We start from the raw sequence: 285,986 nt of genomic DNA, 5'->3' as shown, positions 1-285,986 counted from the left end.
CTGGAGCCGCTGTAAGTGCCCCTCCGTCCCCGGCCCCCCGGGCGGGGGTTTTCCCCTTCTTTCCCCGTGAGCGCCTCGGCGCCAGCCCGGGCGTGCGGCGCGGCCGGCCGCGGCCCTTCCGACGCGGGCGCGGGGTGAGAGCATCCCCGCTGGAGCGGCTCGGCGCGCTCTACCCGGCAGCGCGGAGGCAGGGGGAGAGCGGACGGAGCGGGCCCTGCCCTGCCCGCCAGAAGGGGTCTCGGGACCGTGTCTGGCGGAGGTGCCTCCCCCGGCGCTGCCGGGACCGCTGCCCGCCGCCACCGGGGTGCCGCAGCCCCGGCCGCCCCCTCGGGGCCGCCGCGGGCCCCTGCCGGCAAGTGCTGCCGGAGTCTCTCGCAGTTGCTAAACTTAGTCATTTTCCACTCGGGCGAGCGGGGCAGGGGCTGTTTAAATTAGCCGGGGCTCGCCGTAAATAACGGCGCTGCGAGCTGCGGCTCGGCTGTCTGCAGGGTCTGGGGGAGAAGGGCGCGGGGAGTCGAGGCGGGGAGACGTCGCCGGGGAAAAGGAAGGCAGCTCGACGGCTTTTGGACAGTTGGATAAATTGTATTTATGTAACAGGCTGGCTCCTGTTTACAGCAGAGCCGACCTCCCGGCAGCGCCGGGGAAAGGGCGAGCCGGCCCCCGCGGACGGGGCGAACCCGCCCCGGGACGCCGCTGGCTGCTGCGCCTCGGGGACCCGACCGGGAATATCAGACCTGGCCGGGCTGCGGGTGAAGGAGCGGGGGGACCGCCGACCCCCGCCGCGGCTCCACCGGGATCTCCGAAGCGCCCCGGCGGAGCGGGGCTGCCCGGCGCCGGCAGGCTGCGGGCAGAGCCGGCCGTCGGACCCCCGGGCGTTTGCATGGGCTCCGCGGCCTCGCCGGGGGCACGGGGCAGACCGGCGTCCCTCCGAACCGCCGGGTGCCCGGGAAGCCCGCCCGCCCGCCCGCAGCGGGCGCCCAGCGGAGCCCGGTACCGGCCGCTCCCCCCGGCTATTCCCCGCTCAACGAGTGCGGCACCGGGGGAACGGCTAGCCCGCCCCCGCGGCACCCCCTTGTCCCCCCGAGAGAGGGACGGCTTCTCCTCGGCTGGCTGCGGCTCTGGCCGGGGCCGCCGCAGCTGCTGGAGCTGGCTGGTGGGGCGGCGGGCCCGGTGCCGCCGAGCGGGGCACAGCTGTCGGGCCCTCTCCCGGCGCCCCCGCGGCGGGGCAGCTGAGGGGACGGGCTGGGAGAGGGGCGGCTTCCCCCTCAGCCGCGGCAGGGCCCTGCGAAGGCGCTGGCGGGGGCCTGTGCAGCCGCCCCTCGCCGCCGCGGCTGGGCAGCCCGGGGTAGCAGTCCCTCGGCGGGAGCTCGCGGAGCGCCGCGCACCGTTCCCACGCGGCCCGGCGGGTTCTGGGGGGCAGAGCTCGGCTCCGCAGGGGCGGCCGCAGAGGGGTACATAGAGGGGTACCGGGGAGCCCGGGTGCCAGCCCCAGCCACCGCACTGGGCTGATGCCTGGAGCTGGCGGTGCAGGAACCGAAACCAGTCCCTCGACTGCCTCCCCGTTCCCTCGCCTTACTGGGAGGCTGCCTCCCAGCCAATGGGTCCGTGATGTGTGCACTTTCTAAGTGGAGACCAGTGCTGAAGGCAAAGAGGGGAATTTGGCATCCCCCAGGCAAATGGGTCCTCCATGCCTGGCCTGTGGCCTGGAGGATGCTCGGGCTGAAGTGGCTTCATCCCCTCTGCGATTTCGGGAGATGCTAAAAGCTACAGCTCAGGAAGGTGCCTTTCAGGACTGTCACCCCTGTTCCTGTCCCACCTTCCAAAGGCAGGGAAAGGACAACATTTTTGGCAATGGCATCAGGGCCCCCCTGGCTCCCCCCACTCCCGCCCAGTCCCGTGGCCTGTCGGTGAGCCGGAGGGATGGGTGTTTGTGCAGGCTTCGATGGTGCCTTGCTGTGAGGGACAAAGAGCTGCCTGCTGGCTCCTGAGGGACCGGCAGAGCATGGTAGCTGCTTTCAGTCTCCACGAACGTCTGCAGAAGCAGAGTAGGGTTTGATTTTCATTAGCAAATGGTCGCACCACGCCCGGTACTCCTTACAGGCAGCCCTCGCGGAGAGATGTCTTTCCCCGACAGCCCAGAGAGGGATCTGGGTGAGGGCGGTGTTTTTCCTGCTGTTACTGGTGTTACGGGGATTGCACAAGTGGCCTCAGACCTGCAGCCCAGTCTCCCTCCATGAAAGCCCACCTATATCCCTGTAACTGAGTTGTCTCCTAAGGCACTGGTTTAAAAACCAGTACGTTTCTCTGACAGCAAAGCTGTTGCAAGCCTCACTTAATATCTATTACATTTCTATAAGGGCTTAATTCAGGCAATTAATAGATCTGAAAATTGTGACTGGATTGCAAAAGTGTTGGTTAATGTACCCTACGGGGAGTCAGCAAAAGGAGTGGCATCTTCTGTGTCTGTCAGATGCTACCTAAAACCTTGAGATTGAGAGGTGAGGCTGACTTTGGAGACTGCCAAAAAGAAAAAGCCAGAAACCCGATCTAGGAGGCCGCTCCAAAAGGAAGATGAGATGAGCTGGGGCCATGAGGTCCGTCTCGTGACCTGGCACATGTGCCCCAGCTCTGGGGACAGGGGAGGTACCAGGGCTGGGAGCAAAGTCCCAGATGGGGAGAATTGGTGGTTTCGTGCTGCATGCCCTGTGTCAGGAAGGTAGTGGGATGAGGCCATGGGGCCACGGAGGGAAGGGTGTCAGAAGCGGGAGGCTGTGGTGTCTCCGAGCAAGCTCAGCGATTATCTGGCTGTTTGAAAATGGGAGATTGCTATTTACTTAGGGCCTGATGGCAGAGGGGGCAAAGCTCCCCCTCTTGCCGGCGCCGAGGGCATTGGGCTGTGCCGAGCCGGGGCATTTGCTGTTGGCAGGGAGACAGCCCCCACCAACTGGCATCAAACTTAGTGCTGAGGCTGTAGAAAAAACCCTCTCTTGTCAACACCCGGCTGAAACGGACTGGGGTTTCAGATGGCTGGAGGATTTCTGAGGCCAGCCTGCGGCACCATGCTTCCCTTTCTCCCCTTTGTGTGCCGCTCCCCCTCGCCAGCACCCCTGCCCTCCTCCTGCCTCACCTCTGAATATTAATGCCTCTGGCAGATTGGATAATAATGTGACTGGGAATTGAATGAAGCTGGTTATTAGCTCTGGGCTTCCTTGGGGCATTTAAGGGAGTCCACAGGCTGTTCGTGGAGGCTTGGCAGTGTAAGGACCGGGGACGGACTCAGCGCAGAGGGGGTTACTTCTGTGGGAAAAGATTTGCTTGAAACCCTCGCCGCCCTCCGAGCCTGGAGGAGAACAGGTACTACGGCAGCCTGCCCAGAGCCGCAAATTCCCGCAGGACGGTTAGCGATGGACCTGCTGGTTTTCAGCAACAATTACATATTAAAAATTGTTTTCAGGAAGGAACTCGGAGATCTAGCTGGGCAGAAGCTGAGAAATGTTTCTGTTATTATTAGGCTTTAAAAAGAGATGGGGAGCGAGTGAGGGAGGTCCCCTTCTTCCCCCCGCTGTCGGAGTATTGCCCAGCAGATTTGGGAATTGGAACAAGGCCAGTTCTCTGCACACCAAACAGGAAATTTCCTGCTGATTTGCAGAGTACAAGTTCAAGCTCAGAGCCTGCATTTCTGAAGACCTGCACCTTACAATGTCTCTCATCGGGAGCTACCTAGCCTTTCCATAGGCGGATGTCCGGATGCTTTAGCACGAAGGGGAATATTCCTGTCAGGCAGAGGAGAAACTGAGGTCCTGCAGAATTACCTGACCTGATCTAAGCCAGAAATACAACCTCTGTCCCTTGACCCTCAATCTGATGCTCTCTGCTATCTCCCAAACTGTAGCTCCACCAGAAAATAAACATTTATACCCTGTTAACTAGTGCAAAAGAGGAGGGAAATTGAATTTGCAGAAGCTGCTATTAATTTTGTCCATCTGATTTTTCAACTGTTCAAAGTGTTCAGAGATGCCGTAACGGGGCTGTAGCTGCTGGGGATTTCAGCTGATGCGGGGAGCTGGGTCCTGCCTGCATTAAATTAACCCCTCAATATCACCATCGGAGCTACCATGAATGAAACACGCCTCCTCCCCCCACCCCGTTTGTGAACCCCTATCAAGCAAGGTCCACAATCCCAAACCTGAGAACCTAAGAAACACTTCTGTCTCCAGGATATAGCACATAATGCTGCTCTGTTTCACATAGCCCTGATCCTGCGGCTTACTGCTATTAAACGCACGCATTTATTTGCTACTTGGGAGCTTCAGTAGCATGGCACGGGCAGGAAGGCTTAGAGCCTGCAGAGATGCCTGCAAACACTGAAAAAGTACAAAGATGAAATAAAATGAATGACCGGAGGGCTTGCAGTTACTTTTGCCTCTCTCTCCCCCTCTTCCCCCAACCTCATTTCAAGCAGAAGCACCCCTCGCAGTTGCCTTTTCTCCCCCTTCCGATGCTGCCACTTATGCAAGTCTAATTTTCTTAAAAAAGCTCATTATAAATGACCAGTGACAAGCATGAGGGTTTAACTGTAAATCAAGTTGACCTGTCTGTGTGTGGACATTCTTATTTACTCCTCTTTCTGAAAAAACAAATAAACAGAGAATCCCTCCCAAATAAAGCAGCTCCCCACTTAGATTTGAACACACTTTAAAAGAAATCTCTTTTGTTTTAGCCATTTTTATTTCCTGTTTGTTTCTGAGCTTAGACTTGACAATGAAAACCACATGAAATTCCCTTTTTGTTTCCTCAGTTTTATTTTTGGTGCCACAATATCCCAACTTCCAGTTCTACAATTTGGGGTTGGTTTGGTTTTTTTTTTTTTTGTATGTGCACTTATTGCAGAGTTATTTTTTAAAGTAAATTCAGGGAAGTTTTTCCTCAAAAAAAAAAAAAAAGACAAAAGTAAGACTTTCTAGAGGACCGGTGGTACCAGGATGATTAAAAAAATAAAATCTAAATCTTTAAGCTAAACTGAGCCATAAAAGCCAGTCTGGGTACGGATCCATACCTAACCAGGGAGAAATCCCGAAGTAATGGCATGATACGCACTTTTGTGTCCCATTTAACGGGGTTTTGCAGCTTAATTTGTGTCAGGTGGGTTTTAATAATGACGTTTAAAAAAACCCAGTGCTTGAGCTCAGATGCGCCCTTAGTCCCAGGCTCTGGTGGGAGCGAGGGGGGTTTGCTGGCGGGCTGTCCCAGCGGCCTGGGCGAGGAGAAGTATTTCTGGGTGCAAGGTCCCTGTCCCCAGAGCCGCCAGGCTGGCTGGGCGGGTGAAGGGAGGTGGTGTGACCCAAGCGGCAGGGTTTTGAGACAGCTCACTTCCCTCTGCCCCGTCCCTTTTTCTCTCTGAACCGCTTTGATGGGATTGCCCGCGGGCCAGGCTGGATGAGTAATTAGGGTTCTGCAGCTTGCTTTCCTACCCACCCAAACTGCCTACCTCCCAAGGCTCCGCATGGGATGCAGCCTCCAGCAGATGGAAAAACTCAGGATTTTGGGGGGGGGGGGGAAAGACAGACTTTGTACGCAGTCCTTAGGCAGCGCAGTGCATTTCAGGATCCTGAAATTCAAACCTCTTGTTTTGCTGCTTGCGATGTCTGTTGTGCCCCCGAATTTAGGGACACGGGGCGGTTTGCCACGGCCCCCAGCGGGGCACCTGGCGAGAGGCTGGGGGGACGGAGGGCTGCCAGCCGCCCCTGCTCGCTCACCCACCGTCCCTCCTCGTTGCCCCCAATACGCCCCGTTTAACCGTTCGCTGCGGGCACAGGGCGTGAAAACCGGGCGTTCTGCGGGCCTGATCCTGCCAGCACGGGCCGCTTGCCAAACACTGCGGGATCGGACCCAGCAGCGTTTGCAGTGGGGAGGGCTAATCGCCCCCCTCGGCCCCCTTCACGCGGTGTCTGGGTAAACAGGCTGGCCTTCAGGCCGCGTTGCAAGGTCCGTGAGGCGGCGCGGGGGGAGCGAGCTCCAGCATCCCTCCTGGAGCCACCCTCCCCTGCCCCAGCGCTGCCCGCTGCAGTATCCCGAGGACAAGGGGAGGGATGCTGTGGGCTGAGATCATCCGCTTGTTTTATTCACGGCAGCCTGCCTCCTGCAAGGGTTTTTCTGCCAGAGAGCTTTAAAAAAATATTTTAAATATAAATTGCTCGGGAAACAAAAAAAAAAAAAAAAAAAGACAAATCGTCAGGAAACCTTACAGCTGGGCGCAGCAGCCATCGGCTCCCTCCAGTGCTGCGGGTTTGCACTGTGAGACAGCACATCCCTCGGAGCGAGCCAGCCGCTTCTGGGCTCTCGTTGCCTTAACCAACAGAGCCGCTCGTTGGCCATGGCGGCGGGTGGGGCCGTCGTGGCACCCTTACCAGCCGCTACTTTTCCCTTGCGACCCTCTGGGCTCCGCCATGTTGTTTTAAAACAACGATCCAGCACTACCCCCCCAAACCGCCCCCACCAAACTTCTTTCCAGCGGCTGGTTTTGCCAGGTTTTGTCACAGAATAAATGTTTATGATGAAGCCGAACTTCTCCAGAAAGAATTTCTAGCAGAAGCGCTGGCGGATGGCGGACGCGCGCGGCTCTACAGTGCGCCGAGGCCGGCCAGCCGTAAGGGTGTGACATGCTGATGGCATGGCGGGATCCTTCCTGACCTTCAACCCCCAGCGTCACCCACTCGATTAGGGGCTTTCTCGAGCTTGTTTACTAATTGGCAGAATCATTTACATCTTCAGTAACGTCTGAGTCACCCGCTGCCCTCCATCTGCATACAAAACCCCTGACAGCAGCTGGAGTCACAGAGCTCCCGTCCTTGATCTCGCTATCTGAGCCTCCCTAAAATGGGCCAACTTTATGGCCGCGGAGATACAGAAATGACCCTGCCACCCTGCTGTGAGCGCAGCCCCCACGGGAATCGGGCCAGTTTCCTTTGACTGCCGGAATAATTAGTCGAATTCATACAATCGCCCAAATAAATACGGCAACGCATACCGATCTGCTGATGCCGGGCCCCGCTGCCCTCCGCTGCTGCGCGAGCGGCGCGCGCCCGGCCCCCGAGCTGCAGGCAGGCTGCCCGCGCCTCCCCTTCCCGCCCGGCATCCCGGCTTCCAACTGTCTCGTCCCGCTCCCAGCTCCGCTTCTGCCCAGCCTGGGGGTGCGAGGGGAGAGCACGGTCCTTTGCACGCTGCGGCTCGGCAGCTACTTCTCCCACGCAGACGCGGGCAGATGCCGCGGCGCTGGCGCGGGTGCTTTGAAGCCAGCCCGCCGGGGGGCTGCGGGAGTGGGCAAGGGCAGGCAGGGACGAGCAGGGTCGGTACGTCCGGGCCGGTGCCGGCACACCGCTTTAGCGGGTCCTTTGTTTCGGTTGTGAGGTTGGCCCAGGCAGAATTTCTTCCTGAAATCGGTCTCTTTTTCTCCCTTCCCCAAAGCAAAGGGATTAATTTCCCTGAAGGACTTCTCTTCCCCCCGTAATTGCAGACCACACTCCGCTCCCAGCACTCCTCCGCTGTGGAGCCTCACCGCGCCAGCAACTTTGTGCGATCGCAATTCATTTGGGCAAAACTGAGCCTTTGCTGACTTATTTTGTTCCAGATGCCTAACAAACAAAATAAGCCATAACAAAGCATGGCTTTATTAATATAACTGCATAGTCTGTCAGAAAGAAAATCCCAGTCCTGGCTGATGGAGCCAAGGTGCCGAAAGCCCCGTGGAGGCAGATTGTCCAAGGGATACCAGAAACCCATCCGGACATGGCAAAACCTGCGGTGCAATGCTTACAAGAACACAAGAAGTGTGAATGTTTAGTTTCAGGGGAAAAAAAAAACCCCACAAACAACACAACTTTGCAGAAAGCCTGGCAGGGCTTTGCTTCTGTGTTAGGATTAGCTCTTTGTTTCCAAATTTTGGGTGCCATTTCAAAAACTATCTAGGTAGGCTAAGGGCAGCACTGGGGTCCAAAGTCCTAATGCAAATAGGTTGCTCTAAGCCAAGCCCAAGCACGTTGTCTCTGCAGACCCCGACGCTTTAGCTCAGCAGGGTCTGCACTAGTCCGGACCGGGGGCCGCAGACGCACCCGTCGGGGAGGACGATGCGTTATGTACGGGCATGGTTACATCAGGGCGCTTCCCTGGCGCGGCTCATCAAATAAGCGAACGGGACACATTCCATTGTGGGCTTTTTTTGCTGCGGACATGGGTATGGAGCTGTCAATCCTTGGGACATTTCCATTGTGATAATCCTCCGGAATACAGGCGGTTTATTAACCCTCTGCTGCCCAGAGCAGAGGTTTCGGCCGTCACCCTCCTCCACAGCTGGAGGCTCCTGTCGAAGTGGAGGAAGGGAGCAGCTTGCTCTCACCTCGCCGGCTGCCGCCAGCCCCCGGGGAATGCATTAGGCAGTGTCCAGCAAGGCTGGGCATTTCCCTAGCACCTCTTATCTGAGGATCTGGAAGCACTTAAAGGAATTTTGCTTCATTGCCTCCACCAGCTCAGATAGGCTCATTAACATCATTTCTGAGATGAAGGATGGAGTCCCAGAACAGGCGAGTGGTTTTACCTACATCACGAGCCGAGTCAGCAGCAGCGCCTTATCTCCCCCTCCCCTCCCCGCCTCACGTTGTCGGGAACTTCTCCGGGGAGCCATGCACAAAAGGAGAAGAGAATGGAAGCAGCCTGGACACCCTCCTCAGAAAGCCAGGCTGTGCCGCCGGCTGCGGGCAGGAAGCCCTGCGGCAAGGGCCCGGGCTGGTGCAGTTAGCGTGGCACCGTGCGCCGCCGGCCACGCTCTCGCAGCCCACGCCGAGTGCGGGGCACTGCCAGCCAACCCAGGCGACTTGCTTTGACAGCAGTAAGATACCAAGCGCCTCAGGGACCTTTGGCAATTCCTACTGATGGGAGGGGAAAAAAAAAAAAAACCAAACCACGTTCAAGGCTTCAAAGCAGCACACGCCGCTACAAAGCCACCCAGCACCGGAGCTCAGGGGTTAGTGCCCAGCCGCAAGGACTAAACTGAGAAATAAAGTTTATTATAACCTGTGACTCAGCCCTTGCTGGAGGTTGATGATCCATTTCTGAGTGTGCGCCCAAAAGCGCTGCTCAGCCAGCCTGGGGCTGTGCACAGCCTGAAGTTTTTGGAGGCAGGCAGCTTGCTCTCGGGTCCCGTAACGGCTCTGCGCTCTGGGTCACCAGTTGGCTGCTGCTGTTTATCTTCCAGTGATTAATGGTCACTCTTGGTTTCTGCTGCAATTCCATTAAGATTAGAGACTTAAAGCTACACTGAGATGTTTAGCAGTGGGTGACCCTGGTCTCCTCATAGTTGTATTTCTATAGTCCTGAGGAAACGCAGATTAATTCTTGTCTTGCGTCCCGTCCTTTTGGCTCTGTCGCTTCGCGTCGGCCAGCGAAGGGATGCCTGGCGCTCGGGTCGCCGTGCGATTCGTGTGCCGTGCACGCTGTGGCACCTGAAATCGCAGCCCACAGGCACTCTGATGGCACCATCCCCCGAACAAATGCATGTACCCAGAGAATAAAATGCTCTTTCAGGAGGGCAGGCGAAGCCTCAGCCCCTTCCCCTTTGACATGTGGCAGAGGAAGTGGCAGGGGCTGCTCCACCTTAGCTCAGCCCCTCCTGGGGACCAAAGTGCAGAGGCAAATCATCTTCCTGAAAATGTACAGCTAACTAGAGTCCCAAATGTTTATCTCCGCTACAAGTAAGCCAGCACACAGGGAACGTGAGCATGAGAGGAGTGAAGCAATCAGCCAGACTCCATCGGGAATCTCGTTACTCCCAGGAGTTTGACTTTGGGATTGATGGAGCAGGAAAAGACAGCTCTGACCCCAAGACATCCAATGTAACATCATACCTTCACCTCAGGGGATGGAAGAAAGAAAAGGCACCGTCCCCGCAACTGATTGCGGAGCACCTTTCAGCCCGAGGGATAACTCTGAACCTTTTGTGGAGATCAGCGATCCCAAGCAGAGCTGCAGCTACCGGGGCCCCGGCCGGAGGCACAGGCAGCGGGGGAAGCTCACAGGCCCACGGAGCTGTGCCAATCTGCTGGAGGGGGCCCGGCCAGCTGGGCTTCCCTCCTACCCATGGGTCACCAGCGGTCCGTGTGCTGCTGCCTCGGGACCCCAAGTATCAGGTCCCCGCTGAAGCACCCTGCATGCCCTTGGGAAGCCAAATAACATCAAAATGACGCAAGACAACTTTTCCCCTCCGGATCAACCTGCTGAAGCAGGTTCAGCAGGTAGCCTGCTCCTCGATGGTAGCACCGGGAGTTGAGCGGCACGCGCTTGTCAATATGAAGGCAACCCTCAGCAGGCAACATCCACATCACAAAAGCCACCGCTGTAATTAGCCTTATTCGGCTCGCAGTCAGCAGGAGCTGACTTCATGTTTCCTTCCCGCCTCTCCAAAAAAAACCCCAAGCAAAGGCATCTTTGCTCCCGGGCGATGGAGCAGCGTGTTACTGAGAACCAGGAGAGAGATCATGGGGACCCTCGCTTGCTCTTTTTGGGTAAAAAAGGTTGTGCTCCTCACACAGAGGTGCCCTCCTCCTCCTGCCCCAATGGCCCTGGCTTGGTCAGCCTGGTACTGACGCAGAAATAGAAGGGGGTGGAATTTGAAAGGAGTAAAAGCCTAGAGCCAGAGCCGCTCCTCTCCCCGCCCTCCACCGCGCCGAGGGGCAGGGACAGCGGCTCCCCGTGCGGCTGGAGGGGCCTGTGCAGGCGGCCACCGGCACCGTCGCACCGGAGCCAGGGAGAGGATGCACACAGGTAGTGACTGGAGGAAAAAGTGTGTTTGTTACGGATTTGGGAACCTTTATCTTGGGAGCAATTACATACATCGATGGAAGGAGTTATTGGCGGTGGAGTGGGTTAGGAGCCAGGGCTAGTTTTACAAAACTGAAACCTCTGAGCAAGTCTGGCTGCATGTTGCTAGTACAGGAGCTGAACTGAAAGAAACCATTCTTTTATGTTAAAAGGAAGTGAGATGAAGACTCGGATGGAGATGATAAATTTGATTTTGTCTGAAGATATTTGAGGTGCCAATTTCAGCAACATCCCGAGACCAGGCAAACAACTCGGTAGAAATGCCATGAAGGTTTAGCGTTGACTTTCTTAATGTCTCTGCCTACAGCGAGGTCTAGCCAATGTGGAAGAAAGCTCCTTTCATTAAATCCGAAAGGGCTGTATAATCTAGAATAATACCTACAGCCTTTTGTGTCAGTGATGTGGGGCTGCCTTTGAGTAAATACATTGGTAGAGAGCTCACGTGCTGTTCCCATCGCAGACTTTTCCTGCGGTCCTTCATAACCGTGCTGAACAGGTCCCACTCTCCCTTTGCTTTTGCTTCTCCGTGACCTGCTCACAGAGAGCTGAGGAGGCCTTCCTTGATGCCAGCACCTAGGGCACATGCAATAGGTATGTCATTACATATATACATACAAAATCTCCTCTCTGAAATCCTCCTCATTTTAAATTCAGTTCAAAAAGCGAACTTGTTCTGAGCCACAAGTCCCAGTTTCAACTTGAATATGGACTACACTTTAAAACCAGTTTTAATCTAGGTGCCCACTGCATCTCCAAGGCACGCCAAGCATGCTATGTTGTGCCCAGCAGCTTGGATCAACCTCGTAACCTCTGCACTGGTGCGGTTCAGGATGGGGCATGAATTTTCAATACGGGGCCTGGGTTCCCCTGAGCCTTTTACCTCACATTGTCATTTACACCTATGGAACCGACTGTAAAATACTCTCCCCTGGTTTTCCCATCTCTGCTTTAGTTTGCGCGGATGAAAGCAATGCAAGACGGGCAAAAAGAGTCTCAAAGCAAACAGGACCCTGCATAGGAGGACACTGTCCTTCGGTTTGAATTCCTCCTTAAAATCTGGTCCAGTACAGAGTCAAGCCCTAGAAGAGAGGAAATTGTGCTTGACAGATGCAATCATATGCAAATGGCTGTAGAAGAGGGGAAATTATCATCTACAAACATTGGGCAGAAATTCCATCTGCCGCCGCCTCAAGAAGGGCTCTTAATAAATTCTGAGACAGCAAAGTGACACACATCTTAATCAAGACTTAATCCATGGAATTAATTCACTGCGCGTTTCTGCATAATTCCGGGAGCAATGCTAAAAGCCCTGGCAATATCAGCAGCAGATGGACTCCCCCTGCTCCGTGCAAAGGTATTAAAGAAAACACAGCCCCTGCCACATCACTTCATGTACGTACACGTGGCAGAAAGCAACAGGGCTGTGCCCTGCCGCTGCCAGGAGCTTACACGGCCGGCGGACATCAAAGGTCAGGCTGGCTGCGAGGTGGAAAAGGAAACCAGCCTCACGGCTAAGATGGAGCCCCTGCCACTCCTCTCCCGCAGAAGGGGAGAAGCCCAGAGCGAGGCAAAGGTCTGGGAAACCAGCACCAGGTCCCTTCGTTAAATGCCGCTTTCGGGGAGCACCGACTGAGGCCAGTGTCGATCCACCCGCGCCCAGGAAAGGCTGGGGATTGAAGCGAGGGAAACCGCTGGGGGTTTTCTGAGCAAGATCTGCTGCAGAAACCAGGCAGATAACCGTTAGAAATGGCTCCCTGCCCTCTCACTGTGGCCTGGGAAGCACGCTGCAGGTATGGGGGTCAGCGTTGCCACGGGCCCTGGCAGCAGCCCTGCTCAAATTGACAGGAGGTTTTAGACAGCTCTGAAAATACATTCTTAGTCACTGTCATCCACCTCCAAAGGAGGTGCAACAGCTATGTGATTAATCTCTTGTTTACATGTCTAAATGCTAGTGCAGTCCAGACGAAATGCTGCCTTCAGCGAGCTCCCTCCCCAGCACGCATGGATTTGAGGGGCCGGGCAGTCCTTCACCAGCTAGAATCCAGTCTTCACAGCTGACCTCCACCTGCAGTTTGGAAGTCCCAAATGCCGGGTCCAAACCTCCTAAACCTTGGGTCCCAGTACCCAGCATGGTACCTCGGCTGCTGCTGTGTTTTCGAGCGAGAGGCTCCCTTGCTGGGAAGGTGATGCATTAGGTGGGGTGACCAGAGTTTCAGGAGCCGCTGTGGTCCCCTCGAAGCAGTCCAGCCTTCAGAAACGTGCATTGTCCTGCATACAGCAGGGTTGTGATCCAAAACTCAGATTAAGGGCTAACACAGGGCCAGCTCAACTTTCCAAGGGGATGGGGCTGGGCTTGTAGCATTTAACAGCCTCGTGCCTGCCTCTTCGTGAGCGTCCAGTGTGGTCCAGAGCAAAGCGGTGCTCTCAGCTGAGCTCTTCTGAGCAATGCTGGGGGAGGGTGCAGGGGCACTGAGGAAAAGTGTGGTAAGAATAATTGATCCTGGGGCAGAGAGGTGTGGAAAGAGGTGGTAGAGGAGTCCCAGCGGTGCCTGCAGTTGTGGGAAGCAGCACCACCAGCTTCCCAGCTGAGATGCTTTCAGCCAGAGGAGGTGGCTCACAGGCACAGGCCAGTCACTTGGGGGGGCACGGGGAGCCTTCAGCAGGGTGACCTAAGGCTGGAAGCGAGCTGCCGCAGGCAGGATCACTCATTCCCAGGCACCCAAGGGTGTGTAATGCGATTCCCATGTTAATTCAGGCTCCAGAGGTCCTTACGTACCCCAAAGCAGTCCACTTGCACTGCCTGGGTCCCTGCTCGCGGCAGCGGCAGCGCAGCCAGACGTGCCTTCCTATCAGTGCCACGCACGGGAGCACTCTTCTTTTGGGATGTGTGGGTGTACATCTGCATTAGTGCTCTCTGGACAGCTTTACTTGGGCTTGACAGGTTTGTGGAGAAGCGAAGGAGAAAGGGGAGAGAAGCTGGGCAAGGAGGATGGGAAAGGCGGCATGTCTGGGGAAGGTGCTAACAGCCCTTGGCTGGCCCAGAACCACTTCCTCAGATCTCCGTTACACAGCATGCTCCCAGCGTTGCTATTTCTGTCTGAATGTCACCTATAAATTGGAGGCTCTTTCTCTGAAGGCTGCAAATAGAAGTGTTACTAGATGATCTTTGATTTATAGGGAAGCTCAGCAGAAAGTCTGGCATGTCCATTTTCCAGCCAGGAAACAAAAAGGGCTCCAAGGATCACACAGGGATCCTTTGCTTTTCCTAGACCTTTCCCCAAGGGTTGGCAAATCCCTCCTGGAGGGGGTAGGGAGAACTCACACACAGATTCATCTCCCTAATTACCCTCTGCCGGCTGCTTTTTCAGATTCCTCCTCCTCCGCCACCCACCCCTGCCCCATGGATTTCAATCTGCTGGCAGACGCAGAGGCTCGCAGCCCAGCCTTGTCTCTCTCGGACTCCGGAACCCCTCAACACGAGCACAGCTGCAAAGGACAGGACCACAGCGGTGAGTGCAAGGCTCAGGATGCAAGAGAGGCCCTGACCTGCCCTTGCGGGTGGATCCGGGTGGCCAGTGGCTCGCAGGAGCCAGCTGCAGTGCTCCCGGGGACGCGCTGAGCTTCCTCTCGTACGGCGAGCCAGCGCAGTGCCGCAGCAGCACGGCTGTCCCAGCAAGCAGGGGGAAGGCGTAAGGGTGCGTATCGCGATGTCAGCCGTCGGGAGGGCCAGAGCAGCATCCCGGTGACAGGCGCCTGGCTGCGGGAAGCCGCCGCTGACAGCGGGCATGGCCCGTGGCAGGCAGGAGTCAGGCAAGCCGGGTCACTGCCCAACTGAGATTTTATTGTATTCGCCTAAACCGCATCCCCAGAGGAGGAGAGCTCTCCCTGCAACATGGGAAACCTCATCCAAGGCACAGAAGGCTACACCTAGGCATAAACTGCCCTTTTTCTTTTTTTTAAAAGTCTGTTTAAATTGCTTAGGTTGAAACTTTCCATGCTACGGGTTCACCTTGGGCTGAACTTCCCAGGTTCAGGCAACAAGAAGGAAGAGAAATACTGTCTTGCCCCTGCTTTAACTGAAAAAGCCTGGTCACTTGGTGCAAGGCTCCACAGTGGGCTGCTCCTGTCCCAAGGAGGTGCCTCTGACCGTTCCCAAAGGCTGAACAAACCCCAAGCCTGCCGCATTCTTTATCAGGCTCTGAAGAAGAAACATCACCGTTCACACCCACTCAGAAATCAGCTACCAAATGCTATGGCTTCCCTGGATGTTGCATCTGTCCTGTGATCGCTCCATCCCTTGTTGCTCTGGATGCGGCAGGACAACGCAAAGCTGCCCCTGCCGGCGCGAGGGCCGGGGACAGCCTGCTGCTCCCCGTGTAAAGCCTCCGGGCTCACCCGCCTGCAAAAGCTAATAAGCATAATGATGCAGATTAAAATTCCCCAGAGTAAGTATCTTGAAGGGAGTCACGCTGGGATAACTATGGTCAGAGAATCCACCCGCCGAATTCCCCACTGCACACGTACCTTAGTTGGGCACATCCCCAAGCTCAGTGGCTCCTCGTCAGCTGCTTTGGATGCACAGCGGTCGTCTCCATTCAAGTGGCCTTCCCGATCGAGCCCACCCTGGCGCGCCGCAGAACTGCCAATTTAGGAGCCGACTTTTTTTTCCATTAGGCGTGAGCAGCTAATCCCAGCTATGACCACAGTCGTTTCATTGAGTGGGCGAACGTGCACGAGATATATTCCACAACCTATTTTGGGTTGACAATAAACGCTGGGTGCCTGGCTATGTCACTCCCCACTGTCTTAAACGGTCTAGAAATAAAATGGTTCTGGGAGGCGAGTGTTTGCCAGCGCTACCTGCACGCAGAGGCTGGCAGCTTGTGCATTCGCACCGGGGAGGCTGACGGCAGCCGCATGTCACTGGCGTCAGGCAGAGCAGAGCGTGCCACCGCGGCTGCCCGGGATGGGCAGCGGCAGTGCTTCTGGCACTTCTTGCCTCTCCTCAAGAGAGCAGCCTCCCTACTCCTCCTTCGCTCTGCTTCCTTCATCCGCAGAGGAAGAGAACCTGAGGAAGGAAGCACAAACTTTGCTCATCTGGGCTCAGCTCTCCGAGATCCCAAGTCTCCTCCGATGGCGTGGTGTGGTTTGTGACACCCCCTTCTGTTAGGTTTCATCAGGCAGCACAGGTCCGGGGAGAGCAAGGATGAGGCGAGGAACCGCCCCGCATCTCCCTGTATTCTGCTCCTCAGCATGGATTCAGGGCACCCACAGGGTCCGTCCTTCCTGACATGTCCCTTATTTCCCTGTATTTCCATGCTTTTGGTCCCCACTACAATGCCCAAGCTCTGCACCATTTACAGAGGGCACTTTTCCCTTGCCTAGAGAAGAAGCAGAAACAGAGATGGCACTCGTCCTAAGCAATGCTCAGGAAGAGGCAGAGGGAGCAGGTATGAAAACAGAGAGGACAATAAGAGGAACATGTAGCTGCAGAGATTTTTCCAGGCTCAAAGTCAGTATTACAGAATCACAGAATCACTAAGGTTGGAAAGGACCTTCAAGATCATCAAGTCCAACCATTAATCCAGCACCACCGTGTCCCCTAAACTATGTCCCGAAGCGCCACATCCATAAGTTTTTTGAACACTTCCAGAGACGGCGACTCCGCCACCTCCCTGGGCAGCCTGTTCCAATGCCTGACCACCCTCTCAGTGAAGAAATTTTTCCTAATATCCAATCTAAACCTCCCCTGGCACAACTTGAGGCCATTTCCTCTCATCCTATCACTAGTTAGTTGGGAGAAGAGACCAACACCCTCGTCGCCACAACGCCCTTTCAGGTAGTTGTAGAGAGCGATAAGGTCTGCCCTCAGCCTCCTCTTCTCCAGACTGAACAATCCCAGTTCCCTCAGCCGCTCCCCATAAAACTTGTGCTCCAGACCCCTCACCAGCTTTGTTGCCCTTCTTTGGACACGCTCCAGCAACTCAATGTCCTTCTTGTAGTGAGGGGCCCAAAACTGAACACAGGATTCAAGGTGCGGCCTCACCAGTGCCGAGTACAGGGACATGATCACTTCCCTACACCTCCTTGGACTTCACAAAATTTATGGGAAGTTCTACACCAGAAGGTATGGAGATGAATACCAAAGCAAGATACTTTGTGAGCTCTTCCACCCAGATGCCTCCCATAAGCCAGCGGTACCTTCGCTCCATTCTCCTTCCCTCTCGGTATAGATTCTTCCTGCGGGAAGAAGGGCAGTCCTGAGCAGGAGCTCCCCACTAGGGCCCAGCCTCCTGCTTTGCAGCAGCCCCTTCGGAAATCTGCATTTGTCAGGGGCTCCTGTGGGAACGTATCCCCTGTACGCACCAGGCTCTTAATTAACGCAGACTTAGCAGATGAACAAACAAACCGAATGTTGTCCCTTGCTCTGTACTGAGCCATTCCTAATAACTAGCTCAGACATGGTGGCATCACGCCCCTTTTAATCTGTTTTAGAGATGGATAATGTGGAATCTCCCTCCTCCAACACTGGCTTAGAGCACCGAGCTAGAGAAATTAGATTTCTCTCCTTGGCAAGTACCACTGTAAAAAAGATCCACATTAAGAGCATGCTTCCAAGAGTTCTGCTGAGCATGGGATCCCCATACGAAGACACTCATGGGAACGAAGACAGGACCACGAGACCACAGCCAGCTCCTCCTCTTCCACTTTTCAGGTCCTATGGCTTTGTCCATTTCAAGAGTGTGCTGGGAAAGTTCTTGCGCAGGTGTAACCTGGGTGGAAACACGAGCTGGTCCTGGCACTGGGAATGGGAGACGGCACCTTCCTGCTCAGCAAAACCAGCTTGCGCCCTGCTGTTGAGAGCAATAGCCAGCTTGCTCTCCTTGCATTAGCTTTCCTGCTGGTGGATAGCACTAAATGTGCCACAGACGCAGAGGTGGCTGGTGGGGAGCCTGTGGGGAACCCACATTGCTTCGGTCAATGCGACGCATACCCACAGAAACAGACCTTTTCTGCCTGCACCCAGGCTTTCCTCCAGGAAGACTGAGCACCTCTCCCGCAAATGCTCTCCGTGACTCCAGCGTTGCTCCCTTCGGAGGAAGGCAGGTGCAAGGAGGGTTTTCCCTGGAACAGTAGGGAGGTTTCTGAATTAACAGGCTGCCACGGGAATGGGGTAGTGGCACCAGGTTGCTGGGGCAGGAGCATCTCGCAGAGCTGGGCTCCATCAAGGCACCTGCTGTTGGGTACAGCACTGCCCTGCAGCAGACTCCTTTCTCTGTCAGGACTGAGGTGCTTTTCATCCTCTCTTTTCCACTTAGCTTTTATGGAGCATATTTTTCCATCAGGGTTGAGTGACTTCTTTTTTTTTGCCCCTCACCCAACTGTTTTCTTGCCTCCCTGCTTTTTAAGGGGATGTACAAGATACCTTCCATGTTAGGATTTTTCTGGACTTTGAAGCCTTTTAAGCTAACTTCCATTTAAAAAAAACCCACAACCAAACAAAAAATCCTTTTAATCTGAATCTCGGCAGAGTGATGCCAGGATCTGGCAACTGTTTGCCATGATTTCTACTTACCTTAGCTGAGTATTTCCCACTGTAAAAGAACACCTCCCCTCCCTACTGAAAACCTGATTTTCAGTTGGGACTGCTTCACCTTGCTTCTAGGTCAGTGGAAGGAGGAGGTGAACATCAGAAATTATTTATTTTCACTGGAATAATTTTCTTCTGTGGTGATTTGTCTTGTTTCCCAGCAGAATTAAACATGAGCTGTAGCTTTCCTCCCTGTAGTCATCCTCCATAGATTGCCCAAGTGCTCAAATTTCCTTTTGATGATGGAAGATACTTATATTTACATTCTGCCCCAGTTTGCAGAGTACCGACAGCCCCAGGAGGGGCTGTGGCACAGGGAAGTAGCTGGCTGCCCACCTCCAGCCACAGCAGCCCAAAGATGAGCATCAAGGCCTGGGCTTAATGCCTAGGAGGAGGCTGAACTGTACTTTTCAGTTAGATACCAATGTGAACACTGGAGAGTTTCAAGATACTCATTTAGGGGGCAACGAAATGAAAGACACTGCCTCTAGGAGAGGGGTCTCCAAGTGAGGAGGAGGGCAGAGGTGGAAGGACAAGGAGGTGCTGGAATGCTTCATGGTAAAGGTTTAAGAAAGGCCTTTTCCTACTTTTAAAAATAAAAATACTTGCACCTAAGTAAGGAGGTAGAGGAGTTAAGAAAGGAGGAAGGATAAAAATCTGTGCTCCTCAGGTTTAGTTAATTTAAGAGCCTCAACTTGCTGTCGTTGGCATTTTGCTTTTTCCCATCACCTGTCCACAAAAGCGCTACTGGATCTTTTGCTGTGTCATAAGTGGCAATTTCCATTCAGTTTTTCTAAAGGGAACCTTAGGCAGAGATTTTTAAGCAAGGTAGGAAACTGCTGGCTTGGGTAAGTTCTGCCGCTATTACCCACCTTAACTGTGACAAATGAAAACCCAATTTGGAAAATCCAGATGCAGTCACTTGGAAGCTGACATCCATTGCAGCAGTTAAAACGAGAGCAAGCCGTGTTGTATCAGGGGGCCGCTGGTTTTGGTGCAGGGTGGATGCCTGCTTGCAAGGGTGAGGGAGGGAGATGGGACCACTGCTGTGGGTGCAGCTGGAACCGCTGGTGGCCGCAGTGGAGGGTGACTTCGCTGGGCATGCACTGCTTGCCCCAAGGACGGGCTCTCCAAATGCATCCAAGCCCGCGAGTTAACTCAGGGGATCTCTCCCATCTTTCTGTTTCTCGCACAGACACCGAGAAGTCCCAGCAAAACCAGACGGACGACTCCAATCCTGAAGACGGCTCACTCAAGAAGAAGCAGCGGAGGCAGAGGACGCATTTCACTAGCCAGCAGCTCCAGGAGCTGGAAGCCACTTTCCAGAGAAACCGTTACCCAGACATGAGCACCAGGGAGGAGATTGCAGTCTGGACCAACCTGACGGAGGCACGAGTCCGGGTAGGACTGCAGCTCTCCTACCTTCCCAGACCCAAGCTTGTTGAGAGGAAGCCGGCTGTGATACAAGCCACCAAGTTGTCCCCAAACCAAGGAAGGAATTAAGGGCACTAGAAAATTTCCCTGTCTTGAAAACACCTCACCAGGCTCTACATCCGAGACTTGACACATCCAGCCACACACCCCCCCCACACTGGTGGTGCCTTCGCCATCCAGTGCCACCTTGCAGCAACGCAGGGAGGTGCCAAGCCTAGGCTCTGCCCCACAGAGCCCCACCAGCCGGCTGCCACGACCCAGCAGACCCTTTCCTTGCAGTGCCATCATCCCCCAGCCTTAGCCTTGCTGGAGGGCACTCTGGCATTCCCAAACCTCTGTGCAGTCACAGGCGTAGCATGGCAGGGCTCCAGCTGGAATGAGAGCTTCTCTCTGCTACTAGAAATATGAGTTAGCAGCACCATGAATAGCCTTCCAGCAGCTTCCACGCTCTAGGAAGTTATATTGTTTGAGTCCAACACTATCAGATTTTCCTGTTAGACAACAGACTTCTAACACCCCACCCCAAGCTGGTCCTGAAGTAAAGTCAAAACAAGAAAGGTTATTTCCTCTACTCAGCAGCTCTCAAACCACATCCCCCAAACACTTTGCTCCCAAGTCACACAACCTCAACCCCTCCTCCTGGGCTGTGGTCCCTTGGAAATACAGCACGTATTTTCTTCCCTTTTCCCTGTATAAAGGGGCATCCGTTTACTGAGTGAGGTGGGTTATTCTCTGCGTTGTAAAATGGCAGTGGTTAGGTTTTGATCTAGGTGGTGATTCTTGCTGGGAGATGACCCTGCAGCCCAGACATCTTGCTGCAACTTTTGTCTGATGCTCAGCCTCCCCGCTCCCTGGGAGCACCCCTGGCCCTTCAACAGCTCTTGTCTTGCTGGGCAAAGAGACCCTTCCAGGAGCAGCCCAGAATGATTCCCATCCCTTCCCTCTCTCTCTCTCTTTCAGGTCTGGTTCAAAAACCGCAGAGCTAAGTGGAGGAAACGGGAGAGGAACCAACAGGCCGAACTGTGCAAGAACAGCTTTGGAGCCCAGTTCAACGGACTGATGCAGCCTTATGACGACATGTATTCCAGCTATTCCTACAACAACTGGGCCACCAAGGGGCTTGCCACCAGCCCACTCTCAGCCAAGAGCTTCCCATTCTTCAACTCCATGAACGTCAGTCCGCTCTCCTCCCAGCCCATGTTCTCCCCACCCAGCTCCATCGCCTCAATGACCATGCCTTCATCCATGGTCCCTTCTGCGGTGACTGGAGTACCGGCCTCCAGCCTCAACAACCTGGGAAACATCAACAACCTGAACAGCCCAAGCCTCAATTCCGCTGTCTCATCCAGTGCCTGTCCTTACGCCTCAACAGCCAGCCCCTACATGTACAGGGACACATGCAACTCCAGCCTGGCCAGCCTGCGGCTGAAGGCCAAGCAGCACGCTAACTTCACCTACCCGGCGGTGCAGACGGCAGCTTCCAATCTGAGCCCTTGCCAATACGCTGTGGACAGGCCCGTATGAAGGGCTGCCCTCCGCCAACCAGGGACTTGACCTTAGCCTGACAAAAGGAGACCTTTAGCCCTACAACAGCGTACGTCCTGCAGAGAATGAGAGTGAACATGGGAGAGCAGGAGAGCAAGAGAGAGCGGTGAGCAGGCAGATGGACCTCTGTGAAGATTTGTCTAACTATCGTATGGTGAATTTTGACTGTCTTTCCCCTCCCAAACCCTCTCCCCTCTTGCCCACCAAACCTCCTCCTTTGTGGTAAAGAAACCAAAACAGTCTACTGGAAGCCCCGTGGGGAAATAGGAGCCCTGACATGCGGGGTGTCTGACTCACGGGAAGCAGAACCAAGTGTGTTTCAATCTGCCCCTCTGCGCCCCACAGGGGTGAGCTCCCCAAATATCCAGGACAGTATGGGCAGCTAGACGCCACCCCTGCAGGGAACAGCCAGGGACAGGGCAACGTGGGGACTGCCATTTGGTGCTTGGCTGATCCTGCCTCCCTGCACACGTGTGAGATTTCAGTTAAAGACATCTTGCCCATTTATTTATCACAGAACCAGTAAGGAAAGCCTTGTCTCAGTTGGCTGGCATCTCTCTTTATAGCACATAGATCCTCATGGCCCTTCAGACTTGAAGCCTTTAGGAACTGGGAGTTGCAAGGATATAACATATGTGCGTGTATATATACACCTCATATATATACACACCCCAATACATATATAGACATTAAAATATGCTTTTTTGTTTTGTACATGAAATAACCTACAAAGCAGACCTTAAAACCAAAAGCCCCGTAAAGCAAGCACATCCCCCGAGGTGGCGTCCTGCCTGTTGTGCTTTACTGCTTCAATCATTTCCAGTCAGACAGGAACACTTTTACCAGCGTACATCCAAAGTGTCCCCTTTTGCAACAATCAGCTCCCCCTTGCACATCTCCTTCCCTTCCCCAAATCCCATTTCCAAAAAAGATAATAAAATAAAAGTTGGCACAATCCCGTTAAGGCTTCTGCCCGTCTGGTTATTGAGAGCACGAACCTGCGTCCGAAGACTCGGAAATCAAGCGCCAGCAGCCCAGGTGAGAGCGAGCATCCTCGGGAGCACCAGCATGAGGCAGCCCGAGTCGGAACAGGGGCCTGAGGTTTGGAGGAGCCATCTCTGTTCCTCACTTACAAATCAAACACCTGGCTCCTCAGAGCAGCAAAAGCCCATGAACACCCTATGAAGGGGACAACAAGCCCCCTCCCTGCACGCACCCACTGCGGCAGGAAGGTCGAGCGTCTCCAGGCTCAGGCTTCCCCACCGTGCTGGATGGGGCCAGTGCCTTTGAGCTCCCAGCAGCCCAGGGCAGGGGAGCTGCTCCAGGCGCTCCTGCCCCGAACAGCGGTCCCCCGGGGAGAGGCCGGCTGCCGCAAGCCGCCCTGCGAGCCTGCCCCTGCGCAGCTTCTGTTGGGAAAGGCGTAAAACGGAGGTGGCTCTGCCAAGATGTACATGCACCGGGGGGACCTGCCGCTTCAGCCAATGCAGAGGATTGCAGTGGGCTCCTCCAAGGGCCCGAGGAAGCTCCACGTGCAGCCAGGGAGCAGGACATCCCTACCCAGTGCAGCCTCCTTTCCCTTCATCAGGCACATACTCGAAGGGGAAACCACAACCCCAATATTTTACTTTTCTCTTAGGAAAAAAAAAACCCAAAACCAAAATACATACCACCACAACAAACTATCTTACTTGGATGAATGGGACAGGCAAACCTGGCATAAACCAGGTCTCTGCAATACTGTTAGCATGCAGAGAGGAAGCAAGATCTTTGCTAAGAAAGGATCCTCGCAAGGACACAGTTAAGAGGTCCCTCACAAGCAAAGCATATGAGCTACTCAGTCTTTGCCAAAGCCTATTCCACAGGGAGCAGCTGCTGATGAAGGTATTGGTGAGCAGATGCCAAAAGCAGTCACAGAGATGTCAGCCTAACTTCACTGTAACAAAATTATTTTTTGCTCTGAGTTAATCCAAAATGAGGGAGACAAGTTACCCTGCACTGAAACAGCTACTGCTGGAAGCACAACCCTGTCTGCAACATGCATTCAAAGATCGAGCATAAACACCTAAGACATAGACATAGTGCATCCAAGACAAGACTGTTCACTGTAACCTGGATCCTACCTTGCTGCTGGATGCCAGTGCTGCTCCGGTAGCTTCAGCGGTTAGTCTCCATTCTGTGCTGGAGCCTGTACCCAGCAGCCTTCCCACCAAACGCACACCTCCTCTTAGTGCTGTTGTGCTTAACTCCCTTCTCTGCCATGGCTCTTCCCCCCAAGAGAAGAAAGGAGGGCCTGAGCTTCTCCCTAACAGCCACTCCTCCCCTGAGCCTAACTCACAGCTGTGTCTAACCCCTCTCCCTGATAACCCAAGCCAGGTGGTACCCCAATCCTCTCCTGATCCTTGATGAAGGAGCTGAGCTCTTTACACACCTGGTCCTTCCCCTACACCCTTTCCACACACCCTGCCCCTCCACCCTGTGGTAATCTCAAGCATAGCTGGGAACATGGCAAAGCCAGGACAAGCATCTCTCATAAAGATGCAGTTTTACCTGGAGAATAAACTGAAGGGAGACCCAGCTTCCCTTTCACTTGGGTGATGTGTCTATGGAGGGAAAAAAATTCTCCTTTTTCTTCTCCCCAGCTGAAGCCAAGAGTGACATGAGCTCCTCCTTCCCTTTTAACCTGCTCTAGTAGCTGCGCTTTCCCTTGGGAGGTTTCTGTGCAGCTTTGGTTGTTCTCCATGTTGCTATGATGCTTGTGAAGATCCTCTACTTGTCCCAGAGAGAGGCTGAGGTTCGGTTGGGGTAGGAGTGTACAAGGCTGGCTGCTGCTGACTGTTGCAGGATTCAGCTGATGAAAGATACGCCCCAATACACAGCACAGAAGGACAACTCCAGCACATGGTTCTCATGATGTCCTGTTGGAGCCAGGGGGGAAAAGTCAAGGCCTAGTTTAGGTACTGTTTTTTCAGCCTGAGGTTTTCCATGAGGTCATTTCAATTAACATTATGCCAGACCAGTCTGATTTCTGAGCAGGACGGACTCAGTCAGTACCCACACGAGGCAACTGGTGCATGCACGCGTGTGGCCAGTGGCTCTGAAGGGTGGCTACTTGGTTCAAGTTTCTCCTTCCCAGTCCTGTACGGAGAAGATGGTGGGGTCTGTTTCTGCAGTCAGAGGCAAACCACACCCCAGCTCTGAGCTGAGAGCGCTTTATACAATGGCACCAAATAACTGACACAGCCTTGGGAAAACCTTAGAGTCTGCAGACACCAGAGATGGTCAACAGTAAATAATGAAGTGAGCAAGCTGGTAGCAGAGAGCTCTGGGAGAGGTCCCCTGCTTTCCAAATGCCACCTGCCTTCCTGATGCAGCTGAGCCAGTACAGCCTCCCATATTTGGCTCCCTCCCCATGGGGCCAGATCATGGACGTCATGCTCTCTGGCCCAGTAGAAATACAGCAGGTGTCCTACAGACCTTCTCCAGGACCTCTCTCTCTCACAAGCCCCAAGTGCCTCCCTAGCTGTATCTCCTTGGTATTGCAACCCAAGCAAGTGGTTTTTAGCAGGGTCCTGCTTATTCTGAAGACCCGTTAGGCAAGTAACTTTGTCACTGGATACTTCCCAATCTGCAGATTTAGCAAGTGCACATTCTCTTCCATCATCCAGGTCATTAATGGGAATGCTGAACAAAACCAGACCCAGAACAGATGTCCCTGAACTTCACTCAACAGATCCCTTCCTTTTCAACAGTGAATTGTAGATAACTCTCTGGGTATAATCATCCAATGGGTTTTGTACCTAGCCAACATCCCATCCACATCATCCTTAAGAGCTACTTAAATGGCAGCCAGGGCTCTTCTTCACCGTGCCCTTATCCTGCCATAGAGGAAAATCAGTTATTTTGACCAGATTCTGCTCTTGATGAGTCCATATGGCTCCTGCCTATCTCCACCGCCTACAAGTAGCGAGATTTTTTTTGTTCCAGCATTTTTGGGGCGGTAGGTGGGTAAAGGAATTTAACTGTCGGCAGTTCCTGGCTTTTGACCCCAGTCCCCATTTTGAAGGGGGTGTGTACATCCTGCATTTTACAGTCTTCCTGTGCCTCGCCGTCCCCCTGTAGTTCTGACAGGTAACAGCAAACATTTCTGGGACCGCTTTGCGTGAAGTTCACCATGCCCAGACCGCCTGAGAAACGCCCATTTATCTAAACACTCTCCTGCGCTTCCCTCGTTCAAGGCCAGCCCTGCAGCCCCCGCCGCCCGCACGGCTTCTGCCGCCCGCTTCCCGGCGGCTGCCTCTCTTCCGAAGGCTAACGCCAAGCGCACCGAACAGCTGGCTCTGCCCGGCGGCTGCCGGAACGCCGCCCAACGCCACCCTTGGTTCGTCTCCCGCCGCTCGTCCGGCGGAGACGTCTTTTCGGGCGTCCCTTGCTTGGCGCGCTGGCTGCTTGCCGCGGTCTCCCAGCAGCGCTCCAAACCGGCGGCGGGAGGTGAACACCCAAGCTCCTGCTGGAGGCCCACAGTGAAAACCGGGCTCAGGCAGACAGCCGTAGGAGGGGGCTCTCATTCCCGGCTTAACCGCCTCGCCGCAGCCGCGGCAGCCGGGCACGGGAAGCGCTGCGGCAGCGGAGCTCCCGCGGGCCGGCCGGGCCTCGCGGGGCGGGCGCGGCCCCCGCCCGCCGGTGGCGCGGGGCAGCTGGCGCCACCTAGCGGCCGCCCGCGCAGGGCTGAGGGTCGCCGCGCTCCTGCCCGCCACGGAGGGCGGGGAAAGCCTCCAGAAATCCTTCGCCTCCCCCGCTCCTCGCCGGCTTTCCAGCCCGGCTTCACCGCCTCTTGCAGCCTGGGGCTCCGGCTCCTCCTGCCCTCGAAGTCTTCCTCGCTGCAGCACGTCCCCACGTCCGGCCTGTGCCACAGCTGCGGGGCCGCACCCCGCATCCTCCCCACGTCCCTGCGGCTGCCCCAAAGCCAAGTTGCTCCAGCTGCACAAGGGTCCCCAAAGGCTGGCTCCCCTGAGCAACGACTCCCACAGAAGAGAGGCAACTAACTGCTGTCTGTGCCCTCCAAGTGAAAAAGAACAAAAAAACCTCAAGACATGTCCCCTCCAGAACAGGCCTGCTGGCTATTTCAGCTCACCAGCAACACATAAGGACTTCTCTTCTTCACAGGGTACCAGGAGGAGCCTTTTCCACGAAGCTTTGGGGAAACAGCACTGGCCTGGGGAAGGAGGACGCCGTTATGAGCTCCCTGAGCCCCGGCAAGCGCTGCCCCTTTCCTCTCACCCGCAGCTCAGCACTCCAGACCACTTGCCAAACAGCAGCGGCAGCAACATAAAACACAGGAGAAATCAAATCCTTCCCCTGCCTAGGTCTGGGAAATTTATTGTTATTTCTTGTTTAGCCAGAGGGAACAGCAGGGAGAAGGGTCTGATGCTGAGCCCATGGGCGTGCGTTCCTGGAGAAGGCGTAGGGCAGGCAGGGTAAGGCAAGCACTCCTGGCAGCATTGGAAAGGGGGTACCCTCATTCTGGGAGGAGGGATGTGGCCATTTGAAAAGCTGCATTGCCTCTTAGAGAGGGAGAGAGGGTCCCTACAAGACGCTTTCAGCAAACCCTCCTTCTGCTGGGGTGATTCCTGCCCCATGAAACATACTTCCCACCCCAGCTGCCTGCACGGATGGACCGGCAGCAAACAGCTCTTGCAGACGTGAAGTCTTCTGGAGATGCAGAGCCCTGCTGCCAGTGCCCTGCTCTGCACAGCAGTGCCAGAAGAGCGAGGGCAGCCTGGCAGCTGGCCTCATCCCACAGAGCATCACCTCTGAAGCACCAAGAGCACGTCAGGCAGTTTAGGCAGAAAAGAGCAACTGTGGAAACACCACTTCTTCAGTGCTCTTGTGCTTGTGGGGATGCCTGGGCGCAGCTGAGGGAGCACTGCTGGGGCAGCCGTAGGCTTGTGTGAGGAGAGAGCTGGCGGCTGCCTCGCTGGGACCACGGCTGTCACAGAAAGTTCCCCAAACAGCACCATGCAGGAGAGATCTCACCCCATTACTCCCATGTGTTCACCATCCCCTAAGGAGAGCTTCCAAACGTGGAGGCCAGTTTATTCCTCTTCCCCATGCACCATCACCTCAGCTGCCTGCTTCTGCATTTACCAAGGCTGGGGAAGGTGCTGGTCCGCTCCTACCCACCATGCTGGGAAGTCCGGAGCAGGAGCCCCGCTTGTTGGGGAAGGCTGGGCAGGGCGCAGGCTGCTGCCATCTCCCGGGGTGGGAAGTGCAGCCCACAGCCCTGCAGTAGCTTTCCAGCCCACTCGAAGGGCCAAATCCCATTCACCAGGTAGAAGCCAGCAACCACGCAGAGGCTCGGACACTGGGGTGCTCCTGGACAGACTCAGGCTTTGAGGCTCGTCTTGGCTTTATGGAGCATAGTGCCTTTGAGCAGCCACACACTCAGTTCAGATAGTAAAACAAAAACCCCATTTTTTATCATCTCCCTCTCATTTCTAGTTCCCTGGTAGTGAGCAAAGGGGCTTGGGCAGCAGGACCAGCTGCTGCTGACTGCAGAAGGGGGAAGCACAGAGGGACAGAGCCTGCGGGACACCTCACTGTTGCTAACCCTCAGGAAGACACAGGTTCAAGATGGAGAAAGCAATGGTTCTCCCCCAGTTCAGAACAAAGGTCAGGTATGAAAAAGGCATCAAATAAATCAATACATACATGACAGACCCACTAAATGGGAGGATAAGGACTCTCAGAAGGGACTATTTGGGGTCTTTACTAGTGCTCCAAGTTACGTCTTGCTCTCTGACCTAGTTGCTCTTACCACTGTGAAACATCTCCAAAGAGAAAATAATGTAAGGGATAGCTAATGTTCTAAGGGTTAAACAAAATGATGGTGACATCAAGAGCTGTTAACCCAAAGATGTGATAATCTGCAGTCACCTCAGATGAATGCTATCACAGCTCTAAGCTAAGGGTTACAAATCCCATATGAAACACCAATGATGAAAATCACCTCTAAGGAGCTTTCTTGTTGGCTTTGTGGTAGCATGTACCATTTACAAAACCTTTTGTCCTTTGAAGCCTGTTAGTCCAACTGGTGTTTGGAAACAGTGATTAAGACAATTGCATTAAGTGAGCAGTTGGGATTTTGCCTAGAGTTGCTATGTCTTCAAACTTCATTCTGAAAACAACAGTTGAATATACATGCAGAAGCCAGAGAACCTGGGATTGGTAGAGAATTTGTCAATGTCTCTTTTCACAGCTAAAAATTTAGAGGCTGAAGGAGACCAGTCTGACTACCTAACAAGTTCTTGAACAAATACATGTACAAAAAACCTACTGAAGGACTTCTGATTAAGATCGGTGTCCTTTAAACCACCTGATCAGCTACATCTTTACCACAGAAGTCTCAAAGCTCAGGCTGAGTTTAAGGAAAGGTCTATAGGCATTCATGCCTGTACCTATTTGTTTTCTGAACTGTTAGTTAAAGAGAGACTTTGTGCAAAACAACGTTCAGAATTTCTCAGCCAGAACAGGTTCGGTGCTTTAAACAAGAGTAAAATAAACCACAGTACAATAACAACATCATTGCATTAACCAAATTGTCATTGTGAATTGTTGCCTACATTGGTTATGGTGTGCAAGAGCTCTCCACCCTGCGTTCTCAAACTTACAAAGCACCTTCTCCTTTGCTAAGCCAAACATAATATCCCCGGAGTCATTCACACAGCCAGACCTTGCTAATGGCTCTATGTTGGCCCCTCTCCATCATTCTCCTGATCCAAAGCCCAAGTCACCTGCACTTATAGTTAGTAGAAGTTACACCAACACCAGACACACACAAAACATCACCCCTGTCCTCCAGTTGAAGTCTGTCAAGGCTGCAGAGTCTTGCTCTATTTGCCAATCTCAGGTAAAGTTGAGAGAGCAAAATGAAAGTTCAGCACTTTGCTTTGTAAAACCCACTGGTTACAGAAGTGGGACTAAAATGCTATTCCTGTAACCAGAGCAGAAAGTGCTCATTTCTCCCTTTTCACAAAAATAAAATAAAATTCATCCTACTTGACTCTGTCTCGGGGACTATTTTGATCCCTGGTAAAGCTTTGGTCACCACCACCACCAACTTGCCTTCTTTTTTGCAGCTTTTTGGAGAACCTCTCATGAAATGTCTTTGGAAAGTCCTGCTAATGAGAGCCCACACTCCTTTATCCAGCACTGAACTAATACAGTCAGAGGATTCCTTGGTTGGCAAGGTATGACCCGTGAAGGAGGACAGTCTTCAAGCCTTTGGTTCGACATTTGGGTTTTCTTCCAACCCGTACCAGTGCAAGGCTTACTGTAATACAAATTCCCTGATCAAACTCAACCTCTTCTTACACTATAGGTGCTCCGTTTGCTACTGGGCAGCCCTGACAAATGGTGGATGGGTTGTAATCCAAACACTGAGCTGTGAAAGGTGTCTGTGTGCTGCCCCAAAGGTCTGCAGCTGTTTCTTCACCTCCTCCCCACTTCCTAACCCAAACTACAGGCAGGGAAGGGGTGGCCCATTTCACTCAGAGGAGCTAAGGCTGAATGAGAAAGCAGCTTTGCGTCCAGAGCTGAGGTCTGAGGGAATGCACACAGGTCTGGAGGTGGAGGTATTATAAAAACATGCTTCTTCTGAAACAAGAACGTGGCCCTGCAGGCCACCTCAGCCAGACCTGGGACAAGAAGGGGGATGTTTTCACTGTTAGGCGGTTGCGGGCAGTGGCAGCAGCACAGCACGCTGGCTCCTGCACGACTTGACGGGCTCTCCTCCCCCCCGGCTCCAGCCCTGTGCTTCTTGTAACTTCCCATCCCAGCCACGCTGCTTACCATTAATTATTGCAAACCTCCTCTGAGATGCCTCCGGGCCTGATCCTAATTCAGCCAATTTTTTACTATCTGTAGTTACTCTCAGCTTTGTTCATTCATCTCCTGCCAAAATATGTCTTTAGCACCATCCCTCACTCTGCTGATCCAGGGGGCAAGTGCAAGAGAAAAGAGAGCACAGCAATTAATTTTTAAGACCACCTTTTAACAATCTCTGTCTTTTGTTCTTGCCGAGGACCTTAGCATCTTGCCAGTTTAGTTTTCATGAAAATTAACCATTCAATCCTTCTTCCCAGTTAGTTTATGTTTTAAAAAAACTGGCCTTAATAACACCCCATGCACTTCATTGGTGGGTTCAGGGCACAGCCATTAATGTTTCTCTGCCTAGAGTCCAAAATCCAGCATTACCACTGCTTGATCTGGTAAATCACCGCACCCAAAGCTTTGCACGAAGGGCACTGAAGTCTAACTCCAGCCGAAGCCTCTGTTGAATTAATACCATTGGGATTATAACACTGAGTTTACCACTTGCAGAGCATGTAATGTTGTTTCTATTTTTTTTTCTCTTTTTTTGGCAAGATACACAGGTTAATCTGTGTTGCTTTCAAGAATGGCTTAGCTATTATTCTTTTATTAGTTGACATACTTTTCTAAGAGCAGACATTAGATATACGGGGCTGCCCTCACTCTCATGAAGGCTACCATTCTGTTTTCGATAGCTCCTCCCAAGCTTCCTTGTTCTCTCAGATTTCATAAAAACAAAAAGTCATCTTGTTTCCTTTGAACGGCTGCTAAATGGTTCTACACATCACTTTGAGCACACTCACCTCTTCACAATCAAGCAGGATCAGTATGGTCTTCCAGGATTACCAACAACAGAAGAAAACTCAATTCTGCAGAACTCTTTACTGAGATTTCAGAGTTTTAAGTTAGCAGTTTGATCTCAGAAGGGCTTGCCTTACAAGAACACATACAGCTGAATTCAAAGGAGACAGGGATTAGGTTAGTCAATAGCATTGCTACCATAGCACTGGTACAAATTTATTATTAAATTATAGTTCAAAAGTTTGCCTTCAGAAGACGCTGCACAGCCATTACTGCTACAGACACCACCAGGGGTAGCCGTAAGAAGCTGAGAAGGAACTGGCCCCAGCTGCATCCCACCTAGAGTCTGGTGTGCCTGATGTCTCCCTGGTGTTTGCAAGCCTTCGGGGAGCCCTACCAAAGCAAAGCAAAGATCACAAGTTTTTCTGTTTGAGATTGTGCCCTGCCCGAGTGCCCCGGGAGAACAGCTGCTTTCCATTGCACTGCCTTCAGGACTTGCTTCCTTCACTCTCCAGAAAAGCAGGGGCTGCTGTGAGTGTCAGGGCCCTGCACGAGCTTCCCCCGTCCTGCGGTTTGGCTGGCCCCGGCAAGGAGGTGCTGCCCCACCGCCCTTGCCCTCACGCTGGGTTCCCTGAGCCTCGCCGAGTGGCTGGTCCTTTCTGCGCTCTAACAAGGATTAGCCCATTCACCTGCACCCTGCACCCCTAGGATGATGCAGGTTGTGACCTGTAATTTATGCTACATCTCTCCTCTCTGAAAGGCACCAAATCTGATTTATGAGCCCGAAAGTATCAGTGCATCCACTAAAGCCTGCCAAAAATCCATCACCTCACTGTCCAAAAGCTTTGCCCTATTTGCAGGTGGAATTTCTCTCACTTCCAGTTTCAGGCAAGGGCACAGACGTCCCGAGGAGCTGCTGCTGCAGGGTCCCCAGACAGTGTGACCAAGCAGGCTTTTGCTGTGTGCCACCTGCAGAGGAACCCGGCCGTGCCACCACGCCTGCTGCTGCTCTGCAGCTCGCCTCCATCCCCCATCCCTGCCTGACACCACTGCCGAGGCAGGATGGTGGGAGCACCCCTGGCAGGTACCGCTGGTGGCTTGTGCCACACCGTCCCTTATGCACCTTGCTGGGAGCTTGTGCCAAGCTTAGCAGCTGGCTTTTCTCTGCCAGGAACGAGGAAGATCAATCTGCAGACTGATGCTGGGGAGAGCAGTGTTTTATTTTGGAATATCCCTTCCCATGTGCTGCCCCTTAGGCTGAGACCACAACGGCAAATAGCTACTGCCTGGAGACGATTTGTAACTCCAGCAGCCTGAAGGACTCTGAAATACAGTTCGTCCCCCCAAGGAAACCTCTGTCCTCAAATAAATCAGGGTTGGGACCTTCGCCCCAATCTGGTAATTCCCGGCTCTGGGAACAGGGGTGGTTATAGGTATCAGGAGCAAGCCCTGCTCTGTAGCTCCACCTGCCATGACACAGCCCCAGGGAGGTCCCTGAGGGGACGGGGGGCTTGCCCGCTCCAACAGCGGTCTCGATGGCAAATGGCCACTGCTAGGGACCGGACACCCACAGAAATTGGGCTCACTCCCTTCCTCTGCGGGAAGTATTTGCGATGTGGAAGCGTCGGAGGAAGGCATCGCCCACGATCTCAAAAGCATTACGGAGGTGCATGGGGACCACGAGGGAGACGTCCACGGGCAGAGCCTGCCTGTTGGGGGCGAGCGGCAGGGGCACAGAGCCCTGCATCAGCCAAAGAGCAGGGGCTCCTGGCGCAGAGGTGCGCTTTGCTCACTGTCATTTAATGGTGGGGTGAGTCAAAATCATCATCTTCGAGGAGCCCGTCCTCTCACAGATGGAGTGCTTTCAGACTCGCCTGCAGAGGGAGACGGCTCCTCCTTATTAGACAAATTTTGTTGACCCAGTTTGGTGCCGCCACCTTACCAGGCTGGAAAAACCAGCCGCCGAGCTGACGTGGCCCCGCTGCGGCCCAGCACCAGGCTCTCCTGGAGAGATGCTGCCCGGGGGTACGTGAGGACCCTCCCGCGAACAGAAGCTCTGGGGACGGAGCGGCGGTAGCTTGTTAGCTGTTCGCTAAGGCCGGCAGGAGAGCAGCCTTCGGGGCGGCAGCCGTGCGCCCGCGACGCGGGGCTAAGGCAGGGCTCACAACAGGAGCGGCGCAAACCCGTGCCTTCACCCCTTCCTTCCCCCTCCCCAGCGGGCAGCTGCTCCCAGCAGGGGTGCTGCCCCCCGCCCAGGGTTTGGGCAGAGCTGCATACCCATCACCCGGAAAAGACGCTCATCTGCGAACCCAGGGTGTCCCAGGCGCCGGCTCCGGCTGGCAGGGCTGCCGTGCCTCCTGCGCAGAGCGGGTTTGTGAGGAGCTGCCAGGGCTGGGCAAACCTGAAAAGCTGGCTCACGCGTTCCCCGAACGCCTCCCCGCCCGCAGAGCCGCCCAGGGCCCCCGCAGGGCGGTGTGCGCGCCGTAGCCAGACTGCCGGCCTTCCGGCGTCCCGCCCGGGCTGCCCCCGGGCCTTGCCGAGGGCAAGACGGAGGGGCAGAAGGCAGCTTTGCGCTCCGCTGGGGGTGCAGCTCCCGGGTGAGGCTTCTTCAGCCCTCCGAACAGTATCGACTCGCGTCCTACTTTTCCTTGAGGGAAAAGAAAAAAAAAAAAAAAAAAAAAAGGAAAAAGAAAAGAAAAGAAAAAAAAAAGCTTGTTCCCTGCTTGCTGCCTCATAAACCACGGTTTTACTTTCCTAAGTCATGCCGCAGCCCTCCCTGTCCACCTCAGCGCCTGCGACGGGCAGGGCACAAGGTAACGGAGAGGCACCTTGCCCAGAGATGGGCTACCAAGCTGAAGGCAGAGCTGCCTGAAGAATAAAGCTCACCTACATCCCTTCCCCCACCAAGGCTCTTAATGCGTGTGACAAGCTACTCCTTATTCATAATTGAACTTAATAACTAGCTTAAGGCTTTGTTATGCATTCAATACTGAAAGAATAACAAGGAGAAAAGTAAAGAGAGAAAGCTATGCCTTTGATAGGAAGAGAAAAGATTTACAGAGGTCGGAATAAAGCTGGAAAAGCTAGAGGAGCCCTCATCTTTAGTGAGCATATCCAAATACCTCCAGAAAACTACCCCGTAACTCAAAGAATGTCTCCTGGCAGTCTCTAAGCCCGTACACAGCTTTTCCTGAGGAAGACTCTTTTCACTTCAGGGGTGCTTTTTTGAATGTCCCCTTCTTACTCGCAGGATCCTTAGGCAGGTTTGTGCTTTACTCCAGTTTGTGCTTACTTACTTTAACTAGCAGTAGTTCTCACCAAATTGTTGAATCATTTTTTAATACACTATATATATTTTGACTCCCTGGATAGACATGCCTCAACTCTGCTATACATTTGGAAATGAAAGCAGCCATGAAAAGCTCAAGGAGTTACGGACATATCTGATAGGAGACAACGTGCTAATACTGCATGTGGTGCTGGCTTGAACTTCTTTCTGAAATTCTAAACAGCAAGAAGGCAGCGTCCTCAGAAAGCTGGAAAGTAGACTCATGTTTTTCTAAGCCCATACAGGCTCCTCAGGTCTCAAACATTTCTCTCTGCTCTTTCACTTGCAAGCAAAACAACGTGCAGGTCTCTGGCTCCATCAGGCCATGGTGCCCATTTCCTCTGCGGTGCCAGCACCGATGATCCCCATCTGGCCTGGAGGATTTTGCTGGGCAAGGCTGATGCTGGTACCCTCTCATAAAGCTCCTCCGAGACCAGGGACAACTTCAGGGGCACGGCCAAACTGAAGCAGCCCCTCGCCTCCACCGTGTTTTGCCACACAGCTGGGCTGCAGGGGACAGAGACAAGCCACTCCTCTGGAGCATCAGTTTGCAAACATGCTGCATTTGTCCTCTCGCTCTTTTTTCTTCTCTTCAATTTTGAAGCAACCCAATGCTGTCACCAAGCCACAAGCTTCCCAACTCACTTGCTATATTCAGCCTAATCTAAATAGCCAAACTCTCACATAGGTAGCAGTAATGATCTCCCTCTTCCACCCCAGAGATGACAAAGAATTGAACAAAATGTCCCACCTCCACCCCCTTGTCCACACTCATCTGCTAGGAGATGACAACAGAGCCACCATAGTGCAACTGGCAATGGGCAGGCATGCTGCAAAACTTGTGTCAATCTCTTTTTTCCCCAAAAAAACCCAAACCCCATCAACCTTCAAATTTCACCTCACAGACAGAAAGGTGCCAGGTAGCCCGTGTTTCTACCACTGATCTAGAACCCCTGTTTTTCCTCTACTATCTGTTAACAGCTCACCTTGCTCTATCTCCTCCCACACCCCATTGGGGACAATTAGACCCCACATCCTCAGTTCAGAGGGCACAAAGCCACATTGGGCTGCTACAGAGCAAGACCGATGGGTTGCCATGCCCGCCACTGACCATGGTCAGGCTTGGACATCCCAAGAGGCCCCAAGAAACTCCAGGAAGAGCAACTCCTGCCATGGGATAGTTACAGGTCCCAGCTTAGGTCTATGTGCTCTTTTCATCTGTCCTTGATGGCAAATGAGATTCTCATCCAAAGCCGCCTTCACCGCAGCCCCTCTGCAAGCTGAGGGTTGGGGAGGGAAGGCAGCACTACCCAGCCTCAGAGGAACCGCCGAGTCAGAGCTGGGCACTGTCCCAACCCAGAGCATCCCAGGAACCCAGCCAAACTGCTGTTCGCTAGGTTGCACGTGGCAACGCGCCTTTCATCTGACAAGAGAAACATATGCAATAGCAAGCAAGAGCAGAGCCTAGAAACACCAGTGAGGGCAGCTGTGGCAACGAGGTTACTCTCCAGCTTGTGCCAGCGCTGCTATGGCCCCAGCTGAGAGCACGGAGCAGAGCCCTTGGCACTCTGCGTGGGGCATTGCTAGTTGGACCATCAGCCAATGCTGCGGGCGTGTTGTGCAATTGCACCCAAGTGTAGCTTTGCCTTAAAGCCCAGGGTGAGTAGAAACACATAGGTATCACTCCATACCATGTCCCCAAGTGGGGCAAGAGTAGGCCTGTTCACATCAAAATGAGCAGGAGTTTCTGTTTTCTTCAGAAAGAGCAGAGTTCGTTGCTTCTATAAACACGTGCTGTATGGCCTACTGCCTATGACCAGCTCTCCGAGCTACTAGCTGCTCTTCCTGTGGTCCTGGCACTTGCATCTGTTCCAAATTCTTTTATCACAGGTTTGGAGACTCCATGGGCATAGGTATGTGTCACACGCTGGCAGAGGAGGGAAGGCACTGCCTGAAACCCTGTGGGAAGACCAAAAGGAATTGCTGCTGGATGTTTGTAGGGATCCAGAGGTATGCGGAGACCATAGCAGCAGTAATGAGAACAGAAAAGCACTTCAATCTTGCTGAACAACATCCTGCTACAAGGATCACAGATTCACATTAAACCAAGACCGGAGAACTGCCACACACAGGAAAGAATATAACTTTATTTTAAAAAATAATAATTTAGCTAAAACACAAACAAGATTGCAGAGGGCTGATCTAAGCAGGAAGAACAATATTTACCCACAGACCTTAAAACAGACCAATTTCATTCTCTTGTAGATGATACTTTCAGTGCCCTTCCCTGTCCACAGCTCTACTTCAGGTCCTCGCCTGCACATAAAAGAATCCTGACTCCCAGGGCTCTTGGTAACACGGCAGAGGAGAAACGGTGTCTGCCACGCATGAAATGCTATTCCTACCTCCAGAGCCTTCACGGAAGATCCAAAAAGCCAGAAGAGCAACACCAGCATCTAAACCAACGTGCAATACAGAGGGAACAACTTGCACTCCTCCCTGGAAGACTACCTACCCATGCCCCATTCCCAGTGTCCAGGCCAAGTGCTTCCACCCATGCCTGAATTCGTGCCCCCGCCCACAGGTGCTGTACACAGAGGTGTGCACACAGGCCTTTGCAATACTCCTCCCTCCCCACTCTCTTCTCATCCAGACCTGCTGATCTTTCACCTCTCCCCGTGCCTGCGTGCCGTACATTTCTTGGCACAGCAGCAGTTCGTTTCACAGTGACGTGATGTGCCCTGGAACATGCTGAGCCGCTACTGCAATTTCTTCTCTTCTGTGAAGTGGCCTTTCATGCAATTGCCATTCTGGTACACAGGGCTGGCCCCCTTCCTCCTGCACCACACCACAGATTGGTAGAGAACGAATCCAGTACCAGCCAGACACAACAAGAGAAGAGCCAAGATGTCCAGGCAGAAGTACTCGTATAAGGAGAGGTCATAGACAGCGGGGCGAAGATACGGTGCCCCGTCGTGACGAAGGATGTACTCCAGCCAATACACTGTCCTGTTGAGAGCATGCATTGGTCTGTCCAGGTGCAGAGCTGAGATGAGCTTGGCTGCTTTTCTGTAGCTGCAAGGGAAGAAGACAACAAGTTATCCTTCTGACAGGAGCTTCATAGCTGAGAAGTGGTCTGAGGTGTCCAGTGGTGCTTTCAAGTCCCAAGTGATACCTTGGGAGAGGGGCAAATTTCTTCCATGATTCTCTTCACATACGCCTCTGAAAGCCGCTCTGATGGCAATCATTAGCTGCGGCAGCACAAGCCAGCGTGTATTTTACTTTGTGTTTTGTTAACAAGACTGGCAGTTCAGCTCCCAAGTACCTGCTCAGTGGGTTCACGTGGATTGTTGCTTTCCGAGGGGAGTTTTCACTCAAAGACCTCACCCAGCATCAAGCAACAGCTCCACACTTGATGACTGGCCAAATCCTTCAAAGTACTGAGTTGCAACACCTTAACAACTTACACTGAAGTCAGGAATTGAGACCTGCTAATAGGTAATAAAAAACCCAAAAGAAAAAAAAATCAAGCACTCGGACAGTATTTCAAAAACTAGCAGTTGCACGTGTCCCATCAGAAAGCGGGAGCCCTGTGTCACTGTGCTGCAGCAGATCTAGGAAAGGGCACGGTATCTGGTTGTCAGAAGGAACAGATGGAGCATTATCCACAGTCCACTCTCTGGGCTGACTGTTTCTAGAGAAAGCTGTTTGGACAAGACCAAGGAGATCCCAAGGTGAGGTTGTGATCACACTTTCCCTGATGACAGGCTGGCGTTAAAAGGAGAAGAGGTTTGTGCCTCAGCACCTCAGGAAGCTTTCCAAGAACATTACAGTCAAACAGGACTAGATCATGCTTTCTAACAGCAAATGCTGGAGTATCTCCTCCTGGACTGCATCTCAGGATTTTAGGGCACTAACGTGTCTGGCCAGCTGAGCAATGCTTGCAACTCTACTTGGTCCAGAAGCCACCACAGCCCGTGTAGGGTTCAACACAAAGACACACTGGTCCCTACATACAGTCTGCACCAAGGAAGAGCTCGATGCTTCCGGATGCCTCACCTGGGGTCAGAGATAACTGTGACAACAGCCTGGTAAAGATCCTCTTCTTTTACGCTGCTCCAGTCCATGAGGATACCCATGCCCTTCGCCTGCACTCTGGTCATGATGTCAAACTGGTCCCCATAGAAAGGAAATCCCACCACTGGCACACCGTGATAGATTGCCTCAAATACACCGTTCATCCCGCAGTGGCTGACGAAGGCTTTCACATTGGGATGGCCTGCAAGCAAAGAAATGGCAGCAGGTCAGTACCTTCCACACTGAAGCAGGGCTACCGGTGGCTTCCTCACCACACGGCATTGGTGTATGTTTAGGGAAAACCAGGCCTGCTGAGCAGAGAGGATGTTACCCTTTGGTAACACACCGGGCTTTTGGCAGCCCAAAACTTGCCGAGTAGCACCTGGAGGAGGAGGGAGATAAGGGCCAAGATGCAGCTTCAGGCAGGTGTTAGGTGAGGACTGTGTTTTGTACAGATCAAACTTGCAACAAGCAACAGACGTAGACCCACACAGGTGCTGTTGTCCTTGTATGCCTTTGCTGTGGTTTGGGCTAAACTCCAGGGATGTTGCTAGCAGCGCACACACGCACAGAGCCCAGCCTTACCGAGCAGGTCGTTCTGGGGCAGCCACCCCATCATCAGCGTGTTCTCACCCAGGTTTCTTGGCTTCTGCCCAAAGTATCTGTGGGAGGAGATAAAGGAGGAGGGGAGAAAGGGAAAAGAAACACACAGAGAACAATTATGAATTCAATCAGATCAAGAGATGGAAAGAAAATTCTGTTTTGAGATGAATCACCCCTCAACATTGATTTTCATGCAACTCAAGTTAAAAGGAATCCCATTCCCTCCTCACCTCCACACCACCCTCTGCGGGAGGCGAGCAAATGCGCCAGCCATCTTCTCCACCAAATCGCTTGGAAGAGCTCGGATCCCAATGCCAAAGGAGACAACAACAACACCCGCATCTGCTGCTTCCACCCAGAGACGCAGACCCTGCAGGCAAAACACACACAACTGCCTTGAAGTCTTGTTGGAGAAAGGCCCTTCCCACTGTTGTCTCTGCCAGTAGAAAGTTGTCTACGGAGAGGATGAAGACAAATCCACCTGGAGCACAAAGCTACGTGGTTTTCAGGAAGCAACAAACTCTGAAACCACCGTGATTTCTGCACCCAGCCAGGCAGAAATTACTGGAGCACCTGCTGGGCTTAGGAGCTTGCAGGGAGGTGTCCAAAACTTGCATTTCACAGCATTACCTCCTGCTTTGGAGGTAAGGCAATTGCTCTTTGGCAAGAAGGGCTCTGAAAACATAGGGCCAACATAGGAGCAGCCAGAGCAGAGAAAGAAATGGGAGTAAAAAGAAGGCGGCTATTTTTTCCATCACCACTAAGGTAGGAGGCCTGTCAGGGTCTCTAGCTGTAGGCTGATACAACAGATAAAACCATGCAGGCAGAGTCAGGAACAACATCTCGCTGGAGATTCCCCACGAACTCTCCAAGGCTAGGGAGGCAGCAGAAGGTTTTGCTATCTTGCCAGGAGACTTCCACCCATCCTTGATAGATACTTGCAGGTAGCAGATTTAGTTTTTGGTCACCAGGCAGAGAGGTAGCTACAGCTCCAGCAAAACCCAGAGTTGTTTGTCCTTCGTTTAAAGGCTACCTGTAATGCTACATAAACAGGTGTGTATCTAGAACAGAGGCCATACTTTTTTCAGCCAGGGCCAGAAGGCTGCAGGGAGAAGAAATCAGCCACCACAGCCGCTGTGGAGCAAACACAGACTATTCCCTTTTATGCCAGACTGGGCCAAGCCTATTTCTCATTATGGATTCTGTCCTGCTTCAAATTTCCCATGTATCACAGTCAAGAGAATTTTAGGGAAGTTTCATAAAATCTGTCTTTGAATATGAATACTTCCTTGAAATAAACACTGTAGAAGAACACGAAGGGCAAAAAAAAGTTCTTCCTGTTATTAAAGGAGAAAAATTGGATGATTAATTTGGAATATCTTATTAATAGTAGTCTACAGGTTGAGGGATCATAGTACAGAAGTAACAAAGCACATTTTAGTGTTACTCTCTGGGAATATTTATCCTTTGTTGTATGCTTCAGGGACTCAAACCTATCTTTGCAGAAATGCTTAAAAAGCCCTAAAACTACCCAATACCAAGAGTCAAAAAGTTTTCAACTAAGAGATTTTGGTTTCTCCATTCTCTTGAGTTTCACATCCTTTGAGCAATACAACCACTATAACTGCTAAAGAGAAAGTGCTAGTTTTACTTCTCTAAATAGAACAGGTGATTATGGCATCCATTATAATTGGGCCTTAACATTGGACTTTCAGAAAAAGCATTAAAGTTTCTGGGGAAGCATGGTTGACCACCAAAAGTTCTCACCACCTCTCAAATACATATTTATGTTTCACTGAATCCTTATTAGAGGAACTCACAATCACAGTGTTTCAAATATGAGGAAATAAACACCCCAATTACATAACTCTGCTCCAGTTCAGGTGGGAGATTCCTTAAGCTACACCTAGACCTACCAAGGCTCTTTCATCTGCTAGCATCCTGGACACAGACGTGCCTACCTGCTAGCATGACAGCCACCGCCTACTGCCGGGCTCCGGACTTATCTCCTTCATTCTTCCCTTAGGCACCCTGGGATCTGTTCTGGAAGCTGTGAAGCACATGAGTAATGGCCCAGCAAACAACTCCCTTCTTTACAAGGCAGGCGTGTACGCGGCCAGATTGGACCAAACCAGTGTTTTGCAAGAGCTGTGAGGCAGCCGCTCTCTGACACAGCTTTTGGAGCACCCTACCTGCATTGCATTACCTGTGCCACGTTGGAAAGGGTGATGTGCAGCCATACAGATCTGGAGAACTTCTGTTCTAAAACACCCGACCTCTCTTTTTCCTTTTAACTGGAAAAAATTGGCACCCACAGCCTCGATTAACGCTGCCATCAGAGGTCTTGACAGGCCTCTAATAATTTGAAACTTGACTCTTATCTCCATTTAGGACACCAGGACAACCTGACTGCCCAAGTTTCATTATCCAGGTTTATTTCCACCCCAGTGTTTGTAATAGTGGTAAGGCAATAGGAGGAATGCCGGACAGGTCCTGTTCTGTTCCAATATTGTCTTCAGTCAGAGGCTTTAAGAGCTTGTCCCTCTGAATTTATTACTGGGGATACTGAAGTACAGGCCAGAGAAAGTCTCTGGGATGCTTGGGGAGTTTTTCCTCAGGGCTTGACCTTGAGAAAAAGGGGATGACACACTTCAGTTTTGCACACTTTAGGATTCCACATTGACTTTGATGAGGGAACAAGCACAGCTCTCCCCTATGGGTTCTTAAGACTACAAGCTCGAGGACAGAAATGCCCTGTGAGAAAGGGGATTACGGGGGAAATTCTGAATTGACGTAAATCAGTGATGAATCAATGAAGACTAATTGCTCTTCCCATTTCCGCTTCAAGTATAGGAACAAACAAACTACTCATGATCAAGTCCCAGGGGTAACACTGCCAATTTAGGACTTCCACACACCATTTTACATGGACAGTGAAGCCAAATCCCAGTTCAGAGTGGACAACTTAATTCTACATCCTCCCTGCAATCCCACAGTCCTCAGTGTTCTCTGTCTCCTTGCTGCACCCAAGCACCAAAGCACCGCAGCTTTCCAGACCCCTGGGGCTTCAGAGCTTTTACAACGTTCTTCAAAAGAAGATTTTCACTGAATAACTCCTCAGGTTAACGTGCAATCACAGCTCAAAGCTCTCCTGCACTTACCACTGGAAGGGGCTTTGCAGGCTCAGCAAGGATCCCCCCTGTGAAAATTACATGGGGGAGCGTTGGACGGGGAAAGTCCAGCACCACATCGTTACAGAGGAAGAAGAGACTAGTTCCATGGACAAGGTCCAACATAGATGTCTTGGGCTCCACCCTGTGCTTCTCCATGAGACGTTCAAACTTGGGCAGGATGACCAGCTTTGTAGCCACACGAGTGATCGTGTAGACTAGGAGATTCCAAGTCCTACCAAAGAAGCTCATCCTGTCTGTCATCAGGGAGTTGAACTCGGGAACATAGGCAATGGGGGAAGTGGCACCAATCTCTGCTGGGAACCAGAAGCCAGTGGAGATCACAGCATATTTGACATGGAGGATGTGAGCCAGGATAAAACCGCACATCTCATTGGGGTCCACCAACAGCAGGTCAAAGTGCTCACACTGGAGTTTCTGCAGAAGGGTAGAGTTTCCCAGCACCAAGTCACAGTTTTCCAGGTATTTCTCCAAAAAAGAAAACATCTCCAGAGAGGTCATCTTCCCTTGGAAGACACGCTTTATCTTCTCCTGCACCCAGGCATCTGCACTCTCTGTGCTGAAGATACCCCAGTATTTCTCCACACGGAAGCCAGGCAGGTAGGTTTCCACATCCCGACCCTCATGAAGAAGCAGCACGGGGTCATGGCCCCGATCAGTCAGTGCCTCTGCCACTCGCATGAAGACTCGCAAGTGGCTGTCAAAGACTATGGTGGGCATGATCAGCACCTTGGCACAGTGAGATGGCTCCAGAGTGAATATAGCCACTAGGAAGAGTAAAGCAGCAGGGGATGGTAGCACCTTCATCATCTTCATTGCTGCAAGGAGAGAAACATGCCGTGAATATCGTATGAAATGCTCTGTCATGTACTTGGGCAACTAACAACTGGGATTCTGGTTGCAAGCTAGAAGCTCATGAGGAGCTAGAAGCTGAGAGGAGAACAGTCTGGAGTTCATCACTGGAAAAAAACAACAACACAAAACCAATAAACAAAGTCACAAAAATAAGGAAAAAAAAAAAGTCAGATATTGGGTGTATCAGGGGAATTTTCCAGAAATTCAAAGCCTCTTTGTGCTCTTAAGGCTCAAAAACTAGCAGACTGACTTGCAGAGAGTTAGAGAGGGAGAGCGGCTGGAGGAGCTCTGCTGGGTCACAGCACCGGCAGGGACACTTGCTGCTCAATCCCTGGTAACCGCTACAGAACCAGCACAGCTGGATTTCATTTTGATCTCTCCCCAGCCAGAATGGCTGGTTCCCTCTGAGCCCTTGATGTCTGCGCAAGCTCAGCGGGAGGCCTGCAGAGCCCGGTGGGAATGCCGAGAGGCACGTTCCGGCTTTGGCCCTCGCACGGCTGGCAAGCCACCCTGCTCAGCACAGACAGGGCGGGAGCGAGCCCAGGTCACAGCAGGACCCTCCGAGAGGAACCGCAATCCCAGAGAGCACAGCAGGGCTCTGGACCAAGAGCCGCTCTGCTACGGATCAGCCGTGGGAGGATGGGGAGGCTCTGGGGGAAGGGCTGGGAAGGGAAAGCAGGCGCCAGGATACGGATGCACTAGAAGGTGGCAAACCCAGAAAGCAGCCCCAGCGATAACGTGCAACACTCGTGGCACGCTGACGGCCCTTAGTCACACTGCTGGGGCCGTCATCCCATTCCCAGTTTGGTGAAACACCCAACATTTCTGTTGTGTAAGGGATGTTGCTACATCACTGGAAGCGAATGCGCCTCACCCACACCTTACATTGTTTTGGGAGAAGAATTACATGATAAGTATTTGGGAATAGTCAGAAGCAGAGCCGTGTCCTGAGGACCCAGTTCAGACATGCTAGGAAGGGTGGGGGGGAAGAAGTTACAATGGGAACAATTACAAGTGGATTTTGGATGGCCCCACATGTTAAGCCCCAGGGGGGCTGCAGTGATGTGGTAGAGCAGAATTTGGTACAAGATGTTCTGCCAGCCTCTCCACTATTGCTTGATCGATTAAGAGGCAGGAAAGAAAGTCATGGATCAGATCCTGCTAAATATAATCTTCAGACTCCCCTCAGTAGCTGGATACCTCTGGCCAGAGCTAGCATGTGGAAGTGCAGACACGGGAGAGTAAAAGTGCCATATTCCTCCCCTCAATGCTTTCCTGTCCCATATGGGAACATGACATGGGAAATAAACAGAGCATCCACTGGCTGAGACCCTCTCCTGTTTCAAAGGCAACTCCTACTAGTGCTTGGACTCCCACCCTTCCCACCCGGGGCCAAGTGGGTGGCCGTGCCTGCAGGAGTGATGAGAAACATGAGAAATGCTAGCAGATACCAAGGGAGTGGTTGGACCCACAGAGCAAGAGCTCCAGGTGATGGGCTGGAGGGGAGAGAGCATAAGCCCTGCAAGGAAGGTAAGGATCTGCCCAGCATCCTGCCACCCTGCCAGCAGGAACAGGCTGGCCCGTGCCAGCAGTGCTGGCTGCCACGGAGCTACAGCCCACAAAGCTGGTCTAGTTCTCAGCTTACTTGAGAGGCCTAAAGGGGATTTATCCTGCTCAACACTAGGGAAGGCAAAGCGTTTGGCTATGACATTGCGTAGCAGATCCAGAACGCGTACAGCTTCCAGGGGAGAGAGGGAGGGACGGCAGCCCCATACTGCTGGCTTTCTCCAGGACAGCGGGGAGCTCAGGACAGGCTCCACGACAGGAACAGGTACAGGCTTGTCCTGGAGCACCTGGTGGGTCATACACACGCATAAGTATGCTGAGAAGAGCAGAAGAAGTGGTTTTATATGTGTGTGCGGGGTGTTTTCTCATTGGGCAACAAGTAAAAGGTGAAGAAAGTGCAGGTGCAAGGAATAGTTATTTAAAGAAAAAAATTTGTCACCCATCTTCAGCAAGAAACATGTCCTGCCATGGGCCTACATGCCAAACATTGCTGAGACCTTCAGCTCTGCTGGGACCCTCTGAGGGCTACCAAAATCCAAAGGACAACTAAGCTGCCAATCTCAGCCCTCAGGCCAGGGGCAGAAGCTGACACAGCAGATTTGCAAAACTGCTCTTGGCTGCTTGATCCCTTCCAATGTCAGGAGCAACCCCTAAAGGTCCTGGCTCAGGAGCCCCTTCTCCCTGTGCAGGCCACAAGGGCGGCTGTAAATCTTCCTGAGTGGTGAGAGGGTGCCAGGCTGCAGGAAGAGACCTTTTTTCCGACCCCAGCTCAATACCACCAGAGCTCCTCTCTGCTCTGCCCATGCCCAGAGAGGTACCCTCGCCACAGCACCAGCCCTAGATCTGTGCTGGATACATCAGGCAGGGTTCCAACCGGGCACATCCCCGCTTTTTAGTGCTCCTGGGATATAATGAAGGCATCACTACCAGCTCAAAGGGCAGTACTGTGCTCTCTGTCACTTGTTCAGCAACTAGTCACTGTTAGGATCTCAGGTGAATAGCTAAGGTGAAAGAAGACCTAGACCTTATGCACACAAGGGCTAAATGGCCTAGATGGGGGAAGGTTCAAAACCCACCTGCTCACCTCCCCTACACCGAAAAACAAAGCTGCCCCACGAGCTTTGCAGCAGGACCCTCCAGCAAGGGCAGGTGCTGTGGCAGCACCGTCCGCAGCGCGGGGCACTGGCTGCAGCCCAGCCCTGCGGCTGCCGGAGCGCGGCTGCCTGCACCCGCTGCCGGGCTGCGGGCAGGTGGTCTTCAGCAGAAACCTCCAAACCACCGGGCACGGGAACACGGGGGAGGTGGATTCACAGCCCGTGCCTCGGCAGAGGTGCGAAATCCGGTAAATGACAGATCCCACACTAGATCCGAGAGCTGAGCAGACAGAACCACCTCCTCGCTTGTCTGGAAGTCCTGGGCTAGGGGCTAAATTAGACAAATATTGCAAGAAATAACACTGCCACTGCAAGGAGAAGGCTTGTAAAGAGCGAATAGACCCTTCCCTCTTGTCATGACAAGCGCTCAGTAAAGCCATGCCGACTGACTGGTTTAGGCAGAACAATCCCGCTAACACCACAGGTGGCACTAACAGCCAGAAGTCAGGCTTCAAGAAAACTATTAAAAAACCCCGTGCCACGGAGGCTTTAGGTTTCGCCACTGCAGCACGCAGGGCAAGGCAGGGCAGGGACCTCGGTAAGAGCCAGGACCAGGGCCTGCCGCTGGAGGGGTGGGCAGGGGGATGCCATCCCGTCGCCGCCACTGCGGGCAGCAGCATCCCCCCTGCCCTGCCTGCCTGGCCAACCCTCAGCTCCTGGAAGTTTGCTTTCAAAGCCACAGCAACGCATAGACATTGAAATGGGAGGCAGCAGAAAAGGAGCAGAGAGAAAGCAGCCCTCTGAAACCCCTCCTGAGAAACCTCTTACTGGGCTGAAATTTGACCCTTGATTTTGCCCTATTTAAGATGTTTGACAGGGTATGACTTTGATACCGATGGAAAATTACACCAATTTAAGTAACTGAACAGCTACAGCTCTGAAGATACATTTTTCTTTAATTCAGCTGCCTTTTATTAGGTTGAAGTACTAAAGCCTCTGACAGCAAGCAGTCTAGGCAGAGAAGCCCACGAAGAAAGGGCAGTGGACAGACTGCAGTGCAAGGACCCTACCATTTATATCTCTCCCTCTCCTCCATTATTTTCTATTACCTAGTTCTTGCCTAGGACTTGGATGCCTGTACCCATGGGGCTGCATTATTTCCCCTCCTGCATCCTTCCCTCTATCCAGTTCTTGCCCACAGTAAGAAGAAATGTTTTCACTGTAAACTTCTCAAGAGTTAACAAAGCAGCACAATTCATTCAAAGCCAAAAGGAAAAGTTGTCTTCACTTGGATGCTCAAAAGTCTTCCTGGAATAAGAAACCAAAGTTTGCCTCATCTGTTGGGTATGATCCAGAAAAAACAGGACCATCTGCAACCATCGAGTGGATGACAGCCAACCGAGATGTGGCTAATTTATGGAAGCCAAAACTCCGTCCAAGCAGGCAGGAGCAATTCTGCCACTGCAGGAAGATGTCGCACTACAAGCAGGAGCTGCCCAGGGGAATCTCTAGTAAAAACCTAGAAGATACAATGCTGTATAAAGTAAACTTAATAAAGCATATGTTGAAGCAGGGAAGTCTAGCCATCAATCACATCCAACTCAGTGCTTGGTGGGCTTCTGTGCTCTGGTTTTGCATTATGACAGACTCCTGCTTTACCAGAGTCACCTGGGTAAATAACAGTAGCACTAAAATACTAATATTAGTATTAAGGTATACTAATATTAGTATTCCACAATACTAATATTAGTATTAAGGTATACTAATACTAACATTAGTATTTTAGTATAGAAAACAATGAGCAAGAAAAAAACCTCCCCTTCAAATATAAGCCTCCCCAGGCAGCCTAGAGCCCTGAGTTTTTTAAAATACTGTTTGCACACAGAGTGAATAGTGCACAGATGGTCCACTCAAAACAGCGCACCTTTCTAGCATTTTTCTTTCAACATCTTCATGGTGGCCCACGAGAAACACAGAGGATGAAGAAAGCTCAGATCCCCAAAAGACCAAAGGGAAGAACCACAGCAGAGATCAGGTCAGCATCAGGATAACTTGTGCTTTGCACCACACTCGGTGCTACTACTTCCACACAATGGCATCAGAAGTGCTCTGCTCATCCTCATCCATTTTGGACAAAGATTGAAGTAGTCCCCAATCAGTTCCAAACTTTTGGGACCTCAGGCCATTTTCAACATCCTTCCGGGCTCACTGGAGTTCTTTGGAGGAAGCTCTACAGGCAAGGTGGGAATCTGTGGGCCAGCAGGAGGTTGGCCATCCATAGGTCACAGCCAGGGAACCATGGTTCTAAAGAAAATGCTGGTCCATAACAACTGAGAAAAGAAATAAAGATCTGCATCTCAGCTTGTTAAGGCATTTGAAACTACATCCATCTTCAACAACTTGAGCTGGGGGATGGTGTCAAACACCACACACCTCCTTCCCCACCTGGCCTTTCATCATACATTAAATCTGTCTAGGTGGTAAGCGAGATTCCCCCCACTCCATAGCCACAGGCTTCCTGGTTGTCTTCTGAAAGGGACAGAGATGGTTTGTGACACCCCAGTGCCCTGCGACAGCAAGTTCTTCTGGAGGGCCTTTTCCTCTCGCTTGAAACAGGGCTGCAGGACAGAAGTGATGTGAGGCTGTACTCCTTGTGAGCAGTCTCAGGTCTGCAATATGGAAGCACTTGAGCACATTATTTGTAATCCCTGGATGCAAGAGACAGAAAGGCTTGGGGCCATTTCCAAATACTCATGTAAGCCCTGAAGCGAGAGCACACAACAGTTCAGTGCACATTTTGGTCTTAAGAAGGGGTTATGTCTGTATGACAGTCAAGTTGAACAAGTTCTTGAGACTGCAGAGAAAAGTAGAGAGATACAGGCGCACCAAGCTTTAGAGAAGCGGTCAAGAGGGGTGGGGAGGAAAGGAGTCTTCCACTTACTGCCCTGTCATTTCAGCTTCTTTCTGCAGAGAAGCGCCACATTAAAAGTAAAGTCATTAAACACCCCAGAAGGTTGTGAAACCTTGTGTAGGAAGCACTGGGGCTTGATAAAGTCCTGACAGACAAGTCTGATCACATTTGACAGAATTACAGAAGTAGAGAAGCTAGAGATGAGTCTTATCTTCAATAAAACAATTGACACCCTCACGTTAAAACAAAACAAAAAAAACAACCCAAACACAAACCAAACAGCTCCTTGGCTCTGAGCACACTAGAGGAATGAGACCTGGCTAGGCTGCCATAAACAAAGGTTGAGGAGGGATGCATAGGAAGAGGAGGCAGAACAGGAGAGGGAAGACACTCCTGAGATCTAATCTCCTAGAGGAAGATGAAGCAGGTTACACAAAGGCACTTTGAACATTTGTTCAGGTGCCAAGGCTCTGATCCTGCACGGTTAAGCAGATGCTTAACTCGTACCCTTGCAGAAGCCCTGCTGAAGTTACCCAGGCTGTTCATACGCGTCCTGGCAGAGCCAGGGCCACGCCGGCAGCTGGGACCTCGAACCGCTTCCCGCCTCTCCTGCCCGGCCCCAGAGCAGCGTTCCGGTGCCTCTGCCATCAGCTCAGAAAGCTCAGTCCGGCCCTTCAGCGTCCCCCCGGGGCGCGGCTGCTGCCACCGGCCGCGCGCGCAGCTCACACCGAGCGCAGCCCACCGGCCCCGCTGCGCCGCGAGCACCCGTGGGCAAAGGGCCCCTCTCCTCGCACGGCCGCCGGGCAGACGCCGCAGCCCGTGGCCGCGCTCGCAGCGGCGGCGGGGCGCTCCCCGGGACCGGCCGCGGGCGCCCCGACGGGAGGCAGCGCCGCACCCGTGGGGCCGAGAGCCGCCCCAGCGGGACGGGGAGGGGAGGCGAGCAGCACCGGCCGCAGCGGCTCCCGTGCCGGCTCATCCCGGACCGCCCGCCCCGGACCCCTCCGCCCCGCCGGCAGCGGTACCGGCACCCACCTGCAGCGAGTCCCGCTGGGAGCGCGGCCCGAGTCGCGGCGGTGGGAGGAGAGCGGCCACCGCCCGCCCGCCTTCCCCTTTCAGGCCGGCCAGCGGCGGGCGCGGGCGGGGCCGGGCGGCGCAGCCCTGGCCTAGGGGCCGCACCCAGGGGCCGCCCCGCCCGGCGCATGGCCCCACGCAGGCGGGGCCGGAGGGGCGACAAAGGGGAGCACGGAGAGCCTCCCCCGCCGCTCGGGCAGCGGGAGGAGGCAGGGAGGCAGCGCCTGGCAGCTCCCACGCGCGTCTCCTGCCAGGCCCGTGCGTCAAAAGCATCGCTCCAGCGACCGCTGCCCTCAGTGGGCCCGGCCCCCCGCAGGCTCTATGAGAGGAGGGGGCTGCACACGCAGTAGTCCCCACAGCAAAAGGGAAAAGAGGGCACAGAGGGGAATTAGGACACTCGGGACTGCGTCCCAGGGCACGCGTGCAGGTACAGCACACACCAGGGGAGGAGGTGCTGTTAGGCCAGTTCCAGAATTAACCGCAGCTGAAACTGCACCAGCGATGCACCGGGAAGCCAGGCCTAGGAGCTCCACGAGGTGTTTCCCTTACAGCAGCAGAGATGGAGGTTGAGCCTGCCTCAGCCCTGCAAGAGCTTGGGAAGGAGCAGTGTCACCCCTGCAGCACCAAGCAAGAGAGCCCAAGTCTCAGAGCACTCAATCAAGTGCTGATCGCCAGCAAGACTAGGGACCCACAGCTAATGTGGTAGCAATACTGGAGAAGAGCTAACCAGATAATTCTGGTGGAAAAGGGACTCAAGCAGACTCAGTTTCTCTCTGTATAAGCAAATATTCTTCCAGAGTTTTATCCAAATTTCTTGCAGAGTCACCCAACAGCCAGCTACACAGACCACCTTTCAGTTCTGAGGGCCTGTTACTTGCACATGAGGATATACCTAAGGAGACAAGAAGTGGTTGTAGAGAGATGGGGAGACAGTTCTACATTACCCTCCCTTTTCCCACCTGCTACTTTACACCTTTAACTACCAGATCCACTCAGATTACAAAGGCAGCAATCTTTATTTCCTGACACATTAAAATTCTTACACTTAAAATACCCCAACACATAAATGTTTAAAAAGTTTAAGAGTTCCGAATATAAGTTCACAATAAACAGAAGACGGCAAATGACAAATCACAAGCAAGATTATGTTCAAATCCTGACAAAATACTCTTCCCATCTTCCTTTGGCCTCTAACCTTTAATTCCTTGTAATAACCGTGGTCTCCTGGGCCCCTCTGCACTGTAGCCTAGAATCCAGGCACCACAGATTGTGCAAGCCTGAGGGAAAGTCCTGAAAAATCCTCAACAAGGACAAGTTGCAGCTCATGTATATAGGGGTAGCTCATCAAGTCTCATCCACCCTCAATTAGGTGACACTGCTTTGCACACAAACCATCCTGTAACAGGGCTCTTCTCACTGTCACCCTTTGGGGAGGGAATGGAAACATGGAAATCAGGCCCTGCATAACCACTCTGTGGCTGGCAGTTTTGCGAGATGGAGTGAGCAGTTCCCACAGCTCACTACCTTGTTTCCCAAATATGCACTACTGCTGTTCAATTCATACTGGCTATGGGCTCAGCAGACTGCTCCACAAAAAAATTAACAGACCTAACAGGGGAAAGTAGTTGGGGGAACCATTTTCCACCAGATGTGAGTTGCATCAGAAATAAGGAGGCAGTCACACAACTGGATGGAAAGCAAGTCCTCCTCTCAACAGCAGTAAGCCATTATATCATCCCAGTCACTCATGAAACCTCAGTTTAGGCTGCAAGTTACTGAACTTGTTTAAGGTTCCCCATACCAAACATGTACTTTACAAGCATGTAACACTTCAAATCTTACAGCACCAGGCTTTCTTTGCTTTAGTGCTATGGGGAAACCAACATTTTACTTCTTAAGAATAACAGATAGAAAACAGCTCAAAGAGCAAGTGATCCAAGGAAAGAAATTTAAGGCATTAACGATACATTCATCTTGACTCCTAACAAACTGCACAGCATGTTGCTGGGAGTAAGCATAAGCTGGCACTTATGTTCAGAGAGAACAAGGAGTAATGCCACACTGCAGTCAGAGCCTCTGAAACAAACACACAGCAAAAAGCAGCACAGTGCAGAAAAGAGGGCTTTATCTCCTCTGCCTCCTTACCTATTCCCACTGAGCCAAACGCCACAACCTCCACGCAGTCAAGGGTTTCTGCACATCTCCACTCCCCAGCTACACTCCCCATGCAAGCATTATCAAGAGTGCCCCAGCAGTACTGTAGACCTTGGTCTTTCTGACAATAGCCCCCAATTTGCCACTGCAAGCAATACAGTTACTCAGCTACTAAGGTGTACTTAGACTCTGCTTCTCTAAGTACTCTGGTTAGAGGCCTCAACAGGAATGGAAGGAAGAGGAAGGTAGGAATTTATTGCAAGGCAAAACCATAAAAGGAAACAGGAAAGAGGAAACCTGTCACACTGCAACTGTGAACTTGAAATGTCAGGTGGGGGTGGGGATTACAGCCAGAGGGTTCAAATCAAAGGTTGTTGCTCTTACAGTAACTAGGCAAAGGCAAGTTACGATACTTGCCGTTTCACAGGTATGAGAATTAAACTGGCTGAAAAAGAAGCAGGAGATTAAAATACAAGAGAACAACTTCTCTTTCTTCTACTAGATGGCCAGGAAACCAAAATTAAAAAAAAAATCACTGCCAGCCTTTTAAAATAAGACTGTAGAAAATTTAAGTCTTGGAAGTCACCCTAGTGGTGCCAGTAACACCAGCTTGAGGATGGTTCCAAATTAGGGGCCTAAACCAGAATTAGAAATAAAAGGGGGAAATAGCCATTATCCCACATTCCCACATTGGGGCTGCCTGCCCCACAGTGGGCTAAGGGAGGTAGCATTCCAGGCAGGCTTGACATCCATAATGTCCACATGCCCATCCAAGCCATTCTGGTGAGCAGATGGTTTATGAATTCCCAAGGAAACATTCTCAGTCACTTTCAAACTTGACGGAATTGACTTGGGTCGATATAGTGCCCCCACGGTAGCTGCCTCGTTTTTTCTTTGTCTTCTCATGGCGGAAAGATTTGCCTTTAGTGAATTTCAGGATATTGTTAGCCTTCTCACCCCAGTCACCAGCTGCTCCTTTCTGTGCGGAATGAAGGGGGGAGAGGAAAAGAAATTCAGGTCAGTACCCAAGAGAGTAAAGGCAAGGCTTTGCACTTCATCCTACCCAGCAAACACCACTACATTCAGCAGCAAACACCACTCTCCCATGCACCTCCTGCCAGTGCTCACATGCTTCCTAACAGCATCTCCTGGTGGAAGAAGTCCCCCCAAAGACTGCCCACAAGCACACCAAGGCTGCTCTGCCAACATGTGTTTGCAGAGGCCAAGTTGTTACCACTCCAGGCACTACCTAGCCCTACCTTTGCTTCAAACGAGTTATCAGCAACACGGGCGTCCAGCTCAATCTCTTCTTCCCTTACACGGCGGAATGGAGAGGCTGGCTGTTAGAAAAAGAAAACAAGATACTGTAAGCACATGCACACATATCGTATTCCCTTAGTGATAACCTCCTTCTCTCCTTACCCTGCAAACATTGAGCCCTGTTCACATCACCTCAACCTTTAAGTGTCTCAGATTCATAGTTCTTTCCCTTCAGACCAGGCAGCTCAGGGATGCTCCTGTGCAAGCACATCCAATCAATCTTTGCCAGAATAGTATTACACATGTATGTGCACTCCCTAGGATTCTCCAGACAAGGTTCAAGTGCTTGAAGGAGCAAATATACAAATAATCCCATGGGCCCAACCTCCCCCCAAAACCCCAGACCTAGCCTACTTGTTCAGGAGGCAGAGATCCCTCTCCCACCAGTCACCAAAGTCCACCCTCACTCACCTGTTTCACCTTGGGAACTGTGTGTGGTGTTTTGGCTTTGATCTTTGCCTTTTTACTGTGTGGTGTCTCTGGCTCCTGAACATCTTCCCTCTTCTGTTTCTTCCCAATTGTGCCTGTTAGATGTACAGCAGTAAAACTTCAAAGGGAGTAACTGCACTGATGGGAAAGGCAATGGCATCTCTCCCCCACAACACAAACCCAGTGCTGACATAGGTGTGAGAATCAGTCCCTGCATTACCTCACCCAGAGAACAGACTGCTGTAACAGACACTAATAGCCATACTGGGTCAGCAAGGATTTCATCATCCTATCCTAATGGATAAAGATAATTTTGTGCAATAAGGTACCTCTATATTAATGATTTAGCACATTTGAGAAAGTTCTGTAGGTTAAAATTTGCCAGTTCTTGGAGTCACACAGTACATGTGCTTGCACCCATCACTAGTGCTCTCAAGAGTTGTTTCTCCCTGGAGGGGTAAAGATTGAGATTGTGCATTGGGGCATCATCTATGGTGTCCCACTCACAGGGAAGGTCCTCCAGCAGTCTGCCCTGCTGTCACTAACAATCTTGTGCATGCCCAGATGGCAACTGGCAACAACTGTACAGAAATGTACTTTACGTCACCACAAATTCCATTGCCAGAAAATATGCAACAGACAAATAGGATCACACCAAATTAAAAACGACCACTTCCCTCTCAAGACTGCACCAAATGGCATGATCTAATAACACAGAGATTAGACTGAATATTGTTCAGGCAAGGCTCTCATTCACACTTAGCTCACTAACATTGCCTGACAGACCCACTTCCCAGACTATAGGTAATACCTCCATTGACTTTTCCAGTCTCTTCAGAGCTGCTTTCACTGCTGCCACCAGCTGGCTTAGACTTCAGGTTGTTTGCTGCTGGTGTAGATGCTTTAGCTTTCTCTGCAGAGGCAGTGGTCTTAGAACTGTTCTGTGCCCCTTTCCCTGCCTTTTTGGGCTTCTCTTCCTCTTCGCTGGAACTATCAGATGAGCTGCTACTACTACTAGAAGCAGCTGCCTTCTTCCCCACAGTTGCTTTTGCTGTCCCTGTAGATTTGGTGGCTGGTTTCACTGCTGGCTTCTTTTCTTCTTCACTGCTCGAGCTATCAGAGTCAGAAGTGCCTGCTTTGGGAGCTGGGGTAGAAGGTTTAGACACTGGCTTACCCACTTTGCCAGCTAATTTAGCTGGAGTGCCTTTCTTCTTCTTCTCATCCTCAGAGCTGCTGGAGCTGCTATCAGAATCAGAGCTACTTTGTGCTTTCTTTGTGGCAGCTTGCGACTTCTTTGTTTCAGGGATTGGTGCTTTAGTTGTGGGCTTCACAGGGGCCTTCTTGTCAGAGCTATCAGAATCTAGAATGGTAAGGAAAAGAATAATCAAGGCTAAGCCCCATTCCTTCAATGTGAAGCTAACATACAGATTCAACATTGATACACAATGCACTTCATTAGCTGCTTGAAACACTGCAATGGTTATTCCTGTCCAGATGCACTCTCATACCCTGCCTAGAAACAGAGGTCTGAGCAAGCACAATGTGCATGGGGAAATTCTCCTTTTCTCCTACCCCAATACCTGAGCTGTCTGAGGAGGAACTGGAGTCTTTCTTTGCTTGTCCAGGCTTGACAGCTACTTTCGTTGGTTTGGAAGTATTCTTTATCACAGGTTGTTTAGCTGGGAGCTTACTCTTTACCTTCTTGTCATCTTCAGAGCTAGAATCTAAACAAAAAAAAGGACGTTCTTTAAGTTAAACTTCTGGTGCAAGTTACTTCATTAATAGCATGTATTACATGTATAACACAACACATGGGGAAGTGAAAAGCAAAATGGGTTGAGGCCAGAGGCTAAGCCACTAGATAACTGGCAGTAAGCAGCATCTAATGAACACTTGAGTGGTAAGGGGACAGCATTTGTCTTCCCACATATCTTCTTTGTTGGAAGGAAGTGGAAACAAGCAGTTTTAAAGTTCTTCACTAATGCATGCACAAGGAAGTAAATATTTGGAGAATAATGTAGAAGAGGTACAGAACAGGGGACTGGAGAAACAGTACATATATCAAAAAAACTCAGGGAGAAGAAACATTGAGAAAAGAAGCTATGTAGTAAAGATCAAAGAATGGGCAAGAAATTAGGAGATAAAACTGACAAAGCAGGGAAAGTGAGGCAACAACAGCCTAGTATCTCATTTTAGTTTTCTATTTCCTGTATCAGATGTGTTTAGCAGCAGTCTGAGGATGGACTAGACTCCTGCATACAAATATGCCTTTGTATTGTGTGTCACAGCAACCTGGAATGCTAAGCCTGAGCTATTCCAACATTTCTGAACACTTTAAGAACAGTAATCAGACTCTTGTACATTTGTGCGAAACTGTTTTCTGTTTTTGCTGCCTAGAACTCCTGCCCCTTGTTGAAGGGTCACAGTCTAGTGCTAGCTGTCTGCAGACAGATGGGCAGCTGCCACCCACAGTCCCTGCCATGGCACCAGAGATGTTGAGATATATACCAGGAGCACCTCAAACTTGGAGGGGAAATGTAGCACATAGGGAATATACATGGGAAATACAGCATCACAAACCTTAAACCTGATCAACAGAAGATACAAAGAACATTGCCCCCATTCCTAGGGTCACACTAGGAAAAGGCATCTTTTGAGTCTATTTTGAACTTGGGATGGCAATAACAGAAACAAAAAAATCTTAAAACACAGATCCTCAAAAAGTGTAACCAACAACCCTCCTGGAGAAACCCAATACACAGGATACCCCACCCTTTCCGTCCAACAATGTGCAGACCTTTCTGCGCTTGCCAACAGTCTCATTGGCGTCTGATGGTCAGACCCCACTCTGCATAGCAGGCTGCTGCTTTTCAATTTCACATGGTTACCTATGGAGACTGCAAAGCTTTTGAGCTCATAACACTAAGGATCTTCGCAGATACACCACTACACAGCAACCTGGCCAGTAAAAACATTAACACAAAAAATCAAAACTATTTATTGAATTACCTGAGTCACTGTCAGAACTGGATTTAGCCTTCTTGGTAGTAACCGCTTTGTTTTGGGGGCCAGGGATTGTTTTAGCTATTACTGATTTGCCTGCAAAAGCAAGTTTAAAATTAACAGGCCATATCCACACCAAACCTTTGTCCCAAGATCCAAACGTTTACAAATGTGAAGAAGCTTCCTTCTCAGTGCACCAGCCATTCAGCCAGCATATTGGAAGCCAAGCAAGGACCTGGCCAGCTGCAGTAATGGGCCTGGCTTATTCCCACTAAACTAGATCCTGATGACTTTTCAAACCAACATGTGAAGTAATCCAACCTGCATACAGTTTCGATCCACAGGTTGTATGCAGTGCTGTCTGGGATACCTTCAAATTACTCAGAAATTTCCAAAGAAGCAAATAGCAACACAGACCAAATTCAAATGGCTTTTGGCTTTTTCAAGAAAACCAAGACATTGCCAAAACATCATCCACACCACACAGTACTTCCTCTGCAGCCTCCTCTCCTCACAACATACCTGCTCCTCCCTTTGGGGGCACCTGCTCTGCCTCATCACTACTGTCCGAAGAGTCACTGCTCTCAGTCTTTTTTGCAGGAGCCTTGGCAAGGCCCTTCTTTGCCTGTGTAGCTTGAGGAGGTGGTACAGCACTATACTGACCTATGAAGACAGACACAGCATTCAGATGCCCACATGATAACGCAAACAGCACATGAGATGTTTGTTGCTGTTAGAATAATGCACTTTATTTGGTTCCATTAATTCCCCTTCTGTAGCTACAATCAGATACTAGCTTATAATTTGAAAGGTTACACCCACCCCACTGCTACCTCCTGTTTCTACTGCGAGTTTAACTCTCCTCTCAGGGTTCAGCTGACCCAACCATCTCTGCAGAAGTTCTCTGCACTTCTAGAAGCATTGCCAAACTTTTTTCAGACAAACCACCACAAATAGAGATGTCAATTGTTGGTGCTTTAATTTACTACCTTCTCAAATCCTCTGGTTAGAGAATCAGACTGAGTTTCAGTGCTTGATCCTCCACTCAGATCACCTCTCTACCAAAATCCTAAAAGCACTATACTATGTTGAACAGACACCCATTTAGCCCCTCAGCTGGATTGCAACTGAATAGCCATGGATACTTCACCAAAAAACTAAAAAGCTTAAATTGCTGCAGTTACAGAATAACTAAACCACTGGCAAATTACGTGCCAAATCCTGGCAGACAGGAAACCTGCAAGAAGAATGTACTTAAAAGGTTCCTGAATAAGAAAACATGCAGCAAATCAAGCAGAGCCCATCACAATCTCTCTCAACCCCCATCCCTTGCCGAGGGAGGAGCTGAATTGTAAGCTTAGCCCCAACAGCACACAAAGAGCTGCTCTATTTCTGATTCATGATACCACCACCAGCACCACTTGGAACCTCATGTGCAGCAAGACTTGCCTGTGCCCTGTACATGCTTCTCCTGGGACAGTGGGACAAGCAGAAAGCATCCTCCCACGTAGCAGCAATGGTATTTAGTACTTACCAGACTTCGGCTTTTGTTTTGCAGGTAGCTTTCCATTGTCTGAGCTGTCAGATGAGTCCTCACTACTGGAACTTTCCTTGGCACGTTTGTTTTTCCCTGGACATGTTTGAGTAGCTGCAGGTTTTGGCAGAGGCGATTTCTTGGGAACAGCCTTATCACAAGAAGAAACGAAATACTAACAAAGAAATGTTGTGGAGACAGCTGGATGTGGATCTTGTTTAACTCTATGTCTCACTTGAGAGCAAATTTTGAAGACAAAGGGAGAAAGATCAACAAAGATTCTCAAATGCAAATTTTAGGAAATACATGACCACCATGATCTTTCTGGCTACTCTGATGCATGAATCCCTAGTGAGGAGCTCCTCTGACTAAGAGGCACAGAACTGACTGAAATGGTAGCAACTACCACTTGATTAAACACAACTATGATTATTTGTGTTGCAGAAAGCATTTTTAAACACTCCCTAGTAGAAAACTTGAAGTTACAGATAGCTAAGCACAAGAGTCATGCAAAAGTGAACATACAATGGAGACTACAATATGGTTATGACACAATGAGATGTTTTCCCGTAAAAGGAAGGAGCAGAGAAAGCTCTAAGCAGGTATTATGAAAGCCAGTGCATGGGAAGGTGCTAAAACACGTAATCCCATTGTATAAAAGAAAAGGAGGTATAACAGCCTTGAATGCTGTGCTCAGCATCTGTGTGGTCTGTGCTTTTGTCTACAGACATTTCACAGTCCCTGCAAGAGAGATACACCCAGTCTTAGCAGACTTCTACAGTACTCGAAGTTTTTCATGGTCTAATTTACCTTCTTTGGCGCAGCCTTTTCCTCATCAGAATCTTCACTACTACTGCTACTGCTTTCTGCTTTTCCATTGACCACCTTTGTGGCTGCCTGGGCAGCTTTACTTCCTTTTGAGATAAGTAAAAAGGGACATTAGAAGATATGCTACAGTAGATGAAGGGTAATTACATTCAGCATGAAGTATCATGGAGAGACAAGAACCACAGGAAGCCAACAGGGCAGATTAAGGCAGTACTGCAAAACTGTTGTTTTATCCTACTGCAAGCTTAGAGAAAGTTTCCCAGAAAACTGTCCATTCTAGCTCATCAGAAGTTCCAGGACTAAAGGCTAAGTAAAGATCTTCCCTGCTCTTTGGAGGGGAAGACACTGGGAAAAGCACAACTGAAGCAGTTAAGGTTGCTGATTACAGCTACTTATGCAAGAAACACAGCATTTGTGACCAGATGTTTTATTTGCAATCAGTTCTACACCTCTTCCATGTCAAAAGCAGACTAGACTGGAATGCAAATGGCAGTGACAACAGATTTTCAGATGGCTATGTTTATACCTGTGCCTTTGCATGTAGGTACAGTCCCCATCACTCCTCCCTTGGCTTTTTTGTCCTTGCACTTTGACTCACGACACACAGTAACAGGTACCTGATTGAGGCATTGCTGGTTTTGGTGGCTGTTTCTTTGGTGCTTCTTCATCTGAGCTGCTTGAGTCAGAGCTGGAACTCTCCGTTTTCTTCTGAGGCTTGATTTTGGCTCCAGCTGGCTTCACCACAGGTTTTGCGCTTTTCTAAGCAACCAGAGGGAAAACTGATTAGCCCTTGTATCCATGAAAAGAGGCCAATACATGGGACATGTACAGGGAGTATGAACTGCTGTCTTTCACAGAGGTTACCATTTTGACTTGGAAACACCACTCTGCCTAATGGTTAGGGCCTGAAAATCCCTGGATAACAATTTTGCTCTGGGAAACCTCCCAGCAGCCCATGGGAGACTTCCTTTGCACCTCAGTCTCCAGTTCTGCCTCCTCAAAATGGGGCAGCTCTGGGGCTGGCACTGTTCTCTTCCTTCCCCAGATCATGCTAGTTCAAAGACTGAAAATACTGACTGGGCAACTCAACTAGAGGTTGATCTCCTCTAGCATACACTGACATCATTCTTCCTCCCCCCCACTTCAAGACCATAACTGCATCAAGAAAAAGGAAAGAGAAGATTCTTTTTTTATATGTACACATATATGTAGAAAAAAAAAATCAAATTTGTTTTAGCAATTGTAAATAAATCTTTCTCTTTGGAAAAAAGTAAGTCCTGGCAGTCTTAGCATAAAACCAAAAAGCAGCCTTTGATATAAAACAAAGCAGGTGCTGGACATGAAATTAATTTTTTACAGGACCAGTCCAAATGGCACACCGTCCACTATAGAAAAGTCCTCTTACATTGCACCTACAGTGGTCTAGGCACTTCATAGTTCACGAAGAGTGAGGCCTATTTCAGAAAGAATTCTGCCAGTCAAATTTGCTATTATCCATCACTGTGAAGCATGCATTAAAGTGGCTGGAAAGAAAAGCTGACCTTTGCTGGCTTCTCCTCTTCTGAGTCTGAATCATCACTGGAGTCCTCACTGCTACTCTCTGCCTTCTTAGCTGCAGGAACTGTTTTTGCCTTGGGCACAGCTGCTGCTTTAGCTGCAAATAAGGGACAGCACACATTGATAAGTTAATTCACAACTTCCACATACCTATATCTTGCACTAGCATGTATGAGGGCAAAAGGCTATTATATAGGCTTTATAAGCCTATATATATACAAAAGACTATATAAGGTCATTAAACCATGACTGAAGTTCATAACGCTGACTTTGTTTCTTGAGCAGCATGCCAAAATGGGTAGGCAAGAGGATGAAACCAATTCTAGATTTTAACTTTCACATACACACATAAGTGCAGATTTCTATCACCAAAAAGGAAAGTGTCCCCACAAACTGAGATAACATTAACTGGGTCTGCAGACCTTCCAGCTTAGAAAAACCTGCTGAACAAGAGCAGGCTTCCAAAGAGAGCCACTGCAATGCTGTGTTAAAGTTCCAGACACTTTGCTTAACGTGTTTTAGCCAAATCTACTTCCTAGTTACCGAATGCTTTAATAATGTGGAGCAAAAGAAATCATTTTGCCTCAAGTTATATTTGCAACTCTCCTTATCAAATAAAAGTTAGATCTAAGTTCAAATTCAGTTTTAGGATGGCTCAAATTGAAGACCAGCTTTCTGTGTCTCTTGCTATCTATTCCTCCTCTCCCTTAAACCTACTGCTAGATACACACAAACTTGTGTACACTGTGATTAAAGTGTAAGAACAATTCCAGATAAAAAGGGAAAAATACAGCTCACCACATACCAAAGTGCAGTGGAGACATACTTTTTGACAGCACTACAGCACTTTTGATAGGCTTGAAAGAAAGGAGGGTAGTAACCTCACACAAATAGCAGGTGAGTAAAGATGCTTGGCATTTCTCCGGAATTCAAGGACACTGTGCACAACTGCTCTGCATCAAACAGGTCATGGTGCCCACCAATACAGAGGAGCCTGAAAAATCCTAGCTATGCAGGAGTTTAGTCAAATTATAAGTGCGTTCACACTTATTAAGGTATGCATATAACCTGAATCAGTTTTCCTACAATAGCAAGACAAGAATCCATTCCTTAAAGCTTTCAGCAAAGCTGACAGTCCCTGGAAACCAGAATGGAAAACAAATCATGAGGTAGCTACCTCCCATGAAGAGAGCACCAGCCTAATCTACAGGCACTCACAAACCTATGTCACACAATATCTAAAATCGACAGATAATTTGAATGTGCTGAAGCAAGTAGGAGTAACCCTGCTGAGATATCCTACCAGTGAGGGTCTGGAAAGCAAAACCTCAATATAGACAAGGTAATGAAGCTGCTATTGAAGTAGCACCTTCAAAACTCAATACAGCCCAGTGCCTTCACCAGTCTCAGCCAAAACTGAATGGCTGAAACCTTCTAGCAGACACAAACCCTGATGTGCTTAAATTATAACTGAATAAAGAGACAGGACAAACATAACTTACACATCATAGGCAAAAGACCTGCCAGAAACACATTCAGTCAATACAAACCAGTCCTTGACAGCTGCTGGAGGACCTCAAATGAGCCGCTGAAGCCGAGCTCTATACCCAGGTGAGGAGCCAAACACAACACAAGCCTGGCCTGTCCCAGGGCCGCTTACAACCCGCACCTGTTTTTTTCGCTGGGGGCGTCTCATCCTCCTCGCTGGAGCTGCCATCGCTGCTGGAGGACGGCTTCCTCTTCGCCTGGGGGCCGCTGGGAACGAGCTTTCTCTTCTTGGCCACTGGAGACCTACAGGGAGAAAGGCTGAGCTGGGAACTACGAGGGCCGAATGGCGGCTGGTACCGTAAGAGATCCCGGCAGGGCGGCGGAGCACAACGCCCCCCCCCCCCCCCCCGCCCAGGGCCCGGTAAGCGCGGCCCTCGCCGCCGGAGGGGCACTTACTTCAGCCAGTAACTGAAGATGTCCAGGAGGGAGGCTGCGTTGGGGTCCTGCTCCTTCTAAACGGAGAGAGAGGCCGCGTCAGTCAGTCCGTCACCCAGCCGGCCGGCTGTGCCCGCCCGCCGCCCCCCGCCCCGCTCACCGCCGCCGCCTCCCTGGCGAAGGCGCGCGCGGCGCCCTCGAAGCGGTTCTCGCGCAGGAAGGCGAGCACGAAGGGGAAGAGGTCGCTGGGCACCGCGCGCCACTCCGCCATGCTGCCGCTGCCACGTGCCGCCTGCGCTCACGCGCGCGCAGCGCCACGTACCGACGTGCGCACGCACGCGCGCCGCTTCGGCACCGCCCCCCGCCGCCATGTTGGTCGGGCTGTGAGGGAGCGCGCGGGAGAGGAGCCCCCGGGCGCGGCACAGGGGAGGCGGGCCTCGGCGTGCAGGTCTCGGTGCTAGGCAACGGCAGCCCGGAGGAGAGGCCTGCTGGTGGGAGGGACGCGCAGAGGAGGGACCCGCGAGGCGCAGCCATCCTCCTGGCGTGAGGGGATTCGGAAAGGCCCCGCTCACTGGCGGCGCCCGCGCCTGGCTGAAAGCAACAACCAGGGCGGGAAGGCCGCTTGTGGTGCAAAGGCAGGCTTAGGGCCCGCAGCAGAGAGGAGGAGGTGGGAACCCGGGACAGTCTCTGCAAAGAGACTTAGTAGTATGCATATGACATTGGAAGAGGGAGAACTTCAGTCCACTTAAACCCTTTTCCCCCATCAGTCTATTCCTAGTTATCCATTTTAAATATGATCACCAAAAGAAGACTGGTAGAGAGCAGAAGGAGTAAGGCTGCTCCATGGAGGAGAACAAACTAGTAGCTGTGGTCAACCTTGGTGCCAGCGGCATCCTTACCAACAGAGTGCAGTCCCACATAGCTTGAACACAGCACACAGAGCTAGAGGTTGACAAGAAGAGTCATCACATCAGTAGCCCCAGGAAAGGTGAGCTATAAACCAGGCCTAGGATACACATGATGAATCTATTCAGGAAAATATTCAGGAAAAGAGTGCCAGAGGAAAGGCTGAGGTAAAAGTAATACTATTGGTCTAATGAGAATGTCTATAAGATGAAACCAGAGAGGGAATTAGAAGTAAGGTTACTTAAAACATAGGTTTGGAGGGCCTCAAGGAGGTAAGGTTAGAGATCAGGCTTGAAATAAGCATACCTACAAAGTAGAATAGGCAAGTGCTGAAGCCCTAGGCCTGAGCTTAAATGGAGCTCCTCGGCCTATGGGCAAAGGGTGAGTGTGGAAGCCCCAGGTGAGGCTGATGAGAACAAGCATGGCCTGCGAGTGTATTCAGGACCATGATAAGGAAGAGATTTCATTCACCTGTTGTATATTGGTGTCGCTTTAAAAGTAGTCATTTCACCAGTAGGGGTTTTTTTTTGTTGGGTTTTTTTTTTTAACTCTCTGGAAGTGAAAGCTTGCTCTGATAGATGCAGTACTCTGTTTTCCTTGCCTTTGTGATGGGGCTTTTTTTTTATTCTCTTCAATAGGGTGTACTATAAAGCCTGATGAGTGTAATAGAACAAGAGAGTCCTATGCTGAAAGTCCAGAGTTAGGGCTGCTGGGGCCAAACAAGCAGTAGTAGGTAGGTAGTCTTATGCTCTTTACATTTCCCCTACCTAGCTCTCTGCTCTTAACCATCTCCAAATATTGCTGTGCCCTGCTGTGTGGGGGTTCTGTCCCTCTTGTGTGCAGTTAGGTAGCGCTTGCTGAACACACACTTGGGCAGGCTCTGTGCTCAGCAGAGCACACCTGTTGCTGGTGTCTCTGGAAGGTGCCACATTTGTATTGGTGGGGAAATAAAAGCAGCTCATGTAGTGGTAGATTGTACTGTAAGATTCTGTCATTTTGTACAGATGTCTGTAGTGTAGAAAAGGGATGTTCAGCTGAGGGCTTGTTAAATATGAGTTCTTTGTTTTCAGAGGTCCCTGATCTGGCTTGCCCCTTATATATATAGAATAACTCAGGGCTGTGTTCCAGAAAGGAAACTGTTTCCAAGAGCCCATCTCTTTCTTGGTTCTGGTAGCTTCCATCAATGATAAGCTACAGCTGCAAGCTTCATCTGCAAAGCTCAGCACAAGTTCTGTACTTTTGTCTGCATCAGAAAGGAAGAGATGCGGCCATTGCTGGTAAACTGTCCTTATTCTAAGTCTTGCTGTCTGAAGTAATTGCTGTGAGGAACCAGGGAAATTACTGGCTCTTTCTGCTTCACCGGCTCACTTTGCTTCTTGCCTGGTTAGTAAGCATCTCCCTCTCCTGCCAGGCCTTTGCCACTTAGGTCTGTTCCCAAACGCTATGTGACTGTTGCTCTTCAGAGTGTGTAGCTGTCTAGGTGTGTTCCCCTGTGTTGTGCCTGCAGCTGTCCAGATGACCTGGCAGGGCAGTAACCATGCAAATAAAGCTGTTTTGTTCTTGTATTCCCCAAGGCAGTAGTGGGAGATCCTGGAATCTAAAAAGCAAGCAAATTCGACTGATTGATGCTACTGCTTGTGAATTCCTTTGCTCCCCTCACCTACTCCTCACAGGTCTTTTCAGTCCTTCCCCTGAAAGAGTATCTCTTCTGTTAAGGCTGCAAGGAGAGCTATTCACCTCAGAAGAGAGCTTTCCCATGAGAGGTCTCTGCTCTTCCCACTCTTTCTGTGGCCAAGAAAAAGTGAAGAGCGATTGCATAGGTATTCAAACACTTACTGAATCCTTTCCTTGTTACCCCTCAAAAGTACCTAGCAAAAAAAAATGGCTCCAGAAAGAGCAATCTAGTCCTTTTCTTCGGACAGGGATAGGACAGACCCTTGAGAATAATGCTGCAAATGCTACTGTGTTCACATGCTGCAGTGAATTGAAGGGAGGAAGGTTAAAACTTGTACAGACAATTTTGGGCAAGGGAGGATGAAAAGCTCCCTCTATTTCCTCATTTTGTTCTTAATTCATTACAAGCTGTGTAGCTCTCTCCCTTAGGCCTAATGTTCCAGGGTGTGAAGGGGTTTTTGCCTCATTTTATCATCTGAGTTTTTAGGTGGAGGTTCCTGTAAAGGTTGCTGAAGCAACATGCTAGCAGTTACTTACTTAAGCTCCTTTGGGGAGGCACATTAATTTCACTTTAGTGACTTAGGAAGTTTAAACTCTGAAGAGGTTTCCTGTGGGCTTTGCCTTGATTAAATAAAATACATAGCATCCTAAGTGACACCGATACATATAGAGAAGTCTCCCGGGTTCCCACAAAGCAGGAAGCTGACTCTGCTAGCCCTTTTTATGATACTGCAAGGCTTTAAAGAGAGAAATAATTTAAAAGCTAGTTCCAAGGAGCATGTTGAAATCCTTATCTAATGTCAGAGAGATTTTGTTTTTAAATTTTTACTTTGGAGAAGATAAACAGCTTTACAAGGGATATAATGTGAAACAATAATTATGAAGTCATATACATGGTTATCCATCTGTTTTATTAGCTCTTAATATATGTATATTATTCCATAATAGTCAAAGAATTTGGCTAGAGACTCTAGTTTCCAACTAGTAAATTTTTGTCCCTCACATAAATCCCAAGTAGATTCTGTGTTTGCACATTTCTCCAGTGCCCAGGTATTCTTTATTCTATTATACTTTTTCAGGAGGATTCAGGTGCGAAAGTGCTAACCAGCACTTTCCTGTACTTTACAACTGCTTTCTCTGTACACCTGGAGTGTCTCATAAGGCTTGTATCATCAGGAAGTATTTTTTTGTCCTAGTAGTTTATTACTATGGGAGCAAACACTCTGGTTTTGGAAGACAGGCTGTGCCACAGTTTGTAAGCGTAAAGTAGGTTTTGAGTAAAGAAGGATTTGGAGGTAACAGGGGAGTTTGACCAACTTCTAAGGTAGAGTTATTAGTAGGAAACAGTTGGTTCCTTACTGTTTGTAACCAGCTCTGTTGTAACATTAGTGTTCGTGACATTAAGTAAGCTGCACACAGAATGGGAGGCACTGTCTTGACTGGGCAACCAGATTGTAAGGAATCTGCTTTGGCTTTGCTGAAGTGCATCAGTGAAAACTTCGCTGGTTCTCAGCAAAGAAATGTTTCTGAATGCAAATCAGTGCAGGTGGTTTTTCCAAGTGTGCAAAGGAATAGACTGAATTATTTAAGTGCAATCTGTTGCTTTGTCTTCAGCAACAAAATTAAATGGAATCTTACTCTCTGAACTCCAACAGTGTCCTTCCACTGTTTATTTTCTCTGTACTCAGACACAAGCATAGTCGTATGGAATCTGTAAGTTAAAAGACAGCGTCTTCTAGAGTAAAACACAGGACGTCGACCTGCTTCATTCTATGTGGAACAACTTGTTTTTCCCCTAGGAAAGAATAAAACTCTAGCTCATAGGAGACGGAAGCCAAAGCCTAAGTGAGGGATGTGCATAAAGCAGGTCTCGCTTGTTCTCTTCCAAAGCTGTTGCTCCAAGTTTCTGGTGACTGAGGATAGGGAGTTCCTATAATGCACCACCTTTCGTCGTTGTAGCGCTGTTTCCTCGGCCACCTATGGAATGTATGATGGGAGCGAGCTGGAAGAGGAAATTTCCCCGCCTATGGCAGGGAGATTCCGCCGGCCTGCGTTGAGCCGAAAGCGGCAGCCGCCGGGTGACCGGCTCCGTAGGGGGCGTCGCGGGCCGTGCTCGCGGGGCGGGGCGGGGCCGGGCGGCGGGACGGAGCGCCCGGCCGGGGTCGAGGAAGTGGCCGCTGTAGGGACGCTCCGCTCCGCCGGCGATGTGAGGGAAGGGGAGTGGTGCCTTTGCTGCCAGCCCCAGACCATGGCGGCCCCCGGTAGGTGCCGCGGCTGCTCGCCCCGGGAAGCTGGGGGGAGCGCCGGGGTTTCTCCGCCCGGCCGCGTTGCGCGGCCGGGGCAGGCTGGGGGCGGCGGGGCCGGGCGGGCGCGGGCCCCGCTCAGCCCCGGCGAGCCGAGGCTCTCCGCGGCAGCCCAGCCCATCAGCGAGCTGTCCCACACCTCGGCGCCGGTAAGCGGGGAGGTAGCGGAGATCGGCGCGCTGCGCGCGGCTCCCTGCCCGCTCCTGCTTGCGAGGCAGTGCTGCTGCGCGGCTCTGGTCGCCACTGGCGCTCCGCTGCTGGGGAAGGAGGGTCCTCTCCCCGAGTTTAGGGGAGCCCCGGCGCCCTTCAGAGCAGCGGTGGCTCGTTTGTTCTGTGCTTTCTACCTTATCTTGCTTCACTTGGCTTGAGCTTGGGGCAGGGGCTGGCAGAGCTCTCCTGTGTCTTGAGTGCACTTCGGATTGGCAGCTCAGCTAGCTCTGAGGGAGGGTGTTCTGTAGAGGAATCTGTCCCTGCTCAGCCTTTGCCACCTAGATGTTTTTCTGTGATGTTTTGTAAAGAAGTCAATTCTTCCTGAATACTGCTTTATCCCCCTGCCTTTGCATACTTCCTTTCTAAGGGTATGACTTGATGCCTCTTGCCACAGTGGCACTGGGTCACAAACAAACTGAGCTAGGTTGGCCATCAATGAAAATATTTTAGCCAACATATGTGCAGGTAAAACTGGTTAGAACAGAACTGCAGACTCCAGGGAGAGAAGGGTTTAGCCTATATTGTGTAAGTCTTGCTAATGCCCAATTTGCAAGTTCCCCTCCCTGCAGGGAAGTGTATGTATTTTATCTAAAAAAGGAAAAACGTGCCATTCTCAGGGTGTGCAGTAACGTTAGTGTTTCACTGATGCATATCTCCTTGTGATGTAAAAATAAGCTAAATGGAGGCCTCGGGAGACTTGTGGGCAAAACTACTTTTCTTCTTATAAACAGAAGGTGATTTCACAGAGACTCTAAAGTAGAACAACTTTAGGTTCGCCTATTGTAATGCAAATCTTGTGTTCCTGTCACTGAAGTTTGGTTCGCAAAACTTTTATCTACTTTGATTCTACTATTTCCTTTTGCTTGTTTGCAGCACTTGATTTAAAGTGAATGTTTTCTATTCCAGTCAAATTGAGAGGTCTTGCTAGGATGTTAATAATTATTGCATGTGATTACTATTATGTTGTTATGCATTCCAGCTAGGCAAAGAATGCATTCATTTTCTTATACGTCACTTAAATACACACACTTCAGACACTGAAATCTGAAAAGTGCTGAGGACTTCTGTTAATGACCCACCAGCAGCTGCTAACACCTCTTGGAAGTGTTCTCTCTTTTAAGAATTTGATTATTAAGACCCCTTGGGTTATGTTTCATTTATATCATAGGCAATTGTCTTTCATAGGAAGTGACTTCCCCTCTGTCAAGGATTGATATTTTGGACTGCCGTATTCATGTATCCTCCGTACACATGAATCCCAAAGCAATCCCCTCTGAGAACAGGCTGCATAGTGCTTTTTCATTTAGTCAGAATTTGAGGTGGATGAAAATAGATTTGCTTGCTACTGCATATTATTGTCTGAGTTGGAGTAAAGGATTTGTCTGTCAGTTTTTTACCTGGTCTGTGGACAATGAGAAGTCATGGTCTATTTAGGCAAGGGATGTGAAAGATCTAGAAAACCTGTGTATTAGTAGAGGCCCTGAATCTTCTTTATGGGACCCACAAGTACAATGGAAAAATATTTATGATCTATAAATAGAAAAAGGTCAAACGTTTTGGCTTGTAGAATGAAATAATAGGTAATAACAGTTGATGACATCTGATTCAAATTTGAGAAGTGTTAAGTGGGCAAGATGTAATCTTATCCAGAGCTGATATGCCAGCTTCCTGCAGTATTCTTTAGCTATTTCAGCGGTAATCAGAACCTTATGATATGGCCATAAGCTACCATCCCATGTTTGCTCTGAATTCAAAGATTGTTACCTCACTACTCCCAGACACGGTCTGAAGATTAGCCTCATTGTTTGCTTCTCAGAGAGGGGCTATGAAGGTGTGATACAGAGCCTATCACTGTAGGAGACTTACTCTTTTGCCATGGGTCTTCTGTGATTTTGACTGAATTGCTTCATCCCCTTCCATTCTGTGTGGAATTTATAAGCTAGGGAAAGCTTTGTATCCTATTCTGTCTGTGCTATTTAGTCTGTGGGCCTTCCACCTCAATTAGAGGTCTTAGGCATTTCTGCAGTACTAGTTTGTAATCTTGTCAGTCTTTTGTCATTGCTGTATAATGGCATGTGCAACTAAGCACTGAAGAGGCAGTTACAACTGAGAGTAAGAGTCCAAAGGTTATGGTTTATCTTTGCAAACTGAAACAAATCTGCACCTGGATGTTTTTCAATGAAATAAATAATTAAACATGCCCTGCAATATTATTAATAGTGATGACATTTTGTAAACAGAAGGAAAAGTCCCTTTTATACACTAGGTTTAGGAATGCAGAAGCAAGGTATTGTTAAAATTTAAACTAGATTACACTTGGGAGCGTGAAAGATTTTTGAAATGGTTGGCTGGCACAAATCTTTCTTCATCTTGCTATTGCGTATACTGTTCTTATCTTTCTTACTTAATTGAAGGCTTCCTTGTGTTTGTTTTTCCAAAACCAGCCTGTCGAACACATTGTCAAAGCATCCATCTAAGGTCAGGCTTTTAAGAAATAAAATGCTTGGTGTTCACCTAGGGATTTCCATATATGTGTACAATAGGCAGAGTATACATTATGCTTTGAAGTATGCTCTGTGAATTTTTCTGTAACTGATGTGTGAAGAGTTATGGGAAAAACTCCCCAAAACATTGTGTTCTCCATTTATTACACTTTTCCCTGAGCGCTGGACAATAGTTGGTGTTGCAAAGGGAGGTATTTGGTTAGACAAATAATAGCATGATCCAGGAAAGCGAGTCCTGTGTCATACTTCTTTTAAAAGGGGATTTTGCAACTGAAAGTATTTCTAGATTTTTGTTTCCTTTGAAACAGTCCTGTTGCTGACTTAAGCTTATTTAGCTCTTCAGGACCCACTTCCAGTATTTTTGTGTATGAACATAGAGAGTTTCATTGGCTTTAAAAGTGGAGTCAGTAATTTTATTTCTCAGTTCTCCTTTTAAAAGCATGGTTCCTCAGTTTATCCTAGAAGTGTAAAAGGCTATAGGAGTTGAGGTAAGAGGGCCTGATGAGAGCTGGCACAGCTCTGCTAAGTGGAATGGCGCGCTGGTAGAGCAGTGCTGTCTAGGGAATCAACACCTTTCCTGAACGCTAGGTGAAGTTCCTTCCTACTGGGTGCAGAGGCTACACCGCTCTGGGTGATGGTGTCTCTCTCTGCAGATATAAATGCTGGCAGGGAACTCGCAGAGAGTCTGTCAAGTTTGCATCTTTTGCTTGCGTATTGGAGAAGGGAGGCTTCTCACATGCTTAGTGCCCTTACAGTGCAATGCATGTTTACAATCAATGGCTGCCCCACCCTGTGTCCTCTCCAAGCACAGCTGTTTCCTTTCATTGAAAGACTGGGGAAGGGCCTGTTTGCCAACAGGTTTAGTTGTGGAAGCTGTGCTCTTTGTAAAAACGGATGGTAGGATTAGGTGTTCCATTTTACAGAATGCCCATTTACTGAAAAGCCCTGGAGGCCACTGCTGCTTCCCCCAGAGTCTGGAGGTGAGACTTCTCCCAGAGAGCGCCAAGGTGGGACTTCAGGAGCCCTGGGCACACCTCAGGGAATCGCTGTGCTGTCTCCCCATCTGATGAGGTAGGGCTCAGCTGGCTGTGCTGCAGTGCGTAGGCTCTGTTCTCAGCAGATAACTGTGCTGCCCTTTCCCACTGTACTGCATGTAAATCAACACGTGGCACTGGAAGCAGAAGTCTCTGGTACTCCTCCCTTTCTAGAATAAAACAACTGACCTCCTGAATTCTGCTATTTTTTTTCTGTTTCTGCTCATATGATTCTGTTGTCTTTGTCAGGTGGTGTTCAGCCAGAAGCAGTATTTTGGCGATAGTGGTGTTCTCACTGGTGTGAAAGCCATCTTTTTTTTTCCACAGTAGTTCTGCACTCTTAGCTTAAAGGTCCCAAGGTTTTGGGTCTATTTGTCTGCTTTATGTGTTTGCTGGATCCTCTAGATTGGGAATGCTGTCTCCTGCAAGCCTCCATCTGGAGTTTAGGAACTGTATTCACACAGAAACATGCAAGCCATCCTAGTGAATACCACTGAACTGCAGTGTCCGTGTTCTCCATAGCTTCGACATCATCCTTTCACTGCTAGAGACTTTCCATTTATGCAGGTAACCATAACGCTATTGGTTGAGCAAAGAGCACATCTTTGAGCTAAGAGCACATGCTTCTCAACTGTGCCACTTCTTGCTCGAATACAGTTTAAAGTTGGTAATTGTATGGTTTAGAGCTGCAGTACCGTAGTCTAGGCATCATTTCAGCCTTCGTTTCTTAATGAAGGTTCTGGGGAAGGTAGAAGAACAGAGTCTTTGGAGGCTGTTCAGTTTTGATTGAATTTTAATAAGGTGACTGCAAAACTGTCATCTTCAAGTCTGGTAAATTCACTCTCTGCAGATGCTCTTTTTGGCATGCCAAATTTGAGGCATTGCCTTCTGCTTTAATTAGCAAAATCTGCCTTGTTTGCTTGCTTCTGGATGAAGATGGGTTGGAAATGTTGACACTTTTGAGGAGTCAAACTGGAATTAGAAGACAATTTGCTAATAGGATTTGAAATGCTCAGGACTGAAATTTAACATGGGACCAGAGCTGTAATCCTCAAATTTGGGTAAGCTTATTCACAGATGAATGGGAAAACTAAATTTAGTCTTCAAAGTTTTCTTGAGATTGGTAGGAGAGCACTGCATCATGTTGTATTGGTTCAGTCTGCATGTGATCTTCTTATCAAGCTGGAAAGAGTTTTAAAAGTGTAAGCCATAGTGACTTCCTTTAAGTGTTGCGGGACCTCATTTAAATAAAGGCCTTTCTTATTTTAGCTATAGTATGTTTAGTGTATACTCCGCTTGAGCATGCAATGGTCTGCAGTTGTGTTGCAGAGACCCTATAGTTGCCTAAAATGATTTCACTTCACACGCAAAGGTGAACTCTCCTTTTCAAGCTAGTTTGTTTTGGAGGTCAGGTTTTTGTGGTTTTTTTTTTTTTTCCCCTTATCAACATGCTTTAAATCTGTAAATCTCCATATGTGGTTTGTTCCACTTGAAACTATGTAGGAAATTCCCTTCTTCCTAGGAAGATTTTTTGGGAATGAAAAAACTGCTTAAATTTTAGTGGAGTAAATGCAAGTAGGAGTTCTACCACCCTTAGAATTGCACTGTGGCTGTGAACACCTCACTTTGGATATATCTACTGTTGTTTTGAAATGCTTTGGAACTTCTGACATGAATTATAGGGACATCCCTGTGGGTTTTTTGCTGCAAAGCTGTGGGTCAGTTCTTGCTTTGAATTTAATCCTCCTCCCTGTGATCATCTTGCACCTGTACAGGAAGCCCTGGGGGGTATGATGTGCTGATTGTGTATGCAAGTGACGCCACTGAATGGTGTCAGTACCTCCAGAATCTCTTCCTCTTTACTCGGCGTGTTCAAAAGCATCGGATTCTGAGCTACCAGCTGGAAGGCGAGTCTGCCATCTCCCACCAGGAGCTGGACCTGTTCAACAAAAGTCGGAGCATCATCCTTTTGCTGTCTGCTGAGCTGGTGCAGAGTTTTTATCTCCCTCCCGTCCTGCAAAGCCTTCAGGAAGCTTTATGGCCTCCGTACAAAGTAGTCAAGCTGTTCTGCGGTGTTACGGACTGTGATGACTATTTGACCTTTTTCAAGGACTGGTCTCAGTGGCAAGAACTCACAAATGATGATGAGCCTGATGCTTACCTTGCAGCTGTCAAGAAGGCTATTTCAGAAGGTAAGGTAGCAGCCGTGGAGTTGTGCTTCCTGGTCAGGGGTTGGAGGAGGGAGATACATGATATTGTTTATCCTTATTTTAAGACTGGTAATGTGATTTTTTTTTTTTTTTAATTGAAATAGAAAACTAAAGCAAATTGCACAGCCCTTGTAAACTAGGAAGTTTTGCAAGCCATTTTTTCTGTGCCTGGTCAGTTGGTCCCTAATTCAGGAAAGATTACCAGTGATTCACAGAGAACTTCTGAATTCGGAGGTTGTCTTAGGTGCCTGGTTTTGAATGCAAACTGAAAATAAAAACTGCGTCTCTCTAAAGTTGTGCCTGTAAATATTGTGCCCTGAAGTTTATTGACCCCAATCAATGGAAAATTATTTCCTTCAGACTTACATTTCTGTCATACCAGAATGAAAATAAGGTTGTCTAGTATGTATTCTCTAGCAGTGGGTCTAAAGTTGGAGATATAACCATGCTGGCAACAGATCAGCTCATTACCTGTGATGGAATGGCAGAGATTAAGTGGAGAATTGCACTGATAGCCTTAAAAATAGCCCAACTAGTCTGAAAGTGATTACCCCCTAACATGCACAGAGGACTTACTAGTGCAGAAGTATTAACAGCTGAAGCCCAATGTACCGAGTTTTAGTTGAGTCTGAACTTTTCTAAACTCTAGAGGAGTGTGTGGTACTCCTTTCTCATAGTTTATGTTGAAATGAAGGTGGAGAGCTCTGGGGAGTTGTGCTGGTCAGGATGTTTTTATGACACTGCCATACTTAGCGTTATAGTGTTCTTTGTCAGCCTGAGCAGGATTGGAGTCCTGTGGTTGCATCTTGGAGTAAGGTTTATCTGTATCTAGTGGCATAAATGAGGCAGTGCAGTCTTCTAGTGTGTCTGGTGTTGTGTGCATAAAGGTGCTTTATGCTAGAATTACAATGGCAATAGTCATGATGACAAATGTCACAGTAAAAATAAATTTTGAAAGTCATGATACTGGCCAAAACAGTCCCCGTGAAAGAAGATGACTTGGTGATTGTGCTGAAGATGGCATTCTTGGGTAACCAGGTCACAACAGATGTTTCCTAGTACCTTTTAAAAACCTGCAGAAACTAAAGTTTGCATCTCCCTTTCAAATACCCCTAAAATGTCTTGGTTTCCTAATGGATAACCTAGGGCTACAGTAGTCTGGATCCTTTGCTTTCAGCCTGGAAGAAGGCAGAAAACAGTGGCTGACCTTTTGTACTCTGAAAAATAAAACTGGCCAGAGATTAAATTAGCTTTTCTGACACTTTCTGGGAAAAGTAAAAGTTTATTTACTGTTTTTCTCCCAACTTGGGTCTACAGCATGACACCAGTGTTTTATTGATTTTAAATATGCTATTTAAAGTTAGGGAGATTTAAACAACATCCCCCTGGATTGCTAGTGTTAATGATTTTACTTAACATGTCCTGAGGACTGCCAGAGTAGGAGTTCAGTAGCTGAAGAATGTGTGAGAGTACAAAGGGATGTTGATCCTGAAATTGCTTCCTGGAGCCAGCTCTCACTGGTCTCTCTGTCATGCTGCATTCCGAGTGCACAACACTGGGCAGAAGAAAGACTCCTGCTTTGTGGGCTGTAGGTGGAGTGGGAAACATGAGTGTTTCTGTCCTTCGTTAGATGGACTGGCTGTAGTGGGAGGTTTCATGTAGCCAAGTGGATCCCTACTAATGAGAGGCTTTCACCTTGTTTTGGGTGCATTAAAAATCGAAGAGATTTTGAGGTGAGGTGAAGGGAAGGGGACGGACATGGCAATTGATCAGCTAGAAACCACTCTGGATCAACTGCTTCTTTCTATAGAGAGAAGCTGTGTTTGTCAACAGGAAGCACATAAAATCTGAATTTTATGCTGGGAAAGTGTATCTGTTGGCAGTGGTGTGCTGAATGCAGAGCCTTGTCAACTGAAGAGCAGGCTCTGCTTTCTTGATGTTGAATGGAGTCAATGAATTGTATTAAGCTGACCTGTCTCTCTTCCTCCACTTCTGATAAGTGGTTCTCTGCAGGTGAGCTAGCTCTCTGTGCGTACAGCTGTCTGCCTCTTGGCACACTGGGCACTATGCCTGGGTGACCTGGGTGCTGGATCTTCCCAGCACTTCTCAGAGCCCACCCTGGGAGGGGGCAGAGGTGAGTCTTAATGGTAACACTATGCTGTCTGTTTGAGCAGCCAGGGAAGTACATCTTGTATGCCTGGCTGTTAGTGAGCTGGCTGCTATACATCTATGGCAAAGCTTCTTTTGAGTAAGGCACTACAGTCTGACTTCACAGCTGGATGTAGAGCCTTCTCCAGAGGTGTCATCTCTGCTGAAAGTTAGCATGTGCTGGAAAAAACCTGTGCTTTTGTGCTTTAGCTTTATGTAAGTGGTGTTTTGAAAGGGAGACTGTGCTTTGGATTTTTGTTGTTTCTATGTAACAAAAAAATCAGCTTATTTTCTGTTTTCTCATGTGAACAAGCATACATTGATCTCAAACGGACTTCAGCATGTATAGAAAATACTTGACCGAGAGAAAAAATGAGATAAAACCAAACTCATTTGCTATGGAGTCTGCTGTAGCATTTTCCAAATGGTTTGGTACACAAAGATTCAGAATTTCTGGACTTCTGTTACTGTTATGGGATCCCTACCTGATGTGAGCTGTTAGCTGCATGCAAGAGTTGGTAATATCAGGCTGTTTCTTCATGCACATCAAAGCAGTTGCTCTGGCAAGCCATCTGCTGTCACTCTGACTCTTGTAAAGAAGGAACCTACTTAAGATAGGCTGGTTTCATGGCAAAAGTGTTGGGATGAATGTATCAGATCCTACCTCTGCGTGTGTGTGTGTGAAGGTCACTAGGTGAACTCTTCCATGGTGTGATTCTACAGACCAAGTTTTGCGAATGGCCTCAAATGCAAATGTTCTGATGCTTCCTCTGAAAAGGACAACCCCAGGTGCACATAGTTCCCTTTTTGGGTGAAACTGTGAAAACTTTCTTCTTGGTTGGTAATAAAAAATTAGCATCTGCCTTATAGTTTGGTTGCAGCCAACCCCAGCATGAGTTACTTAAAGTAAGTGTTTGTGACAGCAGACATGTCCCATAGAGAAACACAGCCTGTGCTCTGCTCCCAGGACTTAAGTGTTAGGATTTTGGATGACACAGGACACAGTGAGGGCAAATACCTCTCCAGAGCCTGCACACTGGCCCCACTCAGACTATGCTGTTGCCTCTAGCACAGCTGCTAGTCTGTGGTTTGTTTGGTGCATCATGGGAACATGACACCTCCAGAGATCACATGCTGAAAACTATTTTAATTTTTATTAGTTTAGTACAAATTCAGAAATGAGGAAACACTCATCTAGCCTTGCTGAGAAGTAACTGTATGCTGACACTGACTCTTGCTCTATTATAGATGGGGCATTTCTACTACAGTTTCTCAGTCCTGGCAAGCTACAGAGAGCATGAAGGTTTCCATTTGCAGGCACTCCTTGTTATCTGTGGGGAAGTTTTTCAGGCTGTGCAATAGCTGTGCTGAGGACATAGAAATGCTCAGGATGGCACTGTACAAACCAGCTCAGGTCTGGCAGAGTATAGTTATCAGCCAGGGTGCAGTGACCAGCCTGCTATTTAAGCCCTTTTTTCTGACTAGTGATACCACATCATGCTGTGCTGTATGCATTGGGCAGCTGGGAGTCTGTGTTGCACAGTTAGTCAGCAACATTTCTCTTCCTCCTGTGTTCTCAGAGCTCCGTTGACATCTGTTTTGTATTATGCACATTTCAACTTCTCCAGTTTATTTTAGACCCCACCTACCTTGAAAAATTTCAGATTTCCTGCTTTGAGTTGGTGTTTCCAAAGCATTTACTAATTAATCAGTGGCTTTGAACTTTCTGTACCCAAGCAAACTCTTGCAGGGAAAAATTCAGGGAAGTCGACATCTGCCTGAGATTGCTAAGGTGATAACTGAATGTAACAGCAGCTGTGAACTGTGCTGTTGAAGGACAAGTGCAGCAGCCTTGGCTGAGCAGAGCTCTCATGCAATGAAACAGACAAAGAAAGATCAGCACCAGCAAACGTTTTGCAAAATAGGAGGGTCAGAAGTGTGTGTAAGGAAGTATGTGGTGAATATAAAGGACCGTGGGCAGTTGGAAGGAAGATGAGAATTTTGCTGGAGACCTGTAGATGAAGCGCTGGAATGTGACCCCACCTAGTGAGGGGCTCATCGAGATATGCCAGAGACCAAGGCAGTGAGCTTTTGTGGCAGGGAAATGGCATAACAGAAACTGCATAAGCTGTTACCATTCTCCCTCCTGTATATGCCAAGGAATTGAATTAAATTCCTGGCTTTCACAGCGCTGGTGAAACCACAAATGAAACTTGAGAGCATATCACAGAATCATTCAGGTTGGAAGGGACCTCTTGAGATTATCTATAAAGATAATCTCCCTGCTCAAGCATGGTCAGATGAAGCAGGTTGCCCAGGACTGTGTCCAGTTAGGTTTTGAATGTCTCTGCAGGTGGAGACTTCACAAGGTCCCTGAGCAACCTGTTCCAGTGTTTGACCATCCTCAGAGTAACAAAGTGTTTTCTTGTGTTCAGATGGAATTTCATGTGTTTCAGTTTGTGCCCATTGCCTCTTGTCCTGTCAGTAAGGAGAAGAGTCTTGCTCCCTCTTTTTCATTCCCTCCCATCAGATAAACATTGATAAGGTCCGCGCAAGTTGTCTTTTCTCCAGACTGAATGCAGCCTCTCCTTGTATGAAAGATGCTGTGGTCCCGTAATCATATTTGTGTTCCTGTGCTGGACTCAAGCTGTAAAGATAAAATAACCTTGGAGTTTGAGGTCAGTTTGGACAGACGCATAAGATGTTCTCAAGTGCATCTCAACCCAGGGGGATGAAGTGGAGTACATGGGAGATTCCCTTCAGCCTGATGCTTCTGTAATAATTTGATTGCTAACTTTTGCTCATTGCTGCCATTTAAGGCTAGAGCCCTAAATTCACAATCAATTTTTAAGTTTGGCAGGAGCTGCTCCCCTGTTACTTTGGGGGTTAATGATAAATGATCTGTTCAGTGATGATACATAAATTCCTATTTGTTATGTATCTCGAGATTTCTGCTGAAAGGCAGGTTTTTCCTGGAGTAGTTCATTGGCCGATAGTCTTTCTGTGGAAGGGTGTCAGAGTTTGTTCATTTGATTGCTCAGACAAGCTCTGTGTTAGGCCTTGATGCACTTACGACCTTCTGCTTTACCGTGTAACTATTTCAAGACACAAGCACAGTGAAATCCAGTGTTATCTGTTATCTTATTCTTATAGTTGAGATGTCCTGAGGAATGACAAAGCAAATACCATAACCTAGAATAATACCCTGTGGCTTCTGTGGATAAATTTGAACACTCTTTCCTTTCTTTCCCCCCTTAAAAATATGTTCACTCACATTGAATTCTTTTAAGGGCAACTTTTCACTAGAAACCAAAAGCTACCAGACAGTAACAGAGCTGCACACTTTAGCATAGGACAGTGGTGATCTTATCTCAGGTGCCTACTACAATTCATTGAGGTGTGAGTGCTTTGTACTGTACAGTGGCATTGGTAACCATTCCTCTGACAGTAGCAGCTGCTGTATCTGTTGTGCTGTGTTTGTTTCTGGCAAGTAGCAGTCAGGACTACTCTGTCAGTCTAACACGGAGTCTTGCAGGTGAGGCAGTAGTGAAGGGGATGCTATAAACTGCGAACTGTAACCTCCCTCCCCACAGGTCCATTCTGTCCTGTATGGGAACATTTTCCTACAAGAGGGAGTGCTGTAGTGTGATTTCCAGTGCCTCTGGAGTTTACTGTTGCATGTGGAGGCAGAACAAGACCTGAATGCTATATCAGCTCTTCCCTGTGCTGCTTGTTAAATTTCATAAAGCATGACCACTGAGGAACATTATAGGCAGAAAGTAATCCTGCTAGGAAGAGGCATGACATGGGCAAGTACTTTAAGGTGAAGTTGTGCCACCTCCTTAAAGGATACAAAAAGAGTTTTGCGAGTTAATTGGACATCCCTGGTCATTTTCTTAGAGAAGGATTATGAAGCTATGTCAGGTCAATGGCTCTATGAAATTATCTCCTTAATCTTTGGCCTTACAGAAAATGGTGCTTTGGGACCTGTTATAACTGTATCTCTGAGGCTCCAGTTTGTGAGCAGACCCCAGTTCATACAGCTCTAACTTACTGCTATGTTCCTCTAGCCCTGCTGGAGTCCCTTTAGTTGTCTGTATGAGATTCTAGCATTGTATTTTCCTCACCAGCTGATCTCACCAAGCTCTGATACTGTGGTTCCCATGTCCTCATAATGTTCTTGAAGAGTTTCCAGTGCCATTCTCTGCATTTTGGCCCTTAGGACGTTCTAGAAACTGCAGATTGGATGTGGATGTCTGTGCCAAGTTTGTGATCTCTGCTTGCATCTTCAGAGTCTGTTTGGATAGCAGGAGTACAGTAAATGAAGCAAGCTGGAGGGAGGAAGGGACAGGCATCGATATACAGATACAGTAAAGGGACAGACAAATGTGAAACTGGGGACCATTTGGTGTTTGCTTTTGGCTCTCCGTGCTCTGTACAGCAGTATGTTCTGAGTAGTCCTGTCTCAGAGAATTACATCCAGCATTTATTTCTGCCAGCTTGTTGGAGTGGCCTTGAAGACATGAGGTAGCATGATTATCTGCTGTACTGCGGTTCTCCCTCCCTCCCTCTCTTGCCCCCCACCGCCGCCTTGAAGGAGCTAAATTAAGTGAATTCTTAAAACTGTATTTTTCTCTGTTATACTGTATTGAAATAGAAGATACGCTTCTTTGACCCTGCTCTTTGAAGAGGAACAGGTGAGGTGTTAGGCAGCCCTCTGGGTGCAATGAGAGTCCACTTTGTTATGTGGGAGCTCTGCAGCCTGGCTGGTTCTCACTGCCTGTCAAGGAGAGGAAACTGTGATGCTCTTGCACAGGAGTTAAGGTTGAGAGAACATACTGGTAGCATGCCCTTCCTTGGAGATGCTAGTATGGTTATAAATGATTGATGCTGGAAATGTAGAGACTTCAGAGAGCTGGTTAAAGCAATCGGAGAAACATTAACTAAGCCCCCATTTGACAGAAATGCATGAATGTCCTTGTCCATCTGTAGCAAATGGGCCTGAGCAGTTGAACAGGCTTCCCAGCTGCAGGATGGATGCATTGTTTGTCATCAAGATGCTTCATAAAGTCCTAGTTTATGCACATTAAAAGCAATGCTTCATGGCGTATCTTTCATGACAGTATGAGATTTAAGCAGTGCTAGCATAGGTGCATGCTAGTTTTCTAGGCAGAGACAATGGAATGATAACCCAGAACTAGTAAAGTACGGAAACTGCTGTGGTTATGAAGTGTCGGACTGTAACAGACTCCACGCACATCACAAATACTAATCATATTTCTCTGTAGCTTATAGTTCTGATAATCTCCCCACAGGTTGCTTTAAGGTAGCAACTAGGCCTAATTCTAAGTACATGCCAATGTGAACTGCAGGGCTTTAAAACACCTGCTTAAAATAAGAGCCCAGTGACCATCTCTGATGGCTTCTTCCAAGTTTGGAACAGCTGAAGTAATTTCAGCAAAATCTTTGCAGAAGTGTGTGGTCAAGCCAAAGATGCTTTACAGAGCAGGTCTGAAGACATGTGTGGGGCAGACTTCAAGTTGTTTCAAAGACCTTTGTTGTGCACTTGGACAGTTGTTTTGCTTCTAGGGTTGTATTCATGGCTGTTTGTTACTACCACAGAAAACTTTCCATGTGTTGTTCAAAAGTAACTTGAGAATAACAGTGGATCTTGAGTTTCCTGGGGGGAGTTTAATCAGTGACATAGGCTGACCTTAGCATGGACTACTGCAAAAGAGAGTGGTCTGCCTCATTCTCCACCTTTCATCTGGCTGGATGATCTGGTGTGCCATTGGGCTGCAAGGGTGGTATTCCAAGAGAGACTACTTGAAGGAGAGGGAGGGCAGGACTGCCCTTTTGGTTGTAATGTGGCCTTAGTTCTACTGAAGCCACTTGTAGAACCACACCTTCAGTCAAACAGTGATCTCCTGGTGGGATGTTTCCAAAGCAGTTACCCAGCTCTCTTAGGTGGAATTCCAGCTTTGTGGACTTTTATGTGGACAGTCTTTTCTGTCATGCAAGTGTTAAGCATTGTGCTTAAATTGAACTAAGGAGATGCTGCAAGAGGAGAGAGAATTAATCAGCAAGTTGGATGTTCATGTTTCTTGCATGTGGTTGCTCAGGAAGACTTGAATCGGTGATGGATGTAATGTGATTCTTGGCACCCTCAAAAATCATCAGCCATGCATATGCTTTTTCAGTATGCATTGTCTCCTCCTGGCACAAGTGGTTGAAGTGAACTATTTCAGCTCCTCTGTCTTGAGCTTTTGGTCATGTACACAGTGTCTGTTGTCTGGGTGGCCAGAACCCTGCATCTTCCTCAGAAGCTCTTTCCCATCTCTGTCCTACTCCCATGCACCTCAAACTAGTTCTTTAGGTTTATACACTTAATCCTGTCACAAATTGACTATTAGGCCTGTGAAACCCTTGGGCTAACTGAGAGATCAAAGAATTATAATGAGTTTGCTTGCAGTTTCTGAACCATAATAGCCTGTTGGGATCACTCTGCACGGCTCGACCTTAAGGAGAAGGAGCTGCAGCATTGAGAAGCTGGTAAACAGCTAGATATCTGCACGGCTCGGCCTTGAGAAGAGGGAGCTGTGGCACTGGGAAGCTGGTAAACAGCTGGACATCTGCAGGGCTCGGCCTTGAGGAGAAGGAGCTGTGGTAAACAGCTAAGAAGAAGTACTGTATAAGAAAAACAGGATGGAACCCGGACCACGTAGCAGTAACGGCAAGTAGGAGGAGTATGATAATGCAATCTTTAGGGCTAAGCCAATGATTGTAAGACAAGTATGCATAAGGTAGAACTTAGTGTATAAATATGTGTAAGGTTTTGCAATAAAGTTGAAGCTTGCTTTATCACTCATGTTGAGTCGACTGCATGCCTTCCCTCGCTCGTCGCAATAGCCAGGCGTGCTTTTAGCTTGAGGCAGGCATGGCGTGGTGCATGTTTGCTTGAACCTTAGCGAAAGAACTACAAGTTAAATACACTTTGCGTTTGTAGTATGCTCTAGACATCGTTGGATAAACTATGTTATCTCCATGTTATAAGGGGGACTCTGCATTTCACACCTGAGGTGGCAGCTAGTGTCTTTGCAGTCGGTAGGAGTGAAATGTATAAATGTTCCTTCTCATCCTGAAGTTCAGGGACTGGCAGCTTAGCTTACACGCCCGTTGTCAGCTGCTGAAGGAGAGATCCTGGTCCTGTGTCTCACTGACACAGCCAAGCACGTGCTCTTTTCCACTGGTGCTGGTGTGTGGGCCATAGCCTCTGGTGAAAATAAAGACAAGAAGGGGAAACAGGAAGGGGAATGAGGGCTGTGATGGGTGCAGTTGTATTTTTAAACTGCTATAGCTCTTTCTGTTGTGAACATCTGACTTCAGGCAAATGCACAGATTTTTTAAATTTTTTTTTCAGCTCAGCAGACTCACTAAGCCAGGATAACACTCTGGAGCGAGGTGTGTGTTTGAGCTAAAACAAAGTATTTTCTGGACAAGTAACAGCACTGTAGGGGCAGTGTTGGTACTCATGTGCTTTATTAGATAATGGAGGAAGGCATTTCTTCTCCAGGACTGTGCAAGGTCATCTGATGAGGTTTCTAAGAGCAGAATTTGGCACAATCTCAGAACAATATTCTGAGGGGTCTGTATTTGTGTAATGTCTGTCTCTTGATGGGGATGGAGAGAAGCCTGTGCTGGATTCAGACTGTGTGCTTTCCCTGCAGCCTTGCATGTTGCAGCTGTAAGAGTTGCTAATATCTCAGGTGCATCCAATTCTTTACAGTAAAGGTCCTGCTCTCAGCTCAGGGTGGCTAGTGAATGAGCAAGAGCTGTAAGTTTGAAAGAGTTTTGCAGGAGGTCACAAATCACAATGTCCTCTTATAACCTGTGATAGTATTACTGAGTGTTGTCTTGTCATTGTGGAGAAATTACTGAGCTTCTGTGAAACTTCCCTGTGCTTAGATCTTTGTGGATGGTGTCTTCATGCAACCTGCAGCATTACAGGCCAAGAGTGTACCTTCCTGAGCTACTAAGGAAGAGGGGGCTGCAGACCAGTGATCCCAAACTGAACTATAAGAGCTCATCCAGTAGTCATCTGCAGTCAAGGCAGAGGAGGCTGAGGACTGTTGCTGGGGCAGATGATGTGTGGTAGGCAGTTTCCTAGCTGTTACCTGTGTGGCACTGTATCTGTGACAAGAATTCCGGAGGCTTGTTAATCCAGTTCCCATTTTGATACATTGGACATCCCATCTGGGATTCCTACCTATGCTTCTGCACATCAGGAAATGTCATGTGGGGTGCCATGGTTATATGCATCAGACTGATGACAGTTGCTTCACAGCTGATTTTGCCTCCTCAGTTCCATTTTTTTTTAATCTGACATTAATAATGAGTGCCAGGAGTAATTAAAAACTGAGCCCAGCCCAAGCAGTCAACAGGAAGTCACTGGTGACATTTGTCCCTACACTGGAATATTCCTGCAAAAAGTACCTTTGATCCTGTGGGTTACCTCCCTGTCCTCTGCCAATTCCCCATCTGCTTGAGGTTTTTATTTTACCACTTTTTCTAGTACCTGGTATTTTTTAATATTTTTTTATTCTTGCTTTCTCTTCTGTGTCCTCTTCACTCCTGTGGCTTTTCAGACTTTTCTTTCTTAACCTCACTGTTCTCAGAATTATGTACTGAGTTTCCTGTTCCTGCAACGCAATGCAAGTGTGGTATTTATTGGCCACTTTCTCATCCCTACCTTCCAGTATTTGTAGGATTGACATGCAGTTGCCCTTGGCATTGTAAACAACTTTTGGTGACTCAGCTTTCTCCAAATCCTTTTCGTTACAAAGATAAAATTAAAAAATAACTTGGAAGCAGTATTTGGGAACACTGAACCAAGAAGAGTGAAGAGAGTCATTCACTTGAGCTAAACTTTCATGAAGGTCGTGAAAGCTTCTTGCACTCCCCTGCGAAGACTTTTTTCTCCTTTCAGTTATTTGTCTGTAGTCCTAAAATATAACAAAGGAAACCTGTTCCTTTAAGTTTGGAGGAAATGTGCTTTATAGAGGAACTGTGGAGTAATGTATGTTTTTGAGTATTAAGGATATATATTGCCTTCCTAGATTACAAAGGTAGACACAGCTTACCTTGTGCTTTCTCACAATTTGCTGAAACAGTGGTCCTGTCAGCAGGTCTCTTAACCCAGTTGTGTTCTTTGTAAAGGATAGAGTTTCCCTAAGAGATGCATAAGTGTGTGTGTGTGCACATTGGCTCGAGCAAAACTTGTAAGATACAGCGTATTTCCTTGATGGAAGATGAGAACTAGTTTATTGTAACTTCCAACTTTACAGGACTGATGAAATGTGACCACTTTCTTTGTAGAACTGAAAACCTTTTTTTAGGTGCTATATTTGTAGATGAGCTGCTTTGGGGTAAGAAGTTTTGGAGAGAAGGGGGAAGTGTCCCATACTTTATTTGTTCTGTGTGACAGTTTTACAAAGCCTAACACTTTCCTGTGTTTTTTCTTCTCAGCTGCTGCTTATCTGCATGCTTCTCTCCACACTGTTTAAAGGGGGAGTATTGCTATAGTATAACCCAGTTTTGAGGTGTTAACACAAGATGTTTCACTGCTGAGCTTATATCTCCTTGGCAAAGCAGGGCCTCTGAGGTTAGCATGATGAAAGGTAACTTTCTCTGCTTTCCCCAACTACTTTGTCAGTACTCTGCCTGCTTCTCGCAAATGCTGCTGGAGTTGTTCTGGGGGACTTTATGTCCTTGTTTGTCCTTGGAAAAGGAGGCTGGCCAGTTGTAAGCTTCAGGGGCTAGCAGGAGCTCTCTTTGAGGGCCTTCCCTCTTGCTCTGGGTGTACTGAGGTGAAAGTCTGAGGCCTCGTGAAAGCTAGTTGTCTCAGCTGGTGAGCTGGTCAATGGAGTGGGAAGTGTCCACAGATGCCAGTGAGGAGGTAGTCCACACATGCAGAACCTATATGGAAAAGCTGTTGCCCAGTCCTGTCATTTGCATTAATATCTGGATGACAGAGTGGTCTAGACAGGCTGCTGACTCCTTCTGAGCATTCATGTGTCCTGTGGTGTAAGGGCTGACTTCTGAGAAACCACAGCTGTCGGCTCCATGCCGATAGCCCACCAGCTTAACTAGGAGGAAATGGATGACAGTGAGCTGCGTGCGCTGTACAGCAACAGGTCAAAATAACTGGCTGCTTCATATTAGTTTCTCAAGCTGCTAAATGGCTCATGAAGCACGTGGCCATGCCTGTGTTTTCCCTAGGCTTTTCCCAGGGGTGAGTTTCTGCAGGGCAGCTGTGTGGGGAGCTTGGCAGGGCAAGTGAGAAGGGGCCGGCATGGGGCTGCTCTCTGTAGCTCGGCTACTGATGCTTCCTGGACGGGGGCATGTTCTTCAAGGGGAAATGTGGTTGGGTTTCTTGGACCGCATCTCCTCCCCTTGCTGCTATTCTCACAAGTATTTCACAGACTGTCAAGCATGGTCTGAGGTAGCCTTTGTTTAAAGGGGAACAGAAAGGTCCTCCAGTCAAGGCAGAGCCGTTTATAACACGAGCTGTTGACCTACAGGAGCTGCTCATGGAGAAACTCAATTCAGGTATTCACTTAACTTTCTAATGAGTCTGTTGATCTCCTCAGTGATGGCCTCTCTAGCCTGGGTATCATTACAATGATATAATTGCTGAATCTGTATGTGCAAATGGGTTGTCATTACTCCAGTATCTTAGTGAGTGGGAAGCCTGATCTAACAACATGTCCCTTTAAAGCATGGATATTATCAAATCTAATGGGATGGTTTCCTCTTCCAATGCTCTCATGTTCACAAGTCAGTGGCATGTGACTGAAACTTGCAAAATGACCATAGCATCATTTCACTGCATGTGGGAAGTTGGTAATTTGCAGTTTCAGAATTTTCTGAATGAAAGGAACAGATGAATAATTCATACCCGAAACTCTGAGTGCCTGTTCCGTCAGCTGTTGATCCAATTACTGATGAACATTGCTTACTTCTTCCCACATTACCTAACAGCTCTGTTCTTACATATGACCTCCGGGCAGTCAACTCTGTTACAAGAATGCGGAAGTGCAAGACAGGATCAGGCAATGCCGTAACTTCTTAAAAGCTCAGGTTAACCTTTATCTGTGAAGATGTTTCTAATATCAAGTAAGATAAGTAAAGCTGAGAGACTGGGGGGCTTGTTCTCTCCTTGTTCCCCTTTTATCCTTGCTTACTGTAGATGTTGTATCTGAGGTCCACACCTTTAGGTTTCATTTTCCTCTGAAAAGGACCGTATGTTGGGTGAGGTACAAATTACTACACTAGTGGTTCCATATTGGGGTGGGGATGGTGCCCTTAGTGTCAGCATGCTGGCAAGTGTCAGCTTGTGCTTATGTTGCAGGAACATTAATGCTTTGCTGTAATTCGATCATCATTGGCATTCTCTTACATGCAGTGAGCTTAGTCTTTCTGATTTAGTCATATTAGAAATAACCAACAGAGATTACGGAGACACTATTCTAGTAACAGTTGCCTCCTCTCTCTCTCCCCAAAAGACATGGTCTCTTGCTCTGTGTATGCCAAATGCCTGGCATGGTAGCTGTCATCTAAGAGAAGAATGTGGGACCAGTGCTTTATTTTCTCCTGTGCAGCTGGGCAGCCTGGCACTCCTAGGTGGGAGTAGTCCACCTTTCCCTAAGAGAAAGGTTCCCAAAACTGGGGTCTGGCTCTTGCAGCTGATGACTTTGGACAGTATCAATTAAAGTATTGAGTTAAGGTATTTAAAACTTCAGTCCATTTTCTATAATACTTAGTGCCAATGTCTGAAAATACAAAAGACCACCTTCAGTACATACCCTTGTGCCAAAGCAGTTTCTTAGTCAAAACTGCAGATATATGTCGGTGCAGTATTAAAATCTATTTGCTAAATTATATGTGCTGTTCTAGGTTTGTTGAAGAAATGCCGATGTTGGTGTTGATACCTTATTTGAACTTTACAGAGCTGCAGATTTTTGTCTCTACTCTTTCTACAGCAAACATTAAAGCAGAAATCTACTTGTACTCATATGAATAGTCTTACTTGCTATGTGGAATGATTCACATACTTAAAGTTGAGCGTATGTGCATCGCTATTTGTGACAAGAATTTCAGCTGAATGATTCGCTAAGATTTTGTGGCTTAAAGCCTGTCTCCTGAAAGCAAAGTTGCATTCATTTAATTCATAAAATCCCATTTAAATGTGTAGAAAATATCTTAAAAAATGCATGACAAAGAATTTCAAATATCCTAAGTTTAAGTCTTTGGTAATAATCATAAGGAAGAAGTCTAGATTTAAATTCCTGACTGACTTATAGCTTCACTGTTTCAAACTAGCAGGACATGAACTTCTAATAGAAGCCTGCTTTAATAACTTTGGCCCTCTTGATTTGTGGAAACTTGATGTACCCAGCGATTGGGGGATTCTGAGTAAAACCTGGACTGTTGGCAGCTTCACTGTATGGATGCCACAGGTTAGACGGTGTGGTTGGTTGCTTAGGTCTTTCTCATCAGACTGAGCATTTTAAATAGAACATTTCTTACTAATATAAAAACTCTGCCACTTTAAATCTGAGATTTTATCTAGTAAATAATTTATACTGCTCTTTACAGATGTGATTTACAGTAAGTAGTAAAAAACAAATAACTTCTAAAATGTTGTCTTAAATCTTTGACTGCTCCACAGTTTTCCAAGGTTTGGAAATTTTTGGCCATTGGAGATAGAGTTTTAAGAATTCATGCTAGTCTTCTGACAAGGGGAAGTCAGTTACTTTCACCCCATATTTTGGGAGACAAGGGAAAAAGGTGTGAATCATGTGAATCAAGAGGTAGAAACTAGATAAGAAAGCACTCTCTACTAAGTAGATACAAAATCATCTGTTGTGTCCTTTCTCTAGTCGGGAAAAATACTTCCTGGCAGGGGCAGGAGGCCTGGAATGTATTTTAATTCTTGCTAGGTTTTTTTGCAGCCAGTGATGTCAGTTTGGTTTGTTTGCTCTTCCATCAATATCCACGCTGTTACTGGGAAACAGGAATGAAAACGTTGTTTTGTACACACAGATTGTAGGGTTACATGTGTTTACTTCTACTCTTGGGTCTGTTTGGATGGAGTACTGTTATTCTTCAATGCAAAAGCTCTGGTACTTTTCAGTTTCACTCTTGTATCGATACAGGAGCTTATAGTTCTTGCCTGAGGAACAGGATCCCCTCAGATTGCTGCTTCATGTTGTATTTTGTTGACACAATAATGAACTTGGGGTGAGCAACATAAGCAGGATCCTAGAAAGCTAAAGATACTACTGAAATGAAAGACAAGTTGGTTTTCTTATTTTAGGAGAGGAAGACTAAAGGCTGCTGCCCATCTTGCAATGTTCTCAGAGCGCAGCTGGATGACTCCAGTTGCCAATCATTCTTGTATTAGGCATTGACATACTAACTTTCCTATCTAACATGAGAAGGGACTATCCATCTCAGCAAAGAGCGGCATTGTTGTTTTTTGTAAGCATGTTCAGTGCAACTCCAGCACTTTTGTGTGTTTGTGAATGTTCCCTGGTAACACCCTTAAGAGAAAAAAAGAGGAAGCTCTGTAGTTTCCCTTTCTTCAGCTAGATCCCCTTTACTGAGCATTACTTTGAGAAGAATAGAAAGTTCCACCCCACCACCTCGCTGGCTGTGTCTCAGGGTGGATGTGTATGACATGCATTTTCAGCAAAGGAGAGGGATGTTAACAGGACTCTGTATGCTTTATTTTAGACTCAGGCTGTGACTCTGTGACTGATACAGAAACAGAAGACGAGAAGAACCCATTTTACTCTCACAGTCTTGCCATGAGTGAAGAACACGGATCATCCAAAAGCACTGGGGACCATCCAGTGGTGCAGCCTGACCGCATACGGTGTGGGGTACTGTATGTCCATTCCTTGGGCTACGTTCTTATTGTGGACTGGTGCAACCCATTATGCTGCTCTTTAATGGACAGCTTTACAGGCCTGGGAATAAGTCTCTAATTCTTCTTCTGTCACCTTACCTCTCAGCTCCCTGTCTTCAGTGTCCCTGTTTCATAAACTTAGTTCTCTAGGCCCAGAAATACCTTAGTAACAGGCAGTGCCCAGTGTTGTCTAAGCTGCAGTGTCACTTATTGAGTCTCATTAACATAGCTGCTTGTCTTGTGTGCTGAGAGACAGGTTCACACTCTTGACTTCCCATCTTCAGGGGTGGCAAGCGGAGTAAGGTGATTGTAATGAACCAATTAACTCCACAGCCTGGTTGCAGTCTAATATGACAATTTTGGTGCATGTCCTGCAAGTGACTCTAAAGAGCTTGGATCATGGCTTCCTGTCTGAAAACCAGCATTTCTTAGTATAGCATCCCCTCAGATGGAAAAAGTTTATTTCTTTGTTTCTGTTTATAAGGGAGCTGAGCTGCTTGAGGGAAGAGACTGATAGCGTTGAAATGAAATAATTTTATAAATCTAGCTTTAATCAGTTTATAAATCTGATAAATCTGGAGTTTTATCAGCTTAATGCATGTATCTATGCTGATGCAAGCTGTAACAGAAGCCACCCACGCAGCTACTCCATGCCTGGAAGATGCTCTTGAAAACCATTCAGGGCCGTGAAAATGACAGATGATAATTTATGTGTTAGCTGCAATGGCAACCAAATTCCTAGAAAAGGGACTTAACAAAGTAAATGTTGTTATGTTGTGAACATGCATGTTGTGATGCCTTTTCTTTTAGGTGCAGACAATGGTTTATATTATTATGAAATGTAAACTAGATGGCAAAGTGAAAACTGAAGTTGAATTCTCTCCAGAGAATGCATCGTCTGTGCGTGTGCTGGCTGAGATGGAGAATGAGTACACAATATCTGTGGAGGCTCCAAGTAAGCTGGGTTGAGATTTCCCCCCACTCCTCCCTCCATTGCTTCCTTTCTTTCTCAACCTGCCTGTCCTGAAAAGTGCCAGAGGGTAAGGGTAAAGGTTGCAACGCAGGAAAACTTGAGGCCAGGAAATCCTGAACTTGCATTCTCGTATATGATACTTTCATGATGAAGAACTGAGATAGACTACTGCTTGGGGGCTCTGTTTTTCCCTCAGCAGCAGCAGGGTTGCGGTGTTGAAACACTTTACTGGGAGTTCTGAAAGCAGATTGCAGCTTTTAAAGCACTCTGAACTTAACTGTGTGTTATAAGCACCACCACATTAGCATTGGCAGGGCACCAAGAGAAGGTAAGTGCCAGTAAATAACTGTGTAACTATAACAGTATATGCTTAATGTGTGATGATCTCTCTGTGATCAGAGCTGAAACTATTTCTTCTGGCTTGCCTTTTAATTTAGATGTGTTCTGTCACTCTAGGTATTTACATTTACAAAACTGTAGGTTGTCTAAACTTTAGGTTCACTGAACTTTAGGGGCAAGATTTTGGAGACTGACAGATTGATAGTAGTTTGCCAGCCTGATTTTATTTATCTACTTTGGTCTGTCTTCTTGAAGAGTCATTGTGCCAGCTCTGAGAAGAGACTAATATTCATTATAGCAACTCCCGTAAAGTCAGTGAGGTGGATTGATTTAAAGAAGGTGACCTCACCCACATAAAAATGTTAACTCAATCTGTCTTAAATCAAGACTTACAATTTAAACATGGACCTGGAAACTCACTTGCACTTTGAGTTATGAACATGATCTTAACATTGATAGAGTGTACAACTATGTAAGCTCTGTGGTTTCTAACGGTAGGAGAAATATATTTTTAATTCCTTTCGTGCATGAGACTATTTCATCATTTCCTGGGTTGTTAACAGCCAAGCATATATAGAGGGAAATATTATTTTTAGTGGGATTAAAAATATTTGTGTTTCAAAGAGAAAGTTCAGACCTATGAAAGCACACTGGACAAAACATGAAGAAGTTCCCAAGGTGCAGGTAGGAGATAAATCCTGTGCATGGGTAAAGTTGCAAAGATGGAATTCTTTTAAGCTGATTTCATTCAGACACTAGTGAGGCTGACAGGGGTTGCAGTGACTAGTGACTTTTTGGTTTGTCTTCCCTTCTTCCCTAGCTGTCGTATTTTATGGCATGGTTTAGAGGCTGCTCCAGAGAAAGCTGGGGTGGAGAGATGTGAGGCTTTCTAGTTTGAGGTGGTATACTGTTAACGTTAGTGGTCCAGACTACTGTTAGCAGAGGACCTAGCAGGTCACAGGTGATGTGCATTGACATAGGTATGATATAGGTAATTCCAACGTACTTTCCTACCTAATGTTCAGACCAACATCATCTCCTTTTTTTCATGACTCTTCATGAATTCAATACAACAGAAACTGTTTTGGTATCCAGCTGGCAGTATCTCCAAACTCCTCCTATCCTCAGGGTTTTTGATGCAGACTCATTCTCATTGTTTGTTCTTAACAGTGATTTCTTCTCTTTCTCTCAAAGATTTAACCTCTGGAACAGTGCCTCTGCAGGTATATTCAGGGGACTTGATGGTGGGAGAAACAAGCATCACCTATCATACTGACATGGAGGAAATTGGCAGTCTGTTGGCTAATGCAGCCAACCCAGTACAGTTCATGTGCCAGGTAATGACTCTAGCAAACAGCTGCTTTGGAAACCAGCTCTTCCAGAGGCTAGACAAGGACACATAAGAAAAAGTCCTTGCCATGAAGTAGCTCTTCTGAAACGAAGAAGTGCAAGGTTATTTAGGGATTTTCACATAACCTTAACATCACCTTTTAGTGAAAGCATGGGTGCTTTTTCTGCGTCTGGAGCAAATAGTTGGCTAAGGTGACTCAGGCTATCCAACTAACAAAAAAAAAAAAAAAAAAAGGAGGTCAATCAACACTCGCATTTAGACCTTGATGGCTTGAAAAGATTGGGATGACAGAACTTGATATAACAGAAAGTACCATAAAGACATAAGTTGTTTAGAAATTTGTACCCAATGGTCTTGGAAAAGATGTGAAAAGGTAGCAAAGATTCATACAGCTGAATGAAGTAAAGTAACATAAAATTATTTGTTTATTCTTAGCACTTATTTCTTTAAAGCCAATCCTCAGTTCTCATGTCATGTTTTGCACAGTTGGGGTACCTGAATCCTATTAGAGGGATAAAGCTTGCACAAGCAAGTTCTCCAGATGTGTTGTCTTTGCTGCCTGCCAGCCATGTAGCAGAAGCCTACTGAGTAGTGTTGTTAGTCACCAGCATACCTGGGGCAGGGGAAACTGTCTTTCCCTTTCTTTTTAGTTCAAGTTGTGGAGCAATTGGTACTGGGCTATGCCTCTGCTTGGGCAATAGGCATGCTTCCCAGACTTTAGCGAAGAACCAGTCCAAAAGCCAGGCATAGAGTGCACACCAGAGCAATTCAGAATGGACTAATTCATCCTTAGAGCAGGAGTGATACTTCATTGGAACAGTTTCAGAAGTAAGATTGTTCCTGCCAAGGAAGTAGCTAGTAACAGTTTTCTGTGCTTCCAACTGCATGAGTGACTTTCTCATTGTATTCTCTTGTTGTGGTGTGTACGGTTCTCATCTGCTCAGATTAATGATACTGTTTCTGGACCAGGAAGCTATTCATGTTCTTTGCTTGACCTGAACATTGCTACCTTCAGTGTTTATACCTACTGTTTTCTGATATGTGCTAAATAAAGAAACACCTTATAAATCTCACCTTAACTGAATCTCCAGACTCCCTCAAACAAAATCACTTTCCATTTATCTCTAGGCCTTTAAAATCGTGCCATACAGCATAGAAGCGCTGGACAAACTGTTGACTGAGTCACTCAAGAAGAATATTCCTGCCAGTGGCTTACACCTGTTTGGAATCAACCAGCTGGAAGAAGAAGATATGACAACAAGTAAGTTGAAAGATTTTTTTTTTTTTTTTTTTTTTTAACTTCATCTGTATCAGTTGTTTTACCTTGGAGCGCCTTAAAACTACAGTGTGTGGTACCTGCACAGGCTGTCTCAAAAGTTTTGGATCTCAGCCAGGAAGCTAAATAGAAAGGGGATTGCCATTGGGTCAGGTGACCCTTTTTTCTTACATGCATCAGTCTTACTTCCTTGTGCCGTGACACACGCCGCAGCTATGTAGACCACTTCAAACACAACCAAAGTGAAAAGATCATGCTCTCCAAAATGTCTCACATGTTTTCTCCCAGTTCTTCTCCCAGTCCCATGTGGCATTTCTCCCCAGCCCACTCCTTTTTCCCCAACCCCATGACTCTGCTCTAAGGACAACTAAAGGTCATAGGACTTAAGCCTGGAGATGCGCTAGATACCTCAGTTAATTTGTGCATAGTTAGCTCCATTTTGAAACTATATATACTTTTCAGGGCTTTTACTCCTGCTTTGGTCTGTGTGTTTGCTAGGAATTTTGTTTCTCACCTACTGTCTTCGCTGCTGCTAGAGAGAAACTTAGATTCTAACAAGCTCCTGTTCTCACAGATCAGAGGGATGAAGAATTGCCAACACTGCTTCACTTTTCTGCAAGATATGGGCTGAAGAACCTCACTGCCTTGCTGCTTACATGCCCTGGAGCACTGCAGGCCTACAGCGTGGCCAACAAATATGGCCACTATCCAAACACCATAGCAGAAAAGCATGGCTTTAAGGACCTCCGCCAATTCATTGATGAATACGTGGTAAGAGGAAGCAGCAGTCCTTCTGCATTGTTCCACAGCAGGTGTGGACAGTGGCACCAAGCTTGGCACTTAGTGTTGTGGGAGGAGGAGTGATGGGGTAATAAAGAGTGCAGTGCGGTGTGGTATGGTATAGAAGACTGACATCCAGCCACACTGAAAGCTTCCAGGCTGGAGGCTTGGGTGCATCTCTGAAGCTGGGGAAGTTCTTGGGGCTTTTGCACAGAGCAAATATGATGGAAGCAGGCTGCCATGCTGGGTTTCCTTGTCATCCATCCATCTAATGAAATTTCTGTTGGCGTATGGTTGGTGCCTGGTGTACTCTTCTAACCCCTGATTTTGGGAAAACTACAGCCCCTTCATCCCACTTACTTTAGGGAGTAATATGGGAACAGAATATTTGGGAAGGTACTATCTGAGGTGCTCTCTAATCATAGTCAGTCATACAGTCTGGATTGATTATTAGCTCATTCACAGGTGATTTGTGTAGTCTGCCTGCTCCACTTGAAATCCATGTCTTCCTGCTTTAGGATAGCTGTCTGTTCCCTACTTGTTCTCTCTGGGAGCCCAATTCACAATTTAGTTCTCTTTGAGCAACCCCATGCCCAGAAAACAGCAGTCTGACTTTTCCAGATTATGACATGGATCTGACTGCAGCTACATCAGGCAGTTGTTTCTGTGGGGTCTTTCAGTGTGCATGGGATTTATCCTCTTTTCCATTTGAGTTGTTTCCAGCCTGTATGCTTCAAAATAACAAGCAGCTACTTGACTCAAATCACATGAATTATTGAGCAGGTTTTATTTGCCTTTGCTTTCAGTTGAAAAGTTGTGTATAATTGTCCCTAACAGTTGTCTGAATGGTGGGTGATAGATCTGCCAGCCAATTACAGTAGTGTTTAAGTCCTATTTGGGAGGCATGAGTGGTTTTTAGACTTGGGGCTTGCTTCTTGACATAAGCATGAATTTAGGGTTATACGTGAGAGCTAAATAAAGGTCATTATCTGTTCTAAGATCAGGAGAGCTGAAGAAAATGTAAATTGTGTGATTAAAATCTTTGCACTGGGGTAGAGAGATGCTTAGGAAGTCCCTCCAACCTCTTGTTGCAGTGTTGTGCTCCTCCCATGTCCCCCTCTCCACCAGCACAGTGACAGAGCTGTGTTAAGAGTAGGTTCTGCTTATTGACCATCAAGCTATCTGTGCAGCTTGGTATCAGAGCACACAAATAATCTGCACCAGTGTGTCCACTGCAAGGTAGTGACTAGAAGCACTACTAGTATGGATATCTGAAAATCCCAGTAAACCCCTTTACTCACCTAATTTTCTGTCTGGCAAAAGTTCCTCTGCACTGCCCTAAAGCATCACATGAGCTACCTGCCTGACCCATTTGACTGTGGAGGGAAGCATGTGTAAGCATTTTTGACACATATGCCCTGTGGATTGAAGGCCCATGAGGTGGTGGTTGTAGATGAAAGAGTATCTTGTAGTATTGCAACCGGTTAAGATGGCTGTGCTTGTGACATAGTTGGAACTTGGGGAGGAGGCTGGGATGAAGCTTTATATTTTGCTCCCTTACTTGGTTTGGTGAAGATCTGCACTGCCCTCCCCCTTCATTTTGCAAATATGTGAGAACGGGTTCTGCTGTCCTGTGAATTGAAAGTTGCCTGTATTACATGAACAGCTGCCTGCTGTGAGGTTTCCTGTTAATATCACAGAAAAGGGTCTGTGTACTCCCACTCTGGGTGCTATGTGCCACTGCTAAAGCCAAGAAACTGAAACTGAATCTACACCAAAGCTAAAACTTTGATTTCTTGTAAGTGCTCTACATGTGGCAAGCTTATGGCCAGCTATGCTTACCCCAAAATAGCCTTTGAGAAGCATTTGTATTTTTAGAATGAGCTTTGCTTATGTTCAAGGAGTTTGCAGACATAGGGTAGGACATGAAATTGAGGGAGTGAGAGGCTGTTAATGGCTATTCAGAATGTGTCAGCACCAGCTTGTTTCACCTTCATTGCCTGTTATTACAACACAGATCTTGAAGGCTGGGCCCAGACAGCCGTAGTGGGGATTTAGTTCCTTTGAGAAGTCTTAGTCTTTGGGAGTGGGCTGCTTTTAGAAGTTTTTTTCCATCAGTGATGGGAAAGTGAGATATCTTTTGCTTGCTTTGATTCTCCAGATTCCTTATTTAAATGAGACTTGAACATTTTTTTTTTTTTCTTGCCCTCCTTCCTCTCCAGGAAACTGCAGATATGCTGAAGAGTCACATTAAGGAAGAGCTGATGCAAGGCGAGGAGGATGAGTCTGTTTATGAGTCTATGGCTCATCTGTCCACTGATCTGTTAATGAAATGTTCCTTGAATCCTGGCTCAGATGAAGAGCTTTACGAATCCATGGCTGGATTTGTCCCGGGTGCCCCGGAAGACCTTTGTATGTATATTCACAGAATCACACAGAATCACAGAATCACAGAATCACTAGGTTGGAAAGGACCTTTAAGATCATCAAGTCCAACCATTAATCCAAAACCACCATGTCCCCTAAACCATGTCCTGAAGTGCCACATCCACACGTTTTTTGAACACTTCCAGGGATGGCGACTCCACCACCTCCCTGGGCAGCCTGTTCCAATGCCTGACCACCCTCTCAGTGAAGAAATTTTTCCTAATATCCAATCTAAACCTCCCCTGGCGCAACTTGAGGCCATTTCCTCTTGTCCTATCACTAGTTACTTGGGAGAAGATTCATGGAATCACAGAATCGTAGGATGGTTTGGGTTGGAAGGGACCTCTAAAGGTCATCTAGTCCAATGCCCCTGCAATGAGCAGAGACATCTTCAGCTAGGTCAGGTTGCTCAGAGCTCCCATCCAAGAGGCCTAAGCTGGTCTGCCTCTCTTATGCATAGTAGCACCTCAGTTGAGTTTGAGAGTAAGGGCTCGTTATAGCTTTTCTGCTGTCACCACATGGAAACCATGCTCCAGTTCTGATGTTGGCTGGCTGATAAAATTGCTCTAAACCTTCCTTTGATTGCCAATGTAGAAGATCAAGAGCTTTTTCCTCAGTGCTTTGAGGGACTCCCTGAACCCTGAGCAAGTGAATTAGCATTTGGAAGAGACCAGATTTTCTACCATGTCCTGATTCTCCCTTCTGAGATCCAGGGAGGTAGGGACTCTGACTTGCAGACACTAGTAGAAAGTGTCTGTGTCTTACATTATGCAAGATGTGATTTCACTGATAACTGGGAAACTGAAAAACTAAGCTTCTACCTCAACAGCCTGAGAACAAAAGAAAGCAAACATCTAGAAGTATGTGTACTGAAAAGATTATAATTGAAAAATTATTATTCTAATCCCCTTGGTTTATTGCTAAAAATATAGAGCTAATTCTGATAAATATGCAGATCTTTAACTTTTTCACCATTCCATTAATATTCAGTGAGGCTGATTGCAAATATCAAGTCAAGTACCTATGTTAAGCAATTGTAAACTTGCTGTTCTTACTTATCTGCCTATTTGGTCTGGCTTGATCCCACTGATACATTTTATTATTCACAAGATGAGCAGAGAATCTAGCTTATTATAGTTTAAGTACCTGCATTAAGTACTTCTAGTGTTTCTGCAGTTTTAAGTGTGCTGCCTCAGGGGAAAAGCTTTCTTACTGAAACACTTTTCCTTATAGACTATATTTGTCCTGAGCTGGTTTTCTCCTCTTTTAGATTAAACAATGTTATAAAACACATTTTTGCTGATTATGGAGTGCAGAAGACTCTGTCGATTCTCTGCCTGAAATCATAAACTCTTGAGAAGTTTTGTTTGGCCACTGCAGGGATAGTTTTGCTACCAAACCCAGAATTGTTCTGCCTTCAGGTGGAGATAAGCAGTAAGGCCGGTTGGACTCCTGAGGAACAAAACTGCTTTTGTTTGCAGTAATGGGGGTGAGAGTTTCTAGATATTTGGAAGCTCTGCCTGCAATCAGTGCACCTCTGAACGGGGTTGATTGACTAAGTCTGTGGAGGGGGAAAAAACATGCTTAAAATTACTAAGCCCAACTTGTCTTCTTTGACCCCTGAAATGTCCAGATCTCCCAGAAACTATGCAGGGGATATTCCTTTCTTTTGTAGATACAAATCAAGGTCCCTGTAATTTACCACTTTTGAACTGGACTCTGAAAAGCCTCTCTGAAAATATTCTCCTATCAGTTCCGATTTAGATCAGATTTGCTTCCTGTCAAGAAAACCATTTGCCAGCCCTGCAGACTGTTGATGGAAGAACTTATTGTTTTAAGGCACTTTTTTCTTCTTCCCTGCTGAAGTTCACCATCTCCCTGTCTGCTGTCTCAGTTGCCTGTGTGTGTATTCCTTTGCCAGTTTCTGTCAAACAAGCCACATTAAACAGTTCAAGTACACAGGTTTTCCTGCCCTCGCTTACTCTGACAGATCTCAAGAGGAAGTTTGGCTGATGTTTTGGATGAATACATGAAACGGAGCCTGCTTGGCTACCAGACATGGAGATGGAGAGCTAGAAAAGGTTGCTATGGGATGGGAAAGGTTGTGCATTCGAAGCCTAAGTCAGGCTGCTTTCCTTAAGCCTCCTCGGTAGCAAAGGCCCAGCAGGCATACGTCCTTTAGGGGAAGCCTCTGCAAGCACAGCTACATCAGTATGGTGGCAGAGGTCTCTGGGACCAGCACCAGAAAGTTCTCCTGGTGTGCAAATGTGCTGCAAGCTCTGCAGGGCTAGTAGGACTAGAAAGGTAAAAACCAAAGCTGTCCCTAAAGTAGATACTTACTATTTCTTTACTGAAAATCAGAGCTGAATGAGTCTGCATTTTAAAATGTTTTCCTCACTGGTGAGATACTGTGTATGGCTTATCTGTGATACCTCGGCAAGGAACATGAATGTGTTTCCTGATTCTTACGGAGTTCTCATGTACTGCACCTGAACACAAAGCTCTGTTACCTTCCACTCAGGAGTCTTTTCCTGAAAAATATCTGTTTTTCTTATGTAGTCTATTAGTCTTTGCCTGAAGAATATTTACAGCTTGTCTGAACAGTGCTTAAAATCTACCTGCATTGTAACAGCTGTATTGTAGCAGATAAGGTTAAATTGGCACAATGCTCAACACTTAGACTGCTTCCCTCAAAGTGAAGGTGTTTTAATATTATTTAGAATACCAGCACACAGGCAACCCCTCACCGAAATTAGTGGGAGTGCTGTCTGGTTTAGAACTGCCATCACAAATAAAGGCTTCAACCCTTTGTACTGACTTAAAGATTTGTGAGGGTGAAGAACTCCCTAGGAAATCGTAAACAACTCTTGCTGAGGTACTTTCTTCAGGTCAGAGTAGCCATTATGTGAGTTGTTATGGCTGTGGTATAGAGGACAATACCTGGACTATTTTAAGTGTAGCCATACTGTAGAAGCATGCCCATTTATTGAGATCAAGATGTGCTTTCACCAGTGTTTCAGAGACTGATCAAAGGAAGGTTAGATACCACAGGGTCAATTTGTCTGGCAGGAACTGGTTTGAGAATAAGGTAGCGTGGGACTGGAGCCACTGTAATGAGTTAAAAGTAGTAGCAAATACTTGAATACCAGAGTGTTCTGGTAATTCGTGTATTCTTCATCCCACTTCTGATTTTTCAGTGCATTTTTATGTGTTGTTTTTTCTCTCTGCATTTGGTCCTGGGGAAGCATTTACAGAGACAGTGCAGCAGCTCTGCAAGGGCTCAATTTAGTTTAAACTGCTGCATGAGAGTTGGGCACACCTGTGTTGAGTTGCTAGCTGTCCCTTTAAGTTTTGAGGTAAATGATGAAATTAAAAAAAATGGAAAAGGTTTTGTTCATCTATAGAACACTGCCTTCCCTTCTGCTGGAGGGGAGCATTTTTTCCCAGGTAGGTCTTAATGCCCTGAGTAGTGTAGATCATAAAGTACTCTTAATCAAATCAGTGGGAACTTAATAGCTCCTGCTGTTACCTTGTTTGTTGTTCTTTATTAATAATATTGAATCACCTTATTTAATTTCTTATCATTAATCTAATTGTTCCCACTTCAGAAGAGCACTTCCTGCTTACTATACTTTTCAAATACCTGTAAAGTCAAACATAATTTTCCAGAATATGTTCCAGGTTGGTGCAGGTTGCAGGTAAACGTCACTTAGCTGAGCCACTCACACACGGTAACAAAGAGCAGCTAAACAGCAAAAAGGGAGAGTTACGTCCATCGTATCAGTCTCGTGCTATGAACTACAGCGTCAGATAAAGTGCTTTGCCTTTTCTGCTTTCCTTTCACCAGCACCTCCTGCTGATTTTTGCAAAGCAGAGTATTTTGAGTAGGCTGGAGTTGTGTGCAGGAGGGGTGTGAGAGCAAGGACTCTTGAAAGTGCTGAAAACCTGTTTGATTTGTGTGAAGATTAAACTGCCTGGTTTGTGTGTGTGTTATTATGCTCTTTTACTTGGGGAAAGAGTTAGGCTGTATTTCCTCTGTCCAAGGTCAGACAGTGGCAGTGGCCAAGGGCTGGTGGAAACAAGTCCTGACTCTTAGCACTGTTTTCATATCTCTGAACTGTGTGGACACTCAGACCGTAGATAGTGTGACTTTCATGCAGGGGTTTAATCCTTTATCCTAGAGAGTTTCAGCTGACTAAAATCTATTGTCCTGTAATTTCCAGACCTCCAACACCTAAAGAGTAGATGATAGTTCACATAAATAAGTTGTAATGCCTTTATTCTACTCTCTTGCATATCCTTTCCCTCCTCCACCATATCTATTCTCTTGAGATCAAGCTTTCAACACTGTCCCCATTGATTTTTATTTGTTCCCTAGTTAATGCAAGAAACAGCAGCCTCCTTGTCATCCTTGAGCAAACGGAGGGAATTGTGCACAAAAATATAACTGCTTATAAAGTTCTGAATTGTGATTTATGCCAACACATTGAAGCCTTTGTCTTGCATAACAAAGGACTGGTCTCTGTAAAGAGGTGGCTTCCTTTGTCTGCAGGAATACCTGGCATCTAGTGTTTGCAAATGTTTAAAGGGGGAGGGGTGTTACTACTTTCTAAAGAGTGCCCATGCGTGGGTATTTTAGTTGTTGTGAAGAGTCATAATTTGTCTTCTGTGTGTCTGTTTGCAGGTTGGTTGAGCTCCCTTCTGAAGCCTTTAACCCTGCAAACAGAAACTAAACTCTTTGAATAAATACCTTTTAGTTACTAAATTCTAGGAACTACTTAACCTTTTTCCTGCCAACCCTTCAGACCAACTTTCCCCAATAGCCTCAGGAAAATCTGGGGACCTTTCCTGTGATACCCAAAGTTTGTGTGTGCCACCTTCTTGTCATTTCTGTCTCACTAGCCTGTTTTTGCAGCAAGTGGAACAGAAGGTGTCATTGATGGAGTTAAATACTTCTCAGTTTTGGTACATGGGTGAGATCTGTATGCAAGACAGGCTCATGTGCAAGAGGGTAGTGAGGTGGCAATCAGTTCTTCTAAGGAGAATTGGTGACTTTAACTACATTGACTCTGTGATAGAAAACAAACCCTGCGGTATCCTGCTGCACTGCTGGTTTAGTAATCCTGCAGTGCACAGCCAAAACTGGGAAGTCACTGTTCCCTCCACAAAAAATGAAAGGAACTTTGCACACCTGTCACATTTTGTTCTGCCCCCAAATCCATAAAGTAGGGACTTTCCTCTGGGCCTGTATTTGCTACAGGTTCATCTCTAAAAGCTGTGTTAAAAATAAGCAAGGTGGCTGCAAGGTGGAAAAATCACTCTACAGAAAAACATGGGTCTATAGTGCTGATTTTTTAGGATGCTCATGTCAAACCTGTGCTTCCATGTAGTGCAATGATACTTAAGTGAACTTTATATTAGGTTGGTGGTGAGCAGATTAGCTCCAGCAGCATGCAGTTTGGCATGGACTACAGAGCTCTTGAGAAGCTGCTGGTGTGGTTAATACAGCATGCAGCATTGCTGTGGCTATGCTGGAGGTATTCCTGTGAGGTTAAAGCGTTGGGTTGGGTGTATTCACATGACTGTCAGTGGGTCCTTTGACAATTATTGTTTAAAAAAAACCCCACAGCATTCTAAAAAAGTAAAATCATGCTAGCGTAGTGTTATCCCTTTCTTATAATCTCCTCAGCTTTTCAGGAAAGAAGCAAGAAAGGTCAGAAAATATTAAAAATAAATTTGTAGAGAAATATTTCATATTCTCTCATGTAACCCAAACCATCTAGTTTACTTAGTAATACATATTTCACAATAAGCCTCAACAATTCATTTATATCGCTCTCTTTTTTAATATCATTAGGGCATGGTTACCTAATATTTTATTATAGTTTTAGGATTAGTTTTAGGGTTACAATGAGGCTGACCCCTTTTTTTAATCAGAATTCTTCATGTCAAAACAATGACTTAACAACGTATATTGTATTGTTTGCTGTCACTCCTTTCTCAATACTAAATTATCATTTGACTCTCTAAGTGCCTTCCAGTCCAATTCATTAACTCAGCCAGCTGTTTTGATTTTTATCCAATAAAAAACCTAAATACTATCTTCTGTGTCATGGGCAAATTGTCCTTAATGTGTTGTTTTGGCAAGTAGCAGAGTTTCCACTCAGTTTGGCCTCTCAGGAGCACTGTGCAGAGGCCAAAACCTTCACCTGGCCAACACACTCTCAATAATAGCTAATCCTCAGCACCTGCTTGGAACCTTCTCAATAAGCAATGTTAGTCACCCTCAATTGTAAGCATCAGGCAGCTGACAAAAATGTGTGCGGAGTGGACTGAGCATAGCAAATTAGGAGCCTTTTTGAGGCAAATGTCTGGTCAGTTGCTTGGCTTCCTCTTTGATTTCTGCTGTAGACCAAAGGTCCAGTCAGAAATATCACATCATTTTACTGTACGTTGTTCCACACGTTTAAGGGCATAATCAACAGGTTCACCTTTCCGATTTTTTTCAGATGTAGAGATGCTTCAGTCCCAACCAGACACTCCAGTTGCTGGAGGTGAAGTTTCTCTAACTACAAAAGACTCAATGCTCCGCAAGTTTTTAGAAGGTGAGACCTGTTTGGAGAGAGGGATGGCAGTAGCACAGTTAAAGCAATTGAATGGAACTTGAGAATTCACCTTGATCTGTTAAGAATAGGAGCTAGTCCACACTCTTTGATATGGACAGCTTTGCCTTAGCAGGTATGAGGCACAATAGAAAAAGCACCTTATGAGGTGATTTAACAAATGAGGTTATTTTCTTACCAAAGAGGAGTGATTTCTGGTTCCAGTCCCTGCCTACCAGTGAGTGCAAGCACACAGCTAGTATCTATTCAGGAGTGGTTTATCTTTTGTCCTTATCTTAATGATGGGAATTAATCATGGTGTCCTGATGAGGATGCAGACTCCTCTCATGGGCAGAGGCTGGGTATAAAGTAGAGCAGCACAAGCTAATGATGAATTTTAATCTAGGTGCTTTATTCGAAAGTCCATCCATTGAAAACAGCACACTGGAAAGAGGAAGAGAATGGCCAGCTCACAAACCTATCTACACTTTGCCTCTGTAGTGCTCCCTCTGCCTTCTCTGACCAAAGCCAGACCTTAGCTCCATGCTATCCCCACTGAGCATGATCGTGTTGTCTAAGCCTTTTTGTGACTCACCAGGTTCCATGGGACACAGGCTCACTTTGTGTGGGTGACCCAGCTGGACTCAGAGCAAGATTAAGTCTGGGGCTCTTAACATCTTGTTCTGATTTCCCTGCCAACACCAATGCTCTGGCAGTCCTATTGCATTGACTTAACTAGGTGTTACAACATCACTAAAGGAAAGTCAGTCTAATGGTTAGGGTATTCACTTGTGACTTGGTAACACAGTAGGGAGTTAGTCCAGGAGCTCTTAATTCTTTTTGCTAGCATGCAAACAGAGGGAAACTAGCTTTTAAATCAGGTATGACAGCATTTGATAATTTTACAGTCATGTTAGGAGTGAGAACAGAATGGAGATGATGAGGTGGTACAGTGGTGGCTGGGATGTTAATGACTTTATCAAGTCCTGTCTTGAAGGGCTTTGGCACATTAAGTCACTGCAAAACCTGATGTTTTTGCTTGTGAAATGGCCAGCTTGGTAAGAATGTGATATGTACTGCATCTGGAGGGATCCAGTGTTCAATGAAGTGGCCAGGTTGTTTTTCTTACAAACTCTACTCTGTTGTAGGCAGTAGCATGGATTTGCCAGATTCAGAGGAAGGAGTTTACCAGCGGTATGGTGAAGATGTATACTCCTCAGTGGAACAAGATACTTTTCCACAGGAAATGGCTAGCAGACCACCAGTTCCTGTTCCAAGACCAGAAACCAGCTCTCCACAGCCAGACAATGAGCTGTACATCTCCAAAAGTGAGTTGGGTACCAAGGCCTAAACTGTAGACTAGTCAACTGTAGAATGGCCTTGACATAGGCTCCAGTTGCTGAATAAACACCAAGAAAATTTACGCATTTCTGAGGCCCCTGGATTATTTGGCTCTGGAGTCTTTCTCACTCTATAAGAGCTGGATTACCTTTGGGATCCAATTTGAAATGTGTTTTTCAGCTTCTGCCTACTCTGAAAATGTGGGGATATAGTATCCTGAGCTGTTGGCCTGAGCTTGCTCATAATGAAAGCAGTAGGATGACAGACTACCCCCAAATGGTATAAACAAATCCAACTAAATAGGAAAGATCCTGATACTAGGAGGACACAATCAAACTAGTAAATTGAGACATTGCTGCTCTGTAATGGTATCATTCATTCAATAGCATCGGTATAAGACATGCTTCTATACCTCAATACCTCCCTCTGAGGTAGGGTTTAATTGAAAGTGAAGAAAATTGTGCCTCTCAGTTTGCTAGGTAGTTTTGGAAATCTTGGTCATATTTCACAAACATTCCATCAAGAACTACAGTAACATGTGGGAGAGTAATTTCAGTGACTCCTCCTTCCCCCCGTGACAGGACTGTGGGGAAAGCATGTCCAAATTTCTCTTAGAGGTGTCTGAGCTAAATTCTTTGAGGCTGGTAGAAGGGGGAGTTCTACTGTACAACTCCTTATCTTATTTTCTTCAATGGACTTAGTAGGGTAACAGAAGCTGTAATGCAGTGTAGAATTGTGTATGGTTCCCATATTCATCCTTGCTGTTTCTGCCTTCATGAGATGCATTTCAGTATCTAAAGAGTGTTTGTTTTACAGTTTTTGCACAGAAAACTCAAAGACCTGAGAATATCTATGTCCCTAGAGGAAGGGTTAAGAAGGGTAAGTCATAAGTTCACCCTGAAAATCTTTCCAGTAATCCAAAAGCAAATTGGCTGAGGAAGCTTCATTTGTATGAACTGTGACAGTCTGTTTTACAACGCTCTGGGGATAATAGTCCTATATGAATGACCCAAACTTTCTGACCTTGTATGACATTGGAAACTTAAAACTGCAGAGTGCGAGGGGGTAGCCTTTTATCACATGCTGTTCATATCCCTTGTCTTGGAGTTTATCTTCAGTCAGGATCATGATCATTGAAGTCCTTTTACATGTTTTGTATTTGACCAGTATTACTTCATGGAGTCAATGTCCCGCTTTTGATCTGCTGGATATAGCCACTGCCTGCTGATCATTATTTCCTGGGATTTAACCTTTAGTGAACTGCTTGCCATTGATCTCTGCACTTCCAAAACTGTGCCCTTTATTTTTTCACCTCTTATCCCTGTACACTGTCAGAGTGCCAGGAACCAAATCTGAGCTTTTATCTCATGTGTTGGGAACGCCTCTTTATGTCGCAAATGACTTGCAAAGACCCAGCATCAGCAGGATGAGGTTTTCACCATTCTGTTTCTGGATTTACACTGCACAGATGACCTAGGAAGAGTCTAGCTTTGTGGCTGCCAGGGTGAAAGCTCTGTTTTGTGGATTGCTGAGGGGAGAGAAATTTTTGCAGTGAGGACGCAGAGCCCTTTAAGGAGTACATTTTATGCTGTTCACTTAAATTATGTTTTTAAGAACAGATATTATCCCTGGGACATATTTGCCTACAAGGCTACCTGTCAGATGGGCTTTTAGCTCTGACAAAGAGCAGGATGGCATAAGGATAAAACACCCTTGTGGTTAGGGAAACATACAGTCTGTAATACTGATTTTTTTTGCATCTCTGCTATATCAAGAATGCTTGAGTTTCTTTGTAATCAGTGAGGAGGGCACGTGCCACAAGTTCAATAATATTTTTGGTGGTGTTCTTTCTTCAGAGACAATAATCAGGCCTGTAAGGGACCTGTCTCAATCAAGCGTATATGATCCATTTGCTGGAATGAAAACCCCAGGTCAACGGCAGCTGATCACATTACAGGAGCAAGTGAAAATGGGCATACTCACTGTTGATGAAGCTGTACTTCATTTTAAGGAGTGGCAACTGAACCAGAAAAAGAGATCAGAATCATTCCGGTTCCAGCAGGTACAGGCTTATTACACTGTTTGAGAAATACAGCTGTCGCTCTAGGTATATGTCACAAGCTGTGTAGTGTGGGTACATTTCTTCCCTGGTTGGAGCAGGAAGACTACTAACACAGTCCACCAGCTAGCAGAGTTTTCTCCTGACACTGAGGGGCTGTTCCCATGCAGCAGCAAGCAGGTAGCTGTTTTACAGATCTGTTTGTCTTGCAGTAGTATTGTTAGTTTTTGGAGATCTGTACGTTAGGATTAGGGCCAAATCCAGTTGGCTAAATTACCTTTATAGAGGTCACGTAGCACCTACCTGCTGGCAGGAGACTTCTGTGATGAACATTCAGCTTGTCAGTTCTCATCCATTTCAGATCAGTGAAGATGCAGTGTCCCAGAGGGTGTATTAGCTTTAAAGTCCGATCTTGTAGATGTCATAGTGTAAAATTTCCATTCTTAAGTTAGAGTGGGGCTCCCTCTTTTAAACCACTGCCTGCTTCTTTTGGAGCCTTTTGTTCATGCTGCAGCAGCCTGCTGTCACACTTGAGGTGTTGGTCTCTGGTGTGTGACACTGTTTTGGGAGTTGTCAAACAAAGGCAAGACTCTTTTCCTCCCGATTCTCACTTGGAAGGACTCTTGCTACCCAGAAAGAGTCAGAGGAATCCCTTCTGTCAAAGAACGCAGTGCTACTTTAGTAGATGTCTGTAGCAGAGATGAAGTGGCATGTTCTCTGCCCAATCCCATGAGCAGCTTTCAAAGTCTCTGCTCCAGACCTTGCCTCATGGTACAGCAATTGGTCCATCTGCTTTTTCACGTTTTCAGGGGTTTCTTCCTCTTACATATGTACATATTTCCCTGCTGGAAAAGTTGTCTTTTTTTTTTTTTTTTCTCCCCACCTTTCCTTACTGTAAGGTGCAGTGTGCTGCCACACAATAGCGAAGAGCCTTTGCTCCCAGTTACATTTCCAGGCATCCCCTCTTGCTTCAGCGAGGACATCCTGAATTCTTTCTGAATTGTCCTCGCATTCTGGGATAAGTGGCAGCCTCCTCTGTCCCTGCAGTCAGAATTATTTGTTCATTAGTACAGAAAGGACTGTGCAGTTAGTTGAGTGTGGGTCTTGTTTCTATGCCAGTGTCACAGTGGAAACAGAAAATACAGGGAATTCTGTGCTGCTTATCTGCAACTGCCAGTGAGTCTGTGAACTTGACCTTACATACACAATGAACATCTGAAAAAACTTGGCTTCTGAAAGGCATGCATGGATTTCTGAAGGGAATATATTAAACCTGTTGACATGGTTTGGACTTCAGCCAGATGTAGCAGGCTTTGTTACAGCTTGGTTGCAAAGTTAGATGAAATATAGTATAGGTATTGTCTGAAAGCTGCTCATCCTCCTTTATCCAAAGCCCTGAGAAGAATATCTTGTGATGTTTTTAGGAAAATTTGAAACGGCTACGAGACAGCATAACCAGGAGGCAAATGGAGAAGCAAAAAAAAGACAAAAGTGCAGGTAACAATCTCTGATTCTGATATTCTCTGGTAGTGAAGCAGCTAACAATATTAATAGGCACTTCAGGCAGAAATGTCTCCGTGTGTATTGTAGTTATGCGATCGATGTCTTAACATTCACAACCATGTGCCTGTTGGCAAAAACATAGGGAAGTTGCTTTACTCCTCACTTTCCTAGACTGAGGAAAGGATGCTCACATCTGTGGAGTGAATCTTAATTCATGCACAGTTGTGATTGCCCTTATGTGATTGTGTTTAACTTTGTTCTGGGGTGCAAAGCTGTCTCTCAGAGGCTATACTTGCACAGACCCTTCTGAGCTTGTTCATTTTCCTTTCCAGATTTGGAAATTACAGTACCCATTCGACATTCTCATAATACTTTGGGGAAACCAGAATGTGGAATATATGAATATGCCCCCAGGAAAAACATTTTCCCACCAAAAAAGGAGTTAAAGCGAGGAGACTGGAAAACAGAAAGCACATCCAGCACAACAAGTAAGCAAACCCTGAGTGTCACCCTCTCTACAGAAAAGCTGGGTGGAAAACACTTCCCCAGCCTGACTCTGGAGTCAGCTCAGGGGACAGTTCCTGAATCACAGTACTGACACCACCACCCCAAACCCTGCATGCCTCAAGCTGGCTGTTCTCAAAACTAAAAGCAACTCCAGGTACATCAAGTGGTTTGGGCATCTTGTGTCTGCATTTCTGCAGGAGGAGAACCTGAAAGCTGAGCGAAAGATTCCCTTGAGCTTTTTTGGGGAAGGCATATCACCTGTCTTCAAAGTAGATGGCAGCTGCTTCCTTAGAAAAAAGGATGCTCCCTTGCTGTGACTCTCAGCCAGCAGTGTGCTCTTCTGGTCTGAAGGGTATAGTTATATTGCAGGCTGGGAACCAGTCTCTACATGTCATTTCCCCAATTTTTGTAGATAAAAGACAGCATTTTTTGTAACTGTGGGATCTCTTGAGTGACTTGGACAGTCTGCACATTTTTATTATCTTTGGTTTTTATTAGGTTTAATTTGTGCAGATTAAATCCCTGCATTCTCGCTGTTACTGCAGACTGAGCAAGTCTTACAGAAATCATTAAGATCATATTGGTCCTCTGAAAGAAAAACTGAGCCCCAGTGAGGTTACTACCTTTGTGGCTCTTGGCAAGATGTAGCTGGCACAAATCCAGACTAGGTGTCAGAAGCAGCTGACTGAGCCAGTAACTTGCATATAAGCGGTTGTGAGAGAAATGTTAATGAGCCTGCAGAGTTCACTGTGTGCAGCTTGGCTCTCTTTCACATGGCATGATTGTGCGAATGGACCCTAACATAGTATTTAGCACTCCTAAGTGCTGCTGTTTGTACCAGCTGATAATGAGAGTTACCTCACCAAGGCTAGGGAGGGACTGCATCTTATGAGAAAACCTCTCTAGCCTCCATTTCAGCATGTAGTTTTCCGAACAGTAGTGTCCCAGTATTGCACAGCCCTATAGAACACTCTGTATTTATGACTGAAACCAGCCATAGCAGGGAAGTATATGTTTGTGAGTTGCTGTCCCCTTCAGAGATGGTATGACTGATTGCAAAAACACTCCCTGCTCTGAGTCCATGCAAGTTAAATGGTTTTGCATTAATGATTGCTGAAGGTTGGTTGAACAAGCTTGTCATTTTTAGCTCTGAAATAGACTAGGAAACATCCCTGTGATAAGGATCGTTGTGAGAGGAGGTGGTAAACAGCTATTGGGAATAATAATCTCTCAAGCAGTCACTTATTCCAGGAATGAATGTGTGACAGTGCTGAGCGCCATCTACCTCCACAGGGTTATTAAGGACACGGGGACTGATAATTTAAATATGTATAAACGTTGGGTGTGTAACACTTGTGGAAAATACTTACCTGACTTGCCAGCTAATACTGGCACTGTATCCTTTCAGTTAGATTATGGTTGTGAGTATTTAACTAAAAGCTTGGACCTAGATAGGGCAGAAATCTGCTAGAAAGAAAGCAAAACTGGATCGTTTGGCCCTGTGGTCTGTGTTGTATGAAGTGCCATTGCTTGGATCCTGAACATGTGAAAAATAACAGTGGAAATAAATTAATCTAAACAAGGATTAAACGATGTGTGCAAGAGGTAAGCATGAGGTTAGAAAGAGTCCTGAGTTCGTGATTTGCAGTTAAATTACCAAGATTTAATAATCAGTCTGTTTTCTCTTGCTTACTGACTCCAGGTAGTGCAAGTAACCGCTCCAGCACTCGGAGCATATTGAGTGTCAGCAGTGGGATGGAAGGGGACAGTGAGGTAAGCTCTCACCTCTGCTATATACTGGTCCACTATTCTTAAGTACATGGCTTTGTTTTCATGGAAAAGAAATGGAGCTCAGGGATAGTATTGAATTTGCAGAAATTGCAAAATGTAGCCGCTTCTGTTGTGAAGCTAACAAGAACCAAATTCTGCTGGTCTGTAACCTCTTTTCTTCATTTTGTAGGACAATGAAGTCCCAGAAACAACTAGAAGCCGCAGCCCAATTGCCCACCAAGCAGAGAGGCTGCCTTTCCCAGAAAGGCCCCCCAGAGTGCCTCCTCGAGGTGCAAGCAGGTAAAGCTAAAATGCAGCTCAAACATGAGCTTTCAGTGAATCAATATTGAAGCCTCGGTCAGAAAGCAAGGCAGGAAACGAATGTGTCTTTCAACAAAATTTACCAGACTATCATCTATAAACACACACTGTTAGGAATTGTAAGATCCTTCTTTCTCCTTTGTAATACCTGATGGAATTGGTTTCCTAGTTGGTAAGATGCATATTGCAATGCTGTTACTGTGGTTCACACACTGCGAGGGGCAGCACTATTGAAGTACACAGCGCTTGCCATAATAAGATTGAACTAAGTGGAGTAGCATCCTGCCCCTGACCTGATCCTCCTGAGAAGATCCTCTTAGAACATACAAAGTGTAGTGGAGAGGGAATTCCCTTTTGGCATTCCCTTGGACTTTTTTTCTTTTTATAAATTTCAGATTTCTCCAAAGCACACTTGTTTATACATGTATGATTGGCCTCAAAGTAAGAACTGTACTAGTTTTATAAAAGGTGTTGAGGGGTTTTGCCTTGATTTGATCAGACCACCACAAACTTAAGTAACTTGTAAATGTTCCTTTAGTCCCACCAGTGCAAGTCCATGAAGTCCAGGGCCCAGAGGCTTATCTAGGTACACACGCTAATAAAATTCTCCAACTATTACAATAGTAGTTACTACTGTGTGGGTGCAGTAAGTTCTGAATGTTGGCTTGGCTCTGGCAAGAATATAGCTGGAATTTATCTGTAGTTAGTTTGAAAAAAAGATTTTGAATCTTTTTATCTCTTCCTATTGCTTTTCATCTAATTTTCAGGAGAAAGCTACTATACTGTCAAAGTTTTACTCCAACCAAGTATTATAGCATCTCTTTCCAGTAATAGTAGAATTACTGCAGCTGAAGAGCAGAAGAAATAACTTGGACAGGAACAGGGCTGTGGCACCTTGGCATCTGCTCTGTTACTGAAACACTAATAGCGTGTTTTTCTTCTTGTATGGCTATTGCTTGTACAGTATTCTTAGATACGATGTTATTGCATGCAATGTGTTGCTCCAGAACCCTATTCTCAACTATTTTTTTAATGCATTTGTATTCTCTGTCTTTTTATAGGCCTGTAAGCTGTGAAGGCTTTTATCCTCCACCTGTGCCCCCAAGAGGTCGCTGAATCTCTCAACATCTGTGGAATATGAGATTTTTTCTGTTTGTATGTGTGTTTGTACAGATATTTTTGGGTTGTCTTAAATTATTTATAAGTGGGAGACAAATGTTTTCTTCCCCTTCCTCCTCCCTAAAACTCTGGTGAGTTTTCCCCTGATTTTCACTGAGACTTCTTGGCCTTCTATAACTTTTTTCTTGGAAGAATTTTGGGACTTCAAGAAAACGTATCGTGATTGGGAAGGAGAATGCTGATGTGTGTCTTGGCAGCCCTGCACCAACATGAAGTTTCTCTTTGACCAAGAAAGAACATGTCCTTTTAGAAACTAAATCCTGAGAAGCGTTGTTACCAAAACCCTTGATACAACGTACAAGGGCTTGAGTGGAAAACATGCTTGAAAAAGTAAAGAAAATAATTTGTTCAAAGACTTTGTTTGAAGAACACTCCTTACAGCAGGAGCAGGCGAATGTTCTGCTGTTTGGTGTAACATTTTGGGTATGGACATACTGATCTTTCAGAAGGTGTAGAATCTCCCTCCAGCAATCATTAAACCATGGGAAGATGAGAAGTTGTCTTTATTCAAGAATGTATTTAGCATACAGCTTTGAAAACGCCTTTTCCTTTTCCCTTCCCTCCGTGAAGAGAACAGACATTAACAAGGTGTTGTGTGTGCTGCATTTACCATGAAAATTCCCAAGGCAGCTGGTAAGGGACCTGCTGTATCACAAAACAACTGTACTTAAAACTTTTTTTGGTAGGGAGTGGGTATGTTCTTAGTTGAAATCACATGACTGACCTCTCAGAGGAAGGAATTGGCAGCAATGCTGTGTTCTGTATCTCTTACATCTCTTATTGCTTCACTGTAGAAGCAATATGAAGGTGTTTCACTTCATGCTCTAGAATAGTATAGCGAGTCTCCAATTAGAAATGCACACACCTCACAAATACCAGCTGTGTAGTTAGGCTGCTGCAGTGGAAACAGGCACCCTGGGATCTGGACTCTGCTTGCTTTACTCTTCCTTTCTAGGGATGTGAATCTGGAACAGCTGTGTCCAGCCTTTTTTCTGCCTGAAGGCTTACAAATTTAAGGAGAGCTTCCTGGTTTGGCTCTCTGTGTTCCAAATGCAGAAAGCATGTAAAGCAGAAATTAATTTTGATTCCTCATCTCAAGGGATTCACAGAATCACACAGAATCACTAAGGTTGGAAAGGACCTTCAAGATCATCAAGTCCAACCATTAATCCAGCACCACCACGTTCCCTAAACCATGTCTTGAAGCACCCCATCCACTCATTTTTTGAACACTTCCAGAGATGGTAACTCCACCACCTCCCTGGGCAGCCTGTTCCAATGCCTGACCACCCTGTCAGTGAAGAAATTTTTCCTAATATCCAATCTAAACCTCCCCTGGTGCAACTTGAGGCCATTTCCTCTCGTCCTATCGCTGGTTACTTGGGAGAAGATACCAGCGCTCTCATCGCCACAACCCCCCTTTCAGGTAGTTGTAGAGAGCGATACGGTCTCCTCTCAGCCCCCTCTTCTCCAGACTAAACAACCCCAGTTCCCTCAGCTGCTCCTCGTAAGACTTGTGCTCCAGACCCCTCACCAGCTTTGTTGCCCTTCTCTGGACACACTCCAGCACCTTAATGTCCTTCTTGTAGTGAGGGGCTCAAAACTGAACACTACTCGAATGATGGAAGTGAGGTGGTGGTGTTTGGTTTGCTTTGGGGTTTTTTTTGTTTTTTAATCCATGCCCTGCAAACTTTTGTGTCTATCCTGTCCCTTAGGGGACAAGTATAGGGCTCTGGATGTCCGCGAGTAACGCAGATGGGAATTCTGCAAGATGACATTCAGGGTAGAGAATTAAGCGTCATTACCTACTTGGTTTTCAAGCCATTCACCCTCTTCCAGCCCTGAGAGAGACATAGATACATCTGCATTAGGAGATCCTTCAGGTACAGGTAGGACATGTAAAGCTTCTGTCTGGTCATATAAGCTCCCCTTAGTCTGTAAGAGAGCAGGTGATAAGAGTTGCAGCTCCTTTCTCTTGCAGGGTGGCAAAGCTAATGTGCAGACCTGCAGGAGTGACAGATGGCAACTGTTGACTCAGCCAGCACTGAGTGAAGATGGAGAAGCTCCTGCTACTCTCAGGGATATAGGCAAAAGCTAAATATCATCTACACATTAAACTCACAGGGAATGACTCCAAGTGCAGTTCATTAGCCTCTCCTTTTGATGATGGAGTGATACAGGTGGTGTGCTGCAGGCCTATAGCTACAGAGGTGACCCTTTCCTTTTTTTTCTTTTTTTTTTTAAAGGACGTCAGTGCCTTCTCCAGTAACTGTGATGGTACAGGGTCTCACTGACAGCTTGCTCTTGGTTCACAGTAGCCAGGGGAATGGTGAGGTGGGAGCTGCCTTGCCATGCTCTTCTCAGAACCGAACAAAGTTCCCAGCACTATTCAGTCAGATTGGAAGCAGGGAAGGATCTTTTGGTGCTGAAATGAGGAAAATGGCAGCATGGGTAAGTGAAGGGAACAGGGGTAAAAGAAAGAAACTAGAAGAGGAAATTCAACAGCTTGATTGTCTTCAGCTGTCACACATGCTTTGGTTTGCACACAGCTCCCTGGTCTTGCTCAAAAGCTGCAGCTGTGCTCCAGAGCTTGGAGCTGTGATGTGATAAGAGGAATTAATCTACTTCCACATCTTCCAGGCACAACATAAGGTAGAAATGTAGGATGTGGGGAAAACTCTAACAAGGCAGGAAGGGAAGAGCAAAATATGGAAGTGTGGCATGCAGATTTCCTTTTAAAGCTGTTGGACTGAAGCAGCCCAGGGATGTGTTTTCCCCAGCTAATTTTTAATTCTGTACCCCCTGCATGTGATAGCCAAATGCCTTCTGTGGGAGGGGTTTATCTGAACTGTATCTGAGGGTTTGCCTTTGCACAATCCTAATAACATGGCTGTGAACTGGATTTTTATTGCTAGTACCGCAGTGAGATGGCTTATATCTGCATTGCTGAAAAGTAGCTCATAAGTAGCTTTTCAGTCCCTCTCCCACTTGTGGCTTAGATACTTCCTTAGTCTGACCTGATCTATCACACAAAACCAAATGCTAGTGGGGCTCTGGTTTGGAGGAGAGGTGAGCTGGGACAGGTGGAGCTGAGTAATATTATAAATGCACTCTGTTCAGGCCCCTTCTGCACTGTGTAAATCAAAGATGTAGCTGTAGTCTCAGGCTCCCTTCTCGCTTCTCCTGGATTAGTTAGAGATCTCACTGGTCAGCAATCACAGCAAAACTATCACTCTATCAAGGAGAAAAGGAACAGCAGTAAAATGGCTTCACTGTTAAATGCAGGTAAACAGTTGGGATGCAGGCATGACTTTCATGTCTCTTGCAGGCCAGTAGAGGTGCACCTTCTTAGCTGCCAGAATGTGTCTTCCACATTGGTCTTGTTTCATTTAGTGCCTTTAATCCTCTTATGGCTCAGTGTATGGAGCCCTTGTATGCATAGATTCCAGTTGTGCTGGTGAGCATGTGGTGTGTATTGCTTCCACCCGAGATCGGAAGCGCACTGACACTGAAGCTCAGAGAGACCAGAGAAGAAAACTGCATGTGACCAGATTGTTGGTTACTCAAGAATGCGCTTGGGGTGGAGAGCAGGAACAAAGTGTGTTTCTGTTGAACATTACAGCTCAAGGAGTGAGCAGATAATCCAATTGCTGCTGAAAAGTAAATGGCCTGGCAACCTGTAGGGGCATTGACCAATCCACCAAGCTCAGGTGGCAGCTGGCTGGCCTGGGGAAAGTGCTCTTTGTAAAGCATGCCTCACAAAACCCACTGCAGCAGATGGCTCTGGCTGGCCCTGCTGTTGACTGAGAGGCTTAAGTATTGAATAAACTGAAGATGTTGAAGCCTCCTCTCTCTGTATCCCAAGGGTAAGCTACTCGCTGTTTTGGACTGAGGTGCAACAACTAGAAAGAAACATATGGTGTTACCAAAGCTGTCTAGGTTTGTTGGTTTTTTATTTTGGTGGGTTTTGTGGTTTGTTTGTTTGTTTGTTTTGTTTTGTTACTATAAACAGGGGTTTTGAATGGGTTTTGACAAGTACCTCTCTCCACAGAGACCTTGCTTCTACTGAAACAGGCAGGAAATTGCAAACGTACTATCTGGAAAAGGCTTCATATAAATATAGCTTCCGAAAATACATTCAGGGAAGGTAGATGGCATGTGTAAGACCGCAAGGGGAAAAGCTTTTAGTATCAGTGTGGTGGTCAGTGGTAAAAGGGGAAATCTGTTTTTGCATCACTCCTACAAGGCATAGATCGCGTGTAACAGCACAGAGCAGTTCCTGCATGCAGCTCATGGCCTTCACTATTTATTTGTTGGCTTATGCAATATTTGTGAAGATTGTGTAGGTAGCCCCAGTTGGTTTTGGTTTTTTTTTTAATATTATGCCTGATAGCCTCTGAAAATTGTTTTTGTATTTGTTCAGTTTAAAAATTGTATCATCAATTAATGCTTAATACCGTGAGCTTTTTGGCTTGGGGCTTGTTTTGTTTTTACTGGGGAGTTTTTCAGGCTTTATTTTAGCCAGTATCGACAGAAAACTTGCCACTTGTTACGTTTGGGTGCAGCTTTGCCGCCTCAGCACCTTCCTCTCAGCGAGGTGCGGTGCTTTGCACTTCAGCGTTCATCAGTTTGTTCCGCTTGGGCAAGTGCTGTGGAAAACGGGCCGCTTATTTTTGAGAGTACTTGCACGCAGCCCTCTGTCACGTTGTTCTCAAATAATTTTAGATTATTTCGTTGACCGATACGTTATGCTTTTAATCAATTACCAAATAATTCCGCCAATTAAAAAAGGCCGTACTGCCTTACCCGCCCGCGCTGCCTGGGCACGTCGGCTCCCGGCTGCCCTCCCTCTCTTTCCGCAGCCCCTGTTCCGCCCGCCGGCCCCCACCTGCCCCGCTCAGCGGGGGACGCACCGAGGGCGAGGCCAGTCCCTCCGCCGTTGGCGGCGGCCGGGCCCCGCGCACCGCTCCAGCACTCGGCTTGGATCCTGGCGGCCGCCGTAGGCGCCGCGCTTCCGGCGTGCGGCCGGATGACGTGGCCGGGCGGAGCGGAAGTGGCGTTTCAGGTCGGCGTTGGCGGCGGGGCGCGGGCCGGCTCCGCGGCGGGGCCTGCTGCGTGCGCGGGGACGCCGAGGCCCGAGATGGCGGCGCCCGGGCTGCAGCTCTGTGCGGCCGCCGCGCTGCTCCTCCTCCTCCTGTGCCTGCCGCTGCGCGCCCGCGCCGACGAGCATGAGCACACGGTGAGGCGGGTCCCGGCCTCCCCTGGGGACGCCGCGGCGCTCGGGCCGCAGCCCCGACCTCCGGGCCCGCGGGCCCTGTTGCCGCTGAGAGGTGGTGGCGCCCGCAGCTGCCTGGGGAGCGCGGCTTGGCGGGCGAGAGGGCGGGTGGGGTGGGGAGTGACGGGCCGCGGCCTGGGGGGGAGCGGGCGCCGCCGCCCTGGCGGCGAGCGGGTGGCTCCCGCCCCGCGGGGCTCCCCCTTCACCTTCGCCGCTGCTCGGGTTGTTTTGACCGGTGGGCGAAGCTTATACGTGGTTGGGTCTTGTCCTCTCTAATCCGATGAGAGTGGGACACCCCGGTGCTCGCAGGAAGGGCTCCCGGAGTTTGCTGATCCGGTTTGGGCATCCCTGTATTAGCCGTTAGCGTGGCGGCCGGGTGCTGTAGCGCTGAGCGAAGCGTCCGCGTGTCCCACCTTTTCCTGGAGCTGATAAAGCCTGGGCAGGTACGCGTGCTTTGTTTAACGAGGGCTGCCTTGCTGTTTGACTTGCACTTTGCGGGAATAGTCGTTTCTTCCGGGAGGATGTTTGCATTTGCTTCAGAACAAAAGCCCGAGTGCGGTTCTGCGCTGCCTGCGCAGTGACAGCCCCGTGGGAACACGCTGCGGCGTGACAGCTCGCCGCTGGGAGAGGGAGGTGTAGCGTGGGTCAGGGCTGAGGAGTAAGGGCAGGACGGGGAGCTCTCGGATTTGGAACGCTGACATGGACCCCTAAGCAAAACGGTTGCAGAAAATACTGCTGTCTTGAGTGCTCACCAATCGGTATGAGGGTAGTTTTTCTAAAGTGCTTGCAGTATCACCCGAAAAGACTCTAGGAAGTAAGTATCAGTGCTTCACCAGTTTCTGGTTTTGCGTCGGAGTGTTGTTTCCCACGGCTTTTGGCATGGAGAGGTGAAAGTCTGTGCGATGAGCTCAGATGCGATTTTGGAACGAGACTTTCTGAAAACCATCCCTATTTCCACCCGAGTGGGGAGGGTTAGAGTGTGGCTGTGATTAAACACAGTGTCTGTCTGTCAGAACGTTTGTGCTCTTGAGCAGCCTGGCTGGTGAACACTTGCTTAGTTTCTTAATGTAGCTTTCTCTAGGTGTTGTATGTTAAGCTTAATAAGTGTTTTTAGTAAAACAGATAAATAACATTGATAGTTTTTGTATAAGCAATAGTTAATTAGTTGCTTAATTCCATGCACTTACGAGGTTTGAAAACTGTTCAGGATTGTCTTTATTTCTCAAAAGATAATGGGATTTCTTGGTGCTGCAGTTAAGGACGGAAAAGTTAAGCTAATATTGAGTACTTTCAAGGAGCAGATATTCTTTGAGCTAGATTAGGTCCCAGTTTTGTTGCTGAACCTGTGTTTTAGGGTTAGGTTTCTGCTGAGGTGAGATGGTTTTCAGCATAGCGCTGTGTTTATTTTAAAGGCTGTTTGGCTTGAGTGATTCCTAATTATTCATTTAGCATTGGTAGTCTTCTGGGGAAAAAAGTATTTCATAAAGCTGTCATTGAGTTTATTTATTTTTGAGCTCTCTCCTCAAAAGTGAATTCTTCTGATGCTGTTCAGGTCTTCTGAATGATTACCTAAACAATTACCAATGGAAATGACAAATTCCTTTTGAAGGCTTATCATTTTTTCATCTAAATTACTGAAATCTTCAAGATTATAACACTGTCTCTTGGTTTAGTGTTCTAGTTCATATGAAGTCTAGTTTAGTAACATCATGTGATGGGTTAGGAATAGTTGATGTAGGGAGACAGTTATCTTCTTTTGGAAGGCTGTCTCCTTGCTTAGGTATTTTCATACTTTAATATTGTGCAGGAGATTGAAGTGTAAGCGTTAATAGCACAAATGAAACATGAGCAGGATTTTGTAGTAGTACCCTGATTTTTATAGTGAGAACCTGAAAGTTCCTTAAATACTCCATTTTAATGAATTTCAGCTTTGAATATGATTGCAGTTGGGAGATTAATCTTTCTTATAACTAAAGTGCTTTATTATGCTTTGGAGGTAGTGGAGGGGAAGTAGTAATATACTGATTTAGGACTTGGTGAAAATTTACATTTTGTAGTTACCAACTTTCTGAGTCTTAGTGGTAGGAATACACATCATTATATGCTGCTGTTGCCTTACTAATGCTTTAGCGTGCAACTTCTTGTGCCCAAGCACTTGTTCATATCTGGGTGAGGATGTGTCGTTACACAGACTTTACAGTTTTACTTTTAACTGCCAATGTACAGAGCCTTACCTGTATTGAGCATTTAGAAGTACTGACTTAAGTGTTTAATGCTCTGTGTTACCAGGTTAATTTTTGAATTCCTTTACTGCTATTACTGCTATAATACATAATAGTATACAATATTTATAAAATAATACATACGTGTGCTATAATATGTATTTTTGTATTAATGTAAATTGGTTGTTAATGTTTTATATGTGTCCTTTATTTTATAACTGTAGGCCTGCATAAGTAAATATTATAAAAGGTAGTTGTGAGAGGACTCCACATGAAGCTCTAGGACTGTAAGTACTAGTGTTTCTGGAGATACTAGGTATGGATAGCTTCACTGGATCAACAGCTAAATCCTTTGCCTTAAATTTGAATTAGTCCTTAAAAACAGCGTCTGCATTTCTTTACAGGAAGAAAAGTATAAATACAATTATAAGATAAAGATTTGGGTATTTAAAACAGTAGTTAGTGAAGACACATTGGGATTTGACAGAACATTTGTAATCTCCATTATTAAAATACAGTGCGGCAGCATAACTTCAGACCACAACAGAACAATTTATCAGTAACTACAGACCACAACAGAACAATTTATCAGTAACTAACTGAAAACTGTGTCATGTACCTGCTTTTTGCCTGTATTCTGGTAACTGCACCACTTTTTGACAGTTGGCCTTTTATGTGTGGAATTGATAGCATAGATGAGATATTGGTGGCCTTATCACAATATATGCTGATCCTGCAGAAGTAGGGTTGGTGGGCTCCTGCCTGGCCTTTGCTTTCACGTCTTCTATTGCTAGACTTGTTGGAGTTGATGATAAAATAGGCAAACCATGATAATCTTTTAAAATATCCTAGGGTTTTTGTTGCGGGGGAATGTTCTAGGGAGTAGGTAGCATTTTAATTTTACCGTTGCTTCAATTTAATTATCAGTGCTCTGTAAGCATGGAAATACATGACAAACATTTGAAAAACAAACAAAAACCAGCCTGTACTGCATAGCAAAATTCCTAATTTATAATGATTGAGAAAAGCATTTTTGTTTGGCTTTTTGCCTGAAGTATGTTAAAGCCCTGAGCTTGTAAAGTGTGTTTAAAATTAATACATAAAATGATGAAATTTGTATAGTATCTGTAAATTGTCAGTTATCGAAACACTGTAGAAAACATTTCTGTATGTAAAACTCTGCATACAAAGTTGTGTGCAGATGAGCAGCCTGATTCCTTTTTGAAGTTCTCGTGGTTCCATTTTGGAGAGGTGAAACAAATGTCATAGAAGCAGGACGTGGTGTGCCTGAGCAACCTTGTGCATCTAGGAGGTGTAACAGTAAAAGGACTGCTTGTACAGTTGTTCGGACTGTGCTGCCAGTACAGTTCTAACCATGTTTTGGTGAGGCCTAAAATTCAGAGAGAAATGAAGAGATATTACTAGAAATAACCTGCTTTATCTGAAGGAGAGCATGAGGCTGAAATCCACAGTTTAACAGAGTATGGATGTGAGCTGCAAACATTCAGTATTACCATAGTGCTTGATAGATAGAATATCTGTAAGATACTGGGGACTAGAGGCCTGGGATGTTACTCGCCAGTTGAGTCTTACTTGCTGCCTCTCTTGCTTCCTGTCCTGCTTCTGCAGCTTTGCTCTGCTGGTAACAGGTGATGTTGGTCCTTTTCCCTCTGAAAGATGTGCAGGTGCTCAAGGAACTGCATTGTAGAAAGCTCAGTCCAAACTTCCACTTGAGAAAAGGAGGAAAATTGCATACTTTCTGAAAGAAACTATCTTGATTTGAATTTATTTTGCTGAATCATCACATAAGATTTGGTAGTTGTAATTCCCTCTGTGCCTCCATTATTTTTTGCAAAGTGTTTTCATGGTTTAAAAAAGAATATCAACAACCTGCCTGTCTCCTATCCTTTTCTGCAGCCTTTCATGTACTGACTTAATCATCACAATCTTAATTGTTTTATAGAATAAATGGTTTATTTCTAGGGTTACCATGCTAATTTCTATGGTTGTGCAAAGAGAATATTAAGTTGCTTTCCACATCACAAGTGCCCTGTTGGGTAACAGGAAAGAAAGATATGTCTACTGTGCTGAAGATAGTCTCAGTACGCTCAAATAGTTTTTAAACCGTACAAGTGCATGGAAATTGTCTTTGTAGTAAGCCTCAAAGTGGGGCACACCCCCAAGTTTTCAGTGGTTGTATTGTTGTGGAAGAAGTCCATGCTTGGCCAGGTCAAACTGCGCAAGCTTCATGCCAGTGTAATATTCAGCAGGGGACTGGAATGGTAGCGTTGCCCTGTTGCCGGTATGGAAGGGTTTAATGTGATTTTAGCTTGCACATGCACAACAGCTCAGCCCAGTGCTCTGAATAGGCAGTGTGACCATATTGTGCTGCCGTGGAACAGATGTCCCCAGCTGTGATTAGGGTTGTAGCTGATACGAGGTTGCACTTGAGGTGCAGATTGGTTCTCCACCACCTGGGTGGCAATTATGGATAGGAGTTTCTGAAGATTTACCTTCCATTAATCGGATTGTGCCAGCATATGGTACGTAACTTGTGTTGATGCTGAGACTTGTTCAGGCTGCCCCAGTGGTTTTGCACAGTTGAAATAGATCATTATATACTCCATATAGTTAGGGAAATTACTGAGCTGATATTAAGCTTAGCGCAGAAAAAGATGCAAAGCCAAACTTGGTATGCTTGCAGAAGGAGTACTACATTTTTCATAAATTACAGTAAGTAAAAGGTATTTAAAATTGTGTTTTGTAGTCTTCCCTCTTATTTGGAAGTAGTGAACTGTGTCAATTCTGGCACCATTACCAAGTTGTTAAATGCTTGTGTCTGGGAATTTAATTAGGATCTCTGAGATGTATGCAGTATATTGTCCCTCCATATGAACCAAAACCAGAAGAGCTTGCTGAGATAGACCAGGGTAGAGATCGCAGCATCTTATTTGTTGACCTTTTTTGCCTTGTCAGTTACTATGTTCTTAACAGGACACTGTTCTCCATCTTCGGGCATGTGAAAAGCTGCCTTTCCACCACCTAATTCTTTGCAAACAAGTCAGGAAAGAGAATGAAGAATAAAAAAGGATTTTTGAAATAGCAGTAGTTCAGTACAGCAAAATAAGTCCTTTACGTTAGGAAGCTGTTTGGCACTTGTTTTCATAAGGGATGAAGATAAAATTGCATTGACACATAACTGTAAATACTAGATTTATGTCACTCAAATTATCTGGAATCTATTCTGCAGATCATTAATTTTACTTCAAATTATTTTACTGTTTGACATGTTATTTCATTACTACTTGTCCCTGCTGCAAGCCTCAGTAGTTTAGGTACAGCTGTAATAAGAATAAGTTTATTTTCTGAAAATCCTGTAGCAATGATGGGTCAAATAGTGAATCAGGACCTTTATTATATGTAGAATGAGAGCAAGAAATTTTTATTTAGATCTCTTATGATGCCACCTGTTCTTGGTGAATTTAACTGGTTGGATGTGTGACATGGATATTCTTGCACATTGTAGCTGACTTCCTCTTCTGTTTGTTCCATACCTGTATTGATAGGGAGCTCTTAATACTTTTTTAATGTTTTCTGGCATCTGGCAGAATCTCAGTGAGTCAAAGTATTTTGCATTCTGATTATGTAGCAGAAAATAGGAAAATTATCACACTTACAGTGGTTATGAAAGTTTTATATTGCTGTATAACAATTTTTGAAAGAGACCATTGAACTCCACATTCTGTCTTGTTCTGTGTTGGTTTTGACTGTGAGTTATTGCTGACTTGCCTGCTAAGGTTAACAGGAGGCAATGGCATTTTGATTTGCTCTGTTGTGTTTAGAGCTCTGAGGGTACAGTTGAGCAGTTGCTCATCAGCCAATAACAGAACAGTAAAAATAAGAATTCAGGGTTCCTCTGGTTTGCCGTTTTGTCCAGTGTGTCTAAGGATGATCAGTTCCTGATGAAATGAGAATAGTTTCTTCAATATACTCTTTCTGCCAAGAATGAAAGGTAGTGCTATGGAGCTGAAGTTTTCTTCCCGTTTTCTATGGCTCCAAGTTCTCCACAGCTTGCAGGAGTCTCCACATATGCTGAAAGAAGATGTAAAAGAGCATGACAGTAGTTGAAACTACTGCAAGACTGACAATGAATGTGGTGACCAAAATCTGACTGGTACTGATACAGCGTTCCTGAGTGCTGTGGCTCCCTTGGAACCAGGGCTTTCTTTAGCCACTTATTTTGTTACCTCTCTCATAGTGCGACATTTTTGCTGGAAGGTATGTTGTATGTTGACCTTCTCTGAACCTGGAAGTCCTCATAGAGAGGTGACCAAACAGTCCTACAAGATACTGTAGTTCTTTGTCTTGCCTAAATAAGAATTGCTTTCCTGCAAGTGTGTTGACACTGTTATTTGTCGTAGATGCTTTGATATTGTGAAGGCAGTAGTGAAAAAGAAAACAAACAAACAAAAAGCCAAACCACCACAAACTTGAATTCTTTGATAGCACTGAGTTCTTGCCACTAAATTACCCTACCACTAGGGTAAGATTATAAGGATAAGGTATGTCATGACAGGGGAAGCATATTTAAATGTGAAAGCTCATCTTTATAATTGAGAATGAGCAAAACCCAACAAATATAGGGAGAAGAAAATCTGTTTGAGTTCCTACTAGACATCCACCCCCCACCCCCCACCCCCAAAAAAATCAGGCTGAAGTTGCTTAAGCTGGGTTTCTTACTACAGCCCTCTTAATTTAGGGAGGCACTGGGAGCACCTGATGGACTGTAAATTGCTGTAACTGGGGACTTGCTGATTGAGGTGTAGCCTGGGATGGCTGAGGTGCCATGTTCGTTTATGTAGCAGTCCTGAACAGATTTCTCTTGTGCTGTTCTGGGATGGTTGTGAGAAAGGAAGACGTAGTAACATGTAGACTGAATTCTTTGCTTATGTTTGGTTTGGCCTCTTTTCTCTCCAGAGCAGACTCATGGCATCATTGTGGGACTCATGGCGAGTCATTGTGGGAAAAACTTGTAGTCCCTGAAAGAGGGCTAAGCATCCTGCGGATAAGAGACAAGCAAAGACCAAATTTGTTCTTGTAGATGTTGTAATTACAATGTAGTTACATTATTAGATCAGAAAACATATAACAAGATTTTGAATAATATGTTCTTAAGAAGTTGGTTTCTGTCACTTGAAGGTGATCTGGTATAGCTCAAAAAATGCAGAGGTTCCTAATCCGTATGAAGCAGGGCAGAAACAAGAAGCTAAGTAAAGCAGCAGTCAATGCTGTCTTTATTCAGGCACTGTCAAAGATGAATTCACAGACCAAAGGATATTGTCATATTCTATTTACTAAAGGTTGAAGAGAGATGTAGCTTGGTTCACTTGTAAGCTGTTGCATTACAAGGAGTAATGCTAAAGTGGGCTCTTGACAAGTTAAGACCATTTTGAGAAAGGGCTGAAAATACGTTCTGCAGCTGTTAGAGGAAGAAACAGAAGATGTGCTAGGCATAACAGACTAGAAAGAGATACGGACCAACTTGTCCTTCGCTACATTGGCAAGAGCTAGAGATGGTATCATAGTGCACATTCCACTATCTGTTGCTGAGGGGGCTGGAACTGTGATTTTTCTTCCTTCTTTCCCAACTTTGAATTTGGACAACTGTGCTGCACTGGTATAACTTTTCTGGTTGCTGGCAGAGAGGAGAAATGTCTACTTTCTCTTGCTGTGGTGTTTATTCTTTGCTCCCTCATCGACATTCTTTACCTGTCAGAAATGTTCTGAAGTGTGTTCTCTGCACATGGGCAGGTTTGTGGAACTGATAAGTGTTTGGTCTCTGCTGCAGCTCAGAATGAAATTAGCAAGATATTTAAAGTTTCTTGATGGAGATCCCTCACATAAGAGGCTTGAATGACCCTTGTGCATCTTTGTAAACAAAAAAGATGAGCTTGTAATTGAGATGATGTGTTAGTATAAAGGGATTAAATTATTTCCCAAAGCATGCTTGTTTAAATCCTTGAGTTTAACTTTTAAGCACTTAATCTGAAGAATTTATTGCATTCCACATGTAGCTAATTATTTCTGAGTAAACCTGTCCGTGTGACACTGGTTATTCTGAATAAATGGAGTTGAAGAACCTTTGTTCATTTGTTAAAAAGGGAGATGCAGTACTGTATTCTGTATTTCAGCTGTGCTGTGTGAAATAGTTACAGCTAATTAACATTTGACTTTCTTTTCATCTCCAATGTATTTGTGTATTGGTCTTTAAAATAGTACTTTATTATTCTGTACTTTAAAAATTCGGGACCTATACGGTGATTGTACTTGCAGGTGTGTAAGGTTATAAGTAGGGTTTTTTTCTGCCTTAACAGTTAGATTGCTGTCCCTCCTAATCTGTTGAAATTATAGTAGATGAAGAAGTTGTGTTGCGTGAGAGGCTTTGTAGTAACCAGCAAACCTGATACCTCATCCAGATGCATTCAGATATAGAGCAAGTAATGATTTCATATCACTTAGTTCTTCTGAATTCATGCAGTATTTGAAAACTGATAGATGAATGGCTTTAAGGATTTTTTTATTGTTGTTGAAAAGTTACAAGGGCTTGAAAAAAATTACTGTCTCCTAGCCAAGGAATAAGTTTTTCTGGCTAACAGTAGCTGTGGAAAGTGAAGGGTGGATGTTCCCACAAAGAATTTCATGGCAGCCACCAGACGCTTTGCTGTTCTGTTTTTTTTACTGTGAGAATGTTGGAAATGCATCAAAATACAGTCCTTCTGTCTGACTTTTTTGTCTCTAGGCTCCTGTAGGTATGCCACAGTTTAATTTTAGTGCTTCCTTTGAGGCATTGCGCTCTTCTGGGAATTTTGAATGTCATTTATACCATTACAAAAATGAAAAGGAGCTGCATTTTAGGAAAAGACAGTGTACCTGCCACCATAGGTAGATTGTCTGATTTATTTGCTAAGATTTTGTTTAACAAGGAGTTAGTCTGATATTTCTTTCAGTGGGTATAAGTAGAGTTTTGCTTTTAATTGATGCGTGTTTCCACAAAATTTGTAAACGCTTATTTATTTTTGAGACTTCTGCTTTTCTACACATCTGCTCTCTGCATCTTCAGCTTCTCTATTAAACTTGTATGAATTCCCCCTCTTCTGATACTTCAGCAAAAGGCTCTAAGAAACTATATGATCAACTATGCCTTTTTTTGGTAGAAAGCAGGCTGAAAATCTTGTCCTAGAATCCCTGCCACTCAAAAGACAAAAATACCTGACTGTCTCCAAATGTAACTTGCCTGTGATTGAACAGTCCTGCCTTGCTAATTAATATGAATGAGAGAGTTTCTTGAATTTTTATTTTGCTGGGCTTCTCATCTAACTGAATAACTTTATCTTTCAGTACCAAGATAAAGAGGAAGTTGTTTTATGGATGAATACAGTAGGACCCTACCACAATCGCCAAGAAACATACAAATACTTCTCTCTTCCTTTCTGTGTGGGATCAAAAAAAAGCATCAGCCATTACCATGAAACCCTAGGAGAAGCACTTCAAGGAGTTGAATTGGAGTTTAGTGGTCTTGACATCAAATTTAAAGGTAAGCAATTGAAAGTGCATTTAGTCACTTAAAACCCCCCCCACAAACCCAGTCAGACAGGTTTAGAATTGTAAAGCATGTTCATCTAATTTTTCCTGAAATAACATGAGATAGATGAAACTTTCCGTTTATCTTCTGTCTCCTCTTGTGACCACTGTATAGTCTATAGTCAGGTATTAGCTTTCCAGAGTACTTTCTGCCATTTCTGAGGGAAGTATGGAGAAGCAGAGCATTGGACAAATTTCTTCTGTGAATGACCTGCAAAATACTTTAATAATGGAGAAATTAATGCATTTCTGTTTCAGTAGTTCTTTAATCTAATTAAAGAACACTTTAGAACACTTAGAAAAAAGATACTTAACATACGATTTCATAAACAAAAACAAGTACCACTTGAGTAACATTGAACCTCCAGCTCCTCAATACGTAGAAATCGGTACCATTCCTATTTGGTTAAGAGAAGTCTTTTGGAATTCTGAACTACAGGGGGCCAAAGTCATTCCAGACTAACACAAATTCAGAATGGTGGAAAGATGCTGTGGTTTTTGTACCTTGTGATTGTTTTGGCTTTAATTATGTCCCTGCCAGATTAGTTCGTCTATTGTCTTCCATAGTTCTTTACAACAGGTAAACCTGTTTTCCTTAAGTCTTATTTTGCTTTCAGGTTAGGAGTTTCAAATTCTTATTTATAACTGCTTGTGCTGATGTTTTGACACAGAAAGCTTTAGATTTTGTCTGTTGTAAGTATTATTTATTGCAGTGGATCCATGAAGTGAAATCTGAATGGGAGTCAACTCTATTTTACTATCTTTAATCTGCTATTAAAAGTATTAAAATATCTTTTTTCAAAGTATAAATTACTTGTAGCAGTAGTTATTAGTACTTATTTACTATAAAATTATGTAAAATTTGTTGAAAACCAAATCCCCTTCATATACAGATTTTTAAAGTTACAAAAACAGAACAGGATTGCTATCAGATTCATTTTTTACAGGCTTAAAAGCTGTCATAAAACCAATACAATTTATATCCAATGCTTGTAGGAAAATCTAAGTTTCATAGACCAGCCCTTAAAATTTAGCATTTATATAAAGGATTCTTTTCCAGTTTGGTTGTTGAAATGTGATGATAGTTTTTTGGTGACTCTTTAATGGTACATCTTGTTCTTGTCTGAAGTGGTGTTGACTTTTTAAAAAAAATAATTGTAACTGGATTATATCAGTGATTGAATTTTTTTTTTGTAATGAATAAATTTTATGTAGTTGTGATTGATCCATGCTCCCACCTCTGCACCAGTGGTCCAGAACTTGCTGCAATGAAATTGAAACAAAGTTATTGGTGATTAGTGGTTTTGTTTGTGGGGTTTTTTTTTCCTTAACAAATAGAAGTTTATGTTTGGGCACCAACAGATTCATATGTTCTTAAGAAGAAGATACAGCTTCAAGGGGTGTTGAGTATCTAACATCTACAGCTGAAATAATTAAGAGCTGCTCAAGTACCTTTCCATAATCATTTAGATGCTTGAATACGCATTTAAATATCTAACCATAGGGACCTGCTTTTCAAAATGTTGGCATGACCATCTGAAAGACTTGTACAGGTTTTCATCATGAATATGTGAATCAAATCTAATCTCTGAGTTGAGAGGTAATCATATTTTTCCTCATGTGTGTTTGGGATTATGCAAGACTAACAAGTACTGCTGTTTTTCATTTTCGAAGAGTGTTGTAAGAGTTTACAAAGTTCAATTAGATTTGCATTTTATATCTTTAGATTTTTATCCTCTGAAGTGAGTAAAGGTGAATTAGAATTGTTCTAATAAATTAGCTTCTGCGGTGAAAAACAGTTCCCTTTTCAACATAGTTTGACTGGACAGCAGTAGCAGGAAAGTATGAAACTGATGTTGTTCATCATATTCAAAGAATTTTTTAGGCTGCAGCTGTCAGTAACTCAAGTACTGGAGACGATGTAAGTAAAACTGTCAGTTGAATCAGTGGACCTTGCCTGTATTTTTCAAAATAGAATAAGAAAGTTATGGCTCTGCAGAAATGCATTGTGCTGAGAATGGAGGTTTGCACTTGAATGCTCGTAGTGGTGACTGGTGGGGCAAATCTGCAGTGTATTCAAGAATTCAGGAAGTAGTGTTTCTTTTTGTATTTAAAAATTTACCATGTGAAAGGATACTGGCGAACGTATAGGATAGCTGGATTTCCCTTCTGTTACAAATGTGAACAATGTTATTCTTACATCACAGGTCTCAAATTTGTATAAATATCTTTGCGAAGAAAGTAATGAGTTATTAACATACATTTATATTGTAATGTAACTGTAAGTTGTCAGCTGGCTTAATTCTCTTGTCAAGCTAAATCTAGAGTAATAATGCTTTTTATGTAATATGTCAGGTTCTTTATTCAGGCATTTGAATTGACATCCTCTATTTTACGCCTGAGACCTAGTGAATTATTAAATGTATTGAACATTGGGATCACAGAGACTTCAATTAGAAAATTAATTTTTGACATTGCCATACAATACCAATCCGAGAATATGAATTTAAAGGGGGAAAGGATTTTTCAACATACTTGCATTTTGCGCTTCTTTGGAAAGGTTATTAAATAACCATACTTCTAAGTGAGATCTCCTTGCCCAAGGCTTCCTTCTGGAACACCTCTAAAAAATGACAGGCATTCAGGATGATGTTCATGTTGTACTATGATGTTCAGTGCTGTACTAAGAGATGATCAGATATAATGAGGTTTTATATGTTTGAGTAAAACCCACTTGATATGACTGTCCATGAGAAATTTAAAATCTGACATAAGCACACCTGCTTTTGTAATGAGTCTTGCTTTCATGCTCTTTTGAAATTTGCTTAATGTGCCACTGAAGTTACTGAAGCTGTATTATGTAGCAGATGTTACCTCTTTGACATCCCTGATGTAGACACAACACAAAACATACCTCTAACTTCACACTCCTCTTAGATACATACACAACCATAGCTTGGGTAAGAACTATCTAATATACACAAAACTTTAGATGTGGTAAAGCTGTAATGAAGTAGACTTCAGCTTCCCCAGGCACTGAATACTCTTCTAGACTACTTTCACTTAATCATTCAACACAGTGGACTTAAGCTTAATCATCTAATCCTCTCCTATAATTAAACAACAGCTTCAGCATTCTCAGTGGTTGGAGAAAGGAGCACTTTTCTTCCTTCCTCTTGCCTTCATTCACTTGTTTTAGGGGGAGGTGAGAGGAACTGTACTGTGTAGTATGGCTGAGGGTGAAATTGTGTACGATATGTAAAGTCACACATACGTTTTGCAAGAATTGACTGGGGTTGTTTCTAATGATTCTGTTGGGGTTTTGTGTATGTGCACTGGAGTAACTTGTAACATAGTTGATCTATAGTTGATTGAAATATCTCGATGATGTCTTTTGGTATTCTGAATACCGAGAGTAAAATCCATAAAAATGGATGAAGATGGTTTTTCAGTGGCATGCTTGTTGGATGTCAGTGCAGTCATTTCACTGCAAATGATATTTCAAAGTCTTTATTTTTATTTTGCAGCAGCAAAAGCTGCTGTTTACATCCTAGAGTATTAGATGCAGAATGGCTCATTTCTGTTAGTGTTTAAAGAAACAAACAAAAAAGTCAAATTCCAGGGGTCTGAAAGTCCATGGAGTAACAATCTAATACCAAATTTGTCTTGGTTAATAACTGCAAACAAAGGCTTCTGTATTCAAGCGATAAATGGGAAAGGTCTCTAAAAAGAGCACTTGTAGTTCGTGTGATTTTTATTTCACTAGTAGGACTTGCTCCTGACCCCGTGTTGTCCTTCAGTTGTGCTGGAACCAGGGTGGGCTCTGTGTGTGTGTGTGTGTGTGTGTGTGTGTACACGCACACCAGTCAGGAGAGAGCCACCTTCTGTGGCTAATGCTTCTGCTAGTTAATGCTTCATTTAACAGTCTTTTACCCTCATTTTAATTCACAGTATATTTTCATTTGACTTATGTCTGTTGAACAATCCTTTCCAAGTTAAAAAGTTTAACATTAGAAAGGTGTTATCCTTTATTTGAGTACAGTGTGAAACTGCTAGGGAGTGACAATAAGGTGGCAAGTATTTTGGAGAGAATTAATTCCTTCTTAGCAACAAATAGAGAAGATAGGGATTCTGTTTTTTTCCTTTTAATTAATATCAAGATGACTCAATCTGTTAAAGTGAAAAAGTGCAAAGCAGAGGCTATTTTTTGGGGAGCATGGTCCAAAAAGTGTACGGTCTGGCTCAGTGGATGCATAAACGCAAACTGAGGCCTGGATTTGTAAGTCCGTGTTTCAGCTGTGGTACCAACTTCAGTGACTTCCTTCTCCTGAGTGTACCAGTCCACGCCCTGAAAATGTAATCTAAGCTCTGAAGCTTAGATTGCATTTGTTAGGTCTTGGAAGAATCAATAATAGAAGAATACTAAAGTTTTCATAAGAAATAGGAGAAAGAGATGCATCCATTCCAGAATAGCCAGGGGCACTATTTTCTCCAGGGCTATAGGAAATCACTGCAACTATGCAGGACTGCTTTTGGCTGGCTTCTTACTGTCTTGCTTGACCAGACATACTGTGCCTATTTTCATTCTGACAAATTGTTGTTATCAGAGCAATGATGTTTTGTGTTGGAAATATTCTGCTTGCTGGTGCTTTTTTTGTGCAGGTGAATTGATTTTCCTTTTAAGCTTTATATTGCAGTCAGTGTATAGGACAAAATAAGCTGAATTTTGATACAGGTTAGAGCTATACTTGGGGCACAAATTAATTTTATCTGCTAGAAATGGGTCCTTGATGCCAGTGATGACAGGAGAGGGGGAGCTGGAATTATTTACATTCACTTTGTTTCACTATTTGCAGAGTGAAAACATTTACTAAGATGATGATGGAGGGGGTTTTTTTGTTTCTAAATCTGTTGCTGCCTGAATTCTTGTAAATATGAACCCTTTTGTCTTTTTCACTTGAAAAGGAAAGATTAGGGAAGGAAATTGGGATATGAAAAAATGGTTGCTAACTGCATTACTTACGAATTGTAGATGAGGAAAAATAGCTTTCTGGCTCAAAGCGATAGATTTATTTTATTTCCAAATGTAGCCTCTTCTGCATTCTTTGCATTATTCCTCTTTTTGTCTTCTGTCCTTTTTTTCTACCTTTACCCTGATTGCTTTGTTTCTTCCTTTATGATGTTTTTTTGAAAATTGCTGAGAACTTTAAAAAGTTTTATTTTTTTACGAACAGTATTGCTAGTCAGTGAGCCTGATTATACTAAAATGGAGAGATAATATCATACACAATTTTCAGTATTTGTTAATAATTTCATGCCTCTTGTTACAGTAAAAGAGGTCTCATGGTCTGTCCAGCTAAAGCTGCCATTAGCTAATAGGTCTTAATTTTAGTGTGGGTGAAGTAGCAAAAGGATACTTTGAAACCTTTCCATATCCAGTTTGTGGGAAGCTTCTGCATGTGAAAGAGTAGAATTGGAAAATCAATTGTGTAATTGCTTTAATGGTTAATGGTTCCTTTTTAAATGTCCTCTTTTTTTGCCTACTTGAGGATAGCCAAGAGGGGTTAAAGACTCCAGCAGTGTCTGTGCCTCCATTTGCTTGATTTGCTTCTGCTTTGAGCCAGCTCATTAATAAATCATTAATTGTGCTTTAATTTTTTGCAGACGATGTAATGCAGACTACTTACTGTGAAATTGACTTGGACAAAGGCAGAAGAGATGCATTTGTGTATGCTATCAAAAATCACTATTGGTACCAGATGTATATTGATGACTTGCCAATATGGGGTGAGTGATATGATGCATAAACAAGTTGGCTACAACTACAGGAGTCCTGTGCTAGTGGGTTTCATGGAGTCATTTAATGACTAAGCTTCATTACAAGAATCTCACAAGTATGTAGAACTTATGTAACCAAATACTACACATAAGTTGAAGGATTATTGTACTGAAAGAACAGTAGGATGGCTTGTACTAGTGAACTGCAACAACAGTGAAAAGCTGTTTTGTTTCTCAAGCACTGACTTAATAATACAGTTCTTAGGGTTAAATTCTTCTAAAGGCTCAAGTGAGTGGTAATGAGATAGGTCAGATGTAAGGTTCATGTTAATGTGTTCATGAATAACAACTTTCATAAAACTCAGTGTTTAAACTTTATTTTGCTAGTTCTTGTGTTTATTACTAATGCAAGAGCTGTTTGATTTACAGTAGTTTAGTGGCTTTTAACAGTTTTACATCTGCAGTCTGTGGTTATACGAAGGAGTTTTATTTTTACTTGCTCTTATATAGTTCTTAAAATTGCTCTTGATGAGTATTATTAATCTGGGCTTAGAAGTGCTTGTCTTGAATAAAATTGTTTGTGTCCTTATTGCCATTGTCTCCTAATCTCTCTGGTTTTTTGTTACCCCCTTGTAATCTGTCATCACATACCTAGTGAAGAGTGCTTTGCAGATTGCACTTTGCACTGATAGCAATCAACTAAACTCCCCAAGCCCTAATCTCCTTGTTGTAGCTATAAACTGAAGGGAAACGAAAAGCACCACAAAATGCTTTGTTAAGGTAAGGTCTTTGTTGCCTGTGTTCTGTGAAAGAGGTACAACCGCCCACAACACCTACAAAAATACAGTTCAAGCCACATGATGAAAGTCTTTTGATAGGTAGTATGCTGAATAACGATACCCATCATTCATTCATTCTGAAAGAGGGTGGGGTTTTTTAGCCCTTTCCAATAATTTTAATTTGTTGTAGAAAGTAGCTATCTGATGAACATGAGCCCGAGCCAGAGATGCTAGTGCTTTTTTATTTTTTTATTTTTTTATTTTTTTTTAAATGGGAATTGATTCTCTGCCTCTACTCTGCTGTCATGAGACCCCACCTGGAGTACTGCATCTGACTCTGGGGCCCCCAACATAAGAAGGACATGGACCTGTTGGAGTGAGTCCAGAGGAGGGCCACAAAGATGATCAGAGAGCTGGAGCACCTCTCCTATGAAGACAGGCTGAGAGAGTTGGGGTTGTTCAGCCTGGGGAAGAGAGGGGCCTGGGGAGACCTTATAGCAGCCTGCCAGTACCTGAAGGGGGCCTACAGGAGAGGGACTTTTTACAAGGGCATGTAGTGATCGGACAAGGGGTAATGACTTTAAACTGAAAGAGGGTCAGTTTAAATTAGATGTAAGGAAGAAATTCTTCACTATGAGTGTGGTGAGACAGTAGAACAGGTTGCCCAGAGAAGTTATGGATGCCCCATCCCTGGAAGTGTTTAAGGCCAGGCTGGATGGGGCTTTGAGCAACCCGGTCTAGTGGAAGGTGTCCCTGCCCATGGCAATGGGCTTGGAACTAGATGATCTTTAAGGTCCCTTCCGACCCAAACCATTCTATGATTCCGTATGATTGATTTATCTGTTAGTCAGGAAGGTTCTTGCTTTTTTCAAATCTATCTGTTTTTAAGAGATAACATGGACACAGAAGTACTCATATATTGTGTTTGTTCTTTTCAGCTGATTTGCTTACTGTGTGTAGCAGATCTGTGTCAAAGCTTGGAGCAGACCCTAATTAATCTGTGTGGCCTTTACTATATTTCTTGTACAATTGCTGGTAGGCTTTTTAAAAGCATGCATGACTGACAGTTGTTGCTACAATATTTTTTATGCTTTTTGCCTTTCAGCAAAAGATCAATGAATGGTTTTGCTAGACTAGAGGCAGCTCTGTAGACTTTAGACTGCCCAGGGATGATGGATGCTAAGCTGACTTCTTTGGAATCCTCTGTGGCTAGCAAGTCTTGAAGACTTTCTTTTTTAGGACTGATTTTTCTGATCTTATTTGGGAACATTTTTTCTAACGTCAAATACTGAAGAACAAATATACTTACTAAATACTCTACACACTGACTAAATTTTATGCTCTCAGCTGAAAAGTCTGGTTTACTGTGATTCCAGTGTTTTTAATATTCTTCAGCAGTATGCTTTGTATGTACAAGTTGTCATTCCTAATGCTACAGCTAAAAAACATATAGAATCTAGATATCATATTCATATGATATTAAGAAGCTGGCTTTCATAGTTGTTTGGAACCAGAACCTCAAGTTGTGATACTTAATGACTGCAGCATTGTAAGTAATTATAATATTATGCAAGGATGTAATCCGACGTCGGGTGTGAAAGCAAGCGGTGCTGAAGATCTTGGTCTGTCTCCTGAAGTCTAGGTAAAACTAGGAGGACTTCAGGGTAGGTTAGTCAATGTTAGCCTGGTTTTTATTTCAAAAAATGAATTGGTTATTGATGGGGGGATGAGAAAGGAATGGATAGACCTGAACTGTTCAGAAGTGTTTATCTGCAAGTCCGAACAAGTCTTCCTGACCTTTGTGTTCCAACTACAGTTTACAAAACTGCGAATATAGCTTATCTGCGTTAATTCTGTTTTTTCTGAGTCTGTGTTCAACAACAGGAATATTTCAGACTGAGTGCTGCCTAAACCTTAAAGCTCTGAGACTTGCTGCTCACCAAATAGTTTTTATTATAAATATTTCTGTTCTGAATATGGCATCAGCAATACCATATACATGGCTCCTCCAGTTTGTTGGTGTCTTCAGCTGTGTTGTATAGGCTTCCTTAATACCACGTAATGTGGTGGTAGAGATACTAAGGAGAACTAGTATCTTTTGCTTGATTGAGTGTCATCGCATGGCTGTTAATTTCAGTAATTGTAATTAAAAACATTAGGACTGCTTAAAATACACGGAGTAAGAACTTCAGTAATTATGATGGCATCTCTGAAATACTCTGAATACTGAGAAGTGTTTTTGTTTTATTAAGATACTGTCCAGAACTGGTTACCCTTAGCTTGCATTAAAAATATCTTGTGCTGAAATGGCTTTTTAGTTACTATGTGAAGGCAATCATGTTAATCCACTTCATTTGGATTACCTTTCCTGAGAAGCCTACTAGTCAGCATGTATTTTATGTAGTGTATCATCCAGTCCACTATTTTTTCATTGTTTATTTGTGTCCAGTAGCCAGATAAAACCAAAATTTTGTTCCCTAAATGTAAATGGCTAGAGTCATGTTTTTGTGCTACCAGAAGAAAGTAACCATTCTCTGAAGAGCTTAAAAGAAAATTATTCAGATGGTGCTAATGTTTGCTGGGAATTCTCGGCAACTTCTGATTAATTCTGTTCTTAAAGCAGAACACTCGCTTCTCTGGGCTCATCCAGATGCATTTGTGGCACTCCTCCTGACTCTTGGCAAACTTTACTTAAGTTCATGTTTTATGTTCTTCATGGTTTTCTACCTTGTTAAGGCTTACTGATATCAAAGTTGTACACATAACCATTAATATTTGAAATTCTCCTTATGAAGTCCTCCAAATATCCAGTAAGGAGCACTCTATTTTCAGTAAAGACTAGGCATAAAATAACTTTTCTTAACTGCTGGTAACTACAGGTAATGACTTCAGGATGCTGTTTGAGGGCTTTAGAAGGTTTAGACTTCATTTTCTGACCTGAAAAAAGCAACCAGATCTTTTTAAGTGCATTCAGATAAAATGATTCCATTTTCTATTTTGTCCTGAATTGCCATCCCACAGTGGAGTGGCTGAGCTTCACTGTCTTCATTTCAGGATGTCTCCCTAAGTGTATGGAGCACTGTGTTAGTTCACTCCTTCAGGTAGTGATTGATCAGAATGTCCTATAAAGTAGTTGAGAGGTCTGTATTGTCATGGTTTTGGATACTGCCATGGGAACAGGTGGTATGCCAGCTGCTAGGCTGTATGGCATAGGCACAAACTGGCACCGTGTTTCATGTGGATGAAACATATATGCATACAACGCAATCCTGACAGATGAGCATGAGTAAGAAACATGACAGAAAAACACCACCTTGAAAATTAAAAAGCACAGGTAATGCACAAGTGCCATTCCTTCATATACCTGCTGCCTGTTCCAGATCCTTCACCTACTTGTTCTTCCACTCCCCCCCACCTTTGTATATCTTGAGTACTGCTTTTATTGTGGTGATCTTTGGTGTGATGGTCTTGACATTAAAGGTGATGCTTGTAGCCTGTGAACTTGGTGACTGCTAGACTTGACTTTTTTTTTCCCAGCATAGTACATTCTCTGGAATTTTTCTATATTAGGTTAGACATTTTGCAGTAATTTATTGAAAAGTAAGAATTTAATCATGGCTAATACTGACTTCAGTTGAGTTCTGATGCTCCAGGAGCATCTAAACAACTTTCCATGTTGGAGATAATGGCTGTAATAAAAATCTTCCAGCAAACGATAACTTTCTGAATTTTTCAGTGAAAGTAAAAGAGGGAGTGGTAAAAAAAAAAAAAGTAATTCTTGACAAGCATTGGAAGCTTGTATGCAAATGAGAGCAGAAAGTATGTGTTGGGGAGTCAATGAGGAATAGGAGTGAAAGTAAAACTTTTAAGAGTGAGTGAAGGGATAGATGGGAGATGGGAAAATACAGAGTTCTTGGCTAAATTCTGTTCATGGCTATGAAATCTGTATTCAGCTAGTTGTTTATCTGGTAAGAATTCCAGATAAAACTACAGGAACTGTTGTATCTTCTGTTTCTTCTGCAGCGTTTGCAGCTACATGCTTTTTTCTTTTAATGCCATTACAAAATGCTTCTTGCAGATACCTGTGGATTGAAGGTGTAGTCCAGGTATTAGAGCTGAAAAGAAGAACGTAAGGTCTGCTGTAGTTATGTTGCTTTTTTAGCTAGCAAAACTTTTGTAATTCGTATTTTAAAAAAATAATTACAGAATATTTGAAAAGCATACTGGTAATAGATGCTTACACTTGTTTCCTATGCAGGTATTGTTGGAGAAGCAGATGAAAATGGAGAAGATTATTACCTTTGGACTTACAAAAAACTTGAAATCGGGTACAATGGAAATAGAATTGTAGATGTCAATCTGACTAGTGAAGGAAAGGTGAAATTGGTACCAAACACAAAAATCCAGATGTCGTATTCAGTAAGTAATTTGGTGATGCATCTGTAGTAAGAAATTCTATGTGGTGAAATAGCTAAAAAATAGGTACTAGTATACATACAACTATGTATTGATACATCAGGCTATATTCACTCCTTCAAATATTTTTTTATTATTACTGAAAAACCTTGATAGGTTTATTAAGAATAAATATTAAATGATGATTTTTTTAAACGCTTCAAACAAACTGAAGCTTCTGTAATCTGCAGAAAAGTGTTTTGGTGGGAAAGGAAAATGTCCAAAAAAGTATGGAGACTAGACTTATAGTGGACCCTCCAGTAGGTATGCATTTTCTTAATGTTTGTAGCTCTGACATTTGCATCATAGATTTGAACTGACTCCTGAGCTAGGACCAAAACTCACTGTAAGCCTTCATACTTTGCAAGCAGTTAGTATCAAAGCTTATTTTGTTTTTGCAATTCCAGTGAAATTTGTCTTATTTCTGTAACCTTACTAGTAAGGTTTTCTCTGAAGCCCTCTGCTATTATATTGAATTGCTGTCATAAAAAGTAATAAATAAACAATGTTTCCTGATCTGAGATAATGAATTAAATTTTTCAGTTTTCCTCTGTACTTATTTGATGTTACTTAAATTTGTAGTGATTCACTTACGTTTACCACATTTGTGTACTGAAACTAGTTCTTAATGCATTGCTTTTCTACAGTATGTTAGCAGTAGGTGTCAGCATAAGATTTTTTCAGAGGAAATTCTTGCCACTATTATATTTGTCTTGTGCTGAATAAGTTGTATAGATTGAAGTACATAAAATTGGTTTTTATATGTGCTTTCTAGAATTATGTTCACACTAATCTCCCTATTTCTTCTGCAAAATTGATAGAAAATTTCAAAATTTCTACTATTTCAGGTTCCACCAGCATTGTAAAGTCCATTTGTTCTGTGAATTTTGAGGTGGACAGCACTGAGTAGCTGCCAGTAATGAAAATAACGTTAGAAGTTCCCTTAAAATACTTATAGTGTATTGTACAGAGCTCAAGACTTACCTATCCAATTCTGTTAGCACCACTGGGCAGCTACTGGGCTGGTGTGTGGGGGGATGTGTGTGGTGGTTAATTCATGGATTCTCTCTGGTGGATTTGTTCTAAGGAGTGCTTCTCAGTGGCAAGTGCTCTAAAGAGAAATGTATCTGCTTAAAGCAATGTTGAAAGCCATTAATGTTTTGAGCTGCTAATCTTGAACAAGGTTGTAATTTGAACTGAAGGGCATTAATATCATCCCTCAAAGTGAGTAGTACTTGAGTCTTGAGGATTTTAATCTGTCTCAGGACTGTGGTGAGTGATAGGGGTATTCAATCTACATTTATATGCTTTCTTCTATACTGAGTAAGAGAACATCTGTTGGAAAGGATAGTTCCTTGTCATGTATTTTAAAAAGATATGCACAAGGGGGCTGCATTTGTTTCAAGATCACTAAAAATCCTGATATTTCCTAATTTTGGCATGCTTTTGAAAAAAATTTAGTGTAGATTTGCATTTTAATTTCTGAAATTGCATTTAAAAATTAAAATCAAAACAGTCTTGCAAAAATTCTGAAAAATAGTTTGCTACCCCATTAGCATCATATAATTCATTAGTATGATTAAGTCTTCCAAAGCAGTCCTCTGTGCAGCTAGTGGAGCCACTGACAGCACTAATATGCTGTTACCTTGTGTTAGTATGGCCACAAACACATACTTTTCCAGCTGGTTTCAGAGTTATTTATTGGCAATTGAAGTGTCTAGATTGCAGTAGCCTGTGGTCTTACAGGTTTTAGGCTGCAGCTTTTAGCTTTTAAAATTTTAACGTCTGTCTTTTAGGGTCCAGCTTGATCCCTTTTATCCAGTTCCTTTCCAGCACTGGAAAAGTGAGATACAGCTTGTATCTCAGTTTATGCCCTTCTTTCCTATTGGCATCTGTTTTAAATCTGTTCTTATATCTTCTCGTTTCCCTCACTTCTGCTAGACTGCATCTTTTTTCTTGGGCACTGTACTTTGGAGAATTTAGGTACAGATGATCTCACTGAATACCAGTCTCAGTGCATGGCAGCAAAATGGATCTCTGCTGCCAGTGGGGGAGCAAAAGTAGCGGGTGTTTTCATCGCTCAATGAACACTGTTCTCCGCAAACCTCTCTTCATACAACACAGCACATGGAAGTGGAGAAAAGGGAGTGTGCTGTCAGCAAAAAAAAATTTTCTGGAAAAATGTCCATTGCTTTCTAGCATGTCATTCTTGAACATATTTAAACATGCTTTATTTCTCTAACCTTTGTTCTGAAATCTTGGGCAAGCTTGGGAGGGTTTTTAAATGGTATTGCCTCGTCATTTTATGAGTATCTACTGTGGGAATAATTTTTGAACTATTCATTTAAGAAACTTGAAAAATAGGGTCATTTGATGGGCTTCGGTTTTGGCACCTTCAGTATGAGTATCTTTATGAGCACCTTCTATAATCATGAAAACGGTTTGTTGTATTTGACAACTAGAAGTTTGCATCTTTGGTTAGCCTTGCAGAGACAGTGAGAGCTGAGGCAGTGCTGCAAGACTGACTCTCCGTTGTTCTTAAACATAAGCTTAGACAAGATCAGATCCATGGGGCAAGGTGGTGGATGTTCATTCTATGTCTGACCTGTAGATACTGGTCTTCAAGAACATCAGTCCATTGTTTTTGCAAAAACCTCCATTCATATTGAAGAAAACATCTGAAGTGGATTATTTTTAAAATGTGTTTTGTATTTCTGCACGTGAGTATAGCTGAACATATTATAATGAGCTTTTCAAGTGTAAATTTTTCTCCCGTTAGGTGAAATGGAAGAAATCAGATGTGAAGTTTGAAGACCGATTTGACAAGTATCTTGACCCATCTTTCTTTCAGCACAGAGTATGTATTGTTCTAAGACAAACCTACAAAATATCACTTTGAAATGGTTGTTTTAGTTCACAAGATGATATGGAATTTTTAGATGACATGTTTGAATTTTTGGATGTCCCAGGTGTTCTGGGACAATGAAACAGGCAGGTCTAGGATTGTAGGTTTTAAGTGATATTTCTGTTGCTCAAACAAGGTGGCTTCAGTTTTTTAGAGTGCTTCAGTAAATGTGCAGGCAAGCTTCAAGCCTGCAGCAAGTACAAGACAGTTCAAGAAAATTTATTCACATGGTCGAAAGCAATGAAGTTTCAGGGACACAACTGTATGACTTGTAAGCTGAATAACTGTTCTTGGTCATATGTGCACTTTTTACTGAAATAAATGCAAAGCAAAAAGCATTAGCCTAAACCATTTGGAGATCTCAATTGTGATGATTGGAATGTGTGGTTATAATCTCCTGAAGGATAGTATACTAAGCTATACTACTTTCTGAAATTAGAGATTTTTGATTCTATTTGGAGCTCGGTGAAAACTAGAAGATGTGCTTGTCAGAGGCAAAATAATGCTGCTGCACATTTTGGTCCCGTTCAAAGCTATGGTTCCTTTGGCTTTTTGGCTGTGAACGTCCCTTCTTCTACTTAAGCCTCTTCTCTAGGAAGGCAACAGTAGATCGCGTTGCCTTTCTTTTACCAAAGGAGCATGTGCAGCCAGTTGTTTGAACTTTACTGGTGCTTAACTAAGCTGTGCTAACTTCGTCATGAGCAAGTTTGGCTGGTGAAAGGCTTTATGTATGGTATTTCACAGGTCAGTTTTAGTGGGACTTTCTACAAAAGTAGTGTTATTTGCAAAATGGGTTTATTGTTACTTAGCTAGTGCTGACAAGCTCTCCTGCTAGGCAGGGATTTATTCTTATCGGAACAAATTTGAAACACATTTAGAGTTCTAAACCTTAAGAATGTGTTTTCTTTTTGTAGATTCACTGGTTTTCAATTTTCAATTCTTTTATGATGGTGATCTTTCTGGTTGGCCTAGTGTCTATGATATTAATGAGAACTTTGCGAAAAGATTATGCAAGATACAGCAAAGAGGAAGAAATGGATGATATGGTAAGATCTGCACTCAAGCTTTTTTAAGTCTCTTTTTTTAAGACTTATTGTTTTCTCTTTGCCTATTCACTGTGTTAGCAGCTTGGAATGGCATTCTGCAGTTGCATAGAAAACTGCCTTATGTGCGTCTTGAAAGTGTTACTGGTTTTCTTTATAACGTGCTCCTAGGTTGCAACCCAGAATTCTGTCTGTAGTCACCATGTTAATGTTCATATCCACACTTAGATTAAACAAGGTCCATTCTGAGTGTGTAAGAGAAGCCTGTGTATATTCCTAAGCACTTCAGAGGATTTTAGGGACAGGGAGGGAATCTGATAGATTTTACTGCATCATACATTCAGGTAGTAATTTTTGTTGTCTTCATAAGCATTTGAAAAGTAAACTTTTCTCCTAGATTTGATGCATTCAGGAGAGAAGACGTAATTGGACTTGAAGTTGCTTTGATAAGTCAAACCTTTAAATTATGCCTAGCTTATGTGTTTGTCATTAATTGTCATGACTAAACTTAAAATTTTTTTGTCGTTGTTCCTAGGACAGAGATCTAGGTGATGAGTATGGGTGGAAGCAGGTCCATGGAGATGTTTTTAGACCATCCAGTCATCCTCTAATATTTTCATCGCTTATTGGTTCTGGTTGTCAAATTTTTGCTGTGTCTCTTATAGTCATTGTTGTTGCAATGATAGAAGATTTATATACAGAGTAAGTATAATTGTGCCATGCCTTCCACATATAAATGCTTAAATGGACAAAATAATTAGAAAAATGAAGTTCTAACTGGCCTGGAAAAAGTGTTGAGAGTTTTTAGTCTTTATCTTTAGATCACAATGTAGTATTCAGAAGATCTCTTTTAAGTTGTAGTGAAACTTTGTCCCACTCTTATCATGTGAGTTGGCCTCCTTTTAATTTTACTCTTTCAATTCTTGCTTTTTACATAATTTATTATGAAACTAGTTTGTTCTGCAGCATCACAGGTAGATTATATGGGAAATAAATGTTAAGAGGCTTCATCTGGTTGTGACAAGATCTTACTCTATTTCTTACCCTGTTTACCCCAACATGTCCTGTAAAGACTGAAGTAGGAGTGTGCTGTGTTGTGAATGGTCCTGTTTACTGACAATGAATTAAGCCAATCTTATCCACAAGTCTTCTCAGGAATAGTGATTTAATTTCTTAAATTTTTTTGACAGATACTGCTCAGCCTGTGTTGTGTATAAAACCTCCAGCAATAGGTGGGCTGTGGTCCTGACTGGGGAGAATAATTTAAAACAAATAGTACTCAAGTTTAACACACCACTTGCTGTCCACCTAGTTCTCTAACTTTTATTTGTTTGAGAATTTTGGTGTCCTGGATGGACTTCATCTGTTTCTGTAGTGATCACATTTTGGATACCGGGGGGAATTTTTTTTAACAAGTCCTTTGTTTTAAGCAATGACTAAAATTTCAAATATCTGTTCTATTTTCCCTTGAATATCATCTGTAACTATCGATTTTAACAAGTTGTAATACTTCTGAGGTGCCACTAGAGAGAACTCTTGTTTTTGAATTTAGCTGCCTTTTAATGGTATGTTTAAAAAGCCACTCTGTAGTATCAGTATCTTGGCATATTTTCATTTATCATACGGTGTTATTCCCCCCTTGTGCCTCATGGTTACATTTCTGGATAGACTTACATATGCATTTTTAATTGTAGAGCAGGTCAGCCCTTTAAGGCAGGGGCTGAAAACATTTCAGAATGTTTGTGCAATGTAGGGAAGCTGTAAGTTAGTAATGGCAATTCTAAAATGTGTCAGAACAGTAATTTTTTAAAATGTATATGCACTTAGTCTTTTGTTGCAGTAGGCCTTTATATCACTTTCAAAGTGAATTTAATTCTGGGTGTGTAATTGAACCATTGACCAAATCTGATGCAGGCAATTTTTACGTTTACCAAAACAGTGATGTGAGTGAAAAAGGCTGTAGAATGAATTACAAGAATGACTGCCTGTCAGTGTTATTCAGGTCTGTTTAAAACTGTTAGGGATCATGCAGCTGATGCCAGCTAAAAGTCTGTCACTGGAATTTTATTGTCAGCTATTAATTTATTAATACTGGTTTGTGTTTTGAGAAGCTTCTCTATTAGAATATTTGAAACATAAGTCAGTAAGCTTGAGAATAGGAAATTTTGAGATAATTTTAGATGAACATCTGCTGGTCATATTACAGGTAGCCTGGATTTACAAATGTCACTTCAGACTGTGCATGGTCATCTAGGGTTTTGCGTGTGTTTCTAAATTGTCTTAATTTAGGAGAAGTGTTAAAATTGGTTTCTGTCTAACCAGTAGCTTTCTAAAATGGAACTATTGCTTATCTTTCTTTAAGAAGCAAATGTCAGCATAACACTCCTTTAGCATGTGTAACCAGCAGGTATATTTACTCAGTTCAATCCATGCAGTCATGGAAGCTGGTTGTACTGAAGGTTACTTCTTTGAGTAGGGCAGACGTCCAGTAATGGTTCATCAAAAGCCAAAATGCCGATAGTCTGGAATCTCTAAGAACAACTAATTTGAAAAAAGTACAGAAAGCTGGCTGAAAACCTTCTACTGCTTTTTACTGTCAAAGAGTAGCAGAGGGACATGGGGAAGCAGCTCTATTCATGAGTAACATTTATATCTTGCTATTCTTAGACCTGATTCTTAAAAATGTATTTGGAGACGGCTTTGTGATTTAAAATCATTAGCTTGCATGTAAAATTTCAGAAAAATTATGCCAAAATGAGTACTCCAACATTTAATGAGGTGATAATTTAAAAGTGACTTAACTTTTCTGATTGGACTACTCCATGCTGATTTGTGGCTTCATTACAGTATTTATAGTTTCTAAATCAGGTTTTCTAATTTTCTGTTAGATGAACACTTTTGATCTTATGAGTTCATTTCTGAGGGATGTCAGAAACATCATTCGCAATCTTAGTGTATTTTTGTTAACACTGCCCTTTATATTAAGTAAAGAGGACCTTTTATCCGCAATGGTTGAATCTTACACTTCATGTATGTCGTATAAATACTTCAGTTCTTTATACAGAAGGTACACACATCTAAACGTTAGGGTATTTTGATCAGAGGTGAGATTTTTGTACTCCAGTGAAAATAAATGCATATTAGAAAAGAATGTAGTACATCAGGACTCTTTTTCTTAGGTTGAATTCGACTTGGCCAGAAGCTTTGGATACAAACAGTTGTCATTCTTAGGCAGATTTTACAATTTAAGCACTTCTGAATTTTTAACTTAATTAAGAATATTAAATAACCGCTTCTGCTAAATGCACATATTTTGCTGTAATATTATTTGTTTTTCTATTTCATTTACCAAAAAAATCACTTCTTGTAGGAGAGGATCAATGCTTAGTACAGCTATATTTGTTTATGCTGCAACATCACCAGTGAATGGATATTTTGGAGGAAGCCTTTATGCTAGACAAGGAGGTAAATTGTTTTCATGTTTCAGCATTTTCATTACATTGTTAAATGGAGAAGTTGTTATTTTCTGATTTGCACCATTATAGAAGTGTCCTTGTGGAGTTAGGTCGTGCAGATGGAATCTTTTATATTCTTAATAAACAGAAAATATTTTGAGTATATTTAACTTTCATATTATTTCCTATTCAGTACTGGCTGCATTTTCTAACCAAAGATAGCTGAAGTCTTTGGTTAATTTAAAAGTAATAAGAGCTAAAGAACTGTTAACAGTTGTATCTTATGAATTGCTTGTTACACTCTTGTATATAATTGTGTGGCTCATGACATCCACAGAGTATAATAGTCTTCCCTTCTTCTGTAATGTGCTGTTAAACAGCTCATGTTGTCTTCTCCAGATGACTTCTACATAGCCCTCCTCGATAGGTACCGGGGAGGGGGTTATATTTACTAAACACTGAAAGGATGAGTACACAGTTCTTACTAGACCTTAATTGTGGATGGGGAAAACTGTTCATAGCATCTTTTAAAGAAGGTTATTCTACTTTTCAGTATGTGCTCTGCTTTATACTTAGTAAATTCAAAATGAGTATCGGTAGAGAGCAGAAGCCCAACAAAACTGACCTAACAGATTTGGACAGGCTGTCTTCAAGTGCTCCCCACTATGCCTCTGAGTTATGACCAATTACATCCTTGCAGTCCACTAGCTCCGTCCATTCCCTATGCTGCAATACAAGAGTAATCAATACCTATTATCTTCTACAGTGCTTTAGAAAAAAATAATTCTGGTAAGTTTGCAAAAGAAAATTTGTATCTTTTTAGCACAAGACACTTGTTCGTATTCAGTCTCAACTGTACTCTAATCTACTCTGTGTTTAGAGGTTAGATGTTTCTTTTCATGTGGCTTGTGTATAAACCTAGTGATTTGTAAAAAACCAGATATAAGTAGCTTAGGGTTGCTGTTCTAAAATGTACTGTGCTGTATAGTTGAGCCAGATTTGCATTTTTTTCTACAGATCAAATGTGAGATGCTGATTATGTTGGCTCATGGTGAAAACACGTATGATGGTTTTGAAAGTATACGCTAGTTTTCTGACTGCTTTTTATTTAGTGCATATTACACATGCATCTATGGTGTACTAAGTTTAAATACTGACCGTATTTAAGAGCATAGAAAGTAAAGGGAATATAGACAATGAAAACTCTTAAGTTATTGCCCAAGAGGGTTTTTTTGAGCTCCTTGGGGAGCTCTAAACTTACTAATAACTGCTAACAAGTTTTGCTGTTCCCTTTATGCCTGGGGTTTAGAAATCGCTTTCCTTCTACCTTTCCTGCTGTTGAAGATATCTGAGTTCAATTTTACTGTATATTAAATGCTGTGGCATTTTGCTTTATACCAGGGATAGCCCGTTCTTTAATGCATCCTGAATGTATGGAGTCAGCTTAGTTGAGTCAAGACAACCCGGAGCAGATGCTGCCTGAAAGCAGCTGTAGTGCTGAGTTGTCCCAGGAGCAGTGCTGAGCTCTCATGTGCTCTGAGGGTGTGAGCAGGCTCTGCACAGGGCCAACTCTTCTATCTCTGTCTCTACTAATCTGCAGCTTACATATACACTTAGTGTTTCGTACCCTGGGTTCTTTGGCCAGCTTAGTCAGCATATGCTGTTCAGCCAAAATGTTCTCACGCTGTATCCTTTTTCCTGTCTCTTCACCTGGCCTGATAAATTGATTCATGTGCTGCATCTTGTGGGTTGCCAGAGTCAAATGAAACTAATAGTTGACTCTTGGCTCTTGTATCGAGGTAGTATGTTGTTACTTATTTCTTTCACCTTTTTGGGGGAGAAGCCGCCAAACACCTAAATTCTGGAGAGCTTGCTGATAACTTTTTAAACAAAATATACCGTATCTCACCAGTCCCATTGGAATGTCCCTTCTTACAGGAAGGCGATGGATAAAGCAGATGTTTATTGGAGCCTTCCTTATTCCAGCAATGGTGTGTGGAACTGCCTTCTTCATTAACTTCATCGCCATCTATTATCATGCTTCAAGAGCTATACCCTTTGGAACCATGGTGAGTTGTCTTTCTGGAGAATTTAAACACCGCTGTAGACACGGGAAAACTACGTTTTAGTCTGAATACAATTGTGAGTCACAGCTTTAGCTTCCTAGTTAGAAATGTATTCTGGGAGTAGTTTAAGGTGCTTCAAGTAGAAATTGTTTTAATCACAATAGCAACAGCTTCTGGATGCCAACAACAGTCTTCTCTCTACTTAAAATGACGCTTTTGCTTTGTATTCAAACTTAGTGTTATCACAACATAGGAATTTAGCAACTTGAATTTTCTTCTGGATGGTCAATGCAAACTGGTTATAAGCTAAAATGCAATACAAAGGATTCTAAGTGAAAGCTGCTTCCAAATCATTGCAGTCAAGCAGAAAAAATAAAAATAAAAGATCAGGCAACAATATGAGATGAGATGTCCTGGGGAGATCTGGCTTTATGAAAATGAATCTCTGTTTTCACTTTGTGAAGTGATATTTAGTATCCAGTTATGGTCTTGCGTCTGTGTATTAACCATGTCACTTGAAAAACAATGCTGGTTGGATTACTTTCTCATTGAATCATGATGACTTTTCTTGTGGCTTTTGTCAGGATTTTGTTTGTTGTCATGGCCCTTTCAAGCAACCTCAAATAACCCAGTGAATACAATGTAGGAAATATCACTTGGCGCTTTGGCAGCTGTTTGAGCTTGCAAGGGGTATTATTTGAGAGGAAATTTTTAAAAAATATGCACTGCAAAATTGCTCTTCCTAATCTGTGCAGTAGCACTGTTAACTTAAAAAAATACAGGAAGGCTTATTTTCTTTCCAGTATCTGTAGCAAATCTTGGGAGTTAATATTTTTATAGCTTCCTTCTCTACATATCAGTTTTCGTGATATATTAAATTGTTCAGTCTATTCAGGGATGTTTGAGTAGCCTTGGATTTCTTCTTAGTTTAAATCTACCACAAAATGGAGCTTAGTATCACAAGTTCTGTCTTATAAATTGTATTATTTGAGATATAATAAAATTCAGTATGTGACTGAAAATACTTCAGAACACATTCTTAATGAATGAATGCCATAAAAATCATAAATGGTAATAAAAAGACAATTCTCAGTTTCAGACAAAGGCTTTCAATATTTTTTTACTGATGGAGGAGTCATTAATTTATATGTACATTGCTGGTTCTAGTCACCTCTTTATTAGCAGTATTTTCAATGTATGCCTAAATACCAACTTTTTACATTGAATTAATTGTTATAAAACCACTAAATATAACATCAAGATAAACATGTTTATAAACTGTTCACTTCATTTTTTTGGTTTTCTTCTTGAAGAAATTGGACTAAAATTCTATCTTCGGATGTGTTTGTATTAATCAGTCAGTGCCCCAAAGGAATATTTTATTGGTTTGTCTTTCCTAAGCTAGCAGTCATATACAATACTGTCATAAAAGTTTACAACATTGATCTTTGATATGTGCAAAGAGGCTCTGTTTTACTGCTGAGCAAGCATTTATGATATCACATTTCTCACTTGTATTCCCATTTGTAGGTCAGGAATGCTGAGGGAAGGGAATTCCACCTGTGTGGAACTTTGTCTTGTAAATCTGTTCAACTGATGTGTATTTTAAGATCATGGAAACATGTACATGCAAAAGCAAATAGCAATATAAATCTTCAGGGGTCACTTAATCAGGATGTTAGGACTCTTTATACACAGTGATTTTAATGATCTCAAGGTTTTATGAAAATGTTTGAATCACTATGACTGTGGCAGTAAAACTTCAGTGGAGTTAGCAGACTTTTAGTAGGAGCAGGTTATGAATCGGAAACTTCATCAGAATAAGCAATGCTCTAATGACTTCAAATCAAGTAATGAAGCTGGTTTGTAGAAAGAAATGAAAATTGTTTGAAATTACCATGTTATGCTTCAGGTTGAAGTCCTTGGGAAGCCCTCTGGCTTTTTGGGTAAGATACCTTTGTGTCTTTCCACCTTTGTTTTCAATGTAGAGAAGCTTCCAGAATTCTCTAGTGCAAACTTGCTGCTGCTGCTTTCTTGGGGAAATAGAACCTCTGCCATCTAAATGTAGTAGAACACAGAAATTACTTCCTTTATCCTGGCATGTCTTGAAACCACCCTCCTTGATTTAAATGGCTGGCAAGAATTACCACATCTCTTCTTGACTACTGTAAGTCTGGAAAAAGCAGAAACAGAGTTGCTGAAAAAAGTCTCTGAGCTAAAAGGTTGCTAAGAGACTATGCGTAAATATGACATCTGGCGCTTTGCCCATTTGTCATTGCAACTTCCCGGTGAACTGCTAGGTAGTCTCCTCTCTGTGACTTAATTCCTCTCTCCAGACAGATATTTCAATGGAATGTAGGCAAGGGCACCTGATAGTGTCAAAGCCAAGACATCCAAGCTAATGGACAGTTGCTGCATCTTTGATCTACCTAGTATCTGCTCTTCTACACTTTGTCTTGAAATGCTTAAAGTGATTGAGCTCTTCAGGACCTTCATACACCTCACTGTCATTCCAGTCTGTTTAGAACTTCAAAGCTCTGTTCACTTTGTATAACTCACTCCTGATATCTGGGATCTCCTCAAAGATGTGGCAGGGACTGGGAAGATGCAAAGCTTGCTTCAGAAACCATTCTTCAGTCTTGGGACTCTGCCTTTTAGCCCTTTTGGATACGCATGCAAGCCATCTTAACCTATACTGACAAACCTTCTGTAGTGAAATATACCGTGAGCCTGAACAAAGGCTTGATCTCTTCCCTGGGATATCTTTCAGCTGCCCCTCCCTTCAAAATGCAGTAAAGAATGTGACAGATTTTATTCAAATATGAGAGCTTTTTAAAACTTAATGGCTTAAATCTTTCAACTCCCTAAGCATATGAAGGAGGTAAAAAAGTCTGGCGTTTTTCTCTCATCTCTTCACCTTTATAGAAATGCAGTGGGTACTGTTCAATTCTTTGTTCTTTTGGAGCCCAAATTTGATTTTTTGGGGGGTATTTAGTTTATTATATCCTGTTATTAGTGAATATAGAGAAGTTCTGAAAGTGGTGTACACCTTGACTTACTTTCTGTTGATGTTTGTCAGTCTTTTTGATGTATTTATTAATCATCTTTCTATTTTGTTCTGTTCAATTATATGCAAAAAATGAAACATGGAACAATTAAACAGAATTTTTTAAAATGGCAAGTGAAGTGACCTCTCTATATACGTTTGAGGAGTGGGCTGCTAGTTCTATGCAGAAATACTTACTAAGTAATGCAAAATTTCTGTGGAGTACAGCATGATTGAATTTGAAGGGACCATCTTAATTCTAGCATTTCGTAAGTTATGACTGCTTATGTTGTCTGTGTGTGATACATAATTTACTGCGAGTAGTGTAATACTCTGCAGAATCCATGCAGCTTCTATTAAACTGTTTAAGACGTACCATTTTTGTTTTGTTTGAGCAGTAGGTTCCTGTGTGGATAATGTTTATAGCATACATTTTTAATGATTTAATTAAATAAGGTTACACACACTGAATTTCTCTTAGGATTGAGACCCTAGTGTTTGCATCTTTTATACCTTGTTTAAACTAGAAAAAAGTGTTTCCTCCAACAGATAGCTTAATCCAGGCTGCAGCCGTCCCTGACAACTTCAAGTTGATATGAGTATTGGCTGCCACTGAAAAAGGAGGACTTGGTAGCACCGAAGATTTTCATGCCTTGAGCCAGATAAGGAAATAAAACTGGTTAAAAACAGAAAAAAAAATCTAGTTATATACATTCATCAAGATGCTTCCTCAGATTGCTTGAAAGTCACTGTGGAACCCTTAGTCAAAAACCTAATTTTTGCTGAAAAGAGATACAGCTTAATGCTTCTGCCTATATTTTCAACAGTTCAATTTATTACCCAGAGCAGCACCCTAGATTAACTACTTAGTTGTAGTAAAATTAATAACACTTTATTTTGAAGCTGTTTGTTCTTTTCTTGTTCTGTATAAGGTTTGGCCAGATGATGTGAGAACTGTTTCACTGTACAGATTCAGTAATGTAGATACAGGGGGAGAGTCTCATGACTGAAAGTACAATTTTGGTAGCTGACAGGAAAGATCAAGCTGCTGCTGTGACAGTTAATTTTTATTGCTTTTCTCCCTTGTGCATTAAGCAGTCAGGGCACCATAGCCTGCCAGTAGCTGTTTAATATTAGATATGCTCATAAAAATTTTAATTATCACCTTTGAATGAAGTTTAATCTACAGTTGTCAGAAAATATGAAACACATGGCACTAGAACATAAATTATATTTCTCTTGACAATGTTTCCTTTCAAATAAGGAAAACTGAATTCTGCACATTCAGTCGAGGGCAGAAGAGTATTCTTTCCCCATCAAAACAAAACAAAAGAAGGGGTTAGAAAGGATGCAGGCTTGGTGAGGTTGACAATCTCTTCTATGGCAACTAAAACCTGCCAACTAAATCAGATCCTCTTATATAAATAAGATATTTTGTACAACAAAAATACAACAGTCAAAATTAACTAGGTGTGTTTTAATGTACTGGCTTGGTGGAAAAACTAATTTACTTTGTCTTCAGTAATATGGATTATGGAGAACGTGAGCTAGTTTGCTTGATGGAAAACTGAGTTTGTAGATTTGCCTGTTTGCATAATTTGTGTTTTCTGAAGTTGTAGTTAAAGCTGTTCTCTGAATTTCTCTTGGCTGATGTTACAGTAATACTTCTCTTAAAAAGCTCAAGACCACGTAACTTTCTTATCCCTGCCTGTCATGCAACAGGTATTATTGGAGGTTGATTTTTTTTTTTTAGTACACTACCGGTGAGCTCAGTAGGGAAGTGCTTCTGCGGGAGGGCAGAGCACGTATATGTGTTGGTCCTGCCTTCGTTTCCTTTTACCATTTGTGATGGTGAAATGGAGGCCAGTAAGTGTCTGAGCTGCTTTCACCATTGTAGTCTCATCCTCCAAAACCTTTGAGGCAGAAATCTCGTAACTTCATCTCTTTTTCAGGTAAGACACTTCTGTACCCTGGTGCCCTGTGTTTGCTTCAGTTTGGATTTAAACTCTCTAGGTTTAGATATTGCCCATCCTGCATCATCACTGCCCTTGCCCTCTGTGGCAACAGGCACTACCTATTTGGGAAGGAGGCAGTGTCTTCACCTCAGATCTGAAATTAAAAGGAATGTGCCTGAAAAGGCAGAAGCTAGAAAAGCCAGCTATCTCCAGTCATCTCTCACATCCAGAGAAGACTATTGCTGCCAAGAATGAAGAAAGTAATTTTCAGCAAGCATCAGTCTGAGCAGGTAGACTGCCTTGGAGTCAGAGAGATGAAAACAAGAAAGAAGATGCTGCTGAGGTCAGCACAATGTGTGCTGATTCTAACCAGTACTGGTTGTGCTGGTCAACCTACTAAGACCACATTGCTGTCACCAGGGTGGGGTTATCTCAGAAGACAAAACATTCACATCTTTTTCAGTTTGGACAGCTTATCAGAGGCAGGTGGAAGCAGAAGGCATTCCTGAGCCTGCATTATGGTCCACCCTTGCTTGCTTAGCTGGGCTTCCTTTGCACTGCAAAAATCATCTTGGATAATTTTTAGGCTCTTGAATGGCTCCAAGAAAAAAGGAAAAAATTTGCTTCAATTCCAGCTGTCCTCAAAACATAGCATAGCATTGAGACGGGCAGTTCATTGTTTAACAAAATGTTGACTTCGCCTAACAGTGCTTACTAGATCTCACTGAAGATGTTCTGTCTGAAATCAGTTTATTTTTCAGCCAAATGGTTAATAGAATGGAAGATGTTACACTGTTACCAATCATGCTTTGACTGATCTGATAATGAAACCACAAGCACTCAGATTTTCTGACAGATGCCACTTACAAGTGTACTGGGGACAGATTTGCAGTACTTACTGAAGCCATTATTCAAGGAACTTTTGTCTGTCTCAGCTTGTTTTACGCAGATAAACATTTTAGATTTCAAAGCTTCTGCTGAGTCAGTCTTCCAGACAACACAACAGCCAAGCCCTGCTGGAACAAGTTGGGCCTTCTCCTTGCCCACCTGATTTGAAGCCATTCAGGTCTGCAGTTGGTGTCACTAGAACTAGATGCTACTTACTGCCTTTTTTTTCATCTAGGAGTTTGCCAGCTAATCAGTAATTAAGCCCGGATGTTCCTTTTTTCATTCCTTGTCCAAGGTTACGTTCTTTCCAAGTGGATTTCCTATGGTAGACGTATTTACAAGATGGACAATTACAAGCTACTGAGTTTTGTTCCAGGTGAGCTTGGAACCCAAGGCTGTTCCTGGACAGTTTCTTTCTGCAGTAAAGCAGTGGATTCACTTTCTACCACTGTCTCCAGTCAGGGATGATTTTCGAGATCAAGAAATGAAGCTACAGACATCTTGATAGCTGCACTGTAAAAGACAGTTGTGGCTGGATGAGCAGATGCTCTCGCTGCCTGTGTCTGAGCCTTCTGCCTCTGCCAGGTTTGAAACCTACCTGCCGGAGTGCCACGGAGCCCCATGGACAGGGGCCGCCCAACACACCCGGAGGTCCTTGCCAAGCAGGAAGCAGAACAAGCTCTTCTTGCAATATGGCCAGCTCAGAAATTCTTCGGATCCTCTCCAGGCCTTAATTGTTCAACGTCTCTTCCACCCACTGCACCTCAAACAAGCTGGGACTTTTTGGTCAGGGTTTTAGTAAACGTAGCACTGAAGATTATGTTCTTTGATGTTTCTGATACTTTTTGACATTTTTCTCTGAAAGTTCTCATCTGCTCATTCTTTTAGACTAAGCAGTTTTCAAGGGCAGAACCTGCACCCATTAAGTAACTTGATTGTATACTTCTCCTATAATTTATTCTTAGGTGGCCTCAGTGTCCTAGCTAAGACACTATGCTTGCTTGCCTGTGCTTTTTCAAGTAATGCAAGAAGATAAGTGGGAGATACTAAATATGTATTAATTGTGTAAAATCTGCTTTATTATTGGCAAGTATAAATACTACCTAGCTTTTCCTTATTTACCACTGAAGTGTCATACTTTAGTGGCTCATGATGTAATTCTTTAACAACCTCTCCTCAAAGATACACAGAGCAGTCTGGACAGTGTTTCTGCTTGTTGACTACCTGTTTGGTGTACCCTTTCTGTGAAGCATGAAGGCTTGCTCTATCCATCTCCTGGCAACATTTTCCATTCACTTCTGGCTGAGGCTAGTAATGATATACAAGTCAGTAATAGAGGGATAACCCGCTGACTTTTTGTCAGATGTTGCTTTAAACCACTGTGATTGACTTAAACCCTAAGTTTGTATTGGGATAATGTAGTGCAGCTCCTCATGAACCCTAGGAGTTCTTGCTTTTCAGCTGCATGCAGTGGATGTCTGTAGATGCAACATATGTGAACAGCCTTTATTTATACTGGAGTAACTGCTTCTTACACAAGTCAGCGTGTGCATCTTAGACCTGGTCCTCTGTCCATTGTTTTGGATTAATCTGCTGCCATGGACTTTGCGTGCTGATGGAGTAAAAGAGGAATATAGGAGGCACCAGGGTGTACACAGAGCCTCGGGCAACAGTGCTTTTAAAAGGCAGTATTTTCATATGTTTGCATAGAGAAGGTCACAGGGTCAATATTCAGAACTATGGTTATTGCATTACAGGCAACTGTTCTGTCTTTAATTATCAATATCAAAAAGTTAACAAGCTGCCCAATGCTAATTCATTTTGTGCTAAAGAGTTATGGGTAAAGAATATCTTGCTAAACACTTTCAATTTTCCCATTTTGGAAGATAAAAATACGTTGCCTTCAAGGAATAGCAAAAGTAGAGCTGAATTCATATACTGGAAAAAAGGTGATACATGGTAAAATTTTAAGGAGACTGTTCCATTGGGAAGAGCTGGAACATTGGCTTGGCTTTGCTGCATTGTGCATACACCTAATCTCTATATGTAAGTAGGGCAGTTGTGCTTCTAAATTGTGTGTCTGTGCATACCAGTGGTCACTCCTGTCTTTGACAGTCTGTGTTCTTAATTACCTGGTTGGTGGGTAGTGGAGAAAATTGAACCCAAAATTTTTATTGGCAGCATTCTGACACGGTTTTGCAATTCTTGTTTGGGTTTCTTTTTTGGATTGGATTGAAAATTTTGCATCCAGCAGTTGTAGTTTTGTGTGCAACTGCCTAACTGCTAGGTGTTAACTACCAGGGATAGCGTACTCTGCAAAAGCTCAAGAGAAGCTGACAAAATTTTCTGTGATGAAGTACCGTGAAGATTACCATTTCTTTCCTGTGCAATGTATCGAGTATAATGATTAGATGAAAACAGTAAAAAAATATGTAATGATTCTGTTCTCTCAACTGATGCAGGAAAATATACTTGATAAAGTTTATTAGGAAGTTTCTCAGGAAATAAATACTTCCATTTGATAAAATAGATGTGTGTTGACTAATGCTTCATAACTAGGAGTATGATTCTACAGCAGTAACTACTAAGAACTATATATATATAGAGTGGGTTGGTTATCTTCTTTTGTTATCTTATACCTGTTTTTTGTTTTTTTGTTTGTGGTTTGTGGTTTTTTTTGCTTACAGGTGGCAGTGTGCTGTATTTGTTTCTTTGTCATTCTTCCATTGAACCTTGTTGGTACGATTCTTGGCCGAAATCTGTCAGGACAGCCTAATTTTCCATGTCGTGTCAATGCAGTGCCTCGTCCCATACCAGAGAAAAAATGGTAAAGACAAGCATGAATCTTAACTAGAAGTATTCACTTCAGTACGTTTAAAATGACTTTTCAGGCATGGTCATTACAAATTTTTCTGGAATAACTTTATTTAAATTGAGTTGTGCCTAAAAGAACAGCTCTGCTGACATTTCCTTAATATGATTTTTCTGTTAAATTAAACCACCATGGTTAATAGTTAGTTGTAGGAGATTTTACAGTCCTGGATGACTGATTCATATTTGGCCTGAAATGCTCTTTAGTCCCTTTTGTAGAAGGGATGGTCCCAACCCAGTTCTTGTATAGGTATCTTGAAACTAAACCTTTCCTCTTTAGTTAATGCCGCTTACAGATTTAGGATTAAATGTGCCTTGGAGGCAGTACTGTTCTGGTTAATGGTCTCCATGTACAAACTGAGACATATTTGCAGGGTGGTGGTGGGGAGAAGCTTGGAATGCCGTTCGCAATTCTGCACTTTTGTTGATGGCACAGAGCCTAAAATATTGCAGGTATATGGTTTGAATTGTGAATAAGCCTTTGTTATTTTTGAAGTGAGTATAAAGGGATGCCTAGTCTCAAAAAGTAGACTTAGGTTTTTGGAAAATCATGAATGCCAGTCACTTTTTCCTATTAATTTAATTCTGAGATTGAAGCAGCAAGCTTGGAAATGAAAATATCCTCAGAGGATTTTTTAAAATAGATTTTTCTTGCTTTCCCTGTTCAGAGGAATGGAACAGACTAAGTGAAGGGGGCACTGAAACGTGTACGCCCACCGTATCCAGGAAGTGTAGCACACTTAGTCTCTTTTTAGTGGTTGCTTGTGCAGCTCACATGCTAGGATTTGATTTATATTGTGACTTATGTCTTGGGAATCTGATGGATTTTTCTGGATCAGCATGACAGATAAAAAGAAATAAGATGCTTCTATTGAAGATGATGAAATTGCACACCGTCAGCTTAGACAAGTCTACCTATAAATAATAAAAGAAGCTGCAAATTAAATCACTGGCTACTAGCTAGATTCGGCATCATTGCAAGTACTACACAGAGGTCACCTTTAGTAAGTGACAGTATCATCTACAGGTAGCTGAGTATTAATTTTTGGCCATATGCTCATGACTCAGTATAGCAGTAAAATAAACACTGGTTCTTAGTTATGTAACTATTACCCTGTGAAATTTTCTTGGCACTTTTTGCTGTATTTGTAGCCATCAATAGCATTGAGTTTTTGCTGCTTTCATTCAAGGCTGGTGGATGTTATGGGGCTTGATTGCTTAGACCATTTCTGGGCAAGAGAGATTCTTTCTGTAGCCTTTCAGGCTGTTTAGTTCCCTAACCTTATGCCTGTAGGCGATAGGCATGAGCCTTATGTTTTGTTTCAGCTTTCCCCAAGAATAACTCCTGCTTTTATCCATACACATAATCTTTGGGGGAATCTTTTTCCTAATATGCTGGTATGAGACAAAAACGTTCTTGTTAGCATGCCTTTTAAATAAATCTCTGTGCTATATTAATTATCTGGTTATATGTCTTAATATGTTTATAAATGAAAGATTAACATTGTCCCTAAACTAATCTCGATATCTTTCAGGTTCATGGAGCCAGCTGTTATTGTTTGCCTAGGTGGAATCCTCCCTTTTGGATCAATTTTTATTGAAATGTGAGTATGTCAGCTATCTGCCAATTTGATTAAAAATTATAACAACTTAAGTTCAGTTATGACATAATCTGCATATTTTATTTACTCCTTTCAGGTATTTCATTTTTACTTCATTCTGGGCTTACAAGATCTACTATGTTTATGGCTTTATGATGTTGGTTCTGGTTATCCTCTGCATTGTGACAGTTTGTGTCACTATCGTTTGTACATATTTCCTGCTAAACGCAGAGGATTACAGGTGGTAAGTATTGCATTGTTTGCATAGTTAGCCAGATTGTGAGAGTTTTACAGAAAAGTGATGTTTCTTCAGTCTAGATGGGTCTTTTCAAAGTGTCCAATGTCCAGATTTTAGCTGTAGGGAATAAAAGCAATTCTTGGATCCTTTCTGTACAGAAGCTTTCTGCGTGTATGTGGATCTGTGTGTGTGCATGTGTGTATTAAAAAAAGGTATGTCAAGGCACACAGGAGTACGAAGAAGGATCATCCCTTGGTATCAGTAGTAGCTGTTGCCGTAGAAGCTTTTGTCACTTATAGCAGACAACATGTATATTTTGTTAAATAAGTCTGTAGAACCAGTGCATTTCATTTTCAGGGTAAGGTTTTAGGGCATTGTACATTTTCTTGGGAAGCCTTTTGGTTAGATACATGATGGACATGCGTGTTTGCTTTCAGGCAATGGACAAGCTTTCTTTCTGCGGCATCAACTGCGATTTATGTTTACATGTACTCCTTTTACTACTACTTTTTCAAGACAAAGTAAGTGGTAGTTTTCTTGCTTGAATATCAGATTACCGTATTGCCAAATAAGTTTGTTAATAAAAACTGGGGAAAATACCTGGCATAAATTCCTATCTTTGTTTTTCAGGATGTATGGCTTGTTTCAAACATCATTTTACTTCGGTTATATGGCAGTATTTAGTACAGCTTTGGGAATAATGTGTGGTAAGTGTCAAATATATTGGCAGTTTTCTATCAATTTTTCAGACTGTCATGTTTCCGATTTTAGCTCTGTGGTTTTGGTAGTGGAGTGTGTATGTCTGCAAGATCTGCTCAGAAAAGCTCACAATCTTTAAAAATAATCTTAGAGTTCTCTGTTTATACTTGTTTCCTACCTAATATAGGAGATTTCTGTGGATTATGTCTTCTGATAGGAAGACAATTTGTATACTGTGCAGAGAATTTTACCCTCAGTGCAATCTTGAAAGACTTAATATTGGGCAAGAAATTCTGCAAAATAAATTCCAAATTAAGCTGAGTCCATGATAGCATTTTGTTTCGGAATTTTTACTGTTGCCCCAAGACAAGGAGCTAGGTACGCCCATTGAGACATCAATGGTATTGCAATACTGATGACACTACCCTCTGGATCTTGCGGCGTGTATATATGAGGGTGACCAGAACAGAAAGGACTGAAACTTCTGGATAACGTTTGAGAAATAAGTATTGGAATATTGACAGGTGAGGAGAGTGCAGAGTGCTCCAGTGTGCAGCTGGCTTTCATTGCTTTTTAAGATACTGTTTTGACAGATGTTTAGAGAAAAACAGTTCTCTGCATAGAGGTCATCTGAGAAAGTCAAATATACTTGTTCACCTGTTATCTTTATTTTTATCCTTTGCATTATGACTTTATAGAAGTGCTACTTGGTTCTTTTGCACTTTTCTATGATGTTATTTGCCTTTATTTGTGATCCTTATTTAATACTTTTCTTCTTAGCAGTGACTGAATAGTCCTGTAGACTCTAGTGGAGGGATTTCTTTGAGTTAGATATTTGAGACACATGATATCTTACAGGAACTTTCTGTAAAGTATATGTTTCTTGATATCCCCAGAGGGTGAATAATTTCATAATGCTTTATAAAAAGGAGAGGGAAATAATCTCTTAACTGCTGAGTACCTGTTCCCCTTTTCTCTCATACAATCTAATCTTGCTTCATCAGGTTCTTGGCGCATTACAAGAATTCCCTGCTGTTCTGGTAGTCTTGCAGCCATTTTTTTTCTCTAATAGGCTTATACTTTTCAGCTCTAATCTTTTCTTTTTAAGTGCTCAGGCTGGTATTGATTAAAATGTCTATGATGCAGAAGCCAAGCTTGCCCATGAGTTTCTGTAATTAAAATGTTTTTTATGACATGGAAAAGGAAGATTGCCAAATGCTTTCTTGTCATAGTAGGACACTATGACATATTAGAGTAAAATCCAAATTTATTCAAAATTAGAAAATACTTTTGACACATTAAATTTTATTTCCACAGCTCTATTGAGATTTCCTTGTCTTTTTAACTGTGTTGGAAGAGAAGCTGTGAGATTCCTTTTTACTGAGAACTCCCATTTTCAGCATGTGGAGGGAAGACAAAAAAATCCCCTGTCAAAAAGCATTTGTCTAGGGAACTTGTTGCCATTGAGGGCTAACAAAGACATTTGTGTTAGAGAATTGTGCAGTGTGCGTGCTACTGACTGTACGTCTCCTGTGAAAAGTGTGTAGAGCTGTGCTTTGGATGCTCATGCAAATGGGCATGTTCAGCATCACACAGTTGGATGTGAGACAAGCTAGTTAGGGTCCAAGGCAGCCACAGGGAAACTCTCTGTAGGCTTGTATCATCCACTTCCTTTTTTAGTGCCCCTAACTATGCTTAGTGAACTCAAATCCTGCATGTAATGGGATGCTTTGATCCACAAAGCCTGCTGCCCTGTGCAGAGCATCTGAGTTCTGGGACTGGACAGGAGGGAGCCCACGAGAACTTCCAAACCTTTTGAGTTCCTTGTGCTTCCCTCAGTGACAGAGAAGAATAAAACTTATTCCCCAACTCAGTGGATGGCTTAGGAGCTAGGTAGTACAGGAGGACCTTTTGCAATACACATGCTTCAGCATCCAGATAAATACTCTAAGTATTGAAGGGTTTTAAAAAAAATTCTGTGCTTATAAAGTCACAATTGTAGTAAGTGTTAATTTGCTTCAAGTAATAGATGGGAATTAATCTTCTTCTGTTTTGTGGTTGCTCTTCCTCGCTATTTGGGTTTTTCTGTTTATTTAAAAACTTGTCCTGCTGAAATATGCTTGCAGTCTACTTCTGCTAAACCTATATAGGCCGTAACAAAGTTAAACACCTTATCAAATGACTTTTATAATAAACAAAATAATTCCCTTTGGATTTTTTATTCAAATGAGCCAACTGCCCTGCATTTGTTTCAGGAGGACATTCTTTAGTTGTCATTGTCTAGGGTTTCCCCCACCCCGTGTTTTATTCAGTGCCTGTGAAGTAGCCTTGAGGCTTAACCCCTGCCTTGGGCATTGGCCATTAATGGCCTTAATGGATAAGGCTCCTGTGATTCAGAATAGGCTTTTATGAGTTTATAAAAACTCTTTTTATAGAGTTTTTATGGGTGAGAGCTTGTGACTGTTACTCCCTCCTCCTCAACCTCACTTCCATCTCATGTACACATTTTCTAGATCCCAAATGAAACACAATTAGTGCTTTGTTCTCTCAAATCTCTGTGATACCTGGTATCACATCACTAGAGAAACCTTCAAAGAACAAGTTCTGGAATGCATCTAAGTTTAGCAACTAAAATGGGCATTGGATCTGTTGGCCGTGTCTGCTTTAAAGCCAAAACAATGATGAGTCTTAAAACAGGAGTCCAGTGCCGTTATTTTGTCCGTTTACTGCATAAGACAGAAAATGAGTTTCTTGATAGGCTACAGAAAAATCTGCCTGTGCTTCCATATGACTCCAAGCTGACGTCACCTCCTCTGCACAAGCCTGTGCTTGGGTCTGTCAATGCTGTATTGGTCTCTCCTTGAACTGCCAGACCATCTCTCCGCAGACCTTCTCTCTGCTGCGTCCTCAGCACACTTAAAGCTTGCAAGCAGCAACCTGACCTCGTGTGCGCTGTTAGTTTTAATCGAACTCTGTTTTGTCCAAGTTAGCAATACAAATCCCTTGTTTGCTGGCCGTGGTTGTCATGATATTTATACAGCTTGAAATGCTATGCAATGCAGCGGCTGACTGCATAGGCTCCTTACCACTCTGGTAGCATTGGAACAATGCATCAGGTTTGCCTTGTGCAGCTTTCCTGATTAGATCTGAATGTTGGGCTTTTGGGGGTCTAAAAACCAAAATTCTGTCTAAGTTTAATGTCTGACCTTATGAATTATCCGAGCATTCCCAAGGATTTAAAGAACTCTCCAGGTTCTGAATAACTCTGTGGTCAGCAATGCTAGCTGCAGGTCTGTATGGCCTTAATTTCTAAAGGCAAAAAAACTTTATATTTTTATTGAAAAATTAAGTTTTGGCAGCAATTTTTTAACATTGATTAGGCTTTTGTATTTAACACATCTTACGCAAGTCTGGTGCATCCTAGATCACTGAAAATGTTTTACGGCTTGTTCTAGGCTTTTCTTTAAACAGGTATTTCTGATTTCCTGAAGCAATGGAGTCCATTCTTTACTGAGCATCCAAGTGTTTGATGCTGGGAGTTCTCTTACCTGTGCTGAGTTACAGGCCCTGACTTCATCTTTTTCTTCCCATATTTTATGATGTGTTATTCTGGCAGTCTGACAGCAGTTATCTCTAATTCTTGCTTGATTTTTCAACTTCACTTCTAACCCGAGAGTCAGCCAAACTGACTTCCACAAGGCTGGTTTACTCTCATTTTTCTTGGAAGAGATGAAGGAGAAGCACTCGGGTATATCCTGTGGATATCATAAGACAATAGTATTTACTGAGCCTGGCAAACCTGAGGTTCTGGGTTTGACCAGGTAGGTTGCTGAGTCTCTTTCTCAGAAGAGGTCTTGGTCCAGTGCATTTCTTTCATTTTTCTAGGTGTCCTTAGTCTTGCAGTATTTTGGGTTTAGCATAAACTGTTGCCCCTATCAAAAACCCAGTGACCTGTTCTTTTATTACTGCTGTGACGATGCATACTCTGCTCATGACTCTTACTAATTTGAAAACCACAGGTTGCAATTTCCTTTAACTACTAACTGCTACTAGTTTAATCTCTTTGTACAGACCTCCTTGGAGTTTAAGACTCCTGGGATGGGGATCTATTATTATTTGTGCCTTGTGGGAAGGAAAAAGCCATCTGCCAATAAAACACTCATCCAGAAGGCATGTCACTTATAATAAAAACCCGCCCTCCCATCCACCTTCCCTGCAGCGTGGGTGATTGTATGTTTTTTACCCTCTGTTCAGAAAAAGGGACCTGGTTATTGGCAGCAGTAGGGGGGCTGCTATATTTATCGAGGCCAAGTGAGCATGGCCTCTTGGTAAGATGGCTTAATGGATTTAGATTGCTAGACTAGGGGAGTTCTTGCCAGACGTTCACTGGGAGCATGGATAATTAGAGCTTGAGAACAAGTATTGCAGGTAAATAATTTTCTGTGCGCAGAGTGCATGCTTTATGTGACTTTCTTTGTTTACGTGTATGTGTTTTCTATTGCTGACTTATTTTGATGATCAGCTCTCTAACATACTCAACGTTTTTGGTTTATTTTGCAGGAGCTATTGGATACATGGGAACAAGTGCCTTTGTTCGTAAAATCTACACTAATGTGAAAATTGACTAAGGAAATAAGAAAACTGAACTATGGATCAGTTCCCGTTTTCATGGGGATGAACTTGCACAACAAAAAGCGCGAGAAGAGATTTGGGTTTTGACACTGGGCACTATATGGGTCTCCATTTTGTGGATGGCTTAAAGTAACATCTATTTCATTGATCCTAGGTTCTTACTGACTGCTTTCTCCAACTGTTCACAGCAAATGCTTGGATTATATGCAGTAGGCATTACTACAGTACGTGGCTAATCTTCCCCCCCAAAAAAACAAAAAACAAAAAACCTAGCTCATTAAAGATGAATAGACTAGCTCTCTTCAGTGAAGAGGACAAACGGTTTATTTAAAGCATTTGTTCCATTCAATAAAAAGAGGGAAACTTGGCTGCTAAAACTACTTGATTAGTAGTCTTCCTGGTACTTAACATTTCTAAACTATGTAAAAATGCCGTTCCAGAAAGATTACTTTTCTGATTTTTACTGCCATTGCCAGGATAAGAGGTATGTTTTATATTTTGACTCCAGGTTCTTTTTGGTTTATTTGCGATATCAGCTATACCCTACACTCATTTGTTTAAAAAATAATTTAAAAATATATTAAAAACCCATATGCATGTAATATATCAGCAATTGTTCTAGTTGGACCAACTTCCCTTTATTTATCTTTAAAGTAATATCCAGCTACATCTTAAATCCATCCAAAGAAAATACAGGCTGAAGACGGGATGTATTCTCTGCAATGCAATTTACTGTACAGTTAGAAAGCAAAATGTTAAATGAAGAGGATTGTTTGTTTTTAATAAACACTTTGAGGTCTAGATTAAAACAAAACCAACATTTTAACTGAATGTCTAAAGTGATTCTCCTTTTTTCCAAGTTAGTCTTGCTTTTTTTTTGGTTTGGTTTGAATTAAGATTTTCCTTTAGACATTATACAAGGGGTAATAAGTGTATATAACATTAAATAATGTAACTTAGGTGTAGATCCCAAATGTATTTGGATGTACAGATTTACTACAGAGTACTTTTCTGATGATTCGGTGTAAAAATGTGTGAATTTGGGTGGCTTTTTACATCTTGCCTGCCATTGCATGAAAAGTTGGGGTTTCTTCACAATGTGTGTATGTCATGATTTTCTGTTCTATTTCCTTTCTCAAGCTCTTACAGGAATTAAATTTGTAATTTAGAACATTTTAATTTTTGTTAATCCTATCTGGACACTTGTGTAACATCAGAAGCACAGTTGCTTTAGAGTGTTCAGAAAACTAAAATAAACTTTTCAGACAAAAATGTTCTGACTGTGAAAATAGATGAGTTTGCAATTGAAGATGTTTGAAAAGGCAATACTGCTGAATGCCAGTTTCTGTACACAGTATTAGTGTGGTTTTCAAATATCAAAACCCCATGCTTTGAATTCAGAATTTGCAACTGTATTGTACAATACAGCTCCAGAGTGGGTGACCAGCCCAAAAAGATTCTTCTTGGCTGAACTGTTTGTGGAGAAATCCGTTCTGTGATCCAGCTAGCGTACTGAGAAAAGTGGGGGTAAGTGTGGACTGAAATAAATGGGCAAATAGGTGTTAAGTCTATCTGAGATTACTGTTAATTATGCACTGTATTTAGCTAGAAATATTCTGAATGTGTTTGTGACAGATTTGAGAGCCAGTCAGCTTGATTTTTTTTTTTTTTTAAGGCATCAGCCACATAGGAATGCTTTCATCCGTGTGGCTGTCTGAATGTCTGAAATAAGAGCACCTGCCATGGAGAAGGCAACTTCCCGAATTAAAAAATGAGCGAAGTGTTCGTCTTGATTAGCACTGTATTGTCTCTATGTAAAATAAAGTACTGATAATGCAGTAGCCACAACAAGAAAAAAACGTGCTTTGGCAGGGTCAGGTTGGAGCCTGGGGGAACTGTACTGATAGGTAACAGTGAGAAGCAATGCAGCCTGCTGTATATGGCTTCTGAAAAGTATTTGAGCTTTCAGCACTGATTTCCCTGGCCAATTTTAACCAGTCTGTCAGAAAATAATTAAGTTTTGCTGCAAGTGAATGGTTGGTGTCTGTAGCCGAACACTCTGCCATTTAACAGAAGATTTTTTTTTTTTTTTTTTAAGGTACAGGCTGATTTTAAGATGAGCTTATAAACTGGGTCAACAGTTAGTTTTCCCTTGTTCCAAAACATGGAGACTTAAAGCAAAGAATGGTTTTTGTACTAGTTCTTGCTTGTGCCTACAGCTGTGGGAAGCCCTCTTTTCATCCATGTTCTTCTAAATCTGAAGAGAGAAGCCATTATCGCCACACAATAAATACATTAAGTACTCCATCAAGATATAAGTTTTTTAAAGGGAATATTTGGATAATGGGTCTGTTTCTCTATTTAGAGCACTGCTATGTGATTAGTCTATCAGAAATGTCACTAAACCATTTGTGAATCTCATTTAATCACTTTTTAATGCCACAGAATAGTGGGCTGCCTACTTGCTTTCTCTATCCTCTGGCATTATTAGCTTTCGCATATCCAGGTAGGATTGTATAGCTTTTAAAGTGACATTGAAAAGATACTTACTGCACAGGCATTGCTTTTGTTTCTGCAAGCACGTTCCTCTGGAGAAGTACTGTGTTTAAATAATTGACATTTTTATACTTCCACCTTAGCACGTAAGTTGGGGGTTTGCTTTGTTTTCCCCCTTCCTCTTGGTTTCTGAAGGAGTGCAAAATGTGACCAGTTTTCAACAGCTTGTCTTTATGGTTGCTGTTTGGGGCAAGGCTATTTATTTGCCCCCCAAAAAACTGTGGATATAACTTGAACCATCTTGCTTAATAGAATTTGGAAGCTCTCTGCTTAGATGATGTAGTCCTTCCTCTTTTATGGAAGAAATAAAGATCTTACAGCCAACACTTCTTTCCATGATCATTTCTTAGGAGTTTCTGGTTCTTGAATTCAAGCTTTTTGATAACTCTTCAGCTGGCCACTCAGTGCTTCTCTTTCCACTTCTGATACAGAGGCCAGAGAATTGGGTAAGTAATTGTGGAGCAATAGCCAGTCTTGATCAAATGTTTTAGATAAACAAAAGCATAAATCTTTCTGATGGAGGCAGAGTGCGTATAGAAAACACCTCTGGTACTTCACGTATGAAAAGTGATGAATGCTGGATTGGAGATAATGGAGACTGCAGATAAACACTACGTTACGCTCTTTTTTGATATCTGAATGTTTTGAAGCAACAGTGTCTATTGATTCTTTTCCAGAATTACATTCCGAAGTGTCTAAAGGGCACACAATTAAACTGTTTTCTGCATGACAGTCTAGGTGTATTTCTTTAACAAGTTTCAGGTTAAAAAAAAAAACCACACTTTTGCTGCTAAAACTGGGTAAAGTTGATAGCACATTCTTATCACTGCCATTACTGCAGAGGGAGCACAAATGAGAAAGTTGCATTTTGCTCTGGCTTCAGCATCACCAGCATCTAGCCAAATTTGCCCAATTAAGTGTGTGTGTGTGTATATATATATATATACACATCTTCACCGAAGACAGTAAAATTGTGTAACTGTGAGTGCATCAGCAATTTCTCCACTGGAATGTGTCCAAAAAGCATAAGCTCAGGAAAAAACAAGTATCCTCTTCAGTTTGTGGAGAAGTAAACTGAATAGTCTGAGCCAGAGTTGAGAGGTCCTCTTACCTTGAATGAATTCGTAGCTGTGGCTTGTGGTTCATTTTAAGAGTTGGTTGGAACCGTAGGTTGGAGGAGCGTTCCACTTTTTGATACCTTGGATCTTTCTGGCTAAATGCACCGTGGTAGCGGCAGCCTTGCGATGGCTGTTGGCACCGCTGCTGTCTAAAGCAAGTGTCTCTTGCCAGGGTTAGCACTGCAGTCACGAAAGCCCCTGCTGTTGTTGGACTTCGGTTGAAATAAGGCCACACTTCAAAGTTTTGAAGTAGCGCATTTATGGCTTGCATTCTTCAGGAGCATCTTTTATTTAAAATTTAAAAAAAAAAAAAAAAAAAAAAAGCTTTGGTGCCATGTGTTTTCCAAAGCCTTGCAAAGGAACATTTGCTTTTTGCTAAATAGCTTCAGTGAGAAAATTCTCCTGCTTTTCTGAGGAGACGTTTGCATGCGAGTTCTACAGGTAGTTCCTCACATCTCAGTTTTCTCCAGGAGGTGCTTTATCACTTGGGGAAGGGCTGTTACAGTCTTTACTTTTATAACGAGTTCTGTGGTTCTGAGATTTGTCTTCAATTTTTGGGTTATGGCACTGGGGGGGGAGCAGAGAGGGGAGAGCCCATGAATCTAGAAGGCAGTTTCAGTAAATCCAGGCAGTTCTTGGAGAGAATCACTTTAAAGGACAGGAACTCAATTGGGGAAAAAGATAAGAAAAAGTTGTTTTATCTGGTGGACTGACCTACCCAAAGGCAGGCCTCTGGAGACAAATTTGCTGTTACAGTATGGTTTGCCCGCAGCCCCGTAACAGTTACAGCCTGTTTTTTTCATCAGGGCATTTGCCATGGTGCAAGGCTTTTGCAATAACCCAAGGATTCATCTGTCGTGAGCAAGGGAGATGATGTTAGTTGCTACCAGCATTTTTGGCTTGTTCATAGGTTAATTTTCTTGCCTGCTCCTGGTAATGCAATACAGAACAATATGTCAAATATCTCTGGAGGTTTTACCATGCTGAGGCTTCATTTTTATGAAAACCAAACCCATAGGAACTTTTGTTATGTTCTAGACAGAAGATCTTCAAGACTTCAGGCTTGGAGCATTCCAAAACATAACTATACAAGTTCATCCTTATCCTTCAGCTGGCACTGCGTGACTACAGCATTCCAGAAGATACATACAGCTTTAGAATTGGAGAGTTTATGTGCAGTAAACAACATACCTAATTTTACAGACCTGTTATTTTAGGGTTATCTCTTCTAATGTTGTGAGACTTGCTTACCCGGGTGATGCAGTAGTTACCTTGATAGATTCCAGTTCACCAAAGCATAGACCTAAGCCCTACAAACTTGAAATGCTATGCTGAGTCTGGGACAAAAAGTCTCCAGTAGTTCTGTCTAACAAGCTGACCAACCTAGAAAAACATGCTACGGTTCGGCACCACGCTGTGATATTTTTTTTTTTCCCTGAAGGATGCGTGTCGCAAGCTTTTACTTGGTTTCTGAAAAGTTTTTTGAGAGCTATAGTAGTTAATTGTTTCCGAGAAGTTTCCAAACACGGTTGAGAACATCATGCGATACTGAACTCAAGGAAGCTTTTGTGGCTGCTCATTCTCATTTCCCAAAGGTTTGTCTCAGGAATTTTGGAGTTGTGTGGTATATTAAAGCGCTAGACAAGGCACGGTGGTTTTATGGGCTACTAGCGATGCAGTGCTCTCTCTGAGTTCATTTTATGCTATTTTTTCATTCTGAATCACTAGTCTTGGTTTAGCTGTACCATTTTATTGGGCTGAGGAGAATGGATTGTGTTATTAGCTTAGCATGAGGTTTTTCGTGTTTTGCTACGGAGGAGTAGCTACAAGAATGGGATGGAAATTTTCTCCTCATTTCCCTTCTAACGTCTGTCCAGAAGTTGGCAGGTGAATTAGTGCACATTACCTACTGTTTTAAAAAGAGATCTGACAGCTTTAGAGACAGGGACCCGTTTACCTGCAATAACTGGAGACTCTTATACTAAAATGTTGAAGAGATGCTATTAGGTTACTGAAGTTCTGCATTTTGGCTCTGCGGAACCATTTTTAGTAATTTGAATTGCTTAGCTGAAAGTTGATTTTTGTTGAGAATATTTTTTTTTCTGGTTTATCTCACTGCCAGAAAGTGATCGAACGCCCACCTTTGTCTGAATCTGAAATGTACCACATTTTTTATGATATGTATAGCAAAATAAATAATGAAAAAGGAAATATTCCTAGTTTTAGCAATCTAAAGAGTGACATGTAAGATGAACCTATTTTAAAATATTGCTTGCCTAACGAAAGGAAATACCTGCATGTTCTCTGCCATAGCCAGGTGTGTGGTTTGGATGAAGGATGTTACTACGGATAAATCTACGTACAGAAATCCTGGGCAGAAACTGCGATGGGGAAGATTCTCTAAGGCATTTCTCCATGAAGCAGCCATCTCTGCTTTTTTAAGAGATTCATTAAATTCTAGCTGCTGCTTCCAAACATCCTAGACTCGGGTAGCGTACGCTACCAGCCTCTGTAACGGAAGCCTGCGAGTGAACAGGTAGATGCAACTACCTCATCTTTGTCTCGCAGCAGAGGCATGGAGAAATGTTTTTCCTTTCCCAGATCCATCCCTTTAGGGAAAGAGAAAAAAATTATTTAAGAGATGGACTTTTGTCCTACGGCAAAAAAATATTTGTGGAAGTCCAGTGGATTCACCTTTCCGGATTTTGAACTGGCAGATGCTTTTCCAAAGGTGTTCCCATGCCCTCCTGCTTAACCTTTCGCCAAAACCACCAGCTTTGCTCAATGCTTTCCAAGCACAGCTGACTCCTGTATGAACCCTGAGGATGGATTTTCAGTGAAGTAATGAAACATCGGTTTCGCATGCCTTAGTTTGGGAACCAGTGGTCAAGCCAAAATTCATACTTCAGATAAGACAGATTTCTCTCCCTGGCTCCCACAGCTTGCCTCTGACTACAGCTCAGAAGCACCCAGAAGTAGCATGTTTTTCCTCAGACAGTCCAAGGATTGCAGTAATGATGGGAAAAACATTTGGTGCTTTTTTAGATGGGATGACTTAAAATCCTGTCTGGTGCAACTTTGGTGAACAAAAAGGAATTTTCCAAGCAGGGGTTACTTACTCCTAGCTTCCCAAGTGTCACTGCTTGTGTATAACAGGGCTACGTTGTTAAATGTGTGTTGAGTTGTTAATGCGTGTGTGCCTGTGAGTGCGGTGAGCTCTCTGTACAGTGGATTTCAGAACCCCGGGAACACTCTTAAGCGCGTATGCGTCAGCACCTTTAGAGATTCCTTTGGGGTAGTGAATCGTTAACACTTACAAGAGGTATTTCCTGGGTGGCAATGCAATAAACTTCATAAAAAAACAACCACCCACCCCCAACCTACTGCAGGAGAGACTAAAATGGGTGACGGAAAGAAGAGAGCGCAGGGGTCCATGTTAATTTTACCACCTGGGTATGTCAATGATGGTGGGACAGGCTCCAAGGGAGTAGCGCCTGGGTCACTTGGTTAGAAGATTTGACAGACCCAAGTGTTGGCAAGAGGGAAGAAGCATGTCTTGCGGAAGAACTAACAAATCGGTGGGCGTGTGTGTGTTTTGGCCTCGGGACATGTGTGCAGGGATATTCCATCAGCACTAAGCAGCTCCCACATAGCTTTGCTCATGGATGCTGTTCAGAAAGAGCTGTGTGCATTCTTGCTCAGCGAGGCTTGAAAAGGCGGTGGATTTGATTTGCATGGGTCGGGAAGGAGGGGATTCTGCAAAGGAAAAGGCTGCCTTTGACAGCGATGGATATAGACTGTTTTGTTTTCAGATAGTTAACCGTTGGTCTCACGAGTTGCACTGCCAGCGTGACACTTCACTGGCTGTTTTACCAGCTCCGATGGAAAAAAAAAAACAAACCAAACCTTTCACAGGGCTTTTTACATTCCTTATTTGCACTGATGTGGCACCTGCCAATCAAGATGACATGAACTGATCTAAACACCAGGTAGCAGTCATTACTCTGTGTGCACTGCTTTGGCTGCCAGTTGCAAAATGCCACGATTGTTACTGAGAGCCATTTCTAGAAGGGTCGAGCAGCTCTCATGTTAGGGACTCCAGAGTCTGCTGTAGTGGGGCAACTTTTTTGTTTGTGTGTGGATAACAGTAATAGACTCCTCTGAACTCCCTCCTGGGCTCGTTCTAATTGCACAATTAAGGATCTGCATTGTATTTTGCTCCTTTCCTCTTTCTCCTTCAAAGCTGTAAGATGTCCTCTTATATGTCCATCAATGTCTACAATAGAGCTTCTGTATGCAGAAGAGGCTGGGCTCCCCGACATAGTTTGCTGTCCTGGAAGAGGTTAACAAACAGTTCCCATGTGGTCAGAAGACTTTGTTCTTAGTGGGTGACAGCCCAGATCGCCACGCTGCTGACAAGGGCAGTGCTTGCTCTGCTAATCCACGATGCTGATCAGGGAAGCTGCTGACCCATCCTTGCAAGTGTTCAAGCTTTTATTTTCCAGCTTCCCGTACCCTCAGAAAATAATGCTGCCGGGACCTTCTCTACAGAGTAGAGAGAAGAGAGGACCTAGTGCTGTTATAAGAATTGGGAGTTCTTCTGAGGCACAGAGGGGCAATCAGCCTTTCCTTTTAAAATAAGCACTAGGCTCTGCTCTTTGTCTGACAAAAATCATAGAAAGTAGCAATCTAATGCAGACAAAGTAAAAGTTGTCAGGGTTAGTGTGTATATGAGCAGTATAAAACTCAGGAGATGGATCTAGTTACCGTATTAAGTTTATTCTGATGGGTGTTTGTCTACATTCCTCTTCAAAAACCTACAGTGATGGAAACTCCCTTGGGTTCTTCATGGCAATCTGCTCTAGAGCTTCCCTGTTTTACTGCTAGGAAGTTGCCTAAAACTTAAATATTCCATGGTCCAGCTGATGCTTATTCTTCCTTTACATATTTGAAGAGGGCTACTTTTCCTATGTCCTGTGTGCTGGTCTCAGCTCACGTCTTTGAGTTGTACCTAAAGCCCCTGGTAATCTGCTAAGATGGCAAGAGCGAGAGCAGCAGCAAGATGCTTCTATGCCCATGAGGCCCCGAGTTCTAGACTGATTTCCAAAATTACTATTTCTTTCATTGTTTCTGTTCAGGACACTCATGAATGGATGGGTCAGCTGTATTTCAAATCTTCACGAGTTTGGTACTCATTTAGGGCTCTTGTTCGAAGTTCCCATATTCTTTAGGCTTGATGTCAACAGGTGCATTTGGTGTTACAGACACAGTTTGGGGACCATCAGTAAGGAGTGAAGGGCAAAGAGTTTGGAATGAGCATCCTCAGGGAAAGCAAAGGAGCGGGCAGCTGGCTTGCTATCCAGCATTAGCAGGAAGCCCTAGTCACAACCTTGGCTCGTCCATTGAAATGTGTTCTTTTTATTCCTCATTTTGCCTCATTTTGCCAAAATTGGTACAGCAAAAGGGTGTTTCATTCTTCCAGTGAAAATCTGAGAACTTTCCCATGCATGTTTTCTCTTCCTACCCTGTGAGTGACGGCCCCTGGAGTAGCCTGGGACTTTCCCTCAAGGGTGACCCAGACTCCCCCACCTGCCGATCCCTGTCCTTCAGATTTCTCCTCTGATCCTTTGGGACCTGCTTCGAAGCACAAAGTGGAGGAAATGCAACGTGTCTTCTGCTCAGCTATTGCCCAAACTACTGGTGTTAAAGGCTGAATGTGGGTCTTGGGCATTGGCGTGGACCAGCTGCTGCATTTGCTTGGGCCACAGAAATAAATGGCCACCTTGTTCCATCTCGCATCACAGTTCAAAAGAAAACAAGAAAGATTCTGAGGTGTTGGTGGATACCTGACTGCCACCACCTTGAGTACAGCCCCCAGAAAATGTGGATTAGATGGAAAAACATTGGTGTTAGAAGTTTTTCTCGGGGTATTTTTTTTTGTGCAGAGGGTAGGATCACATCCATCGTGCACGAAAATGTCTCATGCTATAAATATTTTTCAAGTGCCCTTACTGTAATGTCTTGTACCTCGCTGGCAGTTGTTTACATGACATCTGTTTTTTTAATCTTTCTTGACCTCTCATGTGGGTGCGGTGGGTTGACCCTGGCTGGACGCCAGGTGCCCCCTAAAGCCACCCTGTCACTGCCCTCCTCAGCTGGGCAGGAGAGAGAAAATACAGTGAAAGGCTCGTGGGTCGAGGCAAGGACAGGGAGAGATCCCTCAGCAATTACTGTCAGGGGCAAAACAGACTCAACTCGGGGAAATTAGTTTAATTTATTGCCAATTAAATCAGAGTATGGTAATGAGAAATAAAGCAAATCTTAAAAAAACCAACAACATTCCCCCCACCCCCCCTTCCTTCCAGGCTCAACTTTACCCTGATTTACTCTCCCTCCTCCCCGCAAGCGGCGCAGGGGGACGGGGAATGGGGGCTGTGGTCAGTTCAACACACGCTGTCTCTGCCGCTCCTTCCTCCTCAGGGGAGGACTCCTCACACTCACAGTCCTTCCCACGGGCTGCAGTTCTTCATGAGCTGCTCCAGCCTGGGTCCCCCCACGGGGCCACAAGTCCTGCCAGCAAACCTGCTCCAGCCGGGGCTCCTCTCTCTCCCCACGGGGCCACAGATCCTGCCAGGAACCGGATCCAGTACGGGCTGCCCACGGAGTCACGGCCTCCTTCGGGCATCCCCCTGCTCCGGCGTGGGGCCTTCCCCGGGTGCGGGTGCAGATCTGCTCCCCCGTGGAGCTCCATGGCCGCAGGGGCACAGCCGGCTTCCCCGGGGGCTGCCGGGGAACCTCTGCTCCGGTGCCTGGACCCCCCCTGCCCCTGGGGTCTGCAGGGCTGTTTCTCTCCTATTCTCACTCCTCTCTTCAGCTGAAGTTGCTGTTGGTGCTACCACCATCACTGATGGGCTCGGCCCTGGCCAGCGGCAGGTCCCTCTTGTAGCCGGCTGGCACTGGCTCTATCAGACACAGGGGAAGCTTCTGGCAGCTTCTCACAGAAGCCGCCCCTGTAGCCCCCCTGCTACCAAAACCTCGCCACACAAACCCAATAGAGTGGACTGTGTCTCCTCAGTGCTGTGTGTTACAGAAGATGGGTGGAGAACCTGATGCTTGGGCTGGAAAGTGGGTAACTCGTGCCAGCCCCCCCTTCCAGTGGGAGAGAGTCTCCTCTGCGCTCCCCAGTCAGCTGTTTGTCTTTACCCAACTGGCTTTTCACCAGCTGTAGAAAACTCTAGTGTGTTCGATCAGCAGAGCTTTTGACCCTGGTCTTCATGCCAGGGTTTGATGTAGCCTTTTTGGCCTCTGTGAAAGTTTGGAGAGGATGTTAATTTCCAGACTTTATCTCTTCTGGGAAGCCAATATTAAGGGGTGGGGGGAAAGGCAGGAACGGTTTGCTGTAGCCTGCATGGCTGCTGAGGGGATGCCTGAACCGTGTCGTGCCTTTTCGTGCTCGGGTGTCATTCATTGCTGTAGACTAGAAGAGAAGTGACAAATTCACGGATAGCTGGTGGCAATTCATCATCTGTCTGAGTGAAGGGAGGGTGTGGAGCCGGTGCTGTAACGGGAAACACTGCTTGAAGTTCCTGCTGTGGGAGCTTGGAAGTACGTGGTTGAAGGAGCAAAGAGTTATGGCATGGGGAGATGGTGGTACACACGTTCACCGTGGACATCTCCCACTGAGCTTGAACGCTTGTCAGCTCTCCTCTGCTCACCAGTATAGCGTCCGTACTGCCTTTGCCTAATGCTGCTGCGTCTGTTGAGCGGCATGAGGATAGGTGAGCGACCTGTAACTACTGCTGCAGCCTCTTGTTTGAGCAGCGGCTGCCCTATGTAGTGTTGAATTCATATGGAAGCACCGGGGTGGCCCTTGTGAGATGGTCTTAAGTCTCTTCAGCACCCAGTGATGTAGCTTTGGATGTCTGTCCTTCACCAGCACAGTCACTGTGTAAGTAGCAGAGACATCCCACCTGGGTGGCCTACCTCCATCACAAGCCAGCAGCCCTAAAGTATGATCCTTTCCCATGTGTTACCCCATGCTCTGCTCCTAAAGAAGTCTGAGATACCGTTCAACCTTGGGCAGCTGGTGTCCACCAGCTCAGATACCACGCTGTAAATTTTGCTGCAGTAAATTTTGTCGCACACAACCCATCTGCTTGATTTCCCAGGCCTCGCTGCATACGGATCATCCCAAAGCCCAGATCTCCAATAAAACAGCCCAGTTGCCCCTGAAAGCTGCGAAAAAGCGGGTGAGAGGGATAGATGTACACCTGGATGTTTGTCCCGTCCTTCTTAATTTCTTCCATTCTTTAGCTTGGGTTTTTGTTGTTTGTTCCCCCCCAATTTTTCTCCATCTGTGGTCTCACAACTCCATTTACGCAGGGATTTTTACAGCTGCGATGCGAAATACTGCTTCTCCCGGCGGCGGATGAGCTATTTCTTCTCGGCTGCCCCTGAAGTGACGAATACTTCGAGGGGGAATATTTATTATTATTATTAATGATAAAATTATTAATAATAATGATAATTATTGTTATATCCGAGCTTTTATCGCTCAAGAGCGCCAACGGGGAGAGGGAGCGGGCGGGGCGGAAGCGCGGGCGCAGTCGTGATTGGCTGGCCGTGCCTTGAGTGACAGCGGCGGTGCCCCCCGCGGCAGCGACGGCGGGGCCGCCGCCGCCTCCGCCTCGCAGTGCCCGCAGCCCGGGCAGCCGTGCCGTCCCTCACCGCCGCTATGGGCCGCGGGGTCGTCCCGCTCCGTCGCTTGTTGCTATCGTTGTTACTTCTACCGACCGCGGAGACGGGCGGAGGGGGAGCCGCCTTAACGGTGGGGGAACCGGAGACGGTGGAGGAGCTGATGGAGTACCGCGACCCGTGCAAAGCCGGTAGGGGAGCGGGCGGGCTGTAACTCCGGGAGAAAGTTTGTAAGCACGGCGGTGGCGGACAGGTGTCCCGGCGTAAAGCGCTGCTCGGTACCCGGGTGCCGCCCGGGACCCCGTGGCGGGACCGGCCCCGGGCTTACCTGGCCGCGGCGGGGAGCTCCCCGGTCGGGAGCCGCCTCGGCATCCCGCTGCCTTCCCAAACCCCAGCGAGCTCCCCCCGCTGCCCGCTGTCCCGCCGGCGCGGGGAGGGTTTGCTTGGTCCCCCGGCCTGCGCCTCCGCAGCCCCCGTTCCCTGCGGGTTGCAGCCCCGGGTGGGAGGCTGCGCCTGGGGGTTTTAAAAAAATTATCGCCCGCTCTCCCCATCTCTTCGCTTGCCCACCTGCTGTCCGCCCCTCCCACGCGAGATCTCCTCTGCAAAGCCAGGGAAGCGCTCAGCGGCGCTTTGCATTTTGGTGTTGGGGTTTTTTTGGTCAGCTGGTTCCCCCCCCCCCCCCCCCCCCCCGTATAAGCTTTTTCTCTGCATTTTTGCAGCCCGTTGGCAGATGTTCCAACTTGTCCCGGGGTCCGTCCGGCCCGAAGTTGCGGTGCGTGCCCCGCAGCGGCGGGAGCACGCCGGCGCTTGGCGGGCTGGCGCCGGGGCTCTCTCGGGGCGCCCCGGCGGGCGGGGAGCCGGGGTGGGCAACCCCGGGCGCCGGCCCGGCCTCCCGGTGGATCCAGATACTTTCTAGTTGCCTGGAGGCGAGGTACCGCATCCCCCCCACCCCGGGAAGCCGCCAGCTGCTCGCTCCATCCAGTCTTCAGAGTTTTTCGTCCCCGTGTTCGGCTGCGCTCAGCTGTTGTGAGCTCGTTGTAGCCCTTTTCAACCGTTTGATTTCTCCAAGGGCTTTTGTCACCCCTAATGTCTTAATTTGAAGGGAGTATCAGCCCAGGCTTTCTCTTTTGAGGATTGGGTTGTACCCTCGATGTGACTGTGACTCCTTTTGGTTCCAGCTATCAGCGAATGTTGTGGTCTTGTGAATTCCTTCTCTGCTGGGGAACTGGCAACCAGTACCTTGTTAGTCCTGTTCCGTTTACAGATAACTCCGTGCAAAGACTTATTTTCTTAATACTGTAGAAATTGAAAAAAAGGAAGGAGTTTCTTTGTGTTTGGTGTTCTTGGTCTCTCTTTTGAGTTGGGGCTTTGCCCCCCAAAGGCTCTCCTAGCTGTTCCTCAAGTGTCTCTTGGTGATAGCTTCCCACGTTATCAGCCCTCTCCTGACTGCTTTTAGGGGCCTTACAGCCGTATCTGCTCCCATAGACGAGCTCTGTCAAGGCAAAGTCTATCAGAGCTCTTCTGTCTTGCTTAGCCAGTTACTTAACTGGCCTTGTATGTGGGTTGTGTTGTGTAGTGGTGGGTTTTATTCCGAAATTCAACTCAGTCCTCTTCCCTCCACAGAGTATTTTTTGTGCAAAACGTTCCCTTGATCAGTGAGTCATTTGTGATTTGATACACAGTTTGGTGGGGCTTTTTAAATTCTTTGTAATTGGTATGGGTCCCAGCCCACCCAAACATGCTTTACTGTATTTGTGTCTACTTCTCAATGGTAATGAATTAATCTCTTTCCAGTGGAACAAAGCGTTAGTGATATGGCTGTGGTTCAGACCTGGAGAGCTGCAGGTACAGTGCTTTTGGCTTTCCCATCTGAAAATGTATTTTCCTTGCTTCCTCCTCGAAGTATGGCATCCTCTGTGGTGTGCCTCACTTGCGCTTGGGACTGTTGGGTATTACTGTCAGGTCAAGTATGTGGAGGATTAGGAATGCTCCTTTAAGGACAACATAGAGACCATTTACTTTAATTGACTTACCTACATCAGACAGGGAACCTGTGGCAGAAAGGGAAAAAAATCTCCCATCAAAAAATCTACCTGTCATTTACCTGCCTTTGCTGTAAGACCCTTTCTTTCTCCTTCATTCCCCCCATTGCCCAGGCTCTCTACCTCTCACTTCTGCACGTACACAGTGAAGAGCCTGGACTGCGAACGGCAGCCTCCCTTCCTTGTACCTCCTCACCTCCTCTCCTGGTGGGCAGAAAAAACCTATGTGTGTTATTCCTGCCAATTCAATTCAGTTAGAATCAATTTTAGAAATTATCTTTATAGTCTGACTTAGGGTTTGCGTCTAATACTTTTCCAATGTCCTCTTTCCAATAGAGAGGAAGGAGTGAATAAGACCTCTGGAGGTCACACAGTCCTTTTCTGGAGCCCAGGGCCAGGCTGGTGTTTCTGATCTGACAGTGCTGGCACACATCTGCCTGTGGTGGAGGCTACCAGGCAGCTCAGCCCACCATTGCTGTGGCTTTCCTGTTGTCTGACCTGAGGCTCCAGTGCTGCAGTTTGAGTCTGCTTTTCTCCCCCGTCTGCGTGGGTGTGGAGGACCTTCTGCTTTGCTGCAGCCTTTTTCACCAGTGAGCACTGTTACCGGCTTTCTCATGTTTCAGTCGTCTTTTCTACGGACTGCATGACTCTGATCCTTTCAGTCTGCCCTGACTGACTGTCCTTTCTGGCTCTCTGATCCAGTTTCTCTCCATGTAGGCTGTATCAATGTAAGGGCACTCCTCACATGCTACATACCTACCTCTGTGCACCGAATGGCTCCAGTTCTTAAAGTCAGCCCCAAAACAGAGCAAGCAAGACTTTTACTACATGGACCAGTGTTAGACCCTGCCTCTCCTCCTCCCCCTGCCTTGCATTCGCAGCCTTCTCCCTCTTCCAGTGTTAGACTGTTAATACAGCTAAGCAGGTGGTAACTGCTGAAAACACCGTCCAACAGGGTCAGTCGAGCCAAGGTTAACGAATGAAGAGATCCATTTCTGTAAGTGAGAGGTGAAGACACCTCTAATGGAGTTGTCGCTGCAAGACGGGCTGTGCCAGGGCTGTAGCCTAATGCCTACATAGGAAGTCTCTCATACTCTCTTCCTGATGTGCTATAGCAGTGACAAGTCGTCTTAACTTCCTTGGGCCTGAGTTTCTCCACTGGTGGGACAGTGTCAATATTTGTCTAGAAGCATGCCTGGTGAGAGGGCAGTGATTGCAGACCTGCTGTGAAAAGCTCAGGAGGTGCCTGGTATGTTTTGCAAGGGAAAGTTTTTTGATGGCCTGTGGAAACAGAGCTGGCACTGTGAGACTTGTGGTGATGTTTCCATTGCTGTAGGCACGGGCTGTTGTATGCAGGCTCTTAGCCCATTGCGAAGACAAACCGCTGCTCCATTTACGTGTTTTCCAAAGCTGTTAAAACTAGAGTGCTTTACTTCTTTTTTTGCTGCAGGCTAATGGCTGTGACACAGAGGCAGCGATGGGTTTAGATCTGGCAGGTTACAGAATGAAAGCTTGCCAATTCCTCATCCTTGCAGCTCATGCCCTGGGCTTCAGTGCAGATTGTGGATGGTTGATCTGCTAGACTGGGAGCGAAAAGCCTGGCACATGCTCCTCTCTGTTGCGTTAGCTAAGGGTGTAATATTCTCCAGCAGCAGGGCAGGATGGACAGCACCGGGTAACCTCCTAAATCACTGCAGCTACTGAGCTACTGGTATAGACATGTGTCCAGTTACCAGGGCTCATCTGATGGGCCATAACTCCACTGCTGCTCAACCTCTTAACTCCAGCCATCCAGGATTTCCTTTTCCTAATCTGTGGCTGCTTTCCTGCCTTTTCGATAGGGTAGGAAGAGAGGGCAAAATGCCTGAATGGCTGATAAAGGGGCAGCTGAGGCAGGGCTGCACGCCAGTTTGAGTTGCCGGGGAGGTGACCGCACTGACTCTGCGGGGCGGGTTTGGCTGTGTGTTGCGGCAGGTCACTGGAGCTTGTCAAAGGGAACGGTGCAAAGGTTCCTGCCCGGACCTGCTCCGTTATAGATGGAAAAATGTTGTAAGCCTGGAATGTGCTTCGGATAGATCTGCTGCTCAGAGGGTCCCACTAAAGGTACGCAGGCCAGGGTGCCGGTCTGAGGGAGGCTGCCTGCCAGACAGGCAGCGGGAGGAATTGTGGACGCCTGGTAAACAAAACAAGCACATCCTTCTGGGGCTCCTCGGGCAAACCGGAACCAAAGGAATTAAATAGGCTGTAATTAGTTCTGGTAGTTATTTTGGTGCAAGCCTATGTGAACTTTAATTTGAGGTGAAGAGCAGAATCTCTGAGGGTCAAAGTGACCTCTGGAGATGATACAGTCCAACCGAAGTCAGCAAGGGGAGGTGGGAGACATAAATAGGAAGGAGAGCTGGGCACTGAATAATTCGTCCCCTGGATATTTACAGGGTCGGTGACCCGTTCCCTCCAGCAGCAAGCCTGTGATGAGGCTCTTGTCCATTTGCCAAACCAGCAGGTGAGGAGAAAAAGCTGCAGTTCAGTCTCAGCATCTTGGTTCCTGGGTACTTCGGCTGCCAGTGCGGTGCCTCCTGCCCTTTGTGGGCTGGAGGTGCAGTGCTGCTTCCCGAGGCCCGGCGCTTCCCTCGGCAGCTCGTCTTCCAGGGTGGGCTCCTCTGAGGGTGTCCGGTTTTGGAGTCCCCTGTTTCTTGGCACAGTTCTGTCTGCTCTGGCCAGGCAGTTTATTCTTGTGTGACACGTCCTGTGCGTGCCTCAGGTACCCTTCAGAGGGGTTTGCGTTGCTGAGGAGAGCCAGACTGAGGAGGAATTGCATCTAGGCACAAACAAGCCTTGCAAGCAAGTTCAGCTCCTTTCCATGAGACAGAGAGATGGCTTGTGCTCTGGGCTGTGGCTTGCAGAGCTCCTGAGCAGGCAGACCCGGTGTGAGGGGGCTGCGGAGTGGCAGCGGGGCTCTGGCAGGGAGAGGGCACCCGCAGCTGTGCGCTAGTCCCGAGGGATTTTGCAGAGTGCTGGGGATGTGAGCGCAGAAGGGGAAGAACTGAGGCTAGGAGTGGGGGGGGGGGCTGTTAAGGAACTTAGCAGTAGTCCCTTCTCCCCTGTTTCTTCATCACTAGAAGAGTTGTTAGAGAAGCAGTTTGGCAATGACAGAGCAGCTTTTCCTGCTGAACCACTGCTCCTCCGAGGGCGGGTTTGCCCAGTTGCAGGGTGGTACTGCTGTGCATCCCTGTACCTGCTCCACCTGCTGATTTGATCCACCAGCTTCTCAATGACCCACACCAGAGGTCTCGCACCCCAAGTGCTCTCCTGAGAGAAGCTCTCACAGAGATACGTAACTTGTGCTTTGCTGTCATTCATTCCTTCTTGCTCTCCCTCTGTACAGGCACAGCGCCTTTTGTTCCGGAGGCAGCAAATTTTGTTTGGGTTTGTGGTACCAACATCTGAAGTCCCATGCAGATACTTCTGCTTCTTACTGAGGAATTTGCTGTTGGGAACTGAAAGCCTTGAGCAGGGAGTGATCAAATGAGAAAGGGGAGACAGGATCTGTAACGCCCGTGTTGCTTGAATGTTGCTTGGGTTTTGAGTGGGATGTAGGTGCTGTTTTCTCTGTTAGAAGCACAGATCCATCATGTTAGTTGTAGAGGAAGAAGAAAGCTCTCACAAGCAATCACTCCCTTAACGTTTTTTTCCCTGGTAAGTTGCAGAAGGGTTAAATGCTCTAGGAGGAAGTTGACTGAGTCTTTTTGGGTGGTCTAGGAAAGAATGAGAGAACAGACTATTCAGTCTTTAATTTACCTGTTTTGGGGAGGTGACAGCAGTTACAGAACGGAAAACAGGTGGGTGAAGACTACTGGAGACACTTCATCTTTATACACATTCAGTGATACAGCTGTTTGCCATTTGGGAGGCTTTATTTTGCAGTGAGGTAGAGCTGCAGCAGAAGCTTCCTCCTCAAAGGGAAGGTTTAAGGTGGCTTTTATTATAATCCTAGTCAAGCACAAGCTAATGGCTGCAGCTTAAAGGAAGAAATCACCACTAACCGTTTCTTGCAGCTTGAGATTCCCAGGTACAGAAGCTGTTGGCCTGGGGAATTTGAGAGCAAAACCGTATGATCACTGGCAAAGCAGCACTTGAGATCCTGGTCTGAAGTCCTTCCGGTGTTTCTTGGGATCTGACAAAAGCGTGCTCGGTCTTTGGCACTTCCTGGGGTGTGTTGGATCCGCTTGTCCTGCGTCAGGTATAGCACTCAGCGCTAGACCTGTGCCTCGGGATTTAGCAATGGACAGGACAAGGGGTGGACAAACTTAGGCCAGGGGGGCTGTTATTTCCTTAGAGAAGGCTGGTAGGGTGGGGAAGAGTGTTTGGAGTTGTCATTTATACTTATCCACAAAGACCTTGCAGAGCTTTTATTGAACTTTGTAGTCTGGGCGCGTTTCACAGCTGTAGGCTCTTGCCCGTAGCCGGCACAGGTTTGATCAATGAAGACTGCTCGTTCCTCAGGTGTTCTGTGGCATACAACTAGGAAGTCACAGACCCCCAGCCAAAGGCATTCAGAAACTGTGCTGCAAGCCTTTCAGGCTTCAAAAGTCCACAAAGCCAAGGATTTTGATTTGAGGCGCTTTCCACTTATGTAATTATATTCTACCTTCGCAGTCATGCTTGGAGTTTTTCTCCTCCAGTCTTAATGTCCTGTGTAGTGTGTCTGTGCCTTGCTACATGGCTAACCCAAGAACTAGCTGCGTTTTACTGGTAAGCCACCTCTTTCTTGCTGCTAAAATTGTGCCCATGGGTGACTCCCAGGTGTGCGGCTGCTGCCCCAGTCTGAATGGGGAAGAGCTGGGCAACTGCAAACATCTGCCGCAGCACGTTCAGGCTCATGTATTTGTACCTGGGAAATTGCAGGTGTCGTGCCCGATATGCTGGATTTTCCAGCCTGCTTTCTCTAATAAATCAATTTCCTATTTTTTTTTCCACGTTGCCTTTGCTGCAGAGACCCTTGTGCTCTCTGCCTGCTTCCCTCTGTGTTTCCTGCAGATCCATTTTGGGTGGTCCCCCATCTCCCTTTTCCTGAAGCTCTCTTCAATCCCTGCCTGGAAAATTGCTCAAATCCTTCTCTCCCTTCTGCCTCAGGTGTTCTGCACTGCCTCCTCCCCCAGGCTGTGGCTGTGGGGTACCCCGACTCCTCTCCCCCCACAGCAGTAGCTGATGCCGTTCTCCCAGTGGGCAGGAGGTTCCTCCATCCTCGCTCTGCTGAACGGCAGCCCTATGCTATGGCGTGCATTTACCCGCTGTGTGGTGCGTGATGAACCAGTTCTGTGCCATGGGGTTTGCACAGAGGGGCTGCTGTGCCAGCCTCCCCTTGCCCTCAAGAAACCAGAGGGAGATGGTGGGGCTGGCTTCTGTGAATCAGCGTCCGGAGCTGTCTGTGCCAAGGAGATGGTGCTGGGACAGGGGAGGACACTGACCTGATGAGGAGGTCTGTATGCTCTTTCTGGAGACGGGCAGCCTTGGAAGGAAGGGGATGCTGAACGACCTGGTTGTCGTGGATCACTAGTATTGCAGGTGTAAACCTGCAATAAAACTGCTTTCAACTAGTGCTGAAATGTGCTTTTGCTGCTCAGAAAGGACAGATGATTGAATAGAAACTGGCTGTTGTTTTGATTCAGCTCCTAGGTCTTCTGCTTCCCCCCTCTTTGCTGTAGCAGAAACGCTGATCTCCAAGGGCGCATGTACTTTGATGTTCAGATCCACTCTAGCACTTCCTGAACAGGAAGGTTCCCTGTCAATAGAAACTGCTTAAATGTGCAAGGAAGCCCTTGATTAAAGAACTTGCAGTGACTGATTGCTCTTTCTTGGCCAGTTTGTGTCAGCCCAGCTTGGAATGGAGAGAAATGTTTAACTGCGTGTTGAGAAAGAAGCCCACGTGAAACCCCAGCCACTGGTAAATCACCCTCTGGTTTGACTGATACAAATTGTCAGAGACCAGCAGCTGCTGCCGGTCCATGAATCAGCTCAGCTTTAGACCCGAACGGAAATTCACATCCTCTCAAGTCATTTTGTATTCGTGCAAATGTCAGCACCCAAGCAAAAAGCATCTGTTTAACCTTCCCATCCACAAACCCCAAAGCTATTTGCAGAGCAAACCGTACCACAGTGTTATAAGACGCAAGTTCAAGTCTGGTGAGCATTTTATCTCCTCCTGTTGCGAGTTAGTGTTGGAGTATGGTTGAGTCCCTCTGTCTGGTTATTAGAAGCTGGATGATACGGTCCTGGAGGGTGCTGAGAATTACCTTTCTTCAGTCCTCATTTCTTAACTGTGGGGATTGCCCATCTCGCACACCTCATCAGTGCGACTTTGAACTTAGATAGCATTGCCTAGTCAGCACCGTTTTCAGTTGCTCTGAACTTTGGCAAAATTATCTGTCTTGGTTGGTATTTTGCATGCTGAATTTCAGGTGACAGGATACCTGCCGGGGGTTGTTCATTCATTTCTGTGAGCAGAATTTGGAGGAGAGAGATTTATTTACAAGCTGTGCCCTGCCTCCAGCTACTACTGGCTGTGCCTGACAGAAGGGCCTGTTCCTGCTCCAGGGGCAGATGTCTGTGGTGGAAGTAGAGGACCTTCTGCGCTGATGTGCATGTTGACAGGATGCTGTGTGATGAAAATACTGGTTAAGGCATTGGTTTTGCTTTAAAATTCCCCAGATATAAAAACACTTAGATGCACAGGACTTGCAAAGTCAAAATTCCCTCCTCGCTGCAGAAATGCCAGCATTAGGTCTGCTTTGGAGCTTCGATGTAGCAACTTGGGCGTGAAGGTAGACTCAAATGATATGAACTGGAGCTCTGCCTCTCCTCAGCCGCTGTCCTGTGCAACATATCTACCCTGAGACTGCATCACGGGTAACGAAGGGGACTTCTGGCTGCACTGCCCATGTCTCTGTTGCCTCGTTTGCTACCCACTACTCAACTTCTGCAACTGCTGCAGGAGAAGCTTGGATAGCTACATGGCAGAGGTGGTTCAACTGCACTGGAGTCAAGAGGCCCCAGACTGAAAGAAGCAGTTGCTAAATGATCCTGGCCGGCATGGGGGAACCTAACGACGTGTGAGTTAGGTGGTCTTGAAAAGGTTGGAAGTCATGCACCTGCATTTCCCTTACTGAGTATCTTGGGCTGAAGTAAGGCTATTCCTTGGGTGGCCTATTATCAGTAGCTCAAGCTAGGTGTGGACAGGAGAGTGACAAGACAGCAAGGGTCTGCACTTCTTTTATGGAGCTTGTCAGTCGAGCTCCAGGCAGAAGAAAGTGCCGTTCAAAGTTTTGTGCACCTGTGTTCGGGTATATGTGACACCTCAGAGGTCTAGTTCAGGCTTCTGTAGCCACCAGGTCTTGTACCCTGCCATTGTCCAGCCACTCCTTTGTTGGTTTGTCTGCTGCCTGTCCATTCCTGACAAGAATAAGGCACTCACCTAAAAGTGAGTTTTGAGAAGTTTTGGCCACTGGGCCAAGAGCCTTCCAAGTTGTTTGCACAGTGAGACTTTGGGTGCGGGCTGTTTCTTGTGGTCCTACTGCAGCTACTCAGAGGCTCGTAGACCAGTTTGTGTTGTCCCTGCTGGCACCACTGACTGGGGAAGGCAACGATGCTCTGATTCTTGGGGCTGACCTGTCGGGAGGGCTGGATGGTCTGTTGGGCTGGGTTTTTTCAGTGGAGAGAAGCCTGTTATTTGCTGTGCTGTTGATGTTGGAAGTGTATTTTGCTCTGAGCTGCAGCTGGCCTGTGTATCAAGCTGCTGATGTGTTGTGCAGTTGACCGCTGCCTGGATTTAATCTCTAACCTTTGATTGTTCTTGAAAGCATGTTCTAGGGATTGCATTCCCACCCACACTGCTCTTGTGACCCCTTCCATTTCCTGGGTGTCTAAGTACAGAACAGAAAAGATTCATTAACCTGGCAAGTAACCTCTTTATGGGGGAAGTGATTTTTCCGTCACGCTCTGTTAGATCCTATTGATTTCTGGTTTTCCCCTCTTTGGCCTCTTCTGCCATATATTCTCTTCTTTGTCATGCTCCACTAAGAAGGTGATACGTGATATGCTGGGATTTTTTTTTTTTTTTGCTGTTTCCTGGGCAGAGAGTGGGATCTCCTAAGGCCATTGCTCGAGTGCTGAGGTCTCTGCCTTTTCTTGGAAAGCTTTGTTGTCAAGGTAAACTGCTGGTTAGTAATGGGATGTTGATGTGAGGGGTAAAACTTCCTGGCTGCCTTTTTTCTTGTCTTGACATTGAGAAGAGCATTTTCTGTTCTTTTGCCCTCTTTGCCCATTGTACAATCCCTCATCTCCTGGCAGAGGTGAGTTTGCCATGGTGTTTGCAAGCATGCATGAGATGGAGACACTCAAACCATCCAGTGTGCCAGCTCCTCCTGTCCTCCTGGGCAGTGTTGGTGGGTGGATCCTGCTGCTTTTGCGGTGCCTGCGTATTTCATAGCTACACCTCTGCTTGGTCTGAAATGGAAGGAGCTGCCAGGTTTGGGCGGTCCACTGGTTCGTTGTTACAAAGGCAGGCTGTGGCAAGTGTGAAGAGAAGAGGCACGCCCTTGGAGCTGGGTGGGAGGGCATGGGGCTGTCCCGTGTTTCAGGAGGAACAGGACATTCTGTGCAAAATTCCACACAGGGAACGAGGAAAGCGTTTTCTTCCCAATGAGTTCCCCTCCTCCTGTGCACATTTGTGTATTCCTCCCTCTGGAGTGTCATCTTTATGCTAATGCAGCTATTGCAAAGAGAAGATATTACAAAGGTAAATGCTAAATACATGCTCTCTGAGTAGGATACCTGTTTTGAGAAGGCTGTTGCTGTTTTTTAAAGTATTTGATTTTTAGACAGAGCCTTTCTGTGATTCAAGGCAGATATTTCACTAGTTGGAGAAACAGTTCTCCTTCCAAAAGTAAACTTTCAGCTTTCGCATTAATTTCTCAACTTTCATGGTTCTTGCTGAATTCCTCTTCCTTATGTTTGAGTATTTTAGGCTAGTCCTGTGTACAAGTATTGCAATTGGAAAATCAAAGACTTAACATCTAAGGGAGCATTGTTGTTTCTTGTAGACTTCTGTATTGTTACAAGAAGCTGTATTCTGAAGAAGAGATTGGCCTTTGCACTGCCTGTCCTGTTGCTGCTCAAGTTCAGCTGATTGGAATGAGGAGCTCTGCCCAAAAGGAGAAATACAGCTTGCTGTGGCAAAGTTTGTTATCTAGGTTGTCCTAAAGGAAGATGCATGAAGAACAGATCCTGTTAATTTACAAGTATTAGGCTGCACTTTCCCTAAAACAGGCAATTAAGCCCTGAGGTCAGTGAAGGGATATGAGCTCAGTCTGCAGACGAAGCAGACTGGTCCACAGTGAAGTGGAGCGGAGAGCTGTGCTCCTCACTCTCGGCGAAACAGGGCCCGGCTGGCTGGTGCCAGGCTGTTTGGAGGCTTGCTTTCATGGGTCAGTGCACTACGTGGGAGAAGGGGGGAAAAGCTGATGGGAAGTTTTTGTAGGGAAAGAGGGGTGGTCCTTTGGTGAGCGGAGTACACCAGGGAACTCCTGAAGACCTTATGGGATCATAGTCTTTGCTTTCAGTTGTGGGCAGGGGTGGGGAAACAAACCAACAAGCTCAAGGGTCTTAAAATGCATTTGATTCAGCATTTAAAATTGTTTTCCTCATATTGCTTTCAAGGCTTTGAACTTTCAGTTACTGGGTTTTGTTTTTTTGTTTTTTTTTAAAGCTTCCTCGTGTGCTTCATTAGCCCCAAAGACTCCTAACATATCTTGAAAGGAGGAACAGTAATCTGTACGTGATAATGCAGTTGGGATTAGAGATGTTGGAAGGTCTCTTAGCAAAACTGGGAAAGCTGGTGATGTTGCTGTCAGCAGAAGGCGGCACCGTCAAAGGATCCACTGGACGTGGGGCTGGCTAGGGAGGTTTGGGATTCTTTAAAATGTGGTTTGGAAGGATGTGTGCTATCTGGTGTAAATGCTGGGCTGGAGCTTGGTGACTTCTCTCTGCAGGACTGTTTTCAGAATGCCAAAGTGCCCTTTCAGTCAATAAGAAGGCTCAAGGGGTTGTGTTTAGGGGCGTACAGGTCCTCCTTCCCACGTAAGAAGTGGACTTCTTCTCTGCTCCATGGTGCTGCTATGGGATGCAGGCAGCCTCTGCTACCTCGAGGGCTGGCCTGAGGATGCCGTTGTCCTCTGGAGAGAGAAAACGCCGTAACAAGCCATGTCCTGGAGGGGCTGGCGCTGAGGGATGGGGTTGTGTTGCAGGTGGTACCTCTTCTCATTCTTCTGCTGGTGGTGAGACAGAGAGGGTGACAGATACACCAGAAGTCCTGTGCATCCTGGGGCTCTTGTTACTCATTATCAAAAACTTGTCAGCAACCTCCGTTACACTGTCACAAGCCAAGGTCCTGGCGTTGCCTCCATCCCCCTGCCTTGCCCTGAATTTTGCTAACATGCATGAATGCAGAGTCCTGAAATTCAGGTTCATGGTTCCAAAGTTCATGGTCTTGGGAATAAACAAAAAACTATTGTGGTGACTGAGAGCTGGGTACCCCATTAACCCAGAATCATGAATATTTATCATGTTGGATTACAAAAGAACATAGAGACTATATTGTATTTCCTATAACTTTATTTCCATGGCATCGTTTCTTGGCGGGTCACTTCAACGTAAGCTTTGCTTATTTAGTTGCACACTTTAAGCCGATTAACTTTTTACTAATAAAATGTGTGTTGACTCCCTTTGTCCCAGCTCCTGTTTGTTTGTACCTACACTCCTGTGACAAAGAGTCTCAGAGAACTGCTTTAAGCTTTGGCTAAATCTCCCTGCTGGAAGCTTTGAACAGGCTGAATGTGTCTGGGGGTGATTTCAGCCTTGCGTTTTCTCTCTCACTGCCTGGAAGTTGGGCCCTGCAAAGCAAGCTCTTCTGAACAGCCCCCTCCGTTTCTGAAACCATTTGTGGTGCTTTGGAGTTTGGCAGGAATGATCCAACCTGTTATTGTCGCTCTCTGAGCTGGGTCAGAATAAAATGACTAGTGGGGGGAATCAGAGAAGCTTCCCGGCCATGAAGACTGATCTGTGGCTCTGCATGTTCAGTAGGTTCCCAGCTGCTAAGCACATTATTCCCTCTCTGCTTACATACCTTGCCCTGTCATTCAGTGCCCAACATACTGCGTGTTTCACTGTGACTTCTCTCTAGGAACATCCCAGAGAGATGATTATGTCCTCCTGTTTTATTAAAGATGCTCTATAAAAATCTTCCTTTTCCACCAAAGGTAGTTCAGACCAGAATTTTAAAGTTAGTTGGGAGCCTAAAAGTATGGATAAGCGCTTGGAAAATACTTTCTAAAGGCCTTTTATATATCTGCTCATTTGTGTTTGGAGCTTTGCTAAAGCTAAAATGATCCCTTAGAAATGTCCTGTTAATACTTAAGAATGGCCGATCTGCCTCCAGACAAACTCAGTAGCCTGTTTCCATTGGGCCAGCAGCAAATCCCAAGGGAGGTGTAGAAAAGCAGGGCAGAACAGAGCAATACATCCAAAAAGTCTCCCTGACCGTAGTAGACTCCACAGTCCCTGAGCCAGTGATGGTTCATTGTCTTCAGTGATCTTGGATAGATTTGTCTTCCATCTGCTTTCTTTTTGACCCTGCACAACCTTTTCGCATCCATAGCCTCCTGGGATGAGAAGTGCCAGAGCTTAACTGCAGCATCCCTTTACTCTTTTCTTACCCACGTGGGAGTCAGTGCATCAGGTGTTGCAGCTGGTTCAGTTAGTGTCGCCTACTGGTTTCCATTCTTGTCTCCTTTTAGACCAAAGCTTTCCATATGTTGTCTCTGTCTTGGGGAATTCAGAGAAACTCAGATGTTTTTAATAGCAGAAAATACTTATCCTTTGCTATTGCAAGAAAATCCTTTCTTGAAGAACTCCAAGCTCATGCTGGCTTGGGAGAAGGAGGGGAAATGCTGAGGGCAGTAGCAGCCATGCTCCACACCCTGGGGGGATTTTTTAGTGCATCTCTGCAGCGTGGTTTTCCGGGTGAGTATCAGATCACTCAGTTGTTTGAAGGACAATTTTGAATGTGCCCATTAATTCATTTGCAGTGAAGAGGGGATGACCGGAGGAGGTGCATGCCATTGCTCCCAAATGGCTATCCTCTCCAGGGAACTGTTTAGCAAATTGTGGTGGGGAGTGATGGAAGGAAGGACATTGTAGGAACCCAATGGTAATGTACTCGCCACTGTAGTATCTGGACATCTTCTAGTACTGGAAGTTTGAAACTTCTGTTACTTTGCTAGAGTTTTTAGTCAGTTTTGTGGCAGAAGGCATGGTTTCAAAAGGCACCTTGTGCTTGTGGTGGCCCTGATTTCAGGGAAGGATGTTGTGCCTTTACTGCTGGACCCCTGAGAAGGATAACAAGTTCTTCTTTACCCAGTCTCAGCTAAGCATTTGGCTGCGATAGGGGTGTGTGGTGGACGCAGATGGGTAGCTCTCTGTTGTGGCATCTACAGATGGCTGCTGTTGGTGTTCATCATGTGGACAGTCAGTGGGTGAACCAATGAGGTTAAGAAGAATAACAAAGAGAATCCTTGTAGAGTCAGTAGCAGATCCGTAGTAGGGGTCGTTCCACTGTGTTCAACAGGGCAGAGAAGTTGAGTAGGAATAATTACGCATCCTCTATCAGTGTCAAGAGAAGGAAATACGAAGGCAGTGCTGTGGATGAGTTGGTTCTGGGGCTTGCCCTGAACACAGAGCATGTCATTCCTGAAGCTTTGGTTATATGAGCTTACAATTGGCTTTCAGCTAGTTTGGGATTCTGTTTAGGAGCTAAGGGTGACTAGGTAAAAGCAACTTTTAAGAGCCACTGATAGGAGTACTTCCTAGCTTGTGAAAGTTGACAACCTGTCCTCATTCTGATGGCACCTGGAAAGCATGCTGTGACAGAGCATGGCCTTTGGTAGTTTATACACTGTATTCTCTGCTGATGGCAGAAGCATGAGTATTTGGTGCAGTGCATTGTTTATTATTCTCTTGGGGGAATATTTTGGGCTTTATTTATCACTTCTAGATCTGTGAAGTTCCTTGGGTTGTCTTTCCCAAACTTCCCAATGTCTGCTTGCTCTGCATCTAGGACTAGTGGAGCAGATAAGGTTTCATATGAATCAAAATGATTGATTTTCAACATCTAGTATGTGGTTGTAAAAGGGCCTACTAGCAATAAGCCCAGGGAAATATACTGATGTGTTCCCCCTTTCCCTTGCTCTCTGACCCATTGTGCCACCTTCTGTCACTGATCTTGTGACCTTTCATGTGCAGTCAGACCTGGTGAGGAGACAAAGCCAGGCTTAGCATGTGAAGCCATCACCAGCCATTGAAATATTGGTTCCTCATCTGATAATGCGCAGTTCCTTTGTGACAGCTGTGCTATTCCTGCTGTAGGGACATCTTTGATGTGAAAGGACACAGTGAACTATACTCATCCTGCCTAGCCAGCGTAAATAAAAAGAAAGCGTGAATCTCCGTGCTGAATGCAAGCTTTTTCTTTGTGGTGCTGACAGTATCTTTTTGTTGCTGCAGTTCCTGCTAGGGAAACAAAAAAAAAAATTAAGGATGTTGGTGGTCTCAATTTCCTCCTGGCTGAGGGAAATAAAAATTGGGTTCACCTCTCTATGTCAGCATTATAGTTCAACAGTCTCCATTGTATCAATGTATCTCGGGAGTGGTGTGTGTACTGCATGTCTGCTGAGCATGGAGTATTTGAGCGTGTCTGATGAAGACTGATGCAGGGCAGTAAAGTCCAGATAAATGAATGAAACATGGACATGAGGCTACTTGAATAGTTGAGTGTGGAGAAGAAATAGTCACATGTTGGTTGCGTTGTTTGAGGAATAGTACGTTAGGAACAGAGTTATGTTTTCTGGACTACCTTGAAAATTACATCTCTAACTTCCTTAGACTTCTAGACCCCTTTTTACCAGTGGATTTGCCTGCTTTCAGCTCTTTGGTATCTGATGGTGAGGGAGCTCTGTCCTCTCTTGCAGGTGCATGAAGAGTGGGAGAAGGTTTGCTCCCCACTGTACTGCAGGCTTGTGCAAAATCTGGAGGGGAATCAGAAGAGTACAGCTTGAAGACCTTCATGCTAGGCAATGCTGCTCTGTGGTGGTTTTAATCTTGTGCAAGGTTAATATTAGAGTGCAGGTGTGTACCATGCAGGGAGCACTGGCATTTGATGTGTTAAAAGTTGTGGTGATGTGGCTGCAGAGGGATCACTGACAGGAGGGGGAACAGACCTGCTGCTGGGTTGTTATAATTGCTCAATAGCTGGAAGCCCTTTTTGATAGGGGCAGCCCTTCTGGAAAGTGCTTGCATTTTCCTTTCCACTGATCCAGAGCTGGCACGGTGCAGTGGGTTGACCCTGGCTGGAGGCCAGGTGCCCACCAAAGCCGCTCTGTCACTGCCCTCCTCAGCTGGATGGGGAGAGGAAATAAAATGAGAAGCTCGTGGGTCGAGATAAGGACAGGGAGAGATCCCTCAGCAATTACTGTCACGGGCAAAGCAGACTCAACTTGGGGAAATTAGTTTAATTTATTGCCAATCAAAATCAGAGCAGAATAATGAGAAATAGAACTAAATCTTAAAACACCTTCCCCCCACCCCTCCCTTCTTTCCCGGCTCAACTTTGCTCCCCATTTCTCTACCACCTCTCCCCCAAGCGGCGCAGGGGCGCGGGGAATGGGGGCTGTGGTCAGTTCATCACACGCTGTCTCTGCCGCTCCTTCTTCCTGCTCAGGGGAGGACTCCTCACACTCTGCCCTGTTCCAATGTGGAGTCCATTCCCACAGGAGACAGTCCTCCATGAACTTCTCCAACCTGAGCCCTTCCCACGGGCTGCAGTTCTTCATGAGCTGCTCCAGCCTGGGTCCCCCCACGGGGCCACAAGTCCTGCCAGCAAACCTGCTCCAGCCGGGGCTCCTCTCTCTCCCCACGGGGCCACAGATCCTGCCAGGAGCCGGATCCAGTACGGGCTGCCCACGGAGTCACGGCCTCCTTCGGGCATCCCCCTGCTCTGGCGTGGGGCCTTCCCCGGGTGCGGGTGCAGATCTGCTCCCCCGTGGAGCTCCATGGCCACAGGGGCACAGCCGGCTTCCCCGGGGGCTGCCGGGGAACCTCTGCTCCGGTGCCTGGACCCCCCCTGCCCCTGGGGTCTGCAGGGCTGTTTCTCTCGTATTCTCACTCCTCTCTTCAGCTGAAGTTGCTGTTGGTGCTACCACCATCACTGATGGGCTCGGCCCTGGCCAGCGGCAGGTCCCTCTTGTAGCCGGCTGGCACTGGCTCTGTCAGACACAGGGGAAACTTCTGGCAGCTTCTCACGGAAGCCACCCCTGCAACCCCCCCTGCTACCAAAACCTCGCCATGCAAACACAGTACACACGGGAATCCTGCTCCCTGAGAGGGCGAGCTGGAGGCAGATCTCCGTGCTCATCTTTTCTGCTAATGGTGGGAAAGGGGTTTGGTACAGCTCCCTCAGGCTCTCCTGCTGAGCTAACCCCCTGCCTGTGGCATCTTCTGGAGGAGCAGGAGGTGTTGAAAACCAGCAGACGCTGGAGCGAATGCCTGGGTCCTGAGTCCTCCTTCTGACCTGGCGCAAGTGTCCTTCTGCAATAAATGAGCCACTTCCCATTTCTAGTACCGTCCTTCTTCCAGCGGTGCTGGTCACCCTGCTTCCTGCCCAAGCCCAGGGGTGCTCATGGCAGGGCCCGGCTTACTGCTGCGGGATACTGGAACCAGTTTCTAGTTTGCCGTTCTTTGGGCTGGAGTTTTCCTGACATTGGTCCGCCTGGAGCAGGGAAGTGTTTTCAGAGCCAAAAAAGGGCCTCGCTGCCTCAGAGCAAGGCCAATGCAGGGAGGCCTTACTGGCACTGTGAAATCCTGGCAGCCGCCTCGGCACAGCTCTGTCCCCTCTCCCCTTTGCTCCCTGCTTTTGTCAAACTGCAACCTCCCGCTTCAAAGACAGGCACGCTCCTGACACAAGACTGTTTGCTATACAGAGGGCACAGGCAGCTTGTCAGGGGAGGAAGTTGTCTTCATTCCCTGTGTAAAGTCATTTTATTAGGGCTGGAGATGTCAAGATCGAAGTTGTTTTTGCACCTTCAACCCAGCCCGGCTTATGCCTTGTGATAGCCATGAATGAATGTGGCTGCATTATGTTGCTCCTGGAATAGACCCAGCTGTGGGGTGGCGGGGATTGATGGTGACAGGGATGCTTTCTCTTCTCTTGCAGAGCCGGGGAGGTGCACACCGAGCAAGGATGAAGAAAGCCTCTGTCTCTTAGACGGCTGCGTGGCACCAAGGCAGAGTGCGTTGCCGATGCTCTGCGTCAGTGCTCCTGCGTGGTCCTGAGGAGCACAGTCTTCCCTCACATCTTTCTTCTTCTCCCAGTATTGGGGAGCTATGGAAAGTGAGCGGAATCGGGGACTGAGCTGGTTGAGAACAAACTGGCTGTAGCTAATCTTCACAGAGAGACCCTTCAGTTTCCATGAAGCTGTTCAAGATTTTATGTATTAGTGACCAAAGGCGACTGGAAGGCACTAAGAATGAGTTAGCAGTTTGTGGAGGTGTGGAAGGTATTCTTTTGCCTATGCATAAAGCATAAGCCTTGTTGAATGTCATCTTCTGCTGGATGCTTTAAGTGAGTCTTGCATGAGGGGACAGAGCTCACATAGGCTGGCCTCTCCTTCTGGCCTTCTCTAGGCGGTGAAGGATTAATGATGCCTCCTTCAGATTACATAATGCTGCAGCTTTATGCTGACATTTCACATCTGCTGTGATGTGATGCAATGCTGAATACCATGAAGGGCCTTAAAATGGCAAACAGCTTCCACCTGAGATCCTCCTGACTTCAGAGCCTTTGATTCCAATCTGGAACTGGGTCTACTAGCAGTTATATTTTGTATGAATTCCACCACCTTGCTTCGGAGATGGCTGTGTCTTGATTTTCCTTCTGTACCCAATCTCCAGTGTACTGATTTCTGTTCACAAGAAGGCTTGTGTGTTCTGCAGTGGTCTCCCCAAAAGCTACATCTTACCGTGAGGAGGCAGACTGCGAGGGAGAGCCTGGATATGATCCTAGCACTCTCTGAGGGCAGCCTTCCATTACTGTAGCCTCGTACTTGCATGTGCTCCAGGCTTCCTGTAGAGTTCAGGGCATGAAATAACTCCCATAATTTGGACCCACGGGAGGAGGCTGAACTGGAGAGGACCCTGCACCACCAGTGGAGGAGGCAGAGGTGGCTGCTGTTAGCATGCTGAATCGCATAGCATTTTCATTCATTCCAGCTGTTTAACAGGATTACATGAGGAGCGGCTTCTGCCTGCAGGCACTTAGTGCCTATGGAAATCTGCAGCTGTCTGGGTCGGTTACATGCAAATCCGATGCCTCCCCTTCATGCATAGGAATTTATGAACGATGGAAACCATGTGAATGGATTGCATGAGTAATTTTTCACGTACTTCACCCTACATCAGATTCGAGGGGGACTTTCAGTTAACTGTGTCTGTGGTCCCCAACAGCTTCCCCAGAGAGGGAGAGAATGCTTTGGGGTGGCCACTAGGTGTAGGAGTAGGATAGCTTTGGTGAATGGGGCTCTCCTTGCCTTGGGCAATGGGAAACAGCCCAGTGTGCCAGTGAACCTGGAGCTGAATGCCCTCATCTTCTGCTTGGTCCAACTGCCCTTTCTGTAGCATGACTGCCTTGTGAAGTGACAAGGACTTGAAACCCTTCAGCCTCAAGAGAGGGAAGGTAACTCCAGCACCTTGGTGCTGGCCAGCAGTAGGTGGTCTACCTAACAGTGGAGCAGCGGTCTGGTGAGCTGGGACATGCAGCTCTACCTTGTATTGTGTGACTGAAGAAAATTGCTTCACTTCTTCAGGACAGGCTGAGAAACATATCTTTGGATAGCTCTTTGGGACATCAGCACGTTTTGTCTAGAGAGATGAGGCGTGTTTTGCTGTGCAAGGCCTGTTGCGGCAGGCACGGATTCTGCACTGCACTTTCTTGGGGTGCAAGTATAATGTGCCATTATTGGCAAGGAAAATAGTGGCATCCATGTACTTTCCCCTTTGAATTTTTTAATCCTTCTAATAGCCTCCCCTGCATTTCCAAATAGAGATATTTATTGCCTGCTTCCCTGACCAGATCTACCTTTTGTAGACCAGTACCTCTGAGTGAAGGCCTTATCTGTCTATCTGCCCAGTCCTCCAATCTACCCAGCTGCGGACCATTAGTTTGGATGTGGTCTAGCTGTAGTACGGCAAATGGCTGGAAATGAACAGGAAGCCACAATGGACACATTCAAAGTGAGATGCTAATTTCAAATGGCACAGCAAAATGTGGAAACATGAAATTATAGCTTACATGGAGCCCCAGAGCCCCAGATGCTTTGAGGAGTTCTGACTAGTTCCAGCTACAGCCTGGTAGTAATGTCTGGATGAGGGCTAAGCAAAAAGCACGCCTGTCCTCACTCCTCTGGAATCAGGAGCAGGGGATGGTTGCACTGCATGACCCGATAGATCTTCTTCATGTGTTGAGGTGTTCATTGCAGGTCTTTTCGAAAGTCTGCTCACTGTGGTCCATAAAGTGTGTTGCTGTGGTGGCATGATCCTGGGAGGAGGCAGCATTTGGACGCACCAGCAGCATCTGTCTGCGGAAGGGGCTGGGGAAGCCCAGGCAGACCTGGGAACAAAGGAGCTGTTGCTCCGAGCTGTGTGTTGAAACTTTTCTCTGTGGAAGCTGGACAATCTCCCCATTTATTTGCAAGGGGCATTCGGTCACAGTTTTTTGGCAACATATGGAAAATGTTTAAATTAGCCATATGAACCATAAGTGAAACAGATGCATATTCTTGAGCAGGCTTTTGTCATTGAGGTTTGAGCAAGTGAAGGGTGCAGCTGGCTCGCTTGGGAAGTGGGGAGCATGTCCTCACCCAGATGTAGTTAAGTACTTGAAGTGAAACAGAGAATCAGAACGTTACAGGATGTGTGTTGATAAAGGCCAACTTCTCATGGGCACCTACTGCATAAATAAGATGAATGGATGTAATGACACTTAAGCTCTCACTGCTTTCCTGATTGCTCACTGCTGGTGCAGGATCAGTTGTGTCAACAGAAGACTGTACGGTCCATGTCTGTCTTGCTAGTGTCTTCCACTTGTATGCTGGTATATCAACACACTAGTTTAAAGCTCTGAGGTCTGATTAGAGCAGAATCAGAAACCTTTCTGAGCAATCTTAGTAAATAGAGGGTTATGAGAGCTTGTTGAAGGAAGCAGAAGATTGAACATTGTGACTGCTGTGGCTTTTGGTTGTGAATCTTGAGAGGAGTATTGTATGGGGAGAAATTGCACCCAAAACTGATGCCTCTGTAACTGGAGCTGTGACTGCCTCTGAACTTTAAATCCTTGTAGAGCTCTGTACACTGGGAGGATTGTGTTGCTGCACAGTCCTAGATGCTCACTGCAGTGTGTATGACTGGGACAATAAAAAAAGTGGTCTTGAATATTCATAGCATTTACATTATATGTGCAACTGCAATGGAAGAGACCAAGGTGGGAGTTGCTGAGACTGCGGTGATAGTTGCTGTGGTCTTTTGGGTGGCTGAGTTTAGCTGATACGGCACGGTAACACCGAAAGATGAGAACGGAGGGTCCATGGTAGTGGGGCTCAGAAAAAGGTGGGGAAGCAGTAAAAGCAGAGCTCAGAGCACTGCTGACGGGGCTGACTGGAGGGGAAGAGGTTTTGGGGCGTCAGAAGGAACCACCTGAGGGAAGGCCATGGCAGGATGTGAAACTCTCCTGTGAGGGCAACGCTGTGATTTTTGCGCACCGCGCAGGGGTGCCTGCACAGTGCCGCGTTTGTATATGGATGTGGTGCCGATGGTCTTGTAGTGCTCGCCTTCACAAAGCAGGCTTGAAGCGTGTCTGCTGGGGCGAGCTGCTTGGGCCCTTTGCCACGTGTCTCTAAAGGTGCAAATCCAGGGAGGTAGTTGAACATTCTGCGGACAAGGCTTATGAGCTGCGGAAGGGAAAGCAGGAGATCCTGTTTAGTCTATATGCATGATGAGAAAAGGCAATCACTGTTTTTTTTCAGGCATTCTTGCAGGAGTTTAAAATGGGCAGGGAATTACCGGAGGGGTACGGGGTGTTTTAGGGGGCTCTGTCTCCCTGAACCACGTGTCCCTTGCAGCAGCCTGTGCTCTGGGCCATGCCGTGCTGCACAGTTCCCACCTGGGACATTGCTGTATTCTGCAGGATTGTGCCCTTCTGGGAAAGCCACCCCTTTGGATCACGGCACTAGAGGTCATGTTTCTGTGACCAAGATGAGTTACTTGGCCAATACCCGTTTCTGGGCAAATCGGTGGCACGGGGAGTTCCCCTGAGTGCACAGTGCAGGCGGGAGTGCCCCAGTGATGGGCTGAGCCCACCCCCAGACTTGGGCACCAGCAACCACCTGCAAGCACAGGCAGCACCGGTGCGGAGGGGATTCCCTTTGCTGTAGGCATCAAAGGCTTCAGATGTAAAACCAATGCGTTTTTGAACTTAGCAGGTGAGCCAAACAGCTGCTTGTGATGACAAATACTGATATTTTGGCTTATGGACGAACCTGGGTGAAACATCTCTTGGGATGTTTTTTGACCTCTCCTTTTTTTTTTTTTCTGTTTTGTTTTGTTCATATGTTTCTTTGAACCGGTTTTGCCCGCGGTGGGGCTTACCCGGAAGCATCCTTGTCACAGGCGTTACTCTAGTAATGTTTTGCGTACTGCAGGGGGTGGAGCGCTTCATTTTGCAAGGTTATTTTTAACTCCTAAATACTTGTGGCGAGGCCAGTCCAGGCTGGTGGCTGGATTCTTCGCGGGGAAGGGCTGTGCTCCGCTGCCAGGGTGAGCGATTTCCACTCCTCCTGCTCGGGGTGCCGCTGTAATTTTGCGTGCGTAGTGTCTCCCTCCGGGGAGCGTTTGTAAAGTTTGATTTTTTTAGAGGGAAGAGGGAGGAAAGGAGATGAAATATGTTGGTTTCCTTTTGTTGTGTGTTTGTTGGGCTTTTTTGTTTTGTTCAGGGGAAGAATACTTTTTTTTTTTACTTTGCCCCTTATTAACACAACATAAATGCATGTTTTAGACTGCATCGGAGCTCAGTATGTGCCTGGGACAGTGCTGGTGCCAACCCGCTTCCTCCTTGATTTCTCTCCTAAGCTTGTGTTGCTTACTGCTTTGCTGTATTGTGCTACGAGGCAGACTCACCCGTTTCCTCTGCTACCACCTCTTGCTTTTCCTTGACGCTGTGTTTTCACAGCTTGCAAGGGTCCCAGTCCTGGGGGGTGCTCAGCCTTTCGCTCCCTGCAGCGAGCTCAGCAGTCTGTGGAGGTTCTTGCTGGTTTGCGGAGCGGGACTGTGGCGTTTGCCCAGTTCCTGAGATCTCGTACACGGACAGTGGTGGGTTTTTTTTGTCTGTTCTGCTGGGCACCTATGCTCGACTTAGGGCACGAACCCTGCTATAGTCTGGGGGTACCTTTGGTTACCTCCCGTGCGCCCGCCATGCCATTCAGCGCTGCAGCCACTCTGGCTGCTACTCTCATTCTGATCTCTTCATTGTTGTGGTTTTGGCAACCCAAATTCCCCACCCAGGCCTGAGAATTTAACATCAGCACATTTGCATGACTGATCGGATTTGTCTCGCTTCTATGACGACATTGTTTCTATGGAAAATTAATGGATTCTCACGTTGTATTTTTTAATGGCTGAAACCACCCCCCTGCCACCCTCCCATCCCCGAGCTCTCAGAGGGGAAGTCTGTAAACAGCTCAAATTAGCTATCCTCCATAAATAGCTCCCATTTCTTTCCTGCCTGCTGTCCGTTTCTTTTCTCTTTTCCAACAGCACTTGCAACACTCCTCTCCTGGTGTTGGTGGATAAAGAACAATGAGTAAAATGAGCCTATGTTTGCTTTCCTTGTCTGGCCCTTGAATAGATGTGATCTATCATGAGCTGCCCCCTTTCATCCAGGACCATGTGTTTTTAAATTGTCAACCTGCCTTAAAGTTTGCTCCAAGTCGGCCTGGCTTGTTACCTTCCTTTTTCGAGGACGCAGCTCAGCTAATGGCTCTGCTTCTGTTCATTTTTGTGATGAGCCCATTTTTTCTGCGGGTGGGCAGGTGGCCGTGGATTTCCTGCCTGTCTAGGTACCCGGGCACACCTAGTGTGTGGGGGAGAAGGGGCAGATTCTGTGAAGGGACCTGCCACCTGGAGGAATAACATCCCTCCCCAAATGATGCAGTTAAATCAGCTGTAACGGTTCACTCTGCGTTGTGGGCATGGCTGGTGAAGAGTCCTCAGTGCGGGTCACTGAACCATCCCAAAGGAAGTTTAGGGTTAGAGCAGTTCTAGTCTTAAGTTTTCTTCTGCCATCTCTAAGGTCATTATTCCTCAACTTCATTTCAAGGAATAAATCCAGGGCAAGTCCCGTGGTATGGGAATTACCCAAGGAGAAGGCCTGACCTGGATTGTCTCCTTCCGGAAGACTGAAGCTGGTGGCCGGAAGGCTCAGAAAGTCTCTCTTGCGGGAGAGGGGTGCAGTGTTTTAGGTCAAGGTCTCCTAACCCACGGTACCAAGAAAGTAGTGTTGAACAAGGACCCGAATGCCTGAGGCAGAAACTGCTGGCAGCTAGTCCCCATGCCTGTTCTTGGGTGACACTGAGGTGAGCAGGTGATCCCTAACTGCCCCCAGCCTTAAATGGTTGGCTGCTGAAACTCAGGGCCTGTGTCCCCCACAAGTTGAAGGTCCTTTTGAGAAGACCCTGTTCCATTCCCACATAGCTGGACTGCACTCGGTTGTCCTGTCTTCCTGCCTACCCCAAGGCTTGGCTTGTGGACTGGTCTGTGCTTGCTGCTAAAGGTCTTGCTCTCAGCCCCACAAGCCGAGGTAGGGTGGTATCTCTTGCTGAGGGTAGGTGGAGTTATTGGGGAGGTCAACTGAGCTTGATGTTCCTACCTTCTGGTTTTAGGTCTGGAGTATAAGACCAGCCTGGTACCTCAGCCAGGAGGTGGTGTTTGAAGTGGAATAGGCTTTGCCTCGGTGCTTTGGTAATTAAGATGCGCCGCTACAAATGGCAGGCAGGAAACTATGGGGACCTGATGGCTTAGTTACTTAGGACAAAAACTTTGCCATTTTTTTAGGCAAAAATGCAGAAGGTCTGGAGATGAGGTGGTTGATTTGAATTTTTGTGGTGGGGGGAAGGGAAAGGGGCAGGAAAGAATCCGCTCTGTGCTGGCAGAGGCCGGGCTGAAGCAATTGGCTGTGCAAAGTGTTACTCTTCTGCATGCAATTGTTGCTTGGGGCTTTGGATTATATTAATGTGGAAAAAATGCCTCCAAGTGAAGGGCCACAAATCACAGCTGGGCCAATAGGGAGGGAAAGAGTACTATAAAACAGGAAATCAATTTAATACTCAGTGGGTGTTTGCAGCGTGCTCACCCTTCCTTCAAATTGCCAAAGGAAAGATTAATTAAAGTTATACTGAGCAGCAAGAATGATAGAGGGTGTAAGACGGGCCTTGTGTGGCACAACTTTCTCCATAATTAATTGACAAAGGCATTCTTGGATTTCATTACCCAGAACCTTGCCATCACCCGCTCTTAAAGGGCCGCTGAAGCGATGCTGGATTTCCAAGCCAGTGTTGCTGCCTTGCAGGTTGAGCTAACGAGGAACCCTTCACAGGCACTTGGGGAAGGTGCTGCCTCTGTCAAGTCGTGCCACCGTGCTATTTATGGATCCTGCCATTTGCGATCAGACCACAAAATGTTTTTTTCTGCCTGTGGTTTTGTTTCCTGGTTCCCACTTCCGCTAAGATTGAGTGCTGCACTGCAAGGTGGAGGTGTTGGCAGGGGATGGAGGTGGCTGGTGGCTACAGGAGGCCAGGGCTTGTCTGGACCACTTGCTAACTGTCAAACAGGGAGAGAAGTGTATGTGGCTCCCTTTCTCCTGCATCATGATCCAGCTGCCATCTGTGTCCCTTCTGTACTTCCCATGAAAAGCTGCACCTGATCAGTGCTATCTTTGTGAGAGGCTTTCCCTGCTTGCACCAGCTGCTTTTTGGGGCTGTTGTGTATTACTTTCCCTCTGCCTCTCTGGGACAGGCTTTGGAGACACCAGGGTTTTGCCTTTGTGATGGAGTTTCAGAAGCCAACTCCTGTAAGCGGAGATGCAGCTCAACCTGCCAGGTTCTACCTGAGTGACTAGAGCATTTCCTCCCAAATTTTCCCTTGAAGATCTTCACTTGATTTGATGCCAGAGCTTCCCTTAAATCTGGCTGACTATGAAGCTTTCTGCTCTCATCCATCTGAAAAGGAGCTGCGGTAGTCCTCTCTAAGGGTGTTTAAACACTTTGCAGTGCAAGAGGGAGTTTCTACATACCATGCTGTTACAAGGGGAAAGCTCTGCCGTCTGCCCGGTGGTCCAAGGTTTGACAATCCTGGAAGTTTGTTTCCTCTGTTGATTTCCATAATAAATTACTGGATAGGCTCACTAGTGCAGGGCAGATCTAGAGCGGGCTGTAACTTTGGATTAATCCGATGCAGCAGCTCCAGTCTCTATTTGCAATATGAACACCATGGCTATGCCCGACTTCTGTTTGTTGTGCTTTATTGCTGCGACGGCTGATGGCACCTGGCTGTGGGATACTGCAGGAAAGAACTTTTTTGTTTAAAAAATATGTGTATGTATAACAGCGTCTTGGTGCAAGGCCAAGCACTAGATGTTCCTAAAATCGATTGTAATTGATTGGGCCAAGAAGAGGAGGAAGTGATTGCAGCTTAGTGCAAATACTGGGTTTGGCACTTCTTAAACCAGCCTAGGACAGAAGAAGCAATGGTTGAGTTGGTTAAATTACATGAAGTTGGCAAATCAAGGGTTTGTTTTGGTTTGGTTTTGGCAAGGGTGTCTTTCCAGGCTGTTGGCTTGAAGAGAAGATACCAGGACCATTCTGAGTCACTGTTGGCTTTTACTCTACGTGACTCAGAACTTCGTGTTACTTGGCGAACAGACTTATGAACACTAGCTCTGTTTAAAAACAATTTCCCTGCACCCTCTTCTGCAGGCTGGGAAGGTGTCAGCTGCTGATCTTACGGATGTAGGTAGCTAAAGACACAAAATGTGTGCTTTCTCATCATCCCTGGATGCTCTAAAGAGAGAGTGTTGCTTCACAGCCCACTAGCTCAGTGCAGTAAAAGTGTTTGTTTTTTTTTTCCTAGCCTGCTTTATGTGCAGACTGCTTCCTCAAACACTAAGCAACAGCAAACGGAGAGATGTCCAGGCAAGGATGGGATGGGGTGGTATCCAGTTGAGAGCTAGACACTAGGGTGGAGGGAAGAAATGCTGAGCTGGCAGAAATTGCAGAGGAAGAATCTCACTTTGAAGTGGTGGCACAGGGTGAGGGCATGCTGCTTGCAGTTGGGAACAAGCTGGATCTGAAAGCCCTTCTTGGCTTGTGAGAAAAGAAAGTGCTGAAATGGAGCCTCCGCAGCAGAGTGGAGGATCTGTGGCCATGGCGGAATTGGACTGGAGCTGGGAAGGGTACTGGTGTCCCTCAGGCAGCAGCAGGGGGCCAGGTCCTGCCTGGGCTGAAGGACAGCCGAGTGAGTTGCAGAGTGAGGGGAGTGGAGCGCTACAGGCTTGGGGAGGAGTGGCTGGAGAGCTGCCCGGTGGAAAAGGACCTGGGGGTGCTGGTTGACAGCCGGCTGAACATGAGCCAGCAGTGTGCCCAGGTGGCCAAGAAGGCCAACAGCATCCTGGCTTGTATCAGAAATAGCGTGGCCAGCAGGAGTAGGGCAGTGATTGTACCCCTGTACTTGGCACTGGTGAGGCCGCAACTTGAACACTGTGTCCAGTTTTGGGCCCCTCACTACAAGAAGGATGCTGAGGTGCTCGAGTGTGTCCAGAGAAGGGCAACGAAGCTGGAGCACAAGTCTTATAAGGAGCGGCTGAGGGAACTGGGGTTGTTCAGTCTGGAGAAGAGGAGGCTGAGGGGAGACCTTATTGCTCTCTACAACTTCCTAAAAGGGGGTTGTGACAATGTGGGTGTTGGTCTCTTCTCCCAACTAACTAGTGACAGGATGAGAGGAAATGGCCTCAAGTTGTGCCAGGGGAGGTTTAGACTAGATATTAGGAAAAATTTCTTCACCGAGAGAGTGGTCAAGCATTGGAACAGGCTGCCCAGAGAGGTGGTGGAGTCATCATCTCTGGAAGTATTCAAAAAACATGTGGATGTAGCACTTCAGGACATGGTTTAGGGGGCATGGTGGTGTTGGGTTGACGGTTGGACTTGATGATTTTGAAGGTCCTTCCCAACCTTAGTGATTCTGTGATTCTGAGTGAGGTCTTGAATTTACCTGCCTGTGAGGTGGCTCTGTGCATGTCTGTCTGTGTTGGGGGATAGAGATCAAACTACCTATGTCTGTGTGTGTCCATGATGGCTTCTTCCTCAAGTCCGTTGTCTGCCTACATGTAAAATGTGGCCAAGAGGCACTCTGCAGGCTGCGTACAGCTTTCAGGGAGAACAATTCAGAGGTGCACAGCCAAAGCCCTGTCTCATGTCAGCATTACCATGGGACATGCACCGTCAGCTAGAGCAGAAAGCAGAGGGAGCAAAAACGTTATGAAGCTCACATAGCTCAGTTTAGTTTGAATGGACACAGGAGGGGTTAAGGCCGTCCCCTGGGTTTTGCACACTGGATTACAGGGGAGTAGCATCCTTAACCCTGTAAGGCACCATGAAGAATTGGGCAGCAGACGTCCCCCTGCAGTGCTTTCTTCTGAAGAGGCAGGTGTTTAACCATTTAAGAGCCCGTAGAGGGAGCTGCTTTGCTGCCTGTGGGCATGGATTCCCGCTATGTGTTCACGTATGCCCTCCTGCGTTACTCATTGTACCAGGAATGGATTCATAGATCGCTGGACTGGAGTGACTGCCATGTCCATGTGGAAAAGATGAAGACCTTGAGTGATGAAGCAACCAGCAACAGGAGAGTTATGAATATTAAAAATGAAAAGATCTTTCTCCTAACCTGATTATGGCAGGCACTATAATCCGTGCCACTGAATTGTTTGGTTCTTGGTTAAAATAACATGGCATTCAGCCAAGGGAGATCATGTATCGTTCCTTAAAGCTGGTCGTTATGTAGGCTCACATGAGTTTGTCCAAAGCTGCAAACATACAAGCCCAAAGTATTTCTTTGTTCCTCCATCGTCACCTTCCAGGAAAGGAAATTCATTGAACATGAATTGGAATTTCTGGCCTAATTTGGTCTCCTGCATATAACTTCCCAAGAGAGGGTGCTGTGGGAGCACTACACAGAGTAATTTAGGCAATTCATGTTTCTGCAGAAGTCTGAACAGGGATTCAGACACTGATTCCCAGGAGGTTTTGACATTTTTGAGATATTTTTGCCATTTAGAAGTGAACCGTCTTCTTGGACATTCCTCCACAAACTGAGGCTTGTTTCGGAAATGAAACGTGCTCCCTGGGCAGGGGAACTCATGCCCACTGAAAACTGAATTGCCAAGCCCCTATTGCCAGGAAACCCTGCTGATGGAGACACCAGCTCTGGCTCCAGACACCCTTGCTGCGTGGAGGGGTTTACCGCCAGAGCCGTCAAGCCAGCGTAACCCCAAAACTGGCCAGTGGGAAACTTCCGATTGTTCCTACCCAGGAGAAACAAACTGATCCGGATGAAAACGTAATGGCCGAATGTGGCGGTCTTGATACTTTTCTTTTACTCATTACTGCCACTTGTTTCCCATCCTCCTTTGGCATGACTGTTCCATGCTTAGGCTCTGGCCCTATTTTCAACATCTCAGCTCGGGATTGTTTTCTTTCTCGTCTTTCACTGGTTTCTGCCTTGTTTTGAGGCTTTGCTCTTCCCTCTGACACAGCTGTTATTTTGCCCAAAGGAATGTATTGAGTTTTTTCTTCAAGGTGTAAATCTTTCTTAGCATGCTTCTGGACACTCTTCTGCTGGTTCCTGTGCTGTTCAGCAACAGCAGCAGACCTGTCTTCCTGCGAAGAAAGAGATGTGGAGGTGCTGGGAATGCACTTTGATCTATTGATTTATGTATTTATTGTCAGACTGCAGAGTGTCAGCCCTAATGAAAGTGTGACCAGCCCTGAAAATTAAATCTCCCAGCGCTCAGACCTATCAGGTTGGGAAACAGCAGCAAACGCTCAAAAATAACTTGCATGTTTTGGCCAGTGCAGGAATATTCATGTTGTTGTTTGCCAGGAGATGACATTTATTATTGCCTACCTGTGTCTGCATAGGCCCAGATGTAGCTCACATGGCCAAGGTGGGACACTGGTTTTCCCGTCTGCTATTCGGATATGGTGCAATCACCTCTGGAACAAGAGGAGCTGGTGCCCTAGGATCTGTCAGTAACACACATGATGGAGAGCAGAGATCTGGGTGGGGATAAGTGTTGCCCCTTGCAAATAAGTGTGTGATTGATCTCACGGGTGGGTTCTGAGCATATCCTTTGATTGCACTGTAAGCCGCAAAAATAGCCAGTGTGGCTCATCGCTTGGGTGATACAGTTGAGTCTGCTACCTGGGTTGCCTGACAGTGGCATATTGGAGATGCCAAGGTTAATTGTGCAAACACTTCTTCCTTGGATATTTTGCACTGGCATGAATAGTAATGAGGCATCCCTGCTTGAGAACCATCTACACACAGAGGCTGTGAATGCTAGCAAAAACTGAGTTTGAGTCATGAGTATTGATGAAACAATTCTGAGGCGTCTTCTTGGGTTTGCGTTGCTATTTGTTTTCCGTGCTCGTTGCGGTACTGCACTGTGGGAAACCCGCTGAGCAAATGAAAGTCCTTCCAGCAAAACTGTGTTAAAACTATGCTGGAAGAACTGAAGTCTGTCAGCATGAGCTGTGCCAACTGGCTGCAAGATCAAACGAGACCCTCGAGCTGATGACATACACTACCTTAGGGTGGCTCTGGCCCCACAGAAAGAGGGCTCCTTTGGCTCCAGTTAGAGGGCATAGTCCTCAATCTGGGTTCTCCCACAGCATCCAGAGGGTGGCTGCTTTGCTGATCCCTGTCATCAGTTTAAATCTATGCCTTATTCTGATGCCCTGGTGCAGGAATGGGGGCTTCCTGGCAAGGGGCTGTGGCAGGCAAGTGGGTGAAAGTTTCTCTCCAGCTTGGTGGCTGGAGGTCAATTCAAACACAGACATCCAGTGACATGTTCTCAAGTGTGGAGTCGCCTTCTGCCAGCTCAGGTGGCTCTCGTATACTTGTATAAACTTGGAATTGATCGCTGTGAGGGTGAAGGATAGCCATCCCTGGGTATTTGTCTTGAAGTGTTAAGAGTTCAGCCTGTTTTTAACAAATCACAATATTGCATTTTGTTTTGAGAAGTATTTTTAGGAACAATGTTATTCTGTTTTATGGCTGAATACTAGAAGCTTTTCTTGGTGATTTTTTTTCTTACTTTCTTTTGCGGGGTGCGGGGGGAAGAAGGACAAGAATTTTGTTAAGACCTGAATGAAACATACTTTTCACAGAAAAGGAATATATTAAACTGTTGTGAACACTTTTGTACTGAGGTCTCATAAGAGACAGCAATATTATTTTTCTCCCCTGAAATCAGATTGTGCTACTCAAAACTAGGGAAAGGAGAAAATGCAAACAGGGAATGGGAGAAGGGAATGCTTCGAGGTGCTGGGGGAGGAAGAAAGGTTGGAGGCGATTTGCAGAGAAGAGCCATGAAGATTTTATAAAGATGACATTTTGGGCTGTCACATTACTTTGGAGTGGGAGCCTGCCAGAGCCCCCACCCCCCCAGTTTCTGTGGAAGATGAGGACTCTGAAGGCATTGGTGGGTTTGGACTCTGCGGCTCTGTGTGAAGCACCTGGAGAAACTGCCCAGCCTGTCCTCTGCCGAGGAGGTGCTCTCCCTCCCGGTGCCATCCGCCGTGCTTCCCGGGCGCCGTGGCAGCTCCGCGCTCCGTGCAATGAGGGCACCAGCATGTGGACTGTTTTCCCAGCGGAGGAACGTGCTGAAGACAGCATGCCAGGCTGCTTTTTTTCATTTGGGTGCTGGATTTGTTTGCTAAGCCTAACCGTCCTTCCCCTTTGCCCCAACAGACAAGCGCTGGCCGGTTGCATGTGCTGGGAGGTGGTGAGGTTAAACATTCGGGGTGGTTGGTGCAGGTTACTAGTCCAGCGTGGAAGCAAACTCTCTCATATTGGCTCAGTCAACCTCAATAAGAGCTGCTCTGTTCTTGCTATCCAGAGCGATTAATGCATCTTCTTAAAAGCTGGCATGCTGTTGCACCAAGTTTTAGGAGTTTGCACCTGGCCGTGTGCTGCGGAGCGCTCTGCCAAGAGAAATACTGGTTTCCAAGTTTGTTAGCCTGCTGTTTGGAGATTTAATTTTTTTTTTGTTTGTTTTTGTTTTCCTTTTCAGAAATCCTCCCACATTAAACTAAAAAGGAGATCTTGGTAAAGGAAATCAGAAGCGATGCTTTGAGATGCTTCGTTTGCCAGCAGTCTCTGAACTTGTGACCCTTTAAAATAAAGTACTTGGGCTTTCCTGTGGGACGGCTCCCTTGGGGTGGAAGCAAGCGTCTTTCAGGCTTGAGGGCCTTTAGGAAGGAGCCTTTGACAGCACAGGAGAAGTTGCAGCGCAGCATTCTCAGCCGGGACTTCCAGCAAGGAAAGCTGTTCAGCTGGTTCAGGGCTGTGATAAATCATGGTTCCCCTGGAGCACGCTGGGACTGCAGAGAGCTGGAAAGAAATGCTAGGGAAATTCAGCTTTTGTAGTGGGCCATCTTTCAGGATGATGTATGGCTTTGTAACAGAAAGAGATTCCTTTGCTAGGGCTGGGAGGAAACTGCTGCCTTCCATTGGGAAGGAAAAGGTAACAATTCTGTTGATGTAAATCCATGCTGCAGGCTTGCCCTGAAAGCTGTGCTTTGGCATGGGCTGCCTGAGGCTGAGAAACACCCTGTGTGGTACTAATCGAAAAGAGCCACTGAGGTTTGGCAGGAGGGTAGGGAATGAATATCTAGTTGGGCAATATAATAGTGACTTACTGAATGTGGCTGGGGAGGGAATCAGATGGCATGGGATGCTGTTTGCATCTCTGCCCCTTGACTGCTATGTTGTCCTGAGCAAATAATTTCTCTGGGTGGATAAAATGTCTTTTTTTCAAACTGCAGACACAGGACCACATGCCTCTGCTTTCTGCCACTGGCCATTCCCTACCAGCTCGGGACGTTTGGCCATGCTGGTAGACTTGTTAGCTGGTGGGAATCTGACAGTACTTTAGGTTCTTCTCTGTTTCATCATGAGGGCTTGGATTGCCAAGAAGGTGGGGAGCGCCCGAGTTCCATGTTTGTGTAGCAAACAGAGGCTCCGTCCTAGTTACAGTTGGTGTCAGTCTGTGTATAGGTTTGTCTGCGCTAACTGTGGGCTGTTCTGGAGCTGTTGCCATATTTCTGTACTCTGGGGTTCGGTAGCACTGTTTAGGGGACCCAACCAAAAAGCCAGAGCCAGCCTCCTTTGAGGCTGTCTCCCATTCCTCTGCTATGGCCAGGTAACCAGGGGGAGACCGCTTTGTTCCAGGGACAGGGGGAAGCGTCTGAATCCCCCTCTGCTCATGCCAGGGCTTTGCTGCTCGAGGCAGCTCTTGGCTGGGACAGCTTGTGGTAGCTGGGATGTGCCCAGTAGCAGGCAACGACTTCTTGCCGTTCCCATATCCCAGAGAAGTGACACTGGCAAATGCTGTTGTACCGACTGAGGTGCCGAGATGCTGAATAGAGGAGGCAAACGATGCATCAGAACCAGTGCCGTGTTGTGTCAGAAAAAACCACTCTGAGTTAACCTTCCGTAACTCAGTTGCCACAGGTCTGATTGCAGGCTTCTGACGTTCAGATAAAGGTCTGTATTTCTTTTGGTCTTGGCAGTAAAAGTGAGATGATCAGTAAAACCCACTGGTTTCTCAGGCCTGACATATTTTGATCAGCAATGTTGCTAGTGTAGCAATGGGATGTTCCCCCCCCCCCCCGCCAGGTAATGTAAATGTTGTGGACTTAACAAGAGAAGAAAACATGATTTCATCAAATCTGGTTGCTGTTGCAGACAGCAACTCAGTGTTGCTCCTTGTCTGACTTACTGAGTTCTTGAACTGTACCGCTGATTAATTTGCTCTGTTGGGGGTTTTTTTATTTTATTTTTCGTCAGCCTACGTAGGCTTCTCGCATGCGTTTTAACAGCTCTGTTTGTAACCTGTTTGTTATCTCTGAAAGATCTGTTCTGCTTGGTCATCTGCTTCATTGCCTGTGTTTATTTTGTTCAAATTCTCAAAATGGTAACTATATGCTCCAGCGTCAACTGGGTCAGGATGCTCCTGGGGTGTCATTTTTTCCACTCAAATGATTTCCAGTGTGTTTCTCTGAGCTGTGAATGTTGAGGTATTAGTTTGTTTACCTTATTTTCGTGGCTTCTGGCTGAAACTCAAAGGATTTTTATAAAACTAAGAACTCTGCAAACTTAAATCTGGGTAACTGAGCCACAAAGGGACGAATAACTGGTGTTTCTCCACCGAAGCGGAAATGGTAGGCTGGCTCTCAGCTCGGATTTAGACCAATGCAGTGTGTCTGAGTGCTAACCGTGTGTATGAGGTCCTGCAGGCTGACAACTGTAGCCTTTAGATACATGCTGCTGAGCTTGAGCGCTTCACCGCTGTCCTCCTGTCTTAGGCAAATTGTTAGCCTGGGGATGGTGTGGATGCAAACATCTCAGTGAGGATCTGAGCCGCGACTTAGCTAGCTCCTTCGTGCTACCTAGGGGAATGCCAGTGATTGTCCCTCGTGTAGGCTTTAATGAAGAGCGAACGCCACCACCTTCAAGTCTGGTTGAGAGCCAGACCTATAATGAGTGTCGCAAGGAATCCCAGCTAATCATCTCCTTCTGGTGGATCTGCACAGTGGCTTAATTTAAATGCTGTCACCTGGCCTCCACCGATGTCCGCTCCCTCTGTACTTTTAAAACTGCTGCTGTGTATTACCTTTCTCTGGTCCATGGAGAGATCTCCGTCGCCTTTTGGGTGCGATACGGGCTACATAGGAACTGTACTTTCCTTCCCAAATAAAACCTAAACTAATTGCAGTTTGTTTCTCTCCAGCTGCCTTTTGGGGAGATATCGCTTTAGATGAAGACGATCTGAAGCTGTTTCAAATGGACAGAACTGTTGACTTAACAAAGCACTCAGATGGCAACGCAAGACACACTTCAGGTAAGGGCAGCCCCGGGGTGGCGATGCCTTCTTTCCCCTGGTTTTATCCTTAGGGAGGAAGGAGTTCCCTCTCATGATGCCTGTTCCCACAGCCAGGGAGGTGCATGCGGAGCATGAGGGTGGGATCCAACTCTGAGCTTTGTTAAATAAAAAACAGTTGCATTTCATGTAGCCAGTCCTATCTTGTCTGAGGGAACAGATTTTCAAATTTACAGCACTGGTCTCTTTCCATGAGGAACTATCTTTCTTCTAATTTGGAAGGAAATGTGTTTGAAATAGGGACACTCAGTTTGGCATTAGTCTTGACTCTTACTGTCCTCCCTGCTTTTCGTGCAATGTATGGTCTTAATGGAATAATGCATTTTTTCAGCTGTCTGCCTAGGTAAGACCCACTGCAGTCTTGCATACAGACTACCCTTGAAGTGATGTTATAATTGAAATAGGTTAACAATTGTGTTGATTTTCTGTAAAGCCAATAGATGGGCTAACATATGCTAATGTTGCCCCCCTACACAGCTCTTATGTATGCTCAGTCTTGTGCCAGACTAGAAACAAAACTTGTTTCTTGACTCAGTAGCTCTGACTGGATTCCAACTCTAACAGTCTCTGAAACATTCTGCAACTGGTTTGGAGGGTTTGGAGGGCTCCCCTCTACTGTGCTTTAGGCTGGCAAGAGAGAAATTGTTTTAAGTCTGAGCTCTGAGACACACCAGAGGGACTGGAGATAGAGCAGCCAGGACAAACTTCTCTCTCTGCTGATGTGCTGTTACGTTAGCAAGTAGGATGGAAGGTTGGGTAGAGACAGAAGTCACTGAAATTACATGTTCACCTGACCCCTGTGCATCTCAGTTCATACTGTATCATTTGTAAGGACTGGTGGCTGATTCTGTATCCTTGTGACTGCCTAGCTTTAGTTTCAGAGCAACTAAGCACAGTGTAGGCCCTGTTCTGGGGATCAGTGCTCCAGCTTGCTGTTGGGATGAGTGTGAAAGATGCCACGTCCATTGCCCGACACAGAGGCACGCTTTTGCTGTTGATGTAACTGATTAAACTCATGCAGATGCTGAAGTTCTGGGCAGGAGGGCTGTCCAGTTCTTCAGATTCTGGATTGCTCCCTGGAAATGCAATTATCCTGCATTTTCATGTCATTTAGCCCATTCATGTTCTGGGCCATGGCACATTCTCAGGTGATAGGTGGTTAGGAGTAGGTTGCCTTCAGAGCAGAAGGTAAATCAGAAAATCAGGACTAAGTGGGACAGGCAGCGTTCATCTCTTCCATGTTGCTTTGTCAGCTTCTGAAGTTAGACAAGGAGACTGCTGCAGAAGCAAAGCCAGATGGTGTTCGACTGTATCATTTTGCTATGGTGGCTTTTTAAGTTGTCGTATCTAGCACATTTCTTTCACTCAGCGCTGGTGCCAGACCCGCACCGTCTGGCAAATGAACTGAATTTTATAACACACATCTGTGTCGTGTAATGCAGGTACTGGTCATGTTTTGGGGTCGGACTAGTCTTTTCCTGGCACCTTTCATTGGCTGAGGCAAAGCTGGTGCCTCATACAATGCTTTGCATTAGGCGAACGGTGATGTCACGTCACTCATTTGGCCCTGTCCTCCTCTCTGGCAGGCTCCCTTCGTCCCCGGGGCTGTCAGCCCTGGAAGTGCAAGCTGGCAAGTGGGCAGCCCCTGTGACTCTCCTGCTTTCTGGAGAGCATGCACAGAGGGATCTCTGTCTTCACCTGCCCTGCGAGGGGCTGTCTGCAGGGGCAGGAAGGGTTGATTCGTCTCTCGTGGGGCTGGCTTGACACTTACGTCAATTATAAGAGGGTGGTCTCCTTCAGCATGGTGGGGATCGGGATGCATTCTTCCCTGGGAGAAAGTCTGGCGCTCTGCTTTTTTCTTTCCAGTGGGAAGAATGCAACCTCTGTACAGAAACAGTCCGAGACCTTCTATGAATGGGACCCCTTGAATTGTAACATTGCAGAGTTTCCTAAAGCTGTTAATCGGATTAGTCATATAGTGGAGGAAGTACTTAATACATATATACAGACACACAGACTCTTCGTATCTGGGAGCTGCAGTTCTGAACACGCTGTTAGGCCAGGCATTCTTCTTCCCCTATGTTGTTTCCTTGTCCCCAGAAAATGCTGTTTGGCTGGGAGGAGGGGTGAAAATTGTGCCATTTGACACTCTTGGGCTGTTTATGGGCATACACCCTGCTAGCTTGTGTGGAGCATCTGCCGCTGACAGGCTCTGGAGGAGGAATGAGGTTCCCATGTTCTTATGGGTGACAGGGGACATCGTTCTTCACTGGATCCTACTGGAGACGACCTGTTTTAGTGAAAGCTCTACCTTGGTTCGTGAGGGCTGAGACTGTTGGGTGTTTAAAGCTTTCCCATTCCAGCTCCTCCTCTTCGCCTTCTTCCTGTCTCCTGTCTAGAAAGATAGCTATGCCCTTCCCTAGGACCTTGAGAGAGGGGCAGGGAATCTGATCTGAGGACAGCCTGGATCTGCCACAGATCTCTGTGCTGAGCTTAATTTCACAGCATGGATGTGATGCAGACTTCTTTTCTGCATTAATTTCCTACTTGCAGAAACGCCATAACCGCTGTTCAGACCCTAAAAATTTGTGAGCCTGCTTGAGAGTGGGATGCCTTTTCTTTTGCTGGAGCAGCACTGCCGCTGGTTTGGCTTCTGGGAGAACGGGATGCCTTGAAGTTCAGTGTTTCCAAGCGTTTCCTCAGCAAATATTGGAGCTAGTGTTTCATTCCCAAATAGCATTGCCCTCCTGGTGAAGTCACAGAGCGGGGTCATCGTTCCTTCCCTCTGAGGGACATTGACTCAGATCTCTGGCTCATGTGGGATTCACAGTTAGGGGTAGCTGTCTCCTTGGTACCCAGCTTGGTACTTGCTTCAGAGCTCCAGCAGTGATGTCCCTTTTTGGCTTTGTCTGGATATCTCTGTCTGATGTGCCTGGATTATTTTGTGTGAGTGGTCCCACTCACATTCATGTAAGCAGTCTCCTTTGCTCCAAAGAAGGTTCCTTTCCAAGAATTTGTCAGGGAGAGCACAGGTTGAGCAGCTGAAAACTGCAGAAGGCTTTGCAATAACATCTTGCATGCAAACAGCATTCTCTGGTATGTTTATAGCAGTGGGGTTTTTTTCGGACACTGCTGAAGGAAAGGCAGGCATGATGGTGGTCTGCAGAGAAGTGTAACCCATTTAATCCAAGCAGGTTTTAGGTGTCTGCATGTTGCTGACTTGGTTAAACTCTGAGCTGTGGGTTAGTAGAGAGTATTTGTGACCAGTGCAGAGTAACTCTGCATGAATGCCAGGAAACATGCTCTTCTAAGAGGGCTCAGGACTATCGGCTAGTTAATTTCTCATCTGGGCCCTTTCAGGATTTCCCTGAAGATTTATCCCAAAGTGCTTTCCTCCAACCCAATTTTAAGTCATTCCAGTAATATGACATCTGTGCTGCTTTCCACAGGTGTCTCAACCTCAGTTCTGCTTTACCCGAAGCTTAGTTTTACTCTCATCAGTGATCTGCTAAAAGAACTGTTTGAAGTTGCACAATTTTACCTTGCTTTGAGAGAAGATTTTTCTAATTTTTCTAAACCAGGGGAAAAAAAAAAAGGTAGGTGTGGGTTTTTTCCCCCCACAGAGGAACTGCACTCCATTGAACCTAGGTCCTAAGCTCAGAGAATTGCTTGTGTTCTTTTTGTTTGCTGCTGCTTGTATTATTGGAGATTCTGCAGGCCACACTATACCTTCCACATCAACCATTCATCCTGCTATTACCATCTGTAGTGCCACTTTACAACTCTGCCAAACAGGAAATTTCCTCCTCCCCCTTAAAAATGTTTTGCAGCTAGATGGGAGGAGAAACAGTAAGGGATGTTGTAAAAATGTTGTAAGGTGTTACTGTGCATTTAAATTGTTTAAGTTAGCTACCTCCCCGTCTCTGTTTCTGTGGCGTAAAGTTTAGATGTCATGGTTACTGTGAAAATCAGTTGTTCTAATGCGGTGGTGTTGAAGTGGATACCCTTAGGATCTGGCCCCACAGAGGTACAGTAATGGCTCAAAACATAACGTAATGGATCTGGTACCTGGAGATTGGCCAGTGAGCACTATCCTCCGCAAGCCTGTGCTTCACCAACTCGTAATCACTTTGATGAAAGATTTTTTCCAAAGAGCTTATAGTTTCGAGAAGTTTCTCATAGATTTTTTTTAACTTTAGTGAAAATATTTGCTTTTACAGTATATATGTTTTCAGGTTAGAAGAAACTTGAGACAAAGCTTTGAGGATTCCTGTGCTGCTGAGAACCCCCGGATGGCTTTGAAATGTGGGGGAACAAGAAAGTCCACAGGCAGGCTGTGTAACTACACAGTGTCACTTCTCTTTTGGACCCACGAGAGTCTGCTGGTGCAAGGTGATTGCCTTTGCTTTATCGCTTCATCTGCTGAAGCATTCACCATAGAGGAAGAAGGACTTTTCTTGCCGTGCCCATGGGAAGGATGTGCCTATTTAATCCTAACAGGCTTAATTTAAGTCTTTTCAGGCAGTTTGGGGACTAAGAGGACTTTTCTGATATATTACCTTTCTTCCTGTGTTTGGTTTTTTTGGGGTGGTTTTTTTTTTTTTGGTATCACGGGGGCAGTTTCTAGCCCTGAAAGGCACCTCTGCGAGTGAGAAAGGCCAGTTTGTCTCTTCTGGGTTTGGCACCGGCAGATCAGAAGACACGCGCGTCTGGCTGCCCTCGCTGACGCCATGCTGTGCCGGACTTGCTGCTGAAGCTCTGGCTCTGCATCCTCCTGCCGCCAAGAATGCTTTTCAAGAACAGTCAAAGCAGGTTTCCCTTGCCTCTGATCCTCAGAAGTTTTCAGGCTCGTGGCTTGAAGACTTTGATGAGGCTTTCACACCGCCACAAGTCTGTGGCAGGAAGGATGTGCAGAGCATCTTTGCTAGCTAGAGCGAGTAATACTTCGGGTAACAGTGCAGCTGAGACAGGATATGTTTGATCCCAGGATTTCTACTGAAATCAGAGGTGGGACAGAGGCTGTCGTGAATAGCTGCAGGCTCTGGCAGCAGATTTATGCAAGCTATTCTCTGGCAAGTGAGGCAGAGAGGAGTTCTGCATTAAACCCTCTTTTAATAAGGCTTCAGGACATGGTTTAGGGAACATGGTGGCGCTGGATTAATGGTTGGACTTGATGATCTTGAAGGTCCTTTCCAACCTTAGTGATTCTGTGATTCTGTGAAGAGCGGGGAGTTGGTTTGTTGGCACATGCAGCTCCGCTGTTCCAGAGCGTGCTGTGAAAATGCGGGCAGCTACTCTGATGCTTTGCCAGATCTGCACCAGGCCCACATCTGCAGCAGGCTGCTTTGCTTTTTCTTTTGGGAAGCCTGTGGTCACCTTGTTTCATGGGACTCTTCCTGTTTCAGGACTGGCTCATAGCTTTTTTTGTAGCACGACAATCCCAGAATCACAGATTTGAATGCACCATGCTTAAACTGCTTTGGGGTATGGAGGCAAGCCTTGAAGTGACCTGGAAGGGAGCAGAAGAATGTGCAGTCCTGTGTGAGTGCATGCCTGAAAGCCTGTATGGTACAGGGAGGGTGACCACAGTGCTTTTCAAGTCACATAGCTGGTCTTCATTCACATGTGGTGGGCTGTCAGCCCCCTGGAACATGCTTCACTGTTCTCTGGTTACGTTCCTGAGGCAAGGGGTTGATTCCCGTGGGAGCTGGGATTGTTTGCAGGACAGGCTGGTCCAGCGCAGCTCTCCTGCTAAGAGCTGTACTGTTTAGCCTCAGACTGGAGAATAAGACTTCTCCTCCACTAGGATGCTTAAGGTGCGGGAAGCAGTCACAAGCAGGGCTTCTGCTGCTTCACGTCGGGAGGGATTGCTCGATCTAGGGGCTGTGGCCACTAGTAGTGCTGCACATTACTTCCAAGTCCTCTTTGATGATACTGATGTGTTTCTAGTGAAATTTAAGTTGCTGCAAAATGCACTTCCAGAATAATGCAGGCGTTTTGGACCACGACTGACTGAAATTCGAGGGACGATCTGATCTATGGATTTGAAGGAAAGATGGTTAAATTTGGTTGACTTGGCACATGCATGGCAAGCTCAGAGCTGTTTTCCCCTTGTAACTCATGTTTGGTGCTCTGCTGTGGTGGCATTTGGTTCAGGGTACAAGGGGTGGACTTCAGCACTGCAAGATTCAAGGCTGCCTGGAGCCCAACCTTTAATTCTTTTAGGTTTAGAGCATATCTGTGGGTTGTGCTAACTTAATCAGCTATGTTGGTTGTAACTGGCCAGGAGCAATGCAAATAACTATGTCCGTGCTGTAACATAACCCACATCTGTGAACTCTCCACATGGGTCTGCTCTTCCACAGGGAAATCTTTAGTGAAGGTTGCTTCCTCTTATGTGGGTAGAGGAACATCTTTGTTCCAAGAGACCTGTCTAAGGGCTCTGTCCATCTGTTTGCGTACCTCCTTTCAGTTTTCCACAACACGTGACGTGCACTCTAGGGATGTCTCTTTGCAGTCCATGCAGCCTCTTAACAGGAAGAGGAGCCTCAGCCCACTGTGCGGAAAGGTAGGTGCCAAATGCCTGACTCTTGGCCTGATGCTGAGGTTTATTTAGCTGTGCCAAATGATTTTCCCATGACTAGCCCCAATGTTTACCTTTTTGAGGCCATTCAGTCAGGGGTTTTACCAGAGCAGACAGCCATGAAATTAATTTCCCGTAGTTCTGTACCTTACTAAGGCAAGGCAGGAGCTCCCCTTTGGAAGAACTGGGTAAGTCCTCTAAGGCTGAGAGTGCTCTTGTTCACACTGCTTTTCTGACTTACTCCCTTTCCCAATTCCACATTTCTGTGTGATAAGCCAGTGATCTTTTTGCAGAAAAGCAGACACTGTGTTTTTTCCTTCCAGCCCACAGTCTTGCAACCCTATTGCAACCTTCTCAGACCTGTCTGATTTTCTCCAGCTTAGAGGTGATTGCCTAGAAAGCCCTCAACCCTTGGCTGCTGCTGCTGAACACCTTCTAATTCCCCCTGTAGTTAAGGCTCTCCTGCCAGCAAGTGTTAATCTTTCGGGTTGATATTTTCACTCCAAATGGTTTTCTTTTTTGATTCCTGAGTGCCAATTTGAAGTCCTTTTTGGAAAACGTTGAGAGGGATTTTTCTCTCTAATTGATGATCTTAGGGATACCCTTTTGCTAGTCACAGGAACAGAGTCTGCCACCTGAGTCTGGTGTCTGATAGTAGGAGAGGAGGAGGAGATTATCAAGTCAAGGTGCCAAAGTGTGGGAGGTGTATATGTGCAAAGAGGACAGATCTCCCTTGCAAGGTCGGAGAGGCAGGACAGCACGGCTGTCAGGAGCGGTTAAGTTGGCTGGTCAGGCATGTCTGCCTGTTCTCATCCTGCCACTGCTACCGGATTGATCCGTCAGTTGGACGGCGTCTGGGGTGATCGCACAGACTAGAGCGTAGTCTGTGGTGTAGAGTCTGTAGGTGGATAGCCCCGGGGATATGCTGCATGGCACATGTGCCGGCCCATCCAGCGAGCTGCCCCTCAGTTCGCAGGCACAGATTCTGCTCTGGAGGGCTTTGCATCTTACACTTCTAAAAGCACAGCACGGGCCAGCTTTGTGCTTTTGGCTGCGCTGTTTTGCCCTTTCCACACTGCTTGCTTCCAGTAAGGAAGAATTCCCCTAGTTGTTCAATCTGGGGGCACGAGAGAGGTGCAGAGCAGCATCTCATTTCTTTGCCCTTGTATGCGTGAAGGATTCTTCTCATTTCCTCACTCCACAAGCTCCTGTGTGTTGCACATTCAGATGTCCTGCTTAGAGATTCCTGATTATCCTTGAGTCAGCTGTAGCCCCTTCCCCCTTGCCCAGAGGGCTGTATTCTCGTCCCTCAGGAGGCAGTTTTACTTTGCCCCCTGCCCAGAGAGGGTTTGGTGTGTTTGGCCATTTCTCCCTTCCTATATTCACCGAAGGGAGTTCATTCCTTTCTTTTACTTGCCTCCTCAGACCTTTCCCTTAGGTGATACCCATGGAGAGCTATCTCACGTGCTGGCACATACCATCTTACTGTTATCCCTGCTTACCCATGTGGGTTTTGTACCTACTTTTTCTGTGTTTTGTACAGTCCCTATGTGACCTTGAAGTGTGATGTGGGAGAGAGAGTGGTCCTTTAATGCTAGGTAACATTTGAGTCAACATCAGATGTTAATGGAGGGTTGCCCGCTGCCTCCCTGGGCAGTGAGGTGCTGCTTGTGATGTGCCTGAGTAGCAGCAAGCGGTGTTACAGTCTTTACTCCACCCGTCCCACCAAAAGGTATGCAGGCTCTGGTTTTCTTTGGACGAGGGTCTTTCCAGTATGACACATTGCTTCAAAACCAGTTGGGACCAGTGGGGCTTGCAGTGTTTCTTTGCACAGTGGGCTGTGGTGTGCCAATCTTGGCCTGTGACAAGCAGAGACATGCTTCACTCACGGCGAGAGAAGTAAATTCTGTCTCCTCTTTCTCCTTTGCTTGTGATAAGGGTCCCGCAGGGCAGGGTAAAGAGTGTCCCAAGCAATAGGTGAAGACACCATATGGCCCTTGCCGGAGCACAACCTGAATGACACACCCCTGCTACTTGCACTGGGTTCTCCATGGAGTAAGATGTATTTTTTCCTCTTGTCTAGGTTCCTGATGGCAGCTGGTCACATGCACCACAAAGTTTGTTTTGTAAATGCACTGTTCCCTCAAATCAAGTTTTCTGGATGGTGGCCTCCTGCCTGTCAAAATAAGTGGTTTTATTTCTGCTGTGCAGCCAACACTCGGCCTTATATAGTTTTTCTTGTAGTGATTTTATGAGCTCTGCAATATTGCTCAAATTAATCCACACAAGCAATAAATCTTTCTCCGTTGTAACAAAAATCCCCAGCTATTTCAAACTCTGCCACTTTTTCATTCTTAGTGGAAACTTTGATAGTGTTTATCCTGTGGGTCTAATTCATGTGCTTCTTTCAGAAATCAGCCAGGAAGGCAGTAACTCAGCATCACTCTTGTCAAATGCTGCACTTCAGAAATTAATCAGCTTGGATTTTGTTAATGAGCAATTAACTTTCTTTAAGAACACAAAGACATCTGCAGAAACTATTTACGTTGATGCCACAGTCCAAGCTGCTTCCAAGCAGCTCCTTCCTATTCGACGCGGTGCCACCGTCAGCTTTGGGCACAGCTGCAGCGGTGTCGTTGCATGGATGATGCTGAATCCCCGCTGCTACCTGCTCAACTTCGCCCGTCTTTGGCTCCCAGCCCCACTGCGTTCCCCATCTCCTACTTCTCTTTTGGGCACATCTCAGGCACCTGGAAGTTGGTGCTAGATGGCATTATTAACCCTTTATGGAGCTGGGGTAGTCACCATGTAGAGCATTTATAACATCTGATTTCTGTTTGCAACTGTCTTGCTCTCGATAGCTCTTAATTAAATTTTCTTTTGCTCTTGTCTACAGCTGGTGTAACACACTGGGAGGCTGTTCCTTTTACTGATGCCAGAAGAGTCTGAATAGTCTTTTGTGTTTAAGTGGAGGTTATTAAATAGCTTTATATTAATTAACTGTGATGCAGGGAACACATGGGCAAATGTACTTGGGGAGATCAGTTTATCCATATGGAAATTACATTGGAAGTTAAATCCATTACCCTAATTGTAAAATTCGACAGTGCTTAGCCAATAACTGCGGAATTGCCTAAATCATGCATTTGTTTCAGAGCTGGGCAAATGCCTAATTTCCTTGAATACTTGCTCAAATGAAAAATTGAATTTGCCTCAACCGCGTAGGCTGCCTTGTCATTTCAAAGAGTGTTTTAGAAAATGAATTTGGAAGCAGAAATGGTCAGTGAAAGAGTAAGGTCTAATAAGCTCTGAGAGCAGTCGTTGCAGATGGTCACTCTGCGAGGCTGGTTTGGATGCCTTGACCCTCGGGCTGTCTCCTTTCAAGCGGGGATGTTGCTGCGCCCACAAAATGAAGTTGCTCACCCTGTTCAGTGAAATAGCTGGCAGGTCCAAGAAACAATCAGGAGCCAAAATGGCTTGATGGATAATAGCAAACAACAAATAAATTAGAAGAAGTTGTAAACTGCTCGTGGTTGATTGTGAAGAGAAAGGGGTTACATTTGTGGAAGAAATGTGTTCACTTTGAGCTGCTTGTTCAGGCCTAATTTGGAAAGAAGGCTGGCGTTTGTAGCTACGGTGGACAAAAAAACCTTTGCTGCGGCTCCCCTTTTCAAATGGCAAGGACAAAGTATTTATTCAGCTGTCAAGTCGGGAAAGAAAGCAAATTAGTTTTAGACTGAAATGCTGGACTGCGTTTGCTGCTGCAGTTCTGAGGCCAGATGGTGACTTGGACAGCCCTGGGGAACGGGTAACAACTTTCTCCAGGGCAAAGATCAGAGGCAAAAGGAAACATTCAGATTATCTTGCTGTTCCACTTCCCAGAGCAGAGAAGGTAGCGTGAGATGTATAAAGCTGTGCTGGAGAGGGGATTAGCCACTCTTCTTTTTGTAGTCGGTGGTGTGGCTGAATCCTGGAGTCAGTTTGTGGCAGAGAGTGGGTTTGAGACCTGACTCCCACACCGAGCTGCGGCCGTCCCTGGGACGGACGGGGCAGCTCCTCTGCCAGCAGCTTAGGGGGCAGCTCGCTGCAGGGAGGAAAGCTCCTCTGCCACTTGCCCCCCAGCTCCCCTGCGGCATCTTTAACGATGGGAAATGATTTGGGCATCTGTTTGACCATGGGGCTGGAGCTGGCCTAAGGCTGCCCAGCAGTGGCCACGTTTGGCTTGTGCTCCCAAAGCTTTTCAAGCCCCAGTTGCCCTGTCGCCTCAGCGCTGGTTCGTGCCTCAGTTTCCCTGCTGCTGACAGTCAGTTTGGGGTGTCCTTTAAATGAACTGTGGTGAGCTGGTAGGCGACCAAGCAGACAGGGTGTCTCAGCTGTATCTGCCTAGGGTGCTCAACTGTCTGTTAGACATGGTGCAGGCTCCTGGGTGGTAAGAAGGCACCAAAATGCTCCAAGAAGCTCCAGGACTGGGAGTGTCTGAATATCCAGGCAGAAGGCAAGCTGGAAGGAAGGTCACTGTGCTGGCACCACATGCTTTTCGTGGAAGGAGTTTTAATTGCATTCAAACATAATTTAGCTTTCAGTGTAGTGTTTTCATTTTAAGTTAATTTTTATCCAGTATAAACAAGGTAGGGGGAAAACAAAAGGATTAGAAGGGCTCAGTGGGAGGAGCAGCCTGGCTGGGCTGCGGAGAGCCCCGGGCTCTGACGGGGGGCCCGGGGCTGGGGTGGGGTGGGGCGGGGGGATGCCGCCAGGCAGCGCCGGGAGCCGTGCGCGGCCGTGCCCGAGGGGGCGCGGGGTGGGCTGAGGCTGAAGCAATTAGACCGTGCAGGTCAGGGGGAAAGGGATGTTAGCAGAGGGGGGCCGGGAAGGCTCGTACTGCCTGCTGGAACAGTAGTGGGTGAACCCAGGCCAGCTCTTACAGTTTCCTTATCACCTGCACGTTCACTTCTGTTTTTCTTTCCTTTCACAGGAGAGGCAGGGAAGGAGGATTATTGTGAGTCAAGTGGAATGTGATGGAGAGGCAGACACCTGTCAGAAATGTATCTTGATCCATCAGATTGATGAGAAATCAAGGGGGATAGTTGGTGCTACACATTACTGCTCTGATGTGCTGCGAGGAGAGGAGTTGCACACTGTGTGTGGGGACCTGGCCAGAGAGCAGAGTCGTGCACATGGCCAAAGTACTTGTGTGTTCACTTCAGCTTTTAATTTTCACTTGCCTCAGTAAAAGCACTGTAAGCCAGGGACTTCACTTTCAGGACTCGCTCACTGGAAGAAATCAGTGACATGACACAGGCTGTAGGCAACTTCTTTCTTTCTTTTCTCTCTTACCTGTCTGTCTTTTTACCCCAGGGAACAGAGGTGGTTATTACAGCCTGCAAGAAAAGGCCCCTTCCAGACTTCTCAGTCCTTCCTTGTCTCCAGAGAGCATTGCTCCCCTTAAGCATTGCCTCTCAGCTGAAAGGTTGATGGAGAGGTTGGGTCAGGTTGTTCCATTTCTTGCAATGCCTTATTTAGAAAGAAGATGCATCCCGGTATAAAAGTGACGCTGCCACTTCCAGAACAGCAGGGAGTGCCCAGGGAAAACACAGGGTGTTGCAGAACAGTGCTGCCTACAGCTCTGCCTGCTCCTGCTCCAAACATGGGTGGCTGGCAGAAGGGCTCGGTGCATTAAGTGCTTTGCAGCTCATGTTTTGTGGCAGCCCCGTGTTTGCTTAGCTGTGTTCACCTTCCTCGTCTCATGAACTTCCCTGGGAGGCCAGCGTCCTCACCCCGCACAAGTGTTTGCAGAGCTGATGTGGAGATGACACATCTGCTTGTCAAGCCTCTGGACCCTGGGACTCTCCTGAGTTATTGCAGCTAGTCAGCTTATTCTGAATATGAAAAACAGATTCCTGCAGGGAATTTGGGGTTCGGAATTTTTCTCCTCTTTAATTTATTTTTCTTTAAGTAAATTGAGGGAACTGCAGCTATTCCATTGACAGGAAATGCTGAAGGATCTATCTCAAATCATTTGCTCAGACCTCCAGGGCCCGGGGGTTTATGAAAGGTTTTTGCTATAGACTCTCCACCAGCTCTGGGAAACATCTGTTCCGCATTCTGAGTGCATTTTCCCAGCAGAGCTTGTTTTAATAAAATCATCACTTTCTCTGTAGTTCGAAAATCCAGTGCAATGAAGTGTTTTTTCTATGCTAAAACGTTCTTGACCACTGATTAATGAGGAAGTTAAAAAGCAGCATGTAACATCGTTTGACTTATCCTATTCTTCCAGAAGCTTCTCTGATGCTCATACTATGACAGAGTTCACCAGAACCGAAGCTCTGAACAGTGATAAGTGTTTAATGTTACTCGCACTTCTTGGTTTTGTTGATGCTTCATTGTAGCCTCTGTTTGAAATCCAGTCTCTAAGTGTGGCGTGTGACTAGCATGTATATTGAATAAAGCTATGAAAGTGAGGCGTTTTAAGGCATAGGCAGGGGAGGTGAAATTGTTAGTCATTTTTAAAACGTATTTTATGACGCTTTTTCCCCTTGGTTGTGTCCCAGCTGTGAAGTGGCCTTTCCTCCACAGTAAGTCATCTTAGAAAAAGTCTTGCTGTGGTTCGATCCACTTGGGACCAGAATAATTATGTGTACAGTCAAGTTATTCTCTGCTAAATCAGAAAAATAGGAGAACCTGAAAAGTACTCAGCTCACTGGGGACTCCTTTGTCCTCAACGGAGGTGATGGATGTGGTTGTGGTAGCTACCTTCCAAATTCAGCTATGGAGCTGTTCCCCTGTGTGGACAGCAACCAGGGAAGGAAGAGGAGATCCAGTGAACACAAAGAGGGTCTTCATTGGTCTGGAGAGGAAAAATTATCCTGGCTTGGAACTGCTCTGAAAGGGGGAGGTTTTGATTTTAATGGGAACTTTTCCACTTTGGGAAAAATGGACATGCTGCAAAAGCTTCATCCCATCCAGCTTCCATGTAGGAACATTTTGTGTTCTCAAACTCTCAAACTGCAATTTTCCAGACACCTACAATTCCTATTAGGAGTAGTTGGGTGTTAGCCCAAAATTCATCTGAAAATTAAGCTTTACGTATCTTGGGATAGACTGATGTTTCTCCTTTGCTTTCAGTTGGGTAACTCACCTTGCCCAGAGTAGTGTTTTCAGATAAAAGCTAGAAGATAGGTGCTGTTAAAATGTTTTAGAAGTCAGCTGCCACTCAAGCAGGTTTGAGGTCCTAGAGGGACCCAGTAGGAGAGTGGTGGGTATTTCTAGGCCCACTATATGTGTCCTGATTCACCAGCAGGCTGCTTAGCTGCTTTGCTTAGCTTTCCTCTCATTTTTTAGAGTAGAAGCCCCTCATGGTTTGTAATCAAGTGGAAGCAAGCACAGAAGCTTTATTCAGTAAAGGATCTGATTGTCCCCTCTTTGGTGGTTCAGACTGCCTGGGCTTAATAAAAAAGGCAGAACATGCACAGCAATAAATACCTTCAACCCTAAGTTGCATCTTGTAGAAGACAAATTTTCATGTCCAATATATTACTACTTCTCCTAGTCCCACCCTGTGTTGTGGGAAGAATGGGTACTAAATGGAGTCTGCTTCCCGCGCTTTCCTCAGGTTACACATCTTTTACCCTGTGCTAGTAGTACAAGGGAACGGCAAACAGTACGGTTTTGATGGCATGCTTTGTGCCCTCTCTCTTAATACATTGTCTCTTACTTTGGTTCCAGCTGAACAACTTGGGCTTCTTTTAACAAAACTGGATTTTCATTTTCGTCTCCTGGTAGAGTGGGAGAAACAGCTTTCTTTCCAACAATGCCACAGCCTGCTGCTTTCTGCTTCGCTGGACCCTTACCTACCACCTCAGGCTGCCTCCCTAGTTCCTGCAAACAGTTTAGGCACCTGTTCTTCAGCCAGGGCTGTAAGCATGGTGGATTTATCTCAGATTTAAGGTGCATTTGAGTTACTGGATGTTTCTTTCAGTCAGCCAAGCTCCCTTGGCAGTCCAGGTCTGTGGGCAACAGAGAAACGAGCTGTTGTACAAAGTGTGCTGTAGGTAGAAGATGAAATATTCTCAGCCTGGGCAGAGAATCTCGTGTGTGTTTTCTACCAGGTTGTGCACAGAAACTAAGTTTAATCTAGTTAGGGAGTCCAGCAGTGTCCTGCTGGGGCTGTAGCTGTTAAGCAGGACAAATTGTTAGGAAGGATTGAATCACAAATACGTGGGAGTTAAAAGAGCTCAGGAGATCTAGTGCAGCTCCCTGTATGGAGGCATGATCTATCAAATTCTGTATCATCCCTGGATGTGGGAGGTGCAGACAAAGCTTGAACAGTCAGGCTGGAGGAAGGTGATGGCTGGTCTGGCACAGCAATGGGAGAAGTACTGAGGATGAAAGTGATCTTGGAGGGTTTGTCAACTGCTGGATATACATTAAAAAATGGAAAAGTCAATCCTGTTTTGCCCATCTCATCATGGGTTACTGTAAGCGGCAGACCAAGCCTGCCTTCTTATTACTGTATTGGCTTTCCACGGAGCATTGTGTCAAACTGAAAATCTACATTCTCCTCTTCAGCGTTTCTGATGATAACAGGCTTCAAACATACACGGGCATTTCATGCTCTGGAGCAGCAAGGCTGGAATCAGCTCTGCTCTCGGACCTGACAGAACAGTCCAACAGAGAGGTACGACGTCAGGAACGTGTTGAGGGGGCAGCAGGACCTGCGTTGCCTGCAACCTATGTGCAGCTGCTTCCAGATGCAAGGTGCATTTCTTTGCTTCCTTATGTATTTATTATGGCACATCAGTTACTTATCTTTGTTTTGCTAGGATCCTGCATTAACCTTCCCTTGAGAAGAATCAGAAGAGAGGACTAAATGTCAAGTTGCTTCGATCTTTGGCATATGTTTAGGTATCATAAGGATAGGAAATGTGTAAAAACTCAGGTGAATCGGAACAGGATCTTCCAAAATTCTCACGTATGATTCGAAAACACCCTTGTGGGAGAGAAAGGCGTGGGTGCTCCCTGTCTGTACTAGTGAGATTAGTAGTGTTTGAAAATATCCGGTATATCTGCACACCCATATCTGGCCTTTGTGTAGAGCTCTCCCTTCTCATCGGCTACAATGAGAGAAAATATGCAAAGATGTTGTAGATTTCATTAGTCACACTAGTTTATTCAAACATCTCTTTTGCATAAGAAACCAAGGCTTGCACTGATCTCTGGGAAAGAATGTGCTCACAGCTTGGAAAAGCAGTCTGCGCAAATGACACTGCGGCACGGCAGAGGTCAGCAGCTCGGGTGCAGGAGAGGGGGCCCGGCTGTAGGCTTTGGTGCCATCATTTGCAATTCAATCTCATACAGTTCTCTCTTAGGGGAACAATTCACTAAATGCAGAGTTGTTCTTTTTTCCTAATTCACCATATAATTCACCTCCCAAGTTCAATTAAGAAGCAATCTGTTTGTGACTGGAAGCAGGCTGCATTTATTTAGAAATAGAAAGTTATCCTTTGCTTCAGCAAAGACCACATGCCTTAATAATTCTGGTGGTGAATGGCTGGTTGGGGTTTCCTTTAAATGGAATGGGATATTGTGTAAAGAATAGAATACTTCTGTGGGGTGAGAAGTCCTGGGGATGTAAAATCTAACTTGAGAAGAGGAACTTTTGTTGAGCTTGGGCTTAAGGAAGTGACGAGGACCAGGCATGAAAGAAAACAAAGGGAAATCTTAGGATGGGACATTGAGGCTGGGAAAGAGTGATAGAGTTCAGAGCAATCCATCTTGTTGAATCAGGCTTGTTCCTGTTCACACATCTAGTGGCTTTTGTCCAGTCAAGCTCTGTTAAACTATGGCACTTCCTTTGGGAGACAGTCCCCTGATTTAGTGTGTCTCTTGGACCAGGAAGCTTTAACCTATAGTCGGCTGAGAGTCTGGGTATTTATTTTCCTCTGGTTCATTTTGTTAGTGTCTTTCATGATTCCTTTCCTGATATTTTAGTTAGTTATAGTAATATCATGTTGCAGAGGTAGAATTTGATACCATTCTCTCAGCCTTCCTCCAAGGTGTCAGAGACGTACCCCTTGGAGGGGCTGGAGAAGGATTTGCAAAAGCCGGCTCCAGAGCAAAAGGAGAGTTTTCCAGCTGGCAAAGCAAGACTGGTTCAGGGGCTGGAAGATGTCCAGCTGTCTTGAAAGTGGAACTTCCCTCTTGGAAGTGTCCACACGGCATCCAGCAGTTCTGTATGACTAACAGTATCTCCCTTTGTGCATGTGCTGGTTGACCATGCTCTTTACTGTGTCACCAAGACTGTAGAAACTTGCTTTTGCTAATACCTCTGCAGAGATCAGCTCATTCAGCCTCCTTTCTGCTCACAGGGGACCCACAATACCAAGATGGGGAAGGAGGCAGGGGGACAACAGTGGTGATATTGGCACCACCTTCTTAAGGCTGTGAATGTAGTCCGTGCCAGTTTTATTTACCTGTTATACATCTTGCTGTCTCATGTGTTGTGCTCGCTCACCCGAGGTACCATTTTTGAGTTCTCCCTCCTACTATAGTCACCATGGAGAGCTTTCCTGCCAAAGAGATGCTGGTTGGTTTTCCATGTTGGATCTGTGACTGTTCAGTGGCTTGCTGCCCAGGTTTCTATACTCTATAGCTGCTCTCTGGCTTCTGTGGTGTTCCCAAGTTAGACCTTGCAAAACGAAAAGCCCAGGAAACCTGGAAGTCAAACAGCTATAGAGAGTCTTGTTCTTCTCTATTCTCCCTCCCCCATTTTCCAACCATTTTACTATCCCTTTCACTGCATTTTCTTCTACTGTCCTTGTCCTGAAGGTCCTCTTGCTGCTGGATGATCTCTTAGTGCTCCCTCCTTCCCCATACCTGCAGCTGCTGGTACTACATAGAATTCAAATCTCAGGACTGTATGACTGTTGGTCCTCCCTTGGTGGGACAATCAACAGATCCCTGGGTAGACTTTATGGTAGGGTGCAAAATCATTAAACACTCTGAACTTTTATTCATTTAGACATTTTTAAGAAACTGATAAATACCACAGAAAACCAATATTGTGAAAATATTTCTGTTTCTTTGTCCTTTTTGAAATATTTACCCTCTCTGAATTTTGGTGTTTGGTTTGGTTTTGTTTGCTTTGCTGGCAAACAGAATTCCCTATTGGGGAATTGGAAATTCCCCATTGGGAATTTCCCTATTGGGGGTGTTCGTTTAGAAACAGGCATTCTAGAGGAAGTTGAAGATGGTGGTGGGAAGAAAGATTAGAAAATATTTTGTCAACAAAAAACTATAGTAACAAAATCAAGACAGAAGATGCATAGTTCAGGGTCTTTCCAGTGCTCTGAAAACTGCTTTGATGAAAGCAGTTATCCATCAGCTGCCTTGTGAGCATTCAGAACTCCACTATGTCTGGCACCTTGCTAGCCCAGTAGCCAAGAGAATATGAAGAGGAACTCAGTCCTTCTACTGCGTTACCTGGTGGTGATTCTCTTACGTGCTGCTCATGGCAGGGCTGTCTGTAGACCTTAGGGTTGTAGGTATCAGAGAGGACATAACGGTGCTTATAGAAACTAGACTTTAGTGGTAACATTGCGCAGGGGAGGAATTTGCTTCCTGCAGCACAGGTGAGTTTGCACAGTTGGCATTTTCCTTTTTAGTGGGCAGAACTATTCAGAAGTCCTTTGAAACAGAAGTGTTAACAAGTTATTCTTTGTTTTAAATCAGTTTCTGGCACTGGGTGACATCGTAAATCTTCTTCTGTGGCAGAATGGATCCAGTATTGAGGGAAGATCCTATTTCTACATCATACATCAGAAAAACTAAAAAATCAAGTACTGGGCTATTGCCAAGTATTGTGGTACCTTAATGGACAAAAGACCAGTAGGGGCTATAGACAGAGGTCTCTGTCTCCATTCCATAGCAATGTGACTTCTCTGGGGAGCTAGGATCTCCTCCTCAGTCTTTATCTTATGGTAGAGGGTTCTAGATGCACTGAGCCCCCTCAGCCCTCATGGTGTGCTCGGCAGCCCAACCTGGTGGAGTCGCTTCTGCAGCCCCTGCACGCTGCTGCCAGCAATGCCCTGCTGTAGCACGCAGGTGGGGGCAGGAAGCAGCAGTGCTGGCTGGAGGAAAGGAAAGGGGTAGGCACAGTGCTGGTACAAAGATGCCATGGAGCTGCTGTGGTTTCTGTGACCAGTAGCGGTGACATTGAGCCACCAAATCCCTCCACCAACATGTTGGTGTCTTGTGCATCACGGAAACTTCATGAGTTGGTTTTCCGTGAGGGCAATAGGAAAGCCAGGCAGGGAGGCACTCGGAGTGGGACCAACAAGTTTTGTTTCGGTGACTGAGCTGGATGGAGCCACCTCCATGGGGACCTGTGTGTGCCTGGCAGTGCTGTTCCAAAAGGGAGGGGTAGCTGGCACTGAGTGAAGCACAAGAAATACCCAGGAGCTAACGTGGCAGGTCTTCCTGATCTGGTAGCCAGTGGGTATTAGCATCACAGAGGAGGACTTGTCTTCTCAGATTAAGCTGAATTAAGGCCACATGTATAAGAGCTGGTAAAAGCGTATTGGTCTGAGTGTAGATCGTTCTGAATGTAGATCGTTCTTTGCCTTGACGGTGTACCTTTTTTAATTTGGAGATTTAACAGTGATGCTCACTATTGCTACCATATTCCTTGTATAGCTCTTGTACTCAGTAAATCTCCATGGAATTAACCTTCCCTAGAAGAGACTTTCTGCCTACTCAGTATACGGTGAAACTAAGGCACAGGATGGTGATGAGTTGCAACGTGCCACTGTAGGCTAGGAAGAAATCCAGGAAAAGAGCCCAGCTTTGTCCCAGCTCCCTGTACAGGCAAAGCAGCCAGTTTCTGTGGCTGCAGACCCATAAGTGGCATCACTGACAGCTGCTGTCCTTCCCACATCAGAGCTCGGCCAGCCTGCTTACCAGGAGATGTGTCTCTGCTCTTTTTCCTTTGCAGGAGGCCTGGGAGAACAGTCTCTTGTGTCAAGTGAGAACGCCACTTCAACCGATCGTAGTAACAAAGCTGTTAAAAAGGGTAATGTGGTACCCCACCCAGACCTTTGGGTATCTTTTATTTACTTTTTTATCCCCTGTAGAACCACGTTTTGTCCTGTGTACATGTGTGTGCCTCCGTACCCAGGAGACCAGCCCTGCCCAGGCGTCTGCATTTGTTGCTGTTGGTGGACTCTCTGCAAGGGTGGGTTTGCCTTGTATAGTGTGGTAGGTTGACCCTGTCCGGTGGCCAAGCACCCACACAGGTGCTCGGTCACTATCCCCCTCCTCCAGCCGGATAGGTGAGAGAGCAGGAAGAGCAAAAGTGAGAAAACTCATTGGTCGAGATAAAGACAGTTCAATAAGTGAAGGAAAGAAGGGGGGAAAAAACCCAAAACCAAGTGATATAAAGACAATTGCTCAACCCCATCCACAAGCAGACTGATGCCCAGCCAGTTTCTGAGCAATGGCTGCTTTGGAAGACAAATCCATGTGGATTTTATTGCTGAGCATCATGACCCCATCATGGTATGGGTTATCCATTTGGCCAGTTTGGGTCAGCTGTCCCAGCTGCATCGTCTCTCAGCTTCTTGCCTATCCCACCTCTACTTGCCTGGGGAGTGGAGAGGGCTCAGTAGAGTGAGAATAAGAAAGCCTTGACACTGTGCAAACACTGTTCAGCAATAGCCTGAACATTCGTGTGTTATCAACACTGTTTTAGCCACAAATCCAAAACATAGTGCCTTACAGGCTGCTATGAGGAAAGTTAACTCCATCCCAAACAGACCCAATACATACAGGTAGCCCTGACTGGGACAGCAAAACCATTTTACTCCAAGGCAGAGAGTGTAATGCTGGCTGGCTGCTCCTTGTTGTAGGGATGTTTCAGTTAAACCAGTTTAAGCTTCTGTTCCCCTGAAGCAGGGCTATCACCCAAGCCAAGTTTTGCAGTTGGCTTCTCCCACTCATGTAGGTAAGGTATTGCTTACAGGATCAGGCCAGACCTCTGATCTTCGGGCATTTCCACAGGGTTGCCTTACACAGTGGGATTGCAACCCACTGTGTGCAGGAGGAACTACTCTTTCCCCCTTATAAATAGAGGCACTGAGTCAGAAAGACCACCCAGCAGGTCAGCCCATGGGGGGATGTTTGCATTCATGGCTGCTGTGTTCATAGCCTAGTGCTGTGTTCCCTCATTGGAACTGCTCATGTCTCCTCAGCTGGTGATGGGCCTGAGGCAGTGGAACAGTGGGCAAGAGCAGTTGAGGAAGGTGCTTCTGCTTGCAAAGCTATGTCGGTGCCTCTGCCTGTTTCCACGTAAAGCTGGGCTGGTGCTGCTGTTGGCATAAAGGTGGGCTGTCTCTGGTGGCCAGATGAGTCCAGGAGATCCCTGAGTGGGTTTCAGAGAGCAGCAGGGGCTGTTTCATGGCACGTTGCAGATGCAACATGCCGTGGGCAGCGTAAGGAGTCTCCCACCCGTGGCTGGTGTACAGAAACCTCTGAGTGTTGCTCATCATGATCTCGGTTGTCCCAGTCAGTGAGAGAGGTTATGTCCAGGTAGGCTAAGCATTAGAAAGGCTGCATGGCTTTATTTCTCACTGAAGAAACCCTCTCCATACATGCAGCTTGGCAGTGGCTGTACACAGTGCTTCTTCAAGCTTGCTGTCCAGATTTCTTCTGTCCCCTAGTGATACGGCACCTGCTGCTTGCGTTCCCCAAGTCCCTGCTTGGAGGGTGTGTCAGGCCTCTCCAAGGACACACTTCTTCTGTATTCAGAAGACTACTTGTGTCTCGAGAACCTCTCCCTTCTTCTAGCTATGGCCTTTGTAATGCCCCAGCAGTACCTCTGTGGGATAAGTGTATGCAAAGAAGGGGAGGGCAGCTCTTAATTCATTGTGGGAACCCCCAGCCTCAGAGCATCTGCCTTCCAGGGTCCAGCAGCTGATTTGGGGATGGGGCAGCTTCTGAAATTCCAGGTGCAGCCAGAGGAAGAGGAGCAAAAGGCAAATTCCCATCTTCATCCTGGAGCTCAGACCAAGGCCTCCAGTGGGAATGGCTGGAGCTGGTGAAGCAGGAGGGAGGGTTTGAAGTTCACTCCTCCCACCCCCCTGCACTGCCTTAATTTCCTTCCCATTGTTTTGATCCCCCTCAGCCTTGACAATAGTGGTTTGCTTACCCATGCTGCCGCTGGAGGGATGAGTGGGAGAAGAGGCTCTCAGCAGGCCCTCTAGTTCCTGGAGGAAGGTCTCAGTAGGGCTTGTGGTTTTTCATAACCCAGCAGCCCATGTCCCTGACTTGGCAAGCAAAGCTGTAGCCGGTCTTGCTGATTTCCATACGAATCACAAGGTCACAGCTGGAGCTTAGGATTCCTCCCTTGGAGCTTCAGAGAAGCCCACCAGCACTGAGGAGCCACCACCAGCAGTGCTGCCTCTCAAGGTGAGGACGGGGTTCCCTGTAGGCCAGCGCTCTGTGCAGGTGCAGCAACCCCCCACACTCTATTATTCCTTTGCCCAAGTCCAGCTGAGGGGTTGGCTGCGCAATACAGGCGGCTTATCTAAGAAATGGTGTCTACACAGTCCTTACACATGCTAGTAAAGCCCAGCTGGACTAAGCATGTTTTGATATTTGGGGTCACCCACGGCACAGCAAATAGCGGGTGAGCAGCCAGGAACCTCTGAATGGAGGATATTTTCTGTGGATCAGACCCGCACCACATTAAAAGTGTCACTTGAGTAGGTGTAGCCAATATCTAAGCAGAACTGCAGCAGCAGAGATAAAAAGCAAAGTATGGGTCCTGCCTAGAAGCCTGCGTGAATCCTCAGGCAGGTTTTGTGGCCAGCACCAAGCACCACACAGCCAGGGCCCCTCTGCCTTTTGAGCAAGAAATGAGACACGTGTTCTCTTTTTCCTTTTGTATTCTTGCTCCTTTTCAATAAAATGAAGAGATTCAACATGGTTGGAGATTTGTGCTAAGTATAGAATGCCTCAGCTTTTCTATCCTGAGCATCCCTCCTCCAGCAGAGACTATCTGATCTGTATATGTTTCCGAACCACCCAAGACCTAGCATGTGAAAACACACACTTTTATGCAATACTTTTCAGCTTTGAGTATAGGTTTCAAAGGGGCCTGTCCTCTTCTTCCAAGGCCACCTCGAATGAGTAGTTGTTGCCATTGGGAAGCTAGCCCTGCCAGAACAAACCTTTTTCTGCACATCTGGATGAGTAGGGCAGGTTGAGAATATACTGTGACATCTGGGCTTATTTGACCTCCCTCCTCCCGTTCCCCTTGTTTAAGTACTGTGTCCCCATCTACGGAGTCACTGTTGGAGAGAGTGGGTGGCTAGAGACCCTGTACACCTTTCTGGGACAATAGGTTTGGCATAGTGCACAGGGGAGGCTCCAAGACAAGAAGGGCCAGGTTGCTACAGCTTAACTGTCTCTAAGTCCCAACACAATCACTGGCAAATCTGGCTACGGCTTCTGGTTTGGATTAACATCTTGCTTTTTCTGTTTTTCTTTTTCTGAAGCTCCAGGGTATTACCTGAGGGCTGCACGTGGAACTAAAGAGGATTTAAACAGTCTTGCCACTCTGTCTTGCAGACGGCAAGCAGAACACAACGCTTGCGAGGAGACCGAAGAGGAAGGAATATAAAGATGAGTCTGGGATGGATACACACTCCTCTCCCAGAGTGCGCAGGGCAACCACCTCCAGGGCTGAGAGGATCTGGCCAGGGGGGGTCATCCCCTATGTGATCGGAGGAAATTTCACTGGTCAGTAGTGAAAACGTTGCTCCCTGTTTGCTTAGGGCTGAGTGTCTCAAAATGTGTGGGAGAACTCAGCAGCAGAGTTTTCCCCAAAATGACCCAGGTCATTGGGAGCCTCCCTCCTGAGGCAGGGAGGGCATGCGGGTGCACAGAGAACTGTGCACTGTGGAAGCCTGAGACTGAAGTGTACGGTTCTTCTCTTGGAGTCTAAGAAATAATTGAGTGACTCAGTTACTTTTCTTGATTGCTTCAGGGGACAGCACCTGTGAGTGGTGGAAAACCTATGTTTTCTGGGCACTGGACTTCAGGGTCTCCTGTAGCCATGTGAGGGAGAGGAACAGTGAGCTGTGTCTCATGGTGGACAAGGAGCTCTCCTAAGTATCCTTTTTAGGATCTTTATAGCATCTCCTGGTCACTGTCCAACCTGAAATGTGTCTTGGGGTGCAGCAGATCTCTTGCAAGTCTCTCATGCGCAGCAGACAGATGAGTCTCTCTGATGCCACCTCTCGGTAGCTCAGTGGTTCCTCATGGGATTGGTTTCCTTGACTCACGGATGACAAATGCTCTCTGCCCCACTGAAGCCAGCTCCGTCCTGTCTTCTCCACGCTGCCTCCACCATCTCCCACTTAGATGCAGCAGACCTTATTCCCTTGGGCTCCCATGATGTATTTTGTCCCAGCACCTGCCAGGAGTCTGTGAAGCCCCAGTGGAAGGGTCTGTTCACCTCCTACAAAGGGAGAGGCTCATGCAATCTGGCAGGATATTGAGTAGCCTGCAGGCCACAGCTCTCCCCCCACGTTTGTCAGAGAACAGCCGCCCCACCCCTCAGGGTCTGATGAGAGAGTCTTCTCTGTGTTGCCTGTGTCCCACTGCCCTAGCCCACCCGGAGTAGGTAGCACCGTCCTTCCCTTTGGGTGACTGTGTCAGGAGCAGCCCTCGCCACAGCAGAGTTCTCTCTTGCATTCAGCTTGGTGTTTTGCCTCGGCTTACTCCCACCGCGCGGCCACTCTCGGTTCCTTCTGCCTTTCTGATGTACTTCTGGCCTTTCCCTGCTCTCTAGTCCCTCTTGAGAGCGGCAGCTTGCTCTGCAGCCCTGTGTGTACCAGAGGCTGTGCTGGAGAGGCCGGCCTGTTGGGAAGCCTCCCGAGGCTGTGGCCTCTCCGAGGCATCGCTTCCCAGCTGCTCCCATGGCTGTTCTGGATGCTGCTGAGTGACTGCTGGAGGTACCCCGCTCCCTGCGGAGGGGGGGGGTCTGTACCTACACCTTCTTACCCTGCCCCGAGACCGCCTCTGGCTCCTGTAGAGATTTTGCTTCTAATTTTAAAGACAAACTACCTGACAACAGCTTTGCCTTAGTTTTGGGGAGCATCTGTAGCGCTCATGAGATTGCTGGGTCTTGAAGGCTGTGCGCGGTCATGTAACATTGTGTCACGAGAGCAAATTTGGCACACCACCAGGTAGCTGGGGCACAGATCGCAGCACCCAGCAGCTCTGCCCAAATGGCCTCTACCTAGTGAGGTGACATTTCTCACATGCAGAAGTACTGACATGCTTCACTGAGTTCGCTACCTGTTTAATTACAGGAAATTCGTTCGTCAAGCACAGGGCAAAAAAGGATGGTACAGTGAGTTAGTGTTGTAACTAGCTAGTACAACTTAGTAGTGCAACTTCCTACAGTAAGTTAGTTCCATAGTTGGAAACGGGTCCCAGATTCCTAGAGGTGTAAGATTGACTGTTGGAAAGATTGACTGTTCCCCTATCCAGATGAAGCCCATTAGAGATCTTCCTGAAAGCCAGGCCTTCACTGTTTACTCTTCTTGGATTCCTTTTCCAGGAACCCAAAGAGCTATCTTTAAGCAAGCGATGAGGCACTGGGAGAAGCACACCTGTGTGACGTTTGTGGAGAGAACCGACGAAGAGAGTTTCATTGTGTTCACGTACAGAACCTGTGGGTAAGTGACACGCGCAGCTATCTGTGTTGCCAACATCCCTTTCATTGACCGATGGCTTTGTAAGTCTAGGTCTGGTCAGAATAGACCGATGGCTACGTGGGGGAATCTGTCACAGAGACGCATCTGGTCACTCCCAGCAAGGACTGCCAGGATAATTTAGTATTTGCTCAGAAGGTGCTAAGCCTTTCTGGATAACACTTATGTGTGGATATATGCATTTTTATAGATATGAACTTAACGTGTTTTCTTTATACATACACACATACATACGTGTAAGTACATGTAGTGTATGCAACTGCTGTCCTGTCCTGGACCTTCCCAGATGCCATCCTCTGTTTGTATGTCTCTGACGTCCCCAATTCATTGATGTGCTGCATGGGTTTGTGGGTTTTCTTTTCCAGATGTTGCTCATACGTGGGTCGCCGAGGAGGGGGCCCTCAGGCTATATCCATTGGAAAGAACTGTGACAAGTTTGGTATTGTGGCTCATGAGCTGGGTCATGTGGTGGGTTTCTGGCATGAGCACACACGGCCTGATAGGGACCAGCATGTCACGATCATCAGAGAGAACATACAGCAAGGTAAAACAGCACTTCAGGTTATTCCACCTGGCTTTTGGGTGGGTGCAAATCTTTCTTGCTGGACTTATGGAAAACCCTAGTGGTCTGTGAGCTGGGATAGAGAAGAAGAAATATTGCTATTCTTGCCCAGAATTAGGGCCAAAATAGTTGGATGAACAGAGATTTTTGGATGTCCAGCTGGAATTGTTGGAACATCCCTTTCAGTCTAGGCTCCCAGAGGTGGAAGGCTTTGTTTTTTCTTTTCTTGTTTTTTTTCTTTTTTTTTTTTTTTAAGTGACTTGTTTTTTTCCCTTTGTGTTTGGCATCGTAGGTCAGGAGTACAACTTTTTAAAGATGGAAGCTGGGGAAGTGAACTCACTGGGAGAGACCTATGACTTCGACAGCATCATGCACTATGCTAGGAACACATTCTCCAGGTGATAATCCAAGGTTACATCTCCTTAGGACTATTTTCAATAGCTGCCATTAGCTCTGTGGGATACGTAGAGCCTAGGAGGAGGCCTGCAATCTGTTGCAGAGATATGTGGCAGTTGCAGTGAGCTCTGCTGCACTGCAAAGCTTGAAAAATATTTGAAAAAGCAAGGTGAGTGAAGAGAAGCATGGTGGACCCCTGTTTTCCGCTCCCTAGTATGTTCACCCAGTGCTGATAATCTCAGAGACCTTCCAAAGCCATGTTAACATGTTTTGCAACCTTCCCAGGCAGCATATATATACGCCTGCGTGGAAGGAAGGTAATGCTAAAACCAGCTTTGAATGTCTTGGTTGTCCTGCTTATGCTTTGGAGTCACAATATTGTCTTCAGAGTCCCTAGCAACTTTGCCAAGGGAGAATTTAAACTGTAGATTGTGATCTTTAATTACTGGGGTATTTTTTTAACTATTTATGCATGTGCTTTAAATCGTGGCCTCTCCAGCTCTGTGATTCTGTGTGACTGGGTTCATCATGGAGAATTTTTCAGTCCTGTTGTTGTCCCAGCTAACTGGCCAATTTCTGTGTAGGCTGTTTACGCTTGACTCCCATCTCATCCCTCCAGATGGAGCCCATTTTCTAATCAGACAGCTCTACTGGATAGAGAGGTGAAATGCACATTGTTATTTATGTCCTGGATTTGGAATGAGAGTTACTGGATGACCAGATTCATTTTGCTGCATTATTTGAAGTTTTTTCCATAAATCCCACTATTGCTCCTTCCCAAGAGCTTTCCTTCACTACATACCATGAGTAAAGGGAACAGGAGGCAGAGCACAAATATTCACACTCTTGAGAACTTTTTGTTGCAAAAAATTAAAGGTGTCTTTGGGACTTTTTAAATTTCCTTATTCCCCAGTTGTAGGGAAGTGACAAGCCTATCGTTTTGTGCTTCTGTTTCTGAAGCTTCATGTCAACCAGGGGAAAATTACCAAACTTGCTGAAATGCTGCTTGTTCTGGCAGGAGGAGATGGTGGCTTGGCAAGGGGGCTTTTCAGCCTTCAGAGATTTCTTTGGATCAGATACCCAAAGTAAACAATTTTTCTTCCCTTGAGGCATCTGCTGGACCCTTCCAGAATTTGCTAGACCCTAAATGGTTGGAATTGTCTTGCACAAAAGCAGGATTAAGTTATTACCGCCATTTATATTGTGGATGCCTTTGAGTCTGTGTCTCTTGAAAACCAGGGTCCTTCAGAACACTGCTGGGCCAAAAAGGGATAAAAATGGCAAGAGTCCTTCTAAATTTAAATTGGTGCTTAACAGGATTTTTAAGTCTGTTTTCTTTAAGCCCTTTGTCTCTGTGACCCACCCTCACCCCAGTAGCAGTCTTTGTGCAGTCATTGAACTGAGCACTAAGTGCCTCTGTAGGCTGATTGTGCTCTCACCATCAATAGGCAGTGCTGGGAACAGGCTTTTACTTTACCAAGACTTGTCTTGACATCTGCTAAGGGAATGATGCTTACTTTGACCAATCAGTAGAGATTTGTGAGTGTATGCATGTCTTCTTCCCACCTTACTGAGTTTTGCGGGTGCATTACAACCCAAACTGACAAAAGCACAGAGCCCATGAAGATACTAAGTTCCAGCAAGTTTCATTAAGATCTCCAGTAAGGCTAGGAATGGGAGATAGCCCCTGTGTGACACTGCTAAGGGAAGAGCTGTAGTGGGTGTGTTACTACATTAACAGGCACCAGAATGTCCACAGAGGAAAAAGATGGTCTGAGCACCCCACCAGGAGGTGGGATGTGTGAGTGAGGAGGAGACGGAGGACACAGAGCCGTGTCTGTGACTCATTGTCTTGAAGCAACTCTTACATGGCACTTGGCGCAACCTTGTTGTTTATGACTCCTGGTGAATATTGATAGCAAATCATATGGTGTTTGCCATGGTCAAATGCTACTCCAGATCCTAGGCCCTTTTTATTCTAAACTTTGTACCTAGGACAGAAAGGGACAGTTTTTCTGAGACACAATGAGTCCTAGTAGCGGAAGTTGTTTCTAGTGGTGCTTTTGAAAATTGCTGCAGGAGTCACTGCTCGTTTTCAGTTCACAGCAAAACATATTTCCCGTTTGTGTCTGTGGCTAAGAGGAACAGGAGTATGGCACAAGAGACTAATGACAGCAGTAACAAGTTTTTACCACGGGAACTTCTGTTCTTGTCTATGTCAGAAGAATCTTGTCTATGTTTTGCAGAGTATGGCTGCAGGCTTTCCTGGTGCATTCCTTACAGACAAGGCAGCAAATTAAACTGAATATTGCTGTCTCATTAAACAATTTCTTTTACTGCTGTCAAAACCCATAAATGGCAGCTTAGCAATAAGAAAGTTTAAACCTCCATGGAGCCCTAAGCAAATAGTGGGTTACCTTAGTGAAGAAGCCTTCACTAAACCTCTTGCTAGTAGATATGGCAGCACAGTCTCGAGTTATAAAACATGACCTCTGCAAAGCTCCCTGTTTGAATCAGGCTGCAGGTAGCACTGTCTGCATGTTATGGGGCATCTTCTTGTATTGGCAACACACCATCCTAATCCTGCACCAGGCATATATACATGACACATCCTCCACAGGTTTTACTGTGTGAAGTAGGGTTATGTTGTCCCTCCTCTGCAGATGGGGATATAAAAACAGCGTTGGGACAACATGTAGCTGCCTGCAGCCGAGTGCGTAACCTGCTTTGAACATATCCTTCCTTGAGTGGTGGTTAAAGCACCTGTACCTATCACCCTCAGATGGAGTGGTGAATATTCAGCATTTCTCAAGATCAGTTGATAATTTCCTCATGTTTACGCAATGCTTTACACATTCAGGGTACTATGTGGGTGCTAATGACTCTTGAGAGCATCTCTGCTTAAACTCTGTCTTAGTTAGTAGCAATGGTGGGTTGTTGTTCTTGACTTACCACTGCATTGGGCAGCTAATGCATGCTCTACTCGTGCCTGGGCAGTAGGAGAATGGGGCATCCAGGATTCCTGGGTTCTTTTCCTACCTCTGGGAGGAGAGGTTAGGTGTCTTATTCAAGAACGGTTCTGGTGGTAGAGTGCCTGAGCTGCTCTGTTTAATGATGTCTGCTTGGTGTTTATTAATTTGTGAGCCACAGTAACGGCGCTCTTAGAGGTGCTCACCAAATGTGCAACTGGACATCATAAAGTGTTGTTAAGCAGATGGGGTTTGGGTGGACAGCATGAGGCTGCTGGGACCTGTGTGGAAAGACCCTCCTCTGTTCTCAGTTCCTTTGATTGTAAAATGAGAGTAACTATACATAATGCCTCCTAATTTGGAGTCATGTTGAGCAATGCATGTGAAGGAAGCACAAAATTCAGTTGGTGGAAAAAGCAGAACTAAAAATCTTACTGGCCCAACCTAGGGTACAGCCTTCTGATAGAAGATGTGTTTGGCAGATAATAAGGGATCACAAAGTAATTTGAAGCTGTGGGTTGTGTGAGCAATACCCTAGGTGTATTCTATGTGTAGGAGGCTGAGGGCTGTGAGTACACAGTTGGGAGAAAAGGAATGGGAAAAAGAGTCAAAAGTTTGCATGTGCAAGTAGTGGTTCCTCTATTAAACTTTGTCATTCTTCCCTGATTGAGCCTGGAGATCTGCAGAAAGCGTTTCACTTGCCACAGAAGTATGTCCCTGCCAAATGCTGAGTTCTTCTGTGAACTCCTGAGGAGGCTTGAAAACTTACTGTGAACAAACTGACCTGTTTCTCTGTTTGTGGTGTTTCTGGAATTGGAGGATTTATTTTCAATGCATAAACTTAGATAAATTCAGCCCAAGGCATGCAGCTGGCATGTTGAATGCCAGCCTGAATTTGTCAATCAAAACTTGATGGGCTCACCTCAGAGCTTGTAAGCACTGATTTTAATCCTGATCAGGAATTTTCCTACCCCTGGAAAAAACCCAACATCCCTCATGCAAGAGTTGATTCTACTTTTTTAAACAGATTAAATTCCTTCCCCTCTATTTCTTCCTTCAGTTTGAATATTTACAGATGAATTTTCCCCCACAAAATATGTTTAATAGAATGATATTTTCTGTTCAAGAATATTGGCTGCAGCTCTGGACAGCTGTGGTCCAAATACTCTGCTTGCAGTATTTATTTAAAATGAAACCAGTACAAAAAAATCCTCTCAAACTCCTTCCCAAGGCTCATATGCAGCTGAGCAGAATTACTTATGTACTTACTTTTGAAGACTCTTGTATCAGGACTAGGCAGCACTAAAATTATTGCTTCTGCCCTGATTTCCCATTGAATTCTATGGAGAGTTGTATCCTGTCCTTCAGAAAGAGAAGTCTGCCTCCCAGAGCTGACGCCAAAGCTTCAAGCTCACCATTAGCCTTGGCACCTCCAAGCCTGTTAGACATTCAGGGGTGCAGTGGAATGGTTTCTGTGGACTGGACAGCCTGACCACAAGATCTGGGACTTAGTCGACCTGGAGTTCAGGTTTCTGATACCTTCCTCCCACTTTAGCCCTGCAGTCCTAACACTGCCTTGGGGTCCCTCTTGCATGCAAACTCTTGCTTGAATGCACGGACTTTGCATTTTGATGGAAGTGAGCTTAAATCCTTTCCTGGACTGAGATCAAAAGTGCAGTAAAGAGCTCCTGAATATGAAGTACAACATGGAAGAAATAGTAGCAAGGAAAAAGAGGCAGAGAGAAATTGGAAACTCATGCAGAACAAAGGTAGAGCACTTGATCTTTTTCTCTTGCCTGTGGCAAGAGTGGTCACTGCCAGCCCAACCCCATCTGCTACTGAGCAAACTCCCCTTCCCTCTCCTCCTTTGGCTTAAGTGTCCAATCTGTGCTCCTGCTGAGCCAGATGTGCCATGAACCTTCTGCAAGAATATTTCATTGCCTTTTCTGATTTATGGCAAGGAATGTGTCTATACTCAAACAGAGGCAGCGGCAATCTTAATATATCGAAAGAGGAATTTACTGGCTTGGCAGACTTGCCTGTACATTTGGAAGCTATCTGCTATAGGGAGAAAGCCACCTCAAGACATGCAGTTATCACAATCTGAATTACTCTTGCTTGTTAGCATGGGATGTATGGTCAAGGGGATGGTGTGGGGGGCCTGCCAGGGTTACTTTCTGTGCATCATGTCACTTTCCCTACTTCACTGCTCTTTGTCTCTGTTCTTCCCTTTAGAGGGGTTTTCCTCGACACCATCCTTCCCCGTCGTGATGATAACGGGGTCCGGCCAACTATTGGTCAGCGTATTCGCCTGAGTCAGGGAGACATCGCTCAGGCGAAGAAGTTGTACAAATGCCCAGGTAAATATGGCTTTTGGAGATGGCTCCAGCTTTATAGTAGACACATGGTTTGTCTGGAGGGCATTGGAGCTCAAGAACGCCTTAACGATCCCTTTGATGAAAGACACTCAGGAAATACAGACCATCAAATGCTTCAAGCTGGAGCTGTGGGAGAATTGAACTTGCCTAATATGTCTGTTATTAGTACTTTGCCAATGTTCATGTTTGGTCTAGGGCTTCAGGTTTGTCCAGTGTTTTCTACTGAAACTTAGTAAGAGGAGCTGCAGAGTAGGCTGGGGAGAGGGGCCAGGATGAGGCTCGTATTTTGCTGTTGGTTTCGTATAAATATACTGCATAGAATTAAGGGTGTAGGCTCTGTTCATAGAAAATGAAATTGATGTACAAGACCATGGACAGAGTTGGGACTAGCAGTTAGCAAAGTGGCAGAGGGATATCTGGTAGACCAGGGTCTCTGCACACCAGCCATCAGACCTCTGTTGAGTTAGTTATATAGGTGTTGGCCCAGGGATGAGCCTTAAGGAAATCCTAAGTGTATCTCTGTGATTGTGGTGTGTTGCACTGAGGCTTGTAAAATAACATGGAAGAAAGCTCAAAGATGCTGATTTGTGAAACAACCAAGTGCTGGAAGCTGGTGCTTTGGGCTGTTCAGGGGACAGCTGTACCCCTCTTTCTGCTGCAAAAGGGTCGAATAGACTGGGAAGAGCTTTGATAGAAAGCCCATCTACTTATGTGTGATGTACTAAAGACCGATAGTCTGAGTCCTGCTTTATCTGGAGTCTGCAAAGATTGGCAAAAAGACCATTGAGGTCACAGATATGATTGAAAGACTAAATTTACCCATCAGAATAAAAGGATCCTTTTGAAGTGGAGATATTAGACAGTGAAAGTTTATGCAACACTTTTAGCTGAATAGGTTGATAGAGAAAACCAGATTCCAGAGAAGAAATCTGCCAGACTTAAGGACAGGTTGAATGTGAGGATGTAGAGGGAGGCTTGAAGCAAAGGTGGCACCCAGTCTGGTGCCTGTGGCGTGGACTGCAGCGACTGAGAAGGGAGGTAACATGGAAGGTGTGATGCTCGGAGTGAGAGAATTTAACAAGCTCTGTTGAATTTCTGCTGGTATTGAAACATTCATGAAAAGGTACTGGAGAATGAGAGAGCTGCCCTAATTCTGCAGAATGACTCTGTAACATTTGTAAAATGGAAAAAAAGCACTTTTACAAGCATGGCCCAGGAGTTTATTTAAATGGGTTGGTCTGGCCAGCAGATCCCATTGAGAGTGGCTTTGACTGATCATAAACTTAATACAATCATAAATGACTATACCTCTTGGAATAAGCATATTACAGAGAGAGAGGAGAAGGTGAGGAGGAGAGGTAAGTTTTACCAGTATAGAGAGTCACATCTTAAGTGAGTGGCTGGCTAGCACTGCGCTGTGGTCCATTCACGAGGCCATAGAAAATGGTCGATAGCTGGTGTGCAAATCCACCGCTTCTCTGCATCCAGCTACAGGTCAGAGTGTATGAGTTCATAAGGGTCTAGAATACATTCTGAGGATGAACAGTACTTCGCAGTCCGTGATGTTTGGGTATCACTGCTTAGCTTATACTGAGTGATATTACTTTCATAGGTGTGCTAGTTCTAACTAACGTTTTTTTCTTTTTACCACCCATAAGTTTCTCTAATCTGCTTTTGGTTGAACAAGATGTAATTCTTGGAAAATTATCTCACAGATAAGTTGAGGGATTGGTTCATTTGAATGACCAAAAAAAAAAAAAAATCAGGGATGTCTTGCACCATGTTTTTTTGTTGAGTCAGACTTAATCCAAGCAGGCTTTTCATTCCCATAGCTGGAAGCATTGAGTACAGATTCAGATTTCTCGAGGCAAGCTGAAAAGCCACTTTGGCCTCAGGTTAAAGTAAAACTAATAGCTACAAAGCAACTTTCTTAAAATAAGGACACTTCTGAGTCTCAAGTTTTCCACTTGCAAAGTAGAACTTTTCTACTTTTTAGTTTTTTTCACAAAGCTTTAGCAGAGGTTATTGCAGTTCAGAAAATATTTGGCAGCATAATGATTAGAGCTTTAAGCCTACTAAACAAATTTTCTTCAAATATCTATTGGTTTGGTTTGGTTTTCTTTTTTTCTTTGCATCAAAATTTATACATAGGTTGCATTTGAAGAGAAGGGGTGCAGTATATTTAATGACATTAGCATCTTCACCAGCCGTTTGAATCTGTAGCCTGAGAAGTTCTCTTCTGCAAAATGCAAAGCACAGGAGTTCAAAACGAAAGGACTTCAGCTGTATGTTCAAGCAGGGTCTGAATGAGACTTTAGGTTGAGGACAACTTTGTTCAGTAGTCAAACTGAGGGTTTTTATGTAAAACGCAACAACATAGTCCAGAAGTTGAATGGCAGATTGTTTTCTTATTAGAAAGAGAGTCTCCATCTGAGAAGGCCTGAGAAAATCCCCCCAAAAAAGAGTTAGCATAGTGGAGGATGAGTTACAAGCATGCACTGGTGCAAGCCAGAATGACTGCTGTGACTACTGTAAGAAACAGGGCTCTCCAGCTCATTAGATTGGAGCTCTTGTGGCTGCTACAGTTAGGGCTGTCTTAACTTTTCCATTCTAAAACCCTGCTGGTTTAAATTGCTCTTAATTCCTCAAAGCTTATACCTGCTGGGTTGAAGTTAGTGCCAAGCCAGGTGAAACCAGATGAAATTTGCTGAAGGAATTTCTGGAATGCAAGATGCATTCTGCTACATAGTAGTAAATGCTAGATTTCATATGGCTGCACGATTGAGGGTTTAGTGAGTATAGTAACTACAAAAAGCTTTAAAACAGGACATCCTACAGTCTTGTGCTGTGCTGAAGGAAACAGGCCTGTGTGGCTATGCTAGCTGTGGAGGAATGGTTAAACTATAAATTGAGAATAGCCCTGCATTGTGTCATCCCATCCAATTCTCTGTTCAGCTTCAAAAAGATGTCAGGTACCAGTAATCAGCTGGTGAGCAGTAAGTGCCTGCCCCTCAACTCGTCATCTACAAATGACTTCTGGAGCATTCACCTTTCCTACTTCGCTTTTCACCTCTGTTCCTTTCTAGCAGCTTACATGTGCAACAGCCTCTTCACCATGTGTGAAGACCACCTCAGCATGGTTGCTTGGATCCCAGAAGTATCAAACACTAGTCTTATTAGACCTGTTGGCTTCTTTGCTACTAAGTGGAGTACATTTGTATTCCTTATCGGTGTGCTCTGCAAGAGATTGTACTCTACACACAAATATGCATTGCTCATTTTTATCCTGCTTCTCCCTACACATGCAGGCAATCGCTCTCCTCTGCGCTGAAAGACCAGCCTTTCCCAGCATGTCTGGAGAGTTTCCTCTGCAAGGTTTGGGTAGTTGGCTAGGTCTGCTTTCATGATGTTTTAGCAGAGTAGTGTTTGGTAGCAGATACATTAGTACCTATTCCATAATTACACAGTCTTGCCAGGTACTGTGTAATTACACTTAGGAGAATTAAGTCTGGCCTATTGGAAACTTTCACTGTGGTTCAGCTGAGGGTGGTAATCCTCTTTGTCCTCTGTCGTTATGGTAATGTAGTATGTCTTCCCAGTAATTTAGAGCTTGCTTTATAATTTCATGGGGGCAGTTTTGTTTTAAATAGATTTTTGAGCAGAGAAAAAGAACATTTATATATCTTGATGAGTTATGGATTGGAATTCCTGCTTTATTGGGACACCTTGTCAGATGTTGGCATTCCTAGAGACGTCCTAAGGTGGCAGCCACTCCATACCATGCATTGACCAGTGGTGATGCCAGAGGATCAGCTGAAGAATTGCTTGCTGTCCTCAGAATAGATATGGCTGGTACTCAGCTTCTTTGAGATGTTTATCTGCTGGGGCAGCGTGAGTTTCCTGGTTGAGGATCCTAGGAGCATCCTGGGAGCTGGAATTACTGTAACAGATTCTGACACAGATAAAAAGGCAAGACATCTTTGCAAGAGGTAGAAAGGAAGAAAGTGTATTTATTCTGCAAATAGAAGTCCAGATTTCTTCTCCAGTTTGTGCAGGTCATCATCTTTTACAAGCATCTCTCTCTGCCCACCTGAAGAATAAAGACAGCATCACATGCCAAATGTGTTGGGAGAGGTGGGAGGATATTAGCTATTTCTGCAGAATTGAAACTAAAACTTCCTGTGCAATGCTCCTTTGTAGTTGCATAGTGGTAGGAGGAGTTCTCCGGGCTCAAAACTGCTTGAGAAGGAAGGAGCAATGAAGAGGTTTTGATTTTCTTCATTCCTCTGGGGCAGATGTGTACATTTACCTGCCTGTTTTGCTCATTGGTGCTTTTTTCTATTAGTTTAAAATACATGTCTTTCCTGACGGGAATGACTTTGCCAGATCCCATGCTGACCTGTGCCTTGAAATACGCGCGACTTCCTAGTAGTAACTCCACCTTTCTGAGCACCCCTAGGAGCTGTTTGGTTGAGCAAAGCCGCTTTGTGTGTCCCTGCCTATTGTTCACCTAGTCTGACCTGTCAAGCTGTGGGTCAAACTGTTTCAGGGAAATTAAGAATTTCTGGCCTAGGTGACTCCCTCTACCCTTTTTGAAGATACTAAACTTTTTGAATGGGACTGGTCTTTTTTCACCTCCAACTTCCGACCCACCCATCTAAATGTAATCATGGTTGAAAAATCAGCGATTGTGTGATAGCATTAGGCGGAGGAACATCTCCTGGCATTTCCATGAGAAAGGGAGCCAGATGTTCGGCCTTGTCAGATCTTTCAAAGCACTGCTGCTTAACGAGGCATTTTTGGGAGCTGCCTTACCGTCACTGAGGAAACCAAGTTGCAGGTCAAGGGCAGCTTCATAACATCAGCAGGTTATGAAATTGGAAAACCAACTGGAAAGCAGGCAAGCCAAGGTCCCTGCTCCTTGCAATGGTTATTTGCATGTGTCTAGTAAGCACTCTGAAGGAAATGGGAGCTTTGATATTTGTGATCCTCCCACTTACCGAGCCAGCTGCTCTGCAGATGTAGATGGTCACTCCTTGTTCCAGCTCAGTCCTCCTGGCTCAGAGAGCAGGAACTACAGTAGTTGCGGCTTTCCCAGATGTTAGAAGCTGTGGCTCCCTAAAGGAGCATATGTGTGTGCATATTACTTGCTTCCCAAAAGTCACTCTGGGATCTGCATTTCATCAACTGCAGCAGGCCACAAAAATGGGAAGGTGGAGAGCAGAGCCAGCAGCAGCGCTCGCGTTTTGTCCTGCACAGTGTCGCAGCAGGGTAGGTGCTGGACAGCCAAAGCCCGAGGGCAGTGGGGCTTGCCCTGCTTTTGTTAGTATGTTTTAACCTGAAAAAAAGACACTTAACAATGGTAACTAAGGAGAACTTCATTGAGCAGCTTGTAATGAAGGGAAAACAATTTGCTGGCAGCAGTCTTGGGATCGCAAGGTGGGGTGGGGTTAATATATTGCATCTGATCTGTGGATGAGATATTCCTCAATAAGGTTGAAACCTAAAAGTGCTAGCCTGTGGAAGATAAAGGAAGAAGGGTGCCTTTTTAAAAAGCTGCTTCCCGTGTCCTTGCACTGATAATCTTCTATCCTGAGAATCCTGACAAATTTCACATCACCCCTTTGGCAAGATCTCAGGTGGTCAGTGACCTTTGGCAAGTACCATGAATGAACATCCTTACAGTACAAGCCACCAACCTGCACACAGCAGCCATGTGCAAATGTTCTGGTAGATCCTGGTATCTCTCAGAGGGTCACTCCTTGTTGCTGGTTTTTTCCCCCCTCTCTCACAGCTTGTGGAGAGACCTTGCAGGACTCAACAGGGAATTTCTCAGCGCCTGGCTTTCCAAATGGCTACCCCTCCTATTCCCACTGTGTCTGGAGAATCTCGGTGACCCCAGGGGAGAAGGTAGGTGCTGCACCAGCATGAGGTGTTTGTATGTATGTGGTTTTACCAGTGATGACAGTGTTAGCAGCTGCCAAAAGATCTCTGCGTGCTTGGAGTGCAGGGATGGAGCCTGGAAAGGCTCCCGAGCACCATCACTGCCCTCCCAGAAGTGGAGCCAGGAATATGTGGTCCTGAGGAGGGAAGAGGTAACGCTGATGCAGAGCCCCCTCACGGGTCTGGGCTGCGTGTTGATCTCTGATCCTTCCTCTCAATTTGAGGCTAAACCCTGCCTGGACAGTCTCCTGCCACCTGCTAGCTCTGGCCGCACTAGAGCTGGAGGAATCACCTTTCAAAGCCAGATGCCAGTCAGATGAGTTACATAAAATGTGCCAGCAAGTCGGGGTCCCGAAGGGAGCTGAGGAGCCATGAGTGACATCGGTGGCCTGCCCCTGTCACGCAGGCATAATGTCCCTGTCAGGGGACTCCTGCTCCCCGCCTTGAAACGCCGAGCCCCGCTGCACATCAATCAGCCACCCTGTCCACTTTCTTTCCAGCTCCTTTTTTTTTATTGATCTTCTTCTGGAAATGAAATCTTTCTTTAATGCACTAACGCCAGCTGCCGTACCAGGCTGCAAGAATGCTCAGCCTGGCTTGGGAGCTCCTCAGCAGAGTGGCTTTGCTGAGGACCACCCTCGAGATGCACTTAGGGCTTAAGACTCAAAGAAGGGCAGGAGCTTTCTTGTTTTGCAGCAGCCGTCTTGCTCTGGGACCCGTTCTGTCCCCTGCAAGCCCAGTCCCGTGCAGTGCTAAGCACCCGCCATTAGCTGCAGGGAGAGCTTCACCAGCGGCAGAAGTGCCAAGGACCATCCAGGTTTTGAAATGTTGTACTGGGAGTTTTGCAGTATAAACCTTGCTGTAAATTCTCCCTTTGTCTCTCAGCCTCTCCAGGAGAGTTGTATCGGATAGGACACAGCATGTAAATGCTAATGTTAAAAAAAAAAAAAAAAAAAAAAAATCCAGGTCAGATTAAATGCTTTAATTTACCTGTTTAATCAAATGCAGCAATTGGTACAAAGTAACATCATAGCACTGAGGTATTAGCTTAGAACAGATATTGGGCTTGTAGTATTCATCTGCATAGAAACGGACGACTCTCCTTTTGCTGTCCAAAGTCTGAAAACTGCGTAAGTGTGAGCAAAGTAACATCGTTACGGCCTGCACTCTGCACGTGCAGCCAGGGCTTTGGGGGAGAATATCTCTTTTAATTTAATGCTGTTGCTGTGGCAAACTATAGATGTAAATTAATACATGGGTCCAACCTTGCAAGGACAAAAATACCGCAAGCACAGCCCATTGGTGACTTCCATAGGCCCAGAGCAAGGCCTGTAGTCCTTGTTACAGAGGAAGGAGACCAAAGGAATAAAATGTTAATGCGCAGCTCTGCTCGGTAAAGCCACTGGACACAATTGCATCGCAGTGATGGTGTGAGTGTAATTGTCAGCTTGTGGAAACTTGTCGGCAAAATTAGCTGTTTCTTACAAGTGTCATTTACATAAGGGTATAGACCCCAAACATCTGTATTTTGGGGCAATGTGTTTCTCTATGACATTCACATTAATCAAAACCAAAGATTCAATTTTTAATTTTAAAAGACCCAAATTGGGCTTTTTTAAAGTAGCATTTTGGTAACTGAGCAACAGTGACTGTGAATTACAGAATGGATAGTAAAGTGCTGTGTGCTGTCATGTACTTTCATGGTTTCACTAAAGTACCATGAGAAACCTTTCTTTTTTGAGGAAAACTGATTAAAAAAATCCAACCAACTGTCCAACTGTCTTTTCCCGCATACTCACTTATGCAGCACCGTAGCAGAGGTGAAACACATAACCTGTAGGATCTCCTTTTTAAAGTAGCTCTCTTCCCAATGAGAAGTGTGTACTCTCTCCTTTCAGATTATGTTAAACTTCACATCAATGGACCTGTTTAAAAGTCGTCTTTGCTGGTATGATTATGTGGAGGTGCGTGATGGCTACTGGAGGAAGGCTCCGTTACTGGGTGAGTAGCTGTTTTATTTTAATTGCATTCGTATGTTCTTCTTGAAGCTTATTGGGGGGAAAAAAACCCCAAACAGATACAAAACTTCCTTTACCTGGAAGGAGCCTATGTCCAGCCAGTGCACTGGCCACCCGTTAATGTCTCCATCCAGAGACGTTGGTGTGCTGTATGCGTACCAAATGATCCATGCTCCAAGTCCTTTGGCAGCAAAGGCTTTATTCCTTCCTTTTCCATCTTGAGAACTGAGGCAGAGAGGGAAGTGAGTCGAGGGCATGGCTGGGATTAAAGATGTGATCTCTGGAGTTTTATTAAGTGCTTTTTGCTAAGACCTGAGTAGAACTGTCAGGCAGTCAGCATGAAGCAGCTGTACAGCTTGTGGCCCACACTCCTGCCATTATTTCTCAAATATTTGTGTCTACAAATATACAGTAGTCTGTACTTTGGGCCTCTCTTTCTAGCAGAGAACTTGCTAGACCATGGCTAGGATATCAGCCAGTGCAAGGGCTCTCGTCCGCTCCTGCTCCCAAAGACCTCAAGGAAGCACAGCTCCTCTGTGTCCTCCCTGTTCCCCTGCCTCCTGCTCTCCTGGCTGTGAAGCTTCTGCCTCCCTGAGCGGGCAGGTGGGAGTCCCACCTGCTTTGCCACTGGCTCTGATCCTGACCCCGTCGCCTAACCTCGGTGTCCCGACGTGTGAAATGCCCCGTGGCAAACAGTCCCTTCTGCCGGAAAGGGAAGAAGCAACTGGGGTGCGCAGCATCTTCCACTGGGTTAGGTGCGCTGCGCCCCATGCTGCAGCACAGGACTGGGCTAGTCAGAGTGGGGTCAGTGGCCGTAGGGCGGTCTGGGTGCTGGCTTTGGCCCCACCGCACAGCCTGGCCCTGGTACCAGGGGTGGTGCTGAGGCCGGAGCCGTGCTGCTCTCCAGGGGTTTCTGTGGGCTTGCTTTTCTGCGCAGGGTTAGCAGCCGGTTTTACTGTCTCCTGCCTAGTTTGGGGTTGGCAGCATTTATTGCTGTTTTCTGCCGCACATGCGTCAGGTAATGTTGCTCCAGCAGCTGCAACTTAGCTCCTCGTTATTTATTTTTTTCTGCCGAGTAACTGAAAGGTATTTCAGAAGCCAAGCACCTCCCCTCCCTCTAATGCAGGTGGACTCATGAGTGTTTCCATCTGGAAGGAGACGCTGCATGAGTGGCCACGGCTCCCGTGAGGGGCCGAGCCGATGAAATTAGCTCGGAAGAGGCAGACAGACGGCGATTCAGCAGGGGGCGGGGAGGGGGATTAGCGTGAATTATGAAAGCACGGACTTCTTGCGGAGAGGGGGAAAAAAAAAAACCCATGTGCACTACATATTTTCCCAGGGAAGTGTGTGAAAACCCAGCTTTTAAATGGTGTATAGCTTTTTATGAATGGGCCCTTTATCACACCCTGAGGAGTTCGCTCGTTCTCGTCCCTCATCTGCGTTTCCTCTCCTTGACACCCTTGTTAAACTCCCAGTCTAAATGCAGGAGGCAGTTGCTCAGTGACCCTGGAGGAAGGAGCTTTGCAGGGCTGACGCTGTTTGTTAGTGTCCCCTTTGGGAGCGGAGCTGGGGATGCTATTGGTACGCTGCAGGGCTGTCGCACTGCCCTGGCAGCGCTGGGCAGCTTTGGGGCACAGGGGCTCAGAATTGAACAGCCAAGTGAAGCTAGGGTCTGCGCTAGTTTTTGGATGGGGGACTCTGCAAGGGAAAAACGTGAGCAGGGAAACTACCATTGAAGAGAAACGAAGTTTGCAACTCGCCTTCCATCCAGTCTCATTTGCGCTGACTGGCCTGTCACCTTGCATCCTTGAAGGTCATAGCCTTCCCAAAGCTGCCCAGTGGTGAAGGGGGGGCAAAAGTGGCACTGGCTGACTGTGGGCAGCCGACTAAGCAGGGGGGCCCTAGGCTTTTAATGCGCCGGGTTCATGCCAGCTACTCTGCCTCCCGTACACGGGAGGAGCAACAGCCTTCCCTGCCTGCCAGTCAACAGGCTTTGCACTGTCTGTCTCCTTACGCAGTGTAGGGAACCACCAGTGCAGCTTGTTAATGGGAACTACGGAGCTGTCTTGCAGGTAAGGCATTAGCCAAGTTTGTGCCCAGTGGAGGTTGCTGAAAGAAGCCTTTGCCTGGTGTTGCAAGGCCAGGATGCCCCATCACCACTGTCCTGACTGAATTCAACCTGAGGAGCTGCTCTGCTGCTATCACATTCCCCCCAGGGATTCAGTTGCACGGGGTGCCAAGGCCACACTGAATTCAGTATATAGCCTTGCTGGTGTCAGCTGAAGTGAAAAACCACGTTCGCACTGTGTGCATACTCGGTGCTTGCTCTGTTTCCATGAGGAGCTTCTGCCTGGAGCAGGTAGAGGAGCACCAGATCAGGGTTGTTTGGGCTGCAGATGCCGCCTGCAGCTGTTCTGTTTCAGGATTCTCCCTTGCTGGCAGGATTCCGGTGTCTACCCAGTGCTGGTGCATGCCAGAGAACTTAGAGCTGGGTGATCCTTTGAGCAAAAAGGCTCTTGGTCACAAAGCTCTTGAAAGAGATTGAATCACTGCAGAGGCTTAACTGGGAAGAGGTAGATTTACCAGGGGAGTGAGAGCAGAGGACGACCTAAGGGGTGTTTTCTCATCAGCATGGCCACATCCTGCCCTCAGTTTGACTTGGACACTTTGCTCGTGAGTGCAAAGAAATGAAGAAGTTTCTGGAGTCTAGCAGGTGGAAAGGACGTTCCCTAATGTCACATCTCTAGAAGGACAGGGGATGGTTCTACACCCTTGCAGCTCATTTGCCCAATCAGGTGATAAAAGTAAGAGCCCTTTTGAATTTACCAGGGCAACAGAGGCTGCGTTTGCGACGACTGTATTCTGCTCCCAGCTGAAGAAAACCTTTATTAATTTAATAATTTAAGAGAATATGAATTAATGGGGGAAAATACCCAGAAGCTCATTCAAAAGCACAAGTGGTGAGAGTGAAAGGGTGTTTTACACAAGCACAGCTCCTTTAACCGCAGACTGTTTGCTTCCTGGAGCCGCAGGTGCCTGCAATGCTGTGCTGCCCATCAGCCAGCAGATCTTGATCGTCTCTTTCCTGCCTTCTAGGTAGATTTTGTGGCGACAAGATCCCTGAACCGGTAATCTCCACGGACAGCAGGCTGTGGATCGAGTTCCGGAGCAGCAGTAACATCCTGGGCAAAGGCTTCTTTGTGGTCTATGAAGGTACAGCCTTTAGCTAGAAGTCGTCTGTCGCAGCGCATGGAGCAGCCAAGACAGGATGCAGGGGTTTATGGGATCAGTAGGAATTCTGCTTCACCGTGTGGCTAGGCACAGCCCCCACTCTTGTTTTTATGGGAATTGGCAGATTTTGTGGGCTGTTTCAGCAGACAAGGCACAGATCTTCCAACTAGATCATCACATTTTTGGGGGGACAGCAAGAGGGCAGCACAGAGCAATAGCTTCCATTCATAGGCAAGGTTCTCTTTGCCCTGACCAGTCCCTGCAAGCAGCAGTGCTGGGTGTAGCAGGAGCTCCTTCCAGTAGTTTAACCGGCAAAGTTCAGTTTCAGATCATATGTTATATATCACTTAATGCAGCTTATTTGATTTTTTTTTTTTCCTCCCTCAAATGCAAAGATTGTTCTTTGGTTTCTCCCTTGTATGTTTTACTTACAGAAGATAAGAAATTAGCATGTCAGATCTTCTGCAGGTCAGGTACTTTGGAAACTTGCATGGCACTGGGATGCTGAAACCACTTCAGAGGAGGAGCAATACTACCAAAGTCACTAACAAATCAGTAACATACCTTCTCCATATAGACTTATTTTTTACAGTAATAATTCTAAAATGTATTAAAAGCCTTCATTGTCCTCTGGGCAACAGGCATTTTCTTAAAGCACCAGAGTTGTCAACAGTGTTGAGGTTGACTGTATTGGTACCGACTTTGCATCTTCTTCTTTCTGCAGCCGCAGGAACAAGCATGACACTGGAAACCCAGTGCCCAAGTGTCCAATATACTAATGAATAATGATACTAATAGAGGGAAGTGAAGAAAACATGGGGCTTTTGGGGAAGTGCAAATAAAGCATATGAGGATTTCACAACAGTGTGGGGCTAACAAATCCATTTTGCAGGAGAAATACCTGGTTTTTGCAGCAATTGTTGCCCCAGAGACAGAGGTAGCTTGCCTGATTTTATTTTCTTTTAATGTCTCTCCTGAGAAGCAGCTGTTGCCCTGGTCCATGTGGTTTGTAACACCCCTTGTGTGGTGGTTTGTTGGAGTTAGAAGTGATCAAACTAATGTGTCTCTAATAGACTTTTATTTTGGTGTAGTGCTTTGGTGGGCTAGTCAGTTTAATTCTTACAGTGGGTTATTCCCCAGTGATATCTGCTCCAACTTTAAAAGAAAAATAAAAAAAAGCAAGGTGAGGAATATTTTTGGAAAGCAGCTTTGTTGTTCTTCATCATGCATGTTAATATGGCATCATGCTTCATATTGCTAAATTACATTGAAAGAAAAAAAATTGTGTTCATTGGCTACATGCCAAAGTCACTTTGCAAAACCTTCTTTTCTCTTAATAGTTTTCCGTATTTCCTGTGGATTAATAAATGTCCCCTAAAAGTTCAGTAAACATGAGCAATGCTTATTCCACTTGACTTTTGAGGTGAGCAAATGAAGTGGAATGTGCATCTAGTGGTTAAATTTTGCATTCCTCTGACCATTCATGTTTTCCTGCCTCTTCAAGGCTCTGGCTTTTTATGTAACCCTTTCCTGCAGGAAACTTCCCATTGGAAACCTATGAAGTCTATTGCTAAGCCTGAGAGCGAGCACAGAATATGACTGGTGGAAGCCAGCTTGTACCACAGAAGCAGTGATGGCCCATTGCATAGTTCTTTTCTTAGCTCAACCTCCTCTTGTCAGAGCAGCAGATAGTGAGATTACGTACATCTCTGTCTGTAATTTATTTGCTTTCAGCAAATGAGAGAGTTTCAAAAAATCTTCCTTAATCCCTATTTCCCTCTGATGCAAGCTCTGGTAATGGCTTGTTTCTCTCCTCTGTTGTCAGGTAGCTTGCTCAGCTGTCTTGTGACTTCTGTGTCTGGGCAATAAGGATAATTTTTATTTTTAGGAGGCATTGCCCTTAAAAGTTTAATTTTCTATCAATTTTTGTCTCTGTGTTGCTGTTAGTTCTTTTTTTCTTTCGAACTCTTCTCCCTCAAACAATAAAAAGCCAAAGTGGATTTTAGCACTGCTTCTCTGTCCCCTGCTTTAGTGAGAGTGCATGTAAACGCTCATGCATCTGAACTTTGCTGGGAGCTCTGTGGGTGAGGACTGATTTTTGGATTTGGATTCCTCCAGATCTTGGTCCTAAAGTTTTCAGTAGATGGGAGGAAAGATGCAGAAGCATGTAGCCACATGATGGGAGAATTACTTGATACTAAATTATAGTTAAAGTAATGAAAGTGTCCTCATGATTCAGTCATTTTGTTCCTTTTCTTTTATGAGAGTCAAGATGGGAAGATGCTGGTGGTTTTGTCCTACAGCACTGCTGCCAGCCCTAAATTTGTCATTGTTATTGCCTTCTCAGGCTCTATCAGCAGACGTTCTTTGCATTTTGCAGTAAAGCTCTTTCAGTATACTCGACACTCAGATGAATTTCAGTGTGAACTACTGCAGCACATAGAGAAAACACTGTTTGCTGGCTGACAGTTTTATGGCTGTTAAAAAAATTTGTCAGTTCTCTGCTCATGTAGTCCTCTTTCTGTTAGGTGAGGGAGACAGTTCTTGAAAGGGTCCCTCAGAGGTTCTCTCGAGCAGCGCTTGTAGCTCTGAATATATGAACTCAAACCACAACCTAAATATTCAGCTCTGCAGCTGAATTTTGGGTGCAACTATTTGGTGGTGCCTTAGCACTGATTCTCTAAGAAAGAAGTTAGCACTGCACTAGTGAAATGGGGCTTTTAACTAGGTTGCAGTTAAACGTTAGCAGCTTACAAGGCAAACCCAAGACAATGTTACCTAATGCAAGCCATTTCCAGGACACTACAGGGAGACCCACATTTGAATTGCTAACGCAATGCGTTGTGGGGAGACCCCAAGGGTGAAGAGGGTTGGTTGATGTCTGGCAGGTGTCATTGCAGTGCCATCTCTCTTGTACTTACTGTCAGTGCTTTTTGTTTGCTTGACTTTAAACACAGCCAAAACATTCATATGCCTTCTTTAGACGTTTGTGTCATGCATCATGGGGTAACGCAGGTTTTAGCCTGTGATCTTACATTCATTTGTAACATAGTCTTGCAGACAATTATGCTGAACTGCTATTGTATTTGAGGTCTCTGCTAGTTTTGTATTAAACTAGATTTTCCTTAAATTTTCTGTTCTTGGTCTTTAAACTTACTCATATTTAGCACAAAACTTAATTTTTCATGCACAATCATCCCGATGGTGTCCTGGTCAACAGCTCAGCTCATGCTTGTTAATATTGCCATCGTGTGGCAGGATTAGATTTGCAACTGGGTTTTTTTTTGTTTGTTTGCCAACTTGTCTTGGTCCTTAGTGCTGGTAGCAGGTTTTAAGCAGTTACGAAAGTGACCAAGAGTGTGAAACACACAAATCCATAAAAATTCTCTGGCCTGCTGAGTTTACCTTCTAAGGAGGTTGTCACAGCAAGACCAAATGTTAGATTTGTAAAAACTTCCATGACTTGTGTGTTGCATTTGTGTAATAAGCAATATTGAAACAGATTTGAATGAGGAAGAAGGCTATGTATAGAGCAGGCTTTACCTAAGGAAAAACCTGCAATTTCATGTTTTTCCTCTTTGTTTTTTATGAAGCGATTTGCGGTGGAGAAATTAAAAAAGATGCTGGCCAGATCCAATCTCCCAATTACCCAGATGACTACAGACCTTCCAAAGAGTGCATCTGGAAGATCACAGTTTCTGAAGGCTTTCACATAGGAATCACATTTCAAGCCTTTGAGGTGAGAAATGTCATTGTATATTATATTGTAGATATTATTTTCCCTCTGTAGATTCTGTTTTTCCTGTCAGAAAAGGTTTTCTCTTACTGGCTATAGGATGTCTTACACTCTTAGCTGGGTGCCCAATGATCTGTTTCTGACTACTGATATATGTCACAGACAGGAGTGGACAGGACCTGGGCTGGTGCATAAATCCCATCTATCTCATAGGTTCCTGTGGCTTGTGCACACTTACTGTGCTTGTCCTGGAAAGGGCTGACACCACTACGTCCTAGCTGTGACCCCCCAGCTATTCCTTGAACCTTTTTGTTTGTAGTTGTTCTGCTCTCTTCCTTACAGCTTCTCATGGAAAAACAGCCTGTAGATAGTCAGGGACCAGGTCTCACCAGAGGATAGCCATGAAATAGCAGTAGAACTGAGATGTGCCCGGGCTTGAATGCAATTTCAACTGCTGAACAGTTCAATGGCAGCCATGAGGCAAGTACCTAGTTGTGACCAGTTGTTTGGGATGCTCCTTTGGAAGCTGATCTCTGGCCAAAGTCTAACTGGTTAGCTAGCCTGACTCAGAGCACTCATACTAGTGAGCTACAGGCACACCCTTTTCCCATTGCAGATTGAATGGCACGATGCATGTTCTTATGACTACCTGGAGATCCGAGATGGCCTCACTGAATACAGCCCATTAATCGGTCACTTCTGTGGCTATGAGAAGCCAGAAGATATCAAATCCAGTTCAAATAAAGTATGGATGAAGTTTGCATCTGATGCAACCATCAATAAAGCAGGCTTTGCAGCAAATTTCTTTAAAGGTATGTGATCTAGTACCTCTCAAGGTCCAAGCTGGGGACCATTCATCCCTTAACCTACTGCTGTCCCAAAGTGATCAGTTATCATTGTATCTACTTGTAGTTAAGAGCTGTTAGACTTGTCTGTACAACCACCAATATCAAGTTTATATACAAATTGCTTTGGAAGTGTAGAAGCGTTTGATGCTGAGGCACCACCTCCCTGATTAAGACAGAAAGAAAGCCTATTGGGTCAGTACCAGCAGAGGCACTAACACCTTGCACAGCTGCACAGAATATGACCTCCATTTATCCATGCCACGGGACACTGATATTTTCAAAGAAGGTACTAGTACTGCATAAAGGATGTTAAAAACAACTCTAAGTTCTATTCCAAAAGAAGCCTCTGGAGAGAGCATAAATTTGAATTCAAGTAGAATCCTAGAGAAAATTTCTGAGTGCTTTAAGAGACAAATGTGTTCCTAAACTAAGATCTTCTTCAGGAAAATGTGAATGAAGACTAAGATTTTTCTTAAGAGCTGGACAGAAGCATCCTGGTGACTTTACAGAGGCAAGAACCAAATATCTAACATAGGAAAATACCTGTGGAGCTGCTGCGAGGTTCTCTTAGGTTCTGAGAATTGTACAGAAATAGTAGCTGCAATGCTAATATTTGGATTGCGTTAAGTCTTTTATTTATTTTTACTTTAACTTTGGTCTTGCATTAAGGGTGTCATGGTCAGTTTGGATCTCTCAAATTTACAGGACAATGTACTCTGTGAATTAAGCTTTATTTCATGAGCTCGTTAAGAACTACAGTAAGCAAACATGACAAACAGGGGCTCAATTCTCTTTGCTCAGACTAGTCTACCATGTGAATTCACTTATTCACCATTCAAGTCATAAGGTTTCATAATTTGTAACCCGTCACTCTTAATCCGTACACTTACGAGCAAAAAAAAAAAAAGAATTAGTTACATAAAGTTTAAGTCACGAGTACGTTGTCCTGTAAATTTGAGAAACCTAAATGGACCATGACAAAGGGTGATTGCAAGATCACTGTAATGTTTCATTCCAGTCTCTGAACAACTCTCACAATGCCTAGACTTCCTTGTTTAGATTTCTCAGGTTCCATAAAGACCCAGAGAATAATTCTTCCTAAAGACGTGTTGGCTTTTTTCAGGAGCTTATAGTGCAGGCTGGCTGTGGCAAAGATGTCTTCCAGGGATTAGCACTACATGGAGACTTCTTGTCCTGCAGCAAGTCAGTCTGTAGAATCTGAGGTTCTCCTGCAAATTTGTAGAGGAAGAAATAAAGTATTCATAAATAAATGTGTTTATTTTTTGTGTAAAAAAAAATGCATGAATGTGCACTGCTAGTACAATTGCAGACATGAGTATTGTCTATAGAGCTTTTGCTGGCAGGCTAGATCTTGCAGTGTCTGCTCAGACTTCACATGTGTGACCCAGAAACCCTGTAGCTTGTGGATGGTTAGGGTGTTAAGTTTATGCCAGTAAGTCTAGCTGAGGAGCGAACTGTATTTTCTTAAGCCAAGCCCCACAGTAGCCATGGCTACACAGCTTCTAGCCAGCTTGCATTGTGGGCAGAGCTGATGTCAGTTTGCAGAAGCTGGGTAAGCATACCCACAGGCTACATGTGGAGCTTCAAGGTGGGATCTGAAGTCTACAGCCTGTACCTCCATATCCAGAGGGATTGTGACTACCAGCCACTCTGCGAACAAAGTAAATGAACAAATTAGATGGCTCTGCAGGCACTCCTCAGACCGCCACCCATAGCTGATTGAGCAATGGGTCAGCTTTGCCTTAAAGAATTAATGAAAGGAATAGAGCTTCAATTACATGTCTTACAACATTGAAAAAAGATAACTCAGCTTAAAAAAAACAAAGTTAAGGATGGGGTTGAGTGTTACACTTTGTGAGAACTTGCAGTGGTAACTTGTAACTTTTCAGAGAAAATAAACCTGCAAACAGCTCAGGGAGAGTAAGGCAGCTCAGAGAGGGTAAGTCATTGGTCACATCCAAGACACAGTGTCAGGAAGATATGAAGAGCAATTAGCTCGTGTCCATCCCATCATGTGTATCTCAAAGGAAAGCTCTACGATCATTCTTTATTACTTATCTTCATTTTGGTAACAAATTATTTGTATCACTGAAGCCTATTTTGTATATGGTTGAAGTGTTAGTAGTGATGTGCTTGTCTTATATTTGTTGTGCCTTTCTTCCTCATGGCAAACACCAGAGGAAAGACAATACTTTGCAAAATATACCTGCCCATAGTCAGGACATGTCCTTCCCACAGTAAAGACCGATCACAGGGGTTTTTGATGATTGTAGGGGTTGCAGCCTCTCTTTTCTCTCAAGATAAGTGATTTAACAGCCAGGTTAGAAACTATTGAACCTGTACCCAAGCATGGAGCAGCAAAGAAATACTCTACTTTCTTCATAGTGAATCCACAAACAGAAACCAGAAAATAAAATCTGTTTGGGCTGGAACTCTTGCAGTAGGGAGTTCCTGACTGTGGCAAGGCTTTACAGGAAGACAGTGTTATCAATAGAGGAGAATAGAATATTTCAGTTGGAAGTGACCTACAACGATCATCTAGTCAAGGCTGTTCCTACTTGATCTACGTAGCAGTAACTGTTACTGGAACATTATATTGGGTGTAGGTGTTAGGATGTTGGCAGTGGGAGGCTGGCTGCCCTGTGCCAGACAGATGGTTCAAGCTGGCCCCACAGTGGACCCACTGCAGGACACAGCTGAGCCCATCAGCTGAGCTGATGGCACCTCTGTGAAAACGTGTTTAAGAAAGGTCAAAAATGACTGGGAGAGAGAGGAGGAGGGAACAAAAGGTGCGAAACAGCAGAGGTAACACCAAGGTCAGAGGAGGAGAAGGTGGAGGTGCTTCATGGCAGAGCAGATACTCACTGCAGCCCGTGGAGGACCCATGCTGGAGCAGGGGGAAGTATGAGAAGGAAGGAACAGCAGAGTCACGTACTGACTGTAGCTGCCCATCCCCTCCTGCCTTTTCATGCTTATGACTTTGCTGAAGGGACTGAATGTAAGCTGCGGTGATACAAGGCAGGGGGGAGAGGAGTCTGGAGGGAAGTTGAGCCTGGGAAAGGGGGACAGAGAGATGTTTTCCCTAAGTGTTTTAACATTTATTTCTTTATTTTATTATTTTTTGTTTCCCAATACCCAAATCAGTACTCAAATATTTATATTAATTGGCAACAAATGAAGCTAAATTCCCCAAAGTTGAGTCTGTTTTGTCCATGACAGTAATTAGTGGGTAATTTGCCTGTCTCAACCCAGGAGCTTTCTTGCTCCTGTTCTTCCTATTTTCTCTACCATTCCACTGGAGTGGGGAGTGGGCAGTGAGCAAGCAGCTGGGTGGGAGTTTGGCTGCTAGCTGAGGCCAGCTCACCACAACCATGATAATAAAACCATCTATTAAAGGATGCACATGGAATCAAGAGTCGGGGTGAGAAGCCAATACATCTGACTATGTCAGCTCAGATTGTTGACATGTGATTGGAAGAACATGACCTCAAAGTCTAGAGTAGCAAAACTTCCTGTGTTAATGAAAAGGAAGGACTATTTTGCATGTCCTTCCAGCTCCTTTGCCCCATTCAGTGGGCCTCCTGCAGCTCCTATTACTGTGGGCACCGTAACAGGCTGATTCCTGGTGGCTCAAGTCACTCAAGAGCATGAGCAATTTAAAAAATAAAGCAAAACAAAAAAGCAGGGGCAGATGAGAACAAAAGGCAGTGAAGTCTTCACAGGAGACCATGTTTTCCTGCTCCTGTCTATAAACAGCACTCTTGACTGGTAACAGCAATTGTAGTCTGTTACGGTTTTGATGGTAGGAGTGCTTTAAGGACTTGTGAGGTTTGTTGCAGTGTCTACTCCATGAGCTCAGCTCATCAGCTAATGCTGATGGTTCTTCTGTCCAAAAGTATTGCGTGAGGAATATGAGGGGGTTTGGGTGGTCAGGAAAGTGTGACTTTTTCTGATTTTCTCCTGACAGAGATGGATGAATGTTCTCTGCCAGACAATGGTGGATGTGAGCAGCACTGTGAGAACACACTGGGCAGTTACAAATGCACCTGCGAGCCTGGCTATGAGTTGACAGCTGATAAAAAGAGCTGTGAAGGTGAGTAACCTACAGATCAAGGCATCTGTCTATAGCGTGGGTACTATAGGTAATAATAAAATTGAACAATCTTAGAGATTGTTTTCCTTTCCCCTACATCCTCTTTGTTTCTGTTTATCTTCCCCTACATGAAAAATTTCTTTTTGTCAACATTTTCAATTGAAAAACAAGTGTTGGTTGAAAAACTGAAAATACTCTGATTCTCTGTTGCCAAACATCTCTAAAACCGGTTGTTCTTCATGTCCACATGTCTCTGTTCAGACCAGATCTCCCACAGTGCAGCATAAGGGAGGGTGGGCATTACAACCTAACCATTGGGTGGCCCAAAAGTATTTCAATCTAAGGCTGAATTTATTTTTTTTTTTTAAAGAGAACTCTTTTGTAGAATAAAATTTGTTTTGCCTGCAGGCAAAGCAGACATTCTCCATACTGAGGAGTAAATTTCCTTCTGTTATGGGGGGGAAAATACCCATGTCTTCAGTAGAATCTGTTTCTGTCAGCTTTCTATTTATACAGTTAATCTCCTGCAACAAGTGTGTGCTTCCACCAACAATACAGCTGTTGGTGTGGTGAGAATCCACCCATTGTTCTTGTCTTGTACAGCTGAGATGTGTAGGGAGCTCCACACACTGTGAGTGGTGCTCTCAAAGTCACCTGGTTTGCCCTGACTTCTACTTTTGTCAAACTGTTTGGGGAAGGCTGCTGTTGACTTGGTGAGGGTAGAGTTAGGTGTGTGCAAAAGGTTTTTGGAAGCTTTACTTTATTTTTAAAAATAGTTTCTTGCAACTTTGAGCAATCCAGTTCATACAACTTGGCAAGTGTTTTTTGAACTTCACTCTTAAACTCCTATTTTAAACTTCATTTGTGGCCAATACAGGAAGGATGGTCTTTGAAATTGTAGTGATGCACATCAGAGTAAATTATTTTTGTTTCTCCAGACTTGATTGCTACACTTTTTGTATTGAAACGGCTTCCTTATCTTAATTCTCTTAATGCAAAATGGTGTGGGGAACAAGACACAGGAAACTTTTATCCCCATGGGTTTTGAAGATCTGGCCATATCTCATTACTTCCAAGAAACAGCAAGAAAAAACTGCTTCGTTGCAAATAAAATTTTGCAGCAAAAGAGCAAACTGAGGTTGATTCCTCTGAGGTAAAAGCCATGCCCTGCCAAAAGATGATGAGGCTGAGATGTCCTAGATTTTTAAAGGAAATGAGATAATAAAGCTAAGTCTTTGACTTCAATTTTCCCTAGAGAAGATGCAATCCACAGATAGTAAGTCACTGAAGAGTTGACAGGCATGTCTTCCCTAGGATTCCATTATTCTTCGCATTATTCTATCATCAATAAACTTGAAATAGTAAGGTTTGTGGGACTGAGTGTGGGTGAATTTACCAAGCTGGCCTTTACAACTGTATTGTGCATGTCAGGTCAACTGATCCGCAGTAAGTCCAAGGCTAGAGAGTAAAAAGGAGATCTGTCTGACATGGTTTAAGTGGCTCTCAGGGCCCTAGCCTGACTGTGGGAGTTTCACTGGTGATTTATAGCAGGTGAGGTTTCTGTCGTCATTGCAGCTCCCAGCATTTTAAACCTGTCCTGGAGGCCAGGATTTGAAATGTGCCACCAACCAGGATCTGATTCATTTCCTAGCTAACAGTGTGGCCCAATCTGTGTGTCTGAACAGAACCAAGTAAAACTTGTGTTCATTTATTGCCTCTCCAGCTGCCTGTGGGGGCTTCATCACCAAGCTCAATGGGACCATTACTAGCCCTGGATGGCCCAAGGAATATCCTACTAACAAAAACTGCGTCTGGCAGGTGGTAGCTCCAGCCCAGTACCGGATCTCTCTGCAGTTCGAAGTGTTTGAGCTGGAAGGCAATGATGTACGTAACGATGTCCCTGCATCTCAGAGGTGTGACTTGGCTAACTCAGAACTAGATAAATCCTTGGGGTACAAGGAAGAGGAAACTCTGTCTTACTGGTGGAGCTTATGGTTGTTTCCCTGCCCTTGATACAATAAGCCAATAACACTGACTGTTCTCCTTGAAGTCTGGATCTGCTTTATCTATGGAGTGGAAGGATTAAAGCTTTTCTGTTATAAATGGGCTTATTTTCACTACCAGTTTTGCATAATTGTAGGTGTTTTCCATCCCTAATAGGTGTCCTATCCCCACCCTTCCCCAGAGCTGCCTTTGCAGGAATATAATTGGAAATGAACCATGAAGTAGGGTTCTTCAAGGATAAATAAAATAACCAGTAAAAGAATCTTTTCTCTGTCCTGCCAAGGGCAGGGTGGAGTATGAACAAAGCATTCAGGTTTCGCTTTCCCCACTGTAAATGGGAACAGTGGCTCTTCCTTAATTCAGCAGGCTGCTGAATTTTGTTCAACACTGTCAGGTTCTTGGATAAGCTGGGAGTAATTATTTTAGCTAAATTAAATGGAACCTTTGCTATTCTGGTGAACACACCTATGCTTTAAGACCAGGGCAGCAAGGGAAGGGGGTGAGAACACTGACAGAGGAGAATTTGGGGAAGTTAGGAGTGTGTTTGAGTATAAGGCTGTTTCTCTTCCCTCTCAGTCAAGCCCCTGTCCCCTTCCTCTGAAATGTGCTGTTCCAAGTCCATGGAGCTGAGAAATCTCCTCCTCTCTCGGCAGGTCTGTAAATATGACTATGTTGAGGTTCGTAGTGGGTTGGCTTCTGACTCCAAGCTGCATGGCAAATTCTGTGGCTCAGAGAAGCCTGAAGTAATCACATCGTATGGCAACAACATGAGATTGGAGTTCAAATCAGACAACACGGTCTCCAAGAAAGGCTTTAAAGTTCACTACTTCTCTGGTATGTGGCTGTATTCTTTCACTTGCTTAGCTGTCTACTCTGACTGAACCTCTTGTTTTTGGTGAATTTTCTTCAGCCTCCTGTCAAATCAGGCAGAGCCTGACATGGTTAGTTACATCTGAAAAGCATGATTGCTCTGTGCTGTGTCACCTTTCGTCTTGGTTTCTCAGTGCAGCGTATGGTCCAGTTTCATAGTGTGGTGTCAGCAAGATGCATGGATTTCTTCAATGACTCTAGTCCTTCCACAGCAGGAAGCAATGGGGAGCTCGATCCTAGAAGCTATTTCTATCCCTGAAGTCATTAAAGAAAAGCTTTTTCCTCTGAAACTAGAAGACTTGGAAAATTTCCAGAAGCCTTCTGTATAGCAATCCTTACCATCAAAGCAGTGCATGCTAGTGGGTGTTTCTAATCCTCTGTTCTGAATCCTTTGTAGCTCTTGGTGTCAGTGATGTACCTTGTTGGCAGGCAATTCTGGAGGCTAACTGTACATTGTAGGAAGTGGAAATTCAACTTCATGCTGTGTTTTCAGCAGAGACTGAGAAGTATTAATGTTTTTGAGGAGGATGATCTGGCAAAATGGCCTTGAATTAAGACAGTTGCAGAGAATCAGGGCTAGGAGTTTGGCTTATTAAACCTGACAAGACAAAGGATGAGGTGGGGTATGTTTCATCTAGAAATATGTTTGGGAGTGAGGAGGCAGATAAGATTAATGAGGTCCAGGGAGGGCATTGGCCCAAATAAAATTGGAGATAAACTGCTCATAAATTAAATTGGACTGGAAACCATGAGCAGATCCTATGCTCAGAACAGTGTGATTCAGGAATGCATAGTCCTGAACACACAGGAGTGAACATTCACTGGGGCATATTTCATCTTCAGGGAGCAGCTTGTACCTTAGATCCTCTTCTCCGTCTTCCTGCTTGTGCTCTCAGGCAGAGCTATTTAAAGATGGAGGCTCATCAGAGCATGTAGGAACTTGAAAATACAAAGACTGACCAGTAGATTTTTGCCTAGGCTAGTGAATTTGTGTGATGCATTTTCTGGAATGAAAGACAATTGAAGAGAATTGTATCTGGACTAAAAAGCTGACTGGACCAGCAGCAGAGGTTGGAGGTTTGCACTGGTATCTGCCAGTCTTGGGTATGGGACTTCCAGCTGGTGACTGTTATAGTCTGATTTTCACTGTCAACTCGTTTTTTGTTGGTTTGATCCTGCCCAGACAAGGATGAGTGCTCCAAAGACAATGGTGGTTGCCAGCACGAATGTATCAACACCTTTGGGAGCTACGTATGCCAGTGTAGAAATGGCTTCATGCTGCATGAAAACGGCCATGATTGTAAAGAAGGTATGGTGCCCACTCCCTGCCCTCAGGAAAGATAAGATGCTTCAAACACAGTTTGAGCCAGGGTGCTTCCTGCCCAGTGTTGGAAGGATGTTTGTACAGCACTGAAAAAACCCCAGGTTGCTGAAAAAACTACCTAGAAAAAGGAAGAAGGGGGCTTGTTTTCAGCTGTATCTATTCCCCAGTCTGGCTCTCTATATGGCCCTGGGGGATGGATAGGGTGGGGGCAAGAATTTGGGCTAGCAAAAGGAGCGTTTGTGGGACATCACCATTAGACTAGTCACTGCTGCTTCATTTAATTATTGGGTTTGAGTCAGAAGAGAAAGGATGAGCTGATCTAACTGCTTGCTGCTGCCAAAATTACCTTTCTGCATTCCTACCCCTGCTGTGTGCTGCCATGGCCTTCCTGTGTATGGCCGCTGGTCCTTGTCTGATCTCTCCATGAGCTGATTCAGCTTTCCAAGTCGGAAAAACAGCTCAAGGCTGAGACAGCACCAGAGTCACTGGGAACAGAGCAGATGAGGTGGAGGAGCAGCAGAATACATTTGGGAGTGAGGTGAATAAGGCCCAGGGGAATGAGATGGTCCATTCACCAGCTGCCATGTTAGCTCAAAAAAGTGTAGGATAAACCCACCAAAACTATGCAGTAACACTAAAAGGTCTTGTTCAGTGACTGACGCCTCCCCTCTTTCTGCCTTGTTGAGGGTCTCAGTGGGCAGAGGGGAGCATGTAGGATGTTACGTGGTTCCCATGGGAGACCTGCATCGGTGCCTCCATCTTGTGATCTCTCTTTCTCCAGCTGGTTGCGAGCACAAGCTGAGTGGTGCAGAGGGAATGATGAGCAGTCCAAACTGGCCTGACAAGTACCCCAGCCGGAAAGAGTGCACCTGGGACATCTCTGTAACACCTGGCCACCGAGTGAAAGTAGTGAGTAACCAGTGAGTGGGAGTGCAAGGGGGGAAGCAGACTGGACTGTGAGGAGCTGAACTGGCTTTCCCTCGCCTTTTCTTTTTTCTTTTTTCCCCCTCTTTCCTTGTGACCCACTCTGTTGGGACCATGCCTGCATAAGGCGGTGGCAGGGCCGGTCCCCAGTCCCTCTGAGGGAGAAGTGTCAGGCCTGTTTTACAGCGTGGCCTGATGCATATGGCAGGACATGCCCAAAGCTGTGCAGGTGGCCCATGCACTGAGGGGAATGATGCCTGGATCCCTGTGCTCAGTGGAAATAGTAGAGAAGAACTGCCCATTCGTTGTGCTAGGCAGGCGTCCCGGCAGGAAAGTAAGAGGATACAAGGCTTGCAGTTGAAAACTGTTGTCATGCACCCATGTGAGGCAGCAAAGCTAAGGCTACATGGCACATTTGTATGAACTTCTGAGCTTCGCCACCCTGAGATCACTCTTGTCTGAAAGCGTGCTATTCTGTTCTAGTTTGTGGGGGAAGTGGGACGGGCAAATACCATTTGACACGTTTCTCACTTGGCATTTCATCCTCTGCTAAATTGCATACTCAGATTTACAAGTGTCTCTCTTAATTCTCCTTATCCTTTCTGTAGACCTTCAATGAGTTTGAGATTGAACAGCACCAAGAATGTGCCTATGACCACTTGGAAATGTATGATGGGCCCAACAGCAAGTCACCTATCCTTGGCCGCTTCTGCGGCAGCAAGAAACCAGACCCTGTAGTGGCTTCTACCAACAAGATGTTCCTCAGGTTTTACTCCGATGCTTCTGTGCAGAGAAAAGGTTTCCAGGCAAAGCACAGCACAGGTAAACTGGTTGCCTGCCAATACCCCAGTGCAATAAGATGTCATCAAATCTCACTGCGTTGTTTACCAGGCAAAACAAGAGACACTTTTCTCCCAAATAAGCTTAGCCTGAATTTTAAGTGGTTGTAAATTGTGCTAACCAGTTCCCAGACCATTACTGGCATCCTACCATAACTGCTAGCTTCCTTATCAGCTCAGAGGTCTCTTGATGTCAGACATTCCTGCTCAGTTCTTTTGTTTAAATTGGAGATGTTTGGTTGAGCAGCGACCCATTCTGCTCCTCATCAACCCTTAGAAAATGAGGTGATGCAACTTAGCCCGTGTATTGGCCCACACATGGAACAGGCTGGTTATGGTGGAAGCAGAGGTGTGCTGTGGACAGACACAGCAAGCTTGGTCTTCTATCTGCGGCAGCCCAAAGGTGAGTGTGTTGTACCAAGTTTCACTTTTTTGAAATCCCTGCCACTGTAAACAGATGAAACATGCTGTGAGCAGCAGTGCCTGAGAGACTGGTGAGGAGGCATCTTCCTGATTGTGCTGCAGGGAAACTCTGCACCAAAGCACACGTGTTTTGCACAAGCACGGGGCTACCTTTGTGCAATGTGTGGGCAGAAAAGGATTATTTTGGTCCCCATTTTTTTTAACATGCTTCAACTTACTGCTGGTAAAAGACTTGGAGTCAGATTTTCAGCTGCAGGACCAGTACGAAGAATATGTTAAGTCTTCCTTTTAAGCAATTGCTCTATAAAATAATACATTTTTCTAGAGCATAATGTGGTAGGAACCCCATCCTGCCAGTTTTAAGTGATTGTCTCTTTCTCTCCATGTTCTGTACCAAAAGGACCAAGCTTCTCTACACTATGTAGGTCAATGGGTTCATCAGTGACTGGAGAATTCACTGTTTTATGCTAGTGTGGTGCAGTGGTTAATTACCTTCCCTGTTGTACATGCATTTCATGCTGGAGGTTTTCTCTCCCTACAGCTGGCTCAAAATTGGGATGGCAAGTCTTTGTTGTGAGGTAGGGCCTTTGATGAGACTGTGTTTCGTGCTCTTTTCTTCCTCCAGAGTGTGGTGGGCTTTTAAAGGCTGAAGTACGAACTAAGGAGCTGTATTCCCATGCTCAGTTTGGGGACAACAACTACCCAGGTCAAGCGAACTGTGAATGGGTGATTGTAGCTGAAGATGGTTATGGGGTTGAGCTGATATTCCAGACATTTGAGATCGAGGAGGAGGCTGACTGTGGGTATGACTACATGGAGATTTATGATGGTTACGACAGCACTGCACCCCGCCTGGGACGCTTCTGTGGCTCAGGGGTAAGCTGTGGTGGTGGTGATTTCATAGGCATAACTGGCGGTGGCAAGGAAGGGTACTCTCATACACTTTTTGGAGAGGGGCAGCTCTCACAAACTGGTGATGAGAATGCCTTGTGTGTTTGGGTTTTGCTGCTTCTCCTGTTGCTAAAGATCACAGCCATTTTATCTGATGCACAGAGTTGGTCTGAAAACCTTGCTGACTGACTTTCCCGTGTTAGCCCAGGGCCACGTGCAGCAGCATGGAACTGCTATGCTGCTGTGCCCCAGCCCTGCCACAAAAGTGTTGTGTAAATGTTGGAAACAGCTTCCAAAGGCCAGTTTCATCCTCAGTCGCTTCCTGCCTGAAGCCAAGGCACATTGTGGCCGTGCTGCGGTGAGGGTGAAGGGTGGAGAGACTTGCAGAGCTGCTTGTTGACTCCAGGGTGGCGTGCTGTCTCCTAAACTGTTATCTATGTCCTCATTAAGAGGAGTGGCTCTGTTAGCATGAGCAATAGTCTGTGGGTATTTAAAACGAGAGATTCTATGTTTAATTTCTCTAGGACTTCAGCCATGGAGAAGGTTCTTATTGCATTTAAAGAGAAACATCCAAGGAGGAAGTGTGTCAGAGCAGTCCCTGCAAACTGGGGAAATGGTCAGGAAAATAAACATAGCAGCTTGGTGTGAAGAAATTCAGAGCAGCAGGGTAGTAACCTACCTACCTGCACGCTGACAAATGGAGAATGGCTAAGAAAGTGTTGGTCCTGCAGAGAAGCACAGGGAGGTTGTAGCAGGTCACAACAGTGGGGGAGATAACCAGAGTTATGTAAGTGGCTAAGTTACTTTGCTGCTAATGAACCCTCGGAGGGCCTCAGCTGCCGAGCAGGGTCCAGTTTGGATTGTGTCATTTCCTGAAAAGATTACGACAAATTAGAGAAAACTCAGAAGACTGGAACAAGAACATCCAGGGAGTCCTGTGAATGTGACCTACAAAAAACAACTGGAAGAACTGGGATTGTAGAGTGGGCTGTCTTCAAACGTAAAGGGCAAGCATGCAACGAGCAAGGGAATGTGCTCAGGAAGTCAGAGCAGGACATGAGGTACTGAGCACTCAACGTTTGTGTTCCCCGGCCAGTCTGTAAGCTTAAATTCTAGCATCATAGCGCAGACAGTTCTTTAGCCTGCAGACTTGACCACTCTGTGCTGTCTTCTTTGCTTTTCTGCAGCCTCTGGAAGAAATCTACTCTGCAGGAGATTCCGTCATGATTCGATTCCGCACAGATGACACCATCAACAAGAAAGGTTTTCACGCCCGATACATAAGTACCAAATTTCAGGATGCATTGCACATGAGAAAGTAGTTTGACTGCTCCTCACAGACATTCCCATCTGAAGATTGAGACATTTAACTGTGATCTTTGTCTTTTTTTTTTTTTTTTTTTTAAAGCTTCTGTGCACCTGGCCAAAAGCAGTGTACAGTATTTTCTGTAACTAAAACTAAATCCAGTCTCAAAGGTTTGCCTCTGAAATTATTAGCATGACCCTTTCTTGTTAACATACCCAGGACCAAAAACTGTCTTCTAATCATACCTGCCAGGGCATAAACATTGTATTTTGCACAGCTTGCCATGGGGCTGAGTGAAGACTGAGATTGAATTGAGAAAAGCCTTCATCTCTTGCATATCCTATTTCTAGGTGACATTTCCTAATCATCCTGTGCACATGAGCTGTCTGAACACATTTTCTGGAGCAGATGATGTGGACAGCCACCCAGCAGGATTTTCTCAAAGGACCTTGGGAGCCACCCACTCTCCACTACTAGCCCAAAATACTCTGTGCAATAAGTGAACAACCAGATGGCTGGGACTCCATCACTCCTTCTGTCCCGTCTTTTTATTGTCTTGGTTATTGTGGGTTGGAAGGTAGGCAGGGCCACAGGGACACTCTCTTTAGGGCTGCTAAAGCAGTGATCACAGGTGATCACAGTGAACGAAAAGGGCCCGGTGCCTGATTTGCAGAAATTGTTGTGATATATGTTGCATGCAAGTGCTCTGATGCGGTGGCCAAGGGAGAGGTGGTGGCTGACAGGGAACTGCTGTGGTGGGATGCAAGGCATGACTGGTGTAATGGTGGCAAAGCCTAACAGCTGGAGTGCTGACAGCGTGCTCCAGTTACACCACCAGGCAAGGCAGCTCAGAGGGCTGTGGCAGCAGTCATGGCCCTACCTGAAATAAGGAATCTCTCCCTCCTCACTCCACCCATGTTTGCTTTCTCAGCCTTCTTTACGCTGCTTCCTGTCCTTAGTACCAGTTCCGTATGAGCCCTTCCTTTCCACAGCTGAGCTGCTCTCCCCAGGGCTCCCCACCACAACCTCAGAGTTCTGTGCAACATCAGCTAGCCAGAGCGTCTCACTGAAGGAGACGCTGGGCCAGAGATAGTCAGGGTGTCCCTGAGGCAGAGGGACACAGGCCATGCTACAGGTCATCTCTGGTGAGCTCTGGGAACCTGTCAAATGTGAAAGCTCCAGGCATGGGACTAGGAATGGGAGAGCTCTGCTGGTTTCTGCTTCCTCCCTGTTCCTCGCTGGCCCATGGCCCAATCTCTTAATTTCATGGCAGGGGTGCAAGTGAGATGGTGACTTAAGCACTTTGAGCTATAAGGCTCAGACATGCTCTGTGTTGCAGTTATTTATGTACATGGAAGCTACCGAGCCATGGACTTGCAGAATTAACAGGTAGTTATTTGGGAAAAAGTAGGGAAAACTGTGCTTTTGGGGGAACCACTGTAATTGAGCTGTTCATATGGGAAGAAAAAAAAAAAAAAAAAGAAGGAAAAAAAAAAAAGACTTTATTCTGAATGATATTTCATTAGGGCACTCATAGACAATTATGAGCTAAAAGCTGAGGTATGTTAGCTTTAACAAAGTATTTATAATCCAAGGATTACTATGTTTACATAACCAGTGTACTGTCGGGCTCCAGTGTGATACCTCCTCTCTGGTGTATGACTGTGGAGAAGCGTGGGGCCAGCGCCACTGTCGGGCACAAATGACATTCCTGGAGATGAGGGCTTCCAGGTGGATAATAAAGAGACCCAGCCCTCTCCAGAAGTCCTTGAACAGAATATGGTCCAAGTATTGTGAATACTAGGAGAAGCAAATGCATGAAAATATTTTCTTGCTTAGAACAAGAAAAATAAAGTAATTTATACACATACACACAAAATTATATGTATATAAAATGTGCATGTAGAAGACCAGTAGTCAAAGCCTTAATAAGTGTCACGTGAAAAATACTGTACCATTGACTATAGCTTTATTGCAGGCTGTATAAAACCATGTTATTTCTGTTTTGGGTTTTTAGCTCTTTGTTGTTCCTCTTTTCAAATTTTATGGCCTTTTCACAGGCAAGACCTCTGATCTCAAGCTGTTTGACCATGCAGGTCTGGGGAAGTGAGCTCTGCTAGATGGAGTCTGTGTTTGTCCTTCTCTTCCATGTCCCCGTTCAAGCAAAATTGCAGTGACTTAGGTCTGGAAATAAAGCGTGACACTGATCCCTGTGAAACAGAAAGAAAGTTTCAGATGGCAAGCAGCGGTTCAGGTTTCCTGGCTGTCTAATGGGAGCAATGACTCTGGAGACAAGTGACTGTAGGAGCTTCCCGTGTACTTTAACATCTCTGTTCCATGTTCTGGTTATTTCCCATCTTCCCCAGACTGGTTTGTTGCTGATACTTGCAATGTGGTTTGACAGACCTACTACACTTGTTAGCTTTCCTGCAGGTGTCTTTTGTGACAGTGTGCTCACAACTGTTGTACTGTGCATTTCAACCAATGATCTATGTAGAATATTTCTGCTGTACTGACTGGGCTTAACAGTCAATAATTCTAAATGTGTGAAAGTTTCTTAAGAAAAAAGAAAAAAATGTCAGACCCTCTAAGGTGTGTATACGTACTCTGGTCTTTGTGTGGTTTTACATTTCACTAACTAAAATAATTTTTTAAGAGGGGAAGGAGAGGAGGGTGTGGGGGCAATCACGAATGTACCTGTGCCCAGAACGAGTCTCTGCATTCATTAAAGACTGTGGATTCAGTTGCACATTCTGTTGTATGCATGCATTTACAAATCACTTCCTCAAGGGGAGGAAATTTCTTAATACATTCCTTGTTCTGCCAACTGTTGTTTGTGTCTACTGCTAATACTATGTGGGATTTACTTGCTGCAGGAAGCGACTTTCCTTTGAGCCTTTAGCTTTGTCTTGGCTTTTACAATCAAGAGGGCATTTAGGAAGTGGGGCAGAGGAACAAGGTGGTCAGCCAAAGGGCTACATCATTGTGTTTCATGTTCTGCACGCATGCTTTAGTGGGCTGAGATGCAGATCTGCAGCAGTAAACATTAAGGATCTGGCAATTAGTCCATAAGAGACTTCAAAAGGGGAGACTCATTTACTACACTACTGGGTATGGCCTTCAGCAGCTGGTCCCAAAGACCCTGGGACGTGAAACTTCTGTGCAAAGGACAGCAGGATGAGCATGAGGCAGATGTTCCTTACTGCAAAGTTGTGGTCTGCACTCTCTCTGTGGCAGCAAAATGATGAGTAGCTAAGCAGCACCTAAATGCTTTTCTTCCTCTTTCTGTCCACTGCTTGATGTCTGCCCTGCTTGATTAGGATCATGTCTGTGTTCTTTCCCCAACACATACCCAGTTCATGCATGTCCCACCACCCAGAACATACCCTGTGGTGTGTGTCATGGCCACTCAAACCTTTGTAGTGACTGAATTTCCTGTCACCTGTTCCCAAAGGCAAAGCAGCAATGGAGATGAAATAAGGAATAAGCATCCCAATGTAGCCTCCTACACCAGGTTATCATGGCACAGTAGAACCCTGGAATGAGCCTGGAGGCTGACGGTCAAGTCACCAGGTGGACATAATTTCCAAAATGAGGGCCAGAAGCCTTCAGTTACACAGAGAATTACAGTCCGAAGCAATGTTGAAATACTAGAAATGGTGCAGCCCAATTGAAGCTGGTGGGAAATAGGAGGTAAAATAGAAGGTGGAATATGAACTGAAGTCACAGCTGTTAGAGAAACACACAGACATTTGCAGTTGCAGTGAGATAGGTTCTTACTGTGTGCGCAATCCATCTGTTGTATACGTAAAGGTCTTTTGTAGGCTTGTATCTTCCCTGCTATTCAGCTACCATGTTCCCTTAATGTCTCTTTCCACGCTGCCTGCCACCAGTGCTGTGTGACATGGCCAGTCCTCATTTTATCTGCTTATTTCTAGAAACAGGACTTCGTTTTCCAGAAAGCGCCCAAGGACCGTCCAGTCACCATGTGTGAGAAGCTGAAGGGAACATCCGTTGTCTGATTCTTCGTCTTTTAAAAACATGAGTGCCCAGTGGTGCAGCACACTTCAGACGGATGCCTCAGACCAGATGGGCTCGTTGGTCTCAGCATCAAGCCAGCAGAAATCCTCCACTTTGTCCTGGCGTTTCCAGCAAAGGTGCTCTTGCAGATGAGGTGAAAGCCTTAGAAAGCAAAAGCAGGATTCCCCTCAGGCTGATTTGTGGTACATATTAGACATGCTGCCGGAGCCAGGAGCTGTTGTATTTGCCGCGGGGCCGGCGGAGAAGAGGCGGAGACCCCAGCGCCCTGAAGCCCAGCTTCCCAGGCCCCTGGCAGGGACCTGGCTCTGTCGGGTGTGCTGGGACCCAGCCAGGTTGCCTGAGTCAGCCCGGGAGAAATGCCATCGTCTCTTCCTCTTCACAGGGCTGCAGTTCAGTTTTTAGCAGGAAGAAAAACTCGCCCCAAAAGGAACGCTGAGCCTGGCGCCGGGCGGGCTGCTGTTAAGGCGCGCAGGGGTTTCTTGGGGAGGAGAGTGCAATGGTGAGTGGGAGTCGCCCTGTCCAGTCGGTTGGGTCTCCTCCAGGTGGAAGCAGTGCGGGTGGGTCAGAGTGCAGAGCGGTGAGGCCACGAGACCACTTAGCGGCTGGATGAAAAGCTCCCTGGGAGTGTTTAACCCTCCTGTTCCTGCCCTGAGCAGGTTAATCAAGCTGGCCCCTTCTTTGCTCTGTAGTTCCTTATGGTGCAGCCAATGCTTTCAGTCACCTGCTTGGATTTTAGCATCTGCCCCAGCTTTTCTGTACTGGAGGTATCACCTGGTCTTAGGGCGGTTGGAGCAAAGAGAAGATTTGTGCCCTGGATCATGCAGTGGACCCTTCTTGAGGAGATTTCCTGTCCTGGGAGACGGGACCTGCTGAAAAGCACATGCTGTCTGTTTAGAAATGTCCAGGTGAGAGTGGCTGGGAGTGAAACATCCTTCCTTCCAGCAGCTAGCTGGTTTTGAGGTTAAAGCAACATTCTCCTCTGAAATGCAATAACCAATTAATTCCATGAGCATTCACTTAAAGCATGCTCTCAAAGGATCTTGGATCGACAGCAGAGCTCGGGCAGTGCAGCACGAAGTTCCTTGTTAACGGCACACAAACAGAAATAATAGATTAGTGGCTCTGGTTTCTCTAACCTCTGATCTTCTTCCCCTTGGGATCTCCCTTTGTCTCTCTGCCACAGCCCCACGCGGTGAATGGCAGGCAGCCGGTGCCATCCACGAGCCGGCCAGGTGTTACCCCTGGAACTGTATGGGCACGGAAGAGGAGATGGTCCCTGCCCGTGAGCAGTCACAGCTGGAGCAAGTGCGAGAACAGCTAGGGGAAAGAGAATATTATCCATATGTTGGGGAGTTGATGCTGAGAGGTGGAAGCACCTGTGGTAACTTTGAGACGTAAATCTAGAGCATCTGATCGCTGGATGTGTGTGTTAAGTGCATTCGTCCATCTCCCCTCTGCTCCCTTCAGTGAGAAGCTCTCTGTACTGGGCCCAGTGATGCTGGTTTTGGTCAGGGAAGAGGCCTGTCTCCTTGTGGTCTCTCCTTCTGTTTCTAGGTCTGCAGGATGCTGGGAGTTACTGAGTGGCAAAAAGGGAGAGGGGAAGGTTGCAACGTTTATTTTTTTACCTCAGCTGCAGTATAAGGCGCACTCGCACCCAGGATGTGCTTTTGGCAGACAGTAGGTGCTGTAGTTAGTGCTGCTGGGAGCCTTGCCTGACTCACGTCAGGGTCGCTGAGCCTCAGAGCCTGTAAACATTACTCTGGAGCAGTCAGGGCAATCTATGAGCAAAAGCAGGGACACTGCAGGCATAGAAAGATACCACAATATTGAATTACATTCACTCCACGTTTAGAAATTTCAGAGCAATGGCCAGGAGTTTTAATCCGGAGGATTAGAAGTGTCATCTTCTCTCTTTTTTGTAGTAAATGAATTCAAACTCAACAGTAAAGGACATCCTTGTCTCTGCTGACATGGCTAGCATACAAACTTGCACACTGATGCGTTTTTGCAAGTGACTTCAGACAGTGGCTTTAAACCATTGTACAACTGAAAGAAACAGCCTATTCCTCAGTGTCTTGCTGTGGCTTTCTGTATTTGATTGCTAGCAGGTTGGACGCTTCAGTTTCCAAAATACGACGATCGTGGGTTATCCCGAACCCTGAATTTTGTAACTAAAGGCAGTCAGAAGAGAGCACAAGTGCCCAGAGGCCTGCAAGTCACCTGTTGGAGAATTAAGTGCAGAACCAGGCTTTTCCTTTAAATAAGGGCTTACTTATATGGTCTGTCTGCTAGCGTCCCTCCTTAAGAGACGAAGTATTTAACACTGGTCTGGAACTGTGATTGAATAAACTAGGAACACCATTTCTACCCAAATCAAGGGCTACCAGTCAGATTACTGTAAGTAACAGACCTGTTCCTCGCTGGCAACTTAAATTTGCAAATAGTCAGTTGCACACACAAATACAGTTTCACAAATACCTTGAGCAGAGAAAGGTGACCATATGTAAATACGGTTTATATGTGGCTCCTTTTATTCAAATTTCCATTTACCCTGCATGTACAGTCCTAGAAATAATAATAATGTCCATTAAGTGCACTGTCTTTAACCAAGAAGAAGGAAATAAAACAAATTTACAGCTTCAGAGGAGAGGCAGATATGAAAATCCAAGCTCAAACATTAACAGGTCGGCTGTTCACAACAGTGTGTTTCACTGAGTAAGTTTGAGGAAGGCATGGTAGAAAATTTGGGTGAGAAATGCCTCTGCTGTGTTTCATTCCCAGCTGGCAGCCTGGGTGCAGCAACGCCCGCACCTCTAAGGAGTTTGAGCGAGATCCTCCTCGCTCGGTGACGGATTGCTGGCTGTGTCTGCGTGCTCCGAGGCGTTTCCCAGCATCTGTGCTCCCATAAGCGAAGCTGTTCAAAGGTGTTTGTTGCACTTTCAGTACCATGTCCACAGACTGAGTATAAAGGCCTGTATGGGGTTTGTGTGGCCAGGTTTTGGTAGCAGGGGGGGTAACAGGGGCGGCTTCTGTGAGAAGTTGCCAGAAGCTTCCCCCATGTCTGATAGAGCCAGTGCCAGACGGCTACAAGGGGGACCTGCTGCTGGCCAGGGCCGAGCCCGTCAGCGATGGTGGTAGCACCTCTGGGAGAAGGGAGTTAAGAAGGGGGAAAAACCAGCATGCAGCATTTACAGCCAAAGGAAGGAGTGAGAATACGAGAGGAACAGCCCTGCAGACCCCCAGGTCAGAGCAGCAGGAGGGGCTCCAGGCGCCGGAGCAGAGATTCCCCGGCAGCCAGTGGTGAAGACCACGGGGAGACCGGCTGTGCCCCTGCGGCCATGGAACTCCACGGGGGAGCAGACCCCACGCCGGAGCGGGGGATGCCCAAAGGAGGCCATGACCCTGTGGGCAGCCTGCACTGGAGCCAGCTTCTGGCAGGGCCTCTGGCCCTGTGGGGGGACCCCGGCTGGAGCAGCTCGTGAAGAACTGCAGCCCGTGGGAAGGACTCACGTTGGAGAAGTTGATGGATGATTGTCGCCTGTGGGAATGGACTCCACGCTGGAGCAGGGCAGAGTGTGAGGAGTCCTCCCCTGAGGAGGAAGGAGCGGCAGAGACAGCGTGTGTTGAACTGACCACAGCCCCCATTCCCCGTCCCCCTGCGCCGCTTGCGGGGAGGAGGGAGAGTAAATCAGGGTAAAGTTGAGCCTGGAAGGAAGGGGGGGTGGGGGGAATTTTTTTTTTTAAGATTTGCTTTTATTTCTCATTACCATACTCTGATTTGATTGGCAATAAATTAAACTAATTTCCCCAAGTTGAGTCTGTTTTGCCCCTGACAGTAATTGCTGAGGGATCTCTCCCTGTCCTTGCCTCGACCCACGAGCCTTTCACTGTATTTTCTGTCCCCTGCCCAGCTGAGGAGGGCAGTGACAGGGTGGCTTTGGGGGGCATTTGGCATCTAGCCAGGGTCAACCCACCACAAGGCCACACTTCTAAACAAGCCTCCATCTGGTGTCTGTAATGGGAGGATGAATCACGGATCTTTCGATAATCTCATCCCCTCTCTGATTTTGCTGTGGATTATGGTCTTCAACACGCAGTGATGTGCCCCGCTCTGAGACTGCAGGACTTAGACTGAGCAAATCTCTCATAGCTTGCCTGCATTTTGAGCCTTCCTTCTCCATAACCTGCAGTATCCAGACTTTATTGGGAAGCTTTCACTGACTGCATTGACCTCCTTGTTCTGAAATAATCAGGCTCTCCTCAGTGCATGGCAGCAGAACTTCCTGCAGTCAGAAAAAAAGGACAACTTTCTGCCAGCTCCCTCTCTATGGGTTTTTCGTGGAAGCAAAGCAAAGCTCCCTCAGCCTTTTCCTGTCACCTTCCACAGCAACAGGGCTTCCGTTCCAAAGGACACCTCAGCAGCTTTGCTCTTTCAGGCCACTTTATTTATTGTTCCATGTTTCTGGGACTGACTGGGGCTTAGGAATAACATTGAACGTAAGTGTTTTAAAAGAGCTGTTTCCTACAGATGTGCATAGTGCTTGCCCCTGGATTTTAGGGGGGGAGAGGGTCCTGCACTGCTTGTCCTGATGACCCACCTCTGAAGCTAAGCTTCTCTGCAGTGCCCCTCCCAACACTGCCATGAGCACTGACCTCTACGGGCACCCACAGAGCTCACCATGTCATGGGCCCCGTATGGCTTCCAGCAGTAGAGCTGCACCAGCAAAAGGGGTTAAGAGCAGCTTTCAACTGTCTCCAAGCCTCTTCCTGCATTCCTCCCAGATGTCGGAGTCTCTGTATCCCAGATGACTGACTGACTGACTGACTGACTGCACATCTAGCAGAGACTCTTCTGTGTAGCTCCCTTTCTATGTGCGGAAACAATTTAGTCAGGAAGGAGTTAATGTGTTTCTATCATTTTCAGCTGTCCGTGAACCAACAGAAGCAGACACATGTGATTAGTTTGGGTCTCAAAGGTTGCAGGTGCAAGTCCTTGCTATTTTATAAGCCACCACTGTACTTCAGCTCCCAAGCCATAGTGGGGTTAAACAGCTTTACCCTTTCTCACCTGGGACCTGTAAGGGTAAATGCATTAAATGGTAAGGCCCTGGCAACTCAGGGGCCCCGCATGGTATAAACAATTCAGGCAAACCAGTTCATGTTTCCTCATACCACTTTCTTCAATAGCATGGCATGTTTTTTGTTTTCGCTAAAGTAGCGTGCCTTCCCTGTTCGGCTCAAATGAACATATTCGCATGCCATCATTTCCAGTCACTTCAGAAGCACCTCTCCCCACTCCCACACCTGGCTAGGGACATCTCACATTTGCCAATATTCAGTTCTGGTTTTCCTCCTTTTTTTTTTTTTTTTATTTCTCTGCAGGAGACAACACCACTTTTCTCGGTGTTCTACAACACGACTGTAAATTCAGTAAGTACATTGCATATGTATGTATATTGCACATCCTATGCAATGATGAAGATAAACTGACTACTCACCGTCATGTTATCTGTAGGAGCTGGGGGGTGGGATTCTGGAATAGAAATTGCTGTTTTTATGGATGAGTGTTGATGCAGATCTTCTGACAGACTGTCCTAATGCCTCTGACATTATATTGTAGCAGTAAAGACAGACAAGATGCTTAAAGTACCCAGATTCCCACATTTGTGCCTGTTTTCCTGTTTATTTAGAAATGAGCAAATCCAGCTAGAGGTGACTTTGCTAAGCCTGTAATGCAGCTGAACTTTCTTCCCATGCCTTTCACTGACGGGAATGTGAATGTCGTTTCAGATTCAGTTTTTGTTCTCTCCCAGTGAGAGAGGGGGTGATGAGATGGGTGGGCCATTAGCCATCACACCAGTTGCCAGAGGGTCCTTTACATGTCCTGCCACTCAAGATACATGTCACTGCTAATTCTTGGCTAAAGACATGAGGTTTAGCCTCTCTCCTCCCACAAAAAGTTGTGGGCATACAAAGATCTGGGCTTTCTAATCCTACCTTCCTGCTTGCTACACTATGAAATGTAGTCTCCGCTCTGATGCAGAGACTCTTTCTGGTTTTGCCTCTTCCCAGCTAGGGTTCAACGGCATTTTAGTGTTGAGATATCCAGCCAGGGATCAATTGCATTTTTCTGCTGAATTATAGACATTGTGTACGACCAGTCCAGCCACAACCTGCCTCGGAAGGGGGAAGGGCAATTTTTCTGGCTGCTGAGTTACTGAAAGGTGGATGTACCTGCGGGTATTGATCATGGTTGTGCTTCATTGAATGGACAACTGTTCGCTGCGGGGGCCGGAGGAGACCTGGCTGACCTGTGAGGAGGCGTGTACAGCTCTTGAGCTCTGGCCTGTTCGCAGAGCCCGCTCCCCACAGCTGCCTGCCATGGACGCTGCGTCCTGTGGCTCTCAGCTGTAGCAATGTCAGCTCGAGACGGTGGGCCAGCCTGGGAGAGGGATAACAAGTGAGGCACCTGCTGTCATCACTTCCTCCTTGCTGGAGCCGATTGTGACGTTTTGCAATGGTTAGAAAAAGCCGGAGGGTTTTGGTTTGGGGTACACCAGTTGTGCCAGTGCCCTCCGCTGCATACCTTGCATCTGCAAGCCAAGGCACCGACTGATCCTCCAGGCAAGGCCGTGCAGGCAGCTGCCTCCAGCATCGTGGCAAGGACAGAGAGCAGACTGTTGCAAAAGCACATCTTTTCTCGGGGCTCCCCACTCCCCTTTGTGCTGCTTTTCCTTCTGAATCCAGCTTTCTCTGGCATATATTTGTGCTTATCTCTTGTATATGCTTTGTATAGGCTTTTTTTCAGCCTCAAGCCCCTTTTTGAGGAAAAACATACATTCCTTCCATTTAGTCAGAGCCATTGTTGGGAGGACCAGAGTTTGTGTTCTGGCTTATGACCTCTGGGCACAGCTGGGTGCTCCATGTGTTACTGACTTCATGGTGTTGTTGGAGTCTTGCAACTGCTCACTTAGCCTCTCTCTCCTTGCTTGCTTTGTATGAAAAACTTCTTTGTGAATGTTCTATAACCATCTTATTTCTAGACTTCTGCACATACATCTGGAAGCACAGCTGTCCAGGCGAATTGTTCTTCAGGGGTAAGAGTTCATTTCATTATTTAGTGCAATTGATTACATGGAGTGTTTTCCCTCTGAGATCAAATCTCTGCTTCCCCCGTCCATCCCACCGTGCAGTACAGCCGGGCTAGACGCCACTGTTTTGATCCAGGGCTGCATTTTTATTCCTCACGTTAGCTTTTCTTGCTGTTGTATGGTAGCCACTTGCTCGGCTACTAAGCACAGAACTAAAGGATCACACTGCATACATTTGACCTGACTGTCTGTCTTTGTAAGTTAGTATGAGCTCTGGGTGATTGGAGTAGCCACGGGGGTACCCAGCATGCTGGCCTTGGTCCTTGCAGTCATCTTGGTGGTGGTCTGTGTTCTCCAGTGGAAGAACTACAGCTGGAATCAGGTGACTACCTTCCATCTTCTGGGTGCCTTGCTATTCCAAGCTTAGACCTCCACATCAGAAAACTGATTCAACCCCTTCTGAAGCTCTGGGGAAGTTCAGGACCAAATCTCTTGGCACTCAGACTGTCTCTGCTCTGTCTCTCAAAGGCTGGACCTCAGCCTAGGAGTTGAAGTTTCATAAGGACAAAAGAGAAATCCATGTGAAAATATTGAAGGGGCACTGCCAAGTGGTCTGTTAAGTAGCAGGAAATTAAAAACCCACAAACTATCACCGCTGTTCTCCAGTGGATTTCTCTGTCATTTCCCACAGGAAATCATTCATTTAGGGTTCCTCTCACTCAAAAACGGTGTTACTTAGCTCCAGAAGTACTGCCAAGGTGTTTTGCGGTATGTTTACTTTGGTCAGCTTTTTCCTCTGTTCAAGCCCATGGGGTGGATCTTCGTGCTCTGTCTACCTCCCCAGTGCTGGGGTAGAGTTAGAAATTTCTGTAGCATCACGCTTCCTTCCTCTGTGGTGAAAAAATCACCCGCACCACCAAAGAGACAGTCAACCTGCCTATAGAGGAAGAATGCCATGAAGTGTTCTGGCAGCCAGACATTGACAGTTCTACCTAAAAGGGCCCTTTCCTTCCCCTGACACTTTACAGATGTTTTTAACCAACTCTAGTTACTTGCATGGGTCTTTGTTTCCTTACTTTAGAAAGGAAGGTGTAACAGTACTGAGGAAGATGATTTCCCTGTAGTTGTTGTTGGTTAGCATGACATTTTTATTTCTTTTTTTTTTTTTTTCCGGGTGCAAATGTGAAAATGAGGGTTTTCCCCTGTGTTAAAAGACCAGACAGACTTTGGATGTTCTAATAAAGGCAGCACTCAGTCATTGAGGTTTTCCCTCTGCAAGGTCATTCTCATGGGCAGGAATTAAGTGGACCCTGTGATTATTCCAAATGAAATAGTGTTTTTCTATCCAGCTTAGAGTATGTTGGCTGTTATCCCCACTATTATCCTCTGTGTGGTTATTTATCCCCTATGTCCTGAGTTCTGGAGCTGTTTAGTAACAGAACATTTTCTCATTGCCCTGTACTTCTTACGGAGTTTGTGAATTGATAGATGTTGTTTGTCACTGTTTCGTTCATTGTTTCAGCCGAATCAACATCCCAATGGGCAGGAAGAACATGAATATGAATCATTCCCTCCCAGACCTCCAGACGTAAGTCATCTATTAACTGATTCTCTACATAGCACACATGCTGCTGAGTTACTAAATGCAGGACTGGCTTTAAGGGTAGCCCTAGACTAATAGAGACCTCCTGGTAATCTGTCTCCCCATGCTTGCCTGGGGCTCCTACATGACTGCTGTTTCTGGTTGCATGTCTGTCCATTTGATGCAATCCCAGATGAGAGGCCAGCAATGGTTTGCCATTGTTTTAGAGTACACACGCATTAGAGCTGCATCCTGCATGGCCAAAAATGGAGGGAGAAGGAGGGATGAATCTGAGATGTTAGAAAATATGAAATTTTCTTCAAAATACTGTTAAATATTTCCAAAGGGAGGTGGAAATTCTTGCATATGCAGTACTCACAAGGTCTCCGAGTACCTTGTGACAACCATCACAGAAATGATATTTTGCCTCTAGGACTTTTATATGACCATGATGCAGGGGACAACAAATATCTATGTAAATGAAGATCAAGACAAACACTGCAAACCAGACATCCAAACACAACCAAAGCCCATGAGGACAAAGAAGCCCAGAAAAGAGACACCTGTGGTGGAATCCATTTATGAAAACCATCCGTCCTATCACTGAAAGAAAAGCACCAAATAGTGGCTGGGGCCAGAAATAACAGATACAATCCTTTTCCTGGACACCAGGGGTCACATGGTTGCAGTTTATGAACAAGAGAGTTTTCTCTTTGTGCATACGTGAAATTCTATGGAGAACAGGACAAAGAGACTTTGGATGGGGAAAGACCTTATTTGCAATGATGCCTTCTGAGACGTGGAAGCAAAATCAGATTCCCCTGGAGTACCCAAGCTCTCTGGGAGACATGGTTTTGCTGTCCTCCTAAATTAATTCATTTTAATAAAGAACATCTAAGTCCTTGCAGTGATACTGATGGTAGAAAAGAGCAGCCAGGGAGTTGGTTGGAATCCCCATCACTCAGGTGCCCGAGTTCCTCACAGTAGCCTGCAGACAGGGATGCATTCTCCTCTTCATTTGGCAGAAGGAGTCCAGACCATGTGTGAGATTAAATGATATGCCCAAGAAAACTGGAAGCAGAATGCAGCTCCAGTTGCAGAACTTAGTCCCCATGATAGCAACTTGCTTTAGTTCTCAGCTGTTCCTTACCTGCAATGGCCTCTCACTTATGCTGTTCTCTCATCTGTACCTTGGCATTTCAGCTGGGAGGTGGGGTGGGAGTGTGATTCAGGAAGGAGACACCATCCAGAGAAATGATCTTCTCAGCAGCCCCATCTTGATTCGGGAGTGGGTGCTGAGTAGCCACAGTGACAGGCGGGGTTGTGCTGGCAAGTGCCTCGGGGAGAGCAGAAGGCCTGGGGGAGATGGTGGGAGGAGGACAGAGAGGAGCCATAGGGAAGGTGCTCCCAGCTTGTGGAAAGGCTGGGCCATAAAGTGCCTGAGAAATGAGAGAGGCCCCCAGGAACAGCCAGAGGTCCTATCGAGGGGGCGAAGGCAGCCTCTGAACTGGGGGGGAGCAGCTTCGTCTGGCTGTGGGCAGCAGGATGGGCAGCCCCATGAACGGCAGGTAGAGTTGCTGATAGCCCCCAGGCTGCAGGACCCCCTTCCCCTCCCACACTGTGAGCCTTCTGGACTGCTGCTGTGCTGTGGCTGGCCAACCCTTGCAGGCAGCAGCAGTGGGTCCAGTGGATGAAGCAGGCAGGACCCTTGCCCTGGGAGGGAGAGACCTTCCCACAGGGTGCTGGCCACAGGTGCTGCAGACCTACTTGTCAGTGGAGCAGCAGATGTGGGCGCTGCCCCAACCTGAAGGAA

General features: G+C 45.9%; 6 protein-coding genes across 7 annotated transcripts; 4 read left to right on the top strand and 2 right to left on the bottom strand.

Moving 5' to 3' along the window:
• Positions 1-14,269: 14,269 nt before the first annotated feature.
• Positions 14,270-21,598, top strand: PITX3 (paired like homeodomain 3; the record flags this gene model as incomplete). The annotated part of the gene is made up of 3 exons (XM_082002153.1): positions 14,270-14,378; positions 19,656-19,861; positions 20,855-21,598. The coding sequence occupies 3 exons, from the start codon at positions 14,270-14,272 to the stop codon at positions 21,416-21,418; spliced, it is 879 nt and encodes a 292-aa protein (XP_081858279.1). The 3' UTR covers positions 21,419-21,598.
• A 15,597-nt stretch (positions 21,599-37,195) lies between these two features.
• LOC309406869 (2-hydroxyacylsphingosine 1-beta-galactosyltransferase-like) lies at positions 37,196-43,776 on the bottom strand (the record flags this gene model as incomplete). The annotated part of the gene is made up of 5 exons (XM_082002218.1): positions 42,278-43,776; positions 39,347-39,486; positions 39,099-39,175; positions 38,496-38,715; positions 37,196-37,511 (listed from the first exon to the last, which is right to left on the bottom strand). The coding sequence occupies exons 1-5, from the start codon at positions 43,172-43,174 to the stop codon at positions 37,196-37,198; spliced, it is 1,650 nt and encodes a 549-aa protein (XP_081858344.1). The 5' UTR covers positions 43,175-43,776.
• Positions 43,777-52,776: 9,000 nt separating this feature from the next.
• NOLC1 (nucleolar and coiled-body phosphoprotein 1) lies at positions 52,777-62,823 on the bottom strand (the record flags this gene model as incomplete). The annotated part of the gene is made up of 14 exons (XM_082002017.1): positions 52,777-52,937; positions 53,218-53,298; positions 53,690-53,802; positions 54,519-55,067; positions 55,288-55,431; positions 56,717-56,806; positions 57,233-57,373; positions 58,245-58,395; positions 59,055-59,158; positions 59,690-59,831; positions 60,614-60,726; positions 62,299-62,420; positions 62,574-62,629; positions 62,713-62,823. 14 exons carry the CDS (start codon positions 62,821-62,823, stop codon positions 52,779-52,781), a joined length of 2,076 nt encoding a protein of 691 aa, XP_081858143.1. The 3' UTR covers positions 52,777-52,778.
• Positions 62,824-67,380: 4,557 nt separating this feature from the next.
• On the top strand, positions 67,381-111,878 carry PIK3AP1 (phosphoinositide-3-kinase adaptor protein 1; the record flags this gene model as incomplete). The annotated part of the gene is made up of 17 exons (XM_082001964.1): positions 67,381-67,393; positions 72,959-73,375; positions 89,339-89,487; positions 90,324-90,468; positions 92,020-92,162; positions 93,305-93,437; positions 94,027-94,223; positions 96,455-96,644; positions 103,169-103,264; positions 104,410-104,589; positions 105,419-105,481; positions 106,459-106,664; positions 108,086-108,158; positions 108,497-108,652; positions 110,374-110,444; positions 110,632-110,741; positions 111,824-111,878. 17 exons carry the CDS (start codon positions 67,381-67,383, stop codon positions 111,876-111,878), a joined length of 2,397 nt encoding a protein of 798 aa, XP_081858090.1.
• A 4,967-nt stretch (positions 111,879-116,845) lies between these two features.
• On the top strand, positions 116,846-163,486 carry TM9SF3 (transmembrane 9 superfamily member 3; the record flags this gene model as incomplete). Its single annotated transcript, XM_082002055.1, has 15 exons — positions 116,846-117,180; positions 126,837-127,032; positions 132,744-132,866; positions 137,895-138,055; positions 140,871-140,948; positions 141,911-142,042; positions 142,575-142,741; positions 145,410-145,504; positions 147,433-147,563; positions 156,137-156,276; positions 157,856-157,924; positions 158,019-158,165; positions 158,597-158,680; positions 158,790-158,866; positions 163,419-163,486. The coding sequence occupies exons 1-15, from the start codon at positions 116,971-116,973 to the stop codon at positions 163,484-163,486; spliced, it is 1,878 nt and encodes a 625-aa protein (XP_081858181.1). The 5' UTR covers positions 116,846-116,970.
• Positions 163,487-175,898: 12,412 nt separating this feature from the next.
• TLL2 (tolloid like 2) lies at positions 175,899-271,872 on the top strand (the record flags this gene model as incomplete). 2 transcript variants are annotated; one of them, XM_082001977.1, is made up of 21 exons in its annotated part: positions 175,899-176,049; positions 211,175-211,285; positions 230,896-230,973; positions 234,531-234,701; positions 236,530-236,647; positions 237,049-237,227; positions 237,538-237,643; positions 242,846-242,970; positions 248,783-248,898; positions 250,830-250,936; positions 254,050-254,162; positions 257,774-257,919; positions 258,533-258,728; positions 262,753-262,878; positions 264,602-264,762; positions 265,536-265,716; positions 266,936-267,061; positions 267,858-267,985; positions 268,609-268,822; positions 269,888-270,138; positions 271,341-271,872. In XM_082001977.1, the coding sequence occupies 21 exons, from the start codon at positions 175,899-175,901 to the stop codon at positions 271,473-271,475; spliced, it is 3,039 nt and encodes a 1,012-aa protein (XP_081858103.1). In that variant the 3' UTR covers positions 271,476-271,872. The 2 variants fall into 2 exon arrangements, with proteins under 2 accessions (XP_081858103.1, XP_081858104.1); XM_082001978.1 differs by lacking the exons at positions 175,899-176,049; positions 211,175-211,285; positions 230,896-230,973; positions 234,531-234,701; positions 236,530-236,647 and having other exon boundaries at positions 237,015-237,656.
• Positions 271,873-285,986: the final 14,114 nt, after the last annotated feature.

The sequence above is a fragment of the Phaethon aethereus genome (assembly GCF_964289735.1).
Source record: "Phaethon aethereus genome assembly, chromosome: 7".
Lineage (NCBI taxonomy): Eukaryota > Metazoa > Chordata > Aves > Phaethontiformes > Phaethontidae > Phaethon > Phaethon aethereus.
Note: the sequence above shows the minus strand (reverse complement) of the source record. Positions and strands in the feature narration are given on the sequence as shown.